Below are 288358 nucleotides of genomic sequence, written 5' to 3' on the forward strand. Positions count from 1 at the left end.
CTGGGTCTTCCAGCATGACAACGACCTGAAACACACAGCCAGGGAAACTAAGGAGTGGCTCCGTAAGAAGCATCTCAAGGTCCTGGAGTGGCCTAGCCAGTCTCCAGACCTGAACCCAATAGAAAATCTTTGGAGGGAGCTGAAAGTCCATATTGCCCAGCGACAGCCCCGAAACCTGAAGGATCTGGAAAAGGTCTGTATGGAGGAGTGGGCCAGAATCCCTGCTGCAGTGTGTGCAAACCTGGTCAAGAACTACAGGAAATGTGTGATCTCTAATTCCAAACAAAGGTTTCTGTACCAAATATTAGGTTCAGCTTTTCTGAAATATCAAATACTTATGTCATGCAATAAAATGGTAATTAATTACCAAAATCAATGTGATTTTCTGGATTTTTGTTTTAGATTCCGTCTCTCACAGTTGAAGTGTACCTATGGTAAATATTACAGACCTCTACGTGCTTTGTAAGTAGGAAAACCTGCAAAATCTGCTGTGTATCAAATACTTGTTCTCCCCACTGTAGATGATATTTCTGTAATTCAGTGGTATTTTCTTCCCACAGTAATTCGTTATGGATCCAAAACTAAATAAACATGTGCATTTTGAAAGAGCATTTTTTATCATAAGTGAAAGCATGAAGATGCCATTATTAGTTCAATTGTTTTAGTTTGAATGTGCAAACTGGCATTAATAACAGGCCATTCTTGAACATGGGGTGAGACATTGTTACTAATTTGTTATCAAAGCCAGTTTGTTATTTGGAATCATTTATTTCTGTTTTTAGAGGGAGAAAAATCAAAAACCTACAGTGATCTCGGGCCAGCACAGGTATTTAACCAGCATCTGTAGCGACACAACTTGCACTGCTATGCAGCGTCTTAGGCCATTGTGCCACTCAGGTGTTGTACAACGTGACCGGTCGGGAGTGGCTACACTACCACATTAAGAGCAAAATAATCCTAACAAAATAAAATAAAAGCCTTCGAGTAACAGTTTTAGTAAGTAATACTGAAGTCGTGTACAATTATCAGTTTCTATTTAGGTTTATGTTGCCCATTCATTGTCAGTTAGAGACACAGTAGGACCCAAAAGCATAATCAGTGCTCTAACTCCCCCCTTGCGCTGGTCTGGAGTAATGAAGTGGTGACGCAGGGTAACGTACTAAACCACAAACGACCTCTTAAGTACCGCGGCGTAAGCTCACAACTTTTAAAGGAGGAACCACTGTATAGGTCGGGCGGTTGCGGGTGGGTTATTTGCAATTGAGGGTGGGTGCGGGGGGACAAACAACTTACTCGTGCACCACTCACACACACACACACTTCAGTTTCACTCAGAGCACCTATTTATCACACCCAACTTAAATACTCACTAAGCCACTCAACAACTCTTCCAAATGTAAAGATCTGGTGCACTTGACAGTTTCTCTTGTGCCCTCTACATTTTTAGACTCCAGTGTATTCATTCTGTGACTGGGTAAAACACACAACCGTAAATGGCTTCCTATACCAGGCTAAACAGAACTAGGGAGACAAGAGCATGCTGATGGGATTTTTTTGCAAGGGACCTCACAATACAATATTACCACAATACTTACTTGGGTGACAATACGATAGTATTGCAATTCTAACAATACTTTATGCATTGTAATTTTATTGCGATTTGATGTTCCAAACATATTGCTCACAATATGTCTGCTGCAGAGAGACGAGAGCATGAGAAAATCATCCATGGAACTAAAAGTGCTAAACATTTTGGTTCACTACTTAAAAAGATGGAACACAAATAGATACTTGGAGCCAAATATCAACATATTCCAAAAATACTATGATGCAACTGCCCATGTTACCCCCATCACTAATGATACAGAAGACAATGAAAAATTGGCTACAAATTCTCAGTTATTCTAGCATCTATATTTTTACACTCAATATAACAAATAGCAAAACTATGAGGGGAGTGTGAATGTTTCTCAAGCTCTACTAAAAAGCAAGCTGAAATTCTTCTTTCTGGTACGAGTGGCGTTGAGAGCCTACACCCTGACCGGATACCTCCCATGCACTGGGAGCACAATGGCTGGGATTGTGAGTGTGTTGGTGGGTGATCCTGCTCAGGTATCTGTTCTGTGGCTCCCTAAGCGCTGCCACACAATTTCACACACACCATGTTGCCAATCCAGGCCCTGAATGAGAATTCCCTTTGTCAATGCTGCTGCCTCATTATCCCCCCCTCTCCATTGTAGGAATACCCTGGCAGCTTTCCAACCTCCCCTATCAATGCAGGAATTGTTTATGGGGGAATGGAATCCTGATAGGGAATTCCATGGCATCCTCAGAAGCCGGTGTATGTGCAGCCTGGGAGGCTGAGGGGAGATGCTTTTCAAGCTGTGGGGCGAGAGCGAGTTAGCAGCTCTTAATGTGTGGGGTCAGGGCCCGGGACACTGGGCTATGCCAGTTGTGTAAATAATGAACACACAATGTTCCTTCAGCATCTAGGGCCAAGGTCAGGGGTCACGCCTGCCTTTGTGTGCAGCAGCAGAGGATGAAGACAAACAAGGAGCCCTTTGAGAGTTTGAGCACTCACGTACATAACGAGTGTACAAAGGAGGGTGGGTCAGTTGCATAATATATGACTGCAGGGCTGTTGAGACAAGTCATTTTGAGTATCTAGATTTATGCTTGTTTTGCTCATTAACACATTCATTTGTTTATTTGCCTTGGTGGTTGCCAAGCTACCTAGTCAGGTTTAACACATGCGATGGCAACATTTACATTTTTCTAATTGCGAAGTTGGCCTATTATCCCAATAGTAGCTCTTTATTTACAGAAATTTCCTCTAGTGTCAGCTTGCAAAAAGCAGACCAATAAAAAGCCAAGGGATATGTTTAAATAAGATAGGGTGGTTGCACTTCGTTAGCTAAAAGCATCCCTTTTCAAGGCCAGGAAAACATAAATGGAAAACCTTTGGACAGAGAGCACTACCAGAACAGAACAGAAGTCTGCCTTCAAAGCACATCAGTTAATGAATCAGCGTCCTTGTGCCCCACTATTCTGAGTGAAGCACTGACGTAGTCTTTGAAAAAGTGCCCTGTAGGGTGTGTTGAGAATGCTGCTCTTGCCGAAACGTTTCCAAAAGCCGAGCACATCGGTCATTACAACACCAGACAAAAGCTAGCCTAATTGCTGACACCACAAGGCACTGAAACACAAAGCCGATGTAAAGTCCCTTGAGTGATTTGGCTGAGGTGAGCTCCTGTTGTTGGGGAGCAGATATATTGCCTTATTGTTCTCTCGATCTTTTACTCTCCTTCCCATAAGACTCCTTACTCTCTTTCTCTGCCCGTCTGCCCAGTCTCTGAAGTCCAGGCTGCAATGCGACAGGCTGACTCAAGAATCCGTCGATAAAGCCTCTGAGAGGCTCCTAGAGTCAGGGGTTTCCCTGCAAATTTGGCTGCTTCGAAAACAATGTCGCGGATGAAAATGTATTGGTCGCAGGTTTTTGGGCAACTTCTAAATTGCACCGTGGCCTTCGTGGCATTTCTCTTAAAATATAACGCGGCAAAAAAAAGAAAAGCCCCCTTTTCAGGACTCTGTCTTTCAAATCACTCGTAAAAATCCAAATAACTTCACAGATCAGACACCACAAGGCACTGAAACAAAAGGGTGTTAAAGGGTTTAAAACATGCACATGTGGAACGGTCGTTGTTAGAGCCGATTTGGACATATTTGTATAAAATACAGAACACAGAGCTCCATGTACATTTGTGTAAATATATTAAATATTTATGTATATGTTGAAATATTATGTACGTACCTTTATGGTTTATATTTACCTGATTGAGATGTATTCATTTGTTGTTAGTGTAACTAAGTTCTTATATTATGGAAGGGCAAATGTGCTTATAATTGGAATGTTTGATAAACTTGGGAATGGAATTCAAAATACAGCGCTGTGAAAACAATTTAGAAGTTTAAGTTTGGGAAACACCGAGATCCTATGCACAATGTAGCCTAATCATATGTCTAATATTTGGCCTAACGTGGAAATGCAATGCAACAACGGAATGCAACTAAATGATCTAAAGACACTGCATGTTTAAACTTCATTAACGGGGAAAAAACTTATGGGATGAAATGTTTAAAACATCTAAAATGCCAAACTTGCACATGTTCAATTCAAAAATGGGTCAATATGCTGAAATGGGTGACTGTGTTTTAAAGCATTAAAGGAGGTCTAAAGGGGCATTACATTTAACAATCAAACCAACAACTGTGTCAATGTAAATTGAGTGAACTAAAAGTGAATGATGGAGGATGAAATCCCAAATAAGACCCCACTGGAGAGGGCAGAGGAACATTTAAATTCACTCTATGCAGCCTGGAGAGGCAAATTTGGAGTGTGTAGACAAAATGAATGAAATAAAAGTCATTCTTATTGATGGAGGAAACATTGAAACTGTGAATGAGGGTCTTGAAGCATTTGATGCTGTTATCAATGACTTTAAGAATGCTCATGAATCTGTGCTAGAGCTGGTCACAGAGGAGGAACAGGAAAATGAGAGCATTAACTATTATCAACCAAGAATGAGGACTTATGTACATTTCCTGAAGGAGGTGGAAATATGGAAAACGGCTGAAGTTGAGCTATGGTAAAGAGGAAAGGAAGCCACTACAGTCGTTAACTTCTTTGGGATAGGAGGCAGCATTTTCACTTTTGGATGAAAATCATGCCCAGAGTAAACTGCCTCCTACTCAGTCACAGATGCTAATATATGCATATTATTATTAGTATTGGATAGAACACACTGAAGTTTCTAAAACTGTGTGAATGATGTCTGAGTATAACATAGCTTTTTGCCTGCCATATGAGTTGAGAAAATATCCAAACAGGAAGTGGGAAATCTGAGGTTTGTAGATTTTGAACTCAGCCCCTATCGAATACACAGAGGGATATGGGTCCTTTTGCACTTCCTAAGGCTTCCACTAGATGTCAACCGTCTTTAGAATGTTGTTTCATCAATGGAAAATACCTGTGCGACTGGTACTTTTACATGCGCACCTGGCAGATAAGCATGGGTATAAAATGTTTGGGCTTAGCTTTGCTTGGGGCCTCAACATACAAACAGCTCATTGTTCAACCCTAAAGACGCAACTGGTATGTAATGTTTGGAATTATTTATTATGTTGCATCCAGTGCTTAGCACAATTTACATGTTTAACTCTGGTAGGAGTGGTGATATTTTTTTGTGGATATTTTCTGACTGCAGAAGTAATTGCTTGAAGTGCTAGATTAAATTGTTTAAACGTTTACTTTATTCAAAGCCATGCTTTGTTGCCGTGTCATGCATTGTTTATTGTGTAAAATAATACGTGTTTATTCTCTGTTTAAGGTTATCAACCTATTCCTATTCCCTATTCCTCTGTCATTCAATTACTCTATTCAACGGTTTCAACATATTCAACAAATGGCATCAAAACCATAATAAAACACTAAAAAGGAATTGAGTTGTCCCTTTGCATCCTTCACGTGTTGAGCAAGCCGTTTTCAAGTTTGGGCAGAGCTGAAATAATTATAACACCTAGACAACTTGACAGTTGATAACCAGCGTGGCAGTGAAGACAAAAGGATTAACGGCCTGAAGTCAGGAAAGCTGTCGTCGCAGAGAGGAGGATTGGCTTACATCTCAAAATGGCAGAGGAAACTCTTGGAAAAACAGTGAAGGAGCTGAAGCAAGATCGATCTTTGGCTAAAAGTGCTTTTACCAAGCAAGCAAACTTCCTTAGCAGAGGTGCAAAACACATTACTAAGAGCGAACTGCGAGAGGAGTTCAAGAAGCTCACATCTGAGGCAAGGAAGGTCAGTGAGACAAATGATGAATACAGGGCTGGACTTCTGGCAGACATTGAAGCTGAAACCGATGAGGGTGAAGAAGCTGACCTGAGCAAGCAGCAGCAGACTGAACTTGAGAAGACATTCCAACAATGCGAAGTACGATTGGATGAGGTCAGGGGGATGATCCAGTCCAACTTATGGCCTAGATACGGGGAGGACGAGGTGAAGTCTGCAATCAAAGAAGCTGAGACCGCCTGTGATGGAGTTGTTCAAATACCTGTTATTGCTGTAAATAGAGATGGCTTCGAGCTACGGTGGGATGGTGCGAAGGCACAAGTCCAAGATGCAATCACAAGCCTAGCAGAGTGTGAGAGTGGATTCCAGTAGCAGAAAAAGAACGGCTGGAAGCCAGAGTAAAGGATCTGAAAGCATTCAACCTTGAAGCAAGGAGGGCAGGATTTCTCACAGCGCAAAGAATTGCAGAAGAGGATAAAGACAGAGGGAGAGTGCCGCAGAAGCCCGTGCCAGCTCCACAGCCGACACTGAGAATAAAACCAACCTGTTTACCCAGGTTCAGTGGGTATAAAAGGAATTTCCATCGATGGAGGAGAGACTGGGGGAGTCTACAGAAGCAGGGGGAACCAACAGGCTCATTCAAAGTAAAGATCCAACTCCTTGACAGTGCAGATGAGAGAATGTGCAGAGACCTCAGTTTGTCTACTTACAATACTGCTGAGGACATGTTCAGGGTGCTTGAGAACAGGTATGGAAACAAGTCTACAATTGCCTTGGAGATAATTGAGGATCTGGAGAAAATTCCTGCTTTAAGAGCAAATCAGCCAAGGAAAGTTATCGACATTATCCAAACTATATAGAAGGCACTGGATGATCTCACAGAGCTTGGAGGCACAGGAGCCATCAACAACCCTCCAGTGATCAAATCCATAGAAAGCAAGTTACCTGACAACATCAAGCGAGATTGGCTTGTCTTCATGGTAAACCCGAGAAATAACGTCACGCAGGACAATCACTTTGAGAACCTTCTTAAATTCCTGAAAACACAGGAGGAAATTCTTGAAAAATTAGAGCAGCTGGGAGTGAGTGTAAAGCCAGAAAATAAATATGCTTGTGTGGAAAGAAAATATGCGTCCACACGTTCCACAAGGAAAGGCAGCTGTGTTGTCTGTGGAGATGAAAAGCGTAGAGAAAACATCTTCTTTTGCAAGCGTTTCAAAGAACTGAAGCCTGTGGAAAAGTTGGATGCTGTAGAAAAGCTGGGGGCCTGCAAGAGGTGCTTGGTCTGTCATGGAGAAGATGAATGCAAAGACACTTACCTGGGCAGGAAAAGAGACTAAGAAAGACCATCATTTCTTTCTTTGTCTGAAGGGAGATTTCAAGAGGAGTGACTCAGACAGAAGACAATCCAATGTTAGAAGTTATACGCTTACAGAGGAGCAGGAGGAATTTGTATCTAAGTTCTCCCCAGAGATGGCAGAGAAATTCAAGAAAGCATTCACCAACATCACTGCGAAAACAAACTTTGTCGAAAATAATCAGCTGGGAGTGACTGAGTCAAGTGCAGTAGAAGAATTGTCAGTTATTCTAATGCTGCTCAAGGTAACTGCCGATGCAGGACAAAAAAATTGGAACCTGATCGACTTGGCATCGGACACAAACTACATCACTCACAGAGCTGCCAGAAGATTAAATCTTTGCAGTGAAAACATCACTTTAGTCGTTCATGGAGTCGGAGGAATGGCCATGAAGGTTAGAACCAGAAGATATCTCCTCAGAATGAGAGTCAAAATGCCCATAGGCACAGAAAGAGCTCATGAGCTTATCTGCTATGGTTTGAATGAAATTGCCAACATCCACAGAGTCATCAAAGCTGAGCAACTCAAGAAGTTCTTCCCAGAAGTCAATCTAGGAGATCTGAGTAGACCGGAGAGTAGAGCTACTGATAAGCCACCACGAAGGAAGACTTGGTCCGCAAAGAGTGAAGGTGATTGGAGACCTTGTCTTGTGGTAAGGCCCGCTAGGAAAGACTGTTGGTGGAGCACATCCAGATCTGTTTGAAGAAGTGGATATAGCCAAACACAGGTCTGAAACACACTTTGCTCGATCCATGAGAGCAACCGCTGTCAAGTATTAAGAGATAGCTAAGCTGTTCACAGCTGAAACCAAAGGCACAGTTGCTCGCAGAGAGTTCTTGGATTGGTGGAAATGGGACAGCATTGGAGCAGCTTGCGAACCAAATTGTGGAGGACGCCGGTGCGTCAACTGTCAACCAGGAGGCAAGGAAATGACTGAGTGAGGAAAGAGAGCTGGAGATCATAAGGAAAGGCCTCACCTACATCAAAGCAGATGCTCACAGTGATGAACCCCACTGGCACACAAAATACCCCTGGATTCAAGATCCAAGTTCCCTTCCTGACAACAGGAGTGGGGTGGAAGCCACCTTCTTGAGAACAGAAAAGCAACTCAAAAAAGAGCCAGAGTGGAGAATAGCATACACAGCTCAAGTCCATGAAATGGTGGAGAGAAGAACAGCGAAGAAACTCACCAAAGAGCTCATTGCCAGCTGGAAGGGGCCAGTATGGTATGTCAGCCACTTGGTGGTGCCAAACCCGCACTCTCTCACAACACCTGTGCGACTGGTATGGAACAGCAGCCAGAAGTTTAGAGGGGTCAGCATGAATGACCTTCTGCTCAAAGGGCCTGATGTCCTCAATCCCATCCGAGCAGTACTACTCAGGTTCAGGAGAGGTGTCCATGCTGCCCTCGGCGACATTAAGAAAATGTACAATTCTGTGTGGTTGGAAGACCTGGAGATGCACCTCCACCGATTTCTCTGGAGAGACGCTGAGGAGGAAGAGATTGAAGAGTATGCGATCACCAGAGTCAACATTGGCGATCGACCAGCCGGGTGCATTGCGCAATTGGCTATGAGAGAGACAGCCAAACTGCTCATGTTTGCTCACCTGGAGGAGGAACGTAGGATCCTATGTCGATGATATCCTGACTTCCCATAATGACTTGCAAAAACTGGACCAGAACACCAGAAGGGTTGAAGAGATCCTGAAGGCAGGCAGGCGGCTTCTTCCTCAAGCCCTGGGTCCGGTCAAATCAAAGTGGGAGGCAGGAGATCGTACCAGGAGAACAAGGAGCGCAGTCAAGCACAGCACTCATTCTCCCAAACCAAATGAGGGAAGGAGACAAAGCCCTTGGAGTTGGATACCTTGTTGAGGAGGATAAACTGTACCTCATGACTTCAATCAATTTCTCAAAGAGGAAAAAGAAAATGAGTCGGTCAAAATCTCCTTGATGAAGAGGTGAGAGTGAAAACTCCAAACCCACTGACGAGAAGAGAACTGCTGAGCCAGGTAGCTAGCCTATATGACCCAATAGGCCTCGTCACACCTGCCAAACAAAAGGGCACCATTCTTGTCAGAAAGGCGTTTCAGGAAGCTGGAGGCAAAACTCTGACCCAACACCGAGGTACGTGTGACCTCCTTGGGTTCAAGAACCAGGAGGTCAAGTGGGAGGTGTTGCGTCAGGAAATAGAACACTAAAAACATGAGCACAATGGCAGCTCTTCCTTTAAAGAACTCCAGGCCTCACGAGGGCAGATGACCCAAAAACACAGGTGGAACTAAAAAAATTGAACCAAGATTTCTGGAGGGACTACTTTTACATGCGCACCTGGCAGATAAGCATGGGTATAAAATGTTTGGGCTTAGCTTTGAGTTTTGATTCCATTTACGAGTTCCATTGTCTTTTGTGTCCATTCACTCCTGTCAATCTTGTGTAAAGACACACACTTGATTACACATAGAACTAGGCCTAGGCTACCTGGCCTGCACAAACATAGCCTTATAAAATGTGCCAATTTGGAGATCTGATACTATTTCTCATAGTCTTCACTCACCATCACTGCAGAGCTTCTCAAAGTACATTTTTTTCTTCCTCAAACAGCAAGTAAACAAAGTCTGTTTTTACATCCATTGAGAATGACAATAGCTCCTCAACATAGACTATTCACGGCTCTCTCCCTTTCAATAACCACTCAGCATGAAAAGGGACAACAGGTTTTTCTTCCAGTTAGGCAATATTGATCTCTAGCTCCCTCTTTAGTCATTTGTGCGTCTTCATTTTTAGTCGCAGCGCTTAAACATCTGACAAGCTCAGTAGCCTACATATAGTTGATTTAAATCAAACATAGGGTTCTTTTTTTTATGTTGGGGACAGCCCTAGACTATTGAAATGACAAGTCAATCTCGCAAACAGGCCATTAATAAGAGTTTGTAGTCTTAACATCTGGCACAAATTGACTGCCAGAAAATAGCCTAACCTTCATTTTTGGAAGTTTTCCATGCGTTTCTTGCGTAGATTGAGATCCTCTGTCCAACTTTCATCGCTCTCCTGACAGATGTATCTATAGATACATTCAAAAGGAATTTATTTACAATCATAAGTTAATTTAGTAAATTTTTCATTAATTTATGTCGATTCATCTGCAGAGTTTAACGGCAAATCTCGCGCAACATATTAAAATGTCTTTATTACATCACGTTAGCCTGCAATAATTATTATTTTGATAGAAAACCAAATAACATTTTTCATGTCATTACAAGTTAGGTCAATATACCTTCATTTGCTCGATAACGTTACAGAAAAAGGGGTTTATTGGATCAATATACGTTAACTCTTGCTGCAATTTTTTGGGGAGCTCGTTTTCAGGCCTTGTGAGCAGGTTGAGTGGTCTTTGGGCTACACATTTTTGCTAGACCTGGCAACCCTGTCTGGAGAGACCGCTAATGAGGAGCCAGCAGACCCTCTGCACACCCTAACTGATGAGTAACAGACACCATGACAGACACCACAATGACTGTCCTATAACGGTAACGTGAACTTCCTGATATCACCCTAAACCTGAAATCACATTTGTTTCCATGTTCATTAGGGACGGTCACTTAGAGATAGGTATATGGGAAGGCTGGATGAGCTGAATGGCCTGTTCTCATTACACTAACTATGTTGGCCTATCTAATGCTAGCAGCACTTTTAAATGAGGAGCATTCATCCGCAACACAAACATGGCATCTACAATGCATGTCATGGAAATGTGTTCAGTTCCTAGGATTAGTACCAGCTGAGCTTTTTCTAGGTCTACAGGACTGCAGCTGTCAATGACATGCTGCTACTAAAAGTAGAGCAATGTGTAAAATCACCCACTTGTATCTTTTCTCACAAAATGTGATGAGCTTAGACTATAGCATGTTGAATTTCAAGCGTGCAATGCTCATCCATTCCCATATAAAGTATTGTCATTTCCACAAAGCTTAGTTTGTGTAGGCCTACTGGTTGTTAGAGAAACCTGAACTATATGAAGGGGTAGGAAGTAAGATTTGTCCAACCTAACCCATAACCTCAGTATGGAAGTAAGTCAAATCCTGTATATTTTCAGAATGAGTTACATAATCTTTAACATTTTGTGTTTCACATTCATATTTGCGTCAGGCCAAGATTGGTTAGATAATCACTCCATGATTCCTCAATCAACTACACTGATATCCGCTAGTGGGAAGGCTAATCAGCCGGTTACAGCCAAATTATAGCCTGCAACTCTTTCCACTTCATATTAACTAGACAACTTTCCACTTGAAAGTTAAGTCACTATTCCATTGAGCCCTCTCCCACTATAATTAACATGCATATTCAGGTGCATATCACATGCATATTCTGGTGCCTGTCAGTCCCAAAGCGAGCGATTAAGGTACAATTTGTGCGCACTTTGGTTGGTTTGTCACATTTCTTTAGAGGATGGAAAGAGCATGATGATCGTGAATTTCCACGTAACGTGTACACTGGAACACGCTGTCAAACACAACAATACAGAGCATCCCAAACTTGCTCAATGGGTGACATGTCTGGTGAGTATGCAGGCCATGGAGCTGGGACATTTTCAGCTTCCAGGAATTGTGTACAGATCCTTGCGACATGGCATGTGATGACGGCGGATGAATGGCACAACAATGGGCCTCAGGACCTCGTCACGGCATCTCTGTGCATTCAAATTGCCATCTATAAAAAGGCAATTGTGTTGGTTGTCTGTAGCTTAGGCCTGCCCATACCATAACCCCTCCACGTCACCATGGGGCACCCTGTTCACAACGTCGACATCAGTAAACCGCTCACCAACACCACGCTGTGGTTGTCAGGCCGGTTGGACGTATTGCCTAATTCTCTAAAACATGTGGCTTATGGTAGAGAAATGAACATTAAATGATATGGCAACAGCACTGGTGGACATTCCTGCAGTCAGCATGCTAATTGCACGCTCCCTCAACTTGAGACATCTGCGGCATTGTGTTGTAACAAACATTTTAAAGTGGCCTTTTATTGTCCCCAGCACAAGGTGCACATGTGTGATGATCATGCTTTTTAATCGGTTTCTTGATATGCCAAACCTGTCAGGTGGATGGATTATCTTAGCAAATGAGAAATGCTCACTAACAGGCAGGTAAATAAGCTTTTTGTGCATATGGAAAACATGGTTTATTTTTTTGTTCCGTGTAAATTAAGTGGCTACGATGAGTCGAAATGATTGAATAAATTCGATCTCATATATCCCTTTGCCATTCATAAATCACTCAATGTGGTTGTGTGTCCATGGTATCACATCGGGACAAGTAAACCAAAGGATTTCCCAGGTTTCCTTTCCTAGGATATCGGGGCTTGCCAGACAGTGACACTAAAGTGAGTGACTCGTCTCCTCAGTCAGTGTAGCATACCAAATCTTGAGAGAGCTGTTCATTTGGCCCCCCTAATTTGTATAGGCTACTGGTAGGCCTAGACATTTTGCCGATTATCTGCAGATAAATTACGAAAACATTCAATGAAGAATCAGCACTGCAGGAACAATAATTAGTGGAGAGCCTCACTCTGGTCCAAATACAATAAATCAGGGCCCTCATGGAATACAGGCATTAAAACAGAATTCAACAAAATTAAAAAATGTATTAACAATGTATTAATTTGCAAAACTTTATCATAAGACATGAACAGAATGCATGTGATTCGTATTTCCAGCAACTTTCTGAATAGACAACGAGAACACCCTCTTCTGCGTGTGTACGGTTTACCACTGTGACTCCAGATGGAAAGGCATTCCGAAAAAACTCACAATGAAATGTTAACTACAAAGTCATCAATGCAGCGGGTATTTGTTTTGCAAAATCTACCATCACGTACACTACACAAACACAGCTAAACAAAAGCCCCATGCAAAGTGGTCACTTGAATTGAAAAGGTAACTGCACCCAAAAATCGACTTCAGATTTTTCCCAGACCTCAAAAACTGGTCTACTTATGTGGTTTAAGCATTGTTGTGGACTTAAGAACTAATGTTGATGTTTTTCTATTTAAAAAAATAGAACACAGGATGTGAAACCCTGAAAAACAGAAAAAGAGATCAGCCAAAGTATAACAGGTTTATAGGGCCCTACCCAATGACAATTTTTTATTAATTTAAGATATAAAATCACAAAGATATGATAATTAAGACTGAAACCTTTCTATATTTAACTTTTAAAAAGTAATCTTAAACATAATGTGGCCTATTTACTTAATTTTTTAAAATGTTTACATACACTTAGGTTGGAGTCATTAAACTCGTTTTTCAACCACTCCACAAATGTCTTGTTATTAACAAACTATAGTTTTGGCAAGTCGGTTAGGAAGTCTACTTTGTGCATGGCAAATAATTTTTCCAACAATTGTGAAGACAGATTATTTCACTTATAATTCACTGTAACACAATTCCAGTGGGTCAGAAGTTTACTTACACTAAATTGACTGTGCCATTAAACAGCTTGGAAAATTCCAGAAAATTATGCCATGGCTTTAGAAGCTTCTGACAGGCTAATTGACATAATTTGAGTCAATTGGAGGTGTACCTGTGGATGCATTTCAAGGCCTACCTTCAAACTCAGTGCATCTTTGCTTGACATCATGGGAAAATCAAAAGAAATCAGCCAAAACCTCAGAAAACAAATTGTAGACCACCACAAGTCTGGTTCATCCTTGGGAGCAATTTCCAAAACGCCTGAAGGTACCACGTTCATCTGTACAAACAATAGTACGCAAGTATAAACACTATGGGAACCATGCAGCCGTCATACTGCTCAGGAAGGAGACATGTTCCACAATAAAACAAGCCCTATATCGACATAACCTGAAAGGCCGCTCAGCAAGAAGAAGCCACTGCTCCAAAACCGCCATAAAAAAAGCCAGACTGCGGTTTGCAACTGCACATGGGGACAAAGATCATACTTTTTGGAGAAATGTCCTCTGGTCTGATGAAACAAAAATAGAACTGTTTGGCCATAATGACCATCGTTATGTTTGGAGGAAAAAGGGGGAGTCTTGCAAGCAGAAGAACACCATCCGAAAACGTGAAGCATGGGAGTGGCAGCATCATGTTGTGAGGGTGCTTTGCTGCAGGAGGGTCTGGTAAACTTCACAAAATAGATGGCATCATGAGGTAGGAAAATTATGTGGATATATTGAAGCAACATCTCAAGACATCAGTCAGGAAGTTAAAGCTTGGTTGCAAATGGGGCTTCCAAATTGATAATGACCCCAAACATACTTCCAAAGTTGTGGCAAAATAAAGTCAAGGTATTGGAGTGGCCATCACAAATCAAATCAAAATCAAATCAAATTTTATTTGTCACATACACATGGTTAGCAGATGTTAATGCGAGTGTAGCGAAATGCTTGTGCTTCTAGTTCCGACAATGCAGTAATAACGAACAAGTAATCTAACAATTCCAAAAAACTACTGTCTTATACACAGTGTAAGGGGATAAAGAATATGTACATAAGGATATATGAATGAGTGATGGTACAGAGCAGCATAGGCAAGATACAGTAGATGATATCGAGTACAGTATATACATATGAGATGAGTATGTAAACCAAGTGGCATAGTTAGTGGCTAGTGATACATGTATTACATAAGGATGCAGTCGATGATACAGAGTACAGTATCTACGTATGCATATGAGATGAATAATGTAGGGTAAGTAACATTATACAAGGTAGCATTGTTTAAAGTGGCTAGTGATATATTTACATAATTTCCCATCAATTCCCATTATTAAAGTGGCTGGAGTAGAGTCAGTGTCATTGACAGTGTGTTGGCAGTAGCCACTCAATGTTAGTGGTGGCTGTTTAACAGTCTGATGGCCTTGAGATAGAAGCTGTTTTTCAGTCTCTCGGTCCCAGCTTTGATGCACCTGTACTGACCTCGCCTTCTGGATGACAGCGGGGTGAACAGGCAGTGGCTCGGGTGGTTGTCCTTGATGATCTTTATGGCCTTCCTGTAGCATCGGGTGGTGTAGGTGTCCTGGAGGGCAGGTAGTTTGCCCCCGGTGATGCGTTGTGCAGACCTCACTACCCTCTGGAGAGCCTTACGGTTGAGGGCGTGCAGTTGCCATACCAGGCGGTGATACAGCCCCCCAGGATGCTCTCGATTGTGCATCTGTAGAAGTTTGTGAGTGCTTTTGGTGACAAGCCGAATTTCTTCAGCCTCCTGAGGTTGAAGAGGCGCTGCTGCGCCTTTCTCACGATGCGGTCTGTGTGAGTGGACCAATTCAGTTTGTCTGTGATGTGTATGCCGAGGAACTTAAAACTTGCTACCCTCTCCACTACTGTTCCATCGATGTGGATGGGGGGTGTTCCCTCTGCTGTTTCCTGAAGTCCACAATCATCTCCTTAGTTTTGTTGACGTTTAGTGTGAGGTTATTTTCCTGACACCACACTCCGAGGGCCCTCACCTCCTCCCTGTAGGCCGTCTCGTCGTTGTTGGTAATCAAGCCTACCACTGTTGTGTCGTCCGCAAACTTGATGATTGAGTTGGAGGCGTGCGTGGCCACGCAGTCGTGGGTGAACAGGGAGTACTGGAGAGGGCTCAGAACGCACCCTTGCGGGGCCCCAGTGTTGAGGATCAGCGGGGAGGAGATGTTGTTGCCTACCCTCACCACCTGGGGGCGGCCCGTCAGGAAGTCCAGTACCCAGTTGCACAGGGCGGGGTCGAGACCCAGGGTCTCGAGCTTGATGACGAGCTTGGAGGGTACTATGGTGTTGAATGCCGAGCTGTAGTCGATGAACAGCATTCTCACATAGGTATTTCTCTTGTCCAGATGGGTTAGGGCAGTGTGCAGTGTGGTTGAGATTGCATCGTCTGTGGACCTATTTGGGCGGTAAGCAAATTGGAGTGGGTCTAGGGTGTCAGGTAGGGTGGAGGTGATATGGTCCTTGACTAGTCTCTCAAAGCACTTCATGATGAGGGATGTGAGTGCTACGGGGCGGTATTCGTTTAGCTCAGTTACCTTAGCTTTCTTGGGAACAGGAACAATGTGGTGGCCCTCTTGAAGCATGTGGGAACAGCAGACTGGTGTAGGGATTGATTGAATATGTCCGTAAACACATCGGCCAGCTGGTCTGCGCATGCTCTGAGGGCGCGGCTGGGGATGCCGTCTGGGCCTGCAGCCTTGCGAGGGTTAACACGTTTAAATGTCTTACTCACTTCGGCTGCAGTGAAGGAGAGACCGCATGTTTTCGTTGCAGGCCGTGTCAGTGGCACTGTATTGTCCTCAAAGCGGGCAAAAAAGTTATTTAGTCTGCCTGGGAGCAAGACATCCTGGTCCGTGACTGGGCTGGGTTTCTTCCTGTAGTCCGTGATTGACTGTAGACCCTGCCACATGCCTCGTGTCTGAGCCGTTGAATTGAGATTCTACTTTGTCTCTGTACTGGCGCTTAGCTTGTTTGATAGCCTTGCGGAGGGAATAGCTGCACTGTTTGTATTCAGTCATGTTACCAGACACCTTGCCCTGATTAAAAGCAGTGGTTCGCGCCTTCAGTTTCACACGAATGCTGCCATCAATCCACGGTTTCTGGTTTGGGAATGTTTTAATCGTTGCTATGGGAACGACATCTTCAACGCACGTTCTAATGAACTCGCACACCGAATCAGCGTATTCGTCAATGTTGTTGTCTGACGCAATACGGAACATCACCCAGTCCACGTGATGGAAGCAGTCTTGGAGTGTGGAGTCAGCTTGGTCGGACCAGCGTTGGACAGACCTCAGCGTGGGGGCCTCTTGTTTTAGTTTCTGTCTGTAGGCAGGGATCAACAAAATGGAGTCGTGGTCAGCTTTTCCGAAAGGGGGGCGGGGCAGGGCCTTATATGTGTCGCGGAAGTTAGAGTAACAATGATCCAGGGTCTTTCCACCCCTGGTTGCGCAATCGATATGCTGATAAAATTTAGGGAGTCTTGTTTTCAGATTAGCCTTGTTAAAATCCCCAGCTACAATGAATGCAGCCTCCGGATAAATCGTTTCCAGTTTGCAGAGAGTTAAATAAAGTTCGTTCAGAGCCATTGATGTGTCTGCTTGGGGGGGATATATACGGCTGTGATTATAATCGAAGAGAATTCTCTTGGTAGATAATGCGGTCTACATTTGATTGTGAGGAATTCTAAATCAGGTGAACAGAAGGATTTGAGTTCCTGTATGTTTCTTTCATCACACCATGTCACGTTAGTCATAAGGCATACGCCCCCGCCCCTCTTCTTACCAGAAAGATGTTTGTTTCTGTCGGCGCGATGCGTGGAGAAACCCGCTGGCTGCACCGCTTCGGATAGCGTCTCTCCAGTTAGCCATGTTTCCGTTAAGCAAAGAACGTTACAGTCTCTGATGTCCCTCTGGAATGCTACCCTTGCTCGGATTTCATCAACCTTGTTGTCAAGAGACTGGACATTGGCAAGAAGAATGCTAGGGAGTGGTGCACGGTGTGCCCGTTTCCGGAGTCTGACCAGAAGACCGCTTCGTTTCCCTCTTTTTCTGAGTTGTTTTTTTGGGTCGCTGCATGTAATCCACTCCGTTGCACTGGTTGTAAGGCACAACACAGGATCCGCATCGCGAAAAACATATTCTTGGCCGTACTGATGGTGAGTTGACGCTGATCTTATATTCAGTAGTTCTTCTCGGCTGTATGTAATGAAACCTAAGATGACCTGGGGTACTAGTGTAAGAAATAACACGTAAAAAAACAAAAAACTGCATAGTTTCCTAGGAAAGCGAAGCGAGGCGGCCATCTCTGTCGGCGCCGGTCTAAGGCACTGCATCACAGTGCTAGCTGTGCCACTAGAGATTCTAGGTTCGAGTCCAGGCTCTGTCGCAGCTGGCTGAGACCTCAATCCTATAGAAAATGTGTGGGCAGACCTGACTCAGTTACACCAGCTCTGTCAGGAGAAATGGGCCAAAATTCACCCAACTTATTGTGGGAAGCTTCTGGAAGGCTACCCGAAACGAAACGTATGACCCTAGTTAAACAATTTAATAGCCAATGCTACCAAATGCTAATTGAGTATGTAAACTTCTGACCAACTAGGAATGTGATTAAAGAAATAAAAGCTGAAAGAAATCAATCTACTATTATTCTGACATTTCACATTCTTAAAATAAAGTGGGGATCCTAACTGACCTAAGACAGGGACTTTTACTAGGATTAAATGTCAGGAATTTAGAAAAACTAAGTTTAAATGTATTTGGCTAAGGTGTATGTAAACTTCGACTTCAACTGTATGCCTAGACGATATCCAAAATAATACACAGAGTTCATACATTTTTGGTCATTCAAATGGTACACATATCTTTCTACACAACACCACATCAAATGTTTCCAATTTGGGAGGTAAACTCGATAAAGTATTCAAAGTATTTTGCATGGAATTAAGGCATTCGAATGTACAAAAGGCTGCCACCAACTCATCCCATAGGATTAGATTCTTCACACTCTCTCAGCACAATAGGGTAATCTTTGCTGCAGGGTCTGCTACTCATATGCATGTTGAATAAAGCATGTAACACACTTGATTTCACATCATCGGGTAGAGTGCAAGGACTTGAGTAGTGGTAGATCCAGTTGTGAAACCATCAACAAATATCATATGCTAATTATGCACCAGTGATATCATTTGTAACCAGTAATGTGACCGCTTAGTTCAAAGTCTGCTAAGATGTCCTTAATCCACCAAGCAAGTGTTTGAAACAGACTTAACTGGAGTACTTATTACAACTGAAGATCTGACCGTTGGCCAGGGGGCTAACGCTACGCTAGGCACAAGAGCTAACTATCGAGGGAGGTCAAACAGAGCACTTTGCAATGGGTAATTGAGGCAAAGATGCCACAAGTCTGGGAGGCAGATTCTGGTAATGGGAAAAGGACAAATAGCCATAGTGACTAGAGACTCTGTGAGAACTGACAGTTAACCATTGACATTCATAGTTGTTGGCCAATAATAATAATGAGAAGTCTGCGGTGGACTTACCACTGGTTTCATTGAACAGTCAATGCAGGCAATTAACTGTATTTCCAAGTGCCAATCAGACCTTCTGGCATTGAACTTGGTAGTGGTAGTTGTGTGTATGTTTTCAGTTAAGGATCTAATCTCCTGCTTCCAGACATTTCACCATCTCGGAAACAAGGGTTGGATTTGCACCCAAAAATGTCATGTCAGCACAAGGCATGTACAAAATCTAGTATAATAATTAGGCTCATATACATTGTCTACTAGTATTGTTTTGAAATTGAGAACATATAGTGCATTCAGAAAGTATTCAGGCCCCTTATTCAGACATTTTGTCACGTTACAGCCTTTTTCTAGAATGGATGTAAAAAATGTTTTTCCTTATCAACCTACCTCACAATATCCCATAATGACAATGTGAAAATAGGTTCAGAAAAAAAGCCAGAAATACCTTATTTTACTTAAGTCTTCAGAACCCGCTATGAGACTCGAAATTGAGCTCAGGTGCATCCTGTTTCCATTCATCATTCTTGAGAGTTGTCTACAACGTGTAGTCCACCTGTGGTAAATTCAATTGCTTGGGCATGATTTGGAAAGAGCTCCGAGACTGTGTGGAGGCACAGATCTGGGGAAGAGTAACAAAACATGTCTGCAGCATTGAAGGTCCCCAAGAACACAGTGGCCTCCATCGTTAAATGGAAGAAGTTTGGAACCATCAAGACTCTTCTTAGAGCTGGCCACCCGGCCAAACTGAGCAATCGAAGCCACTCCTGCGGCTCGGGGGAGAAGGGCCTTGGTAAGGGAGGTGACCAAAAACACGACGATGACTCTGAACCTTCCAGAAGGACAACCATCTCTGCAGCACTCCGCCAATCAGGCCTTAATGCTAGAGTGACCAGACGGAAGCCACTCAATAAAAGGCACATGGAGTTTGGAGTTTGCCAAAAGGTACCTAAACGACTCTGACCATGAGAAACAAGATTCTATGGTCAGATGAAACCAAGATTGAACTGTTTGGCCTAAATGTCAAGCATCACATCAGCAGGGCTCTACAGTGAGTATTTCAATAGTATTTGCCCCTAAAAATAGTTATGTCGAAACGGAAAAATTATTTACGAGCACAGCATGCGAGTAAAGACTACAACCAACCATAATACATTTTTCCCCCGCTGCTAATTGCTTAAAAACTACAAGTCCCACATTCCACAAGAGGCATGCGTCAACCACAGTAGATTTTTCTGTGATGACACAATCCAGTCACAGTGAGAGAAAGGAGAACACTGGGGGAAAAAGTATCAGTATAGGCTATAAGTTAACGTGCAGATATCGCTAAAAAGTGTGGACCAACCAGAAATTGTTTGTCGAGATCGGTATGGAAGAACTTGACTGGCCTGCACAGAGCCCTGACCTCAACCCCATCAATCACCTCTGGGATGAATTGGAACTCCGATTGCGAGCCAGGCCTAATCGCCCAACATCAGCGCCCGACCTCACGAATGCTCTTGTGGCGGAAAGGAAGTCAGACGCAATGTTCCAACATCTAGTGGAAAGCCTTCCCAGAAGAGCGGAGGCTGTTATAGCAGTAAATGGGGGACCAACTCCATTATAATGCCCATGATTATAGAATGAGACGTTCGACGAGTAGGTGTCCACACACACAAACTTCAACAACAAAAAGATGACAAGACACTTATTTCCTGAGCCCTTATCAGTCAAGACACACCTAGTAATGAATATAACAATGGAATCAAACAGAATATTTTTCCAAATGAAAAAAAGTTGCCAGCGCGCATCTCGCATCTGTTACAGTTCACCTCAAAAAGTGATTATCTGATATGCGGCTCAATTTGTAGAGTTTAAATCGTTTTTTCAGGGTTACAAAACTAAATCTCTTTTCGATATACAGACGTTCAATATACTTTTTTCTGCCTGTTATGGAATTTTCTAAATTGATTAACACATTTAACACTAGTTTGTGTGCACACAGCACGTGTGTGTAGAAGGAGCAGTCAGAACACAATTGACTGAGTGCGACATTGTGGGGAAAGGGAATTCAGGCAAAACAGATGCTTGGCATGGTTGCTTTTATGTTGTGCCCTGCAAATGCACATGTACAAATGGAACACTAGAGTCAAAGAAAACTAACGTCTTCAAGACAACATTTACATTTTAGGGGGGGGCGCGAAAAAATGTAGTACTACAGTATGAGAAAAATAATGTTCTCTGGATAAAGATAAGAGTTTTGACTACTGTTCGAGTACTCGTGCCCAACCCTACCCTAAACTCGCCCGCCCCACGGTTATGAGTCAAACCACGCATCACTAATGGATACATAAATCCCACTAAAATGACTATGGTGACTAAGGTTTCTGCTTTGTCATTGGCACAGTGGCAGCTATTTGGCATGACTCAGTCTGTGTGGAAAACAGGAATTGGAAAGATGGCCTCCCTTGTTTTTGTAGTGAGAAACAGTGCCTTCCAAAAGTATTCATACCTCTTAACTTACTCCACATGTTCCTGTATTACAGCCTGAATTCAAAATGAATTCAATTGACATGTTTTTCTTAACCCTCAACACGCGATACCCCATATTGACAGTGAAAACATGTTAAGAAATGTGCGCAAATCTATTGATTTTTTAAATATCTTTATTTAACTTTTCCACGTATTCCGTTACAGCCTTATTCTAAACGTATTAAATAGTTTTTTCCCAGTCATCAATCTACACACAATACCCCTTAATGACAAAGCAAAAAACAGTTATTTTACTTTTGCAAATGTATTAAAAATAAAACTGAAATACCTTATTTACATAAGTATTCAGACCCTTTACTCAGTACTTGGTTGAAGCACCTTTGGCAGCAATAACAGCCTGGAGTCTTCTCGGGTATGACACTACAAGCTTGGCACACCTGTATTTGGAGAGATTCTCCCATTTCTCTCTGCAGAGCCATTTTCAGGTCTCTCCAGAGATGTTAGATCGGGTTGAAATCCGGACTCAAGGACATTCAGAAACTTGTCCAGAAGCCACTCCTGCGTTGTCTTGGCTATGTGCTTAGGGTCGTTGTCCTGTTGGAAGGACAAGTCTGAGGCCCTGAACGCTCTGGAGCAGGTTTTCATCAAGGATCTCTGTACTTTGCTCCGTTCATCTTTCCCTCGATCCTGACTAGTCTCCCAGTTCCTGCCACTGAAAAATATCCCCAAAGTATGATGCTGCCACCACCATGCTTCCGCCGTAGGGATGGTGCCAGGTTTCCTCCAGACATGACGCTTGGCATTCAGGCCATAGAGTTCAATCTTGGTTTCATCAGACCAGAGAATCTTGTTTCTCATGGTCTGAATCCTTTAGGTGCCTTTTGGCAAACTCCAAGCGGACTGTCATGTGCCTTTTACCGAGGAATGGCTTCCGTCTGGCCACTCTAGGATAAAGGCCTGATTGGCAGAGTGCTGCAGAGGTGGTTGTACTTCTGGAAGGTTCTCCCTTCTCCAAAGAGGAACTCTGGAGCTCTGTCAGAGTGACCATCGGGATCTTGGTCATGTCCCTGACCAAGGCCCTTCTCACCCGATTGCTCAGTTTGGGTGGGCAGCCAGCTCTAGGAAGTATCTTGGTGGATCCAAACTTCTTCAATTTAAGAATGATGGAGATCACTGTGTCCTTCGGGACCTTCAATGCTGCAGACATGTTTTGTTACCCTTCCTCAGATCTGTGTCTCGACCCAATCCTGTCTCGGAGCTCTACGGACAATTCATTCGACCTCATGGATTGGTTTTTGCTCTGACATGCACTGTCAACTGTGGGACCTTATATAGACAGGTGTGTGCCTTTCCAAATCAAGTCCAATCGATTGGACTACAGGTGGACTACAATCCAGTTGGACGCCAAACATCAAGGATAATCAATGGAAAAAGGATGCACCTGAGCTCAATTTCGAGTCTCATAGCAAAGGTTCTGATGTAAATAAGGTATTATGTAAATAAGCTATTTCTGTTTTTAATACATTTGCAACAATGTTCTTTGTCATTATGGGGTATTGTGTGTAGATTGATTAAATAAATAAAAATTCCTCATCAATTTTAGAATAAGGCTGTAAGGTAACAAAATGTGGACCAAGTCAAGGGTCTGAATACTTCCAAATGCACTGCATGCGACATACGCACATATTTACACTTGAATTTATTTAGGCTTGCCTTAACAAAATGGTTGAATACTTATTGACTCAATTTTTTATGAGATGGTAAACATTTCTAAAAACATAATTCCACTTTTACATTATGGGGTATCAGGCTATGACAACAAAATGTGGAAAAAGTAAAGGGGTGTGAATACTTTAAAGCACTGTAAGTAACTCATTTAATCTCTAGCTTCATAGTGTAAATTATGGGCTATAAACAATTTGAAAACAATTTGTAGGACCACATTAGATTTGATATCAGTTTCCACAAGACTGCACAGTTGTTTTAGGATGTAGCCCTACATTGAACAGTTTCTAATTTCACACCTAATACTGAGTCAGTGCCCTGCACACTGTGTCCGCAGTTTACAGCAGCCAGACTCCTGTATTAGAGAGAAACGGGCACATCAAAAGATAATTTAGTACATAACAGCTGTGATAAACGTTGCCTCAATTGTCCCCTCGATGAAACATGGTCACAGATAACCCCTGCTAAGAAGTGTCCATAGTTGGAGGGAGGGGAAGACAGGAACTATCCAACTGTGCTCATTTGTAGGAATGCACAGCTGGAATGGAAATTTCGGGCCGGTGTTTTCTTAGCCAAGATGGCTGATATAGGCCTAGATGATGTGGCACTGGAAAATCCAACAAAGATTGACTAGAGCCAGTCATGTCACTTGGTAGTGATCACATGATCGGTTCTTTCAAGAGTTAGGAACTCCTTGTTAGTTAGGGTCAAAGGTTAGGGAAGCCTTGGAGACTTTAGTGCATCATGTAACAATCTTAATGAGGCCCATTAGACTCAGACTGTTTTTGTGCACACGTTAATCATAGAAATGCAAGGATTCTCTTACCATTTCTCATGCACTTGTCTGCTTAAAATTCTGTCAATAAAGGCACACGTTGGAGAGTCTGAAGCTTTTCATTACATCCTGAACCAATAAAGTTTTACTCTGTAAAACATTGATGTGCCACTCTCAAGTGCTTTAAAGGCTGATATGCTTTTAGGGTTAGACAGATTGGTGCCATGGACTAGCTGAAGCTGTAGGCTATAGATGGAAGCCCGAAGTAATATCAAAATAGGTATACAGTGGTAATAATGGAATATACACCACCATATGAATCAAAGGTTGATCATGAGCAAAAAGTGTACTTTATATTCATTACCTCAAATTAGCAGAGGTGTTTTGGATGATTAATGCAACTTTGCATATAGACAAAACAGACAATGTTGTTATCCGTCAGTGGGAAATTCCAGAAAAATCATTCTGATGTGAACATGAAATAACTAAATGGGTGAGACTGGCCTTGCTTGAGAGTTTGGAGAGCAAGGGTATTGGTGACAGCTTCTTGTTGGTACCCTGTTAGATCACCATGATTTTGTTATTGAATAACTTGACAATTGTTTTACATCTTTGTGTCAAATGTAAACTAGATGGATAACTAGACAGATCGCAAGAGATGTGCAGTAAGAAATAATTGTATATTCAACTACGTCTACTTTAAGCCTAGGCTATGGACCTAGCTAAAGCGACACATTTTTGTGAATATTCCTGTTAGATAGTCTTTCTGGTCTTGTGAACAGCTAGTGATGTGGCTTGAGCAGTTTTTTATTTAACCTTTTAAGTCAGTTAAGAACAAATTCTTATTTACAATGACGGCCTAGGAACAGTGGGTTTAACTGCCTTGTTCAAGGGCAGAACGACAGGTTTTTACCTTGTCAGCTCGGGGATTCGATCCAGCCTTTCGGTTACTAGTCCAACACTCACCACTAGACTACCTACCGCACCTAAGGATTAGGACTGGATTAGGCTATAGTTTATCTGTTTTCCTGAGAATGACTTCAAATCCCTACCAATTATGCTATACGATAGCTAGGATCAATTGTATTGCATTATCAATTGAGTTACCTCGCTGTCTTATCATTTTTGTAAATATCTGTTAATTTAGGCTCCAGCAAAGCAGGTAACGTTAGCTAGCCATTATCAATCAAACCCCCCTACTAGTTAGCATCCTAATAGCGTATATTCTTGGTTAGTTAGCTAGGCTGTAGCGTAATGCCATTGCTGGATAAACTAGACCAGCGTTTCCAAAACACAGCCATGGTTTTGTCCAAGCACTACCCAGTGTAGAGCTGATTCAATTAGATAATCGTTAACCACAGTACCGAGTTCGGGAAACGCTGGACAAGTCGTTATGTTGAGCGGCATAGTATTAGCCCCATAGCCAGCGGTTGACTAGACCGTACATGCATGTCATGATGTGTTAGCGGATGTGTATGCTTTTTTGTATTGCTAGTTTTGATGCACGTAATGTTATCTATCAGACTACGGAACCACACAGATAGCCTTTAACTGATGTGAGAGAAATGTCTGTTTACCGGCGTCTGGTGGTGAGATGTTTTTCGGGTTATCACTGTCGCTTTTCACCACTGTTTTCTCCTCCTGCCGGTGTCTTCCACGCCAGCTGCATAAACACAGCTTGATCCTTCCGAGCTAAAACAAAAGGACACGCGATATGTGTATAGCTTAATAGCTAACGTTAAGTTAGCTAGCTACATTTTTTTCCTGAACTGGCACGTTCCATAAACCAAATCGCCTCAACCTCGCTGTCCGTGTGTTCAAAAACTCCCGCTGGACACGACTCGTGGGCAATGTTCAACCAGCTGTTATCGTGTTTTGTAAGTAAATCTAAACTTCCTTCAAATGTGATGGTATTTCACAGTCCATTCATTGAGAAAACGTTGACTGAAATTCCCTTTACAGCTATTGTAAGGGCAGTTTTATAGCTAAACTTGCTATCAAACTGGAACCTCTCGCTAAACGATTTGTAACACCACTTCCAAGAGAGAATTTGCTGCGGAGTGAATCGTGATTGAGAACGCGCAGAGGTTCGTGACCGTGTGCGCGCTCTCGTGGAATGAGCGTATGTAGACCAGCATGCTCGGTCACAGGACATTGCCCATCAATCAGATTGCAATTTTTTTAAACACTAATACACTAAATGAGAAAAAAAGCCACTTCATATTTTACTAGGCTGCAAGGTGTAGGCTAATTATTGTATGAACTGAAGACGTTTGTTTAAATGAAACATATATAATCCTCATGGATACTCCTTCATAATATGTTGGGAAAATCTGGTTGGCTACATTTTATGCATTCTTTATTATGCACTATATACACTAATTAGGTTGGAAACCCAGCTCTGAAACTATCATCTTTGTAGTGTATTTTTACCCGACAACTCTGCCATCCTCTGGAGCTTGTCTAAATGGCATCATCTAGATTACCATAATTTACACTGGTAGTTACTGTAGATGTTGCCTTGGAGAATAGCCTACATTTACTTGAATTGAGCTGAAACATAAACCATAAAAGTCAGAAAAATGGCAGGTATGACTGTGAGAGGAAAGTCTCCTTTCATAGTTTGCTTCAAAATGACTGAAGAGGCTTGCCCACAGAGATATATTGCCCATGGAAGGCACAGGGGCACATGCCCACTAAGAATTGTCCTGTTAAAAAAAAAATGATAATAATATACAGTACCTGTCACAAATGTGGACACATCTACTCATTCAAGGGGGTTTCTTTATTTTGACTGTTTTCTACATTTTGGCTGCAATCTGAGGCTGGTAACTCGAATGAACTTATCCTCTGCAGCAGAGGTAACTCTGGGTCTTCCTTTCCTGTGTGGGTCCTCATGAGAGACAGTTTCATCATAACGCTTGATGCTTTTTGCAACTGCACTTGAAGAAACATTCAAAGTATTTGATATTTTCATGATTGACTGACCTTTATGTCTTAAAGTAATGATGGACTTCCGTTTCTCTTTGCTTATTTGAGCTGTTCTTACTGTAATATGGACTTGGTCTTCTACCAAATAGTGCTATCTTCTGTATACCACCCCTACCTTGTCACAACACAACTGATTGGCTCAAACGCATTAAGAAGGAAAGAAACTCCACAAATTAACTTAACACGGCACACCTGTTAATTGAAATGCATTCCAGGTGACTATCTCATGAAGCTGGTTGAGAAAATGCCAAGCGTGTGCAAAGTTGTCATCAAGGCAAAGGGTGGCTGGCTACATTGAAGAATCTAAAATCTAAAATATATTTTGATTTGTTTAACACTTTTTTGGTTACTAAATGATTCCATATGTGTTATTTCATAGTGTTGATGTCTTCACTATTATTCTACAATGTAGAAAATAGTCAAAAATAACGAAAAAACATTGAATGAGTAGGTAGGTGTATGCAAACTTTTGACTGGTACAGTATATATTTTTAAATGGTTGTTGTTTCTCTGTAATATTGCTAGCCACCTAGCAATTTTATAAAGTTGGATTTAGCTAGCCCAGATAGGTTTCCGATCTCCCAACCTCATAACTAGCTACCAAGATGCAATTGCAGGCAATCAATCAAGTTAGAGTAGTTATCTTGTCTAACTATCTTAGCTGGCATGCATGCTGGCAAGGTTGATAGATTTTAGAAAAGCAAGAAATAACTAAATGTACTGAATAAGACTCACATTCCTTTCAATCTTTTAACCATATTTTAGCAGAGATGCAGAAAAGCATATTTAGATTCTTTAAAAACAGAACTACCAGTCAGTCAGGAGGCTAGACAGCTCAAGAGGTATGCTTAGATATGCAGAAAAATTGACATTTTACACAGAATTAATCATAATGATTATGCCTCTAGATGAAAAGCTGTTTGGGGTGTTTGAAAAATGCACAATTCTCCAACTTCCAGACAGGGGGCCTAGCCATCCTCAAGTACTTTGTGCCCCAACAGATTTTTGGGATGCATGATGCCCCCACTTGCCTATATGGACTTGTCAATACTTTCCATTGACAGTAGATGAGCCTTCAACTAGGCCTACATCTGCCGCGTGGTAATGAGTAAACGCAGTCTGGCACTCTACCTAAACGTCAATCAATCCTTGATTGCAGCCTGTTTAGATAGAGTGCCACACATTGTTTTGGCCACCACACCAAATTGGCTCAGGAAAGGCTTGGCTTCGTCTGTGTCCCCAAAGGCAGTACAGTAGCATTTTGGTGCCTGGGGTAAATAAGAGGCGAGCTACTGTACAAATGACATAAACAAAATGCAAATTTTTTGACAAGTTTTATTATATCAAAATACAAAACATATCTGAAGCAGAGTAAAGGTTACATGAGTCTTTAGCATTCTGAAAATGTCAACTCAATAAGTTCAGCAGAGCCATCATGAAATGTGTATGTATGTAGGTGAGAAGGAAAGGGGCCTATAGTTGGTACTATTATCCAATACAACGCTACAGTACCTTGGACAGCAGGGCAAACATCTCAGTAGACATGATTTGCTGTTTCTCATGAGCCTCTCTGGCGATTCAACGGACTGAAAACGGACGCCAATCCCAAATTGAGCCCTTGGCCCTACCTCCTGGCACCTGTGTAAGTCTGAAAGCATCAGATAGCTAGAGCAATATGGTAACAGCTCCACCTTGTTCTCTGATGGGCTAGTTGGACATTTTGCCAGAAGCGGAGCCAATGCGGGGGGCGAAGGGTGTGGCACCTAGAGGGCCCACCTTAAAAATCTTTAAATAATAATTTCAACGATGATGTACCAAAGAAAAAACATTTAACACTATAAAACAAGGCTATATTTATATATAGTATGATTTCATAAAATTCTGGAATTGGTCCGACCAGGTGTTGCTTATTTTATAAATCTATGTACAGCTTTGTCTGTTGCTATTCCCCCTTGAGGGCCCCCCTGGCCTCGGCCTGAAGGCTGCCGAAGGAACCAGGATCTTCAAAATTATTATTCATAAAAAAATGTTTTAAGTTATTTAGTACTTTTAATAGTTTTAATTTAGTTAACACCCTGCCGGGACTTGAATAGACCTACACAAGGAACAGCCAAATGACGCCTTTTGTCTACATTTTAAACAGCTAATAAATTAATGTAAAATACAGTACCTTCAGAAAGTATTCAGACCCCTTCACTTTTTCCACATTATGTTACATTACAACCTTATTCTAAAATTGATTAAATAGTTTCCCCCCATCAATTTACACACAATACCCCATAATGACAAAGAAAAAAACAGGTTTACATAAGAATTCAGACCCTTTACTCAGGACTTTGTTGAAGCACCTTTGGCAGCGATAACAGTCTCTCGAGTCTTCTTGGGTATGACGCTACAAGCTTGGCACACCTGTATTTGAGGAATTTCTCCCATTCATCTCTGCAGATCCTCTCAAACTCTGTCAGGTTGGACGGGAAGCGTCACTGCACAGCTGTTTTCAGGTCCAGAGATGTTTGATCGGGTTCAAGTCCAAGCTCTTGCTGGGCCACTCGCTAGGCCACTCAAGGACATTCAGAGACTTGTCCCGAACCCACTCCTGCGTTATCTTGGCTTTGTGCTTAGGGTCGTTGTCCTAGTCTCCCAGTCCCTACCACTGAAAAACATCACCACAGCATGATGCTGCCACCACCATGCTTCACCGTAGGGATGGTGCCAGATTTCCTCCAGACGTGACACTTGGTATTCAGGCCAAAGAGTTCAATCTTGGTTTCATCAGACCAGAGAATATTGCTTCTTGTGGTCTGAGTCTTTAGGTCCCTTTTTGCAAACTCCAAGCAGGCTTTCATGTGCCTTTTACAGAGGAGTGGCTCACTCTACCATAAAGGCTTGATTGGTGGAGTGTTGCAGAGATGGTTGTACTTCTGGAAGGTTCTCCCATCTCCACAGAGGAACTCTGGAGCTCCGTCAGAGTGACCATTGGGTACATGGTCACCTCCGTTACCAAGGCTCTTCTCTCCCGATTGCTCAATTTGGCCGGGCGACCAGCTCTAGGAAGAGTCTTCGTGGTTCCAAACGTCTTCCATTTAAGAATAATGGAGGCCACTGTGTTCTTTCTGAAAATGTTGAAAAGGTCAAGGGGTCTGAATACTTTCCAAAGCCACTGTATACCATCACATACATAATCCATTGTTTGTATTGAGGCAGGTCTTAACATTAGGAAACTAAAAACTTGTTTTTGAATGGCACGAGAAAGAAAAAGTAGGCTATACTGTATCGAATGATTAGGTTGCACTGTAGCCCTTAATCATGACCATAAGTTCCATTACATTACACATACTATAAGAGTCATTGGACGAAGGCGTCTTCTGTATGGGGGAGTTTTGTTACAAGCCCTGACGCTCGGTCTGAACATTAACACGCATCGCTTGCGGTATGGTTTTGGAAGCATAAGGACCTTATCCTTCATATCAGCAAAAAATAAATAATAATAAAAAAAGGTTAAATTGATACACGCCTTTATAGGGTTAGGGTTAGTGTTCCTCTCTAATGTTTTAAACCCCACCCCCTGTGGCGAAACCCAAGCTCTGCGCCTGCTTGCACCTATCCAATCCTTTGACATCTACACGTGCCAGGTGGGGATAAAGGGCTAGAGGTTGACGTGAGATTGGACGAGACTCCTCGCCATACTGCTCCACTATCAAGCACAGATAACAGGAAACATGTTTGTTTGCATGGTCACATTTCCCCTTTACAGTACATAAGCATCCCCTGTAATGCTGCATGGGCTGTTACAGTCTCCATTTTTTTTGTCTCGTTCCTTAGTGACTGAATCATAGTTTCACACCAAAGGAATGACTTCTTTCACTCTGTGCATTTCTGAACACAACTGATTGATTCATCACAATTCATGTAAAAGTCAGTGAAGCAGGATGACAAGTTGTCATTTGCGACGGCATGTGTTAGTAGAATACCCTTTCTAAGGCTTCACATACATTCCTGGGGGAGGCATTGGTCTGCCCAGAGAGCACGGGGGAAATGGTGGGAAAATCTGAAAAACAGTATGACACAAGGCTTTCAGCACCATATACATGTGTTTTTCTTTCTCATACAACAATAATACCAGAAGATGGTGAACAATTAACCCCCTGGGTGGTGCCTCTTGTATTTGTAAATGATTTATGTAGAAAAGCAAAGAAAAAAGTTTGAAATGGTTTGATTTTAGTCACTTTGAAAATAAATATAAAAATGGTCTATAAAATATTTTCTGAATGGACAGGTGCATTAAATGACATTGATCCATTTGCTTAGAAATCACTTAAAAATGATTTTATAAAACACAAGACAATAAGAAAAAAAAAAGTGGTCAGTAAACCTACTGCAAATTTCAACACCAAACATACCAGTACATTAGAAATAGTGTTTCTTTGTGCCAGTTTATGGAAAGCTTTAGAATGATGATGACAATACATTCTGGTCGTTGTGCCTGTGCTGGCAGATGTAAAAAAGTGTACAGCACAATGAATGTGAGTACACAATGCACTCAAATGGCCAGGTGAAGGTGAACATTTGATAGTAACATAACATCTCTATGTGAAGATATCCACGATGAGGCATTCTGAGGTACTGAGTTGTCTCCGGCTCTTTTAAGAAGCCCGATAACACAATCCTATTGGAGATAGAATTGAACATTACCCCCAAATCCAGAGAGCTAGGAAGACCAAATGAGGATGGAACAATATTTAGCAGAGTACATCTGAACAGTCCTTTAAACATTCGTATTGCATTTAGTGAGGCATAATGTTGAGAGAAGACGGATGGATGGCGAGGACTTAAATCATACACAGAGGCTACACCAAAAGGGTTAACATTACTGCAGTTGAGTGCTTGTCAACTGACTTGTCAAGCAGTGTTGTACAAACATGTAAAACCCCTTATAATGACGACCAATACTTTGACATATAAAACAGAGCAATCGATGTCTAATGTTGTCCGGCATTAACACCCAATGTACTCTGTAGCAAGAACACCATGGGGTCATAATAATGAAATGTGTTTCAAATTTATGCCACATCAATTTGCCTTCTCATAAAATGGACGCTGAGGATGTAAATTCATCTCATCGGATTATTCCCTGATGCATCAACACAAATTCTTCTGACACAGTAATATCCATTACATACAGTATATGCACACACAAAAACAATGAATCTTTGCCAAATAACTATGACGCAAAGTAATTTTTCTAACAATGGCCCTACTTCTAAAGGTTTACCTCATTTGATACCTTACTAAACTTTCAATGAAATTGCTATCTTTGTATGTCAAATACCATATCAAATATAATTCCCGTACAACACCAAGAAGGGTTTGTTTACTGCCCAAAAGTCTAACCACAATATACCATTTCAGGACGGTTCTACAATAGACTACAACATCATTTGTTGGTAAATAAGCAGGGTGCTCACAATGTGTGTGAAGCAAGAAGTTAACTCACCACTTAAAGCACCACAGAATGCATTGATAATAGCATCAGTTGTTGTCCTGATATAATCGCAATGTCAATATGCTCCACTTATGGATCTCTAGAAAATGTTACTGTCATGTACGGTCTCCAAATTCCATAGCATGTTTATAGTCTGCTGCAACTTTACAAATCAAACCTTTGCAACTATTGAGAGTTCGAGGCAGACAAATATACATTACACAATAAACAATGTGGCTACGTTGGAAACAAAACAAAAAATGTTTTTCAAAGCAGCACTGAAAATATGTACACATGCACTATAAAATACCTTACTTGCACAGTCTGTTGACTAGATGAATATAGATTACACAGTTTGTACTCTGCTGCTATACAGAATGCAAAGGAGCACCTGCATGAAAACCATTGTACTCTCCCTCTTTCCAAAACCAATTGAGTCTAAGACAACATACATGGTTCTTAAGCAGACCAGCAGCAACATTTGGAGCTGAGGATCTGTGGTAGTCTTGGAAACTGACTGGTATAATGATGGACCTATTGTAGAGCCACATAGTCCTACATGATCCCCATTGGCCAAGCTAGCCATGTTAGCATATCCCAAGATCAACTTGACAGGAAAGATTCATTGCGGGTAAAATTAAGTGAATAATTCATTCTGGTGCTTTCCAGTTATGCTTCAAGATGCAAAACTCTGTATCTTTATCGTAGACTGTAATAAACTGATGACACTTGCACAATTTTTTTGATATTTATTTTGCACAGAACTGAAATGGTTTGTCTCAAAGGCATTTATGAGTCAGTGGAATATAAATATTCTCTACTTGTATGATTCTGTTTTGCTAAAAAAGAAACAAATGGGTATAAAAATTAAAACAACAAAATAATACACAGTGAAAACAATTAACCCCAAATGTAGATTCGACCATCCACTTTGGTACATACTATATTTAATATTTTTGTATTCTATATTGGTTTGATTTATAACATTAAATATTAAACTAATCTGTAGATTTTAGAAGAATTCAGTCACTCACAGAGATCTATTGGTCTGCTTCATGTTACAATGTCCCACTGAAACAGACCGTACACTACTCAGTTCCTACTAACTCAGCCATATACTCGGTGTGCATCATATTCTCATATACAAAAAATATGACAAGGTATACTTTTTTAAAACATTATTTATACTGTGTGACAAAAGTGTATGCTTTCTCTTGCATCTTCTGTAGTCTTTTGAGTATTAGCACATTAGCACATTTGTGTTTACTTGTTTACTAGTAACCCACAGGGTATAATTGTATAATCATATACCGTATATCTTGTTAGGCCTCGACTTGACTGTGTACAGTACTGTGCAGTGTCTTCAAATTCCTCATACTGTCATTTTCTTGGGGAGGCATAACGGTTTGGCATTTTGTTATACGGCTATGTTTTGGTTTTACAAAATGTAGTGTGGAACTCAGAGATTGGAGTATGGGAGAGCACCAGCAATATATATTCAAAACAACAACAAAGTGTGCTTTACCAGATTAAGTAAAATGACAAAAATAATTACTCAAATAACACAGTCCTTGAAAACTTGTGTTTTAGCACCAGATGTTCTTACTCTTCAGACTTATTTAATGAATTAGGCATACAACAAGTATCAAAAGACATAGCTTTACAATGCTCTCTAAGGGAATCTGTTTTGCTATCAAGTAGTAACATCAATCCTTGGGGACAGCAAACCACAATTGCGCTCATATCTAAGTTCAAACCAACCAAGCCAGTACTATAAGAAATAATGACCGAACAAATCCTCTTCCATAGAGCAAACAATTATGATGACAGTTCCTGTTACATAGTGATGGTAACGCTTTACTTGACACCCAGCGTCATAACACGTTATGACACAGTCATAATCATGTCATAACAGTTGACATTAACTTGTCACCTGTTGTGACAGTATTGCATTATTTTATGGCTGGTTATGACACCTACATAAGAGTGTCAAACCCCACAAAACCTACCACACAAGACAAAACACTCCATTACACCATAGCCAACATGTCAACAGTATGTTTATGTTATATTCAATTTTCTGAAATTGACGATATTAAATTATTATAATTGCGCACAAATTGATGTCAGACATGCACCTACCCCAATGCTCTGTTTTGCTGATGACTGGGATGAATGCAGGAGCAGATTTCAGCAGGACAAGACACCCTCTTTTTGACTGATGACTGACATAAGGGCATGTACGTGATAGGCCTATCTGGCTTATGACGGTCATAATGCTTTTTACAGTGTCGTAAAGTGTATGTTCTTGTTCCAAGTAAAGTGACACAGGAGGGTCATAATGCTTCTTGACAGTGTCATAAAGGGCATTTTCTGCAAGTTATTTAAAAGATGAAAAAAACAAACACATGACTGTTAAGAATGAAGTACAATAACAACAAAGGACTGAACAGACTGTCAAATAAAAGGAAACTTGTTGGCAGGGAAAAACACATTTGAATAAATGTGGGTTATGACACTTATGTAGGTGTCATAACCAGCCATAAAATAATGAAATATGTGTCACAACAGGTGTAAATATATGGGTTATGACATATTATGAAATGATGACCGTGTCATAACGTGTTATGACGCTGGGTGTCAAGTAAAGTGTTACCGGAGTTATTTTACTAACCCAATATGACCGATATCAGACGGCCTCTGAGAATGGTCCAGACACACCACAAGAAAAGCTATTGCTAATGACAGACAGTATCATGTCATTTATAACTGTACAATTTTCAACTGTACAGTTCGGATGTGCTCCTCTATATCATATAACAGCTTGTATATCTCCTTTGTGACTAAAGTCATGTACACAAATGCCCCAAATATAAGGACAATCCCAGTTACACATGATTAAGTGGGTGAAATAATACACTGTAGCTCAGTTGGTAGCGCATGGAGCTTGCAATGCCAGGATAGTGGGTTCGATTCCCGGGACCACACGTTTTTTTGTTTTTGACATGACTAAGTCGCTTTGAATAAATGTGTCTGCTAAATGTAATATATTATATTATTATTATTATGATAGTCAAATCGGAGTGTATTCACACACAACACACAGAGCTTGGTTATTACATGTGATATTCAGTGCATTGTCTTGAAATTTCAAAAACTATATCTATATATTATTCTTAAAATATTTAGACTTCACTTGAACTTAAATAACTTATTTCAGCATTATAAATGGTCCAATACATTCCACTGCTTTAGTCCGTGGCATGATTAGGCATCAACTGAACTCATTATTAAAGCAAAAATATTAGGCAAGCATCATATTTTCGCCTAAGACAACCAATCATTGGTCCACATTCCCTTGAATGGGAAGTGACCCTATCCATTGTGATATACAATAGCAGGCCCTACTTCAAATCCCAACGGTGGGAGGGGTGGATCAATGTATGTGCTTTGATTGCATCTTAATGTTAGCAAAAAGCTATTATTTCATTCAAATGTTCAGGTTTGTCAGTTTTGTGATATCAAGATCCCTCTCCTGCCACAGAATTCCATACTCAATATCAAAAGCTGTCTTATATCCAGTGACTCAGCATATGGGCAAATGTATAATATTCCCAAAAATATTGATTATAATGACCTCTAAATGAGTGTTTGTTTTTACACATCCTCTCTTCTCTCACACACACACACACACACACACACACACACACACACACACACACACACACACACACACACACACACACACACACATACATACATACATACATACACACATACATACATACATACATACATACATACATACATACATACATATTTATATATATACACACATTATATATATATTTTCAGTATCGTATATGCATTCTTTCTCTTTTCACAGCAGCAATCAGACACTTCACCATGCAATGATCTCTCTGCTATACACTATGTACATGTTAATCCATATACATTGCACATTAAATTGTATATATATTTGTATTTTCAAGAGGGACATTCTACTGCTCCACTTCCCTCATGCTTTACAGTATATTCTTAATTTTAAACATGAAAAGAATTAGACTGTGGAAATCTCTTGTGAAGGCCATTAATGATTAAATGACTACATTGTGAAAAAAAGAAATGGGGTTACTCGCCCTATCTGGATAATTATGGTCAATATTGAAACATTTTAAATGTTTTGAATGTTGGTGATTTTTTGTGTGCTCGCAGAAAGCAAAAACACTAATGTTATTCAACACTTCAGTTGTGTCCTCTTTATTAACTTTGGAGAGGTTTCTACCATCTTGTTTTTGATGAACTCCACCAACGGAGTTGAGCGGAGCCCAGGATTTGTGGAAATCAGCTCTGATTACATTGATTTGCCCAAAGTCAATACTGAAACACTTGCCTTATACCTAGGTTTGTCCTCAGAAACTTCCCTCACCATTGAGTTGAGTTTAGTCAGCGACTAACATAGCAGACACATGTACAGAAACAACAGAATATGACACACAGAGCCCTTGCTAGCTTTAGGGGGATATTCTACAAATATCTGCAAAAGGACAGTTTGCATTTTCGTCTGATTTCTACATTATTCTGCTGGTACTTTAAGGGCCACAATGTATTGTAGAGTTACTGTGTAAATAATGCAACAATGTATCAATATATTTGCTGTGGTTCATGTTTCAATATAGGCAAATGTCTAAAATGACCATGGTCATTCAATAGGTTTCTTTTGGCTGACAACGTTTTTGACTGGGATGATGGTTAAATTCAGTGATAGAATTGTTCAATTTTAAATGGGACTTGGTTTCTCTCAGAAACAAAGCCGTTCAAAAGTTTGGGGTCACTTAGAAATGTCCTTGTTTTTGAAAGAAAAGCAAATTTTTTTGTCCATTAAAATAACATCAAATTGATCAGAAACACATGGTTAATTTTGTAAATGACTATTGTAGCTGGAAATGGCTGATTTTTTAATGGAATTTCTACATTGGCGTACTGAGGCCCACTATCAGCAACCATCACGCCTGTGTTCCAAGGACATGTTGTGTTAGCTAATCCAAGTTTATAATTTTAAAAGGCTAATTGATCAATAGAAAACCCTTTTGCAATTATGTTAGCTGAAACAGCTGAAAACTGTTGTTCTGATTAAAGAAGGAATAAAACCTTCTTAAGACTAGATGGGTATCTGGAGCATCAGGATTTGTGGGTTCGATTACAGGCTTAAAATGGCCAGAAACAAAGAACTTTCTTCTGAACTTGTCTATTCTTGTTCTGAGAAATGAAGGCTATTACGCCTCACAAGTCCTCAACTGGCAGCTTCATTAAATAGTACCCGCAAAACACCAGTCTCAAAGTCAACAGTGAAGAGGGGACTCCAGGATGCTGGCCTTATCTTAGCCAATAAAAAGAAAAGATTAAGATGGGCAAAAGAACACAGACACTGGACAGAGGAACTCTGCCTAGGCTGGCATCCCGGAGTCGCCTCTTCACTGTTGACGTTGAGACTGGTGATTTACGGGTACTATTTAATGAAGCTGCCAGTTGAGGACTTGTGAGGCGTTAGTTTCTCAAACTAGACACTCTAATGTACTTGTCCTCTTGCTCAGTTGTGCACTGGGGAATCCCACTCCTCTTTCTATTCTGGTTAGGGCCAGTTTGTGCTGTTCTGTGAAGGGAGTAGTACACAGTGTTGTACGAGATGGAATAGCCTTCATTTCTCAGAACAAGAATAGACTGGCGAGTTTCAGAAGAAAGTTATTTGTTTCTGGCCATTTTGAGCCTGTAATCGAACCCACAAATGCTGATGCTCCAGATACTCAACTAGTCTAAAGAAGGCCAGTTTTATTGCTTCTTTAATCAGAACAACCATTTTCAACTGTGCTAACATAATTTAAAAATGGTTTTCTAAGGATCAATTAGCCTTTTAAATGATAAACTTGGATTAGCTAACACAACGTGCCATTGGAATACAGGAGTGATGGTTGCTGATAATGGGCCTCTGTACGCCTATGTAGATACTCCATTTAGTTTCCAGCTACAATAGTCATTTACAACATTAACAATGTCTACACTATTGCTGATCAATTTGATGTTATTTTAATGGACAAAAAATTGGCTTTTCTTTCAAAAACAAGGACATTTCTAAGTGACCCCAAACCTTTGAACGGCAGTGTGTGTCTTTTAACTTAAGTTTACTCACATTTAAGTGAGGCAAAGTCAAATGGGTTTATGAAAGAGGCTTACATTTTCAAAGATTTCCATTGAACCTGGCACAGGCTAACAAAGAGCCCACAGAGTGTCCTATTTTCTTGCATGGAACAAAATGTTTTGTTTTTATTGTGAGTCCTAATTATTCACATGTCCCTCGGCCCTCACCAGCCACTAAATTCAGCACCAATATCAATGCTGTTATTTCACCAGAATTAATGACTTGCCCGGAGTAGTTCTCTGATACTGATGACAGTACTGTGACACTGCAAGCTAGAAATACAGTCAATACTAAGTCAATGGGTGATCAAATCTGCCATAAGCTTCCAGTATCAAAATCACACAGCCCAACTAGACCTAACAAACTTGTCAAATTGTGATAATAATAAGGATTCATAGCCAGAATATGAATTAAACTATAACAATATTCCCTTTGAAAGTATTACATTAAATAATAACTTGACCATTTTCACAACAAAAGCATCTTAAAACGAACATTGCATGTAGCATTAAATATGACATATTCTTACTAGAACTGGACAATAGTTGAGAGATGATACTCTTTAAAGTGTGAGTTACCTCAACAATGACATGAATTGTTCCTTATCTGAACCACTGCCAATTGCTTTGGCGCAAGTAGTCACCCTTGTGGAAAAAGTGTTCTACATGAATACGATTTTCATTTATGAAATCCAAAATATTATGTAACTGCCTGCATTTGTTGTCCAACTTATTGAAAATATATCATTTCATAATACATTGGGCAATATATGCTATAATTGTATGTACAATATATTTAAATATATTTCATATTATAGAACATGTTCCTTGCATTTTGGATCTTCATTTTGATATCATTCTTTTGACGGAGGGTTTGAAAATAAATGGCCGTGACACAATAGGCAGCTACATATTTTCTTGTAAAACATGACATATTTCTGAATGCTACTGCCATAACCAACCACCTTGATGTTGACTTCACGTGTACAATTTGTGTTGAAATATCTACCTTTCAAACAGTTGAATTGATTAAAGCTTTACAGCCTCCGATAAACCCTGTTGGATCAACACAAATGAAGGAAGATTTCAAGATCACCAGACTCAGAAGAGAATAGTATGCTAATTATTGAAAGTATCATCCTATACTGACAACAGTGTCATTGTGTTTACAGGTGCAATGTTGGGGATTAACTGATTATTACAATATTCTGATCCTGCTGTCTGCACCAAAGGTAACTCTCGGGTTCAGTTTAGCCACAAATTGGTAATAAACCAGCCAAGTCCTGTACTGTCAAACAAAAATCAAGAAATGGTGGCCATTTGACACAAAAAAAGTCCAACCGAACACACTAACCTGGCTCCATAAAACCACAGTATAACTTTGAGACTTTCCTCTTTAGCTAAGTTCTTGTCTTCATTTAAATGTTTAAGGTACACGACTTGGCATCTAGCCCTCCACAATATGTAGTATGTTTATGCTGTAAAATACATACGCAGACAAAGTATAAAAGTTCACCATATGAAAACATAAAATAAACATGAGCATTGTCATCCATGATTCAGACTCCATCTACACATCCTGCTTAAAAAGCACCAAGATGGATGTTGAAAGGCGTATGTACAGAGCATGTTGTTCAATGGTTATACTGCACCAACCTTAAAACATCAAGTATGATCAATTACAGTATCATTTCAGATTGGTGGTATAGCTGTCATTCCTCTGAAAGTAGCAATACCACTTTCAGATTCAATGACCTTGTTAGCACCTGAAGTTGCAACTCTTAAGTGCCTTTATTGTACAGTATCAATAAGATACCCAATGAGAGACTTTGCTGGAAAGTATCGGCTTGCTGGAGATTTGTTAATATACCCGAATCTAAGTGCTAGCTTTCCATAATCAGAGACATTTCAAACCAACAGTGAACCAAACGGTTGAACCAAAATATATGAATAGGTCTCAAGTGCACAGTAGCACCTGTGTTCCTACATATATGGGTGAAACCATTCCTAACACCCCTCCTTCTCTGACCATCACCAGATCACCCCCCCCATTGTCATGACTCACATGGTTCAGCTTTAATGAGTTCAGCTTTAATATGTCTATATTTATATGATAATGAAACATGTCGATTTATAAAAAAGAAGCACCCTTCAATGACAGAAAAACACATTTGAGAAAATAAAAACTTTAGCAGCTCTGCGTAGCCCTGTTATGCCACAAGAAGCCCCTCCATTGATCTTTCTATAGGGGAATAGACAACATTAATACAAGCACACAAAGAGAAAAAATGCCAAGGCTACAAATACAGGAAATGGCCAACAAAGCCAGTTACCTTCATAAACAAATAGAAAAAAAAATAATAATAAATAAACCGAAGCAGGCAACCAGAAGAAGCCCTATAAAGGCCATCATAAGCCTTTTGTTCATTGAGTCAGGCCCTCCCATATGAATGAAAAAAATACTATAGTATACTATGGCACAAAATCCTATCCTCCTCTCAGTACAGTACACGTTGTTTTTATTGATTAAGGAAGTTGTAGTATTTTTGGCATTACTATAGTACTTTTTAAATAGGAGATGGAGCCCTCAGAACTACTACACAAGGCTACAAAGTGTGCTAGTAGAAGTGAAGATGGTATAAAATAAAGAGCAGTAAAAGCCAAGATTTTGCTCCAGTGCAAAACCCTTTCCCAGACAATGCGACAGACCCAAAGTCCAACCTGAATAGTAACTAGGGCAGTAGCATGTGTTGTATAGAATGTGTGAGGTTGCATGTGTTTGGTTGCATGCCTTGAGTGGCATACAGTACAGTACACTTCTGTTTAAATGGAGCCCAACTTAATCCCTTCCCCTCGCCCTATTCAAAATAGATCTATGAGCCTATGTGCTGAGTTTACGACAGATCTTCCCAACAAGGGGAATTAATGACCATTCCTTTATGGGGTTAAGTGATAATGAAATGGAATTGAAGTTTATACAGAATAACTCAAATATACAATCAACTTCTAAATGATTCCAAGACAATGATTGATGGCGGCAACTGTACGTCCACAATATATCACATACTGTATGTAAAGCATAACATGCTCCATTTCCCTAATAGTCAATATGAACACATCATTTATGGTGTGTCAAAAGACCAGAGACCAGAGATAGATTTTTGATGAGCATGATATCATTCTACAACTGTAAGTAGACCTACATCAACCCAAACATACTATGGTATATATATTGTGACCAATTAGATTTTTACATTCAGAATTATTCAAATTGTGTCAAATTTGAACAAATAAAAAGCTTAAATAAGTCATAAGAATAATAAAAACATACGCCAGTACAGTTGTGTTCAGCTAGCTGAGCCTTGTCATTGTGGTGCCATGTCCTGTGCTCTGAGGTATATTTTGTAGGACGTAATTGAGAACCTTGTGTGGATGGGATGAGTCTCTGGGAAGTGATAGAGGGCTGGCAGAGTGAGGCAGGTGAGGAGACTAGGGTGAGCAAGGTGCTGTAAACTGAGACCTAACTAGGCTTCATGGGCTGTTTTGACACTGAGGCCATGAGCTAAGCCTCTTCTGCAAACAACAAAGTAATACTGTAGTATAAAGATGAGATAGAAAATGAAAATGAAAACCTCAGACAGATGGGTCCTTTTCTAAATGGTTAGAAAATGTGTTTGAAAATATTAAATGTTGAAGCACACAATATTGCTTTCCTCAAATTAAATGTTTTGCACTGGAGTAAAACTTTTGAAGACATTGGGTAGCCACCGTTTTACCGTTTTAATAATAAATAAATAAAATGTAAACCATTGATTGATGCTGGGGAATGAGCAAACTTTTAGACTGAGGGGTCATTTTCCAGGTGGGGTTTTGCGGCATGTTGGGGAAGAGTGTAACCTGACTCCCCCACAGGCTCAGAGGAAAGTGACATGGTCTGGGTCCATGTTGTCCATGCTGGCCAAAATGGCCTTCTGGTCCTCCTGGGGCGGGCGGCGGAACAGCAGAGCGGAGAAGCGGGCATACGGGTCCTGTCTGATGGGCCGTTTCTTCTTCTTGCGGAGGTAGAGAACTTCTTCGGGCTGGAGTACCTGAGAGGTGTAGTCCTGCTGGGTCTGAGAGGTGGAGACACCTGGAGGATGGGAGGGGGATAGCAACAGGCAGGTCAGAGGTGAGAGAGCCTTAGGTCAGGATAAGAGGGCAGAGGTAGAGAACAAGGGTCCTGGTTGCTATCGGACAGACATTGGGCGGGAAGGTAAGGAATGCAAAACACACAGGAAACAATGGGTCAGAAGACAAGGTGGTTGAGTTAGAAAATGAGCTCAGTTCCAATCCAGGGTAAATACTTTACACTGTACCACTCCCCATACCATACCACCATGTATGGTTATTTGTGCACAATAACCTTGGAAAGTGGATACTTATCTTAGGAGGGTTCAACTAAGTTCATAAGTTGGAAATGCAACATGAATAAGTGAGACATTGAATTGTATGATTCAAAAGATAAATGCTGTTAACTGATCATCTACAGTCATTTGATACCGGTGTAAGTATTACTATAATTTCTGTCCTGATTATGGAGAAAGTTGGTGTCAAAGTTAGGTTTCTGGAGAATTGCAGAACTCATTAGGGAACTACCTTGGTGTTCCCACCACTACGGCAGAGTAATAGAGATGAGAAAAGTATCACACCATACTACCTTATCACACCATGGTGACGTGCCGCTGAGTAGATAGCATAGTATGATGCATATATGTAATCTGATTGACGCCTGTGAAAGAGGAAGTCCTTGATAATCCTGTTGTGATGAAGTCTCTCAAAACATAGATGGCAATTGAAAACAAATGTGAGTCAGCCAGACACAATATCTGTCAAATGTGTGGTATGCCTCAAAATGTACATGTTAATCAACCAGCGTCTTACATCAGGACCATACATCCACAATGTCAGAGGCCTCACCTGTTTTTCTTCTGGACTTGGAGTTGTTGTTGTTGACCACCATCGTCTTCTTGGCCTTTTTAATACGTTGGTATCTCAGTGCATCAAACCTCTCAGACCCCGCAGGGGCACTCGGCGCACCTCGACGACTTCTGAACAAAAAAAAGGAGGGAGAACACATGTAACCCTGAGGAACTTCTGTCAAGTGGGCCTTTCCTTCTACATGAGGCACTAAAAGTTCAAGAACCAAACCTTCTGAAGTCAGCTTCACATTACCTAAAGTTTGGAGCAATGTGACACACCTGAGGTTTTTGACTGAACCAAGCTAATAGTTTGGTCAAACAAAATCAAGAGGAATGTTTGTGTGACTTGAATCTACAGTGTTGCTGTATTTTACACAATCTGTCCTATGATTTGTTGAATCTGAAAATAACAGGTGCAAATTTGAAAGAATATTGCAATTTGTAGAACATGAATGAGTATTCTCAGCCATCTCTTTTGTCTGCAGTCTTCCTATCCAGATACTGAGGCACTTTAAAATGGCAGCCCACAGATTCTGCACAAACACAACAGGTTCTCACAAGGCACGGAAAACAAATAGCATCACAAAGGGGCTGTCCTCCAGCTGTGGCTGCAGAGAGAAATGGAAGGCTGTTAGTGGAGGAGGGAAATCACAGCTGAGCGACAAAGCATCATCAATATGTATTCATAGACATGGATACTGTCTACAATGGGCTTCACCATGCTGACAGGGGGAGAGATGGCGGGAGGGGAAATGGCTACTTGGGAACAGTCACATAACGAAAGGTAAGCCAAAACCAAAACTAAGCACTCGGACAACAAATGTAACAAGAGTTTAATCAGATACTTGTTCTTAAAAATAAAATAATGAATAGCAATATTTAGCGATGGCATGCATGGCAGTTTGCACATGGAACAGGACTTTAAAGGGGAATACTGTGAAAAGCACTTCATAGGGCTGTGGTGTGGACCTAAAAATGATACTTTCCCCACAATATCAAAGAAGTGCATCAACAGTTTTGGAAGGACACTTGCTTCACTTGGTAGTGAGAACTGTTCTGTAGTCCAAACTTACAAGTGTAATTAGGTTATTTGCGTGCTTTGTTTCATACTGACTGGAGCGAAGGGAGTTCAGACGGCTAATCACATAAAATATTTCCTAAGAGTATAGGTCCAAAATATTTTAATTTTGGTGTCATCATACAAAAACACCCTGAGTAAGAAAGGATAATATGTCTCCTGCTTGAGAGGAATGCCAAGAATGTATATGTTAAAGAGGACCTAACAGAGTGCCCATTGCCATAAGACTAGACGAGAGAGTTATACTACTACACTCTTAGAAAAAAGTTGCTATCTAGAACCTAAAAGGGTTATTTGGCTGTCCCCATAGGGGAACCCTATGAAGAACCCCATTTGGTTCCAGATAGAACCATTTTAGTTCCAGGTAGAACCCTTTTGGATTCCATGAAGAACCCTTTCCACAGTGGGTTCTACATGGATCCCAAAAGGGTTCTATCTGAAACCAAAAACAGTTCTACCTGGAGCCAAATGGAACCCTTTTTTCTAAGTGTGTACAGCCTGGACAACTTATAATATACACTTGGGTAGGCTTAGAAAATGGCTGTTACAATTGTTATCATATTTGTCAGATAAATATTGTTTTCCTCTGATATCTACTACTCATTCTTACTGAAGACACAAAAGAAGGAACAAAAAAAAAGGAGAAGTGCAGCTAAGCTGCCAAGGTAACACCATCATACAGTACATCATAATGCTTCTATAGCCAAAAGAACAGAAACATTTTGTCTGGGGCCTGCTTGTGCAAGGACTTTCTTGCAGCTTTTGTTGTGTACATGTCAGCTGTCATGGTAGTAAATCAAAACAAGCCTCATCGAAAAATGACAAGTGTTGTTAGCATACATCTCTCAAGCATGAAGTTGTGTCAGGGATACGTGTCTAATCTCCAAATCAATTATCATAAAAGGTGACATATGCATACTTATGTCAGAATGCATACATTATTGAATACTGCAGAACTCAAAATGCATAGCTACTTTGAAGAAAAGGAAAAAATAAAAAACGGAGATGAACTTGACTGGAGTAACAAACTTAACAAAGCAAGACCCAATGACTCGTATTCCCCTTTAAAGGACGAGGTGATTCAAAGCCCCACCTGCTGCCCCCCCCCCTTTCAGACATGGATCCAACCCTTACCTATTGTGGTGTAGAGGACCTGGTCACAACAACGCTGCCCAGATAGCTGAGATCAATAAAAAACAAAGCAGGTAAGACTCCAGGAGCCATCAAGAACGACCAACTGCCCCTAATCAATAATGATGGAGACATTGCAACACATGAAAGCGGACAAATCCCTGCAACACACTTCGCCCAACAAGCCTCCCCTGGCAGTCAGACCTGGGGGTGTCCTGGGGACAATGGAGGGGTGGGGGTGGGGTTGGGTTGAAAGGTTCAGGGAAGAGGCGGTTCATGCAGTCAGGTTACTAAGGATGAAGATGGGCCCCCCTGTGCCTGCTGAGATGGACTCTCCTAAAAGCACCCTCTGCATTATAAATAAGGAGTCCTAAAAGGCCTAAGAGTTATACACAGCAATGGCATTTGTTTTGTCTGAGAGTCAATTGGGATGCACATATGGGATTCCTCCTGTTGGGTGAAAGCAGGGTAAAGCATGAAACACATGGAAAACCAGGGATCCTGTGGTGATGTCTCTCTTATTCCAGGCTTTTAGGGGCTTGTATCAAACAAACTGCGCAATGCATTTGAAATGGTTTAGATAATAATGGCATTTTCTCCAAAGACTTACTTTAGCCCTGAAAGGTCTGTAAGGTAATCTGTGAAGCAAAACATTTATCTTCTCAGGTCACAAAGTAGTTGTTCCACCGAGTCCAAATTTAGAGGAAAATGTGCAAATTGTGATTTGTTAAAAGACAAGTTTGGTACAGTACTTGCTTCACAGATTCCATGGATGGATATTTGAAAGTTGATTTCTGATATGAAAAGCAGCGTTAATCGATTTGAGAATGACAGAACTCCTAAGCCCATCAAATAAATCTATACAGCAAAATGCCATTCCAATAAATTATGTAAGAGTCCCCCGGTCAATTTGTCGTCAAGAACTCGATCCCTTGATGAAATCATATCTCAAGTCTAAAAACAAGAATCAATCGATCTTTACTTAAAAAATGTTTACATTGATATAATGTCCAACCCCAATTTGACCCTAATTATCCCAATTGTCCTGACAAGTGCATTTAGTAGAACCATAATGGTCCTCAATGTCACTGTGTTCAGAACACAAAGCAACCTAACAATTTAAATAAATGTATACTGGCGCAGATAAGTAAATCCCTCCCTGAAGGCCTAGTGCACCTACCCTGAAGCTGACAACTGGGGTGGAGAGGGCTCACACGGAAGGACCTCCTCCTCAGTTCTCCTCTGGGATGGCATCTGCCCAAACATGTTGCTGCTTTCCACAGGGGGTGATGGGGACTGGGACGGGTAGCTTGTGGCGGAGGTGGCAAAGGCCATGTGGGAGCGGTAGCTGGGACTTGCCCTTCTGCTACCTTGGCCATGGGCGGGAGAGGACGAGGGAGAGGACCTCCAGGAGAAGCTGGCTGAAGAGGGGGGAAGCAGGGTAATCTCAGACATCTCTGGAGGTATGGAGGGCTGGACAATGCTGGGACGGGGACGGGGTCGCACTACAATCTCTGGGGAGCCCTCGTGGGAACTAAGGGGATTCTGGGTGAGGGGCGAGAGGCGGGAAGGTTGGAGAACCATGATGCTAGGCTCCATCCTACGAACCTGCCTGGGACTGAGCCGGGGGGTGGGCTCGAACCACCGGGTGTCCAAGCTACTGAATGTGCTAGGGCCACCCATGTGGGCTGCTGGGTCGAGGTAAGGCAAAACTGGCACACCCATACCGTGGCTTGTGTGTCTTAGCTGCCCTAGACTCTGCGCCTCTTGCATAGCTAAACGCTTGGCTGGAAGGCCCCGAGGCTTGAACGTGCTGGGAGACTTGCCTGGACGGCTCTTTGGGGCCTCAAGCTGCAGGACACCAGGGTATGAGGGCACCTGGAGGGAGGAGGGCTGGAAAGCAGGGGGAAGAACATGGGGAGGAGGAAAGAAGGGTTCCCGGTGGAGATGCAAAGGGTGGTGGGGTGGAAAAATGAAGTGGGGCCCTTCCAGACTCGCAAAGGGGAAATCGGGTCTGTGCCAGATCTCCGGGGAGCGAGAGGAAGAGGTGAGCGTCAGGGGAAGAGGGAAGCTTGAGACGCCATAGTGTAGAATATCTCCTTCCCCCATCTCCTCAGGGATGCGGGGGTGACCAAAGGGCCCTTCGGTGTGGTAAGGGGGTGATGACATGACAGAGCTCAGAGGGCTGGTGTCAGGCATGTAGAAAGGGGGTGGAGGCTCGGGTTCCCCAGGGCTGCTAAGGTAACCGTAGAAGTGACCGTGGCCATGGGAGAAGGCTCTGTGGTGCAGGGAGCCTCGGATCTGCCCCGTGGCCTGGAGCCGACTGCTCTCCATGATGGTCATACCTTCCATGGGCCTCTGGAAGCGGGGGCTGTAGGCCGGTGGTTGCAGGTAAGACTCCTGGCTGGAGATTGGGGAGATCTGGTGAGGTCGAAGGGTTGCCATAACAGGGGGCATGGGCCCGGGATCGTCGTTCTCTTCGTCCGACTGGCGGAATTCGGGATAGAGGTCCGATTCTTCAACAAAGGGGAAGCCCTCGATTCGCCTGGGCTTGATAGACATCATCTCCATGTCGCTGGGGTCCATGACGAAGCGTCCGTCGGGGCCTCGGCTGATCAGCTCGATGGGTGTGGTTGCCTCCGCTTCGTACTTGGAGACACTGTACTTTTTGCTTGTTATTGCTCGCTTGGTTTTCTTGTACAGGGAGAGTTCATCCTTCTTCGCAGGACTCTGAGGGATTTTCTTCATGCTCATGCCATGGCCGTCCTCTGAACCCTCCGATGGTGGTTCCATGGAACGCATACTCTCCGGACTCACCTTACCAGAGGAGGACCTGAGAAACAATGGAAAGACAGAAGGCTAGTCAATGTTTGCTCAACGACCTCCTTCAACTTGACTCGGCAAACACCCAAACTAAGCCCATCAGTCGATGCTTTTACTGTCAGGCATCATTTTAGCTGAAAATTACGATCAAATATATTAAATAAAGTCTCCAGTAAGAGATGACAAGCCATTCATCCACAAAAAAAGGCTTTTCAAAGAGCCATGCTTTAGGTAACAAAATAAATATCAGACTATGTGCAGTTACAAGTTTAGTTTGAGCCTGAAGTTCAATTGGGGATTTCAGGCACTGCTACCATGCACCAATGATTTGATCTGACAAAACAGGGATTGGATGTTTATCATTTTGTTATGAATAGAGGATGGATATGGAGGGACCATGTGCAGCAGCAACTTCAGGGTTTTGGACTGCTCTCCTATGCAAAGTCATACATTACTTGATATGCAGACACTATTGAGTTATACTGTAGGTGCATGGTCTTGGTAGGGAGTCAGAAGATACACTGAGTAAAGTCTCCTTGGTGTACATGGTTAACAGACCTATGTTGTCTGTTAACATTCCATTTGCTCAACTGCATCACTTGAACAGCTCATGAGGAGACTGTGCTGATCACGAATCATGTCGGATTGAGTAATACATTTCCATTGTGCAGTATATTTTTCTCAGTCATGGTAGTGTAATTGATGTGAAGTCAGTCACAACATTAAAGTGTATTTCAGTGGAATAACAATGCTTAATGTGTTTTCAGTACCACCTGACATTTCCATTGACTTTTCATAAACCTATGATAGAGCCAACCAGAGGCAATGACTAACATGCCCTCACCCCATCCACACATTCCCATTGCCCAGACACTGCCATCCTTAGGATTCAGGTGACCATCTTTAGCCGTGGGCATCCGTCCCTTTTTCCATCATTTTTTCCCAAAAAATCTTGTCATTACTCCAACTTCCCTGGACCACAAACTCTCGAGCCTCATTCACACTCTATGTATTTGTGGTGGCTATATTTACATGTTATCTGAATTTCAAATTGTGCTTTGCATGTAAGGCAAAATTTTCAGAATATCAACTTAGAAAACAGTCAATTCTAAGGGCATCTTTGTAGAAATCAGACTATATGTTTTTTATTAGTGTGGTTTTATTCATTTGGAAGAAATGTGAAATACCATTTAGTCAAGAGAGTATTTATGTTTTACACCAAGAAATGAGGAATAACAAGCATTTTCCAGAAAAGAAGAGAGCAAAATCAGGACATTTTAATAATACTTTATTCTGAGTACCAAAATACAATGCAAGGCTGAGGCTTTTTAGTATTTCACTAAGGCTTAGCTGTGCTTGTAATGGCTGCGGTGGCAATGGAGGGGCTGAGTTTCCAAGGCAACTGACAGTCGATGACCCGTATTGAAAAACAATGACGTTCTCGCTCTCTGCTACGTATGGAAAGCTGCAGAAGGCACCGTCTGTCGTGGTGCAGGCTCTTCAAGTATAGTGCGTGACATAGGCAAACACATCTGCCTCCACTGGACACAGTGCACACCCACATTCAAGACACTTCCAGCTAAATATTCAATATCTACTACTCATGTGGTTCATAACATCTAAAACTACATCAACAACTTCAATACATAGCAAATAGCTATCAGAAGCAATGTTATCTATACACATAATTCAGTCTTGATAGAACTCGTCACAGCTATAAAATGTTATACTGTACGCTGGCTTGTTTATTTGTTTCTATAAAAATCACTTTTGAATAGAGTATTTGGCATCTGCTGAATGTGCCATTGTTCATGGTAAGATTTTCACCGCTCAATTTATTATGAGACAAAGATGTATTCACACTGGTTATAGAATGAATTTTAGCAGTAAAGCAGATGAGGGCAATACACGCATGTAAGAGTGACAACCTCATGAGGGTTCTCTTGATCATCTCTGGTTTGAATACCATGCTGTAAAATGACAGGTGCTTAGGAATTAAACATTACACCTCTAGTATGTCACTGTATGTTCTGTACTGTGCCATGAGCTTGTCTACAGTACCATGAGCACCATTTGGCACCATCGCTGTATGCTTACTATTACACAATACGCTACTAAACTTAACAATTAAATACTCGACTTTTCAAGGAATCTAACAGAATAGCTGAGAGTCAAACAGCAAAGCATGGAAGAGAGGGCCAGCGTTTCTACTAGGATGTGACAACGCAACTGCCAGGAGAAAATCAGGTGTGCAGGGGTGGGGTCGTCACAAAGAGATTCAGGGGCTGCTTGGCTGCAAACGATCTGGAAGGACACAAGGTACATTCAGCTAAGACTTTTTGTGACATACCAACCAGAGGGAGATTTCTACAGTATGTTGTCCGTTCTGCCTCAAAAATAGTTATTGTTAAATGACAACAAGGGAACAGTGAAAAAAACTGGCTTGTCTGAAGATGAGACAAACTAGTGAGACCACAGCGAAATGACCTGGGATTAAGTATTTATGTTAGAACTGACATACGCTAAGTGTAAAAAAACAGTATGAACACCTGCTCTGTCCATGACATAGAATGACCAGGTGAAAGATATGATCCCTTATTGATGTATCTTGTTAAATCCACTTCGATCAGTGTATATGAAGGTGAGGAGACAGGTTAAAGAAGGGTTTTTAAGCCTTGAGACAGTTGAGACATGGATTGGGTATGTGCGCCATTCAGAGGGTGAATGGGCAAGACAAAATATTTAAGTCCCTTTCAACAGGGTATGGTAGTAGGTGCCAGATACACCAGTTTGTGTCAAGAACTTCAATGCTACTGGGTTTTTCACACTCAACAGTTTCCCGTGTGTCTCAAGAATGGTCCACTACCCAAAGGACATCCAACCAACTTGACACAACCGTGGGAAGCATTGGAGTCAACATGGGCCAGCACCTCTGTAGAATGCTTTTGACACCTTGTAGAGTCAATCCCCCGACAAATCGAGGCTGTTCTGAGGGCAAAAGGGGGGATGCAAATCAATATTAGGGAGCTGTTCTTAATGTTTTGTACACTCAGCGTATAACCACTACGTATTGTGTGACTACGTACTGCTGACAGCCACATGAACATTTCCAAAAGTCTCAAATCTATGCTGTAAAAATAATAATTTTTGTACTTTGGTAACACTTTACTGAAAACATGCATGTTTGTTATAAGCTTGTATGAACCTTTGTCTTGTCTTATAATACGCTTATAATATGTCTAGCTATGAAAGAAGTCCTATGATGCATTATAACAGCATAATGCATGACACCTGCACGGTTTAAGTAAATTGTTACCGGTACTGAATGATAACATTTTTAGGGAAACATATTTGCTATGTTTAAAGTCACAATCTGTGACTAATCTAACATTCATTCCCAGTCAAAAGTGCTGTCCTTGCATTTGTTTGTAAACTGTATGGGTGGGTCTTGGTAACTGCCACAGAGTTATTTGAATTAAGTGTTAAAACTGGTTTTGGAGCCGGATAGCCCAGACATCAAATAACTCTGGGAGTAATTTGCACTTTTGACAGGGAAAGAAGGTTACAGATAATGGGGCAGTAATAACACATTGTCATCATTCGTGAATAACTGTCAGCTTCTCTTGAATATCGATCTCGCCGATGTTATTAATAAATGTTAGATGTTATCAATAAACCAAATCAATTGCTTTCCAGTTGTTGTACACCAGACCTGTTCCCTTTGTATAGCCATGTCATACGGTGACTTCCAAATACACCCCAGATTTAAAATGCCATTGTTCCACCTGTGCTAGGTTTTAAACCGGTCAAACCGGTCGGGCCGGAGCATGGGCTACTCCCGGTGCATGGTACAGGAGGGCAGTTAGGGGGTGGGGCATGAGAAGAAGCAGCAGCAGCCCGACCAATGAACCCCACAAGATGGGAAGAGAGAGAGGAGGATTCTGGGTATGTACGCCCAGTAGAAACCTTTAATGGGACGAGGTTGGCTGTCGACTCAAATTATAGGCAAAATGGGATTTTGAATCATTCTCAACAGTGGTTTCATCTTACATGTACAGCATGGCAGTCAACATCGGGGGCAATTTTTACCATCTCTGGAGAACTGAATTGCCTCCTGTGCAATGTTGAATCAGGCACTTTTATGAATTAATTATTTATATTGACTGTAGGTACACCACATGCTGTGGCTTATATGTCAATTAGAGTTTGGAGCAGTCTGATCGCGAGGCAGATGCCCTTTTTTCCCTGAATCTGAAAATCCTTGTCAGTCCCGGCTAATATCGTGCTACGTTTGTGCACGCCTCAGGGGATACCATTAATCATACTGGTTCAAATTGCCATTTGATCAATTTCAGGAAAAAATCTGAGATATCGGGATCTAGGGCTTTCATCCCAATTTGAATGTATTTAAATTCAGCTTAACAGGTTTCTCAAAGAAGGGCACGTTGTACCCGACAATGCTGTACACACATCACCCCCAGCTGGACACCTAAGACTATGACATCTCTGGAGACTATAAAACACTATGACCCCAGGTAGGTTGCTTAGTGCATATCTTTTTACAGCTGTAATTTTTCAATCATTTTGCAGCTCCTGTGAGTGGACCGCGAAGGTGCTTAGGGCCCCAATTGCTCGAACCGGCGTGTGACCGTGCCCAGCACAGGAAGCATGCGGCCAAGCCAGCCAGCAGCATACTGACTGAGGGGCGGGCTGAACAAGGTGCAGGTAGCCACACTCACTGAGGGCTGGAGGGCGGGGGCCGGTAGCTGCTGGCGTCTTGCCCCTCGCTGTAGGGCTCTATGCCGGGCAAGGGGCTAAGAGGAGTCCTGCGGTGGAAAAAACAACAGAGACAGGAAGAGAAGGAAGAGAAAGAGGGGAGAAGAGGGAGGAGGAGGAATGCAGTCAATGAGGCTCCAGAGCTTCCACATGTCCAAACACAGAAAGCGAGAGAGAGAAGAAAGAGGAGGGAAAGAGAGAAAGAAAAACAGGGAGGGACAGAGGGTGTGAGAGAGTCCAAAATAAAAGGCTGGGTAGGGAGAGAAAAATGGAGAGAGATACAAAGACAGAGAAAGGGGGAGAACGAGAGAGTCAGAGAAACAGGGGCATGAGGAAGATACTAAGAAAAGGAAGGAGAACGATGGTGAGAAGCTGAGTTAGAGAAACATAAGTAGAAAGCAAAAGGGTGTAAGCAAGACAGAGAAAGGGGAGGAGAGGACAGAGAGAAATATAGAGCAAGAGCCAGAAACAAACAGAGGGGAAAAGAGAAGACAGGGAAGGAGCGAGAGATACAAGAAGAGATTTGGCCAGTGCACGTCTGACAAGTTCTCCATTTATTAGGCACAGTCATACAGCGTACAATTAGAAACCCACACATGACAGGAAGAAATACTGAGTACTGTGGAAGTCATGCATTTCAGAGGGAACGGGGGGATCCCTACCCTCTGTCTGACTTTGGTAGCAGCACATGCACACCTTTGTTCCTATGACTTCTGGGAGACATTCCCCTTTTGTACTTTCAACCCTAAACCTATCGGCAGTTAATAGTTCATATTGGTGGGATGGAGTAAGCAAAACAGTATATTTAACTGATTAAGAGCAAGTGGAAAGGATACAGCTGTTACGTTAACATCAGCATGGTGTGTACATGTAACTGCTGACACAATTTACTAGTTAGTAGTAGGAGATAGTTTAGTAATTGATTTAACTGTAGAACAGACACATACGATGAAGTGGTACCAAAAACATAACAGCAATTTCTTAGTTGCATGTCTTAGCACCTATGCTCTATTCTTAGAGTCAGAAGAGGTTAACATCACTTTTAGTGCAACACCGTTGGGAGGCTCTGTCATTGAAGTACGTTCTATTACTCTAATGTGATATGTAGTGAGCTGGAGTGCAATTAGCTTGGGTCAACATTTACAGACACCAATAATGACAGCTTGGCCTCCATGTAAAATGAGGTATTGGATAAAAAATACCACACTGACAACAATGCATTAAGCATGGATGTTTTTGTACTTCTGTTCTCTATTTGCTGTGACTATGTTCAACTCTTACATGGTTCAACAGTGACAAAAGAGATTTGGAGGATAACGTTCATGTGCATATCCATAGTCAGTCAATGCAAACTCCTTCACTTTCACTTTATTGACAAGTGGTTGGAAAGTATGCAATGTTGTTGATGATGAGTACTGCATATTGCAAAACTAATAGGATCATCCAATACAAGAGAGTGCTGCTGCTTGACACGGTGTGTAAATCATCAAAAGCCATATCCAAAAGTCATCAAAGGTTGCAGTTATTAGAACTGGGAGAAGAAAACAGACAAAAAAAGAGGGGTTATAATTAAATAATAATTCATTCAAGAACAAGAGATTTAAAAAATAAATAAAAATGAATTAGACTCAGTCAGCAGTTTGGTCCGTTGTTCTTTTGAAGTGTGGGGAAAAGTTGAAAAATCTCTCCATGATAACATTGATAAGTAAACCGTTTTAGTGTACCATGGTAAACTGCTGAGCAGAGTAAAGTGCCTGCCACAGAAGCATGGGTAGTAAAGCCAGGTGGAAAGAAGCATGAGGGAAGCCCCTGGGTCCAAATGAAAATAGCCAGCTAGGAAACATCATTCACAGCATGCATGTTTTTTTTTACCATGGTAAACTTCAATTGGAGTTGTTTACAGCTCAAGTTTCTGCTAGTGCCAAAAAAAGTATTCTCGACAAAGATTAAAGAACAACATCAGGGTAGAAAAGAGAAATAATGAAAAAAGTATCCTATGGATATTTTTTGTGTACTGAGAAGACAAGTCAACACGCGACGGGTCGAAATCATCCTTGCCGTAGTTGTGCCTTTAATACTGCATCATGGGAAAGGGGGAGAGGAGGAGGGGTTAGCTCCATGTGTAAGCGCAACATTCACCACACGGTAAATGTGCACCTGTACACATGATGCGGCGCATTTTGCCACCGATGCTGCTCATCAGGCAAAAAAATATCAAGACCCTCGCCCCGGGGGCTTATTGTCATAGAAACTCACATGTACCAGCCGTACTTTGCCAGTGAGCCACTTTTCAACCGCAGCCTTTCAGCCACAGCCTCCGCTAACCTATAGTCATCGACAAAGTGAGCATAGAGGAGATAGGGGACAGAACAGAACATAGTCCTGGCTGAATACTTACGTTACGGTGTGAAGTTTCCTGTTGGTACAGATCTAGCATCAACTTCCCCTTCCCCAATCCTAATCTTAACCATTGTTGGGGTAAATGCTAAACTGACCCAAGATCAGTGTCTACGGGCAATTTAATCCTACACCAATTCTAACACAGGGAGAGAGCGAGAGAGGGATTTAACCCCTTTCAGTATCTGGAGCTGGTCTCTGATCATAGCTTTCACAGGAGGTCATATTTTATCCATGGACTTCAGATATGGATTTGCTATACCATGTTAGCTCTTGTGTCCTCCCTAGTGGTCTGATTTATCATTGTACATCATCTAGGGTGGATTATACAAAATAGCCTAAAACTGGTTTGATGTTCCTAAAACGTACCCTATTGCCCTTTTCACACGACTACTGAGCCGAGCCATGCCAACCCGAGCCATGTCAACCCGAGCCATGCTCTACTGGGCTTGCCTGGTTACACATCCACCATAGTTGCTGAAACTGTGCTGGATGGGACAATGTGAAAGAAAAACATCCAAGCCAGGACAGTACCGTCCGGCTTGGCACTTTAGTGAGAAAGGGGTCAAAAGGAGCCCCTAGACGAGGGCTAAAGACAGACAAACGAATCAAGTGGAAGCTTTTGGAAAAATAACAGGCTATGGTGACAAATCGGATACCTACCTTTGTTTATGTTTTTACCTCTCAAATGACACTCAAAACAACATAACTTTACAGACAAAAAATATTATCTTCCCCTAAAATGTGGTTGTCCATCGTGTTGCAATGTTTGTACCGTCACACCAGGAGATCAACAAAACATGCTCTGTAAAAACAGTGAGTGGAGCAAAACAGATATAGATTGGAGCAAAGCAGATATAGATTGGAGCAAAACAGATTGGAATGGAGCTCTATGGTGTATTCTTGTTCAGTCCTCAAAGCCCAGAGAAGGAATGAGTGTAAGAAAGAGAATTTATTTAATTAAGATGCTATTTTAATGAGGCCACATGAGCCAAATAAGACCCTGAGAGAACTGAGCAAGAAACATTTCTCCAATCCAATATTCTGTCAGATATCTGAAGCGCCACCCTCAAATAATGATCAAATGTTCTGCATTTCATGTGAGGGATTTTTTTATTGATGTCTCCATGTAGGGTTGTTTTGTTTTGCTACTAAAAGACTTGGCCTATGTCTCAAATGGCATCACATTCCCTTTATAGTGCACTACTTTTGACCAGAGCCCCCATATGACTCTGGTTAAAAGTAATGCACTATATCGGGAATAGGGTGTCATTTCGGTCGCACACAAAGACTTGGTAGTCAATGTTTGTGAACATGGTCGTGACAACCTTTCTGTGACCCTGGAGTATTGATGTTTCAATCCAACTGTAGTTAGGGAAACAACTGTAATTAGGAAAACAAGGTCAATAACGATGGATTTAAGTTTCTGGGCCGTGACATACGCACGCATGTGTACAAGCTCAGCTCAGCTCTACTAGTTACTAGTCTATTAAAATTACATTATAGAAAACAGGTAGACAAATGTTTTCTCCAGGGTCTGCCACATTTATTTTTAATTTGGTCAATTTTGTTAGAATATCAGTTTTATTTTTCAATATATAGAAATTTTACCGTACACGATAACTATCTCAGATTAGAATTGAGAATGTGTTGGTTCAAAATTAGACCGTTAAAGACCAAGTATTGGTTTTGCTGAGATGAACTATGGGTAATAGCTAGTTAAACAGTGACAGCCCCCTGTCCATCAATATTTGGCCAATCGTTGGCCAGTAATTGGTGGTCCTTCCAATAGGCTTTCTCTATTTGATGGGTGTGTGTAAGAAGCTTTCCATTGTGATGCAGTGCACCCTAGCCTTGATTTGCATCATTTGCAGCGAAGGAGGGGGAAAAAATGAAAGCATTGTTGGCTTGGGTTACTTACGGAGTTTCCATGCTTTTTCTGCAGTGTGTTATCGAGAGAGGGGGGTCTGAAAAAGAGGTGGGGGACACAGAATAAGACATCATTAATGTATCAATGCCATCAATGTTAGTTCAATGAGATGTCGATAGAGAGCTATCAAATCATGTCTATGTGTGTCTGTCTGTGAATCCTTGTGTGTGTCTATACTGTATGTGTCTCACCTCTCCTCCTCTTGAGCTTGCGTCGGCGCTGTTTGTTGACGAAGCAAGCTGCCAGTGTGCTGAAGAGAACGGCGGCTGCCAGAAAACAGACAGTGGCCACGATGCCAGCCACCACCGGCCGCGTCAGTCCCCCCTCATCTACCATCTCCGGGGGCGGGAAGAAGTCTGAGGCAGAGGAGGGGGGCGAGTGAGAGAGTTATGGGGGGGGACGACGACAGAGGTGTTTCACTCAAAACAATACTGTGACTGACATCAACACACAATAATAGCTATATAGGTATATTGAAAACAAATACTTCCAGGCTAGCCTTTAAACCTGCATTTATTGTGAGCAAAAAACATTACATTATGTGTAAATTACTCAAGTAACTCTACATAGCCTTTGAACTAGGCTTGTAGCTGATTACAAAAGGGAGGGCCTGACATCTACAGGGCAGGTCGAATCTGGCAGGCTACTGCCAGTCATCACACTAACTGTGTGTGTTTTGTGTTTGCGCATGTGTGTGTCCCTGGCAGGCCCCTGCCAATCACCACAGCAACTGGCTGTCCAATTCACCTGATTCTGCGACTCATCATTTATGGCCTTATAGCGATCGATACACCCAAACACACTTAATGGAAATGGATTTGGAAACTCTGCTGGATTGATGCAGCTCCCCATAGGACCTGACTGAGTCAAGGGAATGCATTCCAAAACTCATGAGTCAATTCCTTTCCTCATCTCCTTTCCTTATCTACTTTCCTTTCGTGAACACAGACTCGAGAGGACTCGATAGAGGATATGTTCCCACCCTCCTCATTTTATCATGGGGAGAATTGTAGTTTTTTTTTACTATATCACTGTATTTGAAATAACATCCTTCAGCATGACTTGGAACCAATATACACAGGCAGTTAGGAAAGCAAAGGCTAGCTTTTTCAAACAGAAATTTGCATCCTGCAACTCCAAAAAGTTCTGGGACACTAAAGTCCATGGAGAATAAGAGCACCTCCCCCCAGCTGCCCACTGCACTGAGGCTAGGAAACACTGTCACCACCGATAAATCCGTGATAATTGAGAATTGAGCATTTTTCTACGGCTGGCCATGCTTTCCACCTGGCTATATCTACCCCGGTCAACAGCCCTGCACCCCCCACAGCAACTTGCCCAAGTCCCCCCCGCTTCTCCTTCACCCAAATCCAGATAGCTGATGTTCTGAAAGAGCTATAAAATCTGGAAAAATCTATAAAATCCCCTACAAATCAGCCAGGCTAGACAATCTGGACCCTCTCTTTCTAAATGTATCTGCCAAAATTGTTGCAGCCCCTATTACTAGCCTGTTCAACCTCTCTTTCGTATCGTCTGAGATCCCCAAAGATTGGAAAGTTGCCACGGTCATCCCCCTCTTCAAAGGGGGAGACACTCTAGACCCAACTGCAACATACCTATATCTATCCTACCCTGCCTTTCTAAGGTCTTTGAAAGCCAAGTTAGCAAACAGATCACCGACCATTTCGAATAACACCGTACCTTCTCCGCTATGCAATCTGGTTTCCGAGCTGGTCATGGGTGCACCTCAGCCACCTCAGCCAGACAAGGTCCTAAACGATATCATAACTGCCATCGATAAGAGACAATACTGTGCAGCTGTATTCATCGACCTGGACAAGGCTTTCGACTCTGTCAATCACCACATTCTTATCGACAGACTCAACAGCCTTGATTTCTCAAATGACTGCCTCGTCTGGTTCACCAACTACTTCTCAGACAGAGTTCAGTGTGTCAAATCGGAGGGCCTGTTGTCCGGACCTCTGGCAGTCTCTATGGGGGTGCCACAGGGTTCAATCCTCGGGCCGACTCTTTTCTATGTGTACATCAATGATGTCGCTCTTGCTGCTGGTGATTCTCCTGATCCACCTCTATGCAGACTACACCATTCTGTATACTTCTGGCCCTTCTTTGGACACTGTCTTAACTAACCTCCAGACGAGTTTCAATGCCACACAACTCTCCTTCCGTGGCCTCCAACTGCTCTTAAATGCAAGTAAAACTAAATGCATGTTCTTTAACCGATCGCTGCCCGCACCTGCCCACCCGCCCATTATCACTACTCTGGACGGTTCTGACTTAGAATGTGTGGACAACTACAAATACCTAGGTGTCTGGTTAGACTGTAAACTCTCCTTCCAGACTCACATTAAGCATCTCCAATCCAAAATTCAATCTAGAATCGGCTTCCTATTTCGCAACAAAGCATCCTTCATTCATGCTGCCAAACATACCTTCGTAAAACTTACTATCCTACCGATCCTTGACTTCGGCGATGTAATTTACAAAATTGCATCTAACACTCTACTTGGCAAATTGGATGCAGTCTATCACAGTGCCATCTGTTTTGTCAGCACTGCGACCTGTATGTTTTCGTTGGCTGGCCCTCGCTTCATATTCGTTGTCAAACCCACTGGCACCAGGTCATCTATAAGTCTCTGCTAGGTAAAGCCCCGCCTTATCTCAGCTCACTTTTCACCATAGCAGCACCCACCTGTAGCACGCGCTCCAGTAGGTATATTTCACTGGTCACCCCCAAAGCCAATTCCTCTTTCGGCTGCCTTTCCTTCCAGTTCTCTGCTGCCAATGACTGGAACGAACTGCAAAAATCACTGAAGCTGGAGACTCATATCTCCCTCTCTAACTTTAAGCACCAGCTGTCAGAGCAGCTCACAGATCGCTGCCCCTGTACATAGCCCATCTGTAAATAGGCCATCCAACTTCCTCATCACCATCTCTACTTGCACACTCATCTTCTGCACATCTATCACTCCAGTGTTTAATTGCTATATTGTAATTATTTTTCGCCACTATGGCCAATATATTGCCTTTACCTCCCTTATCCTACCTCATTTGCACACACTGTATATAGACTTTTTCTATTGTATTATTGACTGTACGTTTGTTAATTCCATGTGTAACTCTGTGTTGTTTGTATCGCACTGCTTTGCTTTATCTTGGCCAGGTCGCAGTTGTAAATGAGAACTTGTTCTCAACCAGCCTACCTGGTTAAATAAAGGTGATTTTTAAATATTTTTTAAATGACTTTCCAAATATTGTTTAAAACAATCTGATGCTGTAGTGCAACTACTTCATCAGGAGGGGGCGGTAAAGTACTTCCAATATTAGGACGTAAGCTCTCGTGAATCTTTTGCTGCTCTTGTGATTTTTTTGCTGCTCTGGTGATGCCTTCACAGTTGCTTACAGTCCCAATCTCTGGTCCCAGATGTGTTTGTGCTGTGTTGACACATAAGGGTTGGCAAGACAGTATAAACAGTTCTGGGACCAGACTAGAAGTGTGCCTGCATTGGGCAATACTCTTTTATATTTAAGTATTTACTTATTTTTTAAACATGGACCCTTAAAATGATTTCCGATTTGCTCTGTTTTGTTTTAAAGCTTTACAAGTCTGCCATATCAACATTTTAGTCTGCAACTTGCCCCATCCCATGCCTGTGTCTCTCTCATTTTACACATGTGCTGTGTGATAAAGGCGTGTCCATAGACTTGTATGTGTATGCAGAGGTGTGTTGTTCACTCACCTGTACTGGATACTCCAACTGTGTTACTGGGCTCGCTGACCAGCTCCTCCATGACCGCCATGACCCGGAACTCATACCATGCCTCCTAAGACAGAGAGTCACACACACGCATCAGTGGTCATGGGCAGCATTGCTGTGTGGAAACGAAGGTGCTATTTGTATCCATAAGTGTCACCTGTCATTAACACCTGTCATTATGGGGTATTGTGTGTAGATTGAATACATTTTAGAATAAGGCTGTAACCCAACAAAAGTGGAGGCTTCTGAATACTTTCCAAAAGCACTAAATTACAGAGTAAAAAGGAAGCCTGTACAGAATAAAAATATTCCAAAACATGCATCCTGTTTGCAATAAGGTACTAAAGTAATACTGCAAAATAATGTGGCAAAGAAATTCAATTTTTGTCCTGAATTCAAAGTGTTATGTTCTGGGAAGATTCAACATAAGACATCACTGAGTACCACTTCATATTTTCAAGCATGGTTGTGGCTGCATCATGGTATGAGTACGCTTGACATCGGCAAGAACTAAGGAGTTTTTTTTAAATGAAAGAAACAGAACAGAGATTAGCACAATATCCTAGAGGTTCAGTCTGCTTTCCACCAGACACTGGAAGATAAATTCACCTTTCAGCAGGACAATTACCTAAAACGCAAGGCCAAATATACACAGTTATTACCAAAAGGACATTGAATGTTCCAGAGTGGCCTAGTCACACTTTTGATTTAAAATTGGTTGAAAATCTATGGCAAGACTTGAAAACGACTGTCTAGCAAAGATCAACAACCAACTTGACAGAGCTTGAAGAATTCTTTAAAGAATGATGGGCAAATATTGTACAATCCAGGTGTGCAAAGTACTGAGAGACTTACCAAGAAAGACTCACAGCTGTAATCACTGCCAAATATTATTCTAACATTCAAACTCAGGGGTTTATCTAATCAAGATATGTGTTTTATTTTCCATAAAAAAATTCAACTCGTTTGATTTCTTCTTCCACTTTGACAATCAAGTATTTGGTGTAGATCGTTGACAAAAAAATTGGTTTGGCGAGGCGAACAGAACGAGTGTACTCGCATACTCCCTTGAAAGACCTTTGCTTGAAAATTTTGAAAATGCATCAATAGTACTGTTTGTCCATCTTGAGACACTGTAGCCAGTATACACTTCCTCAAAATAGTCAGAATGAATCTAAGCTAACTCAAGAAGTATGTCATTAATTTATGTTTTTGAAGAGGAGATTTAAGTCACACAATTTTATATCTAACAAAGATGTTTGGTGCAGAATTTCTCAAATATTTTATTTGCATGAAAACAAGTTGTCTATCGTTGAATGACAACAAACACTTAATTGAAAAATCTCTACGACGAAGGGGCGTGGACTTCGGCTCCGAACTTCGGCTTGCCTCGAGAAAAAATGTTTTGTGCACGAACAGCCGAAAAAACCCTTGCCGAAGACCAAAACATCACAACATTTTGTCATAATATACAGTACCAGTCTACTCTACTCATTCAAGAGTTTTTCATTATTTGTACAATTTTCTACATTGTAGAACAATAGTGAGGACATCAAAACTATTAAATAACACATATGGAATCATGTAGTATGGAATCATGTAGCAACCAAAAAAAGTGTTAAACAAATCAAAATACATTTTATATTGTATATTCTTCAAAGTAGCCACCTTGATGACAGCTTTGCACACTCTTGGCATTCTCTCAACCAGCTTTACCCGGAAGGCTTTTCCAACCGTCTTGAAGGAGGTCCCACATATGCGGAGCACTTGTTGGCTGCTTTTCCTTCACTCTGCGGTCCAACTCATCCCAAACCATCTCAATTGGGTTGAGGTTGGGTGATTGTGGAGGCCAGGTCATCTGATGCAGCACTCCATCACCCTTACACAGCCTGGAGGTGTGTTGGGTCACTGTCCTGTTGAAAAACAAATTATAATCCCACTAAGCGCAAACCAGATGCGATGGCGTAGTGCTGTAGAATGCTGTGGTAGCCATGCTGGTTAAGTGTGCCTTGAATTCTAAATAAATCACTGACAGTGTAACCAGCAAAGCACCCCCACTCCATCACACCTCCTCCTCCATGCTTCACGGTGGGAACCACACATGCGGAGATCATTCCTTCACCTACTCTGCGTCTCACAAAGACATGACGGTTTGAACCAAAACGTTCAAATTTGGACTCATCAGACCAATTGACAGAATTCCACTGGTCTAATGTCCATTGCTCGTGTTTCTTGGCCCAAGCAAGTCTCTTCTTCTTATTGGTGTCCTTTCGAAGTGGTTTCTTTGCAGCAATTCGACCATGAAGACTTGATTCCCTTAGTCTCCTCTGAACATTTGATGTTGAGATGTGTATGTTACTTGAGCTCTGTGAAGCATTAATTTGGGCTGCAATCTGAGTATGGTAACTCTAATGAACATATCCTCTGCAGCAGAGGTAACTCTGGGTCTTCCTTTCCTGTGGATGGTTTTTGCGACTGTGCTTGAAGAAACTTTCAAAGTTCTTGAAATTTTCCGGATTGACTGACCTTCATGTAATGATGGACTGTTGTTTCTCTTTGCTTATTTGAGATTTTCTTGCCATAATATGAACTTGGTCTTTTACCAAATAGGACTATCTTCTGTATACCACCCCTACCTTGTCACAACACAACTGATTGGCTCAAACGCATTTAAGGAAAGAAATTCCACAAATTAACTTTTAACAAGGCATACCTGTTAATTTAAATGCATTCCAGGTAACTACCTCATGAGGTTGGTTGAGATAATGCCAAGAGTGTGCAACGCTGTCATATATAGCTGGCTATTTGAAGATTCTCAAATATAAAATATATTTTGATGTAACACTTTTGTGGATACTACATGATTCCATACATGTTATTTCATAGTTATGATGTCTTTACTATTATTCTACAATGTAGAAAATAGTAAAAATAAAGAAAAACCCTGGAATGAGTAGGTGTGTCCAAACTTTTGACTGGTACTGTATGCACAAACAGTTCCGGAGGGGAAGCATGCGGACTCCTCAACACAACAAAATGTGGGAAAAGTCAAGGGGTGTGAGTGGGGCTGAAGAGTGACTGGTAGCGGTGATATATAAATGCTTATGGTTATATACTAATGGTAATATATGCATGTAAACAGGAGTTTTTGTGACCAGTATCTGAAAAATAGATAGATACAAATGTCAATGGAAATGAATAATCAATTAACAGCAGCATGGTGGTAGAAATAAATATAATCAATAATCAGGAAAACCACCGTCGTGTCGTCAGCAAACTTGATGATGGAGTTGGAGTCGTGCTCGGCCTTACAGTTGTGAGTGAACAGAGAGTAAAGGTGGGGGCTAAGCACACACCCCTGGGAGCCCCCTAGTTGAGGGTTAGCATGGTGTGCAGGTGTTGTTGACCACTCGTACCACCTGGGGTTGGCCTATCAGGAAGTTCAGGATCCAGTTGCAGAGCGGGGTGTTCAGTCTAATGGTCCTGAGATTGGTGACGAGCTTGAAGGACACTACGGTGTTGAACGCTGAGCTGTAGTCGATAAATAGCATCCTCACATATATATGACTCTTTTCTAGGTGGGAGAGGGCAGTATTGAGTGCATCATCTGTGGATCAAATTGGAGTGGGTTGTCTGGGAGGATGGAGTTGATGTGTGCCATGACTAGGGTTGCAAAATCAGGGAACTTTCAAAAGAAAACCCTGGTTTTCCCTAAATCCCAGTTGGAAGATTCCCGGAATCAGTACGGAATAAGCAGGAAATACAGAATCCTCCAAACAGGATTTCAGGAAAACCAGGGAATTTATTGAAAGTTCACATAATTCTGCAATCCTAGCCATGACCAGCCTTTCAAAGCACTTCATTATTACAGATGCAAGTGCTAGGATGGCAGAATGCCTTAGAGTTTTTGGGAATAGGAATGATGGTAGTAACTTTGAAATGTGGGGATTGAGACAAGGAGAGGCTCAAAATGTCTGTGAAGACCCCTGCCAGCTGGTCTGCACAAGCCCTGAGGACACGCCCCGGAATAATGTCTGGCCCTGCGGCTTTACAAGTATTTACCCTTACTCACATCAGCCTCGGAAAAAGAGATCACCCAGAGAGATCATCCGAATCAGCGGGGGCCCTCAAGCAGGGCTCTGTGTTGTTTTCGTCAAAGTGTGCATAAAAACAAATGTGCATGGAGTTCGACTGGTAGAGAGATATCATTGGGCAGATCATGGCTAGGGACTCCTTGTAGTTCTTATTGTACTTGTAGTCCTTATAGTACTTATTGTACTGTAGCCTCTGCTACAGTACCGGCTCTGAGTTGGGTGTCAGAGCCGGTGTAATAGGATTCCACCTTGTTTCCGATATTGTCCTTTTACCTGTTTGATGGCTCTACAGTGGTCATAGCGGGACTTATTTTACGCGTTCGTGTCCTCAGCCGTAGCCTCTTGGTTGGCTGTGATAGCCATGTGAGCAATAGCTCTGTCCTTCTTAAGCTTAGTGTACACGTCATGTTAATCCGGGTCTTTTGATTGGGGAAGCAGCAAACCTTCATTGTGGGGACAATGTCAGTGATGCATCTAAATATATTCTGATAAATTATTTTATTATTTATTATTTTTAATTACGACAAAAATTTCATGAAAACGATAGAATGACAAACTAAATAAACATGTACTCTATAGCAGCCTATAGGTAGATAAAATGTGGTTTCCTCCCTGTCTTCGCGTTAGTAAACTCGCTTCAATCATGCAGTAATGTTACAGTGTACAGTCAGTAAGCAGTTTAGCACTTACACAGGCAGGGTTCGGTGGAAATAAATGAGTAAAACCAAAAGCATACCTTGTATTGGAAGAGTTCCAGTGTTGTGTTGGATAGTCATAGCCTAGCATCCCTCTGTTTGAGCAGGGTGTTTTGAGTAGGCTAAACTAGCTGCATTTTCTAGCTAAGTCAGTGAAACTGAAAAAAATGACAACCTTTCTCTTTCTCACTCTCTTGCTTTTCCTTCATTTCAGAAGAAATGTATTTGTTCAAAACTGTTCAACTATTGTATTATTACTACAAATAGAAGATGATCACTTCTTACAATTGTAAATGTTTAGTAAAGTTAGATCAGAGCGGAATCAAAGTCTGTCTTGCAAGATCACATAATGATTAGTTAGTATTTTACATAACGGAACTGAAAAGAATAGCATATACTAGTAGGACAATAAATACACCTCAGTCATTTCTTATCTGAAGCTGAATAGTAAAAAACCTCATGTGGCTAAAACTCAGCGCGCGCCACCAGGCAGGATACATGTTTTGATTGAAACAAAATAAGCCTACAAGGCTATTCTTTATTTTTTAACACCATCTGCTTTAATTCTCATTCAAGAAGATCTAAATGCATATCCTCATGAAACTGATTGAGATCAAATGATTGGCTTGCAAATACAGTTTGACCTTTCACAGGTAAAACGTAAAGAATTATCATTCACGGTTGACAGTGATGACGGCCTATTTAAGAGATTAAGTATGCCTAACTTGGTGTTTGAGGATATTCAAAATATAGCATTTTCTTGAGACAATATGTGTGGGCATTAGGCAGACGTGGCAATTGGATGACGCATTTCATGCATAGGCCTATTGTACAATGATATTCAATACGCTAGATCTGTCAGTAGCCTACAAACTTTGAGAAATGATGGTGCTCCATTGCATTTAAAAAAACTGCACTACATCACTGTGTGTCTTGGTGATGCAGAAATTAAAATCACTGGCAACAAGAAAAGCAGCCTCCTGCTGCATGGTTTCCTGCTTTTTTATAGCCTCGTACAGTTTGTCAAGTGCCAGCTTGTTGTTGTCCTGAGGTGGAATATATACAGCACTCACAATAACAGCTGAAAACTCTCTCTGGCAGTAGAAGGGTCTGCATTTGACCATCAGGTAATCCAAGATGGGTAAACAATTAGGTAGAGACTTCCGAGTCTGCACACCGTTTGCTGTTGATGAAGAGACAAACTCCTCCCCCTCTGGAGTTCCCTGAATCCGATGTCCTGTCCGCTCGGTAAATAGAGAATCTGTTGAGTTGGATAGCCATGAGGGTATCTTGTCCGAAGGGCAAAATTTCAGAAAACAGAGAATATTGCAGTAATGATAGTCCCGTTGATAGTTAGTAACTGACGATCTGATGTTCAAATGTTATTGTTGATCATAGGAAATGATAGCGGATACATTTCATGCAATAAAATATAGATACATGCTTTTGTGTGTGAACATCTGTTTAAAGTTGTATACTGTCATTCATGTAAGACTTCTTACAGTCAATAAAAACTATTGTTCACAAAAAAGAAACCAAAGTTTGTTTGTTTTAGGACGAAAACCACAAGGAAATGGACCTGTCAAAGTGGACATGAAAACGTGTCACATCTAACAGTATGTTACTGAAGAAGAGGGAGACAGAGCCCCAAATACATGGTCCCTTGTGGTCCAATTACCTCAATAGCTGGAGTAAAAAGCCAGCTTCAGAATTGTGCTACATTGTGCTGCTAAATGTGAATTGTACTGCTAAATGTGAAACATGATAGAGAAGTGTGAGTGGGTGTTGGGAGTCAAGCTAGAATAATGTACCTGCATAGAATGTGTCTACATCCCAAATGGCACCCTATTATATTTATAGTGCTGATATGGTATAAAGTATACTACTTTGGACCTGGACAAAAGTAGTGCACTATAAAGGAAATAGGGTGCAATTTGGGATGTATCCTGTTACTGATGGTTAGAATGAGAGTAAACACTTCACGCCAGGAGCGCAATCCGACATACAACAAAAGAATATGGATTTTTTTTCAATGTTGGTGGGAAAATAAATGTCTATACTTTAACATATAACTCTCCCCAGATGGTGTGCTTACATAAGACTCAGGATATGTCCCAAATGGTACCCTATTCCCTATATAGTGCATAACTTTTGATCAGTGCCTTATGGGCCACTGGTCAAAAGTAGTGGACCACAAATAGGAAATAGGGTACCATTGGAGATGCATCCTAAAACTTTTATGACTTCATTGAGATATCAGACAGACTCGGGTCTGACAAGGAAGATACAATTATTGTTGTAATATACTGTTAAATAGTGGTTTTCTTTGAAGAACATACTTCTTTCTACAACTGACTCCCATCCCCAATCATCATAGTCATAACCATAGTCTTGGATCAAGGTGTGTTAATGAGCTTGGCTGGAACCAAAGCGTGCGCCCACACCAGCCTTGCGGATAACTGGCCATCTGCCATTCTGCATAAAACAATGTATATACAGTAAGCTAGATGAATGAGGTCTCTGGCTAGCAGCTCGGTCTCCGTATGAAGCAGTGTATATACATTAGGCTAGTTACCTGAATGAGGTCTCTGGCTAACAGCTTGGTCTCCGTATGAAGCAGTGTATATACATTAGGCTAGTTACCTGAATGAGGTCTCTGGCTAACAGCTCGGTCTCCGTATGAAGCAGTGTATATACATTAGGCTAGTTACCTGAATGAGGTCTCTGGCTAACAGCTCGGTCTCCGTATGAAGCAGTGTATATACATTAGGCTAGTTACCTGAATGAGGTCTCTGGCTAACAGCTTGGTCTCCGTATGAAGCAGTGTATATACATTAGGCTAGTTACCTGAATGAGGTCTCTGGCTAACAGCTCGGTCTCCGTATGAAGCAGTGTATATACATTAGGCTAGTTACCTGAATGAGGTCTCTGGCTAACAGCTCGGTCTCTCCGGCGGTGATGGCGTCATCAAGGATGTCCCACCTCTCCCCCAGACGGAACTCCATGACGTAGCGCTCGATCGGAGCAGTGTGGTTGGCCGGCGGAATCCACATGAGCAGGACACCCTGCTGCGTCCGATTGGCTGTGAGGCACCGCGGTGGGGTAAGCAGCACCAATGGTTCAGGGGTACTTATAGGAAATACTGGACACACACAGAGCGAGAGAGCGAGAGAGAGAGATAGAGATGGAAAAAGATGAGGGGTTAGAGAGCTGTATTTAAATGCAGTAGTAGTGGCCCACAACTGCAATTGTTGGTATTAGTTATTTCGAAAGTCTAGTCAACTTTTAAAACCACAAAACATTACTACTACATCTGCTGCAACCAACACCAGTACCTACATCACTATTAACAACAAAACCACACATCTTTCAATTCATTCTCAATGCATCTTGCAATCACACCACACAGTTGTGTCATGTGCCCGCCAGGTAATGTCCCTTACGCTTGGCTCTCTTCCCCAGTCCAATAGGTCATAAGTCAGAGGTGAATACCGTAATACCCACCCAGTGTGTTCACAGTGACGACCTCGCTGAAGGGGCCCGTGCCCAACTTGTTCTGCGCAAGGACACTGAATTGGTAGGCTGTCTGGGGCTCCAGGCCAGGCACTACCAGCCACGTCTGGCCAGCGGGCACGGGCATAGACAACCAGTCGTGTGGGCCCAGCTGTTCCCTCTTCACCCTGCAAGTAAGAGGAGCACACAAGGAAGGAGAGAGGAGAATGGGCATGGGAGAGGGGGATGAGAAAAATACACATAGAAATGGAAGTGGAGGACCTAGACTTTTAGTCAATGCACCCAGTCTTTTTAGGAACGGACATTTCAGTCCTGTCAGTTCTGTAACAAGATAAATGTCTGGTCAGTTCTGTAACATGATAAATGTCTGGTCAGTTCTGTAACATGATAAATGTCTGGTCAGTTCTGTAACATGATAAATGTCTGGTCAGTTCTGTAACAAGATAAATGTCTGGTCAGTTCTGTAACATGATAAATGTCTGGTCAGTTCTGTAACATGATAAATGTCTGGTCAGTTCTGTAACAAGATAAATGTCTGGTCAGTTCTGTAACATGATAAATGTCTGGTCAGTTCTGTAACAAGATAAATGTCTGGTCAGTTCTGTAACATGATAAATGTCTGGTCAGTTCTGTAACATGATAAATGTCTGGTCAGTTCTGTAACATGATAAATGTCTGGTCAGTTCTGTAACATGATACATGTCTGGTCAGTTCTGTAACATGATAAATGTCTGGTCAGTTCTGTAACATGATAAATGTCTGGTCAGTTCTGTAACATGATAAATGTCTGGTCAGTTCTGTAACATGATAAATGTCTGGTCAGTTCTGTAACATGATACATGTCTGGTCAGTTCTGTAACATGATAAATGTCTGGTCAGTTCTGTAACAAGATAAATGTCTGGTCAGTTCTGTAACATGATAAATGTCTGGTCAGTTCTGTAACATGATAAATGTCTGGTCAGTTCTGTAACATGATAAATGTCTGGTCAGTTCTGTAACAAGATTTCTGCCTCATTATCTCATTAACAGGCTTTATAGTATGTCATTTCATTAACACCACTTGTAACAGGATTTCTGTAATGTCATTTCAGTAACACCATTGCAGTCCAGTCAATTCAGTGACGTCATTATGACCGTGTCATTTCAGTAAGATCATTTCTGTTACAGCGTTTCATTTACAAAATGTAATTTCACAGTACTTCAGTCAAATCATTTTACACAGTCATACAGTTAATGGTGGCAAGCCCATGCTGCGCTCAGCCGTGCAAATTCCCATGGAAGCCAAAGATGGGCCATGCTTTAGGTACAACACAACATTTCTGAAGTCGAATGCAACAAATCTCCCCCAAAAAATATTTTTGGGGAACGAGTTCTATACTCGTGTCTGCATCCAGTCAGTATGCATGGCATCAATCTCCATTCGTATTGTAGAATAGTGTAGGCCTTAATAGATAACAATGGACGAGTCCACTGTGGGACCATGGGTTTATCGCAATGTAAACGGGTCAGAATGATAACACTATGTATATCAACCTAAAGGTGGGCATCATAATCTTCATATAGCATGTCCCTGTGCCATGTGATACACAGGCAAGACTTCCCCTGACAGACATGCATGAATAGCTGCGTGATGGTGTACATGATAGGGACTGGGAAAAATCACAACGTTATTACTGTGTGCTGACTGTCTGTCAACAAGCCTCCCAGTGATTTACAGCACACGCCAAGCGCAGACGTTTTTTCCGCCGTTCCCAATCCCGGCAAATCATTGTGCAGCGCTGACATCTAGTGACTCTCTCGTCTTCGCCATTGTGTGTATGTATGTTAAGTGACATGGCAGCTGTCAGGGTGTGTATATTATAATGCGTTCACTATGAGGGTGTGTATATTATGATGCGTTCACTATGAGGGTGTGTATATTATGATGCGTTCACTATGAGGGTGTGTATATTATGATGCATTCACTATGAGGGTGTGTATATTATGATGCGTTCACTATGACGGTGTGTATATTATGATGCATTCACTATGAGGGTGTGTATATTATGATGCATTCACTATGAGGGTGTGTATATTAGGATGCATTCACTATGAGGGTGTGTATATTATGATGCCTTCACTATGACGGTGTGTATATTATGATGCGTTCACAATGAGGGTGTGTATATTATGATGCGTTCACTATGAGGGTGTGTGTATTATGATGCATTCACTATGAGGGTGTGTATATTATGATGCATTCACTATGAGGGTGTGTGTATTATGATGCATTCACTATGAGGGTGTGTGTATTATGATGCATTCACTACGAGGGGGTGTATATTACTTCACCGTCAATGGGTTTATTGTGCTAGGTTGGCTGTTATGCTTGTCAGTGAATGTATTACCGTATATTCACTTTTGGTGCATATGATCTTCTCAGTTTAAATGTAGCTATATAGCACAATATTTTAATTGTCAGTGTGTATATCACGGTGCATTGGCTGTCAGTGTGTCCATAATGTACTGGCTGTCAGTGTGTCCATAATGTACTGGCTGTCAGTGAGTAAATCATATGTTGGGTGTCATTGCAATAGGAAATGGTGGCTAGCCTATCGGTGCGTTCGTAATGTGGTCACGGGGTGCTGTTTGGTGGAGGTTCCATCTGTCACACCCTGATCTGTTTCACCTGTCCTTGTTATTGTCTCCACGCCCTCCAGGTGTCGCTTGTTTTCCCCAGTGTATTTATCCCTGTGTTTCCTGTCTCTCTGTGCCAGTTCGTCTTGTATGTTCCAAGTCAACCAGCGTTTTTCCACGTACTCCTGCCTTTGTTATTCTCTTTCTTCTAGTCCTCCTGGTTTTGACCCTTGCCTGTTTCTGGACTCTGTACACACCTGCCTGACCATTTTGCCTGCCTTGACCTTGAGCCTGTCTGCCACTCTGTACCTCCTGGACTCTGAACTGGTTTTGACCTTTTGCCTGTTAACGACTATTCTCTTGCCGACTCCTTTTTGGATTATTAAACATCTTAAACTCCACCCATGTGCCTCCTGTGTCTGCATCTGGGTCTCGCCTTGTGTCATGATACCATCTTTGATTGACACATGAAACAAATAAAGACGGTACATCCTACCTGCTGAGGCTAAAAAGCCAATTTATGCTTGCTCCAGGGAATGCGATCGGGAGGCTCCGTACGGACGTTTTGACACAATTGTGGAGCCTCTAAGGCTCGTGGAGGCAAAATTGAGCTCTGCACCGCATCGCTGGGCGCTTCCCAAATGTTGTAACAATGCGGAGGGCTCCATATAGCCATATTGACATGATTTTAAGGCCACTGCAGACAGCGGATTGACCATGCAGAGTATTTTAGTCTGGATTTGGGATTTTTATTTGGGATTTCAAGAAGTGGGGCACCTCTACTTAGGGTACTATGAATATTTCATACATTTGAGTTTTAACCAATTCTGATACATCCTGTAACAATTTCCATAAGTCAACTTAAGGGGCTTTTAATTGAACAGCACTTGAGATCTCAGGTCTCTGGGGAAATAGTTGTTTTTATTTGATATATAGCAGTCTTCCAAGAACAATGACTTGAGTGCTGATAATGACATACTAAAGAGATGAAACCTGTGTGATATTGTGTGTGATATTATTTGTTGACTGAGGCTAACCTTTAGCGCAGCGAGTTAACGCTGTCATCTTAGGTGGGTGAGCGGAACTTAACACTAGTTCGATAACAGGTCAATCACACGTGTGCCAGACCGTGTGTACGTGTCAGTCCACGCAAGTGTGTGGAAATGTGTGTACGGGTGTCTTGTGTGAGCAGATTAACGTGTTTTACGTGTTGATGAGTATGTCAATGCTTATTAAAGCTTTTGAGAGTGTGTGTGTGTGTGTGTGTGTGCTTTGGCTGATGGCTGCGACTATGTGTGCGTGCACGCATGTGTAAACGCATCACGGTGGAGGCCTGACCATCATGTTTGCTAGAGGACCTTGTAATGAGAATTGTTGATCTCCCGGCCGGCAGCAGGGAGCTTTTTGGTCCGTGCTCCCTGCATACTGACACTGTCCTCCAAAAACCAGCCTCCCCCTGCCTAATGCTCAAAGACATATGGCTCTGGGCAAAAGTAGAGCACTTAGGGAATAGGGTGCAGACCCTGGTCAAAAATAGTTCACTATATAGGGAATAGGGTGCCGTAATTTGGGATGCGGCCCAACACCAGCTGCCTGTCGAGTCACCGCGGTAACCGTGACAACACCTGCGCGCTCTGCATCACACAGTGACCTGTCAGTCTCACACGCCATGCTTTTATACTCTGGAGAGTAGCTTACAACCTCTTATAACACCATAGTGACCTGACTTAAGGTGTTAAAGTAGTCCAACTAAAGAGATCTGACATGATGGTTAGAGTCAATGACTGCATCCAAAACATAGGGCTGTCAATGGGGCTTACAACCTGCCATAACCACCTAATGTCCTGACATGGGGTTAGAATTAGTGGTCTGGGCCTATGGGCCTACATACAGAATACATAGGGTTATGAATGGAGCTTATGACCTGTTACAACAGCCTCAACACCTGACAGAGTTAGAATAAGCAATGTTATATGAGGCTGGTGTTCACTGAGTTTGTGGCACATTTGTCGCCAAAATTTTCATGATCCAAGTTTCAGTAGAATATCAGTCCTTCACACCTGAAACATAATCAAACAAATAAAAACAAATAAACAAACAACAGTGACCCAGCAGGCTTTCTATAGAGCTAAGAGCAGCAGGGGCCATAAAATAGAGATATTTGGCAGGAATACTAGAAGTGGAAGGTTGCTACTTGCCAGCGTATTATCAGTGTTAGGGAAAGCAACTAGGTGGAGGTATATGCACTAGGCGAGAGAGAGTGAGAATGAGAGAGAGAGGGTAAAGGGGGACAGTTGGCTGGACAGTGTTGGGGCAGAAGCTCTGTTCACTCTTACTTGGCAAAATAGAAACCCTGGAAACCCCCAGAGCTGCTTTTAGAGATGATCTCTAACCCAACATTACGTTCCTGTAACATGTTTTCTTAAGCACAGTATGATGCATATCCTCTTACAGGACAGGTTGTAGCCTACTCATTGTGTCCCCCCCCCCAAAAAATAGCGCCCTTTTCCCTATGTAGTGCATTGTATTTTATTTTACCTTTATTTAACTAGGCAAGTCAGTTAAGAACAAATTCTTATTTTCAATGACGGCCTAGGAACAGTGGGTTAACTGCCTGTTCAGGGGCAGAACGACAGATTTGTACCTTGTCAGCTCGGGGATTTGAACATGAACCTTTCGGTTACTAGTCCAACGCTCTAACCACCAGGCTACCCTGCCGCCCCACAATATAGCCAATAGGGTGTCATTTGGGACACATCCAGTGAAAGAGCAGAAGTATGTGTGGACTTCTGTGCGTGATCAGCAAACTCGTCAACGACACGTACAGCAGCGTACTGAACTGATTTAGTTGTGTTGTTGATGACGATGGGGGCCAGAGGATGCCACAGAGATCTGTGGCAGTAATTCCAGTGTGTTATAAATAGATCTGATCGCACACCTTGCCTGGTGATAATATAGGAACTAAAAGACAGCACCTCTAAAGGAATCAGTCATCTCAAACTGAAAAGAAAATGTTCAAAAAGTATGATGATTTGATTGATAATACCGCAAAATTGTGTGAAGCACAGGCATATGAATTAACTTAGTAACTAACCACTTCAGTAGTACAGCATTCTATGAATAAAATCTACTTGATATGGTAAGTGCCTTTGGAAGTGGGCGAGAAAGGGTGCTGTGGAGACTCCGAAGCAAACCCAAGTTGTCTAATGACGCTCCTGTTGGTGTGGCATAAGGGGGCATAGGGGGTGGGCACGACGCAGCTTTTAAAGCACATTATATATCATTACTTTTTTTAGAGGCCCGGAGTGCTTAAAGAGCAGACTAATTGTGCTGTGCTCTTCTCGCTAATTGTTCTCCTCGTTCTTAATAAGGTGATTTTGATTCACTTTGTAATAACAACTAGCCCGTTTAGGGATTGTTACAGTCTGATACAGTTCTTCTCGCTCGTTTTTATCTGGGGTTGTTAAGGGGCGAGCCCATTGGCTGTGTGTCTGTTTGGGAGTGGGCTGACGAGCAGTGACAGGTCTGGTCTAGATTGTGAGTGATGTGCTGGTGGTCTATAAGGAGCTCAGTGGATGATGCTTTAGGGTCTGTATTCACAAAGCATCTCAGTGTGTCACACCCTGATCTGTTTCACCTGTCTTTGAGCTCGTCTCCACTCCCCACCAGGTGTCTCCCTCTCTCCTCATTATCCCCTGTGTATTTATACCTGTGTTCTCTATTTGTCTGTTGCCAGTTCGTTTTGTTCATCAAGCCTACCAGCGTTTTTCCCCTTGCTCCTGTCTGTTTCTAGTTTTCCTGGTTTTGACCATTCTGCCTGCCCTGAGCCTGCCTGCCATCCTGTACCTTGTCACACCACACTGGATTATTTAACTTCTGCCTGCCCTGAGACTGAGGCTGCCTGCTGTTCTGTACCTTTTGGACTCTGATCTGGATTACTGACCTCTGCCTGCCCTTGACCTGTCGTTTTGCCTGCCCCCTTTTCTAGTAATACACTTTTGTTACTGCGACACTGTCTGCATCTGGGTCTTCCCAAAAATGTGTGCTGATCTAGGATCAGATCCGCCTCTCTCCATGTAGGCTTATTTATTAGAATCTAAAAGGCAAAACTGATCCTGCACTCTTACATTGCGCTTTATGAATACAAGTGAGATCATGTACACTTTTGTATTGATGTTAGGAATTGTGCATGTCTTGGTAGATGTTATAAGCACGATGAAGAAGACTAAGTGAGGAGTCAATGGGCAGAAAGGGTTGGTAATAAGTAAAACTATTGTTAAAATGGTTTCCCAGGCCTTTTTGCCTCGTTATGAACAAAGGTGTGTTGCTACAGGGCATTTTCCTGATAGCCAAAAGAAAATATTGGTAACTTGGTGTCTTAAATATTTTGAATGAGGCCTTTTTGTTCTTCTCAATCCAACCATATTAGAGTTATATGAGTATGCGCATTGAATGTATTTTTTGCAGCTGACTGAATCCTCCAAGAATTTGGGATGACTATCCCCCTCTCTCCTACCATCGTTTTATTCCCCACCCCTCCCCATCCCTCTGGGTAACAGTTGACCTTTTTAAAGGCACAGGTCTAATAATGTTTACATACTGTTTTATCCACTTTATGTACAAACTGTATTCTAGTCACGGCTCATTCTATATAACTACTGCTGTACACACCTTTGATTCATTTACTTTCCACACTGTCAATTCACCATATACAGTTGAAGTTGGAAGTTTACACACACCTTAGCCAATACATTAACTCAGTTTTTCACAATTCCTGACATTTAATCCTAGTACAAATTCCCTGTCTTAGGTCAGTTAGGATCACCACCTTATATGAAGAATGTGAAATGTCAATAATAGTTGAGAGAATTATTTCCTACGGCTTGCAACACTCCCCCTTTTTCCTCCAAACATAACGATGGTCATTATGGCCAAACAGTTATATTTTTGTCTCATCAGACCAGAGGACATTTCTCCAAAAAGTATGATCATTGTCCCCATGTGCAGTTGCAAACCGTTGTCTGGATTTTTTATGGCGGTTTAAGAGCAGTGGCTTCTTCCTTGCTGTGAGGCCTTTCAGGTTATGTCCATATAGGACTCGTCTTACTGTGGATATAGATACTTATGTACCTGTTTCCTCCAGCAACTTCACAAGGTCCTTTGCTGTTGTTCTGGGATTGATTTGCAATTTTCGCACCTAAGTACGTTCATCTCTAGGAGACGCGTCTCCTTCCTGAGCGGTATGACGGCTGCGTGGTCCCATGGTGTTTATACTTGTGTACTATTGTTTGTATAGATGAACGTGGTACCTTCAGGCGTTTGGAAATTTCTCCAAAGGATGAACCAGACTTGTGGAAGTCTACAATTTGTTTTCTGAGGTCTTGGCTGATTTATTTTTATTTTCCCATAATGTAAAGCAAAGCACTGAGTTTGAAGGTAGGCCTTGAAATACATCCACAAGTACACCTCCAATTGACTCAAATTATGTCAATTAGCCTATCAGAAGCTTCTAAAGCCATGACATCATTTTCTGAAATTTTCCAAGCTGTTTAAAGGCACAGTCAACTTAGTGTATGTAAACTTCTGACCCACTGGACTTGTGATACAGTGAATGATAAGTGACAAAATCTGTCTGTAAACAATTGTTGGAAAAATGACTTGTGCCATGCACAAAGTAGATGTCATAACCAACTTGCCAAAACTATAGTTTGTTAACAAAACATTTGTGGAGTTGTTAGAAAAACAAGTTTTAATGACTCCAACCTAAGTGTATGTTAAACCTCTGATTTCAACTCTATATACAGTGGGGCAAAAAAGTATTTAGTCAGCCACCAATTGTGCAAGTTCTCCCACTTAAAAAGATGAGAGGCCTGTAATGTATCATAGGTACACTTCAACTATGACAGACAAAATGACATTTGACCTCTGTCATTGCCAACAAAGGGTATATAACAAAGTATTAAGATAAACTTTTGTTATTGACCAAATACTTATGTTCCACCATAATTTGCAAATAAATTCATAAAAAATCCTACAATGTGATTTTCTGGATTTTTTTTCTTCTCATTTTGTCTGTCATAGTTGAAGTGTACCTATGATACATTACAGGCCTCTCTCATCTTTTTAAGTAGGAGAACATGCACAATTGGTGGCTGACTAAATACTTTTTTGCCCCACTGTACATATATTTTTATATTGCAGACTTTGACATTGCGCGTTCTGAAGTGTTGTAATTTCTTGTTATTTTTTTAACTTCTGGATTATGCGTGTATTGTTATTGTGTTGCTAGATATTGCTGCATTGTTGGAGCTAGAAACATAAGCATTTCGCAGCACATGCAACAACATCTGCAAATCTGTAAACGTGACCAATAAACTTTGATTTGAATTGTGGAACAGCCCACCCCTCCCCAAACCCTAACCTTAAAGCTTGAGACTGAACTCAGACCAGTGTCAAGTGGCAACTTCTACTCCACTACCCCATCCAAGCGCCCTCCTCCCCAGCCAAAGTGCAGCAGCCTCCCCTAGGAATAAGAGCACAGAAGGGGGCAGAGAGGGGCTTAGGTTTCCAAAAAAACAGTTGGGCTGCATCCCCATTCTCCGCCCTATTCAAGAAGTATGCACGTGTACACTCCACCTTGTCATTTATTTCAAAACACTGGATTGGTGTAGAAGCATCAACTAAAGGGAGAATGCTGAAGAATCGGGACGTAGCCTCAGAGGGAAATGCTTGAAGAAGGAAGAAGCAGGAAGCAAAGCATGCTGGGATGACTCACACATAGCCATACCAGACTGAGAATGTCTGCTCGAAGCCACCGTCGTAGCCTGCCTCCCACGACATGTTGACCCAGGTGGTGGAGACCGCTGCGTGGACGTTGGCCGGGGCGTGGGGGCTTGTGCCTGGGGAGGGGGAGTCATGTGGGGAGTGGGGATAGTGAGGAGGGTGGGAGTGAAAGAGGGAGTAAAGCATGAAGCATAAACCACACACGTACATAAATCACACACACACACACGTTGGAAGTCAGCTCTTGCTCATATGTGTAGGCATTGTGTGGTTGTGTTAGGACTATACTAAGGTGGTAGGCTTGAGTTTCATTAAGATCTTCAATCTGTGTATCTATGTGCATTGAGATTATGGGTCACAGTAAGTCTTGGCATGGTGTCTAAAGAACAAGCTTAGGCCTCTGAGCCAGCTAGACTAGACCTGAATCAGAGCCACACTGTGTGTGTGTGAGAGAGTGGCCAACTTCTTTACAACTACATATAGGTGACTCTGGGTGAGAACGTTTCTCTGATAAAGATTTTACTGTAGCATGTGTTAGTGAGACAACATCATCTTAGAGCTAGGGTCGATTTTCTTGAATTTCCGCCTGACTGACATGCCCAAAGTAAACCGCCTGTTACTCAGGCCCAGAAGCCAGGATATGCATATAATTGGTAGCATTGGATAGAAAACACGTTGAAGTTTGTAGAAATGTTAAAATAATGTATGAGACTATAACATAATTGATATGGTAGGAGAAAATCCAAAGAAAAGCCAACCTGAATCTTTTTTTTTTGAGGTCCCATGCTCTTATAATGAAAAGCCATGGGTCCTATGCTATTCTAGCTCCCAGATTGCCATTTCTATGGATTCCACTAGGTGTCAACAGTCTTTTTTGAAGGTTTCAGGCTTGTTTAGTCCAAAACTAGTAATAAGTTGGAGTTTTGGTACAAAGAGTCCCAGTGGAAAAATCAGTCTATCGGCACGCGATGAAGGCGCACCTGCTAATTTAACTTTTCTATTGAACATACTTCTTTCCGTATGAAATATTATAGTTTATTTACAATAGAAACGTAGTTTGACTTGTTTGAACAAAGTTTAGTGGTAGCTTTTTGGACTCCTTTGTCTGCATGTTGAACGAGTGGATTACTGATATAGATGGCGCCAACCAAACAGACCTTTAGGATATAAAGAAGAATTTTATCTAACAAAACAACCATTGATGTTGTAGCTGGGACCCTTGGGATTTCAAACAGAGGAAGATTTTCAAAAGTAAGTGATTTATTTAATCGCTATTTGTGATTTTATGAAGCCTGTGATGGTTGAAAAATATGTTGATGTGGGGCGCCGTCTTCAAACAATTGCATGGTATGCTTTCGCTATAAAGCCTATTGTAATTCGGACAAAGCAGTTAGATTAACAAGAATGTAAGCTTTTAAACAATATAAGAATATTGTATGTTCATAAATGTTTTAAATTATGATTATTTATTTGAATTGCGTGCCCTCCAATTTCACCTGATGTTGTCGACAGGTGTCCCGCCAGCGGGACGCCTAAGCCTTAAATATACAGTTGTCATGTAATATCTTAATTAGTTGACATAGTAACTGTAGAAGATCTCTAGTAGATTATTTGAGAAATCTCTGGCCAATTACAGTCTCCCCTACCAATTAAACACGAAAATGTGCTGAAATGTAAAGGAGTTGGACATATTCCGATCATCCACCAAATATACTGAACAAAAATGTCAGGTGTCAAATTTTCCATATGCACAAAAAGCTTATTTCTCTTAAATTTTGTGCACAAACTTGTTTACATCTCTGTTAGTGAGCATTTCTCCTTTGCCAAGATAATCCATCCACCTGACAGGTGTGGCATATCAAGAAGCTGATTAAACAGCATGATCATTACACAGGGGAACCTTGTGCTGGGAACAATAAAAGGCCACTCTAAAATGTGCAGTTTTATCACACAACACAATACCACAGATGTTTCAAGTTTTGAGGGAGCGTGCAATTGGCATGCTGACTGCAGGAATGTCCACCAGAGCTGTTGCAAGATAATTTAATGTTCAATTCTCTACAATAAGCCACTTCCAACGTCATTTTAGAGAATTTGGTAGTATGTCCAACTGGCCTCACAACCGCAGACCACGTGTAACCACGCCAGTCCAGGATATCCACATCCGGCTTCTTCGCCTGTGGGATTGTCTGAGACCAGCCACCCGGACAGCTGATGAAACTGAGGAGTATTTATGTCTGTAATAAAGGCCTTTTGTGGGGAAAAACAAATTCTGATTGGCTGGACCTGGCTCCTCAGTGGGTGGCTGCGTCCCCGCCCAGTCTTGTGAAATCCATAGATTAGGGCATTAATTTATTTATTTCAATTGACCGATTTCCTTATATGAACTGTAACTCAGTAAAACCATTGAAATTATTGCATGTTGCATTTATATTTTTGTTCAGTATACATTAACACAATCATCCAATTGGCTGTGAGAGAGAAATCCATTGGCAAATGGAACGCCTGCAAATTGTTCCTTTGACTGTTGAATGCCAGACACCAAAGACACAGTTTAACAGTGTCCCGAATACCCCCGTCTGTGAATCTTGCCCCCACGCACAAAGACCTCCATACAGGCAATATCAGCAGACAGCTAACTGAAGACTAAGTGGTCGTTTTCCATAGCCAGCTGTAGCTATGGACACTAACACTACTCCAAAAAAGCATAATCGGAACTGGACGACCTATACACAACAAGTGACAGTTTATCTATCGGTTGTCCTTATTTATCAAACAAACTAGACAGTCGTGGCCAAAAGTTTTGAGAATGACACAAATATAAATTTTCACAAAGTATGCTGCCTCAGTTTGTATGATGGCAATTTGTATATACTCCAGAATGTTATGAAGAGTGATCAGATGAATTGCAATTCATTGAAAAGTCCCTCCTTGCCATGCAAATGAACTGAATCCCCTAAAAACATTTCCACTGCATTTCAGCCCTGCCACAAAAGGACCAGCTGACATCATGTCAGTGATTCTCTCATTAACACAGGTGTGAGTGTTGACGAGGACAAGGCTGGAGATCACTCTGTCATGCTGATTGAGTTTGAATAACAGACTGGAAGCTTCAAAAGGAGGGTGGTGCTTGGAATCATTGTTCTTCCTATGTCAACCATGGTTACCTGCGAGGAAACACGTGCCGTCATCATTGCTTTGCACAAAAAGGGCATCACAGGCAAGGATATTGCTGCCAGTAAGATTGCACCTAAATCAACCATTTATCGGATCATCAAAAACTTCAAGGAGAGCGGTTCAATTGTTTTCAAGAAGGCTTCAGGGTGCCCAAGAAAGTCCAGCAAGCGCCAGGACCATCTCCTAATGTTGATTCAGCTGCGGGATCGGGGCACCACCAGTACAGAGCTTGCTCAGGAATGGCAGCAGGCAAGTGTGAGTGCATCTGCACGCACAGTGAGGCGAAGACTTTTGGAGGATGGTCTGGTGGCAAGAAGGGCAGCAAAGAAGCCATTTCTCTCCAGGAAATACATCAGGGACCGACTGATAATCTGCAAAAGGTACAGGGATTGGACTGCTGAGGACTGGGGTAAAGTAATTTTCTCTGATGAATCCCCTTTCCCATTGTTTGGGGCATCTGGAAAAAAGCTTGTCCGGAGAAGACAAGGTGAGCGCTACCATCAGTTCTGTGTCATGCCAACAGTAAAGCATCCTGAGACCATTCATGTGTGGGGTTGCTTCTCAGCCAAGGGAGTGGGCTCACTCAAAATGTTGCCTAAGAACACAGCTATGAAAAAAGAATGGTACCAACACATCCTCCGAGAGCAACTTCTCCCAACCATCCAGGAACAGTTTGGTGACGAACAATGCATTTTCCAGCATGATGGAGCACCTTGCCGTAAGGTAAAAGTGATAACTAAGTGGCTCAGGGAACAAAACATAGATATTTTGGGTCCATGGCCAGGAAACTCCACAGACCTTAATCCCATTGAGAACTTGTGGTCAATCCTCAAGAGGTGGGTAGACAAACAAAAACTCACAAATTCTGACAAACTCCAAGCATTGAGTATGCAAGAATGGGCCAGAAGTTAATTGACAGCATGCCAGGGCGGATTGTAGAAGTCTTGAAAAAGAAGGGTCAACACTGCAAATATTGACTCTTTGCATCAACTTCATGTAATTGTCAATAAAAGCCTTTGAAACTTATGAAATGCTTGTAATTATACTTCAGTATTCCATAGTAACATCTGACAAAAATATCTAGACACTGAAGCAGCAAACTTTGTGGAAATTAATATTTGTATCATTCTCAAAACATTTGGCCACGACAGTAGAGCTTTCAGCAGTGGAAACAGTCTCTGTGTCTACCTCCCCAATGCTGCGAGCCCAGCCCAGTTCGCTCATCTGTGATTTGCGAATGCTGGCGCGACTTCATTGACCTTGCAAAATGCTCATTGCACATGTCCCCCAGGTGCTTTGGCTGACGTGTTGAGCTTTGGCAAACTGTCAAGCTGTTGACGCTGCTCTGCACAGCCCCGCCTCTCTTCACTATCCTTAGATCACACAAGGGTCCTATTCATTAAGGTATGCAACGGAAAACATTTTAAAACATTTTCCAACAGATCATGAAAATTCACATTTCTGATTGGACAAGACCAGGTTGTCCCTCTCTCTTTCAGTCGGCTTTCCTCCGTTTGTCGCATAATGAATACAACCCAGTACTACTCAGCTTCCTATTACTTGTATTTGATTACGTGTTCCTTTGCGTGTGTGTATGTACCTGTTCCTGTGTGTGTTCGATGTGTGTGTGCATGAGTGTTCATGCCTCTTCCTGTGCATGTGTATGGCGGAGTGGCTTGTACCAAAAACTTGGAGGTGTGTGCTGGCAGTGATGCTCGTGGCAACGTTGGTGGCGACACACTCCCACTCCCCGTGGTCTTCCTTGCCCAGGGACTTGAACTGTAAGCTGCCGGTGGGAAGGACCTTGTGCTTGCTTTTACTGGGCTTCCCTACCTTAAAAAGAGAGAGGGGAAGAGAGAGGAGTTACATCTCACAGAACAGCACATACTGTATTGGTTCTGGCAAGGAAGGTAATTATCACCCACCCACACAGCCTCCAGACAGACAGACAGACAGAGTAGATTAGTAGATAGACAGAGACAGACAGAGACAGAGACTGAGAACAGGACAGATAGACAAACTGGTAGACAAAAAGAAGGCAGACAGAGACAGGTAGACAACAAGGAAGATAGACAAAAAGGAAGGCAGACAGACAGACACACACAGACAGGTAGATTAGTAGACGGACAGACAGGAAAAACAGAAAGACCAACACTAAAACTTGTGCTTCCTCAGTCACTGTGGCTGTTGGAAGAGACTGTCCTTCCTCCGCTACTCATAAAACAAAACATTTCAGCATCGGCATCACGGCGACGGTAAAGGGAGACAAACAACTGCAAATCACATTGTTTTCATTGGGAGAGATTAAGAAGCTCCATAATCAAGAGACAATTGAAGGCTAACGCTAATGTGTTTGCCTTGATTGTTTCAACTGATAACGCCACCATTAAAATGCAATTAAAACATTGCGATTTCTAGGAGCCAGTTTGATTGCAACCTCATCTCATTCCTTGTGGCAAAGATGGAAAAGATGACTCCAATATCAACAATCACCATCGAACCACATTTGGCGGTGTCTGGTTTAGAAATTAAATGGTAGTAATAACCACCTGTTATCACTTAACATTACATCATTTGGGGATTTACTAGCAGCGAGTAGCTTGGTCAAATAGACTGTGTGAGTGTACAGCAACGTTCTACCTGATACCCATAACTTTAGAGTGAAAGGATGGAGAAGAGGAGCCGTAGCTCTGTCCTATTATAAAGTAAAGACTGTCAGACCAGGCCACAGCATGAGTCTTTTGGATGGAGGGAGGGTCGCTTCACTTACCTTCCGCCATGTGATATTGGGATAGGGAAATTCTCTCTCAGCCGCACAGGGGATGACCAGCTCTCTCCCAGCCTCCTGCCTGTATTCCCCTCCGGGAACAATCGAGAACTTAGGGGGATCCTGCCCAGAGAGAGTGTTCCCCAATGGGGGTGAGATTAGAGTAACAGACCGAGATGGGTGTAGCCGTTAGGGTAACTCGAAGCATAGAAAATGCATAATGATTGATATACTAGCTAGCACGCTCCGCTAATTACTGTTAGTATCAGCCTGCGTACCTTTAGCACCAGAGGAGTGGGAGCGGACCATCCCTCAGAGCCCAGGGCATTGTAAGGCATGCAGGTGTAGGTGCCCAGAGAGTCCTCCGTCACCTCGGCCACGCGGATGCTCCCGTCCTCCATTTGGCTCCAACCAGGGTACTGTGGGAACAAAGAGGGGCTAACGCTATGACATTGCAATGTTTGTATGGCTGGGCTCACCAGTGGCACAGCACTATCCCGTCATAGAGCAGAGGAGACTGTGACTTCAAGGAAGTGAGAGGTGCGATCAGTCCCCAAATGTTCTCACTAGTTAAAAGTTCTGAATCAAAAGGGACTGAATGCAAGGGCAAAACGTAGGGGAAGGAAACAGAAAGAACAGCTAGATTTTGTCTGGGATATACACAACAATTGATCCACCCCTAGAAGCCTTAAACTAGGAAACTTAACCACTAGGACGTCCTCTTTAATGCACATGTGAAGAGCTTAGTTCATCACCTTTGTCGCAGTTCCAAGCCTGAGGAGATTTCACAGTCTGTCATCCAAATTCAGGTAGAAGTTGCCCTTCTAGGCACAGATCTACGATCAGCCTACCCCTTAGCCCTAAACTTAACCATTAGGGGGGAAAAACACAAAACTGACTTTAGATCAATGTCTAGACGGGGCAACTTCACCCTACTCCACTAAGAATTCAGTTCTGGGGGAAGATGTATAAGAAAATATACTAAGACTAGTAAAGTCTCCACCCCCCTAAACGGAAGTTTCGGGCAAGTCTATGGGCTAAATGTCCCCTCTTCCGAAATTCAAAAGATGCAAAATCGTGATTTGTCCAAATGATCATTGACGAAAAATCTGAGCGCAGAACAAAGTTCCTCGTTACACGTCGCATCCCACAATCTGTTGACAGACGCTACGATACCATCTTATGTTACGTGCGTCTATCCATGAGAGAGTTTGGATTCAGTGATGTCAAACGGGATTTAGTGATGTCAAACGTTCTGAACATTGCCGATAGAAATAGAACAAATAGAGCTGATACCATTCCCTATTCCTACCTAACAGACAATCATATCGGTTTTACACAATACATTTATCTCTGAACATTTTGGGTCATATTCATTAGGCATAAGAAAAGGGACTTAAACCGGGAGGGGCTTCCTGAGCATGTCCAATAACAAAATGCACATTTTCCATTGCAAAACATTTAGCTACAGTGTGTTCTAATGAATATAACCCTTGATTCACCTTCTCTATCCGGAGGGGGTTGCCATCTTTTGTCCACTTGACCAGCGTGACAGGCGGGTTGGCGTCTACAGGGCAACGGATGAAGCCTGGCAGGCCAATGGCCACATAGATGGCAGGTGGCATGTCTTTGACACGGGCAGGGTCTGGGGCGAGAGAGAGAAATACAGTTAATTTGTATTGTATTTATTTCTGTATTTATTGGACAAAGGACAGATGGTGGGAAAGGTAGAGAGTTTGTCGCAAAGGCAGTGGGCTGGATTCGAAACCAAACCAACATGGGCAAATATACACTGAGCGTACAACACATTAGGAAAACCTTCCTAATATTGAGCTGCACCCGCTTTTGCCCTCAGAACAGCCTCAATTCGTCAGGGCATGGACTCTACAAGGTGTCCAAAGCATTCCACAGGGATGATGGCCCATGTTGACTCCAATGCTTCCCACAATTGTGTCAAGTTGGCTGGATGTCCTTTGTGTGGTGGACCTTACTTGTTACACACAGGAAACTGTTGAGTGTGGAAAACCCAGCAGCATTGCAGTTCTTGACACAAACCGGTGCACCTGGCACCTACTACCAAACCCTGTTCAAAGACACTTAAATCTTTTGTCTTGCCCATTGCCCACCCTCTGTATGCCACACACACAATCCATGTCACAATTGTCTCAAGGCTTAAAAATCGTTCTGTAACGTGTCTCCTCCCCTTCATCTACACTTATGGAATTTTAACAAGTGACATCAATAAGGGATCATAGCTTTCACCTGAATTCATCTGATCTATTTTGGAAATGTTTTGTACAAGGTGTAGACAGCGGCACTAACCGCTAGCTAGATCGCCCAGGCCACGAGATAAATATCTTTATGGTGGAGTAACATTGGTAGGGATTACGGGACCAGTACTGCAGCAGGAGACAGGGGAAATAACAGGTTTTATTAGCACGGGATATCATTACATGATAAACTGTGCTTCGTTAGCAGCTGGTCTGTGAGCTGTAGCTGTGGAGGTTGTGTGTGTGTTTGGAGTGGATGGGTAAACACTGACAAGTAAACAGAGAAATATGTTTTGAGTATGTCAATTAATTTTCCAAGGAAGGAGAATCCTAGACAAATATATAGAATGGCATTGTGTGGATTAAAATGAGTATAGAGCAGGATGACCTCTTCAGTATTCAGACAGAGGCGTCCGTGGCTGAGTGGAGTCACGGCTGATATAACTTTATCTGGCAGCACGGATAGACGAGAGGAAAGACACTAAAGTCAATGCCCTAGCCAATAACTTTGAACAAGCTCGGAAGCATTAGAATAGTAGGGCTGCTTAGCGAAGTAAAGTCAAAGTAGGTTGTTTCAAAGAGGTGTTTGCACGATGTCTTGCCAACCCGAAGAAAACTGTGCTGGCTTGCATATTTTTTTGCCACATATTTTCACAAATTGGTGGATGTGTAAGCAGGTCAGCTCAGTGCAACTTGATTTGGCTCAGTAGTGTATTCTGTGAGAGTGTCCATGGTATCTTGTTCAGTGTCACTATGTGGTAGAGATGACAGATTTGCCACTGGACCTTACATTACACCACAATGAATGGCACAAACCAACAAACTTGTCTGCACTCCCCATTCATTTCCTCTGTGTTGTCTAACCTTTTAAGCAGACAGGTCTCAGTGTGTCATGTCTGATGTGAATAATAAAGGACAGATTCAGACTTTGTTATCTAGTCAGAGCCAGGTGATAATGGCTGCAGGAGGCCGGTGCTGCTTGGAAAGGAGCGGTTTGGAAAAAAATCCCTCTCAACATCTTAATCTTTGGCGAACTGCCACAGTCTATTTATAGAAGGGGAGAGAGGAGGTGGGGTAGTGCCAGGCTCACTATAGCTCGCATACACACTTTCTCTAACATGCACATATCCACACATCTTTATTTTATGTCTGGTCTCGCTTTACCACATGTACCAAAGCTGATTATTATGCGTAATTCACCAGTGAAAGGGAAGGGGACTGAAATTGAAACAGGAAAAGTTGTACTGGCTTGGGCAGAGTCTCTCTCTCTCTCTCTCTCTCTCTCTCTCTCTTTCTCTCTCTCTCGCTCTCTCTCTCTCTGAAATCTTGGCGTAGTGCTGCACTGCAATCAGTGGACTAGTGGGGCCGCTATCGCCCACGCTGCCTAGCCCACCGACCGTCTGTAGCTGACGTCACTGCAGAGGAAAGGGTTTCCACAGAGAATGATGTCACCTCTCCCCCTCCTCCCTCTTTTGCGCTCCCTTTCCCTCACTTTTGCAGCGCCTGTCACACACGCACACAGTACAGAAACAACCGGTCACGGTCGCGCTGATCTAATTTTGTGTGTGTTTGAGTGTGAGTGTGTGTGCGTGTGGTGGCATATAAGGGTTTAAGTGTGTGTGTGGCTGCTCTCCTGGGGCAGGTATGGAAGCATGGTAGCCTGCAGCCCAACCAACCCAGAGAGGGCACAGTGATGGGGGGATACACCTGAGAGAGATGGATGAAGAGAAAGGAAGAGGGAGGGTGATGAGTGAGAACAGGCACAATGGAAGGAGAGAGAGAGATAAAGAGATGGAGTTGACAATTTGGCTTCAGAAAGGCATAAGATGATGAGATGATAGGAATAAATACGGAGAGAGGAGGAAGAGACAGAGAGTGAAAGAGTGTCCGGGTACCTCAGACAATGCAGTGCCTATGCAGTATACAGTGCATTCGGAAAGTATTCAGACACCTTGACTTTTTCCACATGTTGTTAGGTTACAGCCTTATTCTAAAATGGATTAAATAGTTTTTTCCCCCTCATCAATCTACACACAATACCCCATAATGACAAAGCAAAAACAGGTTTTTGTGGAAATATCACATTTACATATGTATCCAGACCATATGTATTCAGATTACAACCTCGAGTCTTCATGGGTATGACTTCACAAGCTTGGCACACCTGTATTTGGGGAGTTTTTCCCATTTGTCTCTGAAGATCCTCTCAAGCTCTCAGGTTGGATGGGGAGCATCGCTGCACAGCTATTTGCAGGTTTCTTCAGACATGTTCGATCGGGTTCAAGTCCGAGCTCTGGCTGGGCCTCTCAAGGACATTCAGAGACTTGTCCCGAAGCCACTCCTGTGTTGTCTTTGCTTTGTGCTTAGGGTCGTTGTCCTGTTGGCAGGTGAACCTTCACCCAAGTCTGAGGTCCTGAGCGCTCTGGAACAGGTTTTCATAGAGGATCTCTGTGCACGTTGCTCCGTTCATCTTTCCCTCAATCCTGACTCGTCGCCCTGCTGCGGAAAAACACCCCACAGCATGATTCTCCCACAATCATGCTTCACCATATGGATGGTGCCAGGTTTCCTCCAGACGTGACGCTTGGCATTCAGGCCAAAGAGCTCAATTTTGGTTTCAACAGACCAGAGAATTTTGTTTTTCATGGTCTGGGAGTCCTTTTGGCAAACTCCAAGCAGCATGTCATGTGCCTTTTACTGAGGAGTGGCCCTAAGGTTCTTCTCCCCCGATTTATCAGTTTGGCCGGGCGACCAACTCTGAGAAGAGTCTTGGTGGTTCCAAACTTCTTCCATTCAAGAATGATGCAGGTCACTGTGTTCTTGAGGACCTTTGATACGGCAAACATTTTTGGGACCCTTCCCCAGATCTGTGCCTTGACACAGTCTTTTCTCTGAGCTCTACGGACAAATCCTTCGACCTCATGGATTGGTTTTTGCTCTGACATGCACTGCCAACTGTGGGACCTTATATAGACAGGTGTGTGCCTTTCCAAATATTTTCCAATCAATTGAACTTACCACAGGTGGACTCCAATCAAGTTGTAGAAACATCTCAAGGATGGTCAATGGAAACAGGATGCACCTGAGCTCAATTTCGAGTCTCATAGCAAAGGGTCTCAGAATACTATCTGTTTTTTATTTGTAATACATTTGCAAAAATGTATAAAAACCTGTTTTTGCTTTGTCATTATGGGGTATTGTGTGTAGATTGATGAGGGAAAAAATGTATTTAATACATTTTAGAGTAAAGCTGAAATACTAAATACTTTCTGAATGCACTGTATCTTAATTTTTTGAAGTGTTGTCTTGAAGTATTACTTAACGGCCTTGCTGCAAACAGAATGGTTGATTTGGAGTGGATTTCTTTTAATACAGACTTCCTTCTTTTAATTTTTTATATTTTCAAGTATTGTGGTGGCAGCATTATGTTATGGGTATGCTTGTCATCGGCAGGGAGTGGGGAGTTTGTTAGGATAAAAATGAATATGAAGGTCTTCAGTCTTCTGAAAACCTAAGCCTTTTTCTGCAGGACAATATCATACATTTCAATGCCAAAGACACACCAGAATTACTTTCCAAGAGGTGTTAAGTGTTCCTGAATGGTCCAGTCTCAGTCCGGAATTAAATATGCTTGAAAATCAGAAACAAAGGATGAATACTACTGTCTATCAATGATTCCCAAACAAGTTTATTGAGCTTGAGGAATTTTGACAAAAACAATGCATATTTGTAGCCATAAGAGTTGTGCAAAGTTGGTAGAATCTTGTTTTAAAAAATTCACAGCTGTAATGGCTGTCAAAGGTACTTCCACCAAAAATGTACTCTGGGGTGTGAAGACGTATGCAATCTAGACATTGTTGTTTTTTAAAATGGTTTAAACCCTTTTTAGATGTAATTTTAAGGCAGCAAAACGATAAACCTGAGAAAGGGGTGTGTAGACTTTCACTAGTGGCTGTACATCACCACGCCCCCAGAAACCAGAAAGTCACACTATACACCTACTATAATCACACTATACACCTACTATAATCACACTATAGACAAACTATAATCACACTATACACCTACTACAATCACACTATGCACCTACTATAATCACACTATGCACCTACCATAATCACACTATGCACCTACTATAATCACACTATTCACCTACTATAATCACACTATGCACCTACCATAATCACACTATGCACCTACTATAATCACACTATACACCTACTATAATCACACTATACACCTACTATAATCACACTATACACCTACTATAATCACACTATACACCTACTATAATCACACTATACACCTACTATAATCACACTATACACCTACTATAATCACACTATACACCTACTATAATCACACTATACACCTACTATAATCACACTATACACCTACTACGCAGCCCTAATTGTCAGTCGCTCAGCAGTCCGTTAGCTGTCAAAAGACCTCAGTGGCAGGCAGAAGACAAGAATATCATTCAAATTCTAAAAATAGAACAGCATTGGCTAGCTAGAAATGTCTCTGCCTCTCTGCATTCAGCCTCGGGCAGTGACTTGCTTTGGGAAATCGGTCGCTACTTGAGAGAAAAAAAAGCTCCCTCTCTCTCCGCAGCCTGTGTCAAAAAAGTGTCTGGTCTCTGAAAGCGATGATGTAATGCTCGCTACCCTCCCTCCTGACTGGTGCTGCCTGCCCCTCCTGCCCTTCCTCAGGCGCATGAGAAAATAAATATCCAATTTGGAGCCGTAGAGGAGGAGAGAGTGGGGGAATGCAAAATGTCTGTTGCCTTGGCTACCCAAACGAGTCATCACTACCCGCAGACGCGGGGCCACATTTCTCGCCGGTGGATGGATATTACTGGTACTCAACGCTCATCCCTGCCTCCATTCATTTGGAATACAATATGGCTGATTTACCTCAGGGGAACGACGAGGCTGGCGTACTTGAAAGTCACGACTCATAAATGAAAGGCGGGCTGTGAATAATATTGATTAATCAATGCCAGTGTGACTGAAAACTAAATAGAGCGTATCATGCTAGGAGAATATTGCTGAATGTGAAAGTGACTCGAGTGACCTGGAAGAAGAGTGACTTCAAGGTCACCGTTTAAATTCTAACCCGCACGGTTCCCAGCATTGGTGTGCATGTGTTGGGGTTAAGAGACACAGAGTGTGTGTAGTGGTTGGATGGATCAGGGTTGGAGCTAATATGCCCGCTTGGCCGAGCTTGGGAGGTCTGGAATTGGCTTGGAGTCCAATGTAACCTCCAATCAATTACACAGTGCAGTGGATAGAGAGAGGGGGTTTCTATCTAACTTATTCTATACCATGGCCAGATATAGTGCCATATTTCCTGTATTCAGATTCAAAAGGCATTAGCTTACATCAAATGTACATACAGTAAGATGGAAAATTGTCTTTGGCTTGTTGAGAGCTTGGGACTGACTATAAGGTTCTATCTGCAAAAATATGATTCTGAGATAATTGGACTTAAAGTTCCAAACCCTTAATGGCTTGAATGGTGTCAGCCAGCGGCATAACTTAAACTGGGAATAGTAGAGGGGGGGGTTGAGCATTAGGTCAGTGTATATCAGTTACGCTCCTTGTAAAAGCAAGCAGAGCAGAAAATGGCTGATGTACAGTTGAAGTCGGAAGTTTACATACACTTAGGTTGGAGTCATTAAAACTCATTCTTCAACCCCTCCACCAGTTTCTTGTTAACAGACTACAGTTTTGGCAAGTCGGTAAGGACATCCACTTTGTGCATGACACAAGTCATTTTTTCAACAATTGTTTACAGACAATTAATTATATGTGAAATAATCTATCACAATTCCAGTGGGTCAGAAGTTTACATACACTAAGCTGACTGTGCCTTTAAACAGCTTGGAAAATTCCAGAAAATGATGTCATGGCTTTAGAAGCATCTGATAGGCTAATTGACATCATTTGAGTCAATTGGAGATGTACCTGTAGATGTATTTCAAGGCCTACCTTCAAACTCAGTGCCTCTTTGCTTGACATCATGGGAAAATCAAAATAAATTGTAGACCTCCACAAGTCTGGATCATCATTGGGAGCAATTTCCAAACGCCTGAAGGTACCAAGTTCATCTATACAAACAATAGTACGCAAGTATAAACACCATGGGACCACACAGCCGTCATACCGCTCAGGAAGGAGACATGCTCTCTCTCCTAGAGATGAACGTACTTTGGTGCGAAAAGTGTAAATCAATCCCAGAACAACAGCAAAGGACCTTGTGAAGATGCTGGAGGAAACAGGTACAAAAGTATCTATATCCACAGTAAGACGAGTCCTATATGGACATAACCTGAAAGGCCGCACAGCAAGTAAGAAGCCACTGCTCTTAAACCGCCATAAAAAAAGCCAGACAACGGTTTGCAACTGCACATGGGGACAAAGGTCATACTTTTTGGAGAAATGTCCTCTGGTCTGTTGAAAAAAAAATAGAACTGTTTGGTCATAATGACCATCGTTATGTTTGGAGGAAAAAGGGGGAGTCTTGCAAGCCGAAGTACCCCATCCCAACCATGAAGCCAGGGGGTGGCAGCATCATGTTGTGGGGGTGCTTTGCTGCAGGAGGGACTGTTGCACTTCACAAAATAGATGGCGTCATGAGGAAGGAAAATTATGTGGATATATTGAAGCAACATCTCAAGACATCAGTCGGGAAGTTCAAGCTTGGTCGCAAATGGGTCAAAATTTGTGGGCAAAACTGAAAAAGCGAGTGCGAGCAAGGAGGCCTACAAACCTGACTTAGTTACACCAGCTCTGTCAGGAGGAATGGGCCAAAATTCACCCAACTTATTGTGGGAAGCTTGTGGAAGGCTACCCAAAACGTTTGACCCAAGTCAAACAATTTAAAGGCAATGCTACCAAATACTAATTGAGTGTATGTAAACTTCTGACCCACTGGGAATGTGATGAAAGAAATAAAAGCTGAAATAAATCAATCATTCTCTCTACTATTATTTTGACATTTCACATTCTTAAAATGAAGTGGTGATCCTAACCGACCTAAGACAGGGACGTTTTACCTATATTAAATGTCAGGAATTGTGAAAACTGAGTTTAAATGTATTTGGCTAAGGTGTATGTAAACTTCCGACTTCAACTATATATCTGGTGGCTATGGAGAAAGATGATGGGGAGTAAAGTGAGAACGACATGGCTTGGGAACACCTCTTGGATCCTGTAGTCTGACGGGGAAGACTGGGTGAAAGCATGAGGAAGCTTTTTTAGAGCATTCATTTTTGCCAACCTCAACAGAAAAGTATCCTGAAGACATAGTCAGGCTAACACAGAGTGGGAATTGTCATGTTTTCAAACTTTGGGTTGTCATGCATATATAATTATGCATAGCTTATCACATTGTTAATACTGTTATGTTTTGTGTCTTTTTGTTGCTCTCCAAGTCTTATGCTATCACTCTCTTAGGAACCAGAAGGAGAAAGTGGAGAAACAAAAAGTTTTCCATCTGACATGGAACAAGACAGCAAATTCAGCTGGAATGGCATTTTGTTATGTGATGAGAGATGGAAATAAGTGTGTATGATGTGATCATAGTAAAGAGGCCATAAGTCTCTGAGTTTGTAAACCTCACGTTGAATGTTTGTCATCATTGTTTGTTCATTTATAATCATTTGTTAGTTTTTTAAATTCATGTTTTATTATCACCGTTTGTCCATTTAGAAGTAATTTCCAAGTTCATATAAATTGAACATTAGGACGCTATTCTTCAAGAGGAGGGACTGTTGGATTCAGGCTAAACTTTGAACATTGAGATATTAAATACATGATAGATCAAAAGCATAGAATATAAGGAGTGAAAAAGACCGGGTTTTATGTCAGAAGTTAATGGTTTTCTGTGGAAAGACAGATGGCTTTGGAATGTGTTGGGTGGAGATCTTGGAAACTAACAACGCCACTGAGGGAGACTGGGTAATGTCTAACGTTTACATTGTCAGGATATGTTATTGTTAGCCATCAGGGATCCTCTGGGAGGAGAGGAAACAGTCTTGTATCAATAACCATGACAGCCTTGAGTTGGGGAGGAGTGAGCACTTTGGGGTAGAAGTCCGGTTAGATGAAGTGAGGAAGAACAGATATCACTTAGGTTCTGTCTAGCAACAGAGAGGCATAGGATGTTCAGTTGTGGAGGAGGAGACTCAGCCTAGGAGAAAGGGTTAAATATCAGTGCTTGTGTGAATATTTTTTGTTGTTGTCTGAATTACAGCTGTAACGACCCTTTGGGAAGAATTAAACTTGGTTAAGCTTCTCTAGTGTCTGTGAGTTATTTACTCTGAGAAATAAGAACCTAACAGGGCTCTGCTGCAGGGTGGTGGACCCCTAAGGACAGGACGGGGCAGCTTTATTGTGTGCAAGTAAAAAGTGCTCTACAGTATTATTAGTCCTATGATATTAATTATAAGGAGGATTTGCTGTTTCTGTTTGTTAATGTATATTTGAGGTGTATGTGGTTTTTCTTTTGTTTTGTGTTTCCAAACATTTCCCTTATATATATAGATATAGAGGACGTCTTAATCAACAATCAAAAGTCTTTGTTTTTTCAAGAGTTGTTATTTTGTTAGGCTATTGGTTAAAGGTGCAACAATATTTATTATTGAATTACCTTTGATCTACTTCAGTCTTATTAATCACTTAAACATATTTAATAATGATCTCTTACCTAGCTTGATGACTTTGGGCATTTTTGCTTACTTTTTGTTCTTAATTCGAGACGGCATATTGGACTGTGTAAAAATGCAGGAAACGTTTATATTTTATAATCCCAAGCTCTCGTTGCGGCTCATTAGGGTGGGTAGGTAAAGTATAACACTCATTAAGTAGATTAGGTAGAGAACAGCATCAGCAGGACTGAGTGTACTCAGTTGCAGTGGGACCGCTCGACAGCACAGCTGCAGGTTCAAGTTCCTCTTATAGGTACAGATCTAGGATCAGCCAATGTCCTTTGTATGGCTGATGAGCAGAATTAGGTATGTTCGTTAGGATGGATCTTGCTGTAGTGTACACCCAGTAGCTCTGTGTGTTCTAATGAACACAAGTACATAAGGGGTAGGGGTTGACTGTAGAGGATAGGGCCAGACACTCACATTGCACTGTGACCTGGGCCCAGGCGGACGGGGGCTGGCCCAGGCTGTTGCTGGGGCTACAGGTGAATCTCCCAGCATCTTCAGGCTTCACACCGCTGATGATGAGTGAGCCGTCCACCAGAATACTGACTCTGTCCCTCAGTCCACTGCAGAGAAGGGAGGGAAGAGCATCAATATAGAGCCTATAACCACTTCCACAAGTACAATTGTCACTTTATTATGCATTAACGGCAACTAGGTGAGACTAGGTGAAAATTCCATTTAAGTGGAAGTTAAGATATGCCCAAATAGCTAGGTTTCCATCCAATTGGCGACCTGACTATTCTAAAATATGCATAAAAACAATATGCACATTTTCCTACCAGAGGTGTGTTTCCATCAAACTGACTTGTTACGGATAAAAAGGTGATGAGTGGTGCACATAAACACTTTTGCGCTTAATTCCCATGTACTGAATACAAAAAAACAGCAGATCAATGTGTTCGTATTGCATTTTCAACTCTACCGATGGACTTGTCATAAAAACGGTTTCTCTCTAGACAAGAGTTCGCTGGTAAAGTGGACAGGGTAAGTTATTTGATGAGATATCAATAAGAGCAAGATCATTTTACCTGATAATTGGCAGCCAAGCACCAGTCATCATGTCATCAGCATTCCGGAAATTTGAATGATCATCATGCACTTAACCACAATTTGAAGTTCATCAAAACTTATTTCATCTACCCATAAACTCAATGCTTTTCCAAGTCATGATGGTAGTCCTACAACGTAACGTGTCATCGCGCTACTCCACGTTTACTTCGATATGATGGTAATTATATCAATATTTGTACATAAAGGCGTTTCCACCAAAATTTTCGCCTAATCAATTTCAAAGACAAAATAATTATCCACCCTTGCGTATTTTGTTTTGTCGATAATTTTTTTACCAATAATTCCTGGTTTCCGTCAGGCCTGTCGTGAATCTTTTCAAGCGGCAGCCATCTGGTAATTCATTAGCATGAAATGGTTGGATGGAAACCTGGCTAATGACTAAGACAGACGTGTGACTATGAAAAATAACACAGAATAGTGAGGCTGAAATTATGTGGCTTCACTCACAATGCTTCTTCAGGACAGTGCCCAGGTGGCATAGAGTGTTGAATCATTTTCAAATATCATTAGCATTAATACTATTTTCTCAACTTCCCTGTCCTACAATAACAGAGAAACCGTCTCCTTATAGCCAAATGAGGGCTCTTCCATTGTCTCTCCTTGCTCCCCATCTCCCTTCCACTTAGGAAGTTCCTTCTTTGGGCGGGTTGAAAAAGCCCATAAGATCCTATTTTGTTCTATAGAGTGTACAGGCCACGCATGAGTGGACGTAGGATGGCTGGGGGCTCAGTGGGTGGCCCATATTCACAGCTAGTGGAGCGTGGAATGACACAAGCACTGTGTCACTAGATATTCCTGTCTCTAGGGACAATAGGTGGTGGTGGTTAGGGGGGTCTTCTATCAAGTTTCAAGTGTTATTAGCCGTATCATATGTACAGGATACACGTGGTATAAACTGTCCAACTAAATGCTTACTTGCAGGTTCCTTCTCGACAATGCAACAACAATAAGAAATGATAAAAGATAAGAATACGAAAACATAAAGTAAATAGAATTGAATAAACATTTTAGCATCAGTAGAATACAGGAAGGCACAATATATATTCCAATATTTACACATGTATCAGGGAAGGTGGGATTGGAAGGGCATGTGTTTAAATTGTGCAGTATTAGCAATAGCAAATAAGAGTCTGGTAGCAGCAGTTGTGATGCGTGTGTGGCATAAACGTACAGTTCCTTCAGAAAGGATTCATAACCATTGACGTAGTCCACATTTTGTTGTGTTACAGCCTGAACTCAAAATGGATTACAAAGAAATCTCACTTATCTACACACAATATCCCATAATGAAAGTGAAAACATGTTTTTAGACACTTGCAAATCACATCCGATTCAATACATGTTATAATCATTGTTGGCAGCGATTACAGCTGTGAGTTTTTCTGGGTAAGTCTCTAAGAGCTTTGCACGACTGGATTTGTTTAAAATTTTCAAGCTCTGTCAAGATGGTTGTTAATCATTGCTAGACAGCCATTTTCAAGTCTTGCCGCCGATTTTATTTCAAAACTAGAACCACTCAGGAACATTCAATGTCCTATTGGTAAGCAACTCCAGTGTATATGTGTTTTAGGTTATTGTCCTGCTGAAAGGTGAATTCATCATTCCCAGTGTCTGATGGAAAGCAGACAACCAGGTTTTTCTCTAGGACTTTGCCTGTGCTTAGCGCCATTACGTTTAAAAAACATCCTTGACGATTACAAGCATACCAATAACATGATACAGCCACCACTATGCTTGAAAATATGGATAGTGTGTTGTATTGAATTTGCCCCAAACATAACACTTTGTATTTAGGATATAAAGTGAATTGCTTTGCCACATTTTTCTCAGTATTTCTTGTTTTGGATTCATGTTTTGGAATTCATGTTCATGTTTTGGAATATTTGTTATTCTGTACCGGCTTCCTTCTTTCATTCTGTCATTTAGGTTAGTATTGTGGAGTAACTACAATGTTGTTGTTCCATCCTCCGTTTTCTCCTATCACAGGCATTAAACTCTGTAACTTTTTAAATTCACCATTGGCCTCATGGTGAAATCGCTGAGCGGTTTCCTTCCTTTCCGGCAACTGAGTTAGGAAGGATGCCTGTATCTTTGTAGTGACTGGGTGTATTGATACACAATCCAAAGTGTAATTAATAACTTCTCCATGCTCAAAGGGATATTCAATGTCTGCTTCTTTTTTTACCCATCTAGCAATAGGTGCTCTTCTTTGAGAGGCATTGGAAAACCTCCCGGGACTTTGTGGTTGAATCTGTGTTTGAAATTCACTGCTCGACTGAGGGACCTTACAGATAATTATATTTGTGGGCTCCAGAGATGTAGTCATTAAAAAATCGTGTTAAACACTATTATTGCATGCTAGTTATTATAGGACATGAGAGACTCTAGGGGCAGTATTTCATTATTGGATAAAAAAACGTGCCCGTTTTAAGCGCAATATTTTGTCACGAAAAGATGCTCGACTATGCATATAATTGGCAGCTTTGGAAAGAAAACACTCTAACGTTTCCAAAACTGCAAAGATATTATCTGTGAGTGCCACAGAACTCATGCTACAGGCGAAACCAAGATGAAACTTCAACCAGGAAATGGGCAGAATTTTTGAGGCTCTGTTTTCAATTGTCTCCTTATATGGCTGTGAATGCGCCGGGAATGAGCCTGCCCTTTCTATCGTTTCTCCAAGGTGTCTGCAGCATTGTGACGTATTTGTAGGCATATCATTGGAAGATTGGCCATAAGAGACTACATTTGCCAGGGGTCCGCCCGGTGTCCTTTGTCTAAATTGGTATGTAATCTTCAACTGGAGGCATTTTCCATTGAGATTCAGAGGAGAACGCACACTTCCACGAACGATATATCATCGAAGAGATATGTGAAAAACACCTTGAGGATTGATTCTAAACAACGTTTACCATGTTTCAGTCGATATTATATTAGGGAGTTAATTTGGAAAAAAAATTGACGTTTTGATGACTGAATTTTCGTTTTTTTTTGGTAGCCAAATGTGACGCACCAAACGGAGCGATTTCTCCTAAACAAATAATCTTTCAGAAAAAACTGTACATTTGCTATCTAACTGAGAGTCTCCTCATTGAAAACATCTGAAGTTCTTCAAAGGTAAATTATTTATTTGAATGTTTTTCTGGTTTTTGTGAAAATGTTGCCTGCTGATGCTAACGCTAAATGCTACGCTAGCTACGCTAGCTATCAATACTGTTACACAAATGCTTGTTTTGCTATGGTTGAGAAGCATATTTTGAAAATCTGAGATGACAGTGTTGTTAACAAAAGGCTAAGCTTGAGAGCTAGCATATTAATTTCATTTCATTTGCGATTTTCATGAATAGTTAACGTTGCGTTATGGTAATGAGCTTGAGGCTGTATTCACGATCCCGGATCCGGGATGGCTAGTATCAAGAGGGCAAATGTTTATTCCTGAACTTATTTAGGCTTGCAATAACAAAGGGATTGAATTATTATTGAGTCAAGACATTTCAGCTTTTCATTAATTTGTAAAAATGTCTAAAAACAATATTATGGGGTATTGTGTGTAAGCCACCTCTAAAATGTAGAACAAGTCAAGGGGTGTGAATACTTTCTGAAGGCACTGTGTATGAGTGTGTGTGTGATGTGTGTGTGTTAGTACGTAGAGCCAGTATGTTGTTCTACCTCTTTCTATCGCTATCTTTATCTGCTCACTGTATTTCTGTCTACATTATGGTGACGCCGCCCAATCTTCTTCCACCTTCCCTGACTGACTCTCTTATTTTCTCTATTTTCCTTCTCTCGTGTCGCTCTACCTCCTTCCTAGAGCTGGACGATATAGACAGATAAATTGACCTATTCTTCTGCGATAACGATAAATCAGCGCTAAATTACGTGAAATACCTTTTTTCTGCGAGGTGCTAGAGCTGAAAGTTACTTTACATTTTCGGGCAGGGCTCTAGACAATCTTTTTCCAGTGCCAAGTAAAACAACTGAGATGGTAGCCTACGATTCAAAAAGTAAGCTATTTCATCAAACATATCCAGGAAATGCTTGATTGATATTTTGGTAGGCAACCTGTCAAAATAGATGCAGAATGAACAGATTTATTTTTGGCTCTTCAGAGAATTTGCACACATCTTTGCGCATAATGGTCTATAGGTTATATTATTCACCACCTGAGGAAGTGAGAACTCAAAACACTAAGCTATGTTGCTAACTCTAAATATGATAGTGTTGTTAGATAGCCATGTAGGCAAATTGATTAATCAGTAAATGTAGGCTAATGTCCTACAAAAACTTTCCAACACTAGGCCTAGGCTACTTGATAAACTATAGGCCTATTCACTGCAAATGCGCTCCGCTAAGCTCAAAACCATACTAACCACAGCCTACTCCGGTTGTAAAGTGGTGCATTGAACATGAGAAATACATGACATACTCACAGAAAGCTTTGACTCTCCTCTCTGTCACTAAAACAACAGTAGTTGCTTTAAAAAAAAAGTTTTTTTCACGCAATAGCATTTTGAGCAACGGTCATATGCTTGTGCTTCTCAGAATGCAGCTCTCCCTCCTCCACGTGCCCATTTGGAAGAGAGAGTGAGAGTCAGCAGCCCACAATCTACAGAAACATTGTATAGCAAAATCACAGAAAATGACAGAGGTAAGCAAAATGCTTTGGTAAGAGGAAGGGAATGCTAATGTCAGTCATTTTCGGTTTCTCGTCCCATCTCTACTCCTTCCCGACCTCCCTCCACTTCAGTCTAACTAGTTTCCCTCTGACATTCTCCCCCCATTCCCTGCTTTGCTTACATAAGCTACACTGTGCATGTACCTCTTTACCTGCCTCTCTTTCAATATTTTTCAACACCTCTCTTCTCCCTAACACCCCCCCCATCCTCATTCCCTACCTACTACATCAGGGGGTACCAGGACTTAGGCTGTAAGGGGACACCCCACCCAGGAATTGATCTCTGATGTGGGGCAAAACAAATTACCTAGTCGAAACATTGGGTGTTTATGTGCTGGCTCTAAATAAATGAAAATTCTAAGCATTTACCTTTTATATTCTGTGTGCTCTTTTCCTGTGGATATATTTTTGCTAAGCGTCTGGGCCCATCCCCTAAGCATGGTGGATCTGAAGAAACTGAATGAAAGTGTTCCAGTGTATGCACTATTGAAGACTATTACTTCTAGCTTTCTGTCCTAGAGAGAAGACACATTGAGCAAGGGGCATGTAGGGGAAACAGCATTATCAAGTATTGATGGCTAGCTTCCCTTGCATTTAAGCTTCTCTGTTAGACACTATTTCAGGCACTGCTGGTGTTATGCCACTGCATCATCACTTCATGTGAGGAGGAAGAAAAGAACAATAACGCGGGTAACCCAAGAACTCGTAACACCTTCTCTGTGTAAGGGTCTCAAATGAGAGAACTTGAATGCGTTGCGCATTCCATATTTATTGTGTATGTGAGTTGGGGCAGGATTTTATTTCAGAGTACTTCAATGTCTCTCAAATGTCACTGCGTGCATGCACAAGTAGGACTTAGATGACCAAACACACTAATGTATACATGGACCCATAAATGTAAGCTAGGATGTCCACATTGACATGACAACAACACATTTTGACATATCCTTATAGAGTTTTGAACTCAGTCCATGAATGGTTGCTGCTGTTCCTTGTTGTGCTAGCTATGGAACATGTTTAAAATAAACTGTCAACTACATTTTCTTTGTCTGAAGCACTTTGTGATAGACAATGAAGATGTCATGGCCTATAGCAGGAGATGTGCCTATTCTAGAAGACCTTTTTAGTGGAACACACACACACACTGGAAGAACTTGTCCCGATTTATGTTTTTAAATCATTGATGAAGGATTTTGAGGCCGATTCTCTGACCTGTGAATGTTTTCAATTGGCTGTTTAATGATTTTGTTATACTCTTGTGAATTCTGTCGTTTTTTACTAGATTACCTGTAGTTTTTCATTTTGTCTGTCTGTAATTGTGTAAAGACTAGGTGCTGCCTATCTTGGCCAGGACGCTCTTGTAAAAGAGACTTCAAATATCAATGAGCCCTTCCTGGTTAAATAAAGGTAAAAAATGTAAAAACACACACATCACTTGAATATGGTCAGACAGTGATGGGCCCAATCAGATTACAGGCTCTTGTTCAAGACCCTGTGCCCTGAGGTTCACGCATGCACGCTAAACACATGCATGGATGCGCGCATGCACACAAGCACACACACACATTATATCCCTGACATAATCTCCTCAATATATTCTACATTAGACAAAATGCCCCAAAATAGTCCACATTACAAACAATTATGAAAGTGGCGGGATGGTACAGAATATATTATGATAACACATTTCATAGCAACAATGCATCATAAAACTCAGACTATGTATAGCAGGGGTCTCAAACTACAGCCACGCGAGCCAAATGCTGCCTGGGAGCTTATTCAATGTGGCCAGCGTTGTACAGTGTGTGGGGTGGTGGGGGATGGGGGATGGAACAGTAATGAACCCGATCATAACTTTACTTCTTGAAGAAGACGTTGTCATCCTCCCAGAACCAGGTGTATGTGAGGTTGCCGGGGTAGGCCTCAGCTAGGCAGTCCAGCTTGGCGTCTTGGGATATGTTCACCGTCAGGTTCTGGGGAGGGGACACAATGAACGGTGGCCCTGGGAGAACAGAAAGCACAAAAAAAGGCAATTACTTACATTCACTTTATTTGCATGTACTCAAACACATTGACTTGATTTGATTTTAATAGGAGAAGATATGAGAAAAGAATTGACAGAATATAAGTAGACTACATCGGAAGTACATGCAAAAGTGTGAGGTGGAAAACAACGCAGGCTTGAATGAAAACCTTCACTTTCAAATTTAAATTATGAACACATTTTCAAAGTTTTCCAATTAACATAATGGGCAATTTCTTATTCAGCAGAAATAAGGTGACATGCTAGCTAGTGTTGTCAAGATAGCAGAATTTCGACTTCAATACCGATACCAGGTTTAGTATCATGATACCATCACAATACTCGAAACCAAAGCAAGACCACGGCAAAAGTAAACAACGTATTAGCTAAAGTCACAGAATGGCACTTGATTCAGACAGATAAACTAAGCTACTGCTCTGTTCAATCGTTGGGCATCTTTTGAGTTCAATATCATCCATTTTTCAGAGACAACCATGTATTTTTATTAATCCGTTAATTTACCAGGTAAGTTGACTGAGAACACGTTCTCATTTACAGCAACGACCTGGTGAATAGTTACAGGGGAGAGGAGGGGGATGAATGAGCCAATTGTAAACTGGGTATTATTAGGTGACCGTGATGCTTTGAGGGCCAGATTGGGAATTTAGTCAGGACACCCGTTTAACATCCCATCCGAAAGACAGCACCCTACACAGGGCAGTGGGATATTTTTAGACCAGAGGAAAGAGTGCCTCCTACTGGCCCTCCAACACCACTTCCAGCAGCATCTGGTCTCCCATCCAGGTACTGACAAGGACCAACCCTGCTTAGCTTCAGTAGCAAGCCAGCAGTGGTATGCAGGGTGGTCATACATAAATTATACAATCATACAATCAATAAGACTTTGTTTTACGAATATAACTACGTAACAACATAATGGTAATTTATTTGAATGGTAAATCTCTATTGATAAAGTGGGTTAATCAATATGTAACCTTGGTCTATTCACAATACAGGTGAATACATATTCAATAGGAGTGTGTGCATCCATTGAGTTGAGGTTGTGTAGGCTGATTTCATGGGGCTACAGATTACAAAAAAAATCTTTCCCTTCCTTTTGGGACTTATTTTATTGTACTGATGAACAGAGAAGAGAAGTAGCAATCTCTTACTTAATAGAAGTGTGCGCTGTCTCTTTAAGACCCAGACCCATGTAATTAACGAGGCACATGCATACACCGTCAGTTCGAGGGAGAATTAAGTGGTGACGATTTTGTGTATTGACGTTCAGCTGTTAGCTAGCAAGGAAAGTTAGCTTACAAAGCTGGAAGCTATCGGTATCATCTTACATTGTAAAGTGTTCTAGCCTGTATGGACACTGTTTTGTAAAGAGTAATTAACAGTTTCAACCGTTCTACATGTCGTGTTGCATTATTCCAATGTGTTAACATCTGTGCACCATGAGTGGGGAGCAAGCTCTAGCAATGAGTGAAGGCAGGCACGAAGTATGCACGTTGCGCTCAGCGAATAAAGGGGCCATCGATTGAGTAGATAGACATACTTGATCCTCAATCAGTATAAAACGTGAGACATATTGGACAGAAGTTCAGACAGTAACAAAAATATTAGAAACAAACAGTTTTTCATGTACTATTATCGAAAAAGTACAGAAGCTTTGGTATACCGTGCAACACTAGCTAATGCTATCGCAATCTCTGTTAAACTGGGGCACGTTATGACATAAGATGACAACAGGGGGAGTGGGTCAGTGTGAGTGAGAGAGAGAGACAGAAAGAGGCTTTCCACAGATATCACAACTTCCGACCTGACCACGTCACATCATAATGGCACACAGGCTGTAGATGAGGAAGGATTACCCTGCCCATGGTGCAGGGGCCATGAGGAAAGTATACACATAGTGAACACACACACACAATGGACATGCGCGCACACAATGGTGATACACACTGATAGAGTCTCACACACCTCCACCACCATGCAAGGAGTTCATTAAGGCAGGTGTAGCAGAGATCATGTTGACACACATGATTCAGCTAATTAAGGTCCCGAGGAGCAGCTGACCAACAGAATCAGGTTTTAGAGCAGTGCAGGAGCAAAAGCCTGTACACACAGTAGCGCTAAAGCAGTGTACGCACTTCCAGACCTACAGTATCAAAACTAAACTAATGAAGAATACCTGCACACTAATGAATGCTCTTGCAGTTTTATTTTATTGTGAAACCACAATATCTATTACTTACCCACAGTAGCTCTCCCGGTAGGGTTGACTGACCACCCGTCTTTATTTTCCCGTGAGGGAATTTGTCTGGTGTGGTTCAACAATAAAAAATTAAAAAACATTGTCCGAGAGGCTTTTAAACAGCTTCTACCCTCAAGCCTTAAGACTCCTGAACAGCTAATCAAATGGCAACCCAGACTACTTGCATTGCCCCCCTTTCTATGCTGCTGCTACTCTCTGTTATCATCTATGCAGTCACTTTAATAACTCTACCGACATGGACATATTACCTCGACACCAGTGCCCCCGCGCATCGACTGTACCGGTACCCATAGCCCTGCTATTGTTATTTACTGCTGCTTTTAATTATTTGTTATTCTTATCCCTTACTTTTTTGTTGGTATTTTCTTAAAACTGCATCGTTGGTTAAGGGCTTGTAAGCAATTTACTGTAAGATTCGGTGCATGTGACAAATACATTCTTGCTTCCTACCCCGCCGAATATGGACCTTTTGTTGTTATGCCCGCTTGGCAGCTGGTATTTGTTGTCATTGCCCGTCAGCTACTTCTATCAAGAGGGCAAACTAGCTGCTAGGCTCTCCATTCGGCTGGCTGGCAGTTGCAACCTTGGTCTCCATGGATACCAGCATAGTAGGGGTGCTGAGGGTTCTGCAGTACCTCCTGAAAATCTTAATTAAAAAATAATATATAAAAAATATATATATTTTTGGAAATAATGAGTTTTTCCTAAAAGTAGTGCACTGGGTCTTTACTAGTCCTGTATTAGGGGACAAATATAGCCGTCTGTAGAGGGAGCAAACATTGCGGCCCCTCCAATTAGTTACATCATCCATTCGGATAGTCTCCATGCATTTCATCCTTGAAATATGAAAAAAAAACATGTAAATAGACAAAACAGATGAGACGGAAGCGACACCACCCATCACGATTACAGTGCCAGTCCAGAAGAAAAACATTGTTTTTTAAATGCACAACGACGCAAAGTAAAAAAAAAAAGTGCAAGTCTGGGTCTGTGGATTGCATAAGTGCAGATAAATGTATGCCTCAGTCTTCATTTCCTATTCTTTTCATGTCCCTCCAGTTCTTCTCCACAGCCTAATGTGCTTAACTGTTGCCTGCCATCCCCTGCAATGAGAGGAGGAGACTGCCGCTCCACTGTTAGCCCAACAGGAACATTCTGGGAACGCTTTTGTCTGTGAATCAGGCATGATAATGTGTCATAGAAACGTTCCGGGAACTTTGATGTCTGGGATAATAATAGGATAATGTTTCATGGACATGACTAAGTATAGGGAGAGAGATGTGCTCTATGTCATTATGAGGAATAAATGGGGTACGTACCTACAGGTAAGGATGCATGTATGTTAACATGTTTAAGCGGTTGGGAAGTGGTTTAAGTGAGCTTTGGTGCAATAGTGGTGAGAAGGAAAGATGGGCAATCTTGCTCTTTTTTAGTCTATGACATTTCATCAGTCGTATCAGCTCATTTAAATCTGTCTGCACCAAATCAAATCCAAATCAAATGCCAATGGTGGGAAATCCTCGTAAACACGTCATAACGTGCACACATATACACACACGCATTTTAATCATTTAGCATATGCGCACACACAATTTTGAGCTGATCGCATAACAGAAGCCACACAAGCACACCCACAGAGTCCATCCCTCTCCTTTAGCCAGCTTGGTGATATTGACTGGCAGTATGGTAGTTCTGATCCAGAGCCCAGGGCCTGAGCCTCTAACAGTAGGAGAGTTCTTATCTGGAAACCCAGTGTGTGTGTGTCCATGTGAGCGCGTGTGTAGCATTGGCACAGCTGGAAACATTGCCCGCTGCAGATTTACTTAGTTGATCTAGTGACGATCGGATTCAGTGGCTTACCAACAGGGACACTGAATTACCATAATCCTTACCCCCAGCGTCATCTGCCAATCAAAAGCCACCACTTTTTAAACACGCACCAACAGAGAAACCGACTAAGGTCCACATGGAAACAATGGTTGTCAAAGCTAAGAACATTAACAACTTCATAGTTAAGAACACTATAACAATATGGAACAAAATTAAACATATTCTACAAGAACCAAGATCACTCCCTGAAAACCATAGGGAACAATCTTTGGATAGATTTTCAGAATCCACCGATAAATTGGTCACATGGAAAACTAAAGGCATGGAAACCGTAAATGACTTGGCAACAGGAAATAAATGTATTTCTATGACAAGTGGAAAAAGTATCCAATTGTCATACTTGAGTAAAAGTAAAGATAACTTAATAGAAAATGACTAAAGTAAAAGTGAAAGTCACCCAGTAAAATACTACTTGAGTAAAAGTCTAAAAGTGTTTGGTTTTAAATATACTTAAGTACCAAAAGTAAATGTAATTGCAAGTATTTTTTAATTTACAGATATCCAGGGGCACACTCCAACACTCAGACATCCTTCACAAATGAAGCATTTGTGCTTAGTGAGTCCGCCAGATCAGAGGCTGTAGGTTTGACCATGCATGTTCTCCTGATAAGTGTGTGATTTTCCATTCTCCTGTCCTGCTAAGCCTTCAAAACGTAACAAGTACTTTTGGGTGTTGTGAAAAAAAGTTGTCAAAAATATGAATAGTACTGTAAAGTACAGATACCCCCCAAAACGATTTAAGTAGTACCTTAAAGTATTTTTTACTTAATCACTTTACACCACTGTCCATTACATAAATAAAAAGCCATTTTAGACTGACCAATGTAGATATTTTCAAATACATGTAACTTAAAAGAAACATATCACTAAATTTAGATTTGAAATATTTTGGACATCAGAACAACCTTGAGGGAATTTTCTGTGAGACAGAAAAGGATGTTCATATGATAGGTAAGATATACAAAACCTGCAAGAAAGCCTATCCAACTGACAATCTCTTAGAAAAAATATCAACTACTGGAACCAAGACTTAAAAATAACTGATGTTGGCACAAGATGGAGGAAATGTTGGTACATCATTAACAAAATGACAGTTAATGAAAATGTACACTTAATCCAGCATAAACTAATATATAGAATTTATTAAGACAAAATTCACAAATTCCACAGCACAATGGGCAAGTCATGGCTTAAGTGTAAAACTATAAATTACTCAATAATACATGTGGGAATGCTATGAAGTCCAAAAGTTATGGGTGGAGTTAAAGTCTGTCAGAAGTATTACAATGTAAACTTATTTTGAATCCATCTGTCTGCCTATTTCAAGACATGGTATATGAGGGTGCAGTGAGATACCCAATGGACTAGATGGTACTTTTATCGTCAATCGTCTTGAAAAAACATATACTTAAAAACTGGAAATCAAAACAATCCTCGCTCTCTCTCAAACAACACTTAGTCCATACTCTAGCTAGCGTCGACTCCCGTGGTGTTTCCTGATAGATCTGAAAGGACTGGATAAGTGCAAGGCAATATGGTGATGGCTCAATCTATCATGAACAGAAAAATTAGGAAGGTCTGCACTCAGTATTTGCCGTGACAGAAAGGAAAATGAATTCCATCTTTAGTGATGACTCCATCGAGCCTTCTAATACATCAAGGTGAGCTTCCACCCGGTTGCTTCCACCTACCCGGCTCCATTAGATCTACCAACACCAAAGGGGCCAGACTAGACAGTATGGATAAAGGGACGTTTTTGGATCTGGCATGTCTGTCAATTATTGCTGGAATATTTTTCTATAGTCATAGACCTCATAGGCACACACACACACACACACACACACACACATACACATATAGTTGAAGTCGGAAGTTTACAAACATCTTAGCCAAATACATTTAAACTTTTCACAATTCCTGACATTTAATCCGAGGTCAGTTAGGATCACCGTTTTATTTTAGGGAATGTGAAATGTCAGAATAATAGTAGAGAGAATGATTTATTTCAGCTTTTATTTATTTAATCACATTCCCAGTGGGTCAGAAGTTTACATACACTCAATTAGTATTTGGTAGCATTGTCTTTAAATTGTTTAACTGGGTCAAACATTTAGGGTAGCCTTCCACAAGCTTCCCACAATAAGTTGGGTGAATTTTGGCCCAATTCAGGTTTGTAGGCCTCCTTGCTCACACATGCTTTTTCAGTTCTGCCCACAAATTGTCTATGCAATTGAGGTCAGGGCTTTGTGTTAGCCACTGTGTTGGCCACTCCAATACCTTGACTTTGTGGTCCTTAAGCCATTTTGCCACAAATTTGGAAGTATGCTTGGGGTCATTGTCCATTTGGAAGACCCATTTGCGAACAGGTTTTAACTTCCTGACTGATGTCTTGAGATTGCTTCAATATAGCCACATAATTTTCCATCCTCATGATGCCATCTATTTGGTGAAGTGCACCAGTCCCTCCTGCAGCAAAGCACCCCCACAACATGATGCTGCTACCCCCGTGCTTCACAGTGAGGATGGTGTTCTTCGGGATTGCAAGACTCCCCCTTTTTCCTCCAAACATAACGATGGTCATTATGGCCAAACAGTTCTATTTTTGTTTCAACAGACCAGAGGACATTTCTCCAAAAAGTATGATCTTTGTCCCTATGTGCAGTTGCAAACCATAGTCTGGCTTTTTGATGACGGTTATGAAGCAGTGGCTTCTTCCTTGCTGAGTGGCCTTTCAGGTTCTGTCGATATAGGACTCGTTTTACTGTGGATATAGATACTTTTATACCTGTTTCCTCCAGCATCTTCACAAGGTCCTTTGCTGTTGTTCTGGGATTGATTTACACTTTTCACACCAAAGTACGTTCATCTCTAGGAGACAGAACACATCTCTTCCTGAGCGGTATGACGGCTCATGGTGTTAATACTTGCATACTATTGTTTCTACAGATGAACGTGGTACCTTCAGGCATCTGGAAATTGCTCCCAAGGATGAACCAGACTTGTGGAGGTCTACAATTTATTTGGATTTTCCCATGATGTCAAGCAAAGAGGCACTGAGTTTGAAGGCCTTGAAATACATCCACATGTGCACCTCCAATTGACTCTTATGATGTCAATTAGCCTATCAAAAGCATCTATAGCCATGACATACTTTTCTGGAATTTTCCAAGCTGTTTAAAGGCACAGTCAACTTAGTGTATGTAAACTTCTGCCCCACTGGAATTGTGATACAGTGGATTAGAAGTGAAATAATCTGTCAGTAAACAATTGTTGAAAAAATTACTTGTGTCATGCACAAAGTAGATGTCCTAACCGGCTTGCCAAAACTATAGTTTGTTAACAAGAAATGTGTGTTTGAACAACGAGTGTTCAATGACTCCAACCTAAGTGTACGTAAACGTTCGACTTCAACTGTATGTACACCTGCCTATTAAAACATTCACCTTGCAGAAAACGAACACAAAGACACACAACTCTACTGCTGCACACATGTACACATATACACATGCACTCATACAGATGTTGAGTTGTGGCAGGGCTACCTTGGACAAGCAAGCGTGTGGTGTGAACCACCTCCCCCTGGATGCTGTAGGCTCGGCAGGTGTATGCCCCTCTGTCCTTGCGGCTGACCGACAGCACCGCCAGACTCCCATCAGACACCTGGGGAGGGAGAGGACACCATAGAAAAAGTGAGGGGTGAGTTCTGTTAAAACAATAAGAAAAATTAATAAAGTTCCATGTGAATTTACAATGCAGATGGTCTACATCGTGCTTCCCGCGGAGAGAGAAAAACAATTGTTTAATTTATGCTACTGTTGCTTTTGCTTGTCACAGGAGTGGGGCGTGTAGCTTGTTGTTGACCAGGGATGTTCTCTCAATAAGTGCTAAATTGGACCATTTTCCTGTCCTGCTAAGCAATCGAAAAGTACTTTGTAACTAGTACTTTTGTGTGTCAGGTAAAATGTATGGAGTAAAAAGTTCATTATTTTCTTCAGTAATGTAGTGACATCAAAGTAAAAAGTTACCCAAAATATGAATAGTAAAGTACAGATACCCCCCAAAAAATCATAAGTACTTGTCACTCATCAGACTCAAAGCCACTCCCCTACTCCCTGCTTGAGCTGCTGCTTTGCTTCTCTCTCCCTTGTGCATTACAGCTCCAGTTAATAAAGTAGCAACAAAAATGGTCTTTCCCTTCATGATGATGATGATCGAGACCTGTTAGTGGTAGTTTTATGATAACTGCACTGTGATTTAAATTTTGTAAGGGGGATAAAAACAGTTTTTCGGTTAGGGATTTTGACCTAACGTCAACAATCCCAATTTTATTTAAAATATATCATTGTAAATGCTGCATGGCCAATGCAGACGACTGATTGACCATGCGCCCAGATGACCAATACACTTCTCTCTCCAAAATGAGCTCTCTCCCACCAATTTGTCCACATTCATTGTTTCATAACCCAGCTATCACAGTGGATCTGGGCCAAAACACGAATAAAGTACAGTATTTCTCACATGTTGGTATTTTGAGTTTATCTCCATAATTATATTGTTTATACTTTTTTAAAGTATTTTTTGTGCTTTGCCAGTCAGGGGTGCCAGTAACCCACTGTATTACTTGTGGCTCGGGCTGATTGGGGCTACTCTCTGGCAGATGATTACACGGGCTGCTTTATATAATTGACATTTCATTATTTATTTACCCATGATTTATTTTACTCATTGTTACTGTGATCATAAAATACAATTAACATGTAAATGAAATTCTTTAAGAAACCTGTGTAGTATTTAATATTTTGCTTCTTTGTGGAAGGCAATTGATAAGCATTAAAAACCTTGTGGATGGAACAGTGCAAACTCTGTTTCTACAGATGCAGGTTCAAGAAGCGTGCCGGCCGCGACCGGGAAACCCATGAGGCAACGCACAATTGGACCAGTGTCGTCCGAGTTAGGGGAGGGTTTGAGTGCAAACTGCGTTTCTACAGATGCTGGTTCAAGACCTGTGCCGGCTGCGACCGGGAGACCCATGAGGCGACGCACAATTGGCCCATTGTCGTCCCGAGTTAGGGGAGGGTTTGGCCGGCTGGGATGTCCTTGTCCCATCATGCTGTTGTGAATCCTGTGGCAGGATAGGCGCATGCACCCTGACACGGTCACCAGGTGTATGGTGTTTCCTCCGAGACAAATTTTCTTTTGTGGATGGGTATAATTTGTATGTATAATAGTAATATTTAAAATGACTAAATGGGTTAATTTAATATACATTTATTTAAATTTGCATCGCCCGCTTCTGGGGGGATTCTGGTAAGATGCAGGCAAAGTTGGCTGAATTCCAGTAGAAGTACTTGGGCCGATTCTGGGCAGTCATTCATTTTGAGCCCGACACCCGATTCAATCAGTTCCGCCCCCGGAAGAGGGCTGCTTCCTCGTTGCTAGCTGGGAACTTCATTGTGTGAATTGTTTGCATTTGATTGTTAGAGTATATCAATTCCCCATTACATATGTAACCAGTAGTACATTTACCATTAATTCCCATAATTTTTTTTCAAAAGTTTGTTAGTATGGTTACGGTCATTTCTGTTAATGCATTCAATATTATTATTCCAGTCTTCACGTTATCATTGTCGTAGTGGACCCACAGTTTATTTCATTACGTTTACGAGTTAAGTCAAGTTAGTCATTGTCTTCTGTTTGCAGCGCTCCTGTCAATGTTGAAATGTTGAGTTAGTGTTACGTTCCCCAGTTTATGTGTTGTAGTTTGTGTATTTGTTTATTTCAGGAAATGGCTTCCTGAAATCCCTCAAGCAGCTGATTGGTCGACTCCATGGCTAATTGGAGAGCTGACCCCGCCCCCTCATCAAGACGCAGCTGTCTCCAGTTACACATTAATTCTGAAGCTATATAAAAGCCAGTGTCCTGTTCAGAAAAGAGATTTGCTGGGAGGTCATTGCAGAGAGATTTTGCTAGAGGTTGATTTTGATGGGAGTTCATTGCTGGGAAGTTGGTATGTTTTGTGAGTTTGTTGCTCAGATAGAGCTTATTTGATGTCCTTTGTTTCTTAGTTTGTTTGTGAAATTGTTTAATATCCTGTTTCATTTGTTCCCAGGGGGGAAGGGGAAGGCACCTAGGGAGTGCTTAGGCAAGAGGCCCGCGGGCATACATATACCCGTAGTATATTCATTGTCTAGGCACAATAGTTAAGACCTGGGCGGACCACCCCCTGTATTTTGGTTAGGGCACCAGGTGGTGCTAAATTGGGTAAGTAGTGGGTAGGCAGGTAAGATAGGAGAGGGGGGGCTTTGAGATTTACTTTCTTTGCTTTGGTTCCGTCCAACCCCTTTTCCCCATATTACCGTGTAAAGGAATAAAGTCCTTGTAAACGGTACCACATTGTCATCCTTACTCGCACCTACAGTCCATACCTCTTTCACTTCACGGAGAGTTTAGTTGTAGCAGGGTGTTGCATTCCCTCTTCATAGAGGCGTGCGTAACAGTTAGGACTACTTCTATGTGTGCACATCCTATAGGCTACCTGGCCTGTGCCTAAATGTAGGCATATAAATGTGCCCATTTGGGGATCTGATAGTATTTCTGATTGGTTTAACGCACCAGCTCTCCCTTTCGATAACCACAGCGTGAAAGGGAAAAAATGTCATGCTCTGATCCAGTGGAAACGTCATAAAATAGGCCTACCTGATTGCTTTACTTGGACTGAAATATGTTCTGGAACTCATTTTGGGTGCTGCTACTGTTTATATTTAGGTGCAGGAACTCCACAATCATTTTGAGCTAATTTTCTATAAGAGGAACAGGAGCTCAAGCAGTAGAACATTAGAGGTGGCGGTACTCAGGTCCGGTAAGCTCCTGCCCAAGTCAATCACTGCTTATCTGTTGCGCAAATAGCCTACAGCTGTGTCTCGAGCTCACTGGCGCGGGAAACTGCCCAGAATATTTTATATAAATGTTGGAAATTCGCTAGCGTGAGCTTAGGGCCGTTGAAGACAGGCCATGTGTAGCCAATGTGATTTCTGGGATATTTATTTTTATCAGGATATTTTCCACCTGCAGGCTACAATGTTTCTATTTGTTGGCTTTATGTAGGCAATTTTTTTACATAGTTGGCAATAGAAGTTACATTTTCATTTAGATTTGTATTGAATTTTGATTAACCACATTACAATGATTTTGAGATGAATGTTATTATAAATTAAATGAAACTGTTTCACAAATGTACATATGAAAACTGTCACGCAGATCGGTAAAATAAATTGACATTCCACATGAGAAAGGTTGCCGAACCATCATGTAGCCTATTACCGGCATCTTCAAGAGCGTAATGGCAGAATATGCGAAATTCAGCAGGAGAGGGAGGAGAATAGTTGGGTCAGGATAAGATTTTTTACTTCTGGTGCTCTCTTGAGTCATCTGTCTTAATTCATTAAACTGGATGCGTAATGCATTTATAGTTGATTCTATATATAGTTGATTTTATTAAAACAAGGGTGTGTCTATATATGGAAACATAGACGTGAAAGAACATGACTTTTGGTCTACTAAGCTTTTTTTTTGTCGGGGACAGCCCTACGACACCACCAAAATGGGGGCCTCTAAATATTTTTTCTGGAATTCAGCAGAGCCAAAGGGTCGACCGTGCCCCCTGCCCCTTTTTGATCCACACAGACGCACACAGGGGCAAGCACACATGTGCAGAAGTGTAGAGCTGCATCCTCTGCATACATCACATACTGAAAGCTACCAATTGATGTATTGAGCCAATGAAAGCTCTTTTTGACGTGCTGCATTTGAAATGTGACATATTGACAGCTGAGGCTTGTCACTTCGGCATATTAGGATGTGCTTTGTCTTCAAGGCAACACCACAGTATGGAGACATCAACAGATGTCTTACAGGGACTATGGAAATATCCATATATTAATTTTATAAACACACTGGTCTCTTTTCATGCTCAAAGGATATGAATAATAAGAGTTTAAAGTGATGATATGAAGTGAATATATGACTTCATCATATGCAGCTAAGAAGACTGCCTCTAGGTGTTATCCATTTGGATGATGAACAGCCCATACTGCAGGAGTAAATAGCGTGTGAAGGAAAACGTGGCAATTAGCTCCAAATTTAAAGCTGCAATATGTGCGGTGTTTCGGGCGACCTGACCAAATTCACATAGGAATGTGTGTTATCGATCTGTCATTCTCATTGAAAGCAAGTCTAAGAAGAGGAGATCTGTTCCATTTGCGCTATTCCTATGCTTCCTGTTTTTAAGTTTAGTTTTTGTGTCTTTTACTTTCGTTTTTGTACACCAGCTTGAAACAGCTAAAATTACAATATTTTTGGTTATGGAAAAGATATTTCACAACAGTTAAGATTGATTATCTACACTATACCTGCTTGTTTTGTCACATACAGTGCTTTCGGAAAGTATTTAGACCCCTTGACTTATTTAATATTTTGTTATGTTACAGCTTTATTCTAAAATGGATGAAATAGTTTTTTTTCCACCTCATCAATCTACACACAATGCCCCATAATGACAAAGCAAAAACAAGTTTTTAGAAATGTTTGCTAATGGCCTCCCGAGTGTCGCAGTGGTCTGCTGTGCCACTAGAGATCCTGGTTCGATCCTGGATCAAGTCCAGGCAGCCCGCCGTAACTGGGAGACCGATAGGGAGGTGCACAATTGGCCCAGCGTCGTCCGGGTTAGAGGAGGGTTTGGGATTGATGTTCTTGTCCCAACGTCCCAGGGGATGATGCTGTTGTTACGGTTTTCTTGTGGTGAAGGAGAGTCGGACCAAAATGCAGCGTGGTATTCTTGATACATGTTTAATGACGATGAAAAAACAAACAATACAAAAACAACAAACATAACGTGAAAACCTATACAGCCTATCTGGTGCAAACAGAGACAGGAACAATCACCCACGAAACACTCAAAGAATATGGCTGCCTAAATATGGTTCCCAATCAGAGACAACGATAATCACCTGCCTCTGATTGAGAACCACTTCAGGCAACCATAGACTTTTCTAGATAACCCTACTAAGCCACAATCCCAATACCTACTAAAACCCCAAGACAAAACACACCACATAATAAACCCATGTCACACCCTGGCCTGACCGAAATAATAAAGAAAACACAAAATACTAAGACCAGGGCGTGACAGCTGTCCCAACATTGTGCCCGGCAAGGATGTTCTTGTCCCAACGTGCTCTAGCGACTCCTTTGGTGGGCCGGGCACAATGCTTGCTGACACAATCGGCAGTAGTATGGTGTTTCTGCCAATACATTGGTGCGGCTGGCTTCCGGGTTAAGTGGGCATTGTGTCAAGAAGCAGTGCGGCCTGGTTGGGTTGTGTTTCGGAGGATGCACGGCTTTATAACTTTGCCTCTCCCAAGTCCGTACGGGAGCTGCAGTGATGGGACACGACAGTAACTACCAATAGAATACCATGAAATTGGGGATAAAATAAAATACATTGTTTGCTAATTCCTTTTTTTTTTTAAAACATCAAATTTACATAAGTATTCAGACCCTTTACTCAGTAGTTTGTTGAAGCACCTTTGGCAGTTATTACAGCATTGACTCTTCTTGGGTATGACTCTACAAACTTGGCACACCTGTATTTGGGGAGTTTCTCCCGTTCTTCTCTACAGATCCTCTCAAGCTCTGTCATGTTGAATGGAGAGCATTGCTGCACAGCTATTTTCATGTCTCTCTGATGTTCAATCGGGTTCAAGTCCAGGCTCTGGCTGGGCCACTCAAGGACATTCAGAGGCTTGTCCCGAAGCCACTCCATGTATTGTATCGGCTGTGTGCTTAGGGTCGCTGTCTCCAGTCTGAGGTCCTGAGCACTCCAGAGCAGGTTTTCATCAAGTATCTCAATACTTTGCTCCGTTCATCTTTCCCTCGATCCTGACTAGTCCGCCAATCCCTGCCGCTGAAAAACATTACCACAGGATGATGCTGCCACCACCATGCTTCACCATAGAGATGGTGCCAGGTTTCCTCCAAATGTGACGCTTCGCATTCAGGCCAAAGAGTTCAATCTTGGTTTCATCAGACCAGAGAATATTGTTTGTTGAGTCCTTTAGTTGCCTTTTGGCAAAGTCCAAGCAGGCTGTCATGTGCCTCTTACTGAGGAGTGGCTTCCGGTCTGGCCACTCTACCATAAAGGCCTGATTGGTGGAGTGATGCAGAGATAGTTGTCCTTCTGGAAGTTGCTCCCATCTCCACAGAGGAACTTTAGAGGTCTGTCAGAGTGACCATCGGGTTCTTGGTCACCTCCCTGACCAAGGCCCTTCTCCCCCGATCGCTCAGTTAGGCCGGGCGGCCAGCTCTAGGAAGAGTCTTGGTGGTTCCAAACTTCTTCAATTTAAGAATGACGGAGGCCACTGTGTTCTTGGGGACCTTCAATGCTGCGGAAAAAAATTGGTCCCCTTTCCCTAGATCTGTGCCTCGACACAATCCTGTCTCAGAGCTCGAAGGACAAATCCTTTGATCTCACGGCTTGGTTTTTGCTCTGACATTCCCAGTTAACTGTGGGACCTTATATAGACAGGTGTGTGCCTTTCCAAATCATGTTTAATCAATTTAATATACCACAGGTGGACTCCAATCATGTTGTAGAAACATCTCAAGGATGATCAAACATGATGCAACTGAGCTCAATTTCGAGTCTCATAGCAAAGGGTCTGAATACTTATGTAAATAAGGTATTTCTGTTTTTATTTTTAATACATTTGCAAACATTTCTAAAAACCTGTTTTCGCTGTGCTATTCTGGGGTATTGTGTGTCGATAGCTGAAGATTTGTATTTATTTAATACATTTTGGAATAAGGCTGTAACGTATCAAAATGTCTGAAAACTTCCCGAATGCACTGTAAACTGAAATAAAGCAAACAAATAGAATTTTAGCAACCAGGAAATGGCAGAGCAATTTCTGAAAAGTGCATCCAACTACAGAAGATTATGTTTCAACAGGACTTACTACAGTCAACCCATTCTAAAGTGTGCATGAATTTAAAAAAACGTAAGCCAATGCAACATTAACCAATTAAAACAGTTATGCAGCAATGAGGCCCAATACATTATCACTGCATATTGTCTACGCTTGAATTGCCCTGCATTTTGAAATATATATATATTTTATTTATTGGTATATGATCACACGGGCAATGGGTAATTAGTTGTATTACTTTATTTTTTAAAACTGAACTGATGACCTGCATCTGATGGTCAGTCTGAGGGGAGGGACGGAACAGTGGTGAGGCTAGCCTCTCATCCAACTCCCAGTACCTATGCCCTCCTTCTCTCCTCTAAGAAAAGAGGACAGTCTTCCAGCTGATGGCGAAACTCAAGTCACACTGCATTATTTCTGCCTCATGCACCAATTCATGTTGTTACTCCTATGCCACGTTCCCTCAAAAATGTTGGCCACTGAGCAAATTTCAGATCTGCTGAGCGCAAGCTTGAACGTTCAGAAAATTCTGTGCAACTTCCAGCGCACATTTACCTTGAACACAGAAGCAGTATCTGCTTTAAGTTGCTGTTTTAACAGTGGCCAAGTAGGCTACTGTGGCTATTTGATCCTAATGTAGGCTAACCAGAGTGGTCTACCATCAAACACAATGGAGAAAATGCATCCCATAACATTCTAACATGGAAATAGCTATTCTATCATTCAACCTACAGTAGCAGTCAATGTGGTGTTCAATGAGGCCAACATGAGACTTTTGACAAAAACATGCAGAGCTTCACATTAACCTGTTTATCCACTCAGACAAGGAGGTGACTGAAAATATTGTTGTGTTGTTTGATGCAAGAAACCACTTTACAAAATTGAATCAATTATTATTCCCAAACCATTATTACAGCGAATCAGACAAATTATGCTACCCTCTGCCTATTGGCTACTTAGATTATTCAAGCCTGTCTCAAAATACAATGCTTCCCCTTTAAGACAAAATAAAGCTCTTTACATGACTCGCTTTTCAAAGATGTCTAGAAATGTAAACGTTTTGTGCTCTTGAAAGAGGCAATCACTCCTCTATTGCTGACAACAAATTATTTATAACTTGACTAATAACTCACGAACTAGCAAAGGATATGAACGAAATGTACACGTGGCTTCATGCAGCTCTCGCTTCGATCTCAAAACAAGCACATCTACTCACGACTGCTCATGCTGTAAACACAGTCCAGTTCAATGAAAATGGCACAGATGCATATATGGCAATGGTCTATTTGGTATATGCCTACTGCAGCTCTGCTTATTCCGCATTGGTCTGTTTAGAGTACGGGCTGATTCGTGCATGTCAATGCAATAGAATCCTACTCCGATGAGTTCTGCCTACAACAAAATCTCTTGCATAGTTAGTTTTCTTTCGGTATGTTGCACTGAAAGTGTCTAGTATTATGTTGATTCACAATATTTGCCACAGTAAAGGGAAGTGTTGATATTGTCAACAGGGAAAACTCTTGAACTCTTGAGTCAAGATCACTTTCTGAGTCAAAATGCAAGCCGCTCAGATATTTTTTTTTAACATGACTAAGAACGTAAGCCTATGCAACATTAGCCAATTAACAACTGTACTGTAGTAATTAGGTTTGTGCAGTAAGCTGTAGGTACAATACATTATTACCGCATATTGGCTTTGCTTGAATTGCCCTGCCAATGCATCGTTGTTCAGGCCATTTTAAAAACATTTTTGAGGTAGGCTATGTGATCACACTAGTAATAGATCCGTTGCTGCATTAGTTGTGAGGTAGAGCTGAGGTAGCATACATTGAAATAATTTGCTTTTTATTTTACTGGGCTAACGATGCCTGCATCTGATGGTCAGTCTCAGCAAGGGAGAGAGCAGCAGACTAACCAAAAAGGACATCGTCTTCCAGCTGTTGGTGAAACTTGAGTCGCACCGCATTAATTCATGTCGTTACTCCTATGAACAGAGAAAGTGAAATATTCCTTGATATTAAAAAAAGACCCAAGCTGCTATTTATAACAACACAAGCCTATCGAAACACATTCCTACTCATTCATTACTGCTGCAGTGCTTGTTGTAGTGCTGAGTGGAAATAGAAAGAATGAGCATTTTATGGCTTATAAAAGTGTTGATAGCACTGTATAACAACTTAAACAAGAACTTACACACAACAGTAGCTCTTTGCTGTATTCGTTGAGTCTCTCTCTCGTTTCACCTATAAAGGCACCGGAGGGGATGGCTGCCGTTTTACGGGCTCCTTACCAACTGTGCTATTTTATTAGTTTTGTAACTCATTTTGTGCATAATGGTGCTGCTACTGTCTCCTTTGACCGAAAATAGCTTCTGGACATCAGAACAGCGATTACTCACCTCGAACTGAACAAAGATTTCCGATTCGAAGGATATCCTGCTTTATCGAGACAAGTCTCAAATCCCCATCATCCACGTGAAGAAAAGACGGAGAAAATGGGGGAGGAGTGCGGGGTGCCTTGTAGGAATTTGCCAGCAAGTAGGTAAACCACCACTACCCTCCGTATTATTGGCCGATGTGCAATCATTGGAAAACAAACTGGATGATCAAGACTATCCTATCAACAGAACATTGAAAACTGTAACATCTTATGTTTCACCGAGACGTGGCTGAACGACGACACAGATAATATAGAGCTGGCTGGGTTTTCTGTGCATCAGCAGGACAGAGCAGCTACATCTGGTAAGACGAGGGGCGGGGGTGTGTGTCTATTTGTCAATAACTGCTGGTGTGCGATGTCTAATATTAAAGAAGTCTCAAGGTATTGCTCGCCTGAGGTAGAATACCTCATGATAAGCTGTAGACCATACTATCTACAGAGAGAGTTCTCAGCTATATTATTCGTAGCCGTCGATTTACCACCACAAACTGATGCTGGCACTAAGAACGCACTCAACGAGCTGTATAAGGCCATGAGCAAACAAGAAAATTAGCATCCATAAGCGGCGCTCCTAGTGGTCAGATGATGCAGATGCTACGCTACAAGACAATTTTTGCTTGCACAGGCTGGAATATGTTCCGGGATTCATCCAATGGCATTGAGGAGTATACCACCTCAGTCACCGGCTTCATCAATAAGTGCATTAACGATGTCGTCCCTACAGTGACCGTACGTACATATCCCAACCAGAAGCCATGGATGACAGGCAACATTAGCACCGAGATAAAGGCTAGAGCTGACACTTTCAAGGAAAGGGACACTAATCTGGACACTTATAAAAAATCCCGCTATGCCCTCAGACAAACCATCAAACAGGCAAAGGGACAATACAGGACTAAGATTCAATCCTACTACACTTTGCCTTCCCAGCACTAAGGCTGCTGAATCAAGTGCACCTACCTCCAACAGCGTAAAACCCCCAAAACATAGGAACGCAAGGCTTTATCGTTGTTGATTTTACAGAAATGTTTGGTGATTGACTAGGAATGCCTTGGAGAATGACCATTTGATCATGATCGACCGGTTGGTGACCACTGCCCTAGGCACTTTGTCATACTGTACATCAAAGGATTGGATGGGTGATGGGTGTAAGCAATATGGCACAGATTCCAAATTGCTAAAGAGTGGAAGGGAGGATGAAATGGAAAAAGGATGAAAGAGTGGAAAGGGATGACGGCTATGTAGCCCTGAGGGGAGAAGGAGGACAAACAAGGTAGTAAGCTGTCTCTTCTCTTGCAACGGATCACGGTAGAGGAAAGTGGCAGCTGATTTGCACTGATATGGAAAGAAACAGGACGTGTGCAAAGCAATAGATGTTGGATACTTTGCTTCAGAGAACGACCGATATGGACTTTTTAGGGCCGATACTGATTTTTGGTGGTCATGGAGGCCGATATTCAATATCATGTATGCATTCATGCATCTTTCTTAAAATCAAATAATACATTTGACTGTTTTTACCAATCTAATTACACAACATAATGGTAATAATTGTATTTGAATGGTAAATATCTTGATAAACTGGATATATTAAGATGGCATAGGCCTACTCACAATACAGGTGAATGCATATTCAATAGGAGTGGGTGTGTGCATGCATTGAGTTATTGAGCTTGTTTTGGCAGATCAGTGGAGTCTATGGTGCTACAGATGACAAACAATCTGTTTGCCTTCCATTTTGGAGTTTTTGTATTTTTTTTGCCTACTGATTAACACCATTTGCATAGAAGCATCACTCCAGCATGTCACACCTGTATGGAAGAATATCATATAGGCACTGCTGTTAGTTTGAGACTATAAAATAGCACCTATTCAATGCAAATGGGTCCAACGTAACGTCATGATTTGTGATCATGATCATGGAATTGGTAGTCATTTTCTGTGGTCGGGAAAAAAATACATTCAGTTGACTAAACAATTCCGCTGCCATGATGACATTTGAAATAACTCAATAGGCTAGTTCAGCTATCTGTCAAGAAATGGGCAGGTTGTGACTTGATCTTACTGCTACGAATGGATTGAGTGAGCACCCCTCACACGCAGCACCCCTACACAGCAGCCCCACCAACACCAACACACTCACACAAAGCACCCCCACCAACACACTCACGCACAGCACCGCCACCAACACACTCACGTACAGCACCCCCACAAACACACTCACGCACAGAACCCCCACCAACACACTCACGCACAGAACCCCCACCAACACACTCACGCACAGAACCCCCACCAACACACTCACGCACAGAACCCCCACCAACACACTCACGCACCCCCACACAGCCTAACACAGACAGACACTTTTCAGCATCCCAACACAGCACACACATAGCCTAACAGACACACACAGCCTAACACAGACACACACATAGCCTAACAGACACACACAGCCTAACACAGACACACACACAGCCTAACAGACACACACAGCCTAACACAGACACACACTTCTCGATAAGTCTTAACTGTAACACAGACCGGTACTATTCTAACAACAGATTACTTCTAAGGTAGGCAGGCCTACACGTGAGATGGGTTACATTGTAATGTTATTTTTTAGTTACTCTGGTGATGGGAATATAAACTGCAGCAAATAATTAGTCTAGGAGAGTGACCTGCCTGTTAGCCAGTTGCACAGAAATATCGATGGAAGTTCTGGAAGTTTTTACTTGAAAGAATAAAACCATCAATCACAAAATTTGTTGCTCGCGCAATACAGCAAATGCCTGCGCAGCACTGCCCTCACCTGGTTCAGCGAACGGAGTAAGGCACTCCCACACAGCTAGCACTCGTCATCAAACATGAATCCCTGACAACCCATACATCAAAATGTAGCTAAGAAGCCCTACTTTGTAACATGCTATGTTTTCTGGTGTCTCGGAAAACATCTGAATGACAGAAGCGAAGGAAAAACGTTTGACGTTATATTTAAGACAAAAGACCTCCGATGACCGTGAAACACACTCAGGACTTCCCCATACTTTTTGTCAATACAATGTCACATTGATCTTACTCTGATAGGTTGAGGAATACCCATCGCAAAGAGCAAATATGAACACAGCTATTTTGCGGGTTTCACAAAAAGGGCTGTCCCATAGATTTGAACGTGCTTAGCATGGCACTTGCTTTACATTTGGGCTCATATCGCGTAAATATCTTAGCGTACAGTTTTTTTTACATGGGTAACAACTGCCACATTAATGTTTTCAAATTATTTAAATTGTATTCTCACAAAAGCATATTTAGTGAAAACAGATTTGTTTACTGCGTTTTTTGTTGTTGTAGAATTCTCTTATAGTGTCCATTGTTTGTTGCGTAACCTAACACCCTACTCTTGGTGCTGGCATCAGCTGTAGCTGAGCTAAATCGAACTCTTTGTTTCGAATCCTCTTTGCTATATTCCGGCTGAAACATGCATGGTTGAATGTCACCATGTAGCTAATAGAACATTCATAAAATGCTCCATGGTTGAATTCGTGTTTAATCATTTGAAGCTATCAGTTCTTTCAGTTTTGCCAAGAGTATTTTGTGTTGTATCCACCTCCCTTTCAAAAAAGCCCATCTTGGGGAAGGAACGGGGCCAGAGCAGGAAGCACCGCCCTTGTACACTTGTATATTTAGCAATGAATCCGCCGATAGGAACATCACTGAAAGACGCCTGTTGGCGCTATCAAACAAGGACAACCATATCTACACACAACAAAATGTATATTGTGTTCGGTATAACATAGACGGCTTCGCTAAATGCCTCAAAGCAGGACTACATTTATTTTCAGATCTCACCCCCCCCCATACACCGTAAGTCGCCATAGGGTTTATCGTTCGGCACGCAAAGCCCAGTCCTGCCCTTTTTGTGGCCAATTATGTGTGAAACACATCTCACTGACCTGGGAATCCCTCGGACATGATCAAAACAAACCCAGGGTCCCCCAGGGTGAAATTCCCCTTTAAAGTTGTAAATGGAATTGGATAGAACGTCTCCAGATAACTAGCAGACTATGCAATCCCATGAATAGAGCCATATACTAGACAGATGGGGCAGGTCAAATGTTTACCAGTAATGTTAACCAGTAATCTATCTTCTAACATTATCCCCACACATTATCCCCACCGCTCCTGGACTTGTTCAACAGTTTGCATGATATAGCCAATGTTGTCCTTTCTAGCATGGCCATCCCCACTGTGCTTAGTATAACTACTTGGACTTCATTGGGACATTATCGCGTGATTACCAAGTGGGTGGGGAAAACATAGGAAATGGTGATGTGGGGGTCTACCTTGTACTTGTCGCTGTCCTCCACAGGCTCGCCCTCCCGGATCCAGCTGACAGAAGGTTTGGGGTTGCCGGACGCCACACAGCTCAGGGTGATGCTGCCGCCTTCCTTGGCCTCAACATACTGCGGTGGCGTGTCTGTGAAATTGGGGGGAGCTGTGAAAAGGACGATGAAAAGAAATGGTGAGTAAAATGTATTTGTCAAACAATATCTCTAATGTTCCAATGCCTGTAAGATATTTGCATTTTTATGTCTGTCTAACATTGTGTGAAGCTGTTATGTGGACTAAGTTTGTCCTATTCTGTTTAATATCAATTAATCCTGGGATCCACTACTACAAGTTTTAGCTAGAAAACCCGAGGTGCGGCTGGGAAAGGTGCATAGTCAAGTGAATGTTTACGAACTTTGCTTGGACGATGTATCCATTGCCACACACAAGTAATGTGTTTTCTGTTCATTTTACTATGCATGTGCTGTAGTGTATGTGAGAGAGCTCCAACAAAGAATGTCAATGCATTTATTACCTTTAATATCTGCAAATAGCAAATAAACTACTTCAACTTGAAGCTTATACCAAAATATGGCCAAACCAGGGTATCACTTTATATTAACATTCAGGAATAATAAACCATGTGTAAGGTATTTAAAAACAGTTTGCTCACCATTTAATCATTACTCCCATTATTTGTAAATGTTAGTAAGATAGTTATTCACACATTTATATAAAATGATCATTATATTAAACATCTTGTGTTGTGTGGTTATTATGTTACCACTGATATATGTTTTTATCTAGGTCATTTTGAGAACTTAACACTTGAACCACCGGGCCTTTCAGCCTAGAAGTATCCACGAGAGATCGTTGTCGAACGGTGCCATTAGCACACGGCTGGCCTCGATGTAACTCCCCTTCTAGCCAATGACAGGTCAACATTCTAACAGTCTAATAAATACATTTCATATATGCTATCTGAAGAATAATCATTTGGTTGTGTTTATGAAGGTAAAGAACATAATAGCATTTTTATTTGTTTATGTTACTCTAGGCCAGGGATGGGCAACTTTGATGAGGGTGTGTGCAACAAGAAAATCTGAAGCCATCATGAGGGGCCGAAGTTAGCTCACGGGTCTGTGTACCCACATCCATCTCCCCACATTGTGAGCAAAAAAATGTGTAGCCCCCCTCTTGACAGCAATTCATTTTAGAGTTAATTTCATGCAATTCTATACATTGGGGTGAAAGTACAATTTTACAGTTTTAAAGCTAATTTGCTGCAACTCCACACATTTTGCCATAGGGTGGAAAGACATTTTTGCAGTTTTTAATATGATATCTGAGTGAGACCGACTAACAACATCAATAGGGGCCCGATGAATGGTAATTTGACCATGATAACAGTTAACAGATAGTTTAGATAACTGGCCGCTAAACTAACTTAGCAATCTAAAAACATTTAGCTGACATGGGCTAATTGACAGACTATCAAAGACGGACATAACAAGAGTAAAAACTGCTGATGCACAAGCAAATTTCTACTGACGACTCATTTATACTCGCTTGTGCACCATCTAGCAACTATTGACTAATTTATACTCGCCTTTATGTTTGACACATGGGCGCTAGCCTATTAGCCATGTTATGACTGACTTGCTAGTTGGATTGTGTTGACATTCCCTGCCTAAGTTACAGTCATTGAAATTGAAACACTTCATCCCAAAGTGGTGAAAGCAGCAAACAATGTACCATGCCAGCTGTGGTTTACAACTTGATAGCAATATATTTCTGACTACCAAAAAATGTATCGGTGAATTATATGAATCATGCATTGAACTGCATCCATCTATTCTGCCAACAATGCATTACTGTACGCCATAAGTAAAATATAAACCTCTTATAAAGTTGGTTTTGAAGCATACACTGGCAATTTGATATTTTTGACTGATATTATTCTGTTTGTTTCATATCTGTAAAGTAGTTAAAACGCAGTCAGTTCCACCTTAAGGAGCATCGTGTACTGCTGGAATCTACGGCAGTTGTGCTTAGTTACATGGTGCCAAAGAGCCACTCATTCAATCATCAATGAATCCTCTGTGTACACCATCTCCAGGCATTTATAGCCTCTAAGTGTACTGCATATGAGCCGCTACCGCTAGCCACTTCCACTCACTTTCCCCATCCTCCACTCCTTTGGGCCGTGTTAAGTGTGAATAATTGATCTCCCTCTTTCCTCTCTCCTCTCTACTCCTCTCTGCATTTCTCCAGGGCCTACTCCTTGCTTCTGATTTAGGACCAACACCGTGGCCTAGACGAAACCCAAATCTCCCACCAGCTCATTTCTTTTGTGATCATTTACAGACTGAGAAGTCGGTTACGCCCTAGTTATAATGTTAATATTGTCACTATGGAGGTGGGTCATGCTACAGGGCTTATATTCTGCTTTTGTCACTACTATGGTATTGGGATATAACACTTTCTCATAGGTTTTTGTTAGTTTTATGGGTTAGCTGCTGCCCCCCTCAACTCTCTCAAGGTGATTGTACAAGCTGCCTTAATTTGCTGAGAGAGAGAGAGAGCGAGAGAAAGATAAATAAAGAGAGAGAGCGAGAAAGAGAGAGTAGACTCCTCGGAAATCAATTACAGTGCTGTGAAAAAGTATTTGCCCCCTTTGTAATTTAATTTCCTTTTGCATATTTTTGATAATGGATGTTATCAGATCCCTCCCCTAACCTAGACCATGCTGGGCCAATAGTTTTTTATTTATTTAACCTTTATTTAACCAGGTAGGCTAGTTGAGAACAAGTTCTCATTTACAACTGCAACCTGGCCAAGATAAAGCAAAGCAGTTTGACACATACAACAACAGAGTTACACATGGAATAAATAAACATAGTCAATAATACAGTAGAAAACGTATATATACAGTGTGTGCAAATGAGGTAAGATAAGGGAGGTAAGGCAATATATAGGCCATGGTGGCAAAGTAATTACAATATACCAATTAAACACTGGAGTGATAGATGTGCAGAAGACGAATGGGCAAGTAAAGATACTGGGGTGCGAAGGAGCAAGATAAATAAATAAATACAGTATGGGGATGAGGTAGTTGGATGGGCTATTTACAGATGGGATATGTACAGGTGCAGTGATCTGTGAGCTGCTCTGACAGCTGGTGACTAACAGCAGATTTCCTCTTCGTCTGAAGAGTAAGGAGTAAGATGCAGCGTGGTAAAGACAAAACAAAGGAAATAAAGGTCAGAACGTGACAGTGACTGCATCCAGTGATAGACTTCATCCAATTTGTTGAGTGGAGTGTTGGAGGCTATTTTGTAAATGACATCGCCAAAGTCGAGGATCGGAAGGATGGTCAGTTTTACGAGGGTATGTTTGGCAACATGAGTGAAGGATGCTTTGTTGCGAAATAGGAAGCCTATTCTAGATTTAATTTTGGATTGGAGATGCTTAATGTGAGTCTGGAAGGAGAGTTTACAGTCTAGCCAGACACCTAGGTATTTGTAGTTGTCAGAACCGTCCAGAGTAGTGATGCTGGATAGGAGGGCAGTGATCGGTTGAAGAGCATGAATTTAGTTTTACTTGCATTTAAGAGCAGTTGGCGGCCACGGAAGGAGAATTGTATGGCATTGAAGCTCGTCTGGAGGTTAGTTAACACAGTGTCCAAAGAAGGGCCAGAAGTATACAGAATTGTTTAGTCTGCGTAGAGGTGGATCAGAGAATCACCAGCAGCAAGAACGACATCATTTATGTATACAGAGAAGAGAGTCGGTGCGAGAATTGAACCCTGTGGCATCCCCAAAGAGACTGCCAGAGGTCCGGACAACAGGCCCTCCGATTTGACACACTGAACTCTGTCTGAGAAGTAGTTGGTGAATCAGGCGAGGCAGTCATTTGAGAAACCAAGGCTGTTGAGTCTGCCGATAAGAATGTGGTGATTGACAGAGTCGAAAGCCTTGGCCAGGTCGATGAATACGGCTGCACAGTAATGTCTCCTGTCGATGGCAGTAATGATATAATTTTGAACCTTGAGCGTGGTTGAGGTGCACCCATGACCAGCTCGGAAACCAGATTGCATATCGGAGAAGGTACGGTGGGATTCAAAATGGTCGGTCATCTGTTTGTTAACTTGGCTTTCGAAGACCTTAGAAAGGCAGGGTGGGATAGATATACACTGGGGAGAACAAGTATTTGATACTCTGCCGATTTTGCAGGTTTTCCTACTTACAAAGCATGTAGAGGTCTGTCATTTTTATCATAGGTACACTTCAACTGTGAGAGACGGAATCTAAAACAAAAATCTGGAAAATCACATTGTATGATTTTTAAGTAATAAATTAGCATTTTATTGCATGACATAAGTATTTGATACATCAGAAAAGCAGAACTTAATATTTGGTACAGAAACCTTTGTTTGCAATTACAGAGATCATACGTTTCCTGTAGTTCTTGACCAGGTTTGCAAACACTGCAGCAGGGATTTTGGCCCACTCCTCCATACAGACCTTTTCCAGATCCTTCAGGTTTCGGGGCTGTCGCTGGGCAATACGGACTTTCAGCTCCCTCCAAAGATTTTCTATTGGGTTCAGGTCTGGAGACGGGCTAGGCAACTCCAGGACCTTGAGATGCTTCTTAACGGAGCCACTCCTTAGTTTCCCTGGCTGTGTGTTTCGGGTCGTTGTCATGCTGGAAGACCCAGCCACGACCCATCATCAATGCTCTTACTGAGGGAAGGAGGTTGTTGGCCAAGATCTCGCGATACATGGCCCCATCCATCCTCCCCTCAATACGGTGCAGTCGTCCTTTTTGCAGAAAATCATCCCCAAAGAATGATGTTTCCACCTCCATGCTTCATGGTTGGGATGGTCTTCTTGGGGTTGTACTCATCCTTCTTCTTCCTCCAAACACGGCGAGTGGAGTTTAGACCAAAAAGCTCTATTTTTGTCTCATCAGACCACATGACCTTCTCCCATTCCTCCTCTGGATCATCCAGGTGGTCATTGGCAAACTTCAGACTGGCCTGGACATGCGCTGGCTCGAGCAGGGGGACTTTGCGTGCGCTGCAGGATTTTAATCCATGACGGCGTAGTGTGTTACTAATGGTTTGCTTTGAGACTGTGGTCCCAGCTCTCTTAAGGTCATTGACCAGGTCCTGCCGTGTAGTTCTGGGCTGATCCCTCACCTTCCTCATGATCATTGATGCCCCACGAGGTGAGATCTTGCATGGAGCCCCAGACCGAGGGTGATTGACCGTCATCTGGAACTTCTTCCATTTTCAAATAATTGCGCCAACAGTTGGTGCCTTCTCACCAATCTGCTTGCCTATTGTCCTGTAGCCCATCCCAGCCTTGTGCAGGTCTACAATTTTATCCCCGATGTCCTTACACAGCTCTCTTGGCTTGGCCATTGTGGAGAGGTTGGAATCTGTTTGATTGAGTGTGTGGACAGGTGTCTTTTAGACAGGTAACGAGTTCAAACAGGTGCAGTTAATACAGGTAATGAGTGGAGAACAGGAGGGCTAACTGGTCTCAGAGCTGAAATTCTTACTGGTTGGTAGGTGATCAAATACTTATGTCATGCAATAAAATGCAAATGAATTACTTAAAAATCATACAATGTGATTTCCTGGATTTTTGTTTTAGATTCCGTCTCTCACAAGTGTACCAATGATAAAATGACAGACCTCTACATGCTTTGTAAGTAGGAAAACCTGCAAAATCGGTAGTGTATCAAATACTTGTTCTCCCCACTGTAGGTCTGTAGCAGTTTGGGTCTAGAGTGTCTACACCTTTGAAAAGGGGGATGATCGCGGCAGCTTTCCAATCTTTGGAAATCTCAGATGATACAAAAGAGAGGTTGAACAGGCTAGTAATAGGGGTTGCAATAATTTCAGCAGATCATTTTTAGAAAGAGAGGGTCCAGATTGTCTAGCCCGGCTGATTTGTTGGGGTCCAGATTTTGTAGCACTTTAAGAACATCAGCTATCTCGATTTGGGTGAAGTAGAAATGGGGGAGGCTTGGGCGAGTTGCTGAGGGGGGTGCAGGGCAGTTGACCGGGGTAGGAGTAGCCAGGAGGAAAGCATGGCCAGCCATAGAAGAATGCTTATTGAAATTCTCAATTATAGTGGATTTATCGGTGGTGACAGTGTTTCCTAACCTCAGTGCATTGGGCAGCTGGGAGGAGGTGCTCTTATTCTCCATGGATTTCACAGTGTCCCAGAACTTTTTTGAGTTTGTGCTACAGGATGCAATTTTCTGTTTGAAAAACCTATGCTTTCCTAATTGCCTGTGTATAGTGGTTCCTAACTTCCCTGAGAAGTTGCATATCACGGGGGCTATTCGATGTTAATGCAGTACACCAAAGGATGTTTTTGTGCTGGTCAAGGGCAGTCAGGTCTGGAGTGAACCAAGGGTTATATCTGTTTTTGGTTCTACATTTTTTTGAATGGGGCATGCTTATTTAAGATGGTGAGGAAGGCACTTTTAAATAATAACTAGGCATCTTCTACTGACGGGATGAGATCAATATCTTTCCAGGATACCCAGGCCAGGTCGATTAGAAAGACCTGCTCGCTGAAGTGTTTTAGTGAGCGTTTGTGACAGTGATGAGGGGTGGTCGTTTGACTGCAGACCCAAAACGGATGCAGGCAATGAGGCAGTGATCGCTGAGATATTGGTTGAAAACAGTAGAGGTGTATTTGGAGGGCAAGTTAGTTAGCTTGATATCTATGAGGGTGCCCGTGTTTATGGATTTGAGGTTGTACCTGGTAGGTTCATGGATAATTTGGTGCACCACCTCATGGGTCTCCCGATCACGGCTGGCTGTGACACAGCCTCGGATCAAACCCGGGTCTGTAGTGACGCCTCAAGCATTGCGATACAGTGCCTTAGAGCGCTGCACCACTCGGGAGTCTATTTAACCATTTTCATGTAGATTTGATTGTGGGTTTTGGATTGTCTTGCGGCATGACCCAGGTGCACTTCAGCTTTAGCCAGCTCACAGACAGATTTCATGACATTCTCCGGTAGAATTCTCTGATACAGAGCAGAATTCATGGTTCCTTCTTTTAAGGAATGTCGTCCGGGTCCTGAGGCAGCGAAGCATCCCCAAACCATTACCACAATGCTTGACCGTTCTTAATGTGGAATGCAGTGTTTGGATTTTGCCAGGCAAAATGGGACCCATGTTGTCCAAAAAGTTATACTTAAAGAAAATAATAATTTCATTTTACCCCCTTTTTCTCCCCAATTTCATGGTATCCAATTGTTAGTAGTTACTATCTTGTCTCATCGCGTCAACTCCCGTACGGGCTCGGGAGATACGAAGGTCGAGAGCCATGCGTCCTCCGAAACACAACCCAACCAAGCCGCACTGCTTTTTAACACAGTGCGCATCCACCCCAGAAGCACCAATGTGTCGGGAGAAACACCATGCACCTAGCGACCTGGTCAGCGCGCACTGCGCCCGGCCCGCCACAGCAGTCGCTAGTGCGCGATGAGACAAGGATATCCCTACCGGCCAAGCCCTCCCTAACCCAGACGACGCTAGGCCAATTGTGCGTCGCCCCATGGACGTCCTGGTCGCAGCCGGCTACGACAGAGCCTGGGCTCGATCCCAGAGTCTCTGGTGGCACAGCTAGCACTGCAATGCAGTGCCTTAGACCACTGCGCCACCCGGGAGGCAAAAAGTTATACTTTTGAATCATCTGTGTATAAACCATTCTTCCAAGAGTCTTGATGATCATCCAGGAGTTTCCAGATGCTTTTTGGCAAACTTGAGTCAACTTTTTGGATGAGATGGTTCAGTTTCCTGTGCTGCAGCTTCAAACATAAATTGTTAATTGGACTAGCAACTACAGCATTGAGCATTATTTGGCACAGGGTTTCTCTAATACCCAATAACAGGGCGAACTGAACATGGAAACACATAACATTGTCTGAAAAGCTCCATTTCCATTTCACCATGGCAATGACTAGAATTAGCATATTCACTGTGTATTTTAATGGTCAACACAATTCTATTCAAAATATTTCATGGTTGAAATTAGATCAGTTCCAGGCCAAAGTCTAAAACATGTACAACATTTTGAGGAGGAATGCTTCATCCACTGACATTTCAGAAAAGCCCAAGTTCATTGTGTATTTGAAAGATTTATATTGCACAAAAAAAGGAAAGTCTTTCTGATGTTGGCTAAGTAACAAATACCTAAAAAGCACAGTCGATGAAAACGGGACCGAGGAAGGAAATATCTGGGGCCTCAATATAGTTAAATATTTACAGACAAACAGTCAAAGTGCAATGCACTCTCCTACAGAAAGATTGCAGTCTTCATAAGATGAGAGGCCAGTGCGCTCGAGGAAAAACAGTTGTCAGTGTACCGCTATGGGATCGGACGTAGTGTACTTCAGGGCCTGACACTAGTCAAAACCTTAGTTCAATAATGCATTTGTTGAAACCGTCATCTGACCTTGACTCTACTGCTCGGGAACACTTGTGACAGTTTCTCCCAGTGACCACACTTTTAGATGTACCATGAGGTAACTCTCAGATTTGCGGGTATCAGAGCCAAAATGGATGCCATGTGGGTCAACAAAAGTACAGAAAGGCATGGGAAGATGGAGTCTTAATCAAGCTTAAGGCGGCCCATGAGCTGTCCGTTATACAGCAGGCTACTGGCCATACAGTGGGGCAAAAAAGTATTTAGTCAGCCACCAATTGTGCAAGTTCTCCCACTTAAAAAGATGAGAGAGGACAGACAAAATGAGAAAAAAAATCCAGAAAATCACATTGTATGATTTTTTATGAATTTATTTGCAAATTATGGTGGAACATAAGTATTTGGTCAGTAACAAAAGTTCATCTCAATACTTTGTTATATACCCTTTGTTGGCAATGACAGAGGTCAAACGTTTTCTGTAAGTCTTCACAAGGTTTTCACACACTGTTGCTGGTATTTTGGCCCATTCCTCCATGCACATCTCCTCTAGAGCAGTGATGTTTTGGGGCTGTTGCTGGGCAACACGGATTTTCAACTCCCTCTCAAGATTTTCTATGGGGTTGAGATCTGGAGACTGGTTAGGCCACTCCAGGACCTTGAAATGCTTCTTATGAAGCCACTCCTTCGTTGCCCGGGCGGTGTGTTTGGGATCATTGTCATGCTGAAAGACCCAGCCAAGTTTCATCTTCAATGCCCTTGCTGATGGAAGGAGGATTTTACTCAAAATCTAATGATACATGTCCCCATTCATTCTTTCCTTTACACGGATCAGTCGCCCTGGTCCCTTTGCAGAAAAACAGCCCCAAAGCATGATGTTTCCACCCCCATGCTTTGAACAGGTGCCATTAATACAGGTAACGAGTGGAGGACAGAGGAGCCTCTTAAAGAAGAAGTTACAGGTCTGTGAGAGCCAGAAATCTTGCTTGTTTGTAGGTGACCAAATACTTATTTTCCACCATAATTTGCAAATAAATTCATTAAAAACCCTACAATGTGATTTTCTGCATTTTTTTCAAATTCTGTCTGTCATAGTTGAAGTGTACCTATGATGAAAAGTACAGGCCTCTCTCATCTTTTTAAGTGGGAGAACTTGCACAATTGGTGGCTGACTAAATACTTTTTTGCCCCACTGTATATCTCAATATTGTGTTGTAATCATACCATTTTGCCAATGACAACACAGCTTTAGACACGTTACACATCCGTGAATGACTAACTTTAGGCAGTCCACATCACAGGTACTGTAGCTGTAGTATCACAGCTTTTAGCTATATTATTATTCAGACAGAGCTCAATTCCATTACATCATTTGGATCCCACTGTCCCTGCAGGACTTGTGCTTCATGTTCTAATACAACTACCAGCACCTGGCCCTGCGCTATCAAAACAGGTAATTAAGAACGCTCAGCATCTGTCCATCCACTGCATCTCCACTAGCCTGCTGCATACGGAGGATTTGGAACAATACCATGGCTTTACCACTTTACCTACAACTGGTTTTATAGTGAGCAACTCCGGTCCTGGGGGACTAAGGTGCATGCAGGTTTTTGTTCCAGCCCAGTACTAACTAGCCTGATTTAAGTCTAAATTGAATGAGTAGTTGATTAGTTAGATCCACAAAATGTTTTTAAATGGGACTCTAAAGGCTAGCTTTATGGTCTGGTCTGTAGCAGGATAACAGCGAGCTTTATAGTCTGGTCCTCAGCAGGCCTTTACCATCTACTCTCTCTGTCAGTGTTCAGACTTGGAACACCTGGCATGGCTGCAGGAGGTAAGGGGAACATCACTGGCTCATCTTCCCACTTGAAGAGCCCAGGCAGTGGGTAGGAATCAAAGCCCCCTTTGTGGAGGGAGGTCCTTGAAGCTCAGGGAGCCTGGTATGTGTTCCAAGGAGCCTGGTATGTGTGTGTTTGTTAGTACGCCCTGGCTAGGCATAGGGGCCCTACACTGCACCGAGAGCTTCTAGGGGCCCCACACTGCACCGGGAGCTAGGAGTCTTTCTGATAGGGGAGTTAAGGCCTGATCCCAGCACAGCAAGGCGCTTTCTAAGAGCTCTGACCTCATTTTACCATCACTCACTTTCTCGCTCTCACTCTTCTTCTCTAAAGCTACATATGAAAAATATGCACTCACTACTGTAAGTTGCTCTGGATAAGAGTGTCTGCTAAATGACTAAAACGTAAATGTACATTTGAAAACTAGGGACACACACACACACACACACACACACACACTTTAATGAAATTGGGCATGTGTTTTAAAGAGCAGCTTCACACACTTGCCCTATATCAATGCTGCATGAGGATTGTCACAGCAATTTCAATGGCAGCAGGGAGGAATGACACCATTTGTGCGAGAGGAAGAATAAGTTTGATAGAGAAAGGGTGTGTGCGTGTGTCTGTGTGTGAGGGAGTGATAAAATTGCAAGCTTGTTTCGCAGGGTTGGATTAATAAACAGCATCAGGAGGAGGCATTCTATAACAAGCCTTTGTAGCTGTGAGCCCTGCAAAGTGTGTGCAGATGTTCACACACACACACACAGGTGAGATCTAATTTGGCAGGAATACTGTGGAGAGTCAATGCTTGGCAGAGAGCCCTTGGTCCTACAGCACACACACACACACACACACACACACACACACACACACACACGGGTTTCAATCCCCAATTCTGTTGTGTCCTGTCCTGGAGAATCTAACTGACCCTGCCAGGTAAAATATAGCACAGCGAACTGTAGCAGTATTGAGGCAAACACAGTCCAGTGCATAAACCCAGCACAGTCAAAGCTATGACAGTTTAGCAGCTGACATACCAGCCCACTATCACTTTGACTTACTAGTCTTAATAGCCCATTTAAAGTTAGCCTAGCTAGCCTGTCTTGAGTTAGCATAGCCTATGGGTGGCAGGTAGCCTAGCGGCTAGAGCGTTGGGCCAATAGCCAATGAGGTGAAAAATATGTTGATGTGTCCTTGAGCAAGGCATTTAACCCTAATTTGCTCCAGGGAGCCTGGAACAGGCAGCAGATACTGTTCCTGAGTACATCCGTTTTCCCAAAAAGAAAGTCAACATCTTCCCCAACAATAAACCTGCCGCCCCAGGGTAGCAAACTTGATGATTGAGTTGCAGGCGTGCGTGGCCACGCAGTCGTGGGTGAACAGGGAGTACAGGAGAGGGCTCAGAACGCACCCTTGTGGGGCCCCAGTGTTGAGGATCAGCTGGGTGGAGATGTTGTTGCCTACCCTCACCACCTCGGGGCGGGCCGTCAGGAAGTCCAGTACAGTGTCAGTGGCACTGTATTGTCCTCAAAGCGGGCAAAAAAGTGATTTAGTCTGCCTGGGAGCAAGACATCTGGGTCCGTGACAGGGCTGGTTTTCTTTTTGTAATCCGTGATTGACTGTAGACCCTGCCACATACCTTGTGTCTGAGCCGTTGAATTGAGATTCTACTTTGTCTCTATACTGACGCTTAGCTTGTTTGATTGCCTTGCGCAGGGAATAGCTACACTGTTTGTATTCGGTCATATTTCCGGTCACCTTGCCCTGATTAAAAGCAGTGGTTCGCGCTTTCAGTTTCACGCGAATGCTGCCATCAATCCACGGTTTCTGGTTTGGGAATGTTTTAATCGTTGCTATGGGAACGACATCTTCAACACAAAGAGTATGGATGTGGAGTCATTATGGTTTGATTGGTATGGGGTGGACTTTTTCGCAGAGACCATGCCACGCGTTTGCTTCAGAGGGATTTTTACAACAACAGTGGCAGGTGCACACGAAACAAGACCCTTGAAAACTGTGTGCAAACGATTTGTTTGAGGGACTTGCTCACACAAAACTCAGAAACTGGTTTGAGGTCGGGGGATTATGGAGGCCAGGTCATCTGATGCAGCACTCCATCACACTCCTTCTTGGTAAAATAGCCCTTACACAGCCTGGAGGTGTGTTGGGTTATTGTCCTGTTGAAAAACAAATGATAGTCCCACTAAGCCTAAACTAGATTGGATGGCGTATCGCTACAGAATGCTGTGGTAGCCATGCTGGTTAAGTGTGCCTTGAATTCTAAATAAATCACAGGCGGTGTCACCAGCAAAGCACCCCCACACGATCACACCTCCTCCATGCTTTACAGTGGGAAATGCACATGCATACACCCACACCTCGTCTCACAAAGACATGGCGGTTGGAACCAAAAATCTAAAATTTGGACTCCAGACCAAAGGACAAATGTCAACCGGTCTAATATCCATTGCTTTTGTTTCTTGGCCCAAACAAGTCTCTTCTTCTTATTGGTGCCCTTCAGTAGTGGTTTCTTTGCAGCAATTCGATCATGAAGACCTGATTCATGCAGTCTCCTCTGAACAGTTGATGTTGAGATGTGTCTGTTACTTGAACTCTGTAAAGCATTTATTTGGGCTGCAATTTCTGAGGCTGGTAACTCTAATGAACTTATCCTCTGCAGCAGAGGTAACTCTGGGTCTTCCATTCCTGTGGCGGTCCTCATGAGAGCCAGTTTCATCATATCACTTGATGCTTTTTGTGACTGCACTTTAAGAAACTTTCAAAGTTCTTGAAATTTTCCGTATTGACTGACCTTCATTTCTGTAATGATGGACTGTCGTTTCTCTTTGCTTATTTGAGCTGTTCTTTCCATAACATGGACTTTTACCAAATAGGGCTATCTTCTGTTAACCCCCCTGCCTTGTCACAACACAACTGAATGGCTCAAACGCATTAAGAAATTAACTTTTAACAAGGCACACCTGTGAATTGAAATGCATTCCAGGTGACTACCTCATGAAGCTGGTTGAGAAAAATGCCAAGAGTGTGCAAAGCTGTCATCCAGGTAAAGGGTGGCTATTTGAAAAATGTCAAATATAAAATAGATTTTGATTTGTTTAACACTTTTTTGGTTATTACATGATTCCATATGTGTTTCTTCATAGTTTTGATGTCTTCACTATTACTCACAATCTAAACCAGGGCAAATTATAATGTTTGAAGTCATATTCAAGAAAATAAAAAACATAAGCTGGGTGACGATAACATTGTTGACCCATAAACCCAAAATCAAACTTGTGCCAGACATAAGGATAACTGGCCTTGTGTCCCTGATGAACTAGGGTTAGCTCTATCTGAATATAATGTGTAATTTAGAAAGTATTCACACCCATTGACATTTTCCACATTTTGTTGTGTTACACAGCTTGAATTTAAAATGGATTAAATTGTGATTTTGTGTCACTAGCCTACACACAAAACCCCATAACGCCAAAGTGGATAAAAAATAACATAACAAATACAAAATGAAAAGTTGAAATGTCTTGAGTCAATAAGTATTTAACCCCTTTGTCATGGAAAGCCTAAATAAGTTCAGGAGTAAAAACGTTCTTAAAAAAGGCACATAATATGTTTCATGGATTCACTTTGTGTGCAATAATAGTATTTGACAGGATGTTTTAATGACTACCTCATCTCTGTACCCCACACATACCATTATCTGTAATGTCCCTCAATCAAGCAGTAAATTTCAAACACAGATTCAACCATAAAGACCAGAGGTTGTCCAATGCCTTGCAAAGGACACAAAAAAAGCAGACATTGAACATCCCTTTGAGCATGGTAAAGTTATTTATTACACTTTGGATGGTGTATCAATACACCCATTCACTACAAAGATACCGTTTTACTTCCTAACACAGTTGCCGGAGAGGAAGGAAAACACTCAGGGATTTCACCACGAGGACAAAGGTGATTTTAAAACAGAGTTTAATGGCTGTGATAGGAGAAAACTGAGGATGGATCAACAACATTGTAGTAACTGTAATGACAGAGTGAAAAGAAGGAAGCCTGCATAGAATAAAAATATCCCAAAACATGCATCTTGTTTGCAATAAGGCACTAAAGTAAAGCTACAAAAAAAGTGGCAAAGAAATGACCTTTTGGTCTTGAATACAAAGCGTTATGTTTGGGGCAAATCCGGGGTAGATCGTAATTGTAAATAAGAATTTGTTCTTAACTGACTTGCCTAGTTAAATAAAATGTAAAAAAATAAACACTGGCGATTCTTACCAAGACGACATCGAATGTTCCCAAGTGGCCTAGTTACAGTTTTGACTTAAATTGTCTTGAAAATCTATGGCAAGACTTGAAAACTCCTGTCTAGCATTTACTACCAACCAGCTTGACAGAGTTTGAAGAATTTAAACAAGAAAAAAGAGGGCAAATATTCTACAATCCAGGTATTTTTTATATAAATGTTAGAAAGTATCTTTCCATAGTCAAACCGGGGTAAACAGGAATTTTGCATTTAATCTTATAATCTGGGGATCATCCCAACGGCAAAACTCAAAGCTCGACAGATCCTACGAAGCAGCAACGGGACCACTTCAAAATCACAAGAAGCATAAGTCACTCAGACCCCCTTTCGTTGCAAATGTGACCTTGAATAAATGATGAGCGTTTTGAAATCTCAAGACAGGCTTTTCCCTGAGAAATTATGTAAAGTATCTTGTCGTGGCAATCCCCTCCAGTGAAGCAAATACACAAACAAAATCCTAATGTCAAGATTGTGATATGTACTTGCTTACTTAATGTTGAACCAATACCATACACATTAGAATATCAGATCTTGGCTAATAGTCCAATATCTACCTACTAGTCGCTAGAAAGAGTAGTTTTGCTCCTGCGGTTGTTAGTGGCTGGAAGGTTGAGTTAGTGAAATGGTGACAATGCACTGTATGAATCTCAGAAAGGCTAACAGCTGTTTTTGTAGTGCTCCATCATACAGTAAATAGTATCATACTACTTTCATATATTTGACCTTGCAGATAGAATAGAATATATATCTGTCTGAAATGCACACTCACAGTGTAGGACAATACGCATTGTTGAACTGTCTGGTGTATGTTTCAATGCAATCGGACAGCAAGCACGGTATGATGAGACCAGGAAAGTTTGAGCCTTTATCTACCAAAGCTTTGTCAGTGACAAGCCGGGAAGCTCCTACAAAATTTAAAAAAAAAAAAATAATAATAATAATAATAATAATAATATTATTATATATATATATATATATGAGAGAAAGAGAGAGACATTTAAAACGTGAACAAACCGATGTGCTGATATGCCACCGCAGCTAATTACAGAAAAACAAAAAACAAAAACACTGCTTTGGTGTGCTTTTCTCCCAATTTTCTCTCAGTAATAAAATCATCTTTGCCCCGGGACTTGATGATGGGGATCGGGACAGATCATCCTCTGAGACAATTGGCCCGTCTCCCGACAAAACAGACCCCCAGCGTCCCTACCTGAGAGAGAGAGAGACACACACACTGGCTTATTGAGGTGAGAGTAAATGACTTAGAGCTTTCTCTAATTTTCAATTCCTCTTTCTTCATAGTCTACACATCTATAACCACCTTACTACATAACTTATCTGCTTATATGTGTAACCCAAAAGCTTTGTCCCAGTCATGTCAATCGGTTACCATCAGCACCAAGAACCATAGTGGGGCTAATTGTGGGTCAATGGGTCAACGTGGTTGACATGGGCTACCAAAGGAACAGGTGAATTAATTAAAAAGGTTTCATTTGTAGTGTGTCTTAAACATTATTTGCTTAGAATTGTACCAACTTCCCAAAGGTGGTTAAGATTGATTAATTCAAAGGAATATACAATTATGTATTTGTAGGCACTACATTGCAGAAAGATAGAGTACTGTACTGCAGTGTACACACAAACTTTAGACTGAACCACAGACAGAGAGCGACAGAACAGCAGATCTCATAACCTCATCAACTGCTGCTTGTCTGCTCCATGTGTTGAATAGCAAGCAGGGTTTTTTCAAAATCGGGCTCAGGTGGTGGGCATGGTGGGGGTGTGGCCATGTGCGGCCCAAAAATGTCTAGGCTCTTCTGTTCGCCGCAGTGACACCATTTTGCTGTTTTAAAGCACATATCTTGCAATTCTACACATCTTGCCATGGGGTTGAGAGAAAATCTGCAGATTTAAAGCTAATTTCCTGCAATTCTACACATTTAGCCATGGCTCATGCTATTAGCGTGACTCAAATATTATAACAAAATCATTGGGGGCCCCATGCCATGACAAAAATACTCCTGAATGCATAATTTTTTAAATTTTAGATTCTACCTGACTGTCTAGCTTTTATTTTGGTTATTGTTAGATCTCAAAGACAATCTTATTTTTAAAAAATAAAGAGGTTCATTATCTTTTCTACGTGCTTTATATCTGGTTTTAGTTATTTATATTTACACTTAAACATTTTTCCATACCGAAAATTATATAAACTCAGCAAAAAAAGAAATAGCAAACTTAACATGTGTAAATATTTGTATGACCATAACAAGATTCAACAACAGACATAAACTGAACAAGTTCCACAGACATGTGACTAACAGAAATGGAATAATGTGTCCCTGAACAAAGGGGGGTCAAAATCAAAAGTAACAGTCAGTATCTGGTGTGGCCACCAGCTAAATTAAGCACTGCAGTGCTTCTCTTCCTCGTGGACTGCACCAGATTTGCCAGTTTTTGCTGTGAGATGTTACCCCACTCTTCCACCAAGGCACAAGCAAGTTCCCGGACATTTCTAGGGGTCCAACAGGTCCCTGACATGCTCAATGGGATTGAGAGCCGGGTTCTTCGCTGGCCATGGCAGAACACTGACATTCCTGTCTTGCAGGAAATCATGCACAGAACGAGCAGTATGGCTGGTGGCATTGTCATGCTGGAGGGTCATGTCTGGATTAGAGGTCGACCGATTATGATTTTTCAGCGCCGATACCGATTATTGGAGGCCCAAATACGCCGCTACCGATTAATCGGCCGATTTTTGGGTTTGTTATTTATTTGTAATAATGACAATTACAACAATACTAAATTAACACATTTTAACTTAATATAATACATCAATAAAATCAATGTAGCCTCAAGTAGATAATGAAACATGTTCAATTTGGTTTAAATAATGCAAAAACAAAGTGTTGAAGAAGAAAGTAATATGTACCAATATGCAATATGTGCCATGTAAAATATGTGCCATGTAAAAAGCTAACGTTTAAGTTCCTTGCTCAGAACATGAGAACATATGAAAGTTGGTGGTTCCTTTTAACATGAGACTTCAATATTCCAAGGTAGGAGGTTTTAGGTTGTAGTTAATATAGTATTTGACTATTTCTCTCTATACCATTTGTATTCCATTAACATTTGACTATTGGATGTTCTTATAGGCACTATAGTATTGCCAGTGTAACATTATAGCTTCCGTCCCCTTCCTCGCCCCTACCTGGGCTCGAACCACGAACACATCGACATTAGCCACACTCGAAGCATCGTTACCCATCGCCCCACAAAAGCCGCGGCCCCTTGCAGCGCAAGGGGAATAACTACTCCAAATCTAAAAGCGAGTGACGTATGAAACGGTATTAGCGCACACCCAGCTAACTAGCTAGCCATTTCACATTGGTTACACCAGCCATTAGGCTGATAGGCTTGAAGTCATAAACAGCGCTGTGCTTGCGAAGAGCTCCTGGCAAAACGCACGAAAGTGCTGTTTGAATGAATGATTACGGGCCTGCTGCTGCTCAGTCAGACTGCTCTATCAAATCAGACTTAATTATAACATAACACACAGAAATACGAGCCTTTGGTCATTAATATGGTCGAATCCGGAAACTTATCATTTCGAAAACAAAACGTTTATTATTTCAGTGAAATACGGAACCGTTCGGTATTTTATCTAACGGGTGGCATCCCTAAGTCTAAATATTCTTGTTACATTGCGTAACCTTCAATGTTATGTCATAATTACGTAACATTCTGGCAAATTAGTTCGCAATGAGCCAGGCAGCGCAAACTGTTGCATATACCCTGACTCTGCGTGCAATGAACGCAAGAGAAATTACACAATTTCACCTGGTTAATATTGCCTGCAAAACTTAATTAGTAGTTATAACTAGTGATTGTGATTGTTTTTTATAAAGATAAGTTTAATGCTAGCTAGCAATTTACCTTGGCTTCTACTGCATTCGCGTAACAGGCAGGTTACTCGTGGAGTGCAATGGTTAGAGCGTTGGACTAGTTAACTGTACAGTTGCAAGATTGGATCCCCTGAGCTGACAAGGTGAAAACCTGTCATTCTGCCCCTGAACAAGGCAGTTAACCCACCGTTCCTAGGCCGTCATTGAAAATAAGAATGTGTTCTTAACTGACTTGCCTAGTTAAATAAAAGGTATAAAAATACCGATTTCCGATTGTTTTGAAAACTTGAAATCGGCCCTAATTAAATCGGAAATTCCGATTAATCGGTCGACCTCTAGTCTGGATGAGCCTGCAGGAAGGGTACCACATGAGGGAGGAGGATGTCTTCCCTGTAACGCACAGCATTGAGATTGCCTGCAATGACAACGAGCTCAGTCCAATGATGCTGTGACACACCGCTCCAGACCATGACGAACCCTCCAACTCGATCCCGCTCCAGAGTACAGGCTTCAGTGTAATGCGCTCATTCCTTCGGGGATAAACGCGAATACGACCATCACCCCTGGTGAGACAAAACCGCGACTCGTCAGTGAAGAGCACTTTTTGCCAGTCCTGTCTGGTCCAGCGAAGGTGGGTTTGTGCAAAGGTGGGTTTGTTGGTGATGTCTGGTGGGGATCTACCTTACAACAGGCCTACAAGCCCTCAGTCCAGCCTCTCAGCCTATTGCGGACAGTCTGAGCACTGATGGAGGGATTGTGCATTCCTGGTGTAACTCAGGCAGTAGTTGTTGCCATCCTGTACCTGTCCCGCAGGTGTGATGTTCGGATGTACCGATCCTGTGCAGGTGTTGTTACACGTGGTCTGCCACTGCGAGGACAATCAGCTGTCCGTCCATCTTTCTTTTGGTGATTTTCAGAGTCAGTAAAGGCCTCTGTAGTGTCCTAAGTTTTCATAACTGTGACCTTAATTGCCTACCATTGTAAGCTGTTAGTGTCTTAACGACCGTTCCACAGGTGCATGTTCATTAATTGTTTATGGTTCATTGAACAAGCATGGGAAACAGTGTTAAAACCATTTACAATTAAGATCTGTGAAGTTATTTGAATTGTTACAAATTATCTTTGAAAGACAGGGTCCTGAAAAGGGACGTTCCATTTTTTGCTGAGTTTATATAGAAAAATATATATACTGTATATACAGTGCATTCGGAAAGTATTCAGACCCCTCGGCTATCTCCACATTTTGTTACATTACAGACTTATTCTAAAATGGATTCAATATTTTTAAAATCTCAATCTACACACAATACCCCATAATGACAAAGCATCCTGTTTCTATTGATTATCCTTGAGAGGTTTCTACAATTTGATTAGAGAAATTAAATTGATTGGACATGATTTGTAAAAGCACACACCTGTCTACAGTGGGGCAAAAAAGTATTTAGTCAGCCACCAATTGTGCAAGTTCTCCCACCTAAAAAGATGAGAGAGGCCTGTAATGTTCATCATAGGTACACTTCAACTATGGCAGACAAAATTAGAAAAAGAAATCCAGAAAATCACATTGTAGGATTTTTAAGTAATTTATTTTCAAATTATGGTGGAAAATAAGTATTTGGTCAATAACAAAAGTTCATCTCAATACTTTGTTATATACCCTTTGTTGGCAATGACAGAGGTCAAACATTTTCTGTAAGTCTTCACAAGGTTTTCACACACTGTTGCTGGTATTTTGGTCCATTCCTCCATGCAGATCTCTTCTAGAGCAGTGATGTTTTGGGGCTGTTGCTGGGCAACACGGACTTTCAACTCCCTCCAAAGATTTTCTATGGGGTTGAGATCTGGAGACTGGCTAGGCCATTCCAGGACCTTGAAATGCTTCTTACGAAGCCACTCCTTCATTGCCCGGGCGGTGTGTTTGGGATCATTGTCATGATGAAAGACCCAGCCACGTTTCATCTTCTATGCCCTTGCTGATGGAAGGAGGTTTTCACTCAAAATCTCACGATACATGGCCCCATTCATTCTTTCCTTTACACGGATCAGTCGCCCTGGTCCCTTTGCAGAAAAACAGCCCCAAAGCATGATGTTTCCACCCCCATGCTTCACAGTAGGTATGGTGTTCTTTGGATGCAACTCAGCAATTCTTTGTCCTCCAAACACGACGAGTTGAATTTTTACCAAAAAGTACTATTTTGATTTCATCTGACCATATGACATTCTCCCAATCTTCTTCTGGATCATCCAAATGCTCTCTAGCAAACTTCAGACGGGCCTGGACATGTACTGGCTTAAGCAGGGGGACACGTCTGGCACTGCAGGATTTGAGTCCCTGGCGGCGTATTGTGTTACTGATGGTAGGCTTTGTTACTTTGTTCCCAGCTCTCTGCAGGTCATTCACTAGGTCCCCCCGTGTGGTTCTGGGATTTTTGCTCACCGTTCTTGTGATCATTTTGACCCCACGGGGTGAGATCTTGTGTGGAGCCCCAGATCGAGGGAGATTATCAGTGGTCTTGTATGTCTTCCATTTCCTAATAATTGCTCCCACAGTTGATTTCTTCAAACCAAGCTGCTTACCTATTGCAGATTCAGTCTTCCCAGCCTGCTACAGGTCTACAATTTTGTTTCTGGTGTCCTTTGACAGCTCTTTGGTCTTGGCCATAGTGGAGTTTGGAGTGTGACTGTTTGAGGTTGTGGACAGTTGTCTTTTGTACTGATAAGTTCAAACAGGTGCCATTAATACAGGTAACGAGTGGAGGACAGAGGAGCCTCTTAAAGAAGTGCAAGTACAGGTCTGTGAGAGCCAGAAATCGTGCTTGTTTTTAGGTGACCAAATACTTATTTTCCACCATTATTTGCAAATAAATTCATTAAAAATCCTACAATGTGATTTTCTGGATTGTTTTTCTCACTTTGTCTGTCATAGTTAAAGTGTACCTATGATGAAAATTACATGCCTCTCTCATCTTTTTAAATGGGAGAACTTGCACAATTGGTGGCTGACTAAATGCTTCCCCCCCCCACTGTATATAAGGTCCCCAGTTGACAGTGCATGAAAGAAAAACCAAGCCATCAGGTCAAAGGAATTGTCTGTAGAGCTCCAAGACAGGATTGTGTCGAAGCACAGATCTAAAAAAAAAAAAAAATCAAATCAAATTTTATTTGTCACATACACATGGTTAGCAGATGTTAATGCAAGTGTAGCGAAATGCTTGTGCTTCTAGTTCCGACAATGCAGTATTAACCAACAAGTAATCTAACTAGCAATTCCAAAACTACTGTCTTATACACAGTGTAAGGGGATAAAGAATATGTACATGAGGATATATGAATGAGTGATGGTACAGAGCAGCATAGGCAAGATACAGTAGATGGTATCGAGTACAGTATATACATATGAGATGAGTATGTAAACAAAGTGGCATAGTTAAAGTGGCTAGTGATACATGTATTACATAAGGATACAGTCGATGATATAGAGTACAGTATATACGTATGCATATGAGATGAATAATGTAGGGTAAGTAACATTATATAAGGTAGCATTGTTTAAAGTGGCTAGTGATATATTTACATCATTTCCCATCAATTCCCATTATTAAAGTGGCTGGAGTTGAGTCAGTGTCAGTGTGTTGGCAGCAGCCACTCAATGTTAGTGGTGGCTGTTTAACAGTCTGATGGCCTTGAGATAGAAGCTGTTTTTCAGTCTCTCGGTCCCAGCTTTGATGCACCTGTACTGACCTCGCCTTCTGGATGATAGCGGGGTGAACAGGCAGTGGCTCGGGTGGTTGATGTCCTTGATGATCTTTATGGCCTTCCTGTAACATCGGGTGGTGTAGGTGTCCTGGAGGGCAGGTAGTTTGCCCCCGGTGATGCGTTGTGCAGACCTCACTACCCTCTGGAGAGCCTTACGGTTGAGGGCGGAGCAGTTGCCGTACCAGGCGGTGATACAGCCCGCCAGGATGCTCTCTATTGTGCATCTGTAGAAGTTTGTGAGTGCTTTTGGTGACAAGCCGAATTTCTTCAGCCTCCTGAGGTTGAAGAGGCGCTGCTGCGCCTTTTTCACGATGCTGTCTGTGTGAGTGGACCAATTCAGTTTGTCTGTGATGTGTATGCCAAGGAACTTAAAACTTGCTACCCTCTCCACTACTGTTCCATCGATGTGGATAGGGGGGTGTTCCCTCTGCTGTTTCCTGAAGTCCACAATCATCTCCTTAGTTTTGTTGACGTTGAGTGTGAAGTTATTTTCCTGACACCACACTCCGAGGGCCCTCACCTCCTCCCTGTAGGCCGTCTCGTCGTTGTTGGTAATCAAGCCTACCACTGTTGTGTCGTCCGCAAACTTGATGATTGAGTTGGAGATCTAGTGAAGGGTCCCAAAATATTTATGCAGCATTGAAGGTCCCAAAGAACACGGTGGCCTCCATCATTCTTAAATGGGAGTTTGGAACCAATAATACCCTTCCTAGAGCTGGACAATTGGGGGAGAAGGGCCTTGGTCAGGGAGGTGACCAAGAACCCAATGGTCTCAATGACAGAGCTCCAGAGTTCCTCTGTGGAGATGGGAGAACCTTCCAGAAGGACAACCATCTCTGCAGCACTCCACCATCAGGCCTTTATTGCACATCACAGCCTGCTTGGAGTTTGCCAAAAGGCATCTAAAGGACTCTCAGACCATAGGAAACAAGATTCTCTGGTCTGATGAAACCAAGATTGAACTCTTTGGCCTTACAGTGTAGCATGGTGGTGGCAGCATCATACTGTGGGGATGTTTTTCATCGGCAGGGACTGGGATAGTAGTCAGGATCGAGGCAAAGATTAACTGAGCAAAGTACAGAGAGAGCCTTGATGAAAACTTGCTCCAGAGTGCTCAGGACCTGACTGGGGTGAAGGTTCACCTCTTAACAGGACAACAACCTTAAGCACACAGCCAAGACAACGCAGGACTGGCTTATACACCTGAAAATAGCTGTGCAGTCATGCTCCCCATCAACCTGACAGAGCTTGAGAGGATCTGCAGAGAACAATGGGAGAAACTCCCCAAATACAGGTGTACCAAACTTGTAGCGTCGTACCCAAGAAGACTAGAGGCTGTAATCGCTGCCAAAGGTGCTTCAACAAAGTACTGAGTATAGGGTCTGAATACTTATGTAAATGCAATATATCAATTTTTTTATTTGAGCTAAATTAGCAAACATTTCTAAAAAACAATTTTTGCTTTGTCATTATGGGGTATTGTGTGTAGATTGATAAGGGGAAAACAATTAAGGGATCTGAATACTTTCCTGAAGGCACTGTAAATTGGCCGCACGTCTATTTCCTTTTCAACCAATTTGCAAAAATGTATAAAAACATGTTTATACCAAGAGATTATGGGGTATTGAGTGTAAATGGGTGAGAAAAATATATTTAATCAATTTTGAATTCAGGCTAACAACAAAATGTGGAACAGGTCAAAGGGTATGAATACTTCACTGTCACCCTCAGCCTTAGTTTGAATGATCAATAAGTCACTGCATTAGAGATGGATCTTGTGGGCTCTACCCACCCTCCATACTAACACACAAGCACACCATAGTCCTTCCATTTAATCTACTCTAATGCTTACCACTGCTTAAAAGTCTCTCCAACCTATAGCAGGGATTCCCCTATATTCATTTAGCAGTGGCAGGCCACCACTCCAAAAAATATGATTGAATTAAAACATTAGAATTATGCTTTTCTTTTTTTTTCAAAAAATGGCATGGCACAGAGTCCCTATTGATGTTGTTATAATGTTTGAGTAACTCAGATAGCATAAGAACACAGTATAATACATGGCAAAATTAATAGAATTGCAGAACATTTCCTTTAAAACTGCACATTTTCTCTCTGACCCATGGCAAAACATGTAGAATTGCAGCAGGAAATGATCTTTAAAACAGCAACGTTTTGACTCTGCGGCCAAGAGGAGGTTCTCTAAAATCTTAGGTCGAGGACAGTGCCATTGGCCATGCCCACTACCACGCACCCACCCCAAGGTCACTTTGCCACCGCTTCTGAAGAAAATCCTGGAGAAACACACCAATTGGGTTGTGCATTTAGCTATCCTTCAGCAGCTGGCTAATGATGAAGTCTGTGCTACTGAAGTCCCTGTTTTTCCAGCACCAACAGAGCGAGAGTTGGTTAGAACCATGGACAGCTCCTGGGCTGCATGCACCACCGCTCACTGCTGCTATACTATGGCACAGTGTCCATCTGAAAACACACACTTACCTTTAGGGCAACACTCTGAAACAACACATTATGAATGTCTGTATGCCTTACGTATGAGCTCTGATAAGTGCTTATAGTGCATTTCAAGGCTTGCTATCTTAAAACAATTATGTCATCCCCAAGAACTTCACAGCCTCCCCATGATGTGCTAAAAAAGGTTATTCATTTTACCTGTCGTCGATAGCAGAATGAACCGACACTGACATCCCAACAACACCGTCTCTAATATGCTCTCAGCAGCCTACCATTCATTTAGCACCTCTCTGCCCTGACAATGACATCACATAGTGAGGCTAGAGTGTTCAGGGAGAAATAATGCTACAATTCATGTTTGAGTGTCATCCTATTGTGCTAATCTTGTGGGATTGTTAGGATTAGCATGGCAAGCCATAAACATCAAACTGTCTTAACCATGTTTGATTATGTCTTTGGTAGTTCTGGTTCTACGCCAAACATGACTTGACAATAAGTATGATGCTGCCCTTAAAACATATATCAGTGGATATCATTCACCTGTCCTGTGGCATTTTACCCCCATTGCACTTCGCTTATAGAGTTGAGTCTGTTATTTGATGGAAATGGTTTGCCTGGCTGCCAGTCTGTTTCTGCTTTCTTGACAAATCCTTATGGAATTGTCATGTCTGCTGTGTGTCATTGAGTGATAAGGAGTTGGCAAGAGCAAAAACAGATCTGAGACCAGGCTAGAAAATGGTCTCTTCTGCTTTCGATCTGTGTCTAGTCTCTAGACTACAGCCACATCACAACAGCAGCATCAAATCTAGCGGTTTCCCTGACAAGCACTTTAGTCCTGGCTTACAGTCCTGGGTAAATCATTTAACTGTGATCTGGATCTCGCTTTGACACAGGGTCTGGGGAGAAAAGTGAGAATTGGGTCTGCGGAAACTGTTCACTTGACGACAACTTTTTACCTAGGCTGACATGGGACGCATCCTTTATATTTGTAGCCAGCAATTGAGGCAGTGTGACTGAACTAAATAGTGAGGAGAAACGCTATTTATCAGATTAGGTGTGTGTAAAATCGACATGGTTAGGCGACAAGTGGCGTTCCGTCTATCTGGAAACTGGCAACTTGTACGTTCACGTCAGACACAGAAGACTCTAGATAATTCCACACTGCCCCTCTGTCAAGCGTTGGCGTATTGTAAAGGAATAAGTGGGCAGCTGCTAACAGCGAAAGAGAGAAAGACAACATGTAGCAGTTCGTATTGGAAATGATTAACATACACTGGAAATTCCTGGAATTCCAAGTCTTTTCAGTGCTTGTGCATTATTATGTAAAGTTGAAGTCGGAAGTTTACATACACAGGTTGGAGTCATTAAAACTCGTTTTTCAACCACTCCACAGATGTCTTGTTAACAAACTATAGTTTTGGCAAGTCAGTTAGGACATCTTCTTTGTGCATGACAAATCTAATTTTTCAAACAATTGTTTACAAACAGATTATTTCACTTATAATTCACTGCATCACAATTCCAGTAGGTCAGAAGTTTACACACAATAAGTTAAACAGCTTGGAACATTTAAAAAAAATGATGTCATGGTTTCAGAAGCTTCTGATAGGCTAATTGACATAAATGGAGTCAATTGGAGGTGTACCTGTGGATGTATTTCAGGGCCTACCTTACAACTCAGTGCCACCTTGCTTGACATCATGGGAAAATCAAAAGAAATCAGCCAAGACCTCAGAAAAAGAATTGTAGACCTCCACAAGTCTGGTTCATCCTTGGGAGCAATTTTCAAATGCCTGAAGGTACCACGTTCATCTGTACAAACAATAGTACGCAAGTATAAACACCTTGGGACCACACAGCCGTCATACCGCTCAGGAAGGAGACGCGTTCTGTCTCCCAGAGATTAATGTACTTTGGTGCGAAAAGTGCAAATCAATCCCAGAATAACAGCAAAGGACCTTGTGAAGATGCTGGAAGAAACAGGTACAAAAGTATCTACATCCACAGTAAAACGAGTCCTATATCGACATAACCTGAAAGGCCACTCAGCAAGGAAGAAGCCACTGCTCCAAAACCGCCATAAAAAAGCCAGACTACTGTTTGCAACTGCACATGGGGACAATGATCGTACTGCACATGGGGACAAACACCATCCCATCCGTGAAGCACGGGGGTGACGCATCATATTGTGAGGGTGTTTTGCTGTAGGAGAAACCGGTGCACTTCACAAAATAGATGGCGTCATGAGGTAGGAAAATCATGTGGATATATTGAAGCAACATCTCAAGACATCAGTCAGGAAGTTAAAGCTTGGTCTCAAATGGGTCTTCCAAATGGACAATGACCCCAAGCATACTTCCAAAGTTGTGGCAAAATGGCTTAAGGACAACAAAGTCAAGTTATTGGAGTAGCCATCACAAAGCCCTGACCTCAATCCCATAGCAAATTTGTGGGCACAACTGGAAAAGTGTGTGTGTGAGCAAGGAAGCCTACAAACCTGACTCAGTTACACCAGCTCTGTCGTGAGGAATGGTCCAAAATTCACCTAACTTATTGAGGTAACATTGTGGAAGGCTACCCAAAACGTTTGACCCAAGTTAAACAATTTAAAGGCAATGCTACCAAATACTAATTGAGTGTATGTAAACTTCTGACCCACTGGAAATGTGATGAAAGAAATAAAAGCTGAAAAATAATTCTCTCTACTATTATTTTGACATTTCACATTCTTAAAATAAAGTGTTGATCCTAACTGACCTAAGACAGGGAATTGTTACTCAGATTAAATGTCAGGAATTTAGAAAAACTGAGTTTAAATGTTTTTGGCTAAAGTGTATGTCAACTTCAACTGTATACAAAAGTATGTAGACACCCCTTCAAATTTGTGGATACAGCAATTTCAGCCACACCCGTAGCTGACAGGTGTATAAAATCAAGCACATCGCCATGCAATCTCCACAAACAAACATTGGCCTTACTGAAGAGCTCAGTGACTTTCAACGTGGCACCGTCATAGGATGCCACCTTTCCAATAAGTCAGTTCGTCAAATTTCTGCCCTGCTGGAGCTGCCCTGGTCAATTCAAGCGCTGTTATTATGACGTGGAAACGTCTACGAACACTCGGTATTGGTACCCCATATATTTATTATTAAATGTTATTATTTTTCTATTATTTCTCTATTTTCTTTCTCTCTGCATTGTTGGTAAGATTAGGTGTGTGTGAAGTCGACAACCAATTGTAACTCACTCCCTCAACGCTACTGAAGCTAACTGCTAAGTAAGCATATCACTGTTAGTCCACACTTTACAAAGCATGGGACGTATAAAATGTGTTTTGATTGTGGTACTCAATAACTCAATGCTCTGAATGACTGTATCGCATTGAAAACCACAAATGCACAATTAAGAGGGATTCAAACACCGGCGTCATGCACCCTCAAGTTCTGAGGGGGCACAAAGTAGATGAAGATGGCTGTGGGGTGGTCCGGACGGGCTCCCCATCCTTAAGTTGTAGAAAGAAAAAAAATTCAAACACCTGAAAGCTTTTTCTGCAATCTCGAGTCATAATCATTATGCCTAATTATACATAAAAGCTGTCTGTATCCTCCTGACTGGTGGTTTTTTTTTTTTAAAGAAATGAAATATGCTTTTCTGCATCTCTGCTAAAATCTGGGTAAAATATTTAAAGGAACGTGAGTCTTATTCAGCACATTTAGTTATTGATTGCTTTTCTAAGGTCTACCAACCTTGCCAGCAGGCATGCCAGTTGAGATAGTTAGACAAGCTAGCTAATCTAATTTGATTGCTACTCTAGCCTGAAATGGGTTCTTGGTAGCTAGTTATAAGGTTGGGCAATTGAGAACCTATCTGGGTTACCTAAAGCCAACTTCATAAAATAATTGTTTTATTTATTTTCTTAAGACAAAAAAATCACGTGCCCCCTATGGGCATGACGCCTCTGGATTCAAATAGCCTTGTGGTGAAAGAGAGCACTCTCAAGTGGACTCTGGCCGATAAAAGTCTGCACAGGAAGAATCAAGGACCATCACAAACATAATTGAAAAAAGCTCTACTACAATATGATAGGCTATAATAGGTAACCGAGAAACACAAGTGTAGAATATAGTAGGAAAAACTGTTTGGATGCACTAGAATTCCACTGTTGGTTCTCAATGTTTGCTAGAAGCATAAAAATAACTACTAGAGGAGCTATCCATGAAGGACGTCCTCCCAGAACAGAACAGCCAATTCCTTATTTCCTAGTATGGAAGGGGTGCAACCGAAGAAAAGGGGAAGAAGCTTGGCAAGTTAGCTCTATGAGTTAGTTAGCTCTATGAGATCAAACCCGGAAATATTTTTCATTCATCGTACAGCACAGACATGAAGTATTTCACTGTTCCTTTGCCACATATGCATGTCTAATGCGGAGGCACAGAACTCCTCTATTTGCCCGAGAAGCAAATAAAAAGTGTACGCTCTGAGATCTATTCCCAGTTCTCTTAATTGAAAGGATAGTTAACCAAATACAATAGAAAAATTGGACACATTTTGATTTTGGGTGAACTACCCCTTTAAGAGGTAGTTAGAGGGTGGTACAATCTCGAAGTGTGCTGCTGTAATGCTTTCATAATTAAGCTGCAGAGGAGGAAGGAAGGAAGGAACCATTTGTTTGGATGAGAGGGGTAGTTTGTCGAGTGTGCCTGGGGAACTGAGGCAAGTGGGTTGTTGTGAGTAATGGTCCCTTCCACTTTGAAGCATGACAGTACTGAAAAACCTCCCACTCTGTGCGAGGCGTCATGTTCTGATGTGGCAGCACTGCTCCAAGCCCACTCCAATACCTGTTACTTTTCATTCCTCCTCTTTCTTTTCATCCTTCCTTTCAAGTTGTTCTACACATTTGAAAAGTAATGTGTTTTTGTGCAGTTGGTCCCTTTTCATTGTAAAAGCTCCTCACATGTCGCTTGTACCAAAGTGAATACGTCTCCTCTAGTATAGGACGAGTGCTACTGAAATAAAGTAGGTTATTATCATCATTTTGGATTCATCAGTCTACATTCTTTGCATCAGTTGCAAGGAACATTATGCAGATTATTGGGCCATTGCTCCTCCAGTCTGGGTTGTTTATTTAATCCTATAGGGATAAACAGTGGCTAGGGGTCATGTGTAAATCTGTTTTCAGAGCACGAGTGGAGACATTTAAAAAATTAAAAATAAAACATTTTTTCTAGAGTGATGTGTGAGAGAGAACTAGAGATAAAGTGAACACAACAGAGAGAAATAGAGCAAGAGAGCGATAGAGTGAGAGAGAACTAGAGATAAAGTGAACACAACAGAGAGAGAAATAGAGCGAGAGTGTGATAGAGTGAGAGAGCACGTGAGAGAGCGATAGAGTGAGAGAGCACGTGAGAGAGCGATAGAGTGAGAGAGAGCACGTGAGAGAGCGAGAAAGAGAAAGCGAGCAATGGAGCGATGGAGAGAGACAGGATATAGAGAAGCTGTGCAGCTTATATGCACTGCAGATCTCTGCTGCAAAGGAGGGATGGAGGGATGAGAGCTATTTTAGGGGGTGTAGGGACCAAGCCTTGGGGATCTGAACCAGAGAGAATCACCTAAAGGGCATAGGAGGCTGCACTGTCAGAGAAAGAGAGGCACCGGTGGAGCTTCAGATCACTGAACAGCACTGTAGGGTTATGCACATACTGTATCAGACCCAATGTGACTGAAGTGAAGCCTATGTCCTTCAAGTCACCCCATGTCCCCCATGTATGCGCACAGCAAGCACAGTTCTAGGATCAGCTTATCTGGATCCTAAAATCCTAAACTCTACACAGAGAAGCTAGCCATGACATCATTCCCACCAACCACTCTCCCCTTCCCTCATATGTCACGTGGCTCACACCTTGGTTGACAGGGTGCGGGAGGGGCGAGGAATATCACAGGAACTTGAACAGCAGCGTCTACATCAGCATCACAACAGACTCAACCATTGCCCAACCAATTGGAACTCACTCCCTCAACGCTACTGAAGCTAACTGCTAATTAACAACGTTCCCCAAATAGCGTCCTGACAACCGAGACGACCAAGGCACAACAAGCAAAGGTTGCTGCTTTATCCATCATCATTATGCGCCTGGCCCAAACCCTGAGAGAGTTCTGGCAGCACGAGGCGCCATAAATATATTCATGGCATTACATAAGGCATTTTGCTGTGTTATTTGAAGGCAAGAGGCAGGCAGGAAGCAGGCAGGCAGGAGGCAGGCAGTCACAATGTTGGAAGGGATGGTAATGAGTTCTTTGAGTGGCATCTCATAAAAAATTCTAGAACACAGGGCCGTCGCCACGGTGCCGATTGAAGGGCTTGGAGTTGATTCCATTTACCTACTTGAAGATTGACATCTCTGTCTAGTCCCAATGACATCAAACGTGGAACTCGACAATGCTGCTCGACTACACGACTCCTTTGGGTTTGTTAGTTTTTCATACCGTATCTTTGAGGATTTTGCATATGAAACACGTGGTATCTAATGAAACGCTAATGGCACTTCAAGAAATGGAAAATGCATTTGAAAGTGATATACATTATCCACTGACAGGTTAGCCAACTAGTTGGACCAACTACCAGATTTCACATGAACTTCACCAGCGTGGGTTAGCGTTAGCATAAAGTTGCAGAGGTGTGACGTCGGCTTAACCAATCGATACCTTCTCACTCTTAATAAGGTAAGTCGCTCTAAACCTGCTGCCAGGGCTAAACGGAGCCCCTGTTATCAGTGCCTAGTCAAAAGGGACTCAGCTGGTACACTGACCTGGCAACAATCCACTATGTCTATGCTAAGCAGACAGATTTAAGATGGGGCCTCCGAGTACACAAATAGGCATGCCATCACTGCAAACAGGCACAGGCACGTGCATACACATACAGTACATGCCCAGACAAACACACACACACAGTGGCTGGCTACAGTTGCGGTTAGGGCAGTGTACACATTTAATCCATTGATTCGATCTTGGAACTAATCTTACTGATCAGGGTCAAGAGGAGTTTATGCTCAGGTAAGTTTTGCTTTAGACTAACACAGAATTCAAGGACAGCCACAATAGTCAAGGGCTCTGTTCTATCAAAACTGGTTTCCTGGATCAGTTAAAAATACCATTCTTCCAGCACACAGAGGAGGCATGATTGAACTGAGTTTATTTTTTGTTTCACACAGCGCAACACTTTATTGAGCACACAAATCCTCAACGTGCATTCTGGTAGTGGACAACAATGTTTTACTTATCTCAGCAACCCAGCTACCATGTATGACTACGTAGGACTCCTACAGCTATCACATGTCAGACATATTACCAAGTCTAATACATATTGCAAATATTACATGTACTTGAGGTGGACTTTATTTTTTTTATTTTTTTTTATTTCACCTTTATTTAACCAGGTAGGCCAGTTGAGAACAAGTTCTCATTTGCAACTGCGACCTGGCCAAGATAAAGCATAGCAGTGTGAGCAGACAACACAGAGTTACACATGGAATAAACAATTAACAAGTCAATAACACAGTAGAAAACAAAGGGGGGAGTCGATATACAATGTGTGCAAAAGGCATGAGGAGGTAGGCGAATAATTACAATTTTGCAGATTAACACTGGAGTGATAAATGATCAGATGGTCATGTACAGGTAGAGATATTGGTGTGCAAAAGAGCAAGTAAATAAATAAAAACAGTATGGGGATGAGGTAGGTGAAAATGGGTGGGCTATTTACCAATAGACTATGTACAGCAGCAGCGATCGGTTAGCTGCTCAGATAGCTGATGTTTGAAGTTGGTGAGGGAGATAAAAGTCTCCAACTTCAGTGATTTTTGCAATTCGTTCCAGTCACAGGCAGCAGAGTACTGGAACGAAAGGCGGCCAAATGAGGTGTTGAAGCAATGGAGTCCAAAATGTGCAACTCTGCAGGCCAGGCAAACTAACTCAAGTGCCCTTCAACTTTCTCAAACAATACTTGGAATAAGTATACAACCCAAGCCTGTCCCACACAAAACATCCACCACAAGAGAGTAAATCTACTCTGTAGACAAAACAGCCCATGACTGAATCCATTGTACCGAATGAAACCACTATTTAAAAAAAAACAGAATCAGCTGCATCAAAGACCCATTGACAAAGCCAAACTGACTTGCTATGTTGATAACTACAGTCTCATTATACGACATTCATCCCAACCAAAGCAGTCAGGGCTGGGGTGTCCAGCCAGTCCAACAGCTGCTGTAGTGAATCCATTTTGGTTAGTCTAGCAGAGGCGTGACAGTGGCAAAGCAGAGGGGCCCGGGGCCTAAATGACTGGCTCCTCTCCAGAGCTCCGGGTAAGTCATACAGCACTGATGACACTGAGCTAATGTGCTGTGACCAGGGACCGGGGGAGGCCGTGTGTCTGTCTGTGGTGTCTGTTGCCACAGCAACAGGTGTCTGCATGTGGGGGGGTTGCATGTGTGTGTATGAGAGAGTGATGGAGTATGTGTATGTGTGTGTACGAGTGAATGATGGAGAGAGACAAAGAGAAAGTGTGTGTGTGTGTGTGTGTGTGTGTGTGTGTGTGAGAGAGTGTGTGTGTCATCCACCTAACTCACCGTTGACTGTGAGGTGCACCCAGCTGCCGTTGTGAAAGGTGTGGTACTGCTGCTCCAGCATCAGGACCTTACACTCATACCAGCCCTGGTCATCTGAACGCACCTTCTCAATCCGCAGAGAAGATTTGCCGTGCAGACTGGCTCTGCCTGGGGGAAGGACGGGAAGGAAGGAGGGAGAGATTAATAAGAGGGGTCAAACCAGGAAACATAGCTAGTATACAGTATACTTTTTTTACCGGGCCACTGGGCTTGGCATAAAAATACATATTTTTTTATTTTTCCTAGCACAAGGATGAGTAATCAATTAACTCAGCGCAGCCCAGTCTGTGAGCCAGTAGGGCATCTCTTACTCACTGAAGCATTTTTGTGAAAAAAGTACATGACTGGATGGACTGGACGGGCAGTAGCCACAATAGCCACAAACTGTTCAATGCCAGTCCGAGAGCACCCTATGTAGTTACAGTAGCAAGCGTACATGGACATGATATGTAATAATAACAGCCATTTTAGCACACGAACTAACCCCGATTTACATGATAAGTTTGAACAGAAGTGATGTGAGTAAATAGCCTTTGGTGAAATAACTAGAATAATAATAAAAGCCCCTCATTATTCAGCCAGCTAGCATAAAGCATAGCTCCCAGGGGTCCAAGATTGGCAAGATTAAATGGTTTTAGTATTCTCCCAAGTGAAGTTTGCCTGCTAGATAGCAATTAGATTGCATGCCAGATGAAAGGATGTGACCCGGTATATTTTTTTATTTATTTCACCTTTATTTAACCAGGTAGGCTAGTTGAGAACAAGTTCCCGTTTTGGTCTATAAAAGCGGAAGGAACGCCGTTAGATGGACTTGTTTAATTTTGGGTCGTGCAAGCAGGGTGCGGTTCCGAACCACAACACCCTACCAGACCCATAGAAACAGAGCACAGAGCCACGAGAGCCTGCCCCATCTGAATCCATCATAACACTAAGGGGTCAGACACTCGAGAAATCTGACTGCCAATTAATACTTAGCAAAGTAGGAGCAGGGCAAGCATTTTGTGTCAGCCTTAGGGGGCCTGGCTCGCTCTACCGTACCTCCTTACCCATCCAACAAAAATATTTCAATATTGCTAAATTATTTGACCGAGACGCCCGCTGACAGAAAGACACATCAATCTCAGATAAAACATCAGAGCGAGCTAAACAGCACCCCTCTGTCTCAGTATATGTAGCCCATGCATCTGATGCTGTCTGTCCCAAAAGAGGAAGCATTTTTGGCCAGACAGCATCAAATACATGTGATACATATAGTAAGGCAAAGGGGCGCTGTTCTCCGGTGTGTTTCAGCCAGTTACGAATTAAAGGAAAGTCAGCGAGGGCACAGTTTGTTTGGATGAAAGATTTTTTGGGACGAACATGCGAAGGTAGCCTACATCTTGATATTTGTTTGACAATCAGATGAAAACATCATGATTGGTTGTGTTAATGCCACATTAAAAGGTAATAAAACATTTTTTTACAGTTAAATGACACGTGCTTACTATAAAACCCATTAAAAAACAAACGTGTAAGAAACGTGCCCCTCTATGGAAATCAAATGCCCATCCAACTGATTCGTTCTGGCATCGGCCCTGAGTAGAAGGCCATTTCTTCTCTTGCTAGAACAAAAGATGCACATGCTGTGTACCAACCTGGTACTGACAAACCTGGGGGAGCTGACAAGAGTGACAAGGAAAAAGCAAGTCCCCTCAGCAATGTCCCAACATCTAGTGGAAAGCCTTCCCAGAAGAGTGGAAACTGTTATAGCAGCAAAAGGGGGACCAACTCCATATTAATGCACAGGATTTTGGAGAAGAAAAAAAAAGTGTTCGACAAGAAAGTGTCCACATACTGTAGTGTAGTTGTGGCCATCTGGCTAGAATCAACAAGGGCTTGGTACACATTCTAGTTCACTAGAAACAACATTAGTGCAGCTTGCTAGTTAGCTAGCATTAGCTATCTACAGCAGGTACAAGCCAAACAAATCGATAGCTTAAAGCTACTGCCCCCTTGTGGTCTGGAGTATTTTAACGAGGCTGATCGGTGGGCAATCTGTGCTATGTGAACAACAAAAAGTTGACTGCCGACACTCTAGGCAGAGATGCCAAGTACCTCTTGGCAGTTAGTATCCTTTGTGGGTCGAAGCCTTAAGACTACGGGAGTTGAGTAGCAGCCCAGAGTGTCACAGCAGCTTTCACTCTTTACGGGTCAAGCAGGGAAAGGGAGGGGGATTTATGATTTGCTCTCGGCAATCTAGCGACCGCTCATAACAGATGGCGGCCGACGATATGGGCAAAACAAAGGGCTTTGAGGGCACAACGGCCCACAACAGCAACATTATCAAAGCGCTCCACAGCTCACTACACGGTCCCCAGAGTCAATGTGTTTGAGTGACATCCATTTGGGCTGACTATATCCCCTGTATGCAACACACCAGGTTATATCAAGTGAAGTAAAGTGAGAAACAGGGTGAATAGGAAATCATTATTAATAGAACCAGACTTTTTTCCTAGACTGTGTGCACGTGTGCAGTGTCTATCCATCAGTTTTTGTCATCATAATAGCATGTGTGTGTCTTTACTCAGGTCTGATTGTCAGTGTCTGTACATGCACATGTTTATATCTGTATCTACCGTATGTCTAAATGTATATATCGGTTTATCTTTATTTAACTGTGTGTGTGTACAAGTTGGTCAGCATCATGTAGCCTCAGGTCTAGAATACCACTCAAGTGGGCCCTCTTCTCTGAGCCAATGATGACAAGTCCAGCTGTTACACCCCCTTACACGCTTCTCTCCTCTCATTACATCACATCTGTCAGTGCATGGCAGTCTGACACACCTAGTGATTGTCATACGGGGTGATATCGTGAAAGGAGACATCTATGATTCACACTAGCTCCAATGACTCCTAACATGTTCTGCTAAATAACTTTTTTGAAAGACATTTCAACTTTTTACCCCTTTTTCTCCCCAATTTTGTGATATTCAATTGGTAGTTACAGTCTTGTCCCATCGCTGCAACTGCTGTACGGATTCGGTTGAGAGCCATGCATCCTCAGAAACACGACCCTGCCGAGCCGCACTGCTTCTTGACACACTGCTCACTTAACCCGGAAGCCAGCCGCACCAATGTGTCGGAGGAAACACCATCCAACTGGCGGCCGTGTCAGCGTGCATGCGCCTGGCTCACCACAGGAGTCGCTAGAGTGCGATGGGACATGGACATCCTGGCTGGCCAAACCCTTCATTAACCCGGACGACGCTGGGTCAATTGTGTGCCACCTGTTGGGTCTCCCGGTCCCTGCAGGCTGCGACAACCCAGGATCGAACTTGGATCTGTAGTGACGCCTCTACTACTTTGATGATGTGTCTTAAACTGCTGCGCCACTTGGGAGGCCTCTCTGCTAAAGAACTTTGACGGAAGAGGGGCAATACGGATGCCACTCTCTTTTTATTGGCCTAACTTGTAGATTCTTCTAGTAGATAAGGGAGCGTCGCTGTGGTTGCGGGTTGGCTCTCTCCTCTGAGCAAAGTAGCAAATATTTGTTCAGTGTTGGAGATCGATACTGCAGAAGGAGAACTGGGCCACAGCCTGCCGGGCCATTAGAAAGGAAGGAGAGCTTTAAAATTCAGCTGTATTTTTATCTGGGTGATAAAGGGGGGGGGGACAGAGGGGAAACTACACAGACATTTATGTTAAAGATAGTAACAAGTTTGGGGGACATGCTGGGAGAGTAGGTATAGGTAAGCACAGCCCTCTGCTCGGTGGACTGCCTTGGTTCTTTTCTACAGTAAATGTAACCGTCACTGTGGCTCTTTTTGGTTGAAACCAGAGTAACACAATCTTTTGGATTCAGCAAAAGATGCCTGATCCAAAAATGTGTTTGTTTTTACAGAAACAGAGAGTCTAGGGAGAGATATCAGTACTATGAGGTTTGGCTTGGTATTAGGGCAAGTGTAAGGAAAGTCATCAGTTTGGGGTTCCCATTGATATTCTGATAGACCAGGGTCAATGTTTTTCTAAGGTTACCATGTGCAATCTTCGACAGCAAAGTTCTCAGGAATTGCAAGGGGATGAAGGTTGGAACATTCCATATGTTGGGTTATTTTGGGGGATCCATTTTTTTCTGCTACATTAACCATCAGCAACGACAAAGTTCCTTTCAGAAGCAATCTTAATCCATTTGCAGTCAAAGGCAGGCAGTGTATCACATTGTTTATGAAGACAGTCAAATGCAGACATGACCCAAGTCGATGGTGTTTGAATTGAGGTCTCATTTAGGCCCAGGGTATGGCATGTGACAAACAGACTCTGTAGCTCCTAATGGGACAAGCCAAACACCAGTGATTAATATTCCACTCTCGGACAAAGTGGAAATGCCATGCTGCCAGTACACACACCCTTTTCATTGGCTTGGGGTGGCTATGACACGACCCCGAAACAAAGCCACACTCTGTTGGCACGACAGGCAGAGGGCAGTCTCTCAACCAGAGGAAGCAGTGCCCCCTCAGTGCTCACTGTGGCAAAAAAAAGCACCAGTCCAATCTACAATGGGCACAACTCAGGCCACTGTGTGAATAAGAAATGGTATTGAACCCTAGCCTTGACACTGACCATCAATCTGTTCTGGCGCTGTTCCATCCTCACTGTGGGAGGTGGCTGTCAGTTAGCGAGCGACGACTAGAGCTTTGCAGTAGCACAAATTGAAAAAGGCCCCTGTTCTGTAGCTACTGTAGCGCAGCAGGGAGAAATTGGCGGTAGTGAGGACTGTCAAATGTAATTTGTACCAGGGTACGAGGAGCAGTCTAAAAACAGCACCAGGGAAGATTTTAAAGGCGCAGCATATATCCCTTGAAAGGTATTCAAAACAAAAAAGACACCTACCATCTAGAGATAAAGGCTGGAAGCTATTTTAGAAGATTGAAAATGGTTCTACCACCTTCAATTCTTTGTCCCTTGGCGCAGTAAAACACTGTCCATATGATTGGCATCTTTGATCGAGTAAAATGCTTTTAATCACAACCACATTTGACAGGGACACAGGGGAGAGGGTCAAGAGCTTCAAGTTCTTCGGTGTCCACATCACTGAGGACTTAAACAGGTCTTCTCACGCCAGCATAGCCGTGAAGAAGGCTGAAACAACTTGGCACCGCCCCTCAGATCCTTAGGAACTTTTACAACTGCACCATCGAGAGCATCCTGACTGGTTGTATCACCGTCTGGTATGGCAACTGCACAGCCCTCGACCAGAATGTCCTACAGAGGGTGGTGGGGATGGCTCAGGGCATCACTGGGGGTGAGCTGCCAGCCATCCAGGACATGCATGTGTCTGAGAAAGGCATAAAAAAATTGCCAAAGACTTCAGCCACCCGAGACATGGACTGTTCTCCATGCTCCCATCTGGCAGGCAGTACCGGTGGATCAAGGCTCAGACCAACAGACTCTTAAAACGCTTCTATCCCCTGGCCATAAGACTGTTAAATGGCTAACAACTACTGCTCCCCCTCACACCTACGCTGCTGCTAAAATGATGATTGATTCCCATTACCATTAGTATCCATCCATTTATCCTGCTACATTATTACTCCTGTTTATTAGTATATTACCATAAGCATTTATATATTCCTGCTACCAGTCAACTTTCAGCCCTGTCTACATGTATATCCAACTATCACGCCTACACTGTTGCACACACACAAACCACTTATGCTGCTGCCATACTGTTTACTGTTATTATATTTATCCTGCTACCAGTCACTTTCTCCTAATCCCTGCCTGCATGCCTTATTTCTTGTGTAAAAAAAACAAACAATACATTTATTTTTTATATTGAATAATACACTGTTCGGCAGGGCTTGCAAGGTAAGCATTTCACTGTACTTGTGCATGTGACAAATACAACTTTAAACTTGATAAAACTTGAAACAAATACTACTTTTGTTGATTATGATTCTCTAAACGGGGATTTAGTTTGCAGCTTCAACCTAATAAAATAAGGAGCAATACATATGATCCATGCGGTGTCTCCAGAGTGTGGTGTACCCTGTTGTACAGTAGATGCTGATGTAACCTAACCCACAGAACTGCTCTGACTTTGGCCAGAGGTAGAAATCCTCAGCCACTCTCTAATTAACGTTCACTGTCAGGACCGGCCATAAAAATTGCATATCCTGCCCCTGGCAACGTCTGATACATTTTTAGGGTTTGGTTTTGTTTTTTTAAAACTGACATGCTCAGTAAAATGACCACATCCCCTTTCTGTCTCCACTCCGTATCGATGCTGTAATGTTCCAGATTTCGAAGGGGGAAAAAAGTCCAAAGCACTTTTGACCCGTCACCTCTACCGATACGCACCTTTGGTCTGGAGGTTGCCTTTCAACTTCAGCTTCTGTTTGAAGTGCAATGGCATAACACCTGCGTGGGTATTCTCCCACAACTGATTGTCCACAGCTAATTCAAGTCAGCACCGCTATTCTGAGAGATTGTCTGTTCTTTTCCCAAAGGCCAGTGATTGTCTGAAGGCTATTGATGAGTTTCAATGACTTAATACAAATAAATAAAATGAGTCAAAACATTTTTCTGATATACATGATTCAGACAAATCGAAATCGCCTTTGAGGGAACACGTTTCTCGCTTGTTTCTCATGATAATGTATTCATTTCCTCTGCTCTTGTTCCCTGTCATTATAAAGAGTCCCGATTCACAGACACCACACACAAGTGACTAGCTACTTGGCTGCTCAGTTAGCTATTCGGCCACAGTATTCCCCATTCTGCTACGTCGCTGGATTATCGGTCATAATCATCTGTTTATAATACATTATAAAGAGGACATTCATAGCAACTGCCTCCAACTCCAAACCCGAAAGCTTTTGCTGTGGGAGCCCGGCTCTGCATTGTAAAGACGCTTTAACAGGAATGTGTTTATCTGTTGCAGACTGCAGCTAATCTATTGACCAAATAGGGATTATAGTGCGCTAATTATATATGGCATATTAACAGTATAATGCATCGAATGGGAGTGATGTCATTTCTACAGGATGTAACTCAAAGGGAAGCGGATTGTTTTCTAATCCACTGTGAAGATGTACTGTGATCATTGCAGGATACTTTTTATAGTTAAAGAGGTCACCTAGTGTTGTTTATTGTCCAGTTTTAAAGGAAGACACCCTTATCTCTTTACCATCATGATACATCAATCCATTTTATCAACAGGAATTTAAACATATTTAATTCCCATTCATTATATTCATTTACACCTGTCAAAAAAACAACTTTATTATGTCATCCATTACTGTTAGTGTGCTTGGTCGCATAGTTAAAGCTCCTGAGGCAGTCAGTTAAGTGTTTCACAAGCAGCATCGCACTTCTCGCACCTGAAGGCATATTTCTTACCAAACATTTGTTTCCCACTGTGGGTGTTAGGGGAGGGGAGACAACCTCCCCTGGACTGCAGTGAAAACCCCAAACGTGCTCCCTCCTTACACACACTTGACCTTGTGAATCTGAAAGAACATTGGTCTCCCAACTTCATATGTCAATTTGTGTTGACATATGAATGATATGGGAGGAAGGGAGGGAAATGCAGAGTAGCGGTGGGGCCCGAGATCTATGGTGCATTTGGAAAGTATTCAGACCCCTTCACCTTTTCCACATTTTACAGCCTTATTCTAAACTGGATTAAATTGTTTTCCCCCTCATCAATTTACACACAATACCTCATAACGACAAAGCAAAAGCAGTTTTAAAAAAAACAATTGGCAACAAACAAAACCTGAAAGATCACATTTACACGTATACAAGTATACAAGTATTCAGACCCTTTACTCAGCACTTTGTTGAAGCACCTTTGGCAGCGATTAGAGCTTCGAGTCTTCTTGGGTATAACGCTACAAGCTTAGCACACCTGTATTTGTGGAGTTTTCCCCCATCCTCTCAAGCTCTGTCAGGTTGGATGGGGAGCATCGCTGCACAGCAATTTTCAGTTATCTCCAGAGATGTTCAACTGGGTTCAAGTCCGGGCTCTGGCTGGGCCACTCAAGGACATTCAGAGACTTGTCCCGCAGCCTCTCCTGTGTTAGCTTGGCTGTGTGCTTAGGGTCGTTGTCCTGTTGGAAGGTGAACCTTCGACCCAGTCCGAGGTTGTGAGCACTCTGGAGCAGTTTTTCATCAAGGATGTCTCTGTACTTTGCTCTGTTCATCTTCCCCTCAATCCTGACTAGTCTCCCAGTACCTGCTGCTGAAAAACATCCCCACAGCAATATGCTGCTACCACCATGCTTCACGGGAGGGAGGGTGCCAGGTATCCTCCAGACGTGACGCTTGGCATTCAGGCCAAAGAGTTAAATCTTGGTTTCATCAGACCAGAAAATCTTGTTCCTCATGGTCAGAGTCCTTTACGTGCCTTTTGGAAAACTCCAAGCAGGCTGTCATGTGCCTTTTACTGGTGATTGGCTTCCATCTGACCACTCTTCCATAAAGATCTGATTCGTTGAAGGTTCTCCCATTTCCACAGAGGAACTCTGGAGCTCAGTCAGAGTGACCATTGGGTTCTTAGTCATCTCCCTGACCAAGGCCCTTCTCCCCCAATTGCTCAGTTTGGCCAGGCAGCCATCTCTAAGAAGAGTCTTGGTGGTTCCAAACTACTTCCATTTAAGAATGGGGGTGGCAGATAGGCTAGCGGTTAAGGTTTTGGGCCAGTAACCGGTAGGTTGCTGGATCGAAACCCTGAGCTGACAAGGTAAAAGTCTAAATCAAATAAAAAAGGTCACTGTGTTCTTGGGGACCTTCAATGATGCAGATATTTTTGGTGCCCTTCCCCAGATCTGTGCCTCGACACAATTCTGTCTCGTAGCTCTGCGGACAATTCCTTTGACCTCATGGCTGGGTTTTTGTTCTGACATGCACTGTCAACTGTGGGACCCTATACAGACAGGTGTGTGCCTTTCCAAATCAAGTCCAATCGATTGAATTTATCACAGGTGGACTCCAATGAAGTAGTACAAACAAGGTTGATCAATGGAAACAAGATGCACCTGAGCTAAATTTCAAGGCTCATAGCAAAGGCTCTGATTACTTACGTAAAAAAAGGTATTTATGTTTTATATTTTTAATAAATCTGCAAACATTTCCCCAAAACAATTTTTGCTTCGTCATTATGGGGTATTGCGTGTGGATTGATAAGGAAAAACATGTATTTAATACATTTTTAGAATAGGCCTTTATGGTAAAATAAAAGTCAACGTGTCTGAATAGTGCAGGTGTTGCAGCAGGTGGAGGCGTTACCAGTTAGACCAGCCTTGGGCACAAATTCAGAGAAAAGATTTTAGGCAATTACTACTGTAAGTAAAGAAAGATGCAGTTGAAGTCAGAAGTTTACATACACCTTAGCCAAATACATTTAAACTCAGTTTTCACAATTCCTGACATTTAATCCATAAAAATTCCCTGTCTTAGGTAAGTTAGGATCGCCACTTTATTTTAAGAATGTGAAATGTCAGAATAATAGTAGAGAGAATTACTTATTTCAGCTTTTACTTTCATCACATTCTCAGTGGGTCAGAAGCTTACATACACTCAATTAGTATTTGGTAGCATTGCCTTTAAATTGTTTGACTTGGATCAAACATTTCAGGTAGCCTTCCACAAGCTTCCCACAATAAGTTGGGTGAATTTTGGCCCATTCCTCCTGACAGAGCTGGTGTAACTGAGTCAGGTTTGTTTGCCTCCTTGCTCACACGCTTTTTCAGTTCTGCCCACAAATTTTCTATAGGATTGAGGTCAGGGCTTTGTGATGGCCACTCCAATACCTTGACTTTGTTGTCCTAAAGGCATTTTGCGACACAACTTTGGAAGTATGCTTCGGGTCATTTGGAAGACCCATTTGCGACCAAGCTTTAATTTCCTGACTGATGTCTTGAGATGATGTGGATATATTGAAGCAACATGTTCCTACCTCATGATGCCATCTATTTTGTGAAGTGCACCAGTCCCTCCTGCAGCAAAGCATCCCCACAACATGATGCTGCCACCCCCGTGCTTCATGGTTGGGATAGTGTACTTCGGGCTTGCAAGCCTCCCCCTTTTTCCTCCAAACATAACGATGGTCATTATGGCCAAACAGTTCTATTTTTGTATCATCAGACCAGAGGACATTTCTCCAAAAATGATCTTTGTCCCCAAGTGCAGTTGCAAACCATAGTCTGGCTTTTTTATGGCGGTTTTGGAGCAGTGGCTCCTTCCTTGCTGAGCGGCCTTTCAGGTTATGTCGATATAGGACTGGTTTTACTGTGGATATAGATACTTTTGAACCTGTCCTCCAACACCTTCACAAGGTCCTTTGCTGTTGTTCTCGGATTGATTTGCACTTTTCGCACCAAGGTATGTTCATCTCTGGGAGACAGAATGCGTCTCCTTCCTGAGGGGTATGACGGCTGCGTGGTCCCATGGTGCTTACTATTGTTTGTACAGATGAACGTGGTACCTTCAGGCCTTTTTAAATTGCTCCCAATGATGAACCAGACTTGTGGAGGTCTACAATTTGTTTTCTGAGGTTTTGGCTGATTTCTTTTGATTTTACAATGATGTCAAGCAAAGAGGCACAGAGTTTTAAGGTAGGCCTTGAAATGCATCCACAGGTACACCTCCAAATGACTCAAATGATGTCAATTAGCCTATCATAAGCTTCTAAAGCCATGACGTCATTTTCTGGAATTTTCCAAGCTGTTTAAAGGCACAGTCAACTTAGTGTATGTAAACTTCTGACCCACTGGAATTGTGATACAGTGAATTATAAGTGAAATAATCTGTCTGTAAACAATTGTTGGAAAAATGACTGTGTGTCATGCACAAAGTAGATGTCCTAACCAACTTGCCAAAACTATAGTTTGTTGACAAGACATTTGTGGAGTTGTTGAAAATCTAGTTTTAATGACTCCAACCTAAGTGTATGTAAACTTCCGACTTCAACTGTAGGTGTACAAAATTACATTGGTTTTGTCAACGCCAAAACGACTTTGACATCCATGGTTTGGGCTAATAAAGAGGGAGAGGTGTCCTATTACCGGCATACTCCGGGCCCACATGAGGCGGGTAGAAGCGGAAGTTAATGAAGAAGGGGATGGGCACGCCAAACTTGAACCACTCCACCACGTAGGGCTGGCCATTCAGCGGGTAGGCCACATCGCATCCCAGGATGACATTCTCTCCAGCGCGCACCGTCACAAACTGGGGCTCCTCTCGCACGCCGTGGGCACCTGGGAAACGGAGAGGGGGAGTGAATTGTGAGTATCTAGGAAACACCTAGGGACGTTACTTAATTGTGGTGAAATAACCAACCGAAAGCAACCTAGAAGCAAGAGAGTCATCTTTCATTAGCATATCATCTACATTGTGTCTTAGAGTGCCAGCATCAACCACAAACATGTTGTTTGTTTTTCACAGAGAAATGTAAGATTAGAAAGCCTTCTTGAAAAATGTTAATGAAGTACAATAAATCACAAAACAAAACATGATATACACAGTGGTACATCTTCTTCTTAAAAAAAAAAAGAGGACCCAACCTAAAAAACACAAAGGATTACGGAACCGTATTCAACCATGGCTTCTTTTCAGTTGGACTATCGTCCTTTTAAGTAGCCTCTTCCACTTCCACCACCCTGGTTTACTTCTCTCACATAGAGCAGCCTGTTTTTGATGACAAAGTTTCATGAACTACAGGTGTCATTATTCAAATTGGCGACAACAAATTCCATCCTGAGCCAAGACCAATAGTATGAGGAATGAAAGCTAAAAGGTCATAACTCTGAGTGGAAAGCAAACAAAAACAGTGCACTTTGTCTTGACACTATATTCCCTAGCTGCCGTGACATGAGGCTTTACTACGAGTCAGACAGTCTGTACGTTTATTTACTGCACTTTCCTTACATGTCCTAGACTTGGATGGAACACATCTCAACTGCCTTATTGACAATACATCATTCTGCAGACACAGACTAAGGACTTGATGTTGTTGGTTTTACTACGATGAAGCTTTGTGTCCACATGTTGACCACAGGGCTATCCGTTCTACCAGACGATTGATCCTCTACTAATTCACGCATGGCTTGGCTTTACAACCGGAAGAGAAGTGTGCTTTCATTTTACCAGTCAATACAGCTAATTAAATGGTGCTCTGCTCACCCCCCGTGGCCCATAGGGATGCTTGGGATTATTGGGTTTGTCTTTATGAGGATGACCCACTGCCAATGTACTGCTATAGGAATGTGCTACGTCCATGGTGCCCTCCAGCTGTTGTATGCTGGTTTTTCTTTTGCCCTGATACTTGATCATTTATTGTAACTTAATGACCAATGTCTCACCAACTCTTAATTTCCGCTACTGGGAGGGAGGAAATGAACTGCCTGGCTAGAGTAGGTACGCCTATAGTCAGGGGCCTAGCAAGAACCTCTGTGAATAGGACAAATCAAAGACAAAGATTGTGGATAAATGAAGATGGTTCACTCCTTTAACCATTGAAAAAAATGTGGAGTGTCTCGCTTCCATCTCTGTCAGGGAGCAGCAGAGACAGTGATGCTTGTAAACCTTCACACATCACATTCTGCACTACTGCATGCAAACAGTAGGGTGAAAGAATGCCAGCAACCAGGAAAACTAAGTGAAGGACACTTGTTGAGAAGAGAAATTCTTCTCAATCCTAACACCAGATATATTGTATATACAGTGCCTTCAGAAAGTATTCATCCCACTTGACTTATTCCACTTTGTTGTGTTAGTCTTTAAGAGCTTTGCACACCTGGATTGTACAATATTTGCACATTATTATTTTTTTAAATTCTTAAAGCTCTATCAAATTGGTTGTAGATCAATGCTAGATCACCATTTTCAAGTCATGCCATAGATTTTCAAACAGATTTAAGTCATAATTGTAACTCGGACACTCAGGAATATGTACTCAAAAGATATGTGACAATTACTTAACTCACGTTTAAAGCAAGAGGCTCAATTTCATGGGTGTGAAGCAAAGGAAAACTGCATAAGCTTTTCAAGTGCATATTAAGCCCCTATTCAGACTCATGAAATGCTTCAACAGTCACCTTGGCTGGAGGTCAACATGAAATAATAGCTTAATTGGCTTTGTTACCTCACTTTGCACTCAACAGAGGATGGTTATCATATAATTACGTTGCATTTGTCTAATTCTACATTGAAAGCAAAACAGCTTCATTTTGGGCAGTCAGAGGATGTTCAAACCCCTATACTACAGTACAGAGAAATCAGGCACTTACATTGAACACTATTAACATGACAACAGTCATATTTACAGTTACCAAAACATTGCTGTAATGTTGGATGGTGGTTTGCTATATGGATCTGTGTGTGTGTATTCTTCATTGCTTGGCGGCGACAGAGGCAGATAATAATGGGGGCTGAGGGAAAGCACTGCTCCCAGCAGTGTGTCCCCACACATATACCCAGGGCCTAGAAAGAGACTCTCCCTGCCTCCTCTACCTAGCCCAGCGCTATGTGTTGATTGGCTGCTGGTGACATCACCAGAGAGCAAAAAACAGGTCCCTGGAAGGTATGACTTCACTGTTTATACTGATTAGAGAGAGGGAGGAAAACGAGAGGTAATCATCTCCTCAGTAAGCAAAATCTCCAGGATTTGACAAAGAATGACACAGTGGAATGATCAAATGCTTTAATCTCTGAGCTGCAGGAGGGGAGAGTACTGCATATCCTTCCAAAGATGTTCACAGACCGCATATAGAGGGGGCTCTAATGTTTGAGCATGGTGCAGTCTGTCTTCAAGAATATTCACCGATCGGAGAGAACAGATGAGACAGTCCTGCAATCATCCATTTAAAGCTGCAAAAAAATCATGCACATCATCAGTGACTTTAGCAGACAAATTCAAGGAATTACTGGGGCATCATGTACCACTAAAATTACTAATCTAACTGACAAGCCACTCATTTTTGTTACTCCAATGTTCTATCACTCACTGCTGTAAGGTCGACATTTGGACAGCTGTCACTCAACGGTGTCTCTGTTTGAAGTCAATGAGCCAACCCAAATGTTCTTTATCAGCATCTAACCATTTTTTGAGTACATTATGTCATTATATCAATAACTATTTATCCAGCACACCATTCACTTCTGAACAGAGCATGTGAGCGGAGTGTGCCCAATTTGACTGGAGCGTGGAGCGAGATTCCCAAAGGCTGGAGTGTCGGCCTTCTCGCCCACTCCAATTTCGCTCCAGTAGCGCTCACTTCAGGAGCTCAGGGCACGCCCCTGCTGTAGGCTATACCTCAGTAAGCAGTAAGAATTCTAAAAATGAATTCAAAAGTCACTAACAAGTAATGTTTTGTTTAATGTGTATTTAATTCTAAGTCACAGCCTATGCACAATTTGTAAACAATAATGATTTAAAAATACAATGAAAATGTTTAAATGCTGAGCACTTTGTCCCTACCAGCTTATTGTGTCGCATTTGCAAATGCTTCAATGTATTTCGTTTTAGTCTATAGCCTTGAAATAATTTAAATAATATACTCTGACCTACTTAGAGTGTTTATATGCTGTTTAATATGAGATGTAGCCTATTTGAAATGATGTTTGCTTCTTACATTCACATTTTCATGTTTATTCAAATACTTTTCATTCAAATCCGTATGGTTTTGTTTCAATACTTAAAAACCAATTGGTCGGTCCAGGTAGTCACACAAATAGATGGGTGTTGGTTCAATTGTGATTTTAATTAATGGAGAGAATATGCAGTGGGAGGTTTTTTTTCCTGTGATTGCAGAACGGATGGCGCACCGGAACACTCCATGAGTAATGAGTGGGATTTCCAACCGCTCAACTCACATGCTCAGCTTCTGAACTGTTACTGAACTGTGCCTGAAGTTTTAAGCACCCTCAATCACACTCCTCGAGAGATTAGAAGTATATATTAAATATGCAGCAAGTGTAACAGGGTCAGGATTGCCCTGTTACAAGAAGTAAGTCATTTTAAGTGTTGCTACAGCATTGAATGTGCTCTCAGACTGATGTTTGTCTGGTTATTTTCAGGTTAACAAGCTGGTGGAGCACACCCGTGCCCATCCCTTTAATCCTGACCCTGTTATGCAAGACTTTCCAAACTCACTGAGTCGAATTCTAAAGTCCATTAGCTAGCTTTTACTGAATCTAAAGAATGATTCATTTCAGGAAGCAGAAATAAATCGTAGATTGCAGAGAAGTTGAGCTGAAATGTAAATTCTACAATCTACAGAAAATACTTTGGTTTGGATGTTTCAAAAATAAAGAAAATTAAGTATGTATTAACATAAAAATGTTCAACTAATTTGATGATGGAGCACAGTCAAAATCTATTCATCTAGAATACCCCAAATGGTAGTAAAACATATTAAATATGGCTTCTTTATTACCGAACCCAAAACTGCCAGAGGAGTCGTGCCAGCCAATAAAGAGCTACTTTTTACAGACTGAGTACTTGAATATCAAATACAGCACGAAGCAGTTTTAGCTCAAAAGGGAAAATGTGCAAAACCACACACCAAACTGGATTCATTGTGCCTGACTGTCCGATTATCACTTGCAGGGTCAAGGAATCCAGCGGGAGGCGCCATGAAAGGGAATCAGACGTGAAACAGTCCGTTTGCGGTGTTGAACTTGTCCAGTTCATCAAATGGGAAGGACACCGGGCAATTTAATACGCAATTGCGTCGCTTTTAAAACGTTTTTTTTGCAATTGCTTCACCTTGGCAGCTCATCTGTCTTTGTCAAATTGAAGGCTCTGCCTGGTCAATCTCTACAGCATTTACTAAGATGCAGCCTCCACAGATGTCAGGGATTTCATACTTCTTGCGCTTAGTTGAGCAGAGCTATTGTGAAAGAAGTTGTCAAGAAAGTGAGTTTGTTTATACAGGACCTACTGCCCCCACCTACCATGACAATCATGTCAATTCGGAGTTATACGGAGCCCTCCGCATTGTTACAACATTTGTGAGGTGCATGGCGATGCAGTACGGAGCTCGATTTGGCCTCTGCATGCCTCCGTAGGCAACGCAATTACGTCACACCCTCCATACGAAGCCTCTGAACACATTTTCGGATCAAGCATAAATTGGCTTTTACAAGATCACGATCAAAAACCAAAATATCATGGTGGCTTGAGAAACTAATGAAGCGTAGCAGGAAGGGCAGGGTTTGATCTACTTCGGCTCTCCAACGAGAATCACTCACTCATTTTCAATTCAAAGGAGACCCTGCCGGGATGCACAGAGAGTATCTCATCCCTCCACCATTACTGCTGCAGTGTAGTCATACCCATATTATCATGCTATGCATTTGTCTATCCAAGTCTACATAGCTAAAGAAAATGGTAATGTGCTGCTTGTAACATCACAGTGAGTTATGATACCTGTGAGATACATTCACAGGGCCAAGTGAGAGATTGTTATTCGAGTTACGTTTTGATAGTACCTTAGAGGAAACCTTGAGTTGAGTCGGTCTTGTGTACATGGCTTACTAGCTGTCGGTCTCTCTGCAGAGCTTCAACCCTGCTACACTGGCTCTGCCCCATTGCCAACTACCCCAGAATGGATAGCCCTAGTTCATACAGTTGAAGTCGGAAGATTACATACACTTAGGTTGGAGTCATTAAAACTTGTTTTTCAACCACCGGTAGGATAGAACAGCGGCATCTGGTAAGACAAGGGGCGGCGGACTATGTATTACTGTACACAACAGTTGGTGCACGATATCTAAGGAAGTCTCGAGCTATTGCTCGCCTGAGGTAGAGTTTCTCATGATAAGCTGCAGACCACATTACCTACCGAGAGACATTTCATCTATATTCTTTGTAGCTCTTTACATACCACCACAGTATTCACCCAGAGGTGGCGCTCCTAGTGGCCGGGGACTTTAATGCAAGGAAACTTAAATCAGTTTTAACAAATTTCTATCATCATGTTAAATGTGCAACCAGAGGGAAAATAACTCTGGACCACCTGTACTCCACACACAGAGATGCATACAAAGCTCTCCCTCAACCTCCATTTGGCAAATCTGACCATAATTCCATCCTCCTCATTCCTGCTTACAAGCTAAAATTTAAGCAGGGAAGCACCAGTGACTAGATCAATAAAAAAAGTGGTCAGATGAAGCAGATGCTAAACTACAGGACAGTTTCGCTAGCACAGACTGGAATATGTTCCGGGAATCCTTGAATGGCATTGAGGAGTACACCACATCTGTCATTGGCTTCATCAATAAGTGCATCGATGACGTCGTCCCCACAGTGACCGTACGTACATACCCCAACCAGAAGCCATGGATTACAGGCAGCATACGCACTGAGCTGAAGGCTAGAGCCTCTTTCAAGGAGCGGGACTCTAACCCGGAAGCTTGTAAGAATATCCCGCTATGCCCTCAGACGAACCATCAAACAGGCAAAGTGTCAATACAGGACTAAGATCGAGTCGTACTTACACCGGCTCTTACGTTCGTCGGAAGTGCCAGGGCCCGCAACCATTACAGACGACAAAGGGAAGCACAGCCGAGAGCTGCCCAGTGACACAAGCCTACCAGATGAGCTAAACTACTTCTATGCTCGCTTCGAGGCAAGTAACACTGAAACATGCATGAGAGCACCAGCTGTACCCGGAAGACTGTGATCGCGCTCTCCGCACCCCATGTGAGTAAAACATTTAGACAGGTCAACATTCACAAGGCCGCAGGGCCAGGCGGATTACCAGGACGTGTACTGCAAGTATGCGCTGACCAACTAGCAAGTGTCTTCACTGACATTTTCAACCTCTCCCTGTCCGAGTCGGTAATACCAACATGTTTTAAGCAGACCACCATAGTGCCTGTGCCCAAGAACACTAAGGTAATCAGCCTAAATGACTACCGACCCGTAGCACTCACATCTATAGTCATGAAGTGCTTTGAAAGGCTGGTCATGGCTCACATCAACACCATCATCCCAGAAACCCTAGACCCTCTCCAATTTGCATACCATCCCAACAGATCCACAGATGATGCAGTCTCTAGTGCACTCCACACGGCCCTTTCCCACCTGGACAAAAGGAACACCTATGTGAGAATGCTATTCATTGACTACAGCTCAGCGTTCAACACCATTGTGCCCTCAAAGCTCATCAATAACCTAAGGACCCAGGGAATAAACACCTCCCTCTGCAACTGGATCCTAGACTTCCTGACGGGCCGCCCCCAGGTGATAAGGTTAGGTAACAACACATCCGCCACGCTGATCCTCAACACTGGGGCCCCTCAGGGGTGCGTGTTCAGCCCCTCCTGTAATCCCTGTTCACTCATGACTGCACGGCCAGGCACGACTCCAACACCATCATTCAATTTTCAGATGACACAACAGTGGTAGGCCTGATCACCGACAACAACGAGACAGCCTATAGGGAGTAGGTCAGAGACCTGGCCGTGTGGTGCAAGGACAACAACCTCTCCCTCAAAGTGATCAAGACAAAGAAGATGAAAAAGAGGACAGAGCACGCCACCATTCTCATCAACGGGGCTGAAGTGGAGCAGGTTGAGAGCTTCAAGTTCCTTGGTGTCCACATAACTAACAAGATCCAAGCACTCCATGACAGTCGTGAAGAGGGCATGACAAAACCTATTCCCCCTCAGGAAACTAAAAAGATTTGGCATGGGTCCTCAGATCCTCAAAAGGTTCTACAGCTGCACCATTGAGAGCATCCTGACTGGTTGCATCACTGCCTGGTATGGCAACTGCTCGGCCTCCGACCGCAAGTCACTACAGAGGGTAGTGCGTACAGCCCAGTACATCACTGGGAACAAGCTTCCTGCCATCCAGGACCTCTATACCAGGCGGTGTCAGAGGAAGGCCCTAAAAATTGTCAAAGATTCCAGCCACCCTAGTCATAGACTGTTCTTTGACTAGGGTGGTATTGATGCTCATTATCTCTGCCCTAACAACTTCTTTAATAAAAAATTGACACTCTTTTTCAGTGCTCCTTTGCTCTTCGAATATGGACAGATCACATCTCACATAAGTGCCTATAAATAACCATAGTATTAACCGCAGAGTAGCATGTTAGCGTTGATGGACCTCAAATTACGAAGGAGAGGAGGAAGCAGTGCACAACTCAGCCACTCAGCGTAGATTAGCATTTTAGCGCCCAATGAGCGGCTGCTCGTTTGTGCGGCTTGATTGCTTCACCTTAACCAGTTCACGGCTTCTGCAGGGGCATCCTTTATGATGGATATTGCTTCTGACAGCTCTGTTAATGCTATCTCCTTGGCCCTCTTCCCTCCAGTTCGCCCCTGCCATCTCATTCCACTATAATGCTTTTATATGGTGTGCATGACTTTGCAGTTGCCCTGTTGATTCATGGTGGCCTACAATTCTCAGAGGACCTTGGTCACTGTTGATACGGAGTAAAACAAACTATGTTATTGGACTAAGGTCAGACAAAGGGGTTGTTAATAGTTCAGGAAAGGGTGCTTATGCTGGTTTCTAAGCTTTACTGACCATCTGAAACTTTACAGTAAAGCCAGCAGGTCAGAAAACACTGCAACAAAGGAGAATTGAATTGAAATAAACAGTATGTTGAAAAAGTTTGACAGTAAAATAGTAATCTTACTCCCCACTCGAATTTGCATACAGTGCTATTTATCACAATCAGGCTTTGGGAATTGCAGGCAGTGAACAGTATACCATAAACTGCAGATGAATGTTAAGGCTTGGGACAGTTGAGACGGCATGCACAATACCAAAGCATCGTTGAAAACATGTTTTTATAAATGTTAGCAAATTGATTGTAAATTAAATACATAAATATCTAAATTACATAAGCATTCACACCCGAGTCAATACTTTGTAGAGCACCTTTGGCAGCGATTTACAGCTGTGAGTATGAAATCGCTGGTGGCTGTTGATCATTGCTAAACATCCGTTTCAAAGTCTTGCCATAGATTTTCAAGCCAATTTAAGTCAAAACTGTAACTAGGCCGTGTGTTTTAGGTTATTGTCCTGATTCAAAATTCATAGGGCACTCGCACATCTGAGCAATCTTTTTTGCAGGTGCATGGTAACAGTTGGACAAGATGAGGGGAAAAAGGAAACCGCACACTGCTCTTGATACTATCACTGATCTTTAATAAGCTTACATATCGGCCTCACAGCCTTCATCAGAGCTTTTGTTAGTTTTTTTAAATTAGCACCCTTATGTAGACCTGGCCCCACCCACATCCGTTCCTCACATGAAAAGGGTTTGGAGGCGAAAAAAAAAACAAATAAGTGCTACCAAATATAACAATATGCATTTCATAAATATTCAAATAAAGTTTGTAAATAAGACGTATTAAAACACGTCTGTATAACTACAATGAGGACATAGACCTACCGAGCAAGTTTTCATAAATCTTTGGGTACATTGTACAAAAAACATCAGAGTAATCTGAAATAGGGGCATAATTCATGTTCAAATTCATAACATACATAGGCATTTCATCATTAAGACCTTTAGGAAATAATGTCTGGAGGGTGAAAATCCCAAAACATTATCTTTTACTCAGAGTATTATTATCACATCCCTGATATCTTAACTTTCTCTATGCCGCAAAATCTAAAAAAGGTAGAAATGTCATGCTTTAGGTCATTAAAATGTACTGCGACTGGATAATCCCTATCATTTCTCCTGATTGAACTTTTATGTTCACTGATTCTCTGTTTGAGAGAACGAGAGGTTTTACCTACATAGCACATGGACATTTAATATTATAAATAACATTGGCGGTGGAGCGTCTTATTTACATACTTTGTTCTAATATTAATGAAATGCATAGTTATATTTGGTTGCACTTTTTTGTTTTTCCTTAGACTCCAACCCCTTTCGATGCGTGGAACGTGTGGGTAGGGCTAGGTCTACATTCGGGTTCACATTTTTTTTTAACTCACAAAAGCTCGGACGAAGGCCGTAAGGCCGATACGTAAGCTTATTAAAGATCAGTGATACTATCAAGAGCAGTGTGCGGATTCCTTTTTCCCTCAGGTTATTGTCCTGATGAAAGGGGAATTAATCCCCCAGTGTCTGGTAGAAAACAGACTGAACCAGGTTTTCCTCTAGCATTTTGCCTGTGCTTAGCCCCATTATGTTTCTTTATCCTAAAAAACTCCCCAATCCTTAATGATTGCAAGCATACCCATAACATAATGCAGCCACTGCTATGCTTGAAAATAGGAAAATGATCATCAGTAATGTGTTGTATTGGATTTGCCCCAAACATAATACTTTGTATTGAGGACAAAAAGTGAATTGCTTTGCCACATTTTTTTTTGCAATATTATACTGAACAAAAATATAAACACAACATGGAACAATTTCAAATATTTTACTGAGTTACAGTTCATATAAGAAATCAGTCAATTTAAATTAATTCACGAGGCCCTAATCTATGGATTTCACATGACTGTGAATACAGATATGCATCTGTTGGTCACAGGTACCTTAAAAAAAAGGTAAGGGCGTGGATCAGAAAACTAGTCAGTATCTAGTGTGACCACCATTTGCCTCATGCAGCATGACATATCTCCTTCACAGAAAGTTGACCAGGCTATTGATTGTGGCCTGTGGAATGTTATCCCACTCGTCATCAATGGCTGTGCAAAGTTGCTGGATATCGGAAGAAACTGGAAAACCCTGTTATACAAGCCAATCCAGAGCATCCCAAACATGCTCAATCAGTGACATCTCTGTTGAGTACGCAGGTCATGGAAGAACTGGGACATTTACAGCTTCCAGGAATTGTGTACAGATCCTTGCAACATTGGCCCATGCATTATGCTGAAACATGAGGTGATGGCAGTGGATGAACGGCACGACAATGGTCCTCAGGATATCTCGGTGCATTAAAATTGCCTTAGATAATATTGTGTTCATTGTCCGTAGCTTATGACTGCCCTTACCATAACCCCACCGCCACCATGGGGCACTCTGCTCACAACATTGACATCAGCAAACCACTCGCCCACACGATGCCATACACGTGGTCTGCGGTTGTGAGGCCGGTTGGACGTACTGCCAAATTCTCTAAAATGATGTGAGAGGCAACTTATCGTAGGGAAATTAACATTAAATTGTCTGACAACAGCTCTGGTGGACATTCCTGCACCCAGCATGCCAATTGCACGCTCCCTCAAAACATCTGTGGCATTGTGTGACAAAACTGCACATTTTAGAGTGGCCTTTTATATTCCCCAGCACGAGGTGCACCTGTGTAATTATCATGGTGTTTAATCAGATTCTTGGTATGCCAAATCTGTCAGGTGGATGGATTGTCTTGGCAAAGGAGAAATGCTCACTAACAGAGATATAACAAAAATGTGTGCACAAAATTTGAGAGAAATAAGCTTTTTATGTGTATGGAACATTTCTGGGATATTTTATTTCAGCTCATGAAACATGGGACCAAAACATGTTGTGTTTATATTTGTTCATGCTTCCTTCTTTTCACTCTGTCAATTAGGTTAGTAGCCTAGTGGTTAGAGCATTGGGCCAGTAACTGAAATGTTGCTGGATCAACTCCCTGAGCTGACAAGGTAAAAATCTGTTATTCTGAGCAAGGCAGTTAACCCACTGTTCCCCGGGAGCTGAAGAAGTGGATGTTGATTATGGCAGCCCCCTGCACCTCTCTGATTCAGAGGGGTTGGGTTAAATGCGGAAGACATATTTCAGTTGAATGCATTCAGTTGTACAACTGACTAGGTATCCCTCTTTCTTAACTACAATGTTGTTGATCCATCCTCAGTTATCGCCTATCTCAGCCATTAAACTCTGTAACTGTTTTAAAGCCACCACTGGCCTCATGGTGAAATCCCTAAGCGCTTTCCATCCTCTCCGGCAACTGAGTTAGGAAGGACGCTTGTATCTTTGTAGTGACTGGGTTTATTGATACACCATCCAAAGTGTAATTAATAACTTCATCATACTCAAAGCGATATCCAATGTCTGCTTTTTTGGTTTGTTTTTACCAAACTACCAATAGGTGTTCTTCTTTGCAGGGGATTGGAAAACCTCCCGGGTCATTGTGGTTGAATCTGAGGGACCTTGCAGATAATTGTATGTGTTGTATGTGTGGGGTAGAGCGATGAGGTAGGCTTAGACCTATAAAAAAAATGTAACACTATTATTATTGCTATTATCAGTCTAACTTATGTAACCCTTTAAGCAAATGTTTACTCCTGAACTTTTTTAGGCTTGCCATAACAAAGAGGAGATTGAATTTAAAAATGAAATGCTGAGATGGCAATGGTAAAATATTTGAAAAACATATTTCCATTTATAGGGTAGTGACCAAAAAAACTTCATGTAATCCATTTTAAATTGAGGCTGTAACACAACAAAATGTGGAAAAAATATAATGGTGTAAATACTTTCTGTGGGCACTGTATCAAAAATACACTTGTCAGGAGTCAACTGTATTCATGAGGCAACAGGGAACTTGCATGCAGAGATTTTGGAGAAAGTAGTATTTGAACTGGTTGCCAGCTTCCATTTAAGATCCCACCATGGAATGTCTTTGAAGAGGTCAAAGAAACTGGGTCTGATTTTGAGCCTCTTACCCCCTGGTGTCTGGCCAGAATTAAGGGCAGATGGCGGAGGGTGGATAAGCAGGCCTCTACTCCACTAAGGTTGGATACTCACAGGACAGTGGCTAAGTCCCGATTCTCCACCATTCTCCCGAAGTGTGCACTCAAACTTTCTTGCATGGCTTTTTACAAAAATGCTTGAAAAATTCCTGTGCATTTAAATCCATGATGAGTGTGCAAGTGGACACTTCTGAAAAATGTTGGAGAACCAGCACAGTCAGTGCAACTCCATGGCCAAACAGAAACAATATATGCATATGCTCTCTTCAAAGACAACACAGCAGAGGGTTTAGGGTGAGTACAAGCTAATCCAGATGGTTTGTTGGCATTTGAGGTTTAATGAAAAACGTAATCCACAAACGTCCGACAATAGGTGGTGAGGAATCTCTTGCTTCACCAAAAACAGTGATACTATCTACTACATTCAATTCAATCATGCAGAGGTAAAATACTGAATGTTATGTCTGGAAATATGTCTGTGGGAGTACTAGGCTTGTGACGGTTATTGTCAGGCTTCTGTCTCTACATTCAAATGGACCTGTGATTTTTGGCACAGGATAGCAACTGGTAGACTGGTGGGCACAGTTAGCGTCTGTGTCTACCACTTAAAGCCGCTTTATTATGCGGGGGACTTAATCCACTTTATTTGATTAAGCATGCACACTTTTTGGACTGAAAGAGAACAGATGCAATCAATCGCATGCTTTGGAAAATCCTTGAAAATGTACCAGAGTTCAGTTGACTAGAGTACTCTATTTCCTGAAGAAGCTAGCTTAGCATTTTAGCATTCAACAACAAAATGTTAGCCTAATCTGGACCAAAATCTGTGAGGACAAACATGAATTCTAAACTGTAACTAACAACAAAGAAATGGCTTCAAATATAATGAACAGATCTACTGTTTCACTGAAGTATTAGGCTTGGAACACAAGGCTTGAGATAAATGTTGACCTAACTGCCTACTGTTCTATAACAATGACTAAGAGTGCAATTATGAAGTGCATTTTGGTTAACGGTCATATCGTATTCCCCTTGGCATGTCTAGGACTGACATCCTGGGTTATATTTACTTAACTCTTACAAAGGCAAAATGCTGCTTTTCTTGATCATTACATGCTAACAACAAACACTAAAGACCTAGCACTCAAAGTATAATGAGAGGAAATTACTTAATTTGGTGCTTCCTCCAGGCCTGGAGTAGTACGTGTAACTAATACTGTGTGGACATTGTGTTCTGGAGGGCATCATCACTGGGACCTCTCCATGGGACCAAAGGCTTACATGCCATGACCCTCAAGGGAGAGAGAGCCCAGAGGATATCCACACACACAAACAAGAAGAGGAACGCAAAGGATTATTATTTCCTCTCTACTGACTAGTCTAATGTATGACATAAAGAAATGGCAAAGGTAAGCCTAGGAAAAGGAGTTTGCCCGTTGCTGCCAAAACACAGAGCAGACAGGACATTGAAGTCAGTGAAATCGAGCGGTGGAGGGGTATGCCTCCATCAACAGCAAATGGTGTGCTGACTGTAGCGCGCGCGGTGGAAGTCTCAACCTATCCATCTTGGAATACCTGATGGTGAAATGCCGACTCTTCTAAAGCCTGAGAGACTTTTCAGCTGTTATTGTGAGTGCTGTATATATTCCACCACAGGACAAGAACAACAACAAGCTGCCACTTAAACTGTACAAGGCTGTGCACCCGGAGTCTGCTTTCCCTTTTGCCGTGATTCTAATTCCCCGTCATTAGGACACTTCCATCAACACGTCTCCTTCACCACTTGGGACGATAAAGTCGTAGACCACTATTACTCTACCCACAAGCAAGCATACAAGGCCCTCCCTCATCTCCCCTTTAGCAAAACAGATGATGACTCCTTTCTGTCTACAAGCAGAAGCTCAAAAAACGAAGTACCCCTGACACACTCCGTTGGAAAATGGTCTTCTGAATCGGAGGCTTGTAGCATAGCCTCTGATTCGGAGGACTATTTTTCAACGGAGCGCACGGAATGGAATATGTTCTGGGACTACGACGATGGCGTCAATGAGCTAACCCCCTCAGTCACCGGTTTCATTAGGAAATGCATCGCTGACGTTGTCCTCACAGGGAAGGTTCAGTGCTTCCCCAGTCCTGGATTAACACCGAAGTTGTAGCTAATTAAAGGACAAGGCTACCGCAAACAGGCCTTTCGCAGCCAACCCCGATGCTACGGCTGAGGACATGAACAAGTAGTCCCACTACGAGTCATCAAACAAGCAAAAGGACAATATAGGAACAAGGTGGAATGCTTATAAACAAGCTCCAACGCCCATCGCATGTGGCAGGGGCTACAGTCCATTATGGATTACAAAGGAAGGCCCATACGTGATCTGCCCAACGATGCCTCTCTTCAAGACGAACTCAATACATTTTAAGCGCACTTCGACAAAAATCACACTGAGCCGTGCATGAGGGCTCACTGAGCCGTGCATGAGGGCTGCATGAGGGCTCACTGACTCAGGGGAGTGGGTGATCTCACTCGCCGAGGCCGACGTGGGTAGTTTGCCGTAATTTTTCATATGTTTCATTACAAACTGTCATTATCAAATCTCAGACACTGCAAGCTCCTAACATAATATCTGCCAATTAATTTCCAGGAATATGTTTGCACGTGTTTTTCTATCTCAGTTTATGTGTTAACTTTAGCCAGTTGATGAGATAACCATCTTGTGGGTTGACAAATACTTTCCCCAAAATCTTCTCAATTAAATGTTAACTGCAAAGTAGGCTTACCTGGCAGAAGTATATCATGAGTAAGTATATCATTTTTATCTATTATTTGCTAACTTTGTCATCAAATGAGCAGCAGCTGTACAGAACCAATCACTAGACTGGCACAGACTGCACATTCCTCACTCTCTAGATGCACAATTAAAGGGCAATTACACTTAAAAATCTACAGAACATCCAATTTCGTTGTTTCTCTGGGAACAACTGCAATTTGGAGAGTGAAAAACGAAATAAATCTAAATCCAGGAAAAATATAACATAATTTGGAAAAATATAAAACAGAATTTGGGAGAAAAAAATCTGCTTTTTTCAGCCCCGCTTATAGTTATATAGTAAATTGACAGAAAACATAGTGAACAAGATAAAGTAGTGCACTAAGGACCTGAGAGTTGAAATGGAGACAAGAGAAGAATGTGCCTCTTTGAAAGCTATAAACAAACGAGTAGCTCACAACATATTTAAATTTTTAAAAGTAGCTTTCATGCTAGAAAATGTTGCAGTCCCCTGCCCTAGACCCACTCCAATTTGCATACCGCCCCAACAGATTCATAGGCGACGCAAACTTCCCTCACCCACCTAGATAAGAGAAATACCAATGTGAGAATGCTGTTAATTGACTATAGCTCAGTGTTCAACACCATAGTCCCCTCCAAGCTTGTCACCAAGCTTGGGACCCTGGAACTGATAGTCTACCTCTGCAACTGGATCCTGGACTTCCTGACGGGCCAACCCCAGGTGTTGAGAATAGGCAACATCACCTCCGCCACTCTGACCCTCAACACGTGAGCCCCACAGGGGTGTGTGCTTAGTCCCCTCCTGTACTCTCTGTTCACCCACGACTGCGTGGCCACTCAGTACCATAATCATGTTTGCTGACAACACAACAGGCCTGATCACTGGTGACAATGAGACAGCCTACAGGGAGAAGGTCAGTGACCTGGCAGTGTGGTGCCAGAACAACTACCTCTCCTTCAACATCAGTAAGACCAAGCAGCTGATTGTGGACTACAGGAAACATGGGGGCGAGATCGCCGCCATCCACATTTACAGGACTGCAGTAGTGTGGGCCGAGAGCTTCAAGTTCCTCGGTGTCCTCTTCCCCGCAAGGAGGTTGAACAACTTTGGCATTAGCACGCAAATTCTCAAAAAGTAATACAGCTGCACCATTGAGAGCATCTTGACAGGCTGCATCACTGCTTGCTATGGCAACTGCACCACCCTCGATCGCATGTCGCTATAGAGGGTGATGCGGAGCGCTCAGTACATCACCGGGGCTGAGCTCCCTGCCATCCAGGACCTCTATAACAGGAGGTGTAAAAGGAAGGCCCGGAAAATTGTTAGACTCCAGCTATCCAACCCATAGATTGTTCTCCCAGGAGCATCAAGTTTGACACCAACGGCCTCCTGAACAGCTTCTATCCCCATTCCATAGGACTGCTAAATAGCTAACAAAATGGCTACATGGAGTTTCTGAATTGACCCTTCCATTTTATTTTTGCACTGACTCTGCGCACACACACACACACACACACACACTAGGGCTGTCATTAACTTTTGTCAGCCGGCTATTGTCATGCAAAAGTTTGCCGGTCTCACGGTAATTGACTGTTAATTAACAAATAAGTGTAGCATCTCCAGGCCTCCACAAATACAAGCCGCTGATGCACGCCTTTGGAACACCTACATTCCATTGTCTTATATGATGTTATAATAAGAATAATATAATTGAACTTAGCTGAATAAAATAATTTGAAACAGGTCCTATACGCCAGGATTAGAGTTATTTGGGAACTTCATTCGTGAATGGTACATACCTTAGAACGTCTTAGAAATCAAAACATATATGAGGTGCATGATGTTTGGAGTGTAGTATAATGTAACCAGTCCATCCAGTATGAATAATGGTTACAGTCCACACTCAAAAGGCGTTTACTAGAATTTGTTTTATTCTGGAGTATCCGCTAGACCAATTATGTACCAAAGACATCTTAAATCAGTTATTTGTTATGTTTTTCTGCCGTACATAATATGCGGTAGGTTATGTGTTGTATTACGGCATTATTTTAATAAAGGTCAAAACCAGATCAGAGTCCAGGAGGTACAGAGTGGCAGACAGGCTCGTGGTCAAGGCAGGCAGAATGGTCAGACAGGCAGGTACAGAGTCCAGAAACAGGTAAGGGTCAAAACCGAGAGGACTAGAAAAGGGAGAATAGCAAAAGGAGTATGGGAAAAACAGGCTGGTTGACTGCCAGTGTGGAGGTAATACAGTCACGGCAACAGTCCTTCACACATTCACATATGATCATCATATACTGTACACTGATGCTACTCTGTTAATCATACATCCTGATGCGTAGTCACCTTACATCTATAAATACCTAACCCTATCAGTCCAGTATTCCTGAACAATGTAAATATGTTATTGGCCCTGGAACTGACCCTGTATATACACTACTGATCAAAAGTTTTCGAACACTTACCTCATTCAAGGGTTTTTCTTTATTTTTATTATTTTCTACATTACAGAATAATAATAAAGACATCAAAACTATGAAAAAACACATATGGAATCATGTGTTAAACAAATCAAAATATATTTTATATTCAAATAGCCACCCTTTGCCTTGACAGCTTTGCACACTCTTGGCATTCTCTCAACCAGCTTCATGAGGTAGTCACCTGGAATGCATTTCAATTAACAGGTGTGCCTTCTTAAAAGTTAATTTGTCGAATTTCTTTCCTTCTTAAATATATTTTGAACACTTTTGGTTACTACATGATTCCATATGGTTTATTTCATAGTTTGGTTGTCTTCACTACTATTCTACAATGTAGAAAATAGTAAAAGATAGTAAAATAGTAAATAGTAAAATAAAAACCCTTGAATGAGTAGGTGTTCTAAAAGTTTTGAAAGGTAGTGTAGCTTACTTACTTTCTGTTCTTATTTCTATTTCTTGTGTGTTTTTGTCCTACCTCACTTTATTTATTTTTGATATCGTACTACTGATATTGATTACTGCATTGTTGGGAAAGAGCAAGCAAGAAACACATTTCACTGTACTTGTGCTCGTGACAAAAACATTTAACTTGAAGCAAGTACACTTCACAGAAAATATGGAGAAATGATGAAAGAAAACACCTGTATATCGCTATACGCTCTAGATAGCCACATTTTCACATCTCAATGCCATCACGGTCTTCCCTCCAGCTGTTGTGTGCCTCTGTCTCGGCTCCAGATGGGGGACTGTGTATTATGATTAAGATGCAGCTTCACAGGCCCCAATCTTATTGACTCGTACTGTAGAGCGCCGTTGCACATGCCGTAATGGTTCAATTCACGAATGATGTTAGAGAGAAACAAAAATATTGGATTTCACTTATAGCTTTTTTGCTGGGTCTAATTTTCTTTTTAATTGTTGTCTTGTAACTGATATTCAATTGAGACAAAAAAGACAACATGTCCTGATGTTCTTGCCAAAATGCAAAAGATGTACAGTAGAGGGGGTTTACACTGCGTTACATAAGAGAAAAGTAGTTTTCAGAAAGTGGAGCCTGTTCCCAGTGTCTCCTTTCTCTAATTCAATTACAGTTCCTTCTGTTATCATAGATAAGAGTCAACTGCTGTTAGCAGTTAAGAAATCCAGAACAGAACAGCAACATTCTTAGTACTCATGCAATGTCATTTGCTTTTCAGAATCAATCAGTTGCTATAAGCTCATCCGGGACAGATGTGGTTCTTGTACGAGTGAATTGCACTGTGCTTAATTAAAAGGACCAGGCCTGTGCGAATGGAGGTAACAGATGCTGAATTGATGTCGGAGCAATTGGAAACCAATGTACATGAGTCCCTTGAGTTCAATGTACTAAAGAGTGATGCAAGGCCTTGTGCATGAAGTCATCAACAAATTTAGAGACGAGGCCAACATTACTGTACACATGTTTTTCATGTCCAATGGACAACTGATTAGCAGATGAGTTTAGTGAGGAAATCATTTTTCTTAGACAAACATGAAAAGGAATTTCAAACATTGCACTGTCACTGTTAACCATGGAAGTGCATATGACTGTCAATATAGAGAGAGGGGCACCACATAAAATTGTGGTTGCCATGCTAATACATCACCATCAAAAACCTGTAATTTAACAGCAATCCCCTTCTAACAAGCCATTTGAGAAATTTAGGTGGTCAACCACAAAATTGGCTGGCTGTAAGGGGGAGAGGGAAAATATAAATCTGTATGGCAACCCAAGTGCAACCCTTCTCTTCAGAAATTACTAGTATTTGTTCAGCCCAGAATCTATAGACAGTATATCAAGACATGGCGTTGCAAGAGCGGGCAGCAGGGAGACACTGGTCATATTAATCACGCTGCCCATGCTCCAACAGGGGCACCACCTGCCAGCGGTCTCCGTAACGGTAGCGAAAGGGGTCTCCCACTCAAGGACATGAGCTTGGCTGGTCACGTCTGTTGATTGGGCCATAATGGAGTACCTGTTGCGCCTCTGTGAAGGTCACGTCAGTGGGCGGAACGAGACGAGGGAAGAGAGGCAGTCTGGAAACAGTGGAAGCCAAATGGACAGCCCGGTTGAAGAGTGACTTTGTTCTCTAACCCTCTCTGTTCATTTCAGACTCTTCCTCGCCGGCTTTCTCTTTTTCACTTCAAGTCAAAACTCAGTCGATAGGCACACGCCATGTCACACGCAGAGTCTACTTCCCAGTCATAAACAGCTAAAAGTGTGCCTCCTCAGCATGCACTCTCGGCCAGTGTCAAGGGAGGAGGGGATTGCAAACCTCACAACGGCAAGGGAGGAGGCGATTGCAGACCTCACAACGGCAAGGGAGGAGGGGATTGCAAACCTCACAACGGCAAGGGAGGAGGGGATTGCAAACGCAACAACGGCAGGGAGGAGGGGATTGCAAACCTCACAACGGCAAGGGAGGAGGGGATTGGGCAAGGGAGGAGGGGATTGCAAACCTCACAACGGCAAGGGAGGAGGGGATTGCAAACCTCACAACGGCAAGGGAGGAGGGGATTGCAAACCTCACAACGGCAAGGGAGGAGGGGATTGCAAACCTCACAACGGCAAGGGAGGAGGGGATTGCAAACCTCACAACGGCAAGGGAGGAGGGGATTGCAAACCTCACAACGGCAAGGGAGGAGGGGATTGCAAACCTCACAACGGCAAGGGAGGAGGGGATTGCAAACCTCACAACGGCAAGGGAGGAGGGGATTGCAAACCTCACAACGGCAAGGGAGGAGGGGATTGCAAACCTCACAACGGCAAGGGAGGAGGGGATTGCAAACCTCACAACGGCAGAGAGAAAACACGCTCTCCTAAATGAGATTGTAAAACATGATTGGATCTATGTCAGACGAAAAACACAAATACATTATTGCTCGCAAAATGTTGAGTGTCCAATCCTCTTCGTCTGTAACTTTTGCTTGGAGGAAGAGAAGCTAGATTTTAATTCTCCCCCCACGTGGCCCATGGCAACAACTTTTCTAACTTTAGCTCGGCGGCAATAGCAGTAGGCCCTGCAGATACATGGACCACATAAACAGCACGCCTGAGGTCAGATAACACCGCCCAGAGATGAACAGACAGAAACAATGATAGAGGATAGAGGAGGGTTCTGGAGAGAAAAGAACATCAAGAGTCTGGTGTGTTACTGGTAGTCTGGAATAAAAGTAGAACCCAGTCATAACTATTACACCCCCCCTCTCCTTTTCTTTACCGAACTCTCCTCTATCGGTGTTATTTGAATCTAAAGTATTACTGATGGTCTGCGGCTTCATACGGTCATATAGCAGACCAACTGCAGTACTAGAGCAACATAGTGGCACAATATGTAATATCAGGTACTAGCAACTTGGGAATAATGTGTGTCATTTCACATCAGTAATACACTCTTTGGTTTTGGTAGATCGAACACTGCTGTATAATCCAAAATGGCAGTGATTCAAAAACCCAAGCTCTCAGTAAAGTCCATATGTCAGAAAGTTGCAGTTTCCTTTCCAGGTAATAGATCTCCCTTTTTATAACTGACAGTTATTCCCTCGTTCGCCTCAGTTCCACCTTTTTACTGTTCAACCCTGATTCACCCAGTCTGACCATGAGTTAATCAAAATATAATAATCATCCAGGAAGTTAAAATAGCCTTTACGCGCATTGGCTGGACTACATTAACATTACTGATAGGGGAGAAAATCAATACAGTTACATATGGTGGTATAATTTTGGATGATATTTCAGTACTTATAAAAAAACTTTTATTTCCATGACTGATCAAAACATATTTTCTCGTCACTCTGCAGCAGACATATACTGAGTGTACAAAACATTAGGAACACCTGCTCTTTCCATGACAGACTGACCAGGTGAATCTAGTTGAAAGCTATGATCCCTTATTGATGTCACCTGTTAAATCCACTTCAAATCAATCAGTGTAGATGAAGGAGAGGAGACAGGTTAAAGAAGGATTTTAAAACCTCTAGACAAATGAGACATGGATTGTGTGTGTGCCATTCAAAGGGTGAGTGGGCAAGACAAAATATTTGAGTGTCTTTGAACGGGGTATGGTAGTAGGTGCCAAGCGCACCGGTTTGTGTCTAGAACGGCAATGCTGCTGTGTTTTCACACACAACAGTTTCCTGTGTGTATCAATAATGGTCCACCACCCAAAGGACATCCAGCCAACTTGACAACTGTGGGAAGCATTGGAGTCAACATGGGCAAGCATCTCCGTGGAACACTTTTGATACCTTGTAGAGTCCATGTCCTGACAAATTGAAGCTGTTCTGAGGCAAAAGGGGGTGCAATTGGAACGGTGTTCCTAATGTTTGTACACTGTGTATAGTGTGCAATATGTTTGGAACGTCAAAAGGCAATACAATCGCAGTATCGAATCGCAATACATGGAGAATATTGATAATCCCAATACATAGTGTATCGGCACATAAATATCTGGTTATCCCTAGCAATTCCCAGCCCTAAATAACATGGCAAATGATTCTCTCTTGCTCGCTCCATATCTTTATTTCAAACGGCTGTTGTTTAGCCTTTAGGCCATTGAGGCTGCTCAGTGATATGGAGCTGGCTTCAGCCATCTTGTAGCAGCACTTACTGGTGTGCCCATACCTTCAGTGGCACATTGTTTTCTTCTGCTAGCCGCCACTAAGTTTACTTTCTACTGCTAGGGGAAGGGATGTCTCTGACTCAGTGTGGAACTCTTTGGCCCAATCCCAAATACACCCCTAAGTTTACTTTCTACTGCTAGAGGAAGGGATGTCTGACTCGGCGTGGAACTCTTTGGCCCAATCCCAAATACACCACTAAGTTTACCTTCTACTGCTAGGGGAAGGGATGTCTCTGACTCTGTGTGGAACTCTTTGGCCCAATCCCAAATACACCCCTAAGTTTACTTTCTACTGCTAGGGGAAGGGATGTCTCTGACTCGGTGTGGAACTCTTTGGCCCAATCCCAAATACACCCCTAAGCCGGGGCCCTATGCACCTATGATCTGAGAGGATTTGACAGGTGCAATCAATATGGTAATAGCTCCACCTTGCTCTCTGATAGGGTGAGTGGAAGTTCCACCATATTGCCTCTACCAATCAAAACCTCTCTGATCTCCATACGAGCATATGTCGTAGGATCTAGGGTTAATTTGGATTATCCATGTTTTTGGTTCAGGGTAATCAAAACAATTAAGGCAAACTGATACCAGTACTGAGGATAGCATCCCAATTAAAGCAATCAAAATCAGCACCACAAACCAGACAGCCTATCATTCTAAATGTTGCCTTACAATCTTATACTCAAGGCCGGAGCAAATGAAATACATTTTATTTGTCACATGCGCCGAATAGAGCAGGTGTAGACCTTACCGTGAAAAGACCGCGAAGAGACCTTACCGTGAAAAGGTTGCCCTGGATTTTGACTAAGTAAAGCACTCTGAAATAAAACGGTAACTGGCCACGTCCAATGGCACCCATAAAATTAAGCTCAACATGCACATACTCCTCTGACCCTGGCTCTGACCCTGGCTGTGAGCTTGTTGAGGGTCCGTGTAAACAGAATGAGAGGTCTGCTCCTGTTGGTGCTCTGGGACTTCTCAGTGTGATAGAGTAGCTCATGTATCCAAAAGCCAACCTGCACTTCCACAGGGGTGTGTGTGGGTGCGTGCTCGAAGTGTACAAAAGCTGTGGTGTATGTGTGTGCAGTTATGTCCAGTTAAGCACTGAGCCAAAGAGGTTAGGGACCTGAGAAGACGACAGTAGTAGTGCTTTCAATACAGAGAGCAGAGATGGTGAAGTCAAGAGAGGAGATTGAACTGGACAGAGGAAGCAAAGAAAGACAAAGGAGGGGGAGAAAAGAGGAGGGATGGACAGGATGTGAGGGGCTGATCCATCAGCGGTGGCCATCGGAGTGACGGGGAGCGTCTGGAGTGCATCACGGCCGGTGACGGGGCTGGGAACGACTGATGATGTTATTGTGTACTCTCATTCAGCACGTGGACCAGAGGAGGCTCTGCATTCAACTACTGAGCCTATAGCACGGATGGATGAATACTGCACGCATTAATTCACCAATGCACTGCAAGGTGAATCAATCTAAGTGCTGCTCTACTACTGCTTCTAAACTGTAGAACAGGGATCAACAAATATACTGAACAAAAATATAATACGCAACATTCAAAGATTTTACTGAGTTACAATTCATCTAAGGATATCAGTCAATTGAAATAAAGAAATGAGGCCCTAATCTATGGATTTTACAAGACTTGGAATACAGATATGCAGGACATGGAAGAACTGGGACATTTTCAGCTTCCAGGAAATGTGTACAGATCCTTGCAGCATGGGGCCGTTCATTATCAAGGTGATGGCGGCGGAGGAATGGCATGACAATGGGCTGCAGGATCTCATCACGGTATCTCTGTGCATTCAAATTGCCATAGATAAAATGCAATTGTGTTCATTGTCCGTTGCCCATACCATAACCCCACCGCCACCATGGGGCACCGTGTTCACAACGTTGACATCAGCAAACTGCTCCATACAAGTGCTCTGCGGTTGTGAGGCCAGTTGGACATACTGCCAAATTCTCTAAAACGACGTTGAAGGTGGCTTATGGTAGAGAAATGAACATGAAATTGTCTGGCAACAGCTCTGGTGGACATTCCTACAGTCAGCATGCCAATTGCACACTTCCTCAAAACTTGAGACATCTGTAGCATTGTGTTGTGTGACAAAACTGCACATTTTAGAGTGGCCTTTTATTGTCCCCAGCACAAGGTTCCCCTGTGTAATGATCATGCTGTTTAATCAGCTTCTTGATATGCCACACATGTCAGGTGGATGGATTATCTTGGCAAAGAAGAAATGCTCACTAACAGGGATGTAAACCAAATTTGAGAGAAATAAGCTTTTAGAACGTATGGAACATTCCTGGGGTGTTTTATTTCAGCTCATGAAACATGGGACCAACACTTTACATGTTGCGTATATATTTTTGTTCAATGTAGATTCAGCCGCGAGTTGTTTTTTTCTTGAGCAGATGATCGGGGGGCCGGAACATAATTACAAATAGATATAATTATTGACTAAAACTATTTCAAACCTTGCTTATATTTGTATACGATCACGTGTCTCTCTATTATGCGTGGGAAAACATTTCCAAAATGTAAATCAATTGAAGCTGATTTTCTGGCTCAGAAAACTTAGTGGGCTAAATAAAACCACCTGTGGGCCAAATTCTACGATGGCCCGTCAAATTGTGACTCTTTCTGGAACACAGAACCGTCTCTTCAATCCCAGACTGTGTCTACGGGTGGATTGGTTCCGGTACTTTGCTGATGGGAGAGAGGGGAGCTAATTTCTCGGGCTGAGTGCGGTGCAGCTGGGATGGGCCACAGTATCTCATGGCCTGGGTCCCATGAATGTTTAATGGGGCTGGAGGAGCCGGCGCGGAGGAAGCTGACTGCACTGCATCAGTGGCCGGCTGTAAGATGAGACGGGGGAGGAAGTGGGCCCGCCAGAAGGGGGTTAGATGCAGAGGGGGAGGCACAGCACTCTGTGCAAGCACACGCTCTGCGTATGGGAAGACAGTACCAAAATGCACTGTGCAAGCTACACACTAGCACAGACACTTTACAGTGCAAACATGCAGATACACTGAGGGCTCACACACACACACTTACACACACACTCCAAAGACTGTGCATTGCTCTGCCTAACAAATGGATTCAAGCATTTATCAGAGTGTGTGTGAGTGAGTGCAAGGCAGTTCATAGGCCCTTCTAACAGCTTTGCCTGCCTGCCTTTGTGTGAGTGACTGACAGTGGCTGGGCTCACAGAGTGATGACAGAGCAAGCAGTGTTGCAGTGTTCTCTCCTTGTGTCTGGCCAGGGCTCTGATGGGAACAAGAACACTGACAACCCGGGCAAAGTGCTTCCTCTGAGCAAAAAATGTTCTTGAGACAGAAACCTCCAGCTTCTGTCAACCTTTTAAAGGAGGACACCGTGTATCGGGGAACAAACTGTCTGCTTCCTACTGACAAAGTTCAGCATTGAGGAGATTCACAGTCTGGAGTCACAATGTGGAGTGTTGAATGACAAACGTCTAAAATCATGACAGCGTCATGCCTGAGGTTGATTGAGGCTTATATGATCCCCGCCCTTTGGTCTTTACACTATGTTCCCTCTTTCTCCCAGTTAATTTCTGTCTAGGCTATCCCTATCAATAAAACTGGAAAATAAATACAAAATATTGTACTTTATATAATTATGACAGTGTTTCTAAACACTCCTGTACATGGACCAGTAAGTGTCCTATCATTTTTAGCTCACGGCACCTGGTATTCCCAGGCAGTCTCCCGTCCCAGTACTAACCAGGCATGTTCAGGGTGGTATGGCCACCAAAAAATGTTTACACTATTTTTCTCCCCGAAATTCGTCGCTTGGCTCATCTCTGCAACTCCTCAATGGGCTCGGGAAAGGCAAAGGTCGAGTCATGCGTGCTCCAAAACATGACCTGCCTAGCTGCATATTTCTTATCACACTGCTCGCTTAACCCGGATGTCAGCTGCACCAATGTGTCAAAGGAAACACTATTCGACTGACAACCGGAGTCAGCTTGCAGGCGCCCGGCCCTGCCACAAGTAGTTGTTAAAGGACGATGAGCCAATGAAAGCTCCACTGGCCAAACCCTCCCCTACCCCGGACGGCACTGGGCCAATTGTGTACCGTCCTATGGGGCTGCCGGTCACGGCCGGTTGTGGGCTTCAGCACTGCGGTGCAGTACATTTGACTGTTGCGCCACCCAGGACCAGTGTTCTGTGGGACGTTACTGACTGGTCCATCAGATACCGTAGTTATCCGACATCAGTTTCATTCCTTCCAGGATTCCGTAGCATTTTGTTGTGATGGTTGCGGCCCAAAACGCTTGAATTGTCTGAAGCAATTCAGATATGTCCATGGTAATTTGCGATGACTTTCACAAATGTGCTGACTGGGGAAACATTTCTTGACATGTTCTTGATTGAACCATTTTATTCTGTAAAAGTGTGGTGATTGGTTAAAATTGAGAGCTATATTTTTGTATTGATCGGACAGTTATATTATGATGATTTGACTGTTTTATGTGGGGCTAATGCAGTGATAGGACACATTTTCAAGCCATCGCATAATATGCGGGAACTGTTGATTTAGTTAAATAAAATAGTTAAAACGACTTAATTTAAAAAAAATGGCAATTGCTAAATCCTGGAGGGACTGATCAATAGTCAGTTCTCAGGTGAAATTTAAATTGAACAGGTCATCAGTGGCAGAACACCAAAGCCCTCTAGCCCCTGATTTCCTTCTTTTTGTTTGAGGAGAGACAGGTCCTACTGTAAATCTAACATTGTAATGTGCAACACAGCTCCCTCCAACAGCATCATATTGGCACGAGTTTGTGCACAGACAGCACATTGCAAGTTGTTTCTGAAATAGGATTGCCTTGGAAGTTTTGTTCTCCCAAAAATTACAGTTCATATAAAAGGAAATCAGTCAACTGAAATAAATTCATTCGGTCCCATTATTTCTATTTCTACTTTGCACATTCTTCCACTGCAAATCTACCATTCCAGTGTTTTACTTGCTAGATTATATTTACTTTGCCACCATGGCCTTTTTTTTGCCTTTACCACCCTTCTCACCTCATTTGCTCACATCGTATATAGACGTATATAGACTTTCACATGACTGGGAAGGGGCGCAGTCATGGGTGGGCCTGGGAGGGCATAGACTTGGGAGCCAGGCCCAGGTAATCAGAATGAGTTTTTCCTCACAAAAGGGCTGTATTACAGACAGAAATACAGTTTCATCAGCTGTCCCGAGTGGCCTCACAGCTGATGAAACTGTATTTCTGTCTGTAATACAGCCCTTTTGTGAGGAAAAACTAATTCTGATAGCAGATGTGAAGGTACTGGGCTGGCGTAGTTACACATGGTCTGCGATAGTGAGGCCGGTTGGACGTACTGCCAAATTCTCTAAAATGACGTTGGAGGCATCTTATGGTAGAGAAATGAACATTAAAATCTCTGGCAACAGCTCTGTCAGATTAATGTAAAATGATTAAAACATTTACATGCTTTGCAAGAACAATTTCCCTAATAATCCTTTTTACATGGACACATCTGAAATCAGGCTACTGATGGCTCTCTGATAAATGCTGAAAATCTCCAATCAAAATAAACATTCTTCCACAGCGACCACGTTATTTTTAGTAAGCATATATCTGATTCTTACTTCGGACATATAAAGTTTGCATGTGAAAACTACTTTGAAGATGCATACATTCAGTTGTTCCGAAACTCACTTCTCGTGCTGAAAAGAGGGAGACCCCCTCGGCTGGTGCTAGTCGGCTGGTGCTAGTACATGTGCAAATCAAATACACCGCTGGAACGCCGTTTTAAGGTGCTTACATGTCCCAATAATTCTAAAGACTTCTCAGAAAAAACAGGTGTTTTAATCAGCGTATGCTTAGTTCGATTTTGACCTGACGCCGATTAAGATAAGCAGAGTAAGGTGTTTAAATGACTATTGCATAATCTGCCTACTGCCATAATCAGTTTAATGTTGAATTATTCCTGTGCACCTAAACGTACTCAATATATTCCAGGTGATGCCTGAGAATGTGTTCTCAGTCAACTTACCTGGTAAAATAACGGATTAAAAAATAAATAATAATGCCCACTATATTCTAACTATAAAATTATATGAATCATTTTATTTCCATGATTCCAACAGTTCACCAATTACCTAGTGTTACGGTTTTCTAGGTGTGAAGGAGAGTCGGACCAAAATGCAGCGTGTAGATTGCGATCCATGTTTAATAACGAACGTAAAACACAAATCAATAACAAACACTACAAAAACAGCCTATACTTGTGTATATACCGAAACAGCCTATACTTGTGTAACCTAACACATAGCCGGGAACAAGGACACTAAGGACAATCACCCACGACAAACTCAAAGAATATGGCTGCCTAAATATGGTTCCCAATCAGAGACAACGATAAACACCTGCTTCTGATTGAGAACCACTCCAGACAGCCATAGACTTTGCTGGATAACCCCACTAGCTACAATCCCAATACATACACAGCTACAATCCCAATACATACACACCAAAACCCCTAGACAAAACACACCACAATACAAAAACCCCATGCCACACCCTGGCCTGACCCAATACATGAAGAAAAACACAAAATACTTAGACCAGGGCGTGACACCTAGGCCTAGATCTTTCGCCCATGTAATGTAGCTCTATGAGGCACATTGTGGAAACGCAGAAATTTATGAAAATGCTGAAAATTAAGTTGGATTGAACAGTATAAAACATTCAGAATGGTGAAAGCCCCATTTAAAATCAATTAAAATGTGCGTTTCCACCTTAGGGTCATGAACTACTCATAAAGCATATTTAGAACTTTTATTCCGTTAAATACAGTCTACCGTCCAAAATGTGAAAAATATTGTGATATGATAATTTGGCCATATCGCCCAGCCCTTTGCTGGCGTTTTTGAGTGTGGAGGGAGACGCGGTAGTGTGCGAGTAGTCTCTTGGCCTGTGTACAAACAACATGTCTGCTTGCCACAGCTGCAGACACTCTGATCTCCTAAAGGATGGAGACAGGAGCTGATAGTTTGTAGCCATTGATCGGCGTGTTCACGTTATACTTGTCCTAATACGCATCAACCGGCCTGTTGCATGGCCCACAGATACCTGCGGAGGGATCGCACTCTGAGCCACGGTTGCTTCCGGCCTATTACCTGACACGCAGTCGACTGTAAGGGTGTTGTTTAGAGGCACAATTGTGCCCTCATATGTTTGCGAAGCATGTCCTCTTGTCACAGCTCAGTCAGCTTCGAGCTGTCCAAGCTTGTAATCACTTGGGTCAAAGGCTGCAAAGTGAGAATACAGATCAGGCAGATTGTCCAGAATATCAATTGTTGTGGCAGAAGCTTTTAATGGTGAGAAGTCCCACACGCTGTTTGAACTAAACATCTTTCCTAGCTTTTCAGTTCACAGCTTGGCTGTCGATGGCGTGAGGATGGCTCCCCCACTCCTGAACTGCCCTGTCTTGATGGACACAAGCTTGATGCGGTTAAACGCCATGACCGCTGGTGGTTGGCCATCCTGCCTATGCTGTAGTGATTTGTTTGAACTCATTTGAACCATGAGATTACTCCCCAGGCCCTCAGGTTGGTAAGGTACCGCTCCTCTGACTGACTTGTCGATTTCACAAAGGTGATCATTGATTCATCGTCTCTGTTGGTGCCATAGACCCAAGTGAATAGCATTTGCCTACACAGTACCAGAAACTGAGTGTCAGAGAAGTGCATGGGTTAAAATGTTGAGATGTTCTCCAGCAGTTTCATCACTGTACTGCAATGTGTTTTATAGCATAAATTAGTTTATAGGCCTGTTAAAAGGATATTTAGAAATTTTGGCAATGCCCTTTATCTACTTCCCCAGAGTCAGATGAAATCGTGGATACAAGTTTTGTGTCTACGTGCAGTTTGAAGGTAGTTGATATCTAGTGCTAGCATAATGACTAGATGTCTATGGTATCGGTTGACTTCCAGCCATTGGCTAACGCCCGTTAGCATTGTCTCACAAAACTACCTCTAACTTCCTTCATACTGGACACAGATACATAACAATGGGATCCACAAGTTCATCTGACTGGGGAAGTAGATTTTCCAAAATATCTCTTTAATGTTAGATTCATTCCAATATGTTAAATTAATTAGAATATGCCTCTGATCAGTGCTATAACCCACTCACAAAGATAGGTGGAAATGATTAATGGTACCTGGCAGGAACAGCTGGGATGAATTAGACCCATTTAGTGTCAAAACCACTTCTGCGGATTAAGACTAAAGTATTCAATACAAGCAAATAGTCTAGGTAATGGAGCTGAATGTAATATAGCTGAAATGTCTGGCCAGTAACTGATAAGCCTAGTTCTCTATATTCTGTCCGTCTGTCCCTCAGCCAAGTTCTTTGTCTACGATCTGCCGTATATGATGAATAATAAAGGAGGACACAGTCCAGTGATTGCAAGAATGTGTTGACTGTGTGTGCACTTGTCCCAATGTGTTTCTGTTGGTGTGTGCATATGTTTTTATGACGTGTGCATACAAAAATGTGTGCATGCGTGTTGGTATATGCGGAAGTGGGTACATGGGTTTGTGTGTGGAGGAGTGACTGTTGTAGATTAGTTTGTATTGCATACGCCTTCGTGAAGTGTGTGTTTTAGAGCATATGTGTGAGGGTTCATATGCATCCACGGCGATGGAAAGCCTCAACTTTAAGCCTCCATCTGCATTTTTGTGGAGGCTGGCATATGCGCCACAGATAGAAATACAGGGCCCCAAGCATGGCAGCCCAATGACTGCCTGTAATCTACACCTCTTTGGCAGTGGCCTCGCCTCTATCCAGAACCATGTATTACTCGCCATCATACTGTACATGCATTTCCACACACTACCTGTTTTTGGGAGTATGTACAGTGCTTGAAAAAAGTATTTGCCCCCTTACTGATTTTCTCCTCATGTGCATATTTTTGACACTGAATGTTATCAGATCTTCAACCAAAAACTAATATTAGATGAAGGGAACCTGATTACAACAATTTAGATTTTTTTTTTTATAAACAAAGGTTTGTAACACTCAATAACTGTTTGCGCCACCTTGTAGTTGTTGATCAGTCTCTAACATCACTGTGGAGGAATGAACTAATCAACTAATTAACTAATATTAGGTTTTGGTTGTAGATCTGATAACATTCAATGTAAAATAACATGCAAAAATAGAGAACCAGAAAGAAGGCAAACACCTTTTCACGGCACTGTATGTGCAGCCAGGCACCACCAGTACCCCTAGCCTGGGGTTATTTGGCAGCTTGGGCCAACTCTGCGGCAGCTGTCCACACGCTGAATAAGGAGATTAAGACATCTTATCCTCCATGCCCGTGATTTGAAGGGCCGTGTTTGGAATTTCACGCTACTGTTCTCTACCTAATTGGCCTGTGTGCTTCGTTTACTCCTGGCTTCGGTTGTGGTGGTAACTATACTAAACAAAAATATAATTGGAACATGTAAAGTGTCAGGCCCATGTTTCACAAGATTAAATAAAGGATCCCAGAAATGTTTCATAAGCACAAAAATGTATTTCTCTCAAATTTTGTGCAGAAGTTTGTTTACATCCCTGTTAGTAAGCATTTCTCCTTTGCCAAGATAATGCATCCACCTGACAGGTTTGGCATATCAAGAAGCTGATTAAATAGTATGACCATTACACATGTGCACCTTGTGCTGGGGACAATAAAAGGCCACTCTAAAAGGTGCCGTTTTGTCACACCAATATGCCACTGATGTCTCAAGTTTTGAGGGAGTGTGCAATTGGCATGCATACTACAGGAATGTCCACCAACTGTGGGTTTGTACAACTGAAGAATTTCTGCACAAACTGTCAGAAACCTTCAAGGAAGCTCATCTGTGTGCTCGTTGTCTTAAGGTTCGGCATCGTAACTGACTTCAGTGGGCAAATGCAAAGGGTGGCTACTTTGAAGAATCTCAAATATATTTTGACTTGTTTAACACTTTTTTGGTTACTACATGATTCCATGTGTGTTATTTCATAGTTTTGATGTCTTCACTATTTTATACGATGTATAAAACAGTAAAACTAAAGAAAGTCCCTTGGATGAGTAGGTGTCCAAACTTTTGACTGGTACTATATAAAAGTGTTAAATCAAAATATATTTTATATTTGAGATTCTTCAAAGTAGCTGCCCATTGCCTTGATGACAGCTTTGCACACTTGGCATTCTCTCAACCAGCTTCATGAGGTAGTTACCTGGAATGCATTTCAATTAACAGGTGTGCCTTGTTAAAAGTTCATTTGTGGAATTTCTTTCCTTAATGCGTTTGAGCAAATAAGTTGTGTTCTGACAAGCAAGGGGTGGTATACAGAAGATGGTCTTTTACCAAATAGGGCTAATTCCATATTATGGCAAGAATAGCTCAAATAAGCAAAGAGATACGACAGTCCATCATTACTTTAAGACATGAAGGTCAGTCAATGCAGAACATTTCAATAACGGAAAGTTTCTTCAAGTGCAGTCGCAAAAAGCATCAATTTCTATGATGAAACTGTCTCTCATGAGGACCGCCACAGGAAAGGAAGACCCAGAGTTACCTCTGCTGCAGAGGATAAGTTCATTAGAGTTACCAGCCTCAGAAATTGCAGCCCAAATAAATGCTTCACAGAGCTTAAGTAACAGACACATCAACATCAAATGTTCAGAGGAGACTGAGTGAATCAGGCCTTCATGGTCGAACTGCTGCAAAGAAATCACTACTAAAGGACACCAATAAGAAGAAGAGACTTGCTTGAGCCAAGAACCACAAGCAATGTACATTAGGCCGTTGGAAATCTGTCCTTTGGTCTGATGAGTCCAAATTTGCGATTTTTAGTTCCAACTGCCGTGTCTTTGTGAAACGCAGAGTAGGTGAACGGATGCTCTCCACATGTGTAGTTACGACCGTGAAGCATGAAAAAGGAGGTGTGATGGTGCTGTGATGGTGACGCTGTCTGTAACCAGCAACCAGCATGGCTATCACAGCATTCTGCAGTGATAAGCCATCGCATCTGGTTTGCGCTTCGTGGGACTATCATTTGTTTTTCAACAGGATAATGAGGGCATCTAGCTTAGATTGTATGACGGCCGTGGTGTTAAGCATGTCCCAGTTTAGGTCACCTAACAGTACGAACTCTGAAGATAGATGGGCGGCGTCCAGGGCACAGCTGAGGGCCGAAGGGGGTCTATAACAAGCGGCAACGGTGAGAGACTTGTTTCTGGAAAGGTGGATTTTTAAAAGTAGAAGCTCGACTTGTTTGGGCACAGACCTGTAAAGTATGACAGAACTCTGCAGGCTCTCTCTGCAGTAGATTGCAACTCCGCCCCCTTTGGCAGTTCTATCTTGTCGGAAAATGTTATAGTTAGGGATGGAAATTTCAGGATTTTTGGTGGCCTTCCAAAGCCACGATTCAGACACGGCTACGACATCCGGGTTGGCGGATTGTGCTAAAGCAGTGAATAAAACAAACTTAGGGAGGAGGCTTCTAAATGTTGACAATGCATGAAACCAAGGCTTTTACATCACCAGAGGAACAGATGAGGAGTAGGATAAGGGTATGGCTAAAGGCTATAAGAACTGGTCATCTCGTGTATTCGGAACAGAGAGTAAAGGAGCAGATTTCTGGGCGCGGAAGAATAGATTCAAGGCATAATGTACAGACAAGGGTATGGCAGGATGTGAATGCAGTGGAGGTAAACCTAGGCATTGAGTAATGATGAGAGGTTTTGTCTCAAAAGGCACCATTTAAGCCAGGTGAGGTCACCACATGTGTGGGGAGTGGAACAAAAGGGCTAATTTAGTTAATAAAGCCACATACAAATATGGTCTATTATTTGCTTTCTTGAGTAAGACAGCTCCAAAATGCAGGTGTTTCAGCCTAGCTCAGTGCTTTCTGTGGTGGTAGGGCAGACAGTGGAAAATACAGAGTGCAACATGCTGACCACACCACTCACGTTGCAAAATAAATGTACACATACATGTTATTCGATCATTGCACCCACACTGCTCATGGGCGTCAGCGAACGTCTGGGTGGCCAGGCACTAAAATAGAAATTGGTTCTATTAGTGACGCTCAGCAAGTCCGGCCTCTCCCATCTCCTCATTAGTTTTAAGGAGCATATACTGTACCCACGTGGGTGATTTGAAAGATGAACTTAGGTCCACACTCCGGTAGATTGTAGTTATGCTGTAAAGTTCATTGCCAACTGCCATATAAAGTCCAAAAAAGAAGTCAAGGAAAAAGGAGAGATGATGAGCAATGTATTCGGTTTACCTGTGGATTAATTGTCCGAGTTGAGGACCTTATGCATTTCAGGGAAAATAACAACCCAATGTTTATATACCAGGACAAATTAGCTAGCAACAGCAAGCTAGCTATTTAAATGGTCAGACATGTTTAATACCTTTTGACCTGTCCCCAAATTAATATTTGGTTCAGAATTTGTTTTGATATTTCAACCTGCGTGTCCTGATTTGCTTCTGGTGTGGGTGAACAAAATGAACGTGCGCACTTCCGGTTTGGACAGTATGTAAGGGTTGGTAATGTTCTTAAGTTGTCACTCATGGAAAAACTACGTCACTGCAAAATGTACGGGGAGAGTTCGAAAATTCAACCCCCTTGGGTGCTGCCACAGAGTTCAATTAGAAGTGCTCAATGTCATTGGCCACAGATAAAATTACGTAAAATCACGTTATATCTACCGTATTTTTGATTGGACTGATCATGTCAACATCATAATTAAAAAATCTTAGCTAACATTCATCATCATGAATCAAGTAAACACTCTACTGGCAAATCCTTTTCAACCCTTCATATGAAGAGAAATTATAGATAATAACGTATCGGAGCTCATCGCCCATTGGACATTACACAATAAGTTGGAAATCGCAAATTCAACAATGAGTGGTTTGGAAGGAATCAGTGGCGCCGAAGAAGATGGTCGCTGTTTTACTATCCCGTAACCAATTGTGCATGTTTTCTTGCGTTATTTGTAACTTATTTTGTACATAATGTTTCTGCCACCGTGTCTTATGACCGAAAAGAGCTACTTGATATCAGAACAGTGATTACACACCCCGTACTGAAGGAATTCTTCTTCAACGAGTCAGATGGGAAGGATTTAGTCTAGACACCCGACAAGGCCCTCATCCCCGTCATTCGCAGGAGGAAAAGTCGGAGGTATCATGGACAACGGTCCGGGTGCCTTGTTAGGATCGGTCACCGAGAGGATAATCCTTTACAATCGGGCCTATTAGCCAACATACAATCAATCGATAATAAAATAGACTAACTACCAAGCACGTATATTCTACCAACAGGACATTAAAAACTGTAATATCTTATGTTTCGAGGCGTAGCTGAATGATGACATGATTAACATACAGCTGGCGGGATTTAAGCTTTTTCCGCAGGAAAGAACAACGGCCTCTGGTAAGACAAGGGGCGGCGGCCTATGCATATTTGCCTGCGGTAGAGTTTCTCATGATAAGCTGTAGACCACACTATTTACCAAGAGAGTTTACATCTATATTTTCCGTAGCCGTCTATATACCACCGCAGACTGATGCTAGCACTAAGACCGCACTCAATGAGCTGTATACGGCCATAAGCAAACAGGAAAACTCTCATCCAGAGGCGGCGGTCCTAGTGGTCAGGGACTTTAATGCAGGGAAACTTAAATCAGTTTTACCTCATTTCTATCAGCATGTTAAATGTGCAATCAGAAGTTTTTTTAAACTCTAGACCTTTGTACGCGTCTCCACACACAGAGACGCGTACAAAGCTCTCGCCCTTCATTTGGCAAATCTGACCATAATTCTATCCTCCTTATTCCTGCTTACAAGCAAAAACTAAATCAGGAAACACCAGTAACTCGGTCAATAAGAAAGTGGTCAAATAAAGCAGATGCTAAGCTACAGGACTGTTTTGCTAGCAGATTGGAATATGTTTCAGGATTCTTCCGGTGGCATTGAGGAGTACACCACATCAGTCACTGGCTTCATCAATAAGTGCATCTGTGACGTCGTCCCCACAGTGACCGTACGTACATACCCCAAACAGAAGCCATGGATTACAGGCAACATCTGCACTGAGCTAAAGGGTAGAGTTGCCTCTTTCAAGGAGCGGAACTCTAACCCGAAAGCTTATAAGAAATCCTGCTATGCCATCCGACGAACCATCAAACAAGCAAAGCATCAACACAGGACTAAGATCGAATCGCACTACACCGGCTCCGACGCTTGTCGGATGTGGCAGGGCTTGCAAATTATTACAGACTAAAGGGAAGCACAACCATGAGCTGCCCAGTGACACGAACCTACCAGATGAGCTAAACTACTTCTATGCTCGCTTCGAGACAAGTAACACTGAAACATGCATGAGAGCACCAGCTTTTCCGGACAACTGTGTGATCACGCTTTCCGTAGCCTATGTGAGTAAGACATTTAAACAGGTCAACATTCACAAAGCCGCAGGGCCAGACGGATTACCAGGATGTGTACTCCGAGCAGTGACGGTTTTAGGCATAGGCGACATGGGCAGCCGCCCTGGGCGGCATCTTGCCGGGGGTGGCACGAGACACCCGCACTAACATTTTTTTTACAGTATAAAACAAACGATTCGGAATGGTGACATTTGCACAATCAGTTTTCTATCGCTCATTTGCACATCACGTCAATGATATGTCACCGTGTGGGACTGTGGGTCAGTTAAACTTGTCGGAGTGGGCGCCCTGATTCTAGTTTGTGAGCTGGACAGGCATCTCACTCAGAAGGACAAGATGGGGAGGGGGGCGTGGGTAGGTTGACCTCAGGTCTCCACAACTGGAAGCCCGAGGTAGGGGGAGCAGGGGAATCAAATAGTTCTGTGACTTCTTACAATTACAATTAGTAATGCAATAAGTTGTGCAATTTAGTTTGTGTTTCTTGTTTGAAGTGCAATAGTGTAATAATCAGGTTCTCTTCTTTAGAAGTGTGTTATTCTATTTGTTTATTTGTGCGATATAGGATTTGTGCAATTTAGTTTTATTTGTGTTTTTGGTGAGCAATAGGCTAATATTGTAATAATTTGATTCTCTTTTATTTCTATTTATATACTACAATTTGTTTCCATTTTGTCTTTTGTTAGTTCTTTTTGAAATTTGAGTTTATTTTTCTATATATTTTTTCTATTTATATAGTTTTAAATGGGCTCATGTCTGTAGCCATGAAGTGCTTTGAAAGGCTGGTCATGACTCACATCAACACCATTATTGCAGAAACCCTCGACACACTCCAATTTACATACCGCCCCAACAGATCCACAGATGATGTAATCTGTATTGCACTCCACACTGCCCTTTCCCACCTGGACAAAATGAACACCTATGTGAGAATGCTATTCATTGACAACAGCTCAGCGTTCAGCACCATAGTGCCACAATGTACCAGTGCCCCCTGTATATCAAATCAAACTTTGTCACATGCGTTGAATACAACAAGTGTAGACCTTACTGTGAAATGCTTACAAGCTCTTAACCAACAGTGCAGTTCAAGAAGAGTTAAGAAAAAAATTACCAAAGAAAAGAAAAAAAATGTATAAAAGTAACAATAAAAAGGCTATACACAGGGGGTACCGGTACCGAGTCAGCGTGCAGGGGCACAGGTTAGTTTAGGTCATTTGTACATGTAGGTAGGGGTGAAGTGACTATGCATAGATAATAAACAGCGAGTATACAAAACAAATGGAGGGGGTGGGTCAGCAGTCTTATGGCTTGGGGGTAGAAGATGTTAAGGAGCCTTTTGGTCCTAGACTTGGCGCTCCGGTACTGCTTGCCGTGCGGTAGCAGAGAAAACCGTCAATGACTAGGGTGACTGGAGTGTCTGACAATTTTATGGGCTTTCCTCTGACACCGCCTATTATATAGGTCCTGGATGGCAGTAAGCTTGGCACCAGTGATGTACTGGGCCGTACGCACTACCCTCTGTAGCGCCTTATGGTCAGATGCCGAGCAGTATCCATACCAGGCGGTGATGCAACCGGTCAGGATGCTCTCAATGGTGCAACTGTATACTACTTGAGGATCTGGGGACCAATGCCAAATCTTTTCAGTATCCTGAGGGGGAAAATGTTTTGTCGTGCCCTCTTCACGACTGTCTTGGTGTGTTTGGACCATGATAGTTCGTTGATGAAGTGGACACCAAGGAACTTGAAACTCTCGACCCGCTCCACTACCGCCCCATTGATGATAATGGGGGCCTGTTTGGCCCCCTTTTTCCCTGTAGTCCACGATCAGCTCCTTAGTCTTGCTCACATTGAAGGAGAGGTTGTTGTCCTGGCACCACACTGACAGTTCTCTGACCTCCTCCCTATAGGCTGTCTCATCGTTGTCAGTGATCAGGTCTACCACTGTTGTCATCAGCAAACGTAATGATGGTGTTGATGTCGTGTTTGGCCACGCAGTCGTGGTTGAACAGGGAGTACAGGAGGGGACTAAGTACACATACCTGAGGGACTCAGTGTTGAGGATCAGTGTGGCAGACGTGTTGCCTATATACCGTAACTTGTTATTTTACTGCTGCTGTTGAATTATTTGTTACTTTTATTTTCAATAAACACTTATTTAAAGCATTGTTGGTTATGGGCTTGTAAGTAAGCATTTCACTGTAAGGTCTACTGTAAGGTCTGTTGTTTTCGGCGTATGTGACAGATAAAATTTGATTCGATTTAACTACAAGCATTGCAAAGCAATCACTAGCCTGCTATTCAGTGGAGCGGGTGTGTTGTCCAAGTCTGGGTTTAAGGGTCTCTTTTCCAAGCTTAAAAGGATAAACATTCAACATTGGCCATGCTGTAAATCCAGCATGATTTCTGCCACTTTCAAGACAACTGGGAACTATGAAAAAAAAAACTAGCTCCGACTGGGAAAATACATATTGAACGGTCATCCAACTCTGAATTCCAAGTCGGGAACTCTGGCCTCTTTCTAGAACTGTAAATGAGGCTGAATTAACTATTTCGCTGCCTGACAAGGCTCCACTGATAGTCAGGTGTAGCAGTAGTAAGGTGTTGGGCCTGCTGTTGGGACAGCTTTATGTATGCCTTAACAGTTTGTGGGCACTGTTTGTCACTGTTACAGTGCAATTCATGTATTGTTTAGTGTTGTGCCTTTGCTGGCCTGCAACTAAAACAAATTGGGGGAGTTTGCCCCTCCAAGAATTACATGCTAACAATCACCACTGGCTATTAGATCGATCAATTAGTAATTTTCTACTCAAAATGGCCAGACATCTAAGCAGACATGGAGAGAGGAAACAGACATGTAAAAAGTGGTGGTATCAACTCCTGCAACATGAATAAAACAGCCATTTACTATGTTGCCAACATGAACTGGGTATTTTTCAGTGTTGACAAGACTGAAATAGTAACACACTGACCTTACTTCTAAACTAAAGCTTTGTGGAGTAGAATGCATAATTGAAGACGTTCCACAAGGCCCCCATCCATGTATATCTGGAGCATCTTTAACCAGCGTTCTCTCGCAGCAGAGCCCCGGTGAAAGATGGACCCCTGAGTCAATCCTCCCTAGTCCAAATACCAGCTGATTGACGTATGAAGGTTGATGACTTATGGAGCGTGCTATTTGCCCCGGGCGAGAGGATTACCATGCCGACGAGCACACCATGAAGCAGAGGAAAGATTCAAACTAAAGCTTTAGTGCATTTTATTTAAGAACAATATCAAGAATATCTTAATAAGTAGTGACCCACGTCTCTCCATAACTGACTTCTTTCTCATACAAAAGGGTTATTTGTCTGTCCCCATAGGAGCACCATTTTTGGTTCAAGGTAGAACCCTTTTTGGGTCCATGTTGAACACACTGTGGAAAGGTTCAACCTGGAACCAAAAAGGGTTATCCTATGGGGGCAACAGAAGAACCCTTTTAGGTTCTAGATTGCACCTTTTTTTCCTAACAGTGTACTGGTTAACTACTAGAAAAGACATCCATTAGATAGCATAATAAAGAACCACATGCAAAAATGACTAATAAAAGGTTTGAATAACCTATGAACCTATGCAGGTTCAAATACTGGTCAAGATCTCACTCTTTGAGCGCTTCTGTTAAGTGCGACCTCAAAACCAGGGCAGTTGAAGGAAAGTATTAGAGGAATACTTTATCTGAGGGAACAGGGACACTTCTGAGCCACATTTCCTCCCCAATTTTCCACCCTCATATCCAGTAAGGATCCTCGCTCTCTGACATGTACACACACACTCCTGGCAATGATACCAGTCGGAGGGCTAGAGAGAGCATTCTGCAGGAAGTACATTGCAGACAGGAAGACGTCTTTGAAGTGCTGAGAGCTTAGAAATGGAATTGGGGCCAGACAAGATAGCCTAGCCCGTCCAACATATTACAAAGTGAGGAGCTGTGCTGCCATATCATACACTAATGAGGAAGAAGCTATACTGCTGGACTAATATGTATTTTAGTTAATTATACAAGAATTCACGCTCTCTCTCACACACACACACACACACACACACACACACATCACAAATACTTGGAACCTTGACAATGAAATCGATTGCTTTGAATTGGCTGTCTCAGCATTCCTATCTGTGGTTAGCTAGTAACTACTCTGCAGGTTTTTGTGTGGTCATCAACAGTCGCCAACCTGCTCTTTTGTAATATGTATTCCACAGAATTTTTTGAGGCAGAAAAAGTATTACTGAAATCTCTATGCCTTTAACTAAATATTTTCCTTGGTGTTTTCATTATTTTCCCTCCATGGTCCACACACACACGCAAAACATATAGCCTACTCATGCACACGCACATACATGCACACACACACAGACACGCACACAGTCCTGACGAACTATCCTGGGGGGGCAATGATGCTAAAACCCACCCCTTGCCTCAACACAACCTGCCCACTCTGTACCCGTGCCATGTGCATTACGGTCAGGCACCAGAGTGGCATTTAACGCACAGCTTAGTCATAATCAGTTTAACAGGGGGAAGAGCGCCTTCCTGTTAGTGGGCATATGCTCATATCATGTTTAAAGACGCACTATTCCCCTGGGCGGGGACATAACAAATGGAGTGTGGATGGGAGCAGACGGTTGCCGCGCACCCCTCCAGGCCTCCATTAACGTCGCTCTCCATGCTCCCATGCCCCCCACTCTGCCATCCTATATTGCTAAGAGCCAACTTAAATGGTGGTGGGGGTGTTGAGTTTGTGTGGCAAGCAAGACAGAGAAAGGACCTGAGACCAAAGGTTGTGGAGAGATGGAGGGTATAAAGAGGATGTACACACAGAAAGAGGAGCAGACAAAAACAGAAGATGAGAGTTAAGATGGGTAGAGAAAAAGATTAGACGGAGGCCGAGAGAAGAACAGAGAGCACTCTGGCTCGTGTCCAGGGTTATCGCTGGCCAGAGTCGAGGCGCTTGCCAGCTGACAGCTTGAGACAGCAGCATTCGGGCAGGAGAACAGAGTACAGCGCAGTCTCTGTGGGTGTGTGTATATAGACTCTAGAGCTTTGTGATGTCCGTCCGTAACGTCGGAGATGGGGAACATATGCAGAGGAGCACATGAGCGGCAGAGCAAGGTGACAGTCAGTTCTCAGTCACCCAGAGGCATATGACACCAGCATCACAGCGTCACTCACTGTACTGTCCTCATCTCCTTGGCAATAACAACAGTCTGCTGCCCTCCTGGCTGAATGGGACTACATACTTTGAGGAGAATATACAGTGCCTTTGGCAATTATTCATACCCCTTGACTTATTGCACATTTTGGTGTGTTACAGCCTGAACTCTAAATTGGTTAAATACATGTTGTTTCTCACAAATTTACACACAATACCCCATACTGACAAAGTGAAAATGTTTTTCGAAATGTTAGCAAATTTATTGAAAATAAAATACAGAAATATCTCATTTACATAAGCATTCACACCCCTGAGTCAATACATGTTAGTATCACCTTTGGCATCAATCACAGCTGTGAGTCTATCTGGGTAAGACTAAGAGCTTTGCACACCTGGAGTCTACACTATTTGCACATTATTCTTTTTTAAATTCTTCAAGCTCTGTCATTGGCTGTTGATCATTGCTAAACAGCCAAACCAGGTTTTCCTCTAGGATTTTACCTGTGCTTAGCTCCATTACGTTTCTTTTTTAACCTGAAAAACTCCCCAGTCCCTAACGATTACAAGCATACCCATAACATGATGCAGCCTCCACTATGTTTGAAAATAACGAGAATGGTACTCAGTAATGTGTTGTTATGTTTGGGGCAAATCCAATACACTTCATATTGAAGTGTATTGATTGAATGGTGCCGGAGGAGATGGTTGCCGTTTTATGGGATATTAACCAATTGTGCTATTGTGTGTGTTTCTTTTCACCATCTCTTATGACCGAAAAGAGCTTCTGGATATCAGGATAGGGATTACTCACCTCGTACTGGACAAAGATTATTTCTTTACCGAGTCAGAAGCAAAGGATTTACCACAAACACCCGACAAGGCCAACATCCCCGTCATTCACAGGAGAAAGAGACGGAGATATCGGGGACGGATGTCGGGGTGCCTTGTAAGGATCTGACGGCGAGTGGGTGATCTGCATCTACCATCAGTCCTATTAGCCAACATACAATCATTGGATAACAAAATAGACGAGCTACGATCATGAATATCCTACCAACAGGACATTAATTTGTAATATCTTGTTTCACAGAGTAGTGACTGAACGACGACATGGATAAAATACAGCTGCCAGGTTTTATGCTGCATCGGCAAGTTAGAACAGCTGCCTCCGGTAAGACAAGGGGTGGCGGTCTGTGTATATTTGTAAACAACAACTGGTACACGAAATCTAATATTAAGGAAGTCTTGAGGTCTTAAGGAAGTCTTGAGTCTTTCCACCAGCATGTTAAATGTGCAACCAGACAGAAAAAAAACTGTGGACCACCTGTACTCCACACACAGAGGCGTGCAAAGCTCTCCCTCGCCCCCCACTTGGCAAATCTGACCAAAATTCTATCCTCCTGATTCCTGCTTACAAGCTAAAACTAAAGCAGGAAGCACCAGTGACTCTTTCAATAAGAAAGTGGTCAGATGAAGCAGATGCTAAGCTACAGGACTGTTTTTCTAGCACAGACTGGAATATGTTCCGGGATTCTTCCGATGGCATTGAGGAGTACACCAGGAGTACAGTCACTGGCTTCATCAATAAGTGCATCGATGACATCATCCCCACAATGACTGTACGTACATACACCAACCAGAACCCATGGGATACAGGCAACATCTGCACTGAGCTAAAGGGTAGCGCTGCCACTTTCAAGGAGCGGGGCGCTTATAAGCAATACCGCTATGCACTCCGACGAACCATGAAACAGGCAAAGCGTCAATACAGGACTAAGATCAAATGGTACTACACCGGCTCCGACACTCTTCGGATGTGGCAGGGCTTGCAAACTATTACAGACTACAAAGGGAAACACAGTCGCGAGCTGCCCAGTGACATGAGCCTTCCAGACGAGCTAAATTACTTCTAAACTCGCTTTGACACAAGCAACACTGAAGCATGCATGCGAGCATCAGCTGTTCTGGATGACTGTGTGATCACTCTCTCTGTAGCCGATGTGAGTAAGACCTTTAAACAGGTCAAAAAATAATTGTTTTTACCTTTTATTTAACTAGGCAAGTCAGTTAGGAACAAATTATTATTTACAATGACAGCCTACCAAAAGGCAAAAGGCCTCCTGCAGGGACAGGGGCTGGGATTAAAATTAAAAAAATATTTAAAAAAATATATAAAATGTTGGACAAAACCCAACACTACATACAGAGAGACCTAAGACAACATTGCATTGGCAGCAACACATGACAACACAGCATGGTAGCAACACAACATGACAACAACATGGTAGCAGCAGAAAACATGGTACAAACATGATTAGGAACAGACAACAGCACAAAGGGCAAGAAGGTAGAGACAACAATACATCACGCAAAACAGTCACAGCTGACAGTAAGAGAGTTCATGATTGAGTCTTTGAATGAAGAGATTGAGATAAAACTCTCCAATGTGAGTGTTTGTTGCAGCTCGTTCAACATTCACAAGGCCTCGGGGCCAGATGGATTACCAGGACGTGTTCTCCGAGCATGCGCTGACCAACTGGCAAGTGTCTTCACTGACATTTTCAACCTGTTCCTGACGGAGTCTGCAATACCAACATGTTTCAAGCAGACCACCATAGTCCCTGTTCCCAAGAACACTAAGGTAACCAGCCTAAATGACTATCAACCCGTAGCACTCACCTCAGTAGCCATGAAGTGCTTTGAAAGGATGGTCATGGCTCACATCAACACCATTATCCCAGAAACCCTCGACCCACTCCAATTCGAATACCTCCTCAACAGATCAACATATGATGCAATCTCTATTGCACTCCACACTGCCCTTTCCCACCCGGACAAAAGGAACACCTGTGTGAATGCTATTCATTGACTACAGCTCAGCTTTCAACACCATAGTGCCCTCAAAGCTCAAATGAAATCAAATTTTATTATTGGTCACATGCAATAGTGTCTGCTAACCATGTGTGAGTGTAGCGAAATGCTTGTGCTTCTAGTTCCGACAGTGCAGCAATATCTAACAAGTAATCTAACAATTCCCCAACAACTACCAAATACACACAAATCTAAGTAAAGGAATGGAATACCGAGCTGCATAGGCAAGATGCAATAGATGGTATAAAATACAGTGTATACATATGAGATGAGCTCACCACTAAGCTACGGACCCAGGGACTAAACACCTCCCTCTGCAACTGGATCCTGGACTTCCTGATGGCCCGCCCACAGGTGGTAAGGGTAGGCAACAACACATCTGCCACGCTGATCCTCAACACAAGGGGGCCCCTCTGGGGGTGCGTGCTCTGTCCCCTCCTGTACTCCCTGTTCACCCATGACTGCATAGCCAGGTTCAACTCCAACACCATCATTAAGTTTGCCGACGACACAACAGTGTCTAATCACTGACAACGATGAGGAAGCCTATGCGGAGGAGGTCAGAGACCTGGCTGTGTGGTGCCAGGATAACAACCTCTCCCTCAATGTGATCAAGACAAAGGAGATGATTGTGGACTACAGGAAAAGGAGACCCGAGCCAACCCCCATTCTCATCGACAGGGCCGTAGTGGAGCAGGTTGAGAGCTTCAAGTTCCTTGGTCTGCACATCAACAACAAACTATCATGGTACAAACATACCAAGACAGTCGTGAAGAGGGCATAACAAAGCCTATCCCCACTTAGGAGACTGAAAAGATTTGGCATGGGTCCGCAGATCCTCAAAATGTTCTACAGCTGCACCATCAGGAGCAGATACTGGTTGTATCACTGCCTGGTATGGAAGAATCCGACCGCAAGGCACTACAGAGGGTAGTGCGTACAGCCCAGTACATCACTGGGGCCAAGCTTCCTGCCATCCAGGATCTCTATACCAGGTGTTGTCAGAGGAAGGCCCTAAAAATGGTTGTGATCCGGGTCAACAGCATCAATGTAACAGTTTTACTTCCGTCCCCTCGCCCCGACCCGTGCTCGCACCAGAGACCCTCTGCACACATCAACAACTGACACCCATGAAGCATCGTTACCCATCGCGCCACAAAAGCCACGGCACCTTGCAGAGCAAGGGGAACAACTACTTCAGGTTTCAGAGTGAGTGACGTCACCCGATTGAACCGCTATTAGTGCGCACCACCGCTAACTAGCTAGCCATTTCACATCGGTTACACTTTGTCACATTTTTGCAGTATCACTTTAGTGCCTGGTTGCAAACAGGATGCATGTTTGGGAATATTGTTATTCTGTACAGGCTTCCTTCTTTTCACTCTGTCAATTAGGTTAGTATTGTGGAGTAACTACAATGTTGTTGGTCCATCCTCAGTTACCTCCTATCACAGCCATTACACTAACTGTTTTAAAGTCACTGTTGGCCTCATGGTGAAATCTCTGAGCGGTTTCCTTCCTCTCTGGCAAATGAGTTAGGAAGGACACCTGTATCTTTGTAGTAACAGGGTGTATTGTAGTAACTATGGTGTATACACCATCCAAAGTGTAATTAATAACATCAACATGCTCAAAGGGATATTCAATGTCTGCTTTTTTTTTACCCGTCTACCAATAAGAGCCCTTCTTTCTGAGGCATTGGAAAACCTCCCTGGTCTTTGTGGTTGAATCCATGTTTGAAATTCACTGCTCAAATGAGGGACCTTACAGATAATTGTATGTGTGGGGTACAGAGATGAGGTTGTCACTCAAAAACAATATTATTGCCCACAGAGTGAGTCCATGAAACTTATGTGACTTGTTTAGCAAATTCTTACACCTGAACGTATTTAGGCTTGCCATAACAAAGGGGTTGAATACTTATTTACTCAAGACATTTCAGCTTTTCCTTTTTTTTCCCCATTCGTAAAAATGAATCTATATTTAAACCATTTTAAATTCAGGCTGTAACACAACAAAATGTGGAAAAATAAGAATTGTTGTACTACACTGTAGTATATACTGTAGGCTACATGCAACTATTCTGCACATAGCAGCAAAGACTAACTATCAATGTAAACTTAACCCCTTGATTATCAATCCAAATACTGCATATATCCAATGATAGTGTATCAACTTAACTGAGCATGTTTGACCATTCTTATGCATATGTTGCAGCAGTGATACTATAAAATTAAAATAAACTCCCTCCAGTGGACATAGATGGAAGTACGGGGCAAACTGAATCCATAATATGAGACGGGTAAATTGGGATGAAAACGTATCAGTTGATCACCTCACCTGTATTGCATGACACTATGTATAACCATAGTTGGGGACACAAACATATAAGTAGCCCTGCGTTTCGCGATCAAGAAAGTAGAGTGTCAAAAGAAAACTCTACGACAAGTGCTTAAGGTATAACACAAACGAACCATTTACAAAACCACTAATAATTTGAGTTGCGTTTTTAAACATACAAAAAGCTATTGTCGAGTCAGGAATATAGCTAACAGCATTACTGAGAATCAGGATGGTGTTTGGCACGCGCCTCTGCAGCTACCTAAAGGTTATTCAAATTAGTTTATAGCAGCATGACAATCCATTCCCAAACCGTATTATTAGATACAGTAGTAAATCAGGATTAGTGCTCTTAATTTCTTATTATCCACCCCCTTCTTCCAATGTAGATACAGGGCATGGGGTGGATATTCTTCATAATAAAATGCATTTGTATTACTTTTCCTCCTAATTTGTGCTCGTCTTATCATTACACTTTGAAACAGGTGCAAGCAATTCAAACACTATTGAATAAACCAAATTGAATAAACTAAATTTTGCCTACTTTTGTTAGACATTTGTGGACAGGCAAACAAGCAATGATCCGAAAGCCATATAGCCTAGTAAACATAATCACAATAAAACTTGAGCAGGAAGCAGTATAAAATATTGCACTTCAACTCACCTTGAGCTGCCGTTCCTCGGGTGCTGAATACACTTGCTATCAAAGTGGCCACATACCAAATCATAGTACTATTGCCAACCAGAAAGAAACCTCATCATATCTCAAAGTGCCCCTTTCAATAAACCTTTCATTGCTGAGTCCCCGGGTCGATAAAGGCGCTATCTGCTGCGGTTGATATCCTTTAAATCATGCCCTGCACACTTTTTCACCGGCGCCCTTCGCTTTATCCCTCCCCTGCTCTCCTTCGCATCCTCTCTCGCTGAGACAGAGCACCTGCACCAGTGAGAGGAGAGCAGACGACGTCAGATGGTAAATCCAACATGAAACCAGGCATGACAATTTAGATTTTAGATCCGCCTCCGCACTCTTTTCATTGGTGAGTGTAGGAGGCTTTGGGGCGTGGATTGGTTTCTCCACTGTCGCTTTGGAGGCACTACCAGACAAGCCCTGTTTCAAGGTGAGTTGGAGCGTGAAGTTGCATCGGAGCCGCAATGACATCTTCGCTACAAGGACCCATCTCAAACCCTAATTGCAGTCACAAATTAGGATAATCAAATATGTATTCTAGCTTCACAGGACTTTATGCAAAAACAATTTGAGCCATCTTGCAGGTGCAACCTGAGCGCGAGCGCATACCCGTGTACGTGAGCGATCCTGCATAGGGTACTTTATAATATTAACCTACCGGTAATCCGTTATTGACAGAGCCATAAATTGAAATAGTTTCTAATGATACTTGGCGTTCAGGAATATTGATTATTTCCAACATGGACCGACACATGTAATATTGCCATCAAACGAAATGCAACATCCGTCATCCTGATCTAGCCTTAATGTTAGTGTAAAGAATAAACCGACGCCCGACGATGCTGGCTGCCCACACGTCCGTGAAGAAGAGTCTCTATAGTTGATCTCGTAGGTTTATGTTTTCTGAGGATAGTTCTCTTTTCCATTGTTCGAATTGTCATTGCGCCCAACCATACATCGTTGACAAGATAATAGTTATTATATCTATTAATAATTATCCCACCAGGCATATATTAGCTTTTGTAATAAGTTATTAACCATCGGAGTATGTATTTGATGAGCTTTTGATAGTGTTATGTATAGGCACTATAGTGTGTACAATATGATTGGTTAATATCCTATGTAGGCAGTTAGAAAGGCTTTATGAATGCATACCTAGCCTAATGTGTTAACAAAGTGGACAGCATATTTCAGGAGTCTTTTAAGTCATGTTCACATTGGCAGTTTGAAGTGATTCAAATCCTATTTGCATATCCGATTAGAATCTGTTCTTTTCCCTGCAGTCTGAACAGCCAAAAAGCACATGGAATAGGATATTTCAAGCCACATTTCAAACCACCTTAGTAGTTGGTTTAAAGTCAGATACAAATCTGATTCCTGGCTATGTGACTTGTGTCTGAATGGTCAAATCTGATTTATTTGCCCTCAAGTGTTGTTTGCTAGCTACTCTGTTGACAGTTTGACAAGAACATGTGGTAGCTAATTAGCGTGTTAATTGTTTACTAACAGATTTGAGCATTAAGGCCTGCAGTGTGAACAAGGCTTTAACGTAGCCTACATCCAGAACACACTTTGAAACGTTAGCACGTGCCAACTAGTCTGAAGTACTTGTTATTTTTTAACTCATGAGGTTTTAAATACCATCATAAGAGCATGTAAAGGATATTTGTTTAGTTCAATGGATGGATTTTAACTACAAAATAGACAATTTAAAAACAATTGGGATTTAACAATTGTTAAAACAATAAGTAGGAAAGGTTCTTGTGTATGATTTGCTAAGGAGTTCTATGCAAACAACAAATCAAAATCATCCCTAAATGCACATTACTTCAGTGGTAATTGTGGCATCTTTCTTCCACAGCTACTAGGCCTACAGTGGGAATGGTTTGCTATGGTGGACTGCCAATGCTTTCTGACGCTCAATATGCCAGCCTCTATTTGACATTTTACAGCTGGGCAGCACTCAGGTGACACTTAAGATGCACTGTAGCTCTCATCTTCAATGTTTATTTCTACGAGCTGGGCCCAAAAGTTATTTGGCATCAAAATGCACTCTGCAAATAAAGTTGAATGCATAACAATATATAATACATTTGTATTGGCCTATACAACTACAGCCCTTTCAAAACTAAATATTTTGCCTAATCAATGTGTTATATTGGTGATTACCCTTGCCACTTTATTGTTCTGCCAATGGGTTTTTGGTTTTAGTTTTTGTCTTGCCTTCACCTACTCAACATGGCATCTTATTGGCTGGTTTGCGTAGCTTGCTTACGAGGGAGGATGTTTCAGTTAGAAACGTCCCAGTGAACAAGCACCAAACCAGCGGTAAGTTGTTGGTTTCAAAGCACTGTATGTCAAAAGTGATTTTTATACTCCCAAGTGATGATTTAAATGTACAATTTATATTCATTTGTTTGTAAATGTTATTCGAACATCACACAAGATGCAGCATTTTTTGGAGAATATTTGTTGTGCATTTTGTTGTAAAGAATTCCTGCCAGTACTAGCTAGCAACTTACTCTGTCTGGTGGGGGGGTTCATATATTTTGTACAGTGCGTGAGTGCAGAGTTGGATGGTGAGCCGTGCATTGCATGTCGTGCAATTTTGTGCTGTTCCTATCAGGTACATTGTTAAAGATATTATATTGTAATTGTATTATTTTGGTAACTACATGCCCAGTGAACAAGCACCAAATCAGCGAGCGTGAGTGCAGAGTTGGATGGTGAGCAGTGCATTGCATGACGTGCAATTTTGTGCTGTTCCTATCAGAATAAATCTCCATGACTGGTGCTACACGTTGGAGTTCGTGTCGATGATTGACTGTACACAACGCAAGCAGAGTATTGTTACAAATTTAAACATGTCATAATGTTAAATGTTTTTTCGCACACAGTTAGCCTAACGTGATTGATTATACAGTATAAAGCAATTTAACAAGCTCAAGATACAAAGACATAACTTTTAAAGGAATGATTCATACTCTGCTGGTAGCCTAATGAGCTATGTCTACCGATGACAGATCTTAATTTGAGCCAGTTTGCTACATCAGGAAAATAATCCTGCAACAACAGGAAATGTGAATTATTATGTGGATTATAATTAATAGACATTGTTGTAGGGGTTGATAGATGTTTCGTAAGGGAAATTAAGCCTTTTAAACCTCAAATACACTACACGTTTAAATCAAATTAAAATGTATTTGTCACATGCGCCGAATACAACCTTACTTACAAGCCCTTAACCAACAATGCAGTTCAAGAAATAGAGTTAAGAAAATATTGACTAAATAAACTTAAGTTTAGGGGGGTACCGGTACTGAGTCAATGTATAGGGGTAGAGGTTATTCGAAGTAATTTATACATATAAGTAGGGGTAAAGTGGCTATGCATAGATAATAAACGGTGAGTAGCAGCAGTGTAAAAACAAAGGGGGGTGTCAATGTAAATAGTCTTGGTGGCCATTTGATTTATTGTTCAGCAGTCTTATAGCTTGGGGGTAGAAGCTGTTATGGAGCTGTTTGGACCTAGATTTGGCGCTCCGGTATGCTATGCGGTAGCAGAGAGAACATGACTTGGGTGACTGAGAATTTTTTGGGCTTTCCTCTGACACCGCCTTGTATATAGGTCCTGTGATGTACTGGGCCGCACACACTACCCTCTACAGCACCTTAAGGCCGAATGCCGAGCAGTTGCCTTACCAGGTGGTGATGCAACCAGTCAGGATGCTCTCGATGGTGCAGCTATATAACTTCTTGAGGTTCTGGGGATCCATGCCAAATCTTTTCAGTCTCCTGAGGGGGAAAAGGTGTTGTCGTGCCCTCTTCACGACTGGCCTGGTGTGTTTGAACCATGATAGTTTGTTGGTGATGTGGACACCAAGGAACTTGAAACTCTCGACCCAGTCCAGTACAGCCCCGTCGATGTTAATGGGGGCCTTTTCGGTTATTCTTTTCCTGTAGTCCACAATCAGCTCCTTTGTCTTGCTCACATTGAGAGTGAGGTTGTTGTCTTGGCACCACACTGACAGGTCTCTGACCTCCCTATAGGCTGTCTCATCGTTGTCGGTGATCAGGCCTACCACTGTTCTGTCGTCAGGCAAACATAACGATGGTGTTGGAGTCGTGCTTGGCCACTCAGTTGTGGGGGGACAGGGACTACAGGAGGGGAATAAGCACACACCCCTGAGGGGCCCCAGTGTTGAGGATCATCATGGCAGATGTGTTGTTGCCTACCATTACCACCTGGGGGCGGCCCGTCAGGAAGTCCAAGATCCAGTTGCAGAGGGAGGTGTTAAGTTCCAGGGTCATTAGCTTAATGTTGAGCTTTGTGGGCAATATGGTGTTAAACGCTGAGCTGTAGTCAATGAACAGAATTCTCACATAGGTGTTCATTTTGTCCAGGTGGGAAAGGGCAGTGTGGAGTGCTATTGAGATTGCATCATCTGTGGATCTGTTGGGGTGGTATGCAAATTGGAGTGGGTCCAGGGTTTCCGGGATGATGGTGTTGATGTGAGCCATGACCAGCCTTTCAAAGCATTTCATGGCTACTGATGTGAGTGCTATGGGTCGGTAGTCATTTAGGCAGGTTACCTTAGTGTTCTTGGGCACAGGGACTATGGTGGTCTGCTTGAAACATGTAGGTATTACAGACTCGGTCAGAGAGAAGTTGGCAAGTGAAGACACTTGCCAGTTGGTTCGGGCATACTCTGAGTACACGTCCTGGTAATGCATCTGGCTCCGCAGCCTTATGAATGTTGACTTGTTTAAAAGTCTTGCTCACATTGGCAACAGAGAGCGTGATCACACAGTCGTCTGGAACAGCTGGTGCTCTCATGCATGCTTCAGTGTTGCTTGCCTTGAAGCAAGCATGAAAGGGATTTAGCTCGTCTTGTTGGCTCGCGTCATTGGACAGCTCGCGGCTGGGTTTCCCTTTGTAGTCTGTAATAGTTTGCAAGCCCTGCCACAAGCCAGTGTAGTAGGATTCAATCTTAGTCCTGTATTGATGCTTTGCCTGTTTGATAGTTCGTTGGAGGACAATTACTTATAAGCATCCGGATTAGTGACTGAGGTGGTATACTCCTCAATGTCATTGGATGAATCCCGGAACATATTCCAGTCTGTGCTAGCAAAACAGGACTGTAGCATAGCATCCGTGTCATCTGACCACTTCCGTATTGAGCGAGACACTGATACTTCTTGCTTTAGTTTTTGCTTGTAAGCAGGAATCAGGAGGATGGAATTATGGTCAGATTTGCCAAATGGAGTGTGTCTCTGTATGTGGAGTAAATATGGACAAGTTTTTTTCCCCTCTGGTTGCACATGTAACGTGCTGGTAAAAAATGAGGTAAAACAGATTTAAGTTTGCCAGCATTAAAGTCCCCGGCCACTAGGAGTACCGCTTCTGGATAAGCATTTTCTTGTTTGCTTATGGCTTTATACAGCTCTTTGAGTGTGTTCCTAGTGCCAGCATCGGTTTGTGGTGGTAAATAGACAGCTACAAATAATACAGATCTCTCGGTAGATAGTGTGGTCTACAGTTTATCATGAGACTTTTTAGACATTGTGCACCAGCTGTATTGACAAATAGACACACACACCAGCCCCTCGTCTTACCAGACGTAGTTGCTCTGTCCTGCTGATTCATGGAAAACCCAGCCAGCTCTATATGATGTATATTATGTGTCGTCATTCAGCCACGACTCGTGAAACATAAGATATTACAGTTTTTAATGTCCCGTTGGTAGGATAGTCTTGATCGTAGATCATCCAGTTTATTATTATTATTTATTTTCCAGTGATTGCAAGTTGGCTAATAGGACAGAGGGTAGTGGTGGTTTACCCACTCGCCAAGAAACTCTCACAAGGCACCCCCCCCTGGTATCTCTGTCTTTTCTTCGCGTAAATGACTGGGATTTGTGCCTGCTCGGGAAAGCAGTATATATTTTGCATTGGATTCATTAAAGAAGAAATCTTTGTCCAGTTCGAGGTGAGTAATCGCTGTTCTGATGTCCAGAAGCTCTTTTCGGTTATAAGAGACTGTAGCAGCAACATTATGTACAAAATAAGTTACAAACAATGCGAAAAAACGAACAAAATTGCACAGTTGGTTAAGAGCCCGTAAAACATCACCCATCCCCTCTGGCACCATTGTACAATTGTTTAAAAAGTCCTGTATTGCAGGAAAGTGCTCCTGCAACAGTGGGTTCAAATTCAGATTCTACATCTGTAACTCGTCCTTAATTTACTTTTTTTTTAAGTCATGAGTTTGGCTTCAACTGTTCCCTCGATGTTTTTGCATCCCACGTCCATTAACAGTCATACTCATTATTTATCATTGTATGCTATAAAAATAGATGACATAGATAATAATATGAATAGTCATAATACATATGCACAGTACATGGTTGGCATTTGCCAAAGTGAGAGATGGTAAATTCCAACAGTTCATTAGGGGTGTTGCAATAGCCAAGGTTAAAAAGCATTGTTTTGGGGGTGGTTTTACATAGTTGAAAATTACTCAACTTCAGGATGTACAGTTACACAGCCTGAAAAACATAGAAGTCCATGAAAACACAACTCTCGCTATTCCACCCATGCCTAAGTCTCTGTACTGTATCTGCATGCAGTTGAAGTGGGAGAATACTTGCAAAAAGCATTTTCTTTTTGAGTGGCGCTCTACAATCTCGTTCCCCTGACAACCCTGTAGGTAAGAGCAGTAATATTACAGCCCTTAATTTAATCTCCGTGAGCCCAAACCCCCAGCACATTATGGTTAACAAGAACTCCAGACACAGAGCCTGAAACATTGACACGATTCATCAGGACAACACAGCTCAAGTCCTAACTTCACATCCAAGTCTATTCAGCCGTAGCCGAGCGTGTTGAAAATGGAATGCCAAAAAGACCCAAAACATATGAGCCGCTTCAACAGACACTAGTTCAGCGGTCATACTTTGGAGATTGTGTTCCTTACAAGTGCTTGGCTGTGAGCTGAGCCATTGTCTTCAATTGGACTGTAAACTACAGCCTGACTGCTTAGCCTTGTCTGTAAACGTACGAGACAGAACATGGGAGACAACAAATATGTGTGGACCAATACTCTCCCATCATTTGGGATGGATTGAAATGTACATTATGGGGACCTGGAGGAAAATGGCTGAGGGTCATGCTTTTTAAATTTTAGTCTAAGGAAGGGTTTCATGTTTTTTTTTTTTGTTATCTAGTCCAGGGGAGGGTCATGCAATTTGTAATTGATGAAATGTCAATATTTCTCACTGTTTTATAATTAGTTGCTTATTAGGCTATATAGTATATCGATGTGTCCAAGGTGGTCTGCGAACCCACAACCTTCTGTCTCGCAGCCCTGTATGCTATCAACATTCCTTTGTTGCCATGTAATACTGACAGGACATATCTAAGGCTCTGGTCTGTCGAAGAAGTGAGGGTAAACATGTTCTCTGCTATCCACTTTATGTTTTATTATTCTTTTGGGTATAGGGGAGGGTCACTTGCTTTTTTTAAGCGTACAAAGACGGTTTAGGAACAATATATTTTGCCAAAGGAAGGATCATCCTTTTTCATTTCAGAGAGGTACAATTTTCTCCATGTAACCTGTATTATAAATAATGTTCACTCCCTTACAAAACAGGATCCACAGACCAGGTTTTGTACTTGCTCATAAACTCAAGTGTCAGCCATGAGCCATATAGTCGATGAACAGCATTCTCACATAGGTATTCCTCTTGACCCATCTGGACAAGAGGAATACCTATGTGAGAATGCTGTTCAACGACTACAGCTCGGCATTCAACACCATAGTACCCTCCAAGCTCGTCATCAAGCTCGAGACCCTGGGTCTCGACCCCGCCCTGTGCAACTGGGTACTGGACTTCCTGACGGGCCGCCCCCAGTTGGTGAGGGTAGGCAACAACATCTCCTCCCCACTGATCCTCAACACTGGGGCCCCACAAGGGTGCGTTCTGAGCCCTCTCCTGTACTCCCTGTTCACCCACGACTGCGTGGCCACGCACGCCTCCAACTCAATCATCAAGTTTGCGGACGACACAACAGTGGTAGGCTTGATTACCAACAACGACGAGACGGCCTACAGGGAGGAGGTGAGGGCCCTCGGAGTGTGGTGTCAGGAAAATAACCTCACACTCAACGTCAACAAAACTAAGGAGATGATTGTGGACTTCAGGAAACAGCAGAGGGAACACCCCCCTATCCACATCGATGGAACAGTAGTGGAGAGGGTAGCCTCTTTAAGTTCCTCGGCATACACATCACAGACAAACTGAATTGGTCCACTCACACAGACAGCATCGTGAAGAAGGCGCATCAGCGCCTCTTCAACCTCAGGAGGCTGAAGAAATTTGGCTTGTCACCAAAAGCACTCACAAACTTCTACAGATGCACAATCGAGAGCATCCTAGCGGGCTGTATCACCGCCTGGTACGGCAACTGCTCCGCCCTCAACCGTAAGGCTCTCCAGAGGGTAGTGAGGTCTGCACAACGCATCACCGGGGGCAAACTACCTGCCCTCCAGGACACCTACACCACCCGATGTTACAGGAAGGCCATAAAGATCATCAAGGACATCAACCACCCGAGCCACTGCCTGTTCACCCCACTATCATCCAGAAGGCGAGGTCAGTACAGGTGCATCAAAGCTGGGACCGAGAGACTGAAAAACAGCTTCTATCTCAAGGCCATCAGACTGTTAAACAGCCACCACTAACATTGAGTGGCTGCTGCCAACACACTGACACTGACACTGACTCAACTCCAGCCACTTTAATAATGGGAATTGATGGGAAATGATGTAAATATATCACTAGCCACTTTAAACAATGCTACCTTATATAATGTTTACATACCCTACATTATTCATCTCATATGCATACGTATATACTGTACTCTATATCATCGACTGCATCCTTATGTAATACATGTATCACTAGCCACTTTAACTATGCCACTTTGTTTACATACTCATCTCATATGTATATACTGTACTCGATATCAACTACTGTATCTTGCCTATGCTGCTCTGTACCATCACTCATTCATATATCCTTATGTACATATTCTTTATCCCCTTACACTGTGTATAAGACAGTAGTTTTGGAATTGTTAGTTAGATTACTTGTTGGTTATTACTGCATTGTCGGAACTAGAAGCACAAGCATTTCGCTACACTCGCATTAACATCTGCTAACCATGTGTATGTGACAAATAAAATTTGATTTGATTTGATATACTGTATATGGTTCTAGGTTCAGGGGATGTGAAATCAGGCCATGTCTTATGTTTGCTCTCAACATAGGGAGGCTCAGTGGAAATTAATCCCAGTGTCTGTCATAGCCATGTGTCACCATGCCATAGTTGTGTTTGTGTGTGACCTGGAATCTGTGTGTGTGTGTGTGTCTGTGTGTTTGTGTGTGTGTGACCTGGAATCTGTGTATGTGTCTGTGTGTGTGTGTTTGTGTGTGTGGGTTAGCTGCTGTTCAGTCTGTGCTCTCACCGCAGTGGGACATAGGGGAGTGGGGGTACCTCGCCGCGGCCTCTTGCCAGCTGGATCCTCTGCTCTCCTGGGTTTTGGGCTGGCCAGGGGGAGAGAGCCAGCAGACAATCCACATTGCTCACCTCAACCCCAATCTGAAGTTTCACGCACATGGGAGGCCCATAAGGAAGAGAAGCGTATAGTACTTTGCCCTTGAGATGGGATACCTTTTTCAGGTCAATTTATACAAAGGTTTGTCTTTAAAAAAATTAAATACATAACTGAGATTTCAAGGTATTGGATATATTCACCCTGCATAACATTATATGTCTGTTGGAGATTAAACATTTTCATACTGCTTTGGCATTTCGCCATAGTATTTTCTCTAAGTTCCATGTTGGTAAAATGAGATCTCCAAACATAAACCGAAAACGATGACCTTCATGTTAGCATTACGATATAATAAGTAAAGGTTTTAATACGTACATACATTGCAAATACAGATCTACGAAGCCCCCACGGGTAATGAGCCAATTAAAAAATTATGGAGGAGGAGATGTGAAAAACATTTGTCTCTTCGTGTACAATAGATCGAAGTTCTGTTTTCATATTTCAAAAGGACAGCGAATGAGTCTCTTGCACGACTCGGTCACTTATCCACACTAAGGGATCCATTTGGGCCGACCTGTGCCTGTAAAGGGTGCGTGCTGGTGGCAGGGAAGTCAGGCACAGGTGTGAACTTGTTATAAATGGAGCAGTTTAATAAATGCTAAAAAAACTCAGAAAACCAATATATACAAAAATAATATAAAAGGGTACAAAACCTGTCACACACCAGAACATGATTTGCACAAAACACAACCAATCACTGACAAAGACATGAGGAGAAACAGAGGGTTAAATACACAACATGTAATTGATGGGATTGAAACCAGGTGTGATGGAAGACAAGACAAAACCAATGAAAAATGGTTCAGCGATGGCTAGAAGGTCGGTGACGTCGACCGCCGAACACCGCCAGAACAAGGAGAGGGACCAACTTTAGCAGAAGTCGTGACAGAGAGCCAGACAAGGTCCCCCAGTTCGAACACCGGGGCCTCACTGCGGTGACGGTCTGCGCTAACTTAACTTTCTGGTGCAGCACGGCGTGCTGAAGGTGGACATGGGCGGCGTCCCATGTTTCCTCCACGTGCCGGAACCAGTCATCCACCGCAGGAGCCTCGGTCTGACTTTTGATGCCAAGGAGCCAGAACCGGCTGATACCCATTACACACTGGAAGGGAGAGCGGCCAGTGGAGGAGTGGCGGAGCGAGTTCTGGGCCATCTCTGCTCAGGGCACGAACGCTGCCCACTCCCCCGGCCGGTCCTGGCAATAAGACCTCAGAAACCTACCCACATCCTGGTTAACTCTCTCCACCTGCCCGGTACTCTCGGGGTGAAAACCTGAGGTAAGGCTGACCGAGACCCCCAGACGTTCCATGAACGGCCTCCAGACCCTCGACGTGAACTGGGGACTCCGATCAGACACTATATCCTCTGGCATCCGGTAATGCTGGAAGACGTGTGTAAACAGGGCCTCTGCAGTCTGTAGGGCCGTAGGGAGACAGGGCAAAGGAAGGAGACGACAGGACTTAGAAAAACTATCCACAACGACCAGGATCGTGGTGTTACCCTGTGAAGGAGGAAGATCGGTCAGGAAATCTACCGACAGGTGCGACCACGGCCGTTGTGGAACAGTTAAGGGTTGTAACTTACCTCTGGGCAGGTGCCTAGGAGCCTTACACTGGGCGCACACAGAGCAGGAGGAAACATATCCTTAGCCAAAGTGGGCCACCAGTACTTCCCATTAAGACAGCGCACTGTCCGACCAATCCCAGGATGACCAGAGGAGGGTGACGTGTGGGCCCAATAGATCAGCTGGTCACGGGAGGGGAGCGGGCTCTGCACGTGACGCCAACTCAATGTCCGCATCCAGCTCCCACACTACCCGCACCACCAGGCAAGAGGCAGGGAGTATGGGAGTGGGATCCATGGGCCGCTCCTCTGTGTCATACAGCCGGGACAATGCGTCTGTCTTAACGTTCTGGGAGCCTGGTATGTAAGTAACACAAAACGTCTGAAAAACATGGCCCACCTGGCCTGGCGAGGGTTCAGTCTCCTCGCCGCCTGGATGTACTCCAGATTGCGGTGGTCAGTCCAGATGAGAAAAGGGTGTCTAGCCCCCTCAAGCCAATGTCTTCACGCCTCCAAGGCCTTGATGACAGCCAACAGCTCCCGGTGCCCCACATCATAGTTTCGCTCTGCCGGGCTGAGCTTCTTCGAGAAGAAGGCACAGGGGCGGAACTTCGGTGGCGTACCCGAGCGCTGAGAGAGCACAGCTCCTATCCCAGCCTCGGACACGCTCACCCCCACTATGAACGCCAAAGAGGGATCCGGATGGGCCAACACTGGAGTCAAGGTAAACAGAGCCCTCAGGTGACTAAAAGCCCTGTCCGCCTCAACTGACCACTGCAAGCGCACCGGGCCCCCCTTCAGCAGTGAGGTAATGGGAGCCGCTACCTGACCAAAACCCAGGATAAACCTCCAGTAGTAGTTGGCAAACCCTAAGAATCGCTGCACCTTCTTTACCGTGGTGGGAGTCGGCCAATTACGCATGGCTGAAATGTGGTCACTGTCCATCTCCACCGCTGAGGTGGAAATGCGATACGCTAGGAAGGAGACAAACTGTTGAAAGAACAAGCACTTCTCAGCCTTGACGTACAGGTCATGCTCCAACAGGCGACCAAGCACCCTGCGCACCAGGGACACATGCTCGGTGCGTGTAGAAGACTATATTAAAGTGTCATCAATATACACCACCACACCCTGAAAATCTCATCTACATGTACAGCATGACGAGGTACTCATAGTGCCCTGAGGTGGTACTAAAAGCAGTCTTCCACTCGTCTCCCTCTCGGATACGCGCCAGGTTGTAAGCGCTCCTGAGATCTAGTTTAGTGAAGAAGCGCGCCCCGTGCATTGACTCTATCGCTGTGCCTATGAGCGGTAGCGGGTAACTATACCTCACAGTGATCTGATTCAGACCCCGATAGTCAATACACGAGCGCAGACCACCCTCCTTCATCTTCACAACAATGAAACTCGAGGAGGTTGGTGAAGTGGAGGACCGAATGTACCCCTGACGCAGGGATTCAGAGACATATGTTTCCATAGCCTCCGTCTCCGCCTGTGAGAGGGGATACACATGACTCCTGGGAAGTGCAGCATCTACCAGGAGATCTATCGCACAATCACCCCGTCAACGAGGTGGTAATTGAGTCGCCTTCTTTTTGGAGAAGGCGAGAGCCAAATCAACATATTCAGGGGGAATGCACACGGTGGAGACCCGGTCTGGACTCTCCACCGTAGTAGCACCAACGGAAACCCCTAAACACCTACCTGAGCACTCTCGTGACCACCCCGTGAGAGCCCTCTGTGGTCAAGAAACAGTGGGGTTATGACAAGCTAACCAGGGTAGGCCTAGCACCACGGGAAACACAGGAGAGTCAATAAGGAAGAGACTAATTCTCTCAGTGTGACTCCCCTGAGTCACCATGCCCAAAGGAGCGGTGACCTCCCTAATCAACCCTGACCCTAATGGTTGACTATCTAAGGTGTGAACGGGGAAGGCACATCCACAGGAACAATGGGCATCCCTAAACTATGGGCTAACGCTCTATTAATGAAATTCCCAGCCGCGCCTGAATCGACGAGCGCCTTATGCTGGGAATGTGGGGAAAACTCAGGAAAAGTGACAAACACAAACAGTTGTGCAACTGAGGGCTCTGGGTGAGAATGGTGCCGGCTCACCTGGGGTAACGCCAGAGCGCCCTGCCTGCTGCCTCGATTCTTAGAGGAACCATCCCGGCACCGACCGGCAGTGTGACCTCTGCGGCCACCGATGGTGCACGAGTGGGAACCCCCTCCAGTCTCCCTGCGCACCGCCCCTCCCAGCTCCATGTGTATCGGAGAGGGGGTGCGAAAGGATGGAACCACCAGACCCCGATCTGAACGTCCGCGAGTAGCCAGCAGATTGTCCAGCCGGATGGACAGGTCCACCAGCTAATCAAACGTGAGGGTGGTGTCTCTGCAGGCCAGCTCCCAACGGACGTCCTCGCGCAGACTGCAGCGGTAATGGTCGATCAGGGCCCTGTTGTTCCATCCCGCGCCGGCAGCCAGGGTCCTAAACTCCAGTGCGAACTCCTGGGCGCTCCTCGTCTCCTGCCTCAGATGGTAGATGCGTTCACCCGCCGCTCTACCCTCGGGCGGGTGGTCGAGATTGCCTGGAAACGGCGGGTGAACTCCTCAAACTGGTCCAACGCCGCATCTCCCTCTCTCCACACAGCGTTGGCCCACTCCAGGGCTTTCCCGGTGAGGCATGAGACGAGAGCGGACACCCTCTCACGGCCAGATGGAGCCGGGTGGACGGTGGCCAGATATAGCTCCAGTTGAAGTAGGAACCCCTGGCAGCCCGCAGCCTCTCTGTCATACTCCTGGGGCAGGGAGAGACGGATCTCACTGGGTTCAGGCGGGAAAGGGGCCCTCAGGATAGACCCCGGTTGTGCTGGTGGAGACGCTGGAAGAACTCCATGTCTCTCCCAGTGGTCCATTTTCTGGACAACGCAGTCCATGGCGATACCAAGATGGTGAAGTATTGCTGCATCCTCCTGGACACGCTCCTCCACCTCTATGGCCGGGGTACCTTGTCCTGCTGACTCCATAAATGGGTCAGTGATTCTGTAATGGGTGCGTGCTGGTGGCAGGGAAGTCAGGCGCAGGAGAGTGAACTTGGTATAAACCGAGCAGTTTAATAAATGCTAAAAAACTCAGAAAACCAATATAAAAGGGTACAAAACTCGTCGCACACCAGAACATGACTTGCACAAAACAGACAACAAACAATCACCGACAAAGACATGAGGGGAAACAGAGGCTTAAATACACAACATGTAATTGATGCAGGACTTTCTCTTATTGAACTAGTCATTACATTCGGTGCCATTGTTTGTACTCTGAACAGCCCTTGTATCATGAATACAGTCACAGGCAAATGGGTTGACTGGCCCTCCGCTCTTCATGATACAGCACTGCCTCTTGTGCCTTATTGCTTAATTAAACAACATCCACACAGGCATCACAGCCAAGCCATATTACAGTTGTGCTTTCAAATGTTTTTACCCTCACCTACCTCTTTCAGCAAAATCACAAGTTCAATGTCTTGCATTTAGGACTACTGGGGAAACTGTTGTGAGAAGACAGGAGCTGTGGAATTTGAGAGTGCTGTGTTGGCACCATTTTCGGAGCGCATTGACAAAATGCAGGAGGAATTCTGCTTGGGGGGAAAGAACATTGATCTTTTTTTGGGAATGCATGCTTCTAGCCGTATGGTAAAACTGCTTCCACTAGCCACTTCTCACAGCAGGGAGCTCACAAGAAACACATGTATTCCAAGAAGGCCCAATGCGATGAACAAAGTTTATTCCCTTGCAAAAGTGGGAAAAACTGGTTGCAATGATGCCATTATGACTTATTTTATGACACAGTGGTCTGGTTGTATACTAGTTGTATACAGCTGTTGTGTAAGGACGTTTTGCAAGGACGTAAAATACGTCTTTTTAGGGGAGACATTTGGGGAGATTGTTTCCTGTCACCTAAACTTTTTAATTGCAAAAATGTAACCCTTGCGCCTGCAGGCTGACTTTGGTCATCAGTTGAAAGGTGTTTCCTCTGACACATTGGTGCAGCTGACTTCTGGGTCAGCGAGCGGGTGTTAAGAAGCGCAGCTTGGCGGGTCATGTTCCGGAGGACGCATGACTTGACCGTTTCCTCTTCTGAGCCCATTGGGGAGTTGCAGCGATGACACAAGATCGTAATCACAGAATTGGGGAGAAAAAGGGGGTAAAATGTAAAAATACATGTAACCCTTTAAAGATTTATTGTCATAAATCCGAAAATCTCCGGGTGTCAGTTGCTGTACCGTCACGCCTTGTGACTTTTCAACCGGTATCTCTTGCTCTGTCTGAAAACACAAAGGGCACCTTTTAGAAACTTTTCAAACGAACAAGCCAAGCCTGAGTAATCCCCCTTCATTCGGTCTGGGGCTGTACAAATAATTGCATAGCTGATGGCTGACTTTGCTCCGCAGTTGCCTGGCACTGCTTTTCTTTGTACCCAGGGATAGACTGGCATGAAACACTCATTGTGTGGCACTGGATTGTTTTAGTGGGGGAGTGAGTTAAATAGGTCAAATAGAGAGTGGGCCAGGCTCACACTCCTACCCCCTCTGGGTTGCCTGGGTTGAGAGGTGTGGGGGTGGTGAGTGTGTGTGCCACCTACCCACCAATGACGCTTTTGGATTAGTACACTCTGTTGGGAAACATTGGGAATTCAGTGCCTTGAGCACAATGACTCCACTCCTGATAAGTGCACATTGGACAAGTGCAACTCAGTTCATCAGTTCAGTTCACCAGTTCAACTAATTCAAATCTGAATTGATTGGGACATCCACATAGTCTGGTTTAGTACACATGTCAACAATCGACAATCCAAGCCACTCCATTTAGGAATTTGGTACAGTACACGGCTATGTCTGTTGGGAAACTTTGAGAGTCCTGTTTTTCAGCAGTGCTCCATGACTATCTGTCTGTCTCTGAAGTGAGCCAAATTGGTCTTGGAGCACTGTGGGGTGCAAAGCTACATTTAAAGCTCTTATTTCTCTGTCAACATTTGACATGCCATGTTTTGACGTGTCGGTTAGTTCCTAGTCTTGGCTGTTTCTTGGCTGACTGATGTGTCTCGTGCTGCATTGTTTCAGACAGAGGAGAAACTGAGTGAGTGAGAGAGAGATGAGAGGAGAACAACTGAATAGTTTAGGAAAATATTTTTAAAAAGAGAACAAGAAACAAAGACAGAACTAAATAAAGTAGGAGTGAAAGAGCAACAAATACAAGAACCAAACATTGGCCTCTTTCTCCATCTATCACTCTCCTTCAGTCTCACTGAGCTCCAGACATCTAAGCCACTGGGCTTTCAGACAGGCACCATGCCAAAGCGGAACTTCTCTCTATCCTCCACCTACCATATTCAAAAAGGCTGTTCACTTGGTTTGAATCGTTTGTCAGAGTGCCTTATTTATGCGGTCATAAGCTTACAGAGAAAACACATGTCATATCATAACCGTGTCAGCATAGGTCAAATGGACTACTAACACTGATATGGTCAAATTCAGCAGTTGGCAAGCTAGCTCATAGCTAGAAGGTCAGCTAACTCACAAGCTGAACTCTGTTGTAATTAACTAGCATTCGTTGATTATGGCATCTGATAATATTGCAAAGAGTTATAAAGTGCTACCAATGGCCAAGATCAATAACATCCTGGATCTTATAACCATTTGCACATTTTGAACTACTTTATACCCTGAGCCATGCTGAGCCAAGGTGAAGGGCAATTAATCACTTTAGTCTCATTCATAGTGCAATGACTCCTTATGTGACTTAAATCACAAGACACAAACTATATTCAGTCAATGGTGCAACCACACACAATCAATTGATTGATTTGTCAATGCACACAATCAATAGTGTCAATCAAAGGCCCAAAGCTGTAAAATGGATCCACGCCACTTCCCAATCCACAAGCTGTCACTCAAAACACTGCTGATATCACTCAATTGACTCAACACACCAGCAAATAAGACACAGCCATTCAAGGCCACAGCATTCAAGGTGATTTGTCTATTTTTCTCTTATCTATGTAATTTGTCCATAATGCAAATGTTCCCGGTGCACTACTGCTCAGGGTAGGGACAGACAGCCCATCTCAGTATGGAGCGCAGTTCACAATGTATCATCTCATCATGGTAACTTTTTTTTCTTGTGACAGGTAGGCCTACATTTGCTGCAGCACAGCCTATGCTACAGTAATATAAAAAACGAATAAGTGTCAAATTTAACCATCTCCATCTGGCTTTTTGGGGTCACCTCGGTTTTTAATAGCATCTGCAGAGTTTTAAAACAGCCTATCACTTGAATATCATTTCTTTAAATCGGTGCACACGCGAGCACTCTCTCACAGCCTTTCTCTCTCCATTAATTCCCTTCAACTTGCATCCAAAATAGATACTCCTGTTCTAGATTGATATATAGCCTAATGTATATATATATATATATATATATATATATATATATATATACTGCTCAAAAAAATAAAGGGAACACTTAAACAACACAATGTAACTCCAAGTCAATCACACTTCTGTGAAATCAAACTGTCCACTTAGGAAGCAACACTGATTGACAATAAATTTCACATGCTGTTGTCCAAATGGAATAGACAACAGGTGAAATTATAGGCAATTAGCAAGACACCCTCAATAAAGGAGTGGTTCTGCAGGGGGTGACCACAGACCACTTTCAGTTCCTATGCTTCCTGGCTGATGTTTTGGTCACTTTTGAATGCTGGCGGTGCTTTCACTCTAGTGGTAGCATGAGACGGAGTCTACAACCCACACAAGTGGCTCAGGTAGTGCAGCTCATCCAGGATGGCACATCAATGCGAGCTGTGGCAAGAAGGTTTGCTGTGTTTGTCAGCGTAGTGTCCAGAGCATGGAGGCGCTACCAGGAGACAGGCCAGTACATCAGGAGACGTGGAGGAGGCCGTAGGAGGGCAACAACTCAGCAGCAGGACCGCTACCTCTGCCTTTGTGCAAGGAGGAGCAAGAGGAGCACTGCCAGAGCCCTGCAAAATGACCTCCAGCAGGTCACAAATGTGCATCTGTCTGCTCAAACGGTCAGAAACAGACTCCATGAGGGTGGTATGAGGGCCCGACGTCCACAGTCCACATTCTGCTGCCTGCAACATCCTCCAGCATGACCGGTTTGGTGGTGGGTCAGTCATGGTGTGAGGTGGCATTTCTTTGGGGGCTGCACAGCCCTCCATGTGCTCACCAGAGGTAGCCTGACTGCCATTAGGTACCGAGATGAGACCATATGCTGGTGCGGTTGGCCCTGGGTTCCTCCTAATGCAAGACAATGCTAGACCTCATGTGGCTAGAGTGTGTCAGCAGTTCCTGCAAGAGGAGGCATTGATGCTATGGACTGGCCCGCCCATTCCCCAGACTTGAATCCAATTGAGCACATCTGGGACATCATGTCTCGCTCCATCCACCAACGCCACGTTGCACCACAGACTGTCCAGGAGCTGGCGGATGCTTTAGTCCAGGTCTGGGAGGAGTTCCCTCAGGAGACCATCCGCCACCTCATCAGGAGCATGCCCAGGCATTGTAGGGAGGTCATACAGGCACGTGGAGGCCACACACACTACTGAGCCTCATTTTGACTTGTTTTAAGGACATTACATCAAAGTTGGATCAGCCTGTAGTGTGGTTTTCCACTTTAATTTTGAGTAAAGTGAGTAAATTTTGAGTGTGACTCCAAATCCAGTTGATACATTTGATTTCCATTGATACATTTTGTGTGATTTTGTTGTCAGCACATTCAACTGTGTAAAGAAAAAAGTATTTAATAAAAATATTTCATTCATTCAGATCTAGGATGTGTTATTTTAGTGTTCCCTTTATTTTTTTGAGCAGTGTATATATGTCCTAGCCTACCTCTTTCAGAAAATAAATGCAATGCAGTATTAGCCTTATTAGCCTAATATTTAGCCTTATATTTAGCTAATAGATAAGGACAATGAAACGTATTTCATTTAACTGTTGAAAGCTAGGAAGGAATGAGGTAACAATAGAGGAGAAAGAGGAGGTAGGCTAATAGCTTTTGGGGAAATATTATGAAAGGGATAAATGCGTCAGCCTACTAAATAGACTATACAAATAAGCCTTGTTCTATTTCAAAATTAAAATCAAATTCGCTAGCCTATACTTGTAACTTTGCAGGCCGCACATTCTACACCAGAATCACATGTTCTCTTCTGCTTTATCATGGTTTGAACGAGTATAATACAATACAGTACAGTAATACAGTTCATACTCAAAAAGATTAGCTGACCAGAGCTAGTTTCATTCATTTACCCAAGAGAGCATGTAGCTATCAATGGACTTTTCTGTTTTTCTGTTGTGCATAATGCGCAGTAACCTATATCATATATGTATTGGATAACGGCACAATCATTTGGGCTTTTTTTGTGCTTGGGCTCAGTAAATGTTGTTAATGTAGGGCTCATAAAATGTATTAACATGTGGCTCATCAGGCTCCGGTAGCATCAGGTTTGAATTATCATGCTGATCAAAGCTCCGCGTCACATCCGGACATATTTATATGCTTTATAATGCTTTTGTGTTACCTGGGAGAAAAGTGATTTATTATCAGGATGGGACATTTGTAAAATACCGGGAAAATATGAAAACCTAGCGTGTACGGTTTGCGTATGCATGTCCACTCACTATGCGTGCCTGACTCTTTGAAATGATGCTTGAATTCCTACAAATGCATGGATGAACAAAAGGAATGGATCTACAGTGTGTCCATCTTAGTGTCCGTGTACTTGGTGATCACAGAACCCAGAGCTCTGTCAAAAAGGCCTCCTATCCCTTCTCACAGACACTGCTGTTTGTTTTGACAACAGTGTCGGCATACCAAATGGCACCCTATCCCCTATATAGTGCACTCCTTTGGAACAGAGCCCTTTGGGCCCAGTCAAAAGTAGTCCACAATATAGAACAGCCAGCCTGGTCTCATAGACTAGACGTAACATAGTAAATGTAAATCCATCACAGTCAAATTAGTAATATATGTTACGTTTGGCATGGTTACATAAGACAGGTGGTTACTTACTCGTAACATATACGTTTTGCGATATTGTACGTTTTGCGTATTCGTAACATATAATATTAATTGTAATTTGTAACATATCGTACGAAATGGATGATGGACATCCACAAATGAATACATACCATACGAAACCTAACATATCATACTGAATGGAGTGTCTCGGATTTACTTACAGAATAATACGAAATGCTAAAAGACCAGGTTGGAACAGCAGAAACTTAGTCTAGATATTACAAAAATCTATATTCATCAGTCCAGACATAAAAACAACAACCTTGTCTCATCACTTTCCCTCAACCTGACAGAGCAGAGATTATGCCCCAAAGACCATCCAAGGCAGCGCTATTACGACACCACTGGTCCTAGAACCGTGTGTGCTTAGCCACAAAAGTCACAGGAGTTGGCTAAAGCACAGAAGCCAGCTACAGATAGTGAACAAGAAAGACACAGTGGGCTGGTTTCCCGGACTGAGATTAAACCTAGTCCTGGACTAGACCATGTGTCTGGGAAACCGTCCCAAAGGATTCTGTAAAAATGTTTGGTTCTTGTGAAATGGGATGAATAGTATTTTGACCCAGGTTTGTTTTATGTGGGCTGGAGGTTTCACGAGCATCACTGCATCATGTTGTGTTAAGTCACAATGACAAGGGAAAAGAGGACTATTAGTTCGTGACAACAGAATGTGGGCCAAGCCATTACTGTACAAGCAGATGACTGGAATAGAGGGTTGTCGAGTGGGTATTGCATGACTGTTCGCATATGCTTGCTTGGGTGCATGCGTGCGTGCATGTGTGTGTGTGTGTGTGTATGTGCGTGTGTGCGTGGGAACACGTATCGTGACCGAGTATAAACTGCTTAACAGCCATGAGTGTCTCTCTTGTGTGTGTGAGAGCGAGAGAGTGAGAAAGCTGTATGTGAGTATACATACAGTATACAAATCATATACAGTGCCTTTAGAAAGTATTCATACCCCTTGACTTATTCAAAACAGTAACTAGGCCACTCAGGACCATTCAATGTCGTCTTGGTAAGCAACTCCGATGTATATTTGGCCTTGTGTTTCAGGTAATTGTCCTGCTGAAAGGTGAATATGTCAGTGTCTGGTGGAAAGCAGACTGAAGCAGGTTATCCTCTAGGATTTTGCCTATGCTTAGCTCCATTCCGTTTCTTTTTTATCCTGAAAAACTCACCAGTCCTTAACAATTAACCATAACAAGTATAGCCATAACATAATGCAGCCTCCACTATGCTTGAATATATGAAGAGTAGTACTCAGTGATGTGTAGTGTTGGATTTGCCCCAAACATAATGCTTTGTATTCAAATAACATACAATTTTATTGGTCACATGCACCGAATGCAACAGGTGTAGACCTTAAGGTGAAACTCTATAACTGTTTTAATGTGACAATTGGCCTCATGGTAAAATCCCTGAGCGGTTTCCTTCCTCTCCAGCAATTGAGTTATGAAGGATGCCTGTATCTTTGTAGTGACTGGGTGTATTGATACACCATCCAAAGTTTAATTAATAACTTCACCATGCCCGTCTGCCTTCTTTGCGAAGCATTGGAAAACCTACTACTGCACACAGAGTCCATGCAACTTACGTGACTTGTTAAGCAAAGTTTTACTCTTGAACTTATTTAGGCTTGCCATAACAAAGGGGTTGAATACTTGACTCAAGACATTTCAGCTTTTATTTTTTATTAATTTATAACATTTTATAAAAACATAATTCCCTCTTGACGTTATGTGGTATTGTGTGTAGGCTAGTGACAAACCATCTAAATTTGATCAATTTTAAATTCAGGCTGTAACAACAATGTGTAAAATGTCAAGGGGTGTGAATACTTTCTGAAGGCACTGTACATGATGGCTCAAGGAAGATAAAGTGCACAGGGAGGGATGTCAATGTCACTTCTGCACAGGCCTCCTTTACCTGCTCACATGGAAATAATACACTGCGTGGCAGAAGCCTTTGGAAAAGTATATCTCGGCAGTCTGTCCCTTATGGGAAAAGCAAGCTGTTATTTACCCTACAAATTCTTAGCTAGCTTGTTACCCAAGGTAACATTATTCCTCTGGACAATCCTGCTCTCCTTGCATTGAATCCACTGATATCAAATCCACTGTTAAATGAAAGAAGCAGATAGGTTATAACCATAGAGCTGTCAGTCATCAGGTGCTTTCAGATCAGTGGTCATGATGGAGAGTAGACCAGGCTCATGTTCATTAGGACAAGCAACGGAAAATGATTAAAAGCGTTTTGCAAAAGGAAACGAAAATGTGCGTTTCTTATTGGACAAGTCCAGGTAGTCCCTCCCTGTTTTTGTGGCCATCGTGCTAGAGAAGTGCAGCGTTAGTCTCTCTGTTGACACTCCCACCCATAACTGACACACACACACTTCCCAACCCACCCACACTTACACCTCCCACCCCTGGCCTGAGCACTTTACGAATCAGCTGCAGGACGAAGTGAGCTGTCACCAGTCCAAGATTAATGGGTGGTTCCCAGCTCACTGGCCTATATATATCTATTGGAGGAGGCACCACTAATTGGAGTTTATTTAGGAAGGGATCTTTAAACGCAAAAAATGCTGAGCCACAGAAACATGAAAGAGGGGAAGTGAGAGAGAGGGGCCTGTAGACACATTGAAGGGGATGAAACGTCAGACACAGAGAAAGAGAGAGAGGGGGAACAGAGAGAGGGGCAGAGAGAGGAGAGAAAGAGACGGGACAAAGAGGAGAGCGAGAGGGGGGCTGAGATACATAGCACACGTGCGTGGGAGGCTGCAATACAGAGCAAGAGAGAGGGGGGAAGAAAAGTCAGAGACAGAGAGGGAGAGGGGGGGGGGGAGAGGACAGAGACAGAAAGTGAGAGAGAGGGCATAAAGAGAGAGGAAGGGGGTTGGCAAGCATAAAGCAGTGCGATTACCTCATGAGAGCCTAAAGCGCAGAATCTGGGGCAGAACATGATAACATCTCTCTTGTGACCTCACACCAAGGAGAAAAAGGCCTATGAAATAGAAATGTGAACACTCCCCTCATCTCTTTTAACACCAGCGGAGAGCTCTTTAGTAGGGCTGTTGGAAAATCAATGGGAGCAGCGTTAACTAAATAAATCCAATGAATAGAGGCCACGATAGATTTGAAGTGTAATACGATACAATATACTTTATTGTCCACTGACATGGACATTAATTTTGTGGTAATTTGAATACGGTGTGGCGGTGTATGCACGTTTAACTGCCATCTGCTAAACATGTAACAATACATAGACAGGTTTGTATTTGTATTTGTAATTATTATGGATCCCAATTAGGCAGCAGCTACTATTCCTGGGGTCTGGCAAAATTAAGGCAGTTGCACAATTTTAAAAACATTACAATACATTCACAACAGATTTCACAACACACTAAGTGTGTGCCCTCATGCCCCTTCTCCACTACCACATATCTACAATGCAAAATCCATGTTTACCTGTGTGTATAGTGCATATGTTATAGTTTGTGTGTATGCATGTGTCTGTGCCTATGTTTTTGTTGCCTGCTGTTCCATAAGGTTTATTTGATCTGTTTTTTAAATAAAAGTTTATTGATCAGTTTCTTGATGTGGAATAGAGTTCCATGTATTCATGGCTCTATGTAGTACTGTGCGCTTCCCATAGTCTGTTCTGGATTTGGGGACTGTGAAGAGACCTCTGGTAGCATATTTTGTGGCGTATACATGGGTGAGCAGTGTGCCAGTAGTTCAAACAGACAGCTCAGTGCATTCAACATGTCAATACCTCTCACAAATACAAGTAGTGATGAAGTCCACTCTTCCACTTTGAGTCAGGTGAGATTGACATGCATTTTATTAATGTTAGCTCTCTGTGTACATCCAAGGGCCAGCCGTGCTGCCCTGTTTTGAGCCAAAGTTCCTCTTTGTTCCTCTTTGTGACACCTAACCGCCAAAGTTCCTCTTTGTGGCACCTAACCACACCACTGAACAGTAGTCCAGGTACAACAAAACTAGGGCCTGTAGCACCTGCCTTGTTGATAGTGTTGTTAAGAAGGTAGAGCAGGGCTTTATTATGGACAGACATCTCCCCATCTTAGCTGCTGTTGTATCAACATGTTTTGACCATGACAGTACAATCCAGGGTTACTCCAAGCAGTTTAGTCACCTTACTCAATGTCCACATTATTTATTACAAGATTTAGTTGAGGTTTAGGGTTTAGTTAATGATTTGTCCGAAATACAATGTTTTTTAAATATTTTTTATATTTAGGACTAACATATTCCTTGCCACCCATTCTGAAACTAACTGCAGCACTTTGTTAAGTGTTGAGTAGCTGTAGTAGCTGATGTGTATAGTGTTGAGTCATCCGCATACATAGACACACTGGTTTTACTCAAAGCCAGTGGCATGTTGTTAGTAAAGATTGAAAAAATTCAGGGGCATAGACAGCTGCCCTGGGAATTCCTGATTTAACATGGAATATGTTGGAGAGTCTTCCATTAAAGAACACCCTCTGTGTTCTGTTAGACAGGTAACTCTTTATCCACAATATAGCAGGGTGTATAAAGCCATAACACATACATTTTTTATGATTCAATGAAGAATGATGGAGCTGAGTTTCCCTTTTTAACCCAAAATTTAATTGAAGGTGCTCGAAAGGTTTTTACTGTCTTTCTTTGTCATTTATCTTTGTTTCATAGTGTAGTTTCTTCTTTTTTATTCAGTTTAGTCACATGATTTCTCAATTTGCAGTACGTTTGCCAATTGGTTGTGCAGCCAAACTTATTTTCCATTCCTTTTGCCTCATCCTTCTCAACCATACCATTTTTCAATTCCTCATCAATCCACGGGGATTTAACAGTTGGTTCAGTAATTTTCTTAATGGGTGCATGCTTATTTGTAACTGGGATAAGCAATTTTATAAAGGTGTCAAGTGCAGTGTCTGTATGGCTACTATATTGTGATCACTACATCCAATGGATCTGGTTACTGCTTTCAAGCAACTTTCTGCAGCATTAGTAAAGATGTGAACAATACATGTTGATGATTTAATTCCTGTGCTGGTTTTAACTTCCCTGGTAGGTTGACTGATAACCTGAACCAGGTTGCAGGCACTGGTTGCTGGCACTACAGTTTGAAACTTTTTCTTGAGTGGACAGCTTGAAGAAAGCTAGTCAACATTTGAATCACCCAGAAAATATACCTTTCTGTTGATATCACATACATTATCAAGCATTTCACATATGTTATCCAGATACTGACTGTTAGCACTTGGTGGTATATAGCAGCTTCCCACAAGAATGAGCTTTAGGTGAGGCAGATGAACCTGTAGCCATATTACTTCAACTGCATTTAGCATGAGATCCTCTCTAAGCTTCACAGGAATGTGGTTCCGAATATAAACAGCAACACCTCCACCATTGGCATTTCTGTCTTGTCTGTAAATGTTATAACCTTGTATTGCTACCACTGTATCATCAAAGGTATTATCTAAGGGAGTTTCAGACATAGTCAGAATATGAATGCCATCTGTTACTAGCAAGTTATTAATTGAATGAACCTTGTTTCTTAAGCTACATATATTAACGTAGGGTATTTTGGGTTGGCTGACAACATCACAAAAATGATGTGTGTGCATCGATGAGGCAGAAGGATGTGTGGTGTTATGATTCTGAACGGTCAGATAGCTAGCAATAATGACAAGAAACTGACATGTCACCAACCAGGTTTCCATCTATCCTTTTTATGTGAGTAAAGTACATGTCATGACAGGCCAGATGGAAACAGAAAATGTGTCTGTAAACTTTCTAAATGTCGTCAAAACGAATTATGCAAGATAAGGTGGGATCTTGAGGTTTCTGTAAAATTAGTTATGCAAGAAATGTCAGTGGAAATGCTTTTATGCGCAAATATTGATATAATAACCATCATATTGACGTAAACTTGGAGTTACGTGATGACATGTTGTGTGGTCCTCTAACTAGGACTCGTCAATTAGGCTTCAGTTGGAATAAGTTATGATGAACTTCACAGGTTGGTGAAAGTGCAAGGTGATGAGCTTGATGCTCCTTTCCAATACATTTTGAGGGTCTTATTCTGGTGACATGATCATCGATGCTTGGCTGCCATTTGACAAATAAAATAATCTTGCTTTTGTCCATAATATTCTAATGTAGGTTATACCAACACTGTATATGCAAGCTGTTAGCTAGAGTGCATGTGCCAATACCAGAATGGGCACATCCGCTAGACACTGAATTAACAAAACATATTGAGTTGTATTCCCTTTTGCCTTCAGAACAGCCTCAATGCGTCGGGGTTTGGACTCTACAAGGTGTCAAAAGCATTCCACAGTGATGCTGGCCCATGTTGACTCCAATGCTTCCCACAGTTGCGTCAAGTTGGCTGGATGTCCTTTGGGTGGTGGACCATTCTTGATACACACGGGAAACTGTTAAGAGTGAAAACCCCAGCAGCTTTGCAGTTCTTGACACACTCAAACATGGATTTAAAAAGTGACACCAATAAGGGATCGTAGCTTTCACCTGGATTCACCTGGCCAGTCTTTGTCATGGAAAGAGCAGGTGTATAACCCAATTTATTTTGTGAGAAAACCATCATTATAGTTGAAAATACAATGGAAACCCATTTAACTTGAACTAATTATTTTTTCTGTAACTATTTTTTATTCAGCAGATGGGCATTCAGCAGATGGGAATTCAGCAGATGGGAATAACCACACTAGGACTTTCTATGTGCACTACGTCATCACGTACAGCCATTTATCCACAACAAGTAAATTTAATGTAAACTCACCTCTGGTAGGAAAACGCACAGATATTACCCATATATTAAAACATTTGCATAAAAATCTGTCACCAATTTGACGAAAAACCTAGCTATAGACTGTTCTCTCTGTTATCACACGGCACGCAGTACCAATGCATCAAGAATGGAACCAACAGGACCCTGAACAGCTTCTACCCCCAAGCCATAAGACTGCTAAATAGTAAGTTAAATAGTTAACCAAATAGTAACCCAGACTATTTGCATTGACCCTTTTTGCACTAACTTTGACTCATCACATTTGCTGCTGCTGCTGTTTACTGTCACATTATTACTAGTCATATGTACAGTGCATTCTGAAAGTATTCAGACCCCTTCCCTTTTCCCACATTTTGTTATGTCACAACCTTATTTGAAAATGTATTACTTTTTTTTACCCTCATCAATCTACACACATTACCCCCAAATGACTAAGCGAAAACAGGTGTTTAGAAAGGTTTAAAAATGTATTTTCTTAGAAATGTAAAAAACAGAAATATCATATTTGCATAAGTATTCAGACACTTTGTTATGGGACTTGAAATTGAGCTCAGGTGCATCCTGTTTAAATTGATAGTCCTTGAGATGTTTCTACAACTTGAATGGAGTCCACCTGTGGTAAATGTAATTGATTGGACATGATTTGGAAAGGCACACACGTCTATATAAGGTCACACAGTTGACTGTGCATGTCAGAGCAAAAACCAAGCAATGAGGTCGAAGGAATTGTCCTTAGAGCTCCGAGACAGGATTGTGTTGAGGCACAGATCTGGGGAATTGTACCAAAAAATGTCTGCAGCATTGAAGTTCCCCAAGAACACAGCGGCCTCCATCATTCTTAAATGGAAGAAGTTTGGAATAACCAAGACTCCTCCTAGAGCTGGCTGCCGGCCAAACTGAGCAATCGGGGGAGAAGGGCCTTGGTCACTCTGACAGAGCTCCAGAGTTCCTCTGTAGAGATGGGAGAACTTTCCAGAAGTACAACCATTTCTGCAGCACTCCACCAATCAGGCCTTTATGGTAGAGTGGCCAACGGAAGCCTCTCCTCAGTAAAGGGCACATGACAACCTACTTGGAGTTTGCCAAAAGGCAAAGGACTCTCAGACCATCAGAAACAAGAATCTCTGGCTTGATGAAACCAAGATTGAACTCTTTGGCCTGAATGCCAAGCGTCTGGAGGAGACCTGACACCATCCCTATGGTGAAGCATGGTGGTGGCAGCATCATGCTGTGGGGATGTTTTTCAGATGGAGGGACGGGGAGACTAGTCAGGATCGAGGGAAAAATGAATGGAGCAAAGTACAGAGAGATCCTTGATGAAACCTGCTTTACAGTGCAAACGTGGCTTCAGAACAAAAATGTGAAGGTCCTTGAGTGGCCCAGCCAAAGCCCAGACTTGAATCCCATTTTTAAAATCTTTGGAAAGATGTGAAGTTTGCGCTTCACCGTCACTCCCCATCCAACTTCCAACACAATATGCTAATAAGGCAAAAAAATGTGCTACCTAGCTATCCAACAAATGTAACAATGTATTTGAGAGACAAGTGCTCATTGTGTAAATGTATTTATGTTTCAAATAAACATTTGGAGACAAAATATAGTTTACATGTTGCCAACAATTTAAGCCAACCCAGTCTGTTTTTCACTATAGTTGCGCACAAATATAGTATCATGAATATTGGAATAAGGTGGACTCTATTGTCAGTGGTAATTCCCTCAAAGAATCAGTCTAACAAATACATCTCTACCCCATTCATCATGCCCAGAGAAGCCAAAACAACAGTGTAGAGTGGCTGCCTCTGGCTTTTTTGGCTTCAAGCACTTCCCCAAAAAGGACAACTGGGAAAAAAAACAGCCACCCCAACCTCCCCCACCAGAGTTAAAGGGCTTCTTGATGTTTACTGCAGAGTATTAGAAAGCAGTAATCTGGGGAATCATGGGTAGGGAGGTTAGCACGGGTAAGCCTGGGTCGTGATCTGTCACTTGGCAAATATCAGTGATCATAAAAAGCTGTTGAAATATGCCGAAAGAGGATTTAAGCTTTCTATTTTGGGGTGGAGGGATAAACCTAATATCAAGCTATCGTTGGACTTTATTAGATCATTTTATCCAAGTGCATGACAAAGTGATGTCTCCTGCTGTGCAGAAAGCAACACATTCTTAATTGTTTATAATATCTCTCTCTAATCTGTTTGAACAGGAGGAAAGCCAATATCTGCACGGAAGATTGGAATTCTCTCCACTCAGCTAGAAATATGTGTGTCAGTATCAACAATGTATTTAATGCTCAAGTTTTCAACCCCAATACACTTTTAAAATAGAGCTGTCAATGAGATTGACAGAGAGGGATGTCTTGTAATAAGGCCATACTCAACATACTCAACATACTTTTTAAACATTGGCGCAGTAACCGTAAGGGATAACTAAAGAATGCATAAAATGCACATGATTTTGATGTTACACCTGCTCGTAACATAGGTACGTCGAGGCAAGCCTGCATTGCCCCTTGGACAACATAATCACTTTCATTTGTATTGACGAAAACACTCAATTCCATTTGAGCTGACTTTACCGGGTGTCAGCTGATTTAGTCCTTTTGTGGGTTGACATTTGACATAGGAAAATTATTATTAAACCTCTGCAAAACGCGGTTCTCTGTGTGTCACTATCATGATTTGTTTGCTCATCACATGAACACACACACACACACACACAAGACGGGGCTACATACATGGAATGCACGCAAAGTCGGTTTAACAATACTTTCCTGTGGATATTTATTCTCAGATTCCTACCCACAAAAGGACAAACTGCACAGAAAACTGGTAGAGTAAGTTGAAATTCAATTGTATTCAACATTCTGGCTTGAGGAGCTCATGAGAGGATATACAAATGTATGGCAATCTTAAACTGTCATAGGTCTCCATGCCTCTATGCTATATGCACAGATTAACAGATATCCAACCATGTCCTCTACTCTCTCTTCACTGTACATAGGCCTACTATACAGTGCCTTCGGAAAGTATTCAGACCCCTTGACTTTTTCCCCAAAATGTTACGTTACAGCCTTATTCTGAAATGTATTAAATAGATTTTTTTCCTCATTCATCTACACACAATACCCAATAATGACAAAGCAAAAACAGGTTTGTAGAAATGTTGGCTAATTTATTCAACTTAAGCGTCAATATCACATTTACGTAAGAATTCAGGCCTTTTACTCAATACTTTGTAAAAGCACCTTTGGCAGCGATTACAGCATCAAGTGTTCTTGGGTATGACGCTGCAAGCTTGGCACACTTGTATTTGGTGAGTTTCTTCCATTCTTCTCTGCAGATCCTCTCCACCTCTTTTCAGGTCTCTCCAGAGATGTTTGATTGGGTTCAAGTCCGGGCTCTGGCTAGGCTTCTCAAGGACATTCAGAGACTTGTCCCGAAGCCTCTCATGCGCTGTCTTGGCTGTGTGCTTAGGGTTGTTGTCCTGTTGGAAGGTAAACCTTTACCCCAGTCTGAAGTCCTTAGCGCTCTGGAGCAGGTTTCATCAAGGATCTCTCTGTACTTTGCTCCATTCATCTTTGCCTAGATCCTGACTATTCTCCCAGTCCCTGTCGCTGAAAAACATCCCCACAGAATGACGCTGCCACCACCATGCTCCACTGTAGAGATTTTGCCAGTTTTCCTCCAGATGTGACGCTTGGCATTCAGGCCAAGAGTTGAATCTTGGTTTCATCAGACCAGAGAATCTTGTTTATGGTCTGATAGTCTTTAGGTGCCTTTTGGCAAACTCCAAGCGGACTGCCTTTTACTGAGGAGTGGCTTCCATCTGGCCACTACCATAAAGTCCTGATTGGTGGAGTGCTGCAGAGATGGCTGTCCTTCTGGAAGATTCTCCCATCTCCACAGAGGAACTCTAGAGCTCTGTCAGAGTGACCATCGGGTTCTTGGTCACCTCCCTGACCAAGGTCCTTCTCCCCCGATTGCTCAGTTTGGCTGGGCGGCCAGCTGTAGGAAGAGTCTTGGTGGTTCCAAACATTTTCCATTTAAGAATGATGGAGGCCACCGTGTTCTTGGGGACCTTCAATGCTGCAGAAATATATTGCTACCCTTCCCCAGATCTGTGCCTCAACACAATCCTGTCTCGGAGCTCCACAGACAATTCCTTCAACCTCATGGCTTGATTTTTGTTCTGACATGCACTGTCAACTGTGGGACCTTATATAGACAGGTGTGTGCCTTTCCAAAACATGTCCAATCAATTGAATTTACCACAGGTGGACTCCAATCAAGTTGTAGAAACATCTCAAGGATGATCAATGGAAACAGGATGCACCTGCATCATTTACATTGGATAAAAGTAGAGACTCAGAGCTACAAAATGGTATATCATACACTGCATTTAAGGAACAATGGGAAAGTAATTCTGCTTTGAAAGTTGACAAACTTGTAAACTCACTTTTAAGATAATCGCCTTTGAATGTTTTGGTACCAACTGGAGAGCTCTCCTTTGTCTACACTATTTCAGCCATGTTCACACCCTCTTAAACCAGCCCCACCCATCTCTTTAAGGATTCCCATATGAGGTCATGTGCTAAACAGTGAGTAGTGTAGTAAAGATTAAGACTAAAAGTGGTACAAGTAGTAGGCTACAATAAGGAAAAATTCCAGCTAAACAGAAAGTGTCCAGATAAAAATATTTCATAAATAATACATGACGCTTACCCAGACACACTTGTCTAAATTGATGGGTCATGTGAAAGAAACGCTATAACCACCATTCACATATTGCCTAGTGGATGGGTCTCTACAGAAGGTGAAAACGGTACCGCCAAATAATTACTTGCATAGTAGCAATATCAGAAATAGATAGTGTCAATATAAATAAAATAATATACAGCATGTACAAGAACGACATCAATAACACTGTCAGTGATAGATGAGGTAGTTATATGCATACAATCAGGGGTAAAGTAGCTGAGCAGCAGGATAAAAAAAAAGTAGCAGCAATGTGTGGCGTGTGTGTTAGAAGAGAGTCATTTGAATAGAGGCACTGCTGACAGTGCTGATGACTGGTCTGTCTGAAGCACGCATGAACAAGGGAATCTATATTAGGAGAGACTGTTTCTGTCCTGCCCTTGACTTTGGTGCAGGGCATGTGATGTCCGTAGCCTCTTCGTCGCAAAACTCCCTGATCTTCTCAAAAACATAATTCTGTCTAGCTGTGTTCAGTCCAGGTGGTGCTTGTTGTACCGGCAGACCATATATGGGATGGGTCAGCGATGGGCAGCAGCTGAAACTTGGTCCCGACTGAGTCCGAACGCTTCCTGGCGGCAACAACACCAGGCTCAAGAGCATCGAAGCTGTAAAACAGGAAATAACCCAAACAATTAAGACATTACAACCCTGCACAACATCAATTCATCTCCCAAGTTTAGATAAGCAGAATATCCTTGTACAATGCAATGAAAATGATTTTCACCTGAAGTGCTGGTACTGCTTGAACTGTGGCAGCAGCCTGAAATACGGAGTCAGGTGTTGCTGCCAGCCATAGCTTTCCACCAGCCCCGTAACATCTTCCAGTCCCACCAGCTGTGGGATGTTGACCCCTGTCACATTGTTGTCTTTCACAACACCAGCAATCTCAGACAAAGTGTTCACTCTGGTCTTTCTAATGTGCTGCTTGATGAGGCCCAAAGCACCAGTCGGAGGCAAACCTGGTGGGGAAAAAGTCAAGGGGTCTGAATACTTTCCGAAGGCTCTGTATAATGAGTTAGAAGAATCCGAATATTATATTATGAAACTATTATTTAAGAGCATCGAAGATCACAATCAGTGATGAGTGTGTTGTTGCAGAAATAAATAGGCCTATGTTCAAAAATGGTGGGTACTCTTTATTTTGTATATATATTATTTGCACCTGCCCCCTGAAATGTCTGTGCACTGCCTTGTGTATGTGTGTCTCTGTGTAAAACGGCGTAGCGGCAGTAACAGGAACAGTGTCATCTAGTGGACAGACCGGGGACTTCCACACTAATTTATGGTAAATAATACAACAAACAAAAAATAATCTATAAACCTGTTTTCTCTTTGTCATTATGAGGTATTGTGTGTAGATCGCTGAGAAAGAAAATCAATTTAACCAATTTTAGAGTTAAGGCTGTAACATAACAAAATGTGGAAAAAGTCAAGGGGTCTGAACACTTTCCGAAGGCACTCTATGCTCTGTATGTATTCCTATTCCCCAATGTATTTTCCCCTCCATCACTACAGCAGTGTAATTGCTTGGCTGTGCCAGCAGAGGATGTATGAAATACTGCATTGCCTTTCAAATTATTTCATCACAAAGGAATGGTCAGAGTGAATATGCCTATAGTGGGGCTGAATTCAAGGGACTTCAGTGCAAGAATAAGCTGAATTTACAGGCAAAGTGAATTGGCCTTACTGCCAAAGCACATAAGCCAGCTACATATCAGATAAGTGACGCTTTTACAACTTTCTATACTGATTGAATACATGAGAAACTGAACCCTTCAACGGGGAACTGCCTCCTAGAGCCAACTTCTCTGGTTATAAACACCCTATGTGGCATCGATATGAGTCAGAAACATGAATTTGTGACTATGAAGTGCTACACTGAACAAAAATATAAACTCAACATGCAACAATTTCAAAGATTATACTGAGTTTGTACAGTTCATATAAGGAAATCAGTCAATTTAAATATATTCATTAAGCCTTCATCTATGGATTTCACATGACTGGGAATACAGATATGCATATGTTGGTCACATATACCTTTAAAAAAAGTAGGGGTGTGGATCAGAAAACCAGTCAGTATCTGGTGTGACCACCATTTGCCTCATACAGCGAGACTCATCTCCTTCATATAGATTTGATCAGGCTGTTGATTGTGGCCTGTGGAATGTTGTCCCAATCATTTTCAATGGCTGTGCGAAGTTGCTTGATATTAGCAGGAACTGGAACACGCTGTCATACACATCGATCCTGAGCATCCCAAACATGCTCAATGGGTGACAGGCCTGGTTATTATGCAGGCTAGGTACATTTTCAGCATCCAGGAATTGTGTACAGATCCTTGCAACATGGGGCTGTGCATTATCATGCTAAAACATGAGGTGATGTTGCTGGATGAATGGCACGACAATGGGCCTCAGGATCTCGTCACGGTATCTCTGTGCATTCAAATAGATATCGATAAAAGGCAACTTTGTTCGTTGTCCGTAGCTTATGCCTGCCCATATCACAATCCCGTTGCCACCATGGGGTCCTCTGCCCGGTACTGTTGAAACCAGGATTCATCTGTGAAGATCACACTTCTCCAGCATGCCAGTGGCCATCGAAGGTGAGCATTTGTCCACTGAAGACGGTTACGACGCCGAACTGCAACATCTGGGATCTTTTATTTCAGCTCATGAACATGGGACCAACACTTTACATGTTGTGTGTATATTTTTGCTCAGTTTAATAGAATAATGTCTGTCATAAAGTCAGTCTCGTCCAAAACGAGTGAGTATGCGTGCGTCACGATGGGTATGGTTGGGTTGGGTATGGATTACTTACATGCCCACTTTGCCAATGATGTACGAATGCCCAGAGAAAAAGATGTGGTCTGCCCCCAGTTGTCATGTGTTGTGAACATGTTGTCAAGTTTGCATAGGAGTGAAAATGGGCTTCAACAATATTGTGCACGATGGCAAGGAATGGATTACATACAATAAACATACGACATGATGGCTGTGACTGGTGTGTGTTGAGTAGCTAGCTAGTTAGCTAGCTATGATACTATGATACTGTGATGCAACTAGATAAATACATACTGTATCCTCTCCCTAATGTGTAATGAGGTGGAATGTCATAGAGATGAATATTTGTATAGCTAACGTTGCACCTGACGAGAAGGTTTGATAGAATGTAACGTTACCCAGCTTGCTATCGATAATGTTTCAACTCGAACTGGCTCGCTAAGAAAATCTCTGCGAGCTAACGTTAACTAGCTAGCCAATTCATTTCAACTCGGAAAAAAATTGAAATTACACAAATTGATAACTATTGCTGATTTGCAAGTTTGGTAGTTAGCTACTTTTATGAGAACAGGCATGTTGTTTGGGTTACTTAGCACTAGCTCTCGATAACTCAGGCCCTGGCGTACCAATTGCACGCTCCCTCAAAACTTGAGACACAATACATCTGTAAGATTGTGATGTGTGACAAAACTGCACATTTTAGAGTGGCCTTTTATTGTTTCTAGCACAAGGTGCACCTGTGTAATGATCATGCTGTTTAATCAGCTTCTTGATGTGCCACACCTGTCAGGTGGATGGATTATACTGGCAAAGGATAAATGCTCTATAACAGGGATTTAAACAAACCTGTGGACAAATTTTGAGAGAAATAAGCTTTTTTTGTGCGTATGGAACAATTCCGTGATCTTTTATTTCATCTCATGAAACATGGAACCAACATTTTACAGGTTACGTTTATATTTTTGTTCACAGGATACTTACAATTCACAGGATACTTACAAAACCTGGTGTATTTGTTGTTCAGCAGCATTGTGGACCCCCCTACAATCAGGAGCAGAAGGCAGAGGCAGTACGTGGCCAGCCACCAGTCCCACTTCATGTTGGTCACATTTGATCTGGTTATAGATCAAAATTCTATCACTTGTCTCTCTTGGAATTCACCTAACAACCATTGATAATGTAAGCAGTGCTGTGTGTATCAACTCTACCTTGATTTTCTACAGATGGAGGACAGGAGAGAAGGTTTGTCATGGAGTCCCCTGACTAAAATACTTGATACCCTGTGGTTGATACCCTGTGTATTCTTCAAACATGTCAGGGGACTGTCTTACATGGGACACTATACGAAGTGATAACGACTAACATGTACCACTAGACAAAATGCTGATTATTACAGTATCTGTATCGGCTGTGAATGACAATAGAAGTGTTCACCAACCTGTCAATATTGATCTACTGGTCAATCTCCAAGGCATTCCTAGTCGATCATCATACATTTCAATAAAAAACGATAAAGCCTAACGTTCCTCTTTGTATTATTCATTTTGCGCTGTTGGCTGTAGATGCACTTGGTTCAGCAGCCTTAGTGCCGGGAAGGCAAAGTGTTCCCATTTTGAACCATTTCATGTATCTGAAGGTAGAACTCTGCATACCCGGAAGGCCCAGAGAGCAAATCAAGTGCACCTATAGGCCTACCGCTGGCCAATCAGATTGTTCAGATCACCGTGTTTGCACAGTTTCCTCGAGCTGTAGACTGTAAAAAGAAGCCTCAAACACACATCAAAGTTGATACTGTGAGATTTCAAAAGTTTTTTAAAACCACGGCTAGAGAGCGAGTCAACGAATACAGCAAAGAGCTGCTGTTTTTATGAGTAAGTTCATGTTTAAGTTGTTATTCAGCACTGTCAACAATTTGTTCAACACTTTTATAAGCCATAAAATGCGCGTTCCCCCTACAACCAGCACTGCAGCTGCAAGGAATGAGTATAGCAAAGTTTTCCGATAAGCTTGTTATTATTAGCGGCGTGTGTCTTTTTTAATATCGAGGAATATTTCACTTTCTCTGATCATAAGAGTCACAACATGAATTGGTGCTTGAGGCAGAAATAATGCAGTGTGACTTGAGTTAACCATCAGCTGGAAGACGGTGGCTGCGTTTCAAACTCATAAAAGACACAACCTGGTCTACTTACCCTCACCTTATGCCCTTGGGGGAATCCCCATCACCATCTTAGATGTCGGTCCGAACGATTAGCCAAACAAGGGAAGTTCGCAATGTAAGCCCCTCAGCCCTCGTTTTTGATCGAGTTTGCGAGCCCTTCGGGGTCTGAAAGACCCCATCATTCAATTAGCGATGATTGTACATCCGCTAAGAAAAGTCAGCCGAAACTTAAAACCATGTCAATATGGATAAGTCAACATACAAGTGTAAGTAAAAACTAATGTAAAAAGGTAAGAAACTGTGCTGCTAATGCACATGACGGCACAGACACGTCTCGTAAAAGTAATGATGTTTTTGTTTGGTTAGCTTTTGGAAATTGTAGAAATAAAACATTTTCCTTCTTCAGAAGTTCCAGCTAGCCAGGCTAACGTCAGTTAGCTAATTCATTTGCTAGCTATCATACAGTAAGCGTATATTATTAATTATATAGTTTATGTAAGTAGACATGCAATCATAATTGACTGTAGCGCATATAAAGCACCGGTGGCTGAAAACACAATCATCGCGGGATGAATGAGTGACGAATATCCGGGCAAGGGAGGTCTCTTTAAAAATCATTCCTTCCTCCCTCGCCCATTGCCCTGCAAGTGTTTACTCGTCAGATGTCATGATACGTCATCAGAAGTATCCACTTAATTTGAGGGCTGAGGGGATAGGGTGTGTCTTTTAAGTGTTTGGAATGCAGCCGGTGTCCCATTTCTCAATGGAGGGAGAGCGGAGGGATGGTTAGTCAGGTGAGAGGCAGCCCCCGCTGCTACCTCCCTCCCCTCAGACTGCCCATCAGATGCAGGCCATCAGTCCACAAAAAAAAAAAACTGTATATATATACAGTACAATGTGTCTGAGACGGTCTGAGACCTCTCCTGTGGATTTTCAGTTAATAAATAATACATTTTCTGGACATAATTCCCCCTCCTTCCCCTTGTGTCATTGGTCCATGTGTGTCTCTGTGGTGATAAGATACCTTTTCTCAGCCCATTTCAAGGGGATTTGCCATCGGCGGCCATTGTGCTAGCAGTGGCATTAGATGGTATTTTTCCCAAGATGGACTTTCTCCGCTCACCTTTAGGATTTACTCATAGCAATCGGTCCAGGCTCTGCCCTGTCGAGCCGTTTCTCCGCTCTCACCATAATATCTACAGTATATTCTTGCAGGTGAAGGAGCATGTAATATTGCCATTTCCTTGTTGCTTATCTTGAATAACGCTGACACATTCATTCCCCAACGGCCCTGCTCTTTGGAAATGGCCATGCAGTGCTATGCCCCTGAGCATAGGATTACCTGTCTTCAATTTCTTTTTAACTAGAGTGTGTCGGGTTCTCGAGTGGTTTTGTAATGACGTGCAATGTCCTTGGAGAGCTCTCTGTGACCAACCATGATTCAGTATGGAAGGGAGTAGAATACACATGGTAGTTGTCCCCTCACAGGAAGACACACTGCACTTGGGGCTGTTTGGAGAAAACCTCTTACACTGTCATTGGGCCTCAAAATGGGAAGCATAACTACTTAGCTACTGGCTCAATTTACTTCACCATCAAGCATAAAATCCTCTTGGATGGACAATTCACATAGCATGGAAAGAGAACTTCCAGCCATTCCAAATGAGGTTGCCAGTTAGTTGTACTAGAAATAATGTTCAGCCTTGGTCAAGTGGCAGCATTTTCCCACTGCTGATTAATTCCAGCACTGCTGTTTCCGTCTTTTGGCCTCAGCAATGGAGAGAGTGCCAAAGAGGATTCTAAACACAGCCATCTAGGCCCCTTAAAAGGGATCAGCCAAGCTCCCTATTTACAGTAGAACGTGATTAAGACACCATTGGAAATTCAAAACAAGCATCAAAGTGTCAAACCCATTGAAAAAGTAGAAGGACTGGATAGAATGTAGAAACTAATAGAAAAACAAAACTCAGAGAAAATATTGAGTTACCTGGTTACGTAACAGTTACGACAAATTCAAGTCTGTTCCAACTGAGTTTTGGAACTGAAACTCGCCAATATCTCAAGCTTTACACAAACTCATTGACTCATAGTTTATTAGGGCCAACCCAAAAGGGGACATTTCCTGTAGTTTGTTAGACTCCACTGAGTGCAATTTAGAGAGACTGTTGGAAGTACAGCCTTCATTTCTAATACAGTACATACACTAGCATCAGAGTTGAGCTCTTTGGATTGAATTGCAGTGTTATTCATACCCCATCCTTTCCTTACAAACCAACAGTGGATGGTAATATCTATCAACATGTGTCTTTCCTCTAACTCCATGTTATCACAGAGGAGCAGCACACAACGTTGACTATAGCCAGTGCCAATTTAATCCATCTCTTCAGACACAGGCCTAACTTGGAACAAAACAGGCTTCATGTGGCCCTCTTTGTCCCACTTGCAGTTGTTATTTGAAGATATTGAAACTATTACCTCCCCCAGGCGTACACAACAACTTGTTTCTTTCTGCAGTTTGCACATTCGTGCATTCATAGTACATGAATAGATTTGTTTTAAATGAGTTTGTTCAATGTGTTAGCCGCGGTTCTTCTGTCGTCAGGCAAGCCGCTCGCTTGCATGTTGATTTTGTTTTCTCTCGCAGAGAAACAGGGTAAACTTATTGAGATTAGAGATCTGGGTCTGTCTCGTTTCAGTGGTGACATTTCTAAACCATGGCAAAGGTAAAGCTTGTGTTTAATTTGAGGATGGCTGAGACACTGAACTCCGACAATCATTCTTGCATGACGCAGTTGCCTAATGAGAATACTGTGGCCCAGAATGGACTGCGATTGTAAAGTATTTTATATACCAAAGATAAGTTTCTCAACCAGCGACAGTAGTCTTCCACGGCCCTCCTCATCCCGGGCCAGTGGAACTGGGCGGCGATCTGTTCCCGGGTCTTCTCCATTCCCAGGTGCACACCCAACAGGTGGGTGTGGGCCAGCTGAAGAAGAGTTCCCACGTATCATCAGGGCAGCAACAATACCTCTCGAAGTTCCCCCTGTTGGCGTGACACCTGATACAAAAGGTTATTCTTGATTTGGAAATGGGGGTATCGCCAGTCACTCACCCCCGGAAGTAGCTGTCCATCCACCCCTATCACTTGGGCTGCGGCGGCTTTCAAGTTCGGATCCTCCCACTGGGCCGTCCCGAATTGTCCCCTCAACTGGCCACCAGCGGAAGCAACCGGTTAACCAGCATGGGTCTACGGATCCGGAGTCGGAGGGGGCGCCAGAATCCAAACCCCCTGGGGAATCCCTGGAGGAGGAGCCAGGGGTTCCCCAGGAGGTTTGGGTTCTGGTGCCCCCTCCGACTCCAGAGCCATAGACCCATGCTGGTTAACCAGTTGCTTCCGGGCCGCACAGGCTGTTGGTCATCCCCGCTCTCTTCTTCGGACGGCTCGTACCTTCTTCCTCAACTCGTGCCACAGAGGACAATCCCGTCCCACTAGGAGAGGTACTGGGAACTCTGGCACTGCACCCACCATCATCTGGCAGCTCCCTTGTGGCGTCACGATGGTGGTCCATATGGTTGGATACCGCTTTGTGTTACCGTGAACGCAGGAAATGACCTTATATTGACCCTATACTACGAATCAGGTTTCAGAAGTTACTGAGGTAACCTTGGTCAACTCTGAGTTCAACTCGGGATAACCAATACCACAAAATTGGCTCACCTTTTCGCCAGGTACATTTCTATTGCAACAAATCCTTCAGAACTAACCTGCAGGCTAACTTTGGGCTAACTCAATTTATCCTGAATGAAGTGAAAATCCCACCCTCTTGCAAAGATTGGTCATCATCCCCTTCTTTTGAGGAAGACGACTGAATAAATATTTTATTAATCCATTTTTTTGTGTGTAAAAAATAGCAACGTTAAAATACTTATCACATTACACATTTACCAATGACAGAATGCATTTAAAACTTCACACACAGTAAAAGTTTGTACGACTTTTGTATGAATGGAAAGAAAATGTGACTGTGCATTGATAAGCATACCATAGACTCCATTAACGGATAAGTAATAAAAACACGACACTTGTGAAATGAAATTTTTCTTTCATTTTGATTTTGGCAAAAAATGTGTCACTGACTCACCCATGGATGGATCTTTCAACATTTTCTCAATTAAGTTTTTGGCAATCGAAGAGCCATGTGCAACTTGCATGTACAGTTACAAGCCTGCTAGAGTTGGCGGCAGACGAAAAATCAATATCCACCGTCATAGTACGGATAAAGCCGGAGCTGGAATGTGAAGCTAACTGAAGCTGGCTAGCTTTAGAAAACACTGAGTAGATCTACCTTCCTTCGTACTTCATAAATGCATCAGGGGTTAGTCAATCTTCTCGGGCATCTCCTACACTGGTTTTGTCCCAAATGGCACCCCATTCCAATTGTGGTGAACTACTTTTGACCAGGGCCTATAAGGCTCTGGTCAAAAGTAGTGCACTATATAGGGAATAGGGTGCCATTTTTACAATTTTTTTATTTCACCTTTATTTAACCAGGTAGACCAGTTGAGAACAAGTTCTCATTTACAACTGTGACCTGGCCAAGACAAAGCAAAGCAGTGCGACAAAAACAACACAGTTACATATAAACAAACGTACAGTCAATAACCCAATAGAAAAATCTATCTACTGAAAAGTGTGTGCGAATGTAGAATATTAGGGAGGTAATGCAATAAATAGGACATAGAGGTGAAATAATTACAATTTAGCATTAACACTGGAGTGATAAATGTGCAGATGATGATGTGCAAGGAGAGATACTGGGGTGCAAAAGAGCAAGAAGATATATAACAATATGGGGACGAGGAAGTTGGGACGAGGAAGTTGGGTGGGTAGTATATGGGGCTTTGGTGACAAAACGGATGGCACTGTGATAGACTACATCCAGTTTGCTGAGTAAAGTGTTGGAGGCTATTTTGTAAATGACATCGCAGAAGTCAAGGATCAGTAGGATAGTCAGTTTTACGAGGGTATGTTTAGCAGCATGAGTGAAGGAGGCTTTGTTGTGAAATAGGAAGCTGATTCTAGATTTAGTTCTGGATTGAGATGCTTAATGTGAGTCTGGAAGGAGAGTTTACAGTCTATCCAGACACCTAGGTACAGGTATTTGTAGTTGTCCACATATTCTAAGTCAGAACTATCCAGAGTAGTGATGCTAGTCGGGCGGGCGGGTGTGGGCAGCAATCGGTTGAAGGGCATGCATTTAGTTTTACGAGCTTATACAACCAGTTGGAGGCCACGGAAGGAGTGTTGTATGGCATTGAAGCTCGTCTGGAGGTTAGTTAACACAGTGTCCAAAGAAGGGCCAGAGGTATACAGAATGGTGTCGTCTGCGTAGAGGTGGATCAGAGAATCACCAGCCACAAGAGCGACATCATTGATGTATACAGAGAAAAGAGTCAGCCCGAGAATTGAACCCTGTGGCACCCCCATAGAGACTGCCAAAGGTCTGGACAACAGGCCCTCCGATTTGACACACTGAACTATATTTGAGAAGTAGTTGGTGAACCAGGCGAGGCAGTCATTTGAGAAACCAAGGGTAATGAGTCTGCTGTTAAGAATACGGTGATTGAGTCGAAAGCCTTGGCCAGGTCGATGAAGATGGCTGCACAGTACTGTCTTTTATCGATGGCGGTTATAATATAGTTTAGGACCTTGAGCGTGGCTGAGGTGCACCCATGACCAGCCCGGAAACCAGATTGCATAGTGGAGAAGGTACGGTGGGATTCAAAATGGTCGGTGATCTGTTTGTTAAATTGTCTTTCAAAGATTTTTGAAAGGCAGGGCAGGATTGAAAAACAGTTGGAGTCGGATGTTGACATACACCTTTGACAAATACATTTAAATTCCGTTTTTTTTTTTTTTACAATTCCTGACATTTAATCCTAGTAGGAATTCCCTGTCTAGGTCAGTTAGGATTGCCACTTTATTTTAAGAATGTCAAATGACAGAATAATAGTAGAGAGAATGATTTATTTCAGCTTTTATTTATTTTATCACATTCCCAGTGGGGCAGAAGTTTACATACACTCAATTAGTATTTGGTAGCATTGCCTTTAAATTTTTTTAACTTAGGTCAAACGTTTTGGTAGCCTTCCACAAGCTTCCCACAACAAGTTGTGTGAATTTTGGCCCATTCCTCTTGACAGAGCTGGTGTAACTGAGTCAGGTTTGTAGGCCTCCTTGTTCGCGCACACATTTTCAGTTCTTCCCACAAGTGTTATATAGAATTGAGGTCAGTGCTTTATGATGGCCACTCCAATACCTTGACTTTGTCGTCCTTAAGCCATTTTGCCACAACCTTGAAAGTATGCGACAAAGCTTTAACTTCCTGACTGATGTCTTGAGATGTTGCCTCAATATATCCACATAATTTCCCTCCCTCATGATGTCATCTATTTTGTGATGTGCACCTGTCCCTCCTGCAGCACAGCACCCCCACGACATGATGCTGCCACCCCCATGCTTCACCGTTGGGATGATGTTCATTGGCTTGCAAGCCTCCCCCTTTTTCCTCCAAACATAGCGATGGTCATTATGGCCAAACACTTCTATTTTTGTTTCATCAGACCAGAGGGCATTTCTCCAAAAAGTACGATCTTTGTCCCCATGTGCAGTTGCAAACCGTAGTCTGGCTTTTTTATGGTGGTTTTGGAGCAGTGGCTTCTTCCTTGTTGAGCGGCCTTTCAGGTTATGTTGATATAGGACTCGTTTTACTGTGGATATATATACGTTTTTACCTGTTTCCTCCAGCAAGGTCCTTTGCTGTTCTGGGATTGATTTGCACTTTTCGCACCAAAGTACTTTCATCTCTAAGAGACAGAACTCGTCTTCCTCCTGAGCGGTATGATGGCTGTGTGGTCCCATGGTGTTTCTACTTGCGTACTATTGTTTGTACAGATGAAAGTGGTGCTTTCAGGCATTTGGAAATTGCTCCCGAGGATGAACCAGACGTGTGGAGGTCTACCATTTTTTTCTGAGGTCTTGCCTGATTTCTTTAGATTTTCCCATGCTGTCAAGCAAAGAGGCACTGAGTTTGAAGGTAGGCCTTGAAATACATCCACAGGTACACCCCCAATTGACTCAAATGATGTCAAATAATCCTATCAGAAGCTTCCAAAGCTATAACATAATTTCCTGGAATTTTTCTAGCTGTTTAAAGGCACAGTCAACTTAGTGTATGTAAACTTCTGACCCCCTGGAATTGTGATACAGTAAATTCTAGGTGAAATAATCTGTCTGTAAACAGTTGTTGGAAAAATTACTTGTGTCATGCACAAAGTAGATGTCCTAACCCACTTGCCATAACTGGCAAATTGGTGGAGTGGTTGAAAAACTAGTTTTAATGACTCCAACCAAAGTGTATTTAAACTTCCGACTTCAACTGTAGGTATATAACAGTTTGGGTTTAGAGTGTCTCCCCCATTGAAGAGGGGGATGACCGTGGCAGCTTTCCAATCTATATGGATCTCAGACGATACGAAAGAGAGGTTGAACAGGCTAGTAATAGGAGTTGCAACAATTTCGGCGGATAATTTTAGAAAGAGAGGGTCCAGATTGTCTGGCCCGGCTGATTTGTAGGGATCCAGATTTTGCAGCTCTTTCAGAACATCAGCTGTCTGGATTTGGGTCAAGGAGTGGGGGGGGCTTGGACAAATTGCTGCAGGGGGTGCAGAGCTGTTGGCCGGGGTAGGGGTAGCCAGGTGGAACGCATGGCCAGCCATAGAAAAATGCATATAGAAGTTATCGATTATCGTAGATTTATCAGTGGTGACAGTGTTTCCTAGCCTCAATGCAGTGGGAAGCTCTTATTCTCAATGGACTTTACATTGTCCCTAAACTTTTTGGAATTAGTGCTACAGGGTGCAAATTTCTGTTTGAACAAGCTAGCCTTAGCTTTCCTAACTGACTGTGTATATTGGTTCCTGACTTCCCTGAAAAGTTGCATATTGCGGGGGCGATTCGATGCTTATGCAGTGCGCTACAGGATGTTTTTGTGCTGGTCAAGGGCAGTCAAGTCTTGGGTGAACCAAGGGCTATATCTGTTCTTAGGACAAATCCACTGCCGTTTGAGAACCAGGAGGAACCACAACCAGGGGAAAGGTGTTCACTTCTGTTGCCTCTGGCTTTGGACATAGTTAACTGGTCTTACTGTTTTGGAGGCATAGGCTACATTTGAATGGGGCTATAACACAGGCTACGTACAGTACAGTGCCAATGAGCCGCCTATTTTCAGATTGGCTGTTACAGTGAATGGAATAAATGTCACGCCCTGACCTTAGAGAGCCTTTTAATGTCTTTATTTGGTTTGGTCAGGGTGTGATTGGGGTGGGCATTCTATGTTTTGTTTTTCTTTGATTTTGTATTTCTATGTTTTGGCCGGGTATGGTTCTCAATCAGGGACAGCTGTCTATCGTTGTCTCTGATTGAGAACCATACTTAGGTAGCCCTTTTTCCCTCCTTTCTTTGTGGGAAGTTGTCTTTGTTTGTTGGCACTATAGCTTCACGGTTGGTTTTTGGATTGTTTATTGTTGGCATCATAATAATAAAAGGAATATGTACGCTCACCACGCTGCACCTTAGTCCTCTTCTTTCAACGGCCGTGACAATAAAACTGACCTGAAGTGGTTATTTTCCTGTAAACTGACATGAAAATGGTTTAGTGCACACCTTCACATGACAAGAGGTTATAATAAAAGGTTAAAATACAGTTTAAAAGATAAATGACATCAAAAAGGGTGCTGCTTGATATGAATACAGTCTTTAAATGTAAAACTCCCAATGTCACATTGCTCTCTGATATCAGCCATCTGTCAATGATGATGGATGACACTGGCAATTATTCGCTCACGGACATCATGGAATGCAACTGTGAAGGACACTAATGAAAATAAGTTGCCTGTACTCCACTCTTACCTGTTACTCATTCTGTGTCGGTGACTGATGGTGTAACTGTCTTGCTAATGGAACATGAGAAAGGACGTCAGCTGCCCACCTCCTCAGCAGCTGTGAACGTCGAGAGAGAGCGATGGTGTGAGTCTCAATAAGGGTAAATCCACGGTAATAGAGTGACACTGAGACTCAGATTTGTCACTTTAAGGCCAGGCACCACAGGCTGAAATTACATTTTTGCATCTACCTATCAATTTTGAGATGTGTTGGTCCATTAATATTATTTTTTTCAAAAAGTAAACCAACATTTCATGAACGTTCATATTTTCTTTAGCTTGTCATACTACCAAATGCCTATTGACTCTGTTCCATCTGACTGCGCAATCCACTGCCTCATCAGACCAGCCAGGCAATTTATAACAGCAGATATTTGTATGAACCTTGCTGTTTGTCTCTCCGACATCTGCAACATTGTTTCAATATTAAAATTCGATCTCCAGCTGTCCCATAGTAATGAATGTGTTGGGAGTCGGGATGAGACACACAGGCAGGCAGCTTTTCTCAGCCAGTCGAAATCAGGAATCAGCATCATTTTTATGGATATATACAAAGAACTATCAATAGAAAACATGGCCAAACGAAACTAAGTGCAGCTAGTTTGCAGTCTTTCCAGCTTCAGTTTGAACTGATTGTGTTAGCTGTGTTGGCTAGCTCCCCTGAACAACAGTGTGCTAACGAGAGCACATTTTCTATGCCAGGTGAAATCGCATTATTAGCTCATTGTTATGGATGAATCCAAATAAACGTCACTAGAAAACAGCTTAAACAAATGCAAATGCAACTACTTCGTTGTTATTCTGGCTGCACTGTTAGATGTGACTCTAAGTTAGCCGTAGTTGGCTAGCTAACAAGCAAGGGATATTACCAGCCAATATGGCAATGGAACATTTAAAATGAACGACTGGATCGCGTCCATAGATACAGAGCAAAAAGTATGAACGACTGGGTCGCGTCTCTGGCTTGGGTAGCAAACCTAGATTTACTATATCTTGTGGAAGGATGAAATAGTATGAATTAATTCATCAAAATAATGTTTTTTTAATGAAAATATGTCAATCATTATTTGAACATGTTGGTAACTCATTGTATAAAAGTGATAATGCCCTCAAAGCCGGTGTTTGGAGGATATATTGGCACGGTTTGACGTGCTAACAACACCCATGCCAATATATCCTCATAACACTGGCTTCTCTGGCATTATCACTTAAGTATGCATCATTGGGATATTTCGGAAAAACATCATCTCTGTTTGTTAGTTGCAAAACCTAAGTGATTAGAATTATTTATGCTTCAACTACTAAATAACAATTCTCACTATCTTGTTCTTGATCCAGAAAGGTTTTGCTCTTTCAACAATTTCCCCAGGGTGGACCGCAGCAGAGCATGAGGATGATTGTGAAATGTTCACACCTGGTGATTCCTGTTTTGGGGCAGGAACTTGTGGGATATAAAGTCCTCTCTGACATGCTGCATTGGAGTCACAGTTGCCCAAAATTGAAGCAGATTATATTTTATTTAAATATCTCCTTTCACACAACTGATATGTTGATGAAACAAAATATTTTGTTTTTTACTTAATATACACAATTGTCTATGTGTGAGCTGAATCTACAACTAATATTAGACATCTATCTATGTTGTTAAAAATGCAAGAATGAAGTTGTGCGAGTAAGCTTGTTCTTTCCCTTATATTCCGGGTGAGAAGTTAGGCACTCAACAGTGTTGTTTGCTAGCACAACAAAAACATTGCTTTGGATGCCATGTGACTTTAGTAACCCTGTAGAGTCAGAACTTGATGTTTTGTGTGATGTGCCACCATGTTAAAGCAAACCAAACTGTAGCTCAAGGATGAAATACCATAGGGAGAGGCAGGTATATTCTTATTGCAGGACTAGAGAAAGGGACTTCACACACTCCAAATCTAGTGCAGCACTCCTAACAGTAGGTTACAGAACCTGTCCTTGCTGGTCTGTCTGTCTTACTTACTTGTAACAAACAAAACATTTAAGTGTAAACTCTGTTGTCAAAATACTATTATCAGGAACCAAACAAGATATTTTGAGGAATGTTTGAGACCCTATAAATGTTTTTTTGACAGACACCAACATTTGTTTGATTTTGTAAGGTTTTAGGCGCCACAATTCAAAACACTGACATATTCAATAGGTAAAACTTTTGTCACAGTCCTTGCAAGTTTGCAACAAAGGCATCTGGAATGATGCAATTAAACCAATCAATTCATCTTCCCTGTGCAGTACTGTGTCAAGTCCTACAGGAACCATATGGTAGTCTAACACTGCATTGAAGCGCAAAATTAAGTCGACAAGTACACCTGAACACACTTTTTTTTAATGAACCTTTCTTCTAACCTTACCTTTTGACATATCAACACGTGGGGACAATAGCAGTGTTTGAGGAGGAGAGGGTGGTAGCAATATGTGTGTCGTGAGTACTCTCACCACTTCAAGTAATTTCGGCAAGGAGAGTGAGATGGAATATATGCACCACCAGACTGCTCCTGTACAGTAGCCTACAGACTGAGCCCTCTCCCTCCCTCTCTTATTTTCCACCCTCCAGTTGTGCTGAGTTGACAAAAGTGGTCACCAGCAGAGAGAGTGACGACGCACCCTGCCCTTGGTATTGTAATTACAGTTCTCTCATCACACGTGAGTCTGCTGCCTTAGCCCAGCTGGCCATTTGGGGCAGTGTCTGAGGCAGACGAGTGCTGCTGTGAATCTCAAGCACCCCGCTACTGATGCACTATCAGCACATCTCAATTCTGCTGGACCCGCTGAACCCTCAGCCCTGAGGATAGTGAGGATAGAGTTTTTCAGTCCTGGGGACTAATATAAATAACTAACAAACTAACTAACACACCTGATTCACCTCGTCAAGGGCTGGGATCAAAAGCTGAATGATTCAATGACCTCAATTTTCTGAACCAAGTGTGTTACTTGGTTAGGACCAAGGTCTCTTTGGTTTATCAGGATTATAGGGATTTGGTTGGAATTCCCCTATAATGATGAAAAGTAAAACGCTATGGATTATTACTAACAGCTTCTATCTACATCTATCTTTGATATCGATATGCAGAATTGCAAATTTACTCCAACTCCCAGTTACTCATCTTGGAAGATCTAAAACAATTGGATAGATGGAAGCAACACGGCACAAAAGCCCATATAAGGCAAAGGCAAGCAATTTACATATTGTATAAAACCTATTCAATACGCTTTCAGATCTACAGGAGTGCCTATGGGGTAGGGTTTAGGGATCGATTTGGAATTCAGAAGTAGTGCCTGGAGCTAAGCACACCTGTGCATAGAAATCATCCCACCTCTCCCTCCCTCCTTTACCTATCCCTTGTTTAGTACTCTCCTTCACTCCTTCCATTTTCTCCCGTTGTTGGTCTGCCTTGTGATACCAGCATTGTTGATAACGCTGTCTGCCTGTTTATCATTGGCTCTCCGTGAGTGATTACCATTGCAGTCCACTGTATTGGAAGGCACTATCACAATGTCTCCAGCGCATAATTACAGTTTAATGTAGTATGTGTTTTATTTGGCCCTGACAAAACTTTTCACTCATAGGTACTAAAACCACCATTTGGTTGAGCTAGTGTAAAGCCCAAAGTGCACTTTGCAGCAGACTTAAATGTGGCTCAGTTCAATGTAGGGGCTATTTTGTCTGGGGGAAGTACTGAAAACCTTAGAAAGATATGGATTTGTGTAAGCCTCAATGCTTTACACCAAAGATAAGGGGATTCATGAATGAACTCCATGTTAGCAGGTCCAAGCTAAGCATACCTGCTTACAGCAGCTTACAGACAGATTCAGAACGCCAGTCAGCCAGTTTAAGTTGTCTTCCACTGTCAGGGACTGTGTGTGTGTCCCCTTGGGGGTCCACAACAAAGTGATTAATGACAGACCCCTTCGGCTAACACTTCATGGATTTATGGGATTTCACATGCAAACTCCCGATAAGGACCCGATAAGAACACATGTAGTTAGCATGTGTTCAAGGTTCCTCAATAAATACACTGCCCAGAAAACATAATTGTATTCCACTATATTTCTCCAACTTCCAGATAAATTGAGTAAGGCAGAGACAGTGGGCGACCCTTAACATATCGCAGAAATGTTAAATGCGATCGTCAGTGGTCCGTGAGAGGGTTGCACATTGCAATATGACATTTGATATAAAAATCAATCACTACAATCGCTGTGCCATATATATTCTGTTAGCATGGTAATATAATAAACCAGTGGTAGCATATAATGTGTATGAATGAATGCAGTATCAGTTTGTTTGTCTGTAGCGTACACAGTGTTCTTGTATGCACATACATGAACACTGTGTACACCACAGACATACATATTGTATGTGCATACATGAACACTGTGTACACCACAGACATACATATTGTATGTGCATACATGAACACTGTGTACACCACAGACATACATATTGTATGCACATACATGAACACTGTGTACACCACAGACATACATATTGTATGTGCTTATATGCACATCATCCCCTAACCCCCCTCCTCCCCAACCCACACACCACACCACCCCTTGGCACACCACCCCCAGGGCTCCCGAGTGGCGCAGCGGTCTAAGGCACTGCATCTTAGTGCAAGAGGCATCACTACAGTCCCTGGTTTGAATCCAGGCTGTATCACATGTGGCCGTGATTGGAAGTCCCATAGGGCGGTGCATAATTTGCCCAGCATCGTCCAGGTTTGGCCAGGGTAGGCAGTCATTGTAACTAAGAATGTGTTCTTAACTGACTTGCCTAGTTAAATAAAGGTTCAATAAAATGTAAAAGAAAACCTACACAGCACAATGGAGCCACACATCACTCTGGACCCAACAACATCATTATTTATATACTGTATATATTATGCCAAACCCCTGGACATACATCCAGTATTTTACAATATATACAAGATGGAGCTCTGTCATAGTCAACATTGTGCTAAGAGCCCTAGAGTGCCTTCTATTAGGATCTTAGCTGGGGACTTCCAGGACAAAAATATTCACATTTTCTCAATGGAGAGCGGCCCTATAAATCAGGGCCCAGAATGCTTTGCGGCCACGATTAATGTTTTATGGCAGTGCTTAGGCTTAATTGCTACCGTGGGGAAAGCTGGAGTGGCCATCTCGTTTGCATCGGAGGGATAGCGAGGGATATCGCAGCAGACCAGAGATTTTCATTGACTAATTTAAGAAATCCCTTTTGTTGAGAGGGAACTTCCGTGCAAAACAGCCGAAGGGTCGCAGTGATGATAGTAACAGGAGTGGAGGGCCTGGGGCTGGTAAACAAGGGGATGGATATTGGGTCGGAAGATAAAAGCAATGTAACAAACAAAGCAGAAATTATTTACTGGGCAAAAAAAATAGTTTGGAAAATAGTTTGGAAAAGATTAAATGGCAACATACACTACATGACCAAGAGTATGTGGACACCTCATTTAAAAATCATGGCCATTAATATGGAGTTGGTCCCCCCCTTTGCTGCTATAACAGCCTCTCCTGGGAAGGCTTTCCACTAGATGTTGGAACATTACTGCGGGGACTTGCTTCCATTCAGCCACAAGAGCATTAGTGAGGTCGGGCACTGATGTCGGGCGATTAGGCCTGGCTCGCAGTCGGAGTTCCAATTCATCCCAAAGGTGTTCGATGGGGTTGAGGTCAGGTCCCTGTGCAGGCCATTCAAGTTCTTCCACACCGATCTCGACAAACAATTTATGTATGGACCTCACTTTGTGCCTAGGGGCATTGTCATGCTGAAACAGGAAATAGTCTTCCCCAAACTGTTGCCACAAAGTTGGAAGCACAGAATCATCAATAATGTAATTGTATGCTGTAGCGTTAAGATTTCCCTTCACTGGAACTAAGGGGCCTAGTCCAAACCATGAAAAATAGCCCTAGACCATTATTCCTCCTCCACCAAACGTTACAGTTGGCACTATGCATTCGGGTAGTTAGCGTTCTCCTGGCATCCACCAAACCCAGATTTCTCCGTCGGGCTGCCAGATGGTGAAGCGTGATTCATTACTCCTGAGAATGTGTTTCCACTTCTCCAGAGTCCAATGGCAGCAAGCTTTACACCACTCCAGCTGACGCTTGACATTGCGCATGGTGATCTTAGGCTTGTGTGCGGCTGCTTGGCCATAGAAACACATTTCATGAAGCTCCCTACGAACAGTTCTTGTGCTGATGTTGCTTCCAGAGGCAGTTTGGAACTCGGTAGGGAGAGCTGCAACTAAGGACAGACGGTCCCGTTCTGTGAGCTTGTGTGGCCTACCACTTCAGGACTGAGCCATTGTTGCTTCTAGACGTTTCCACTTCACAATAACATCCCTTACAGTTGACCAGGGCAGCTTTAGCAGGGGAGAAATTTAACGAACTGACTTGTTGGAAAGGTGGCATCCTATGACGGTGCCACATTGAAAGTCACTGAACTCTTCAGTAAAGCCATTCTACTGCCAATGTTTGTCTATGGAGATTGCATAGCTGTGTGCTCGATTTTATACACCTGTCAGCAATGGGTGTGGCTGAAATAGCCGAATTCACTCAATTGAAGGGATGTCTACATACTTTTGAATATATTTTGTACATGTCATCACGATTAGATATTTCTGGACAACTCAGGTGCATTCGTTTTGCACAGTCTGTGAGCAGCTCTATTTTTGTATACATAAATGTCTTGCATAGGTCACACACACTGCTCGGGATATGTTTTGGTGACAGTGAGCTGTCTCAGAGTGAAGAGGAGTAGAGAATTTAAAATGACTTATTATTAAATGTGAGCATTACCACTGTGTCCCCTCAACAGAAATGACTGACAGTTGAAAGGAAGGATATCTTATTATACTGTATAAGTAGAATACAAGAAATCATATCAATTTACAAAGTGACTTTAAAACATAAACATAACTGATACAGTTAATTAAGCTCATAGTTAAGCTTTAACAGGAGACATCTCAAGACATGAAACAGTTTAAAAGATTTGGTATTGAATTATAGTCTTTCTATCAGCACAAAAGGAATATTCACTCTCATACAGTGTCCATATTAGGAAGTGTGCGAATGGAAGTTGTGTCGCCGTACTCTTGCATTATACTTCCCAATGTGATTGATGGTTTAAAAATAATAATTCTCTAATGGTGCCATTCATCATCTTGGCTGATCTCAAGTCAGATGACCACCATGACAAGGTTATAAGACAGCCAACCAACTAGGTCCTTCCTGATGACAGGCAGAACTATGGCTTAATCGCTGGCAGTGGCTTGGCATGGAATCAGTTACTTAAGTTTCGATGCGTAATCAGCGGAGGAGAAATATGTCAGTGTCTGTCTCGTCACAGGCTAATGGCCTGGAAGAGGATTTAACAGATTTAGCAGTACAGAATACTGTACGCAAAAGTGGACGGCAGCTTCTCCCTGTCCCAACAGTTGATAGTAAAGCCTTGATATGGCTTAAATGGGAATTCTGTTTGCACTGTAAATATAATGTCTGCTGTATCTACTCAGTCTAAGCTAATGCATTTCTACACAAGCAGGGCGAATGGAGTGCATGTCCTTGTTTCAACAGGTAATGCCTGTAATGACGTTGGTCCCAAGCCCAGAGCTTATGGTGGCAATGTCAGGGTAGTTATGATATTCTTATGCAGGGTATCTGTAGGTTAATAACATGATCATAATTCTTAATAACACTTCCCAAGCTAATACAAGCAGGTGATACACAGCCAGGCTTCAAGTGATTCTGGTCGTACAAGTGGGAAGTTGTGTCTTTTGAAAAATGCTCAATGCACGGAATTGTTGACATGCTCAGTGAAGAGCCAAGAGAGGGTTTTGGTTATGGCACGTAAGCAAACCCTATGGTCATGATGATCATACAATATGTCTAGGTATAGCCAGGACAGTCAGAGTCAGGAAACATCATATGTCATCTCTGATAGTTGCCTAAAAGCACAGAAAAGTACATTCCTTTCCAGCAACTAATATCAAAAGTTGGTTAATGAAGGTCCACAGTCTGGCAGTGGGCACACTAAAGTGGACAAATGGCCCCTGGACCAGATGGCCAATGTTAGAGGAGGGCAAAATGGTTTGGTGAGAGATGGAGTGTTGACAGACTGACTCTACATGATCCACAACGTCGGGCAGTTGCGACGCTCTGCTTAATTATGCAGAAAAACAAACAGTGCTTAAAAGATGATCCTGAGACACAGTGGGCTAACATTACCCTGTCAGTCCACGCTGTGCTCTTATCCATATGTGGTACGGACTAAGGAGGCTGTCCTCTGGTCCAGCAGTTCTCAAAGTGGGGTCCGCAGAGGTACTGCAGGGGGTCCTCGGCCAGATCTCAAATATAAATAAGTGGAATAAGTTTAGAGGGTGTCATAAAATTTGCTTTGTTCTACTGGGGTACCCATCAGAATCCTAAATATACATTTGTTTTACTCCAATGTTTGTAAACAGTGTAAACAAACACTATATAGCCTCAAAACATTGTCAAAACGATAATGTTGATGCCATGGATGATCAGTCCTTGCATGCAAAGCTCTGTCTATGAATTTGAAAGTGGTTACATTTTTCCAAGCCCATCCCTATTTCCCCAGAAAGAGAGGCATGTAGAATTGCAGGAGATTAGCTTGAAAACTGCTACATTTTCTCTCCGATGACAAGTGGTGTGGCCTTTAAAATGTTCCTTTGCAGGGCCCGAGACTTGGTTCGTCTGGTCATGCATTGCCGAAATTATAGTAAAACTCCTTGCACGCTATTTCTAGCTAGGAAGCCTGGTTTTGGAGTGTTACAATGAGGATTTTTACCGCAGACAAACACTAAACCGGACTTACCAAACCGTCTAATCTGCTTGACAGGCAATCTTCAAGGACAGTTGTCCAGCCACAGACCGATATCGGCGGCTGGACTTCACATGTTCTGCCACCTGTCCATACGCCTTGAAGCTCTACCTCCTTTTTTTAATGAAACAAAACAAAGGTGGCAGGAGAAGAGATGAGCGGGCCTTGTTGACAGCTGCTACCATGAGGCTACGTCAAGATGCTGAGCGGGATCGCAGAGAGGCTGAATTTCATTCATCTTAAAGGTGCTAATCGTAACGATTCGGTGTTGTCACCCAAATTCAAGGTGCGGCTTCTGAACGGGTATGAGGCAATGATGTTAGGGATGTGCAGCTGACCTCTTCTTTCCCCTCTGTCAAAGTCTGACCAGTCCTCATCTCTTGGTAGGATCACTCACAATCTTCATCGCACACGACTGTATTGTGCTGTACAGTAGAAGCAATGGAGCAGTGGGTATATGCACCATGAGTTTGAGCAAAGCAATCCTGTATATAACAAGGAGGACTGTGAGGCATGACGACCAACAGATGAGTGGTTCGAAAGTTCACAAGTCATAGATAAGACAGTGAGACCATGAATTGAGAAAGACCATTCATTATTATGACACCCATTTACACATACTGTCTATCGTTGTCTCTGATTGGGAACCATACTTAGGTAGCTTTTCCCCACAGGGGTTTGGTGGGTAGTTATTTTCTGTTTTGTGCTTCTGCACCTGTCAGGACTGTTTCGATTTTCGTTCATTGTGATGTTTGTTATTTCGTGTTCAGTTGAAATAAAAGTATGAACACCTACCACGCTGCACGTTGGACCACACCTTCTTCAACAGACGATCGCTACACATACATTCCTCATGCAAACACTAATACCCATCCACACAACACGCTGACTCACATTCTCTCCACACTCCCACAAGCTCTATTACTCACAAACTCCCCACACACCGTTTGACAGCAGCGGGATTGTTGCCGTGTGTGTGCGTGTGTGTGTGTGTGTGTGTGTGTGCTTGCGTGTGTGTGTGTTAGAGTGTGTATGTGAATGATCTGTGGCCTTGCACTGCTATCTCCTTCAGTAATTACCTGGGGACTAATTGACGTGCTCTATCTCCATTCAAGAGCCACTGGGTCCTCTCATCTCTCATGGCAACGCTAAGAGTGGCTGTGAAGAAGCCATTTCCTTTACGGGGTGGGAATTATGTATTTTAGTGGAGGAGCGGTTTATTACAGCACACCATCAATCTCAATGGAAGGTAAACTAGAGTAGCTATGCACTACCACCCAGTCAGGTTAATCTATCACCAAAGTAGGATAGGGCCCAGTGGTTTGTGGTTGTGGTTCTTAGGTGGGTACCCTCTCCAGTATACGATTGTCTTTTAAGTGCTAACAAAGAATGTCAAGAGGGAGATGGCTTTGATTGAGCGAGCTAATTAATTCTCAGATTGTGTGAGTTAATCAAACTTGAAAGAGCCGAAGAGGTTGAAAATCCGGCCTCAATTTCTTGAGCTGAAAGTGAATCCACAAAAATGTGCATTTGTTTTGTTTCAGAATCAGACAAGGCACTACTCCGCAAATAAGGATGAGACTGATAATACTACTGGATCGCCTGCAAAGACAACAGTCACACTATCTTCAAACCACAAGACTAATGTGACTTATCCTAAATGAAATATGGGCACTTTGGGACTCCCCATTAATACATCCTAACTGATATTATCAGAGCTCTCACTGTGGATGCGGAAGAATACAGATCTACCTCACTGGGGTTCAACCACCTTATCGGTTGAAACGTCTGGATGGAGGATGATCCTGTATGTCAGTATGTCAGCTAGGTTTTGAAAGACCACGGCCACACAGACCCAAATGAAGACATACGATATGAAATTGGATGACCCATTCATCATTGTCTGTAAAAAGCTGAACTCGAGTGAACTCTTTTCGGATGAGCTGCCAATGCAAAAGCCGGACATATGGTGCGTGTTTAAAAAGGACAATGGTCATGGTTGTCCATCATCAAAGCCATTATCTCAATCCTTCTTTTTCAGACACTTAATCTCTGTGTGGCTGTAGCCTCAACCTGTTACAAACTGTGCACACCGTAATGACACTGAGAATGTGTCGAAACGCCGTGGATCACACAGTGACTGTCCAATAAATTATTCAGTAATGCAATTATCAAATGTAAATACCTAGATTGGTGCAGCAGGCATTAAGTATCTACCTTCAACAGTAGGAATATTCTATCCCCAATATCCACTAGACTATCACACTGATTCCACCTTGAACATTACAGCAATTTTGTAGCCATGCCTTTACGCTGGCCTGAGTCTTCATCTTGTACAGAACAATGTGTTGTGAAATGTATGATAAGAGAACCTTTGTGAACAAAGCAATTTTGCAAAGTCACTCGGAGGTGCAAAGCTCCCAAGACAATTAGTCTTGAGATAGTGACATTGACGGATACCTCTCCAAATTCTAAAGGATGTTAATACATGCATAACGCCAACTGCACTGAAATACACCCTACTCTGCAGTCCTTTTTAAGGTTGTTTGAAGGGGTAAAGATGTACATCAGCTAACTCTTGATGATATTAGGAGGGGCGGCAGGTAGCTTAGTGGTTAGTGTTCAAATCCATGATGTGCCCTTGAGCAAGGCACTCAACCCTAATTGCTCCAGGGTCGCTGTTCAGAATGTCAGACCCTGGCTGTGACCCCACTCTCTGAGCGTCTCTCGTACATGTGTGAAATAGGACAAATATAAACCAAATTATTATATGTGATACCTATGCTCCAACTGTAATACATGACATCATCAAACATGGTTCAGGGCCTTCTCAGGGGAAGAGGGTCGACATGACGTCCAATAGGAGCTCTCTGAAAAACTGGACACACCAGAACACACCACTGCACTATGAGGGGGGGATACGAAAATGGTTACCGTATTTCCCTGGGGGCAGTAAAGGGTAGGACAGACACTCAAGGAGAGCAGTCATCTTCATTATCCCAGCAGAGCCCGCTTCCTGCCTGTCACTTCCTCAAGTTGGGCCGCTCAATCTCCTTTGATCCTTCGCTGATCCGAGGCAAGACTCAGAATATCAACGAGGCCATCGGCGCCTCCTTGAAGGCAAACCAGGTGCAAATATTACACTGTCATTCTCTGGAATGGAGGCATCGGAGGGCACAGCACAGGACGCAGCTCCCATGTAGTTATATTGGGAGAATTGGAGAAATGTACCAAAGCAGCTTGGTCTCACAGACTAGACGTAACATAAACATAAAACGTAAATCCGAAACGCAACATATACTAAATGGAGTGTCTCGGATTTACGTGAAGAATAATACTAAATGCTCTGAGAACAGGTTGGCCAAAGAGGAGAGGGGTAGGGGTGCTGGAGCTAAGAGTTTCAAATCGAACATGTCCACATGTATTACCATAAGGGGATGGGAGCTGAAGGAAAATAAAAGTGCAGACAAGAGAAAAGTATGGGGACTGGCGATTTGGGACCATCTCCAGTGTCAGGGAATGTAGGAGGCATCACTAGCCAGAGGTGGGCCACAATTGTTTTTTCCTGTAAGAAGATAAGGTATTTCATTAAGTGTAGCCTATCACCAATTTTTGCATATGAAAATAAAATGACAAAATAAAAACAGATTATTGTTTATTGTTACATTAGTGTTGGCTACACAGGTCAACCAATGAAGTATTCGATTACAGTTCACATATTCCAACTTAGAGCATTAAACACTGACAAGAATGATATGACCATGAGTGATGATGACTTAGGGAATAGGTTGCTCTTTGAGATTTTGCCCAGAGAGATCACCACTGTTTACCCCCAAAATACACAATACAATATAACAGCTTCATTGACAAGGCACAACAGTACATACATTTTTTACATTTTGGATGATTGTTCTTAATGGTCAATGAAACATGAATGGATACCAGGGAGGGAATAATTAGGTTTGTGTTTCAGGCAAAAGTCATGTCATATCATACATACAGTACAGGCAAGTCCATAAATATTTGGACATTGACCAAGCAATTATTATTTTGGCTCTACGCCAGCACAATGGATTTGAAAGGAAACCATCTTTGATGTGTTGAAAGACTTTCAGCTTTAATTTGAGGGCATTTACATCCAAATCGGGTGAACGGTGTAGGAATTACAGCACTTTATATATGTGGTCCTCCCAATTTTAGGGGATCAAAAGTAACTGGTCAAACTAACAATCATAAATGAAATTGGGAGTTCAAATACTTGGTTGTAAATCCTTTGCAGTCGATGAATGCCTGAAGTCTGGAACCCATAGACATCACTGGATGCTGGGTTGCTTCCCTGGTGATGCTCTGCCAGACCTTTACTGCAGCTGTCTTCAGTTCCTGCTTGTTCTTGGGGAGTTTGCCTTCAGTTTTGCTTTTAGCAAGTGAAATGCATGCTCAATTGGATTCAGGTCAGGTGATTGACTTGACCATTGCATAACATTCCACTTATTTGCCTTAAAAAAGTACAGGGTTGCTTTTGCAGGATTCTTCAGGTCATTGTCCATCTGCACTGTGAAGCGCCATCCAATGAGTTTTGAAGCATTTGGCTGAATCTGAGAAGATAATATAGCCCTAAACACTTAAGAATTAATCCTGCTGCTTTTGTCAGCAGTCACATCAATAAATACAAGGGAACCAGTTCCATTGTCAGCCATAAACGCCCACGCCATAACACTACCGCCACCATGATTCACAGATGAGGTGGTATGCTTCGGATCATGAGCAGTTCCTTCCCTTCACCATGCTCTTCTCTTCATTCTGGTACAAGTTGATCGTTGTCTCATCTGTCCACAGGATGTTGTTCCAGAACTGGACAGGCGTTTTTTAGATGTTTGGCAAACTCTAATCTGGTCTTCCTGTTTTTGAGGCGTACCAATGGTTTACATCTTGTGGTAAACCCTCTGCATATACTCTGGTAAAATATTATCTTGAATGTTGACTTTGACACAGATACACCTACCTCCTGGAGGGTGTTCTTGATCTGGCCAACTGTTATGAAGGGGTTTTTCTTCACCAGGGAAAGAATTCTTCTGTCATCCACCACAGTTGTTTTCTGTGGTCTTCTGGGCGTTTTGGTGTTTCTAAGCTCACCAGTTCATGCTTTCCTTTTAAGAATGTACCAAATAGTTGATTTGGCCACACCTAATGTTTTTGCCATCTCTCTGATGGGTTTGTTTCAATTTTTCAGCCTAATGATGGCTTTCTTCACTGGCAGTGACAGTTCTTTGGGCTTCATATTGAAGGCTAACAGCAACAGATTCCGAATGCAAATGCCACACTTGAAATCAACTCTAGACCTTTTATCTGCTTACTTGTAAATAAACTAATGAGGGGATAACACACACCTGGCAATGGAACAGCTGAGCAACCAATTGTTCAATTGGTCCCTTAAAAGGATGGGATCACATATAAAAGTGCTGTAATTCCTACAGCGTTCACCAGATTTGGATGTAAATACCTTCAATTTAAAGCTTAACATCTGCACCAAGTTGTGTTAGAAAGCTAAAATAATAATAACTTGGTCAATGTCCAAATATTTATGGACCTGACTGTAAATATATTTACGGTGGTTTGGATTGGATGGACACAAGGCAAAATGGCAAACATGACACAAAGTTGCTTTCATTTGGACAGCAGAGATCAATGCAACTCAGCTTTCATTTGGACAGCAGAGATCAATGCAACTCAACTTTCATTTGAACAGCAGAGATCAATGCAACTCAACTTTCATTTGAACAGCAGAGATCAATGCAACTCAACTTTCATTTGAACAGCAGAGATCAATGCAACTCAACTTTCATTTGAACAGCAGAGATCAATGCAACTCAACTTTCATTTGGACAGCAGAGATCAATGCAACTCAACTTTCACACTTAATTTGAAAGCCTGAATATTCACCAGGGAGATGTAGAACGCCAAATTGTTTTTGTTGTTGCATTGTGCTGTACAGTAATGCTGTCTTGGAGTGATTATGGTAATGCCATATTCTATTAGCCACCATGTGCTGTGTCAGTCTCGGGGGAAGCATGTCATTTATTTTTTTGAACACTGGGTAAATAGCATAGTTGGGGTGGAATAAATCTAAACATGCCTGAATGGGTTATTAAGCAAACAGGGTGCAATAATTTATGACTTCCATTTCTGTTCAGACATGGTTTGAGTTGCAATACAACTATTCATTCCTTTGCCAGGTGATCTTAAAGGAACAGCTACGATAATGGAGGGCAGAACCATTCTATTATCGTTAGAAGATAATCTAGCAGCGGAATGTACCATCGCTACATATTGGAGGTGTGGGGATAATTCCTCACATTGATTCCGGTAGGATTAACCTTTGGTTGAGAATTGTATAATTTGAGTGACAATCGACGTCATAAAATGTTAAAAGGTAAACATTACTGGAGACAACTTGCAGTTTAGCATCACATTTGCTAGCGAAGACTGGTGGTGCTGCTGCTTATTAAAAAAGTGAATCGCTTCGCCTCACAGTTAGACAAAATGGTTGTCTAGTCAAAGTTGTTTACAGTTAGCTAGGAACTGTTTTCACACTTTTTTTGCTAGCTTGTCTGTGTTTACATTTTATAATTGTGAGGCACATTTATATCCAACTTCTATGCATATTGCTTAGTAATTATTTTTTTTAAATTCTCATTTAGACAACAAACCACCTCCTTAATCTTTTTTCTCCTCACACATTTGCATTTTTAGCTATTTAGAAGATGCTCTTATGCATACCTCTCTTCCATTCCAGGTAATGCCACTCTACATGGATACTGTACATTTTCCACAGTGAAGCGAATGTCAGGTGAGCATTGATTTACCTACTCCTCGTCGTCTTGCACTCGGCACATGGTTACCACAGCCAGCATGAGTCTTGAAGGACAAAACTGGGGAGAAAGTGGGGTTGGTAGAGGGAGGCAGAGGCACTGCCATTCACCATACCCATGAGTCATTGGGTGAGTGTACCGGCCTCCTCCACCCCCAGCCCATGGTCTTGACCTATGCTGGAGGGCCCACTCACGCACACTCCAGGATACCCCAACGCGCTGGACTCAGAGGAGGGACAGATTCTGATATTCTGGGAGGGTGGCATGTGGTAGAACATGGGGGGCAGACAAACTAACAAGGAGGGTGAGCTCTGTCATGCCAGGTTTGCTCTTTTTCTTAATTTTCAGTTGCTTGTGTAACACAAAGTATGTATTAGTTGTACTGCCTCTGCCCAGAGGCCTGGAATTTTGTGGAACAGTCTATTGGACTATTGCCTCGAGTTCCTGTTGCAGCTTTTTCTCTCCTGCTACACTGGTGGCAGCGGAGGGATCATTCCACAACAAGTTGGGGAGCGTGCACTTGTACGAGTTTGAGGCGCAGTGTCGGCTTCTTTCTTGAAGGGGAATACTGTAACACAATATACATGTGTAGTAGCCATGGTGTGAGTCCCAATTGCAGCTCTCTTTCTCTGGCAAAAGTTGTACATGTCTGGGTACTGGATTACTTCTATCTTGAGCCTGTGGAATGATCTTGTAAAGGCTTTCATCCTGTAGGATATAAATACTATAGGTTTACATTATGAAATACATAAATACATACAGTACATCATCTATTAACGAATAGGTAAATTTGTTGTTTACTTAAGAAAAAGAAGTGAACATTATTAGTGCAGAGAAACACATGGGCATGAATACATTTTGTATTCCTCCATTTGAAATAGCAGCCTGCTAGAAACGTACCTTGACTCAAAGGATGATATTTTGATGAGTGGGCTGTGACCATGAGTGATGAAGACTAATGACCTTTTTCATCAGAGCCACACCGAATAACAACGAAGCCAGACATCGTCTTTCAAAACCTCTTACAGCACGAGCCTTCCCTTAACCCGTCACCCACCCACACACTACATAGTGAACTGTATTCTACTCTACCTGACGTCTTATAGTGAGCCACCCACTGAATCCATCTGTTCCTACATGAAATATAATAAAAGAGACGGCCTCCTACAGTAATGTGCTCGGACTATAATCCACCCACAGGGAGTGAGTCACTATACCCCTTCTCCATACTCCCTCAACCCCCTTGTTGTGTACAGAGGAGGTGTAGGAATAAAGGACTCATCGTGAAGCCCCCAACGGTGAATCAGTCGGCAGCCCTGCCCACCCACCTACCTACGGCACACGGTGGTCAGCCCCGCCGTCAATGTATGGCTGCGTCACATGGAGAATGAAGAATGGCTGACGTTTGTTCCCCGGCGTTGCCATGGTTTCCAGCGTGTTCGTCACTGCATTGTGCGGGAAGCTCCCTACTCCAACTCTGCCTCCCTCTCACTCTACGTGTTTGCTGACTCCACAGCAAGCGGAGTGGGGGAGAGGACTTACACACAGCCCTGTATATGAAGGATACGTCTACACAGGTGGTCCCAAACACATCCTCTGACACTGTTTATGAAGTATAGGTGAAGGTCATACAGGGCGGAGCATAACTTTGATAACAGCTTTATCCAACAATAACCTCTCAAGCCTCTTTTTGATTTATTTTGAGATTTTAGAGGAAATATTACTTATGTTAGGCCTAATTAGGTTCTGAATTCGTTTTTACATACTGATATAAAGAGTTAGAATATAATAAATTGATGAAATATTGCATGAGAACCGGATCAAATGATATAGTCTCCAATCTATCATGTCCATACTTTATGTCCAAATCTACCCTGCATACTAGATCTGGTCTGTACACCACATCGTTGTCACTTGTACATACATCATTTAAGAGGACTGGACATGTGAAAGAATGTAATGCCCATATCACCCTTTATATAGGATGACTTTTCTTATAAATGGGTTGAGAAGCTTTTATGTGGTGTATACAGTTGAAGTCCGAAGTTTACATAGACCTTAGCTTTCACAATTCCTGACATTTAATCCAAGTTAAAATTCCCTTTAAATTGTTTAACTTGGGTCAAATGTAGCCTTCCACAAGCTTCCCACAATACGTTGGGTGAATTTTGACCCATTCCTCCTGACGGAGATGGTGTCAGGTTTGTAGGCCTCCTTGCTCACACACACTGTTTCAGTTTTGCCAACAAATTGTCTATGGGATTGAGGTCAGGTTTTTGTGATGGCCACTTCAATACCTTGACTTTGTTGTCCTTAAGCCATTTTGTCACAACTTTGGAAAAATGCTTGGGGTCATTGTCCATTTGGAAGACCCATTTGAGACCAAGCCTTAACTTCCTGACTGATGTCTTGAGATGTTGCTTCAATATATCCACATCATTTTCCTTCCTCATGATGCCATCTATTTTGTGAAGTGCACCAGTCTGCACCAGTCCTCCTGCAGCAAAGCACCCCCACAATATGATACTGCCACCCCCGTACTTTACGGTTGGGATGTTGTTCTTCAGCTTCCTCCCCCTTTTAAATCCAAACATAACAATGGTCATTATGGCCAAACAGTTCTATTTTTGTTTCATCAGACCAGAGGACATTTCTCCAAAAAGTACGATCTTTGTCCCCATGTGCAGTTGGAAACCGTAGTCTGGCTTTTTTATGGTGGTTTTGGAGCAGTGGCTCCTTCCTTGCTGAGCGGCCTTTCAGGTTATGTCGATATAGGACTTGCTTTACTGTGAATATAGATACTTCTGTTCCCGTTTCCTCCAGCATCTTCACAAGATCCTTTGCTGTTGTTCTGGGATTGATTTGCACTTTTCGCACCAAAGTACGTTCATCTCTAGGAGACAGAACGCGTCTCCTTCCTGAGCGGTATGACGGCTGCGTGATCCCATGGTGTTTATACTTGCGTACTATTGTTTGTACAGATGAACGTGGTACCTTCAGGTGTTTGGAAATTCCTCCCAAGGATGGACCAGACTTGTGGAGGTCTCCAATGTTTTTTCTGAGGTCTTGACTGATTTCTTTAGATTGTCCTATGATGTTAAGCAAAGAGGCACTGAGTTTGAAGGTAGGCCTTCAAATGCATCCACAGGTACACCTCCAATTGACTTAAATGATGTCAATTAGCCTATCAGAAGCTTCTAAAGCCATGACATTATTTTCTGGAATTTTCCAAGCTGTTTAAAGGCACAGTCAACTTAGTGTATGTAAACGTCTGACCCACTGGAATTGTGATACAGTGAATTCTAAGTAAAATAATCTGTCTGTAAACAATTGTTTGAAAAATTAGACTTGCCAAAACTATAGTTTGTTAACAAGAAATGTGTGGATTGGTTGAAAAAACAGTTTTAATGACATACCGAAGTGTATGTAAACTTCTGTAACTGTAAATACACTATATATACAAAAGTATGTGGACACCCCACTAAGTGGATTTGGCTATTTCAGCCACACCCGTTGCTGACAGGTTTATAAAATCGAGCACACAGCCATGCAATTTCCACAGGCCATTCTACTGGCAATGTTCGTCTATCTGAAAAGCTAATTGACTTTTCAACGTGGCGCGTCAATTCTGCCCTGCTAGAGTTGTCCCGGTCAACTGTAAGTGCTGTTATTGTGAAGTGGAAACATCAAGGAACAACAACAGCTCAGCTGCGAAGTGGTAGGCCACACAAGCTCACAGAGTAAAAATTGTCTGTCCTCGGTTGCAACACTCCCTACCAAGTTCCAAACTGCCTCTGGAAGCAATGTCAGCACAATAACTATTCATTGGGAGCTTCTTGAAATGTGTTTCCATGGCCGAGCAGCAGCACACAAGCCTAAGATAACTATGCGCAATGCCAAGCATTGGTTGGAGTGAAACACGTTCTTTACCATCTGGCAGTCCAATGCACAGATCTGGGTTTAGTGGATGCCAGGAGAACGCTAACTGCCCGAATGCATAGTGCCAACTGTAAAGTTTAGGGGAGGAGGAATAATGGTCTGGAGCTGTTTTTCATGGTTTGGGCTAGGCCCCTTAGTTCCATTTAGGGCTGTCCCCAATTAGTCCTGTTTGGTTGTCAGGATGTTGGTTGACCGAGATTGTTTTAGTCAAGCAGTAACAGATATATATATATATATATATATTTGGGTCCATTTTAGTGAACTAATCCATTGCGGAAAAATAGACTATAAGCCAATTTATGCTTGATCTGAAAATGTGGTCAGAGGCTCCATATTGAGGCTGTGACGCAATTGCAATTGCGGATTTTGTAACATTGAGGAGGGCTCTGTATAGCTCCACATTGACATGATTGGTTGATGGTAGGTGGGGGCGGTACATCCTGTGTAAATACAAACTCACTTCCTTAACAACAGCTTTGCACTGCTCCATGAAGCATGAATGCCCTGCGTATTACTAAGGCCGTATTTATTTGTTATTTAACCTTTATTTAACTAGGCAAGTCAGTTAAGAACAAATTCTTATTTTCAATGACAGACTAGGAACAACTGCATTGTTCAGGGGCAGAACAACTGATTTTTACCTTCTCAGCTCACATCCTTTCGGTAACTAGTCCAACGCTCTAACCACTAGGCTACCTGCTGCCCTAGGCCAATGCAGACTTCGGTTTGTCCATGTGCCCAGATGCACAATGTACTTCACTCTCCAGAATGCACTCTAAACTGCCAATTTGTGCACATTCATTGTTTCATAACTTTATTGTGTGAATTGTTTGCATTTGATTGCTAATGGATATCAATTCCCCATTACATATATCACCTACATTTAACATTAATTCCTATAATTTCTAATCTACAATGTTTGTTACTTTGGTTATGGTAATTTATTTGAATGTATTTGATATTATTATTGTAGTCTTCCCAATCTCATTGTCAGAGTGGACACATTGTTTGCAAGGTGCACAACCTATAATACACTTGAGAAACAACTTTTGGTTTATTTCATTCTGTTTACTAGTTTTGTCAATTTAGTCATTGTCTTCTGTTTGCAGCGCTCCTGTCAATGTTGAGTTAGGATGCGCAGGCATAGGAGTAGTCCTACAGGCTACCTGGCCTGCACGTTAAAGTAGGCATATGAATGTGCCCATTTGGGGATCTGATAGTATTTCTGATTGGCCTAATACACCACCACTAATGACCTGTGGAGCTTCTCAAGGTAAATGTTTTCTTCACCTCAAACAGCAAGCAAGCAAAGTCTGTTTTAACATCCATTGAGAATTACAATAGTTCCTCAATGTATTTGAAAAGTCATTACAGCTCTCTCCCTTTCCATAACTACTCAGCATGAAAGGGAAAATGTCATGCCCTGATCCAGTGGAAACGTCATAAAATTGGCCTACCTGATTACTTCTTATCAGGGCTTGACTTGGACTGAAATAGTTTACGGTACTCATTTTGGGTGTTGGTACTGTTTATATTTAGGTGCAGGAGCTCCACAATAGTTTTGAGCTTATATTCTATAAGAGGAACAGGAGCTCAAGCAATAGAACATTTGATGTGTCGGTACTCAGCTCCAGTGAGCTCCTGCCCAAAGTCAACCACTGCTTCTTATCCCTGGCGCAAATAGCCTACATGTCACACCCTGATCTGTTTCACTTGTCTTTGTGCTTGTATCCACCCCCCGCCCATCTGCCCAATTATCCCCTGTGTATTTATACCTGTGTTCTCTGTTTGGTTTGTCTGTTGCCAGTTTGTATTTTCTTGACAGGTCTTACCAGCATGCTTTCCCGTCTTCCTGTTTCTCGAGTTCTGTTTTCTAGTTTTTCCCGGTTCTGACCATTCTGCCTGCCCTGACCCCGAGCCTGCCTGCCGTCCTGTACCTGCCTGGCTCTGACCTGATTATGAACCTCTGCCTGCCCTGACTCCGAGCCTGCCTGTTGTCCTGTACCTGCCTGACTCTGACCTGATCACAAACCTCTGCCTGTCCTCGACCTGCCCTTTGCCTGGCCCGTGTTTATAATAAATTATCTGAGAACTGTACTATCTGCATCCTGTGTCTGCATCTGGGTCATATCCTGAGTCGTGAAACTACAGCTTTTATTTTATTTTATTTTATTTTTATTTAACTAGGCAAGTCAGTTAATAACAAATTCTTATTTACAATGACGGCCTACCAAAAGGCAAAAGGCTTCCTGCGGGACAGGGGCTGCGATTAAAAGTAAAAATATATAAATATAGGACAAAACACACATCATGACAAGAGAGACAACTCAACACTACATAAAGAGAGACCTAAGATAGCATGGCAGCAACACATGACAACCCAGCACAACATGGTAGCAGCACAAAACATGGTACAAACATGATTAGGAACAGACAACAGCACAGAGGGCAAGAAGGTAGAGACAACAATACATCACGCAAAGCAGCCACAACTGTCAGTAAGAGTGTCCATGATTGAGTCTTTGAATTAAGATATTGAGATAAAACTGTCCAGTTTGAGTGTTTGTTGCAGCTCGTTCCATTTGCTAGTTGCAGCGAACTGAAAAGAGGAGTGACCCAGGGATGTGTGTGCTTTGGAGACCTTTAACAGAATGTGATTGTCAGAACAGGTGTTGTATGTGGAGGATGAGAGCAGCAGTAGATATCTCAGAGAGGGGGGAGTGAGGCCTAAGAGGGTTTTATAAATAAGCATCAACCATTGGGTCTTGCAATGGGTATACAGACATGACCAGTTTACAGAGGAGTACAGAGTGCAGTGATGTGTCCTATAAGGAGCATTGGTGGTAAATCTGATGGCCGAATGGTAAAGGACATCTAGCCACTCGAGAGCACCCTTACCTGCCGATCTATAAATCATGTCTCAGTAATCTAGTATAGGTAGGATGGTCATCTGAATCAGGGTTAGTTTGGCAGCTGGGGTGAAAGAGGAGCGATTACAATAGAGGAAACCCAGTCTAGGTTTAACTTTAGCCTGCAGATTTGATATGTGCTGAGAGAAGACCAGTGTACCATCTAGCCATGCTCCTAAGTACTTGTATGAGGTGACTACCTCAAGCGCTAAACCCTCAGAGGTAGTAATTACATCTGTGGAGTTAGGGGCATTTTTCATACCAAACCCCATGAACTTTTTTTTGGAGGTGTTCAGAACAAAGATAAGGGTAGAGAAAGCTTGTTGGATACGAAGAAAGCTTTGTTGTAGAGTATTGAGATAAACTTTTGTTATTGACCAAATACTTATTTTCCACCATAATTTGCAAATAAATTCATAAAAAAATCCTACTATGCGATTTTCTGGATTTTTTTCTCATTTTGTCTGTCATAGTTGAAGTGTACCTATGATGAATATTACAGGCCTCTCTCATCTTTTTAAGTGGGAGAACTTGCACAATTGGTGGCTGACTAAATACTTTTTTGCCCCACTGTATGCATATTCGTCTTTGTTTCAACACCAGTTGGTAGTTTTAATAATCTGATCTTATTTATTATTTAGAGTTAGAAAAGTATTTATGAATCATAAAAAAACAGTTTAGGAGAGCCTTTACGCACGAAAGAAAGAAAACTGTGGTGTGAGTTATTCTGAAAATTGCCACATGCAGTTTTTCAACCCAAGGAAGATTAGTGTATACAGTGCCTTCAGAAAGTATTCAGACACCTTGACTTCTCCACATTTGTTATGTTACAGCCTTATTCTAAAATTGATTAAATAGTTTTTCCCCCTTCAATCTACACACAATAACCCATAATGATAAAGCAAAAACAGGTAGAAATATTTGAAATGTATTTATATAAAACAAAAAATCACATTTAGATAAGCATTCAGACCCTTTACTCAGTACTTTGTTTGAGCACCTTTAGCAGTGATTATAGCATCGAGTCTTCTTGGGTAAGACGCTTCAAGCTTGGCACACCTGTATTTGGGGAGTTTCTCCCATTCTTCTCTGCAAATCCTCTCAAGCTCTGTCAGGTTGGATGGGGAGCGTCGCTGCACAACTATTTTCAGGTCTTTCCAGAGATGTTCGATCAGGTTCAAGTCCTGACTCTGGCTGGGCCACTCAAGGACATTCAGAGACTTGTCCCAATACCACTCCTTTGTTGTCTTGGCTGTGTGCTTTGGGTCGTTATCCTGTT

General features: G+C 42.5%; 2 protein-coding genes across 2 annotated transcripts in view; both read right to left on the minus strand.

The window, feature by feature from the left end:
* Window positions 1–26254, minus strand: part of arhgap32b (Rho GTPase activating protein 32b) — a 235642-nt gene extending 209388 nt beyond the window's left edge. The window contains 1 exon segment of the mRNA XM_024431996.2: window positions 25761–26254. The gene's annotated coding sequence lies outside the window, so the exon portion shown is untranslated.
* A 14666-nt stretch (window positions 26255–40920) lies between these two features.
* LOC112257986 (protein turtle homolog B-like) lies at window positions 40921–218854 on the minus strand. The gene is made up of 20 exons (XM_024432005.2): window positions 218590–218854; window positions 170505–170696; window positions 159418–159564; window positions 126060–126211; window positions 111841–111958; window positions 103965–104106; window positions 96776–96921; window positions 86872–87014; window positions 85648–85788; window positions 85373–85492; window positions 84285–84435; window positions 79430–79541; window positions 70017–70192; window positions 69428–69654; window positions 61706–61790; window positions 58136–58300; window positions 57936–57981; window positions 47199–48851; window positions 43808–43938; window positions 40921–42980 (listed from the first exon to the last, which is right to left on the minus strand). Exons 1-20 carry the CDS (start codon window positions 218651–218653, stop codon window positions 42766–42768), a joined length of 4326 nt encoding a protein of 1441 aa, XP_024287773.1. The 5' UTR covers window positions 218654–218854; the 3' UTR covers window positions 40921–42765.
* Between the last annotated feature and the right edge of the window lie 69504 nt (window positions 218855–288358).

The sequence above is a fragment of the Oncorhynchus tshawytscha genome, linkage group LG09 (genome assembly GCF_018296145.1).
Source record: "Oncorhynchus tshawytscha isolate Ot180627B linkage group LG09, Otsh_v2.0, whole genome shotgun sequence".
Taxonomy (NCBI): domain Eukaryota; kingdom Metazoa; phylum Chordata; class Actinopteri; order Salmoniformes; family Salmonidae; genus Oncorhynchus; species Oncorhynchus tshawytscha.

Bases quoted from the DNA above. Each gene is read 5' to 3' on its own strand.
- LOC112257986 (XM_024432005.2), bottom strand. From the start codon at position 218,653: ATGATTTGGTATGTGGCCACTTTGATAGCAAGTGTATTCAGCACCCGA. The intron at 159,565-170,504 runs GTAATAGGACAC...TCCTTCCCCCAG, and splicing joins TGTGGGCCCGGAGTATGCCG to GCAGAGCCAGTCTGCACGGC. The intron at 85,789-86,871 runs GTGAATCAAGGG...TTGTTCCCACAG, and splicing joins ACCCCCTCCGGATAGAGAAG to TACCCTGGTTGGAGCCAAAT.